Source organism: Schistocerca serialis, chromosome 3, assembly GCF_023864345.2.
Source record: "Schistocerca serialis cubense isolate TAMUIC-IGC-003099 chromosome 3, iqSchSeri2.2, whole genome shotgun sequence".
Classification (NCBI taxonomy): domain Eukaryota; kingdom Metazoa; phylum Arthropoda; class Insecta; order Orthoptera; family Acrididae; genus Schistocerca; species Schistocerca serialis.
The window spans coordinates 125,752,818-126,008,034 of NC_064640.1; the positions used below are offsets into that span (position 1 = coordinate 125,752,818).

Consider the following 255,217-nt stretch of genomic DNA (forward strand, 5'->3'; position numbering starts at 1 on the left):
GTTAGTTCCAGTTGAAAGTGCCAAAACCTTTTTCTAAATCTACAAATTATATAAATGTTGGTTTGCCTTTCTTCAAACTATCTTCTGGTATGTTGTAGTGTCAGTATTGCATTGTGTGTATTTATATTTCTCCAGGACCCACAATGATCTTCCTCCAGGTTGGCTTCTACCATTTAATCCATATGTTTACAGCCATGTCTTATTAAATTGATGGTTCGGTAATATTCACTCCTGTCAGCACCTGACTTTTTTGATTTTTGAATTAACAAATTGTTCTTGAAGTCTGAAGGCACTTCACCTGTCTCATATATCTTGCATATGAGACAGAACAATGTTTGTCATGGTTATTCTTCATATAACATTAATAATTCTGAAGTAATGTCAACAGTTCCAGGTGCCTAGTTCAGTATCGTGTTAAGATGCAATAATTCCTAATTCAGTTATATTGTCTGTAGTGGATTACTGCTACTGACAACACAGTGGTACTGTGCTTAATTTGCACTTACACAAGAGGAAATAATTGTCAACAACTGCTTACAGTGAATATAAATGTACTGTTAGTAGCCTAAACTACTAAATTATCTGGAACAAAATTATGTTAAAACATCAGGCCCACAGTGATATTTGTTGTCAATAACTCAATTGTGGCGAACATGTTCAGTTAATAAAATATATGCTGAACTATGGTAATTATGTAGTGTATTGCAGTATAGCTGTCAAAAAAATGCTGAGTAATTCGTGACCATACCTGTGCACGCACAATTGAAGAACATGAGTAATATGTGAGAATATGTATCTACACTCAGAATTGAACATGCTTTCAATAAGCACTAAATTAATGTTTATAAAACAGCTGGTCATAGTTGCTCATTCATATAGAATTATGCAAAAAAATTCTTCCTTAATCTCATCTATGTCTGTATGCTTATTTTATCTTGCTGTTATGTATGCCTTGTAGACTCATCCCAAAAGGTACTACAATAGGAGCCAACTAATTGAAAAATATAGTGAAATGCAAACCAGCTTGTAACAAGCATATTTCATAATTTTAATCCAATAAAACTCAAAACAGTAATAAATTTAACATCAAACTTATTAACATTAGAAAACATTAAATTATTAACACAATATTCAAATCAAAAGATGGAACAATATATAAAAGTATCACAAATTGGGGTATACACAATGAAATTGACAAACAGCACACAAACTGTTACAAAAACTTCATTTTCCTGACACAACACAAAAATCTACAGTAAGCTCTCATGTTACTATTCTTTAGATGCTTTTTAGGAGGGTTGCATGAATGTGGCTTCCTCAAATTGAATGTGATCCCTATGTCTCAGTTTATACTTAAAACTGCTGCCAGATATTTAAAAATAATCTAAAGAAAAGCAAAATAATTCTATAAATACCAAAAATGTGACTCATGTACATCCCAAAAATTTTCTTATCAATTGCACAGGTTTCAAGCATTGTACATGATGCATTCATAACATTATAGAACAGATTTTACATTAATATGGTAGTACCTCAGAAGGATATTATCACAGCGAGAAAATGACGTTAACAGCAAAGTTACTTTCACATTGCACATCTTAATATCATTCTACTTGATTACAAACTAGATAATTAGTTCAGGAAATGTACATTACTAGTTTTCCTAAGAGTATTTCCAGTGAATGTACAAAACAGAACATTTGTTATATTTCTGGGCAATTTTATGGAAATTAGTCTCACTCTACAGGACTTGGCTGTAGTTACATTCAAATAAATACTACTCTGCTTCTTTGGCTCATTTTTAATACATCACAGCAAATATGGCTTTTTATTTACATAATATAGTTAATACTGCTATCAATCAGCTTTACAGCTCACCTTATCGCCACTCATAAGCTTTACTTTTCAAGCACACTTAAGGAAACAACACATTTTACCACACATTCACAACTCTCACTGAACAATTTACAACTCCCACTGCACAATTTACAAAATCCTTTGCAAAGTTCATTAAGGCACTTAAAGTGTGTGTATGTGTGAAGAGGACTACTCTCTCACTTTTTGTAAAGATTAACAAAACACCTAATTTTAAAAGAACTATATGTTTAATTGATTATGTATTGCAACACTTAAGTCAGATAACTGAATCTATCCAATGACTAAATTCATCCTTGTTACACTACACAGGTCATTTATCAACATTATGGAATGTAACTAGTGTTTCAGTTGCAGATTACTTCTTTCTGAATAGTTCAGTTATCCAAGCTATTCTAAAACTGATCTAGACTGTTGATATGGCACATCTAATTTGATAACATTATAGAATTAAACCATTTTAATAAAAATATTTATCTTCAATATTTTAAAAACCACACACAGTGACAAACTAGTAACACTTGCTATACATTAGATGAAATCAAGAAAGACTGCCACCATCCACATTGCAGAGATGACATAACAATTTCAGTAGCAAAGATACTCATAATACAAGATTTCCCTAAAACTTACTAAGATTATAACAAAATCCTTGTGAAGTTCTACATAAAACTTTCCCTTGAATTATGTCTTCTCCTGAATATAATTTACTCCAGACCCTGTGAGCAGAAAACTGTTTCTAGCAATTGGACGAGAGCAGAGATCTCAGCAGTCTAGAAAAAAGGCAACAGAATTGATACAGCTCACCTTACATCAATCAGATTTGCCTGTAGCATTAATCAAGAATGTCTTCTGTGTTCACACATGATGAATCAGCATGGTTTCTAAAAATATCATTCATGTGTTGCTTAACTCAACTCATGCTGCTCATACATGATCTCTTAACGGCCACTGCTAGAGTCAACATTTGAAAAGATTTTTATTCATCTTTGGACTAATACATAATGAAGAAGGTACATTTGTATGAAACATCTTGCTGAATTTACACTTGATTAAGGATTTCCTGAAACACAGAAAATATCACCTTATCTTCGACAGGGTCATCCACGAACACAAAACTGATTTTGGATGTGACCCATAACAGTTCACGTTATTTTTTAATGACTTCATAGATAATATTAGTTGAAATGTGAGATTCATTTTTATAGAGTTTGTGATTATCTATGAGGAGACCTGCCCAGGTAGCTGTGCATCTTGAAATGCCTCTTCCAGGATGGACAGATGTGCCAGTCCCAGACTGAATATGATGAGGGTCAATGGGCTGGCCAGTCTGCATGTGCTTTTTAGACAGTTTTACATGTCCCATTAGGTGAATACCAGGCTTGTACCCAAGTACCTCAGTTATATGATTCGCAAACATTTCAAAAACTTTCACTCACTTTCACATGAATAACACTACATGAGAGTGTTGTGGTATACATATTCCATCCAGGGCAGTAAAGGGGTGGTACATAATGGGCATCCAGCCACCTCTTAAATTAACGATGCCAACCCTGGGCCAATTTGAAACAAAGGCACAAAAAAAGAAAAAGAATTGGTTATCTATAGGGAAATGTTAGACAAGAAAAACTGCACAAATACCCTATCAGCTATGGACACAAGAGTGCAGTCAGGATATGAAGTGATAGGGTGAAGGGCGGGAGGCGCAACTGATATTAATTTAATGGTGGATGGCAAAATAGTTTTGAGGTTTCAAGACAAATGATTCTGGGTACACATGCTACTAGTCAGTAGCCTTTCTTAGGATACTGAGTTGAACTGATATATCAGTGTATGATGCAGTGCAGGATGTGTGTTCAGTTTTTGAAGTACATTTTTTGTAGAGGAGAGGTGTCAGACAACTGCTGCCCCCTATCCTAGCCCTCCTTCACTGTTTGGAATTGATTACAGTTCCATACAGAAGTGGGTAACTGACTCTAAACATTGAAATGTGTTTGCTTTGTGATATATCAAACTGTACAAACTGTAGTAAACTTTGATTACATGAATTCATAAGTCACAACTGCAGTCAGTCATCACATTAAATATCTGGAATTAGCAAAGATACAGTGGTAAGTAAAAAACATGACAGGATCAGTGTAAGTGGTAGCATACTGAAGACATGCAGTTTGTTTGCAAAAGAGATTAGCTATAAAATATTTGAACAGCATATACTGAAATACTGCTCACATGTGTGGGGGCCATACCATGTTGGAACAGAGTGGGAAATAATGTACAAAGGTCAGTGTGAATCGCCAAAAACAGCCGGAGTGGCCGAGCGGTTCTAGGCACTACAGTCTGGAACCGCGCAACCACTACGGTCACAGGTTCGAATCCTGTCTCGGGCATGGATGTTTCTGATGTCCTTAGGTTAGTTAGGTTTAAGTAGTTCTAAGTTCTAGGGGACTGATGACCTCAGAAGTTAAGTCGCATAGTGCTCAGAGCCATTTGAACCATTTTAATTGTCAAAGGTACGTTGACTTGAGGAAAAAAAAGTTTATTAACATCCTGTCAAGACTGATGTTATTAGATGGAGGGAAGGAAGCTAGGTAGATTAAGATTTAACACCCTGCTCAGGAGAGCATTAGAGACAGAGTAAACAGTCAGACTGGACAAGGATACAGAAATAAATTGACCAAATACTTATCAAAAGATCATACTGGCATTTTCCTTAAGCAATGTAAAGCAACTATGGAAAAACCACAATTGGGATGGTCAAATAGGGATTTCAACACCCTCCACTTGAATATGAGTCCAGAGAATTAGCAATGTGCACATCACTTGGTGGGGTAATTAGAAATAGAATTGTCTGGATTTCTGAAAAATCTGAACTGATAGACCTCAAATGAAAATGCACAATGTCTCATGAAAATGTTGTCAGGAAACACCAAGAGCTGATTTTAGAGCAGAATCCTCCACCCAGGACATAATGTTATTACAGGGATCACGAAGAAAAACTTTTACTAATAACAGCTTGAATAGAGGCAATAAACAGTTATTGTTCCAATGTTCCATCCATTAGTGTGCATATGATACAATAAAAAGTATATTCTGCACACAGTGGTTTGCAGAGAACAGCTACTGATGTTGTTGTAAATGAATTGCATAAATAAAATGTAAGTACACATTAAGGAACTATCATCTTTGGTTTGATATATTCTTATTTTCATTGCACTTGCAATAACATGGCAAACGAAGAATGTAATGGAAAAAATGGCATTTCTTCCTAACTTCTCAACCACAACAAAAATTTGTACACATTTAGGACTTGAAGATTTGAAGATGTACATGGTAAGATGTTACAAGATCTTGATCTTATTTGACAAATACATACACAAGATCTCTCTCTCTCTCTCTCTCTCTCTCTCTCTCTCTCTCTCTCTCTCTCTCTCTCTCTCTCACACACACACACACACAGACACACACACACACACACAGACACTTAATGATTCTAAAATAATCTGAATGAGGAATTCCTCAAAATGAAAAAAAAGGAGAATGAATGATATGTTATGTAAAATACCAAAAATATTTGTAACTTAATTACGTTGATCAAGTAGAGATAACGTCTGTAAAATGTCTTTGTAGTAATTTCAGTGAGGTCTTGTGAAATAACCATCTGTTGTCTGAGTCTTCTTAATATTGAGACTTGAAGAGCTGGGAACACGTCGGTTGATACGTATGTCTCGAATGTGCTGCACAATTAAGTCAATGGCCACTGGAAGAAAGAAGGAGCAAGTCAGTACTTATGTCCAACACAAAAAAGTAAACAGTAAAGCATTCATATTATAAAGTGTAATCAGAGTACATATTGTCCATTTTAGATCACGAAGAAATTCTGTTTGTAACTTTTTGTAAACTACATATAAAATCAAAGCATAAGAAATATTTGGAATAAAAGAGTGATATGTGAATGGTGGATCTCTGTATAATTTTTTTTGTTATAATGATGATTAGTATAGGTAGACACAACAGTTTTGGAAAATAATAATATGAATCATCAAAATTCAGAGTAAGTACTTTGCCAAATTTGTCAGAATACTACTAACTGAATGTGAAATGTTGTATAAGTCTTACATGTACAGATGAAAATGATGTCCCATCTTGCAGACTGCAGCAAATAACCACAATTTCAAAACATCCCCAAGCAACGTACCAGAAAAATTTGTTCTACACTTATTGGCCTTCTTGAATACCGTATATTTCCCAGTGAAGTAATTTTGTACAGGAAATTGAAGAATGTTACATTTTATTCCTACACATTCCCATTTTATTTTCTGTTTAGCAGTACAATGAGAGAAGATGCTTTTATTATTTGTTTATGTTTTTGTCGTGTTAGCCAGTGAGCACACCTTTTAACAATACTGTTTATTGTAGTCAAAATGTGCCTAAATATTTGTATGCCTCTACCAGTTTTAAATGGAAAGTAATTTTTAATAGTCTGTGGAATGATTTTTTGCCTAAGGGTGCATCATAACACATCTACCGTCATCACACATGGGAGGCTCCTGAACAAAATGCTATGCTTCAAGACAGTAGTTTTTTTGGTTTAGAACCAAAATTCTCTCTCTCTCTCTCTCTCTCTCTCTCTCTCTCTCTCTCTCCCCTCTCTCTCCTCCTCTTTCTCTCTCTCTCAAGTGAAGTATCATATATCATTACAAGCCGGTGCTTTTTTAAAGATATGACACATTATGTGTCTCAGCTGGCTGTTTAATAAGCCCATGTCATCTTTATGATGGCTACTGGTAGATATCCCTTCTACTTAAAGACACCTGTCAGTGGCACTATGAGATAGATACACAGTCTACTTTTCAGCTCACACATACACTTTCAATTGAGAAAACTGTGAAAATACCACCCCTGAAATGTCCAGTAACAATTTATATAGTAAAAAGCCATAACCCCAGTTAATAAACTGTTGTAATCCAATGTTATGTAGCCATGTGGTAAGCAAATAATTTCCAAAATTCATATAGCTCTTTAATTTAAGTTCATACACGATATGTAAATATAGCCACTATCTGTAGAATAACTGGCTGCCTGTCTGAATAACAGAATGAAGGCCCTTCTTTGAATGACAACATTTTACCACACTAGCTCTCATTCAACAAAGTAAAACTCCCCTTAATTTCATTTCCATAATGGTACAGTTATGGCTGTGAAGCCATGTCATACATGCATAAGTACAATCCATCAGAATGACCATACTTGGGTCAATTCAAAAACTCATCTATTCACACATCACAATGTAACTGTAGAAGGTAGGCCACACTATTATACTTCATGGCAACATGTGTATCTAGTACACTAGTGGCCCAGTATACCACTAAGAATGGAATGTATTTACATTTGAAAGAGGCTCCACAGCCAAAACTGTACAGTAATGGAAACAAAATAAAGGGAAGTTTTACTTCAGCCAATAACAGCCAGAGTTATAAAACATTATCATTCAGGCAGTTTGTGATAGCTATAGATCCTATCCCATTAAACTCTCTGCCTCATCAATAAATTTATAGCATTACTATTTTTAACAACTCTCTTTTATACATCTTCTTTAACATTTTGAAGACTGGCACCTTAGAGGAATACTGCGCCAAAATGATTGGTCATTGCGCCATTATTTAAAGTTTTGCTGGCACATGTGTAATTGATACATCTTCTAGAGCTATACATACTAAAAAAAGGACCAAGCTTCAAGATTTATTTTTCATATTTTGGGTGCAGTCATTTGAACACAGCAATCTGTCCCAAACTATGCTTGGCCTCAGTCTCCAAAGTGTTAATAATCTGTTTACAGTCTCAAAACTATAGACTAATAATTTAATCCTACATAGTGAATCTTCTTCTTCGTTTTCCTTGCCTTTCTGGGGCTGGGAAGTTAATCTGGATTTGAAAATTTTAGTGGTGGAGAGTGATGGATGCCCTTCCTGTTGCCGCCCCCCCTCCCCCCCCCCCCCCCCACCCAGCACCCTGCCTCAGCAGACAGAATAATTTGTGTACCCCATCTGCATTATCCTAAGTGAAAATGTGAGAATGTTTTTAAAGTGTTCGTGAATCATGTAACTGAAGCAGAACATGAGTACCAACCCAGTATTCACGTAGTCAGATGTAGGAAATCACCTAAAAACAATACCCAGGCTGGTCGGCACACCAGCCCTCATTGGTTGGCCAGAATACCGCCCGTCATCATTAATTTGATGAACAGATTTGATATGGGGCTGGTGCGTCTCCCCAAATCTTGAAAGTGGCATCCTAATACGCACAGTTATCCAGACATGTCATTCCTATGTAATTAATATTTCATAGTATTTTCAGTGATATATTTGTTTTCCATGGTTACCCATAGAACTTTGTATGGCCAAGCCCTGACAGGAAACACAACTGATAATTCAAGCATCTGTCCATATCCCCCCAACATAAGTGACATTAAAGCAATTACTTTCTTAAGTGTGTAAAAAATAGCAGTCTGGTGTGTATACTAAAAATGTGAACTAGCTATGTACTGATTACAAATTGTTGAATAATATTCTTCATTTGTGTGACCTTATTGTCCATAGTTGCTTATAATTCCTGAGGGTATTTTCACTCCATCCATTTTCTTCTAGTTGTAACAACAGAATGAAAATACCCTCAGGAATTGTTGACTAACATGATGAGAATCACGTATAATTTAGGAAAACTGTGATATGGTGCTTAGAGAGGCCTTTACTGTCAACATAAGTTTCCTATAATCTCAACAGCTGTAAATCTATTTTTTTCCATGTGCTAATTATTCCAGTTACTTAACATAAAAAGAAATGGACACTTCACAAAAGAATATGCAGTAAACATTCCAGAATTCAAATCAAGAACAGCTGCCAACATGAGTGATTCAGAAGTATATACCCTCAGTGTAGTGAAACAACTTAAGTCACTTAACAAAACCAAGTCTTCCAATCCAGAATATGTACTGATTAGGTTCCTTCTTGAGTACGCTGATGAAACAATTCCGTTTCTAGCAATCATGTTCAACCACTTGCATGATGAAAGATTTTTATCTAAAGACCAGAAAATTGTTCAGGTCACATCAACACACAAGAAATAGAAGTAATATGCTGAATTATAGACCTGTATCACTGACATAAATTTGCAGGATTTCAAAACGTGTACTGTGTTCCATCATTATTAAATACCTCTAAGGAAATGATCTCTTCACACATAGTGCAATGAGTGCTACTGATGGGGATCTAGAGTTGATTCCATATGTCTACATTTCCAAAAGGCTTTTGGTACTGTTCCTTACATGTGGCTGCTAATCAAATTGCATGTCTTACTATCCCAGTTATGCAACTGTCTGGAAGGTCACAGTTTATAGTAATTGATGGGAGGTTATGAAGTGAGACTGTCTTGCATTCCCAAAGGAAGTGTTACAGGCCCTCTGCTGTTTCTAATCTACACTCCTGGAAATTGAAATAAGAACACCGTGAATTCATTGTCCCAGGAAGGGGAAACTTTATTGACGCATTCCTGGGGTCAGATACATCACATGATCACACTGACAGAACCACAGGCACATAGACACAGGCAACAGAGCATGCACAATGTCGGCACTAGTACAGTATATATCCAGCTTTCGCAGCAATGCAGGCTGCTATTCTCCCATGGAGACGATCGTAGAGATGCTGGATGTAGTCCTGTGGAACGGCTTGCCATGCCATTTCCACCTGGCGCCTCAGTTGGACCAGCGTTCGTGCTGGACGTGCAGACCGCGTGAGACGACGCTTCATCCAGTCCCAAACATGCTCAATGGGGGACGTAGTTGACTTACACCTTCTAGAGCACGTTGGGTGGCACGGGATACATGCGGACGTGCATTGTCCTGTTGGAACAGCAAGTTCCCTTGCCGGTCTAGGAATGGTAGAACGATGGGTTCGATGACGGTTTGGATGTACCGTGCACTATTCAGTGTCCCCTCGACGATCACCAGTGGTGTACGGCCAGTGTAGGAGATCGCTCCCCACACCATGATGCCGGGTGTTGGCCCTGTGTGCCTCGGTCGTATGCAGTCCTGATTGTGGCACTCACCTGCACGGCGCCAAACACGCATACGACCATCATTGGCACCAAGGCAGAAGCGACTCTCATCGCTGAAGACGACACGTCTCCATTCGTCCCTCCATTCACGCCTGTCGCGACACCACTGGAGGCGGGCTGCACGATGTTGGGGCGTGAGCGGAAGACAGCCTAACGGTGTGCGGGACCGTAGCCCAGCTTTATGGAGACGGTTGCGAATGGTCCTCGCCGATACCCCAGGAGCAACAGTGTCCCTAATTTGCTGGGAAGTGGCGGTGCGGTCCCCTACGGCACTGCGTAGGATCCTACGGTCTTGGCGTGCATCCGTGCGTCGCTGCGGTCCGGTCCCTGGTCGACGGGCACGTGCACCTTCCGCCGACCACTGACGACAACATCAATGTACTGTGGAGACCTCACGCCCCACGTGTTGAGCAATTCGGTGGTACGTCCACCCGGCCTCCCGCATGCCCACTATACGCCCTCGCTCAAAGTCCGTCAACTGCACATACGGTTCACGTCCACGCTGTCGCGGCATGCTACCAGTGTTAAAGACTGCGATGGAGCTCCGTATGCCACGGCAAACTGGCTGACACTGACGGCGGCGGTGCACAAATGCTGCGCAGCTAGCGCCATTCGACGGCCAACACCGTGGTTCCTGGTGTGTCCGCTGTGCCGTGCGTGTGATCATTGCTTGTACAGCCCTCTCGCAGTGTCCGGAGCAAGTATGGTGGGTCTGACACACCGGTGTCAATGTGTTCTTTTTTCCATTTCCAGGAGTGTATATATGCAAGTTAGGAGACAATCTGGGCAGCCCTATGAGACTGTTCACAGATTGTATTGTCATTTACCATCTAGTAAAGTTGTCAGACAGTCAAAACTAATTGTAAAATGATTTAGACAATATACCTGTTTGATCCAAAAAGTGTCAACTGATTTTGTGAGGCCATCCATGTGAGTACTAAAAGATATCTGTTATATTTATGCTAAATGATAAAACATACAAATCTAGTCTATCAATTCAACTAAATACCTAGGGACTATAATAAAGAACAATTTAAACTGGAACTATCACACAGAAAATGATATGGGGAAGACAAACCAAAGATTGTTTTTCACTGGCAGAACAATTAGAAGATGCAACAAATATGCTAAAGAGTCTGCTCGCACTACACTTGTCTGTCCTCTTCTGGAGTATTCCTGCATGGTATGAGATCCTTACCACACAGAACGGCTGGAGAACATTGAAAACGTCCAAGGAAGAGGAGTTTGTTTTGTATTATCTTGTAATAGGGGAGAGTGTCACTGATAGAATAGGTGAGTTGAAATGACAATCATTACAATGAAGGTGCTTTTTTGTTATAGCTATGTGTTTTCACAAAATTCTAGTTACCATCTTTCTCTGCTGAAAGTGAAAACATTTTTTCAACTCCCACCTAAACACGGAGGAATGATAAATGTAATAAATAACAGAAATCACAGCTCACAGTAAGATTTAAGTGTTCTTTTTTTCCCCCAAACTGTTCAAGAGTGCAATCTTGAAAACAGTCTGAAAGTGAATCTGAGAAACCCTCTGCCAAGCACTTATGCATGATTTGTAGAGTAGCAGTGCAGATGTAGGCCAACGGCCTTGCCGCAGTGGTAACACTGGTCCCCATCAGATCACCGAAGTTAAGCGCTGTCGGGCTGGGCTAACACTTGGATGGGTGACCATCCGGTCTGTCGAGCGCTGTTGGCAAGCAGTGTGCAATCAGCCCTTGTGAGGCAAATTGAGGAGCTACTTGATTGAGAACTAGCAGCTCCAGTCTTGTAAACTGACATACGGTCGGGAGAGTGGTTTGCTGACCACATGCCCCTCCATATGCACATACACTGACGCCTATGTAGTGTTCAAAGAAATTATCGGACATGTTTCTGAATAAAGACACTATTTGATATTTTAGATAACTGGACTGAAATGATGGATTTTGTGATAACACATGCCAAATGTTCACAAAGTAACATCAAATTTGGCCAACCAATTGGAAAGGTAGAATACATATCCTTGTATGGAATAAGATATGAACTGAGTATTAGTATGCCATATCACAATGATATGTCAATTACAGTGACTTTGTGTATACTAATTTAAAATTCAATACAACACAGTGGAAGTAGTCACGAATGTGAGAACTTGTAGTTGCCACAATATGTCACATGGCAATGCATCAAAATTCGTGGTAGCCCACTGACAGGCAAATGGGATTTTGAAAACTACACATCTGGGACAAGAATGAGTAGAGTTGCCAGTCATTCAGCTCACCTCTTAACACACAATTAACTGTCAAACAATTACACAAGGAGGAAAACAATGTGGACCAAAGTACATGTTGTACTGGGACTCAAATCTGAAACTTTGCTGTTACTAACCAAGCTACTCAGCCACGATACCCAACTCAGCCTCACTGCTTCAATTCTTCCTGTACCTGTCTCCTAATTTCTAAGCTTCATGCCTTGGCTGTGGTTAAGCCATTTTTCCATGATAATGACACAGTTAACTCATTAGTGTAGCTGAGATAAGACACGAAGCTGACACCCACCATATTAGTCAAAGCATACAGGCCTACTAGCTCTGCAATGATGAAGAGACTGAAAGAATGTACAGTGAGATAAAAGAAATTATTCAGATTGCTACCGAGCGAGGTGGCGCAGTGGTTAGACACTGGACTCGCATTCGGGAGGACGACGGTTCAATCCCGCGTCCGGCCATCCTGATTTAGGTTTTCCGTGATTTCCCTAAATCACTCCAGGTAAATGCCGGGATGGTTCCTCAGAAAGGGCACGGCCGACTTCCTTCCCCATCCTTCCCTAATCCGATGGACCGATGACCACGCTGTCTGGTCTCCTTCCCCAAAAACAACCAACAATCAGATTGCTAAAGAAGATGAAATCTTAATTGCAACTGAAATTCGGTAGTAGGGAAAGGAAGAATGGAAAATTAGTAGGAGAATGCAGACGGGGGAATAGCAATGAAAGGGAGAGCTGCTGGTAGAATTTTGCACAGAGCACAATTTAACCAACAGTTCAAGAATCTTGAAAGATAATTGTACACATGGTAGAGACCTGGAGATACCAGAAAGTTTCAGATAGATTACGTAATCATACAGTGAATGATTTGAAATCAAATTTTAAGCTACGATACATTTCAAGGAGCAGATGTGGTCTCAATTTATTGGTTGTGGACTGCAGATTAACTGAAAAAACTGAAGAAATTAAGAAGATGGGACCTCAATAAATTGAAAGAACCACTGGATGTGTTTCAAAGGAGCATTAGACAATGAATGACTGAAACAGGGGAGCAGAATACAATAGAAGACGAATGGCAGATCTGAGAGATGAAATATTAAAGGCAGCAGAGGATCAAATGGGTAAAAAGACAAGGCCCAGTAGATATCCTCTGATAATGTGAGATATAGAATTTAATTAAAGAAAAGAGGAGATATAAAAATGTAATGAGTCAAACGGGTAATGAGACTGGTATAATACACAAAATGGCAGAGCAGGTATGGGAAAGATATGTGCCATTTGTATGAAAATTAAAGAGACCTTTGGAAATATAGACAATAAACAGTGCTGACATGATGAGAATAGATGCTTTTGAAATGTGATGCTACAAAGAACACTGAATATTAGATGAATATTTGGGAATCAAACTGAGGAGTAAATGAAGTTATGGTGCAATTCAACTAATAGAAGGGACTGGGTTATAGGGCACATTCTCAGATATCAGGGAGTCTTTAATTTGGTACTGGTGGGAAGTGTGTGGCATAAAAATTGCAGAGGGAGACTGAGGCTCGACTATAACAAGCAGGTTCAAACGGATGCAGGTTCGATAGTTACGCAGAGATGAAGACTGCTTCCAAGAATACTAATTCATCTAGGCATGCATGACAGGTTCTGTGAAGTTTGGAAAGCACAGGAAAGGTACTGACAGAATTAGATTTTTGATGCCTGGATAGCTGAGTCAGTAAGAGCACTCCTCATGAAAGGCAAATTTCTGGGTCCAAATCTTGGCCTGGCAAACATTTTTAATCTGTCACAAAGTTACAAACCAGAGTACTCTTCGCTGCAGAGTGAAAGTTTCATTCTAGACCTAAGCTGTCTCCACTTGTGAGGAGATAAGCTGAAGTATATTGAGAGCATCACATTCCACCTTCCCTTTGAGGCCTCTGTGATGGAGGTCAGAACCGCGGTGCCTAGTGTTAAAATCATGCAGTTTTCTTATCGATGGCTGAGAAAAACATTTCAGACACCTGCCACTCAGAATCAACATGGAAAGGCCCCAGGAGGTGGCATATAAGGACGTCAATGAAACCACCCCGGGGGAGTTGTTTACTACACATTTCACTGTCAAGAATGGCAGTTTGCAATGTGACGAACAACAGGGCGAAGTTCTTGACAGCCTTTGACACTGCTGACACACCCTGCCCCAGACAATTCAACCTTCCTCGAAGGACATAATGGACCTGCAACCCCACTAAACATGATCATACCACTTTGGAATATAGTACAACCACAATTTTCACTCTACGTACAGGGTGAAACCGCTACAGATTTTTCAAAACCATCTGATGATATTTCAACATGACCTGAAGCAGCAAAAGGTATTTATGCTTTTGTAGTCCTCCTGTTTTGTGCTTACCTATCGTGGGATTGTGGGGGGGGGGGGCTGTGATATTGAAACATGCATGAATCAAACAGCAAAGAGTCCCTCTAAGACCCTCCACTTTGGCAACACCCTGGTGCTACATGCGCACTTTTACTGAGCACTTTAAAAATGCACCTGTACAGAGACAGCCCATGATGGATTCCTAGGCACCTGGAGAGAGGAAATCCCTTGACACCCCTTAGATTCCACTTGCCCACAAACATGTGCTACAGAAGCAGTGTACCACCACTCAGGTAAAATGTCTTGAGTGGTTTCCAGCCTGCAGGTGCCTAGGAATCTGTCACGGATTGTTTCTGTACAGGCACATTTTTCAATTGCTCACAGAGGTGTGCAGATGACACTGAGACTGTTGCTGAATTAGGGGTCTTACATGGACTCTTTGCTATTTTATTCACACATTTGTCAATGTCGCACTCCCTGATGACCATGCCACAGGAGGGCGCAAAGCAGGAGGGCGGAAAAAGCATAAACACCCTTTGCTGCTTTGGATCACATTCAGATTCTCTCAAATGGCTTTGAACAGACACTAGTGGTTCCACTCTTTATACCAGAGCAAAAATTGTGGTCACATTACACTCCAAAGGGGTGCACTTGTGTTCAATAGGGTTGCAGACCTACATTGTCCTTACAGAAGTGTTGAAATGTCCAGGAGGCATCAGCAATGTCAAAGATTGTCAAAAACCTTGTCTGTTGCTTATCACACAGTGAACTGTCATATTTGACTGCAAAACATGTGGGAATCAATGCTACAGTGGAAGGGGTAGTTTCATTGATGCCCTTTATGCCACCCCCAGAGCCCTACTTGCATCAAAAGAAGGGGTGAAATGTCATTAAGAGGGGGTCTGATGACCTCCCTTTTGTGTGACAGATCCACAGTGGTGATGGGCAAACTTGTGCTGGTATTTGGTGCCAATGTAACTTCATTATCCCACCTTACACCTCACTCGATCTTCTGAGCTGTGGCCTTTCTATCCCATGTGGCGACACCTTGCTGTTTAAAGCATCTCTGAGCCATAGTGTGTCATCACAGGGTAGCATGCTTTTGTACCATCACAGAAGACGGTTATAGGCACCTTTGGGCCAAATTTCAAACTCCTGCATTGCAGTGGGGGACAATTATGGGGTTTTTGAAAAAGTGATCCTTTAATTGTGTTACCCTGTGAAGTATGACACATGGGATAGAGTGAGAAATGTTACAAGCAAACATGTCCACAATATTCAAACCATCTTTCAACAAATGTGAAGTGTACACTATCTGATTGTCAGTAGAGAAGCAGCAACAACAGAATAGGTTGATCAGGAGAGCTCAGTGACTTCAAACATCAACTAGTCGCTGTATGTTAGTTAAGTAACAAAAACCATCATGGACATTTCACCCATTCTAAAACTGCCCAAGTTGATTGTTGATGATGTGATTGTAAAACAGAAATGCAAAGGAACAACTACAGTTAAACCAAGACCAAGCAGAACTCATGTACCGACAGATAGGGACTGTCAAGCATTGTGGAGGGTTATTGTTAAAAGTCAAATGAGTGATGCCACTGGACAGTGGAGGACTGGAAATGAGTAACTTTGAGTGATGAATTACACTATACCCTGTGGAAATTTGATGGAAGAGTTTGGGTTTGGGTTTGGTGAATTCCTGGAGAATGTTACCTTGCCATCTTGTGTAGTGGCAAAAGTGAACTATGTAGGAGGTGGTGTTACAGAATGGAGGTGTTTTTCATGGTTAGGGTGTGGTTCCCTTACTGCATTTAAGAAAATGCTACGTGCAGAAGATTATGAACACATTTTACAGCATTTTGTACTGCGTACAGTAAAGGAACATTTTATAGATGATGACAGTTATTTGTATCAACATGAAATACCAACCTGTCATACAGCAGCATCTGTGAGGAAATGGTTTGTGAACAATAACATTCGTGAAATGATCTGGCCTGCCCAGAGTCCTAACATGAACTTGATGGAATGTATTTGGGATGAGTCAGAATGTCATCTTTGCTCCAGACCCCAGCATCCAACATCACTACCTTCTATGGTTTTCACTCTTGAGTAAGAATGGGCTGTCATTCCTCCAAAGACATTCAGACACCTCAGCGAAAGAGTTCCCAGTGGAGTTCAAGCTGTCATAAAGCAAAACCATAGACACCCCATATTAATGTCCACTTATAGATGTCTGTATACTTTTGATCGGATAATGTATATCATAGGATCCTTAAAAATCACTAAGTGTAAATGCTACATTCTCACTTTCCAGACAGTTTTAAGAAAATATGTAGTAGCAGATCTCATGCTATAGCAAGTTACATGAACAGTTGCCTGAACATTTGTGGGAAAAAATAAACATTGTGGTATGAAATACCCTCAATTTTTCTAAGTGACCATGGAAGTGACCTGTTGTGTGACACAGAAACAGCTATGTACCTTCTGCTCCAAAAGATTCAGACCAGTGTACACAATTCACAGACAAATAGTTCCTTTGAGTAAATACTCCACACTGATGGAATAACTACAACACTAAATCAAAAGGACTCATTAGGGTGAGAATCGCTACATGGAATACGCCATTTTTGTATACAACCCCCACCACATCATTCAAAAAATGGTTCAAATGGCTCTAAGCACTATGGAACTTGACGTCTGAGATCATCAGTCCGCTAAACTTAGAACTACTTAAACCTAACTAACCTAAGGACATCACACACATCCATGCCCGAGGCAGGATTCGAAACTGGGGCTGTAGCAGCTGTGTGGTTCCGGACTGAAGTGCCTAGAACCGCTCAGCCACTGTGGCCTGCTCACCACATCGTACCATTAGGGATATAACCACATGAATTTATGTATTTATTGACTGATTTATTTAATTATTGGATGAATTTGCAATCTATGTCAAATTCCTCAAAAGAATGCCAAAGGACCCAGAAATAACTATAATGAATATGTGCAGCATTCAAAGCACTAGATGTAACAATTGCATCAGTGTGCTCAAGAATTAAATCAAGAGCCCATGAGATTTCTTGCTCAGTACAAGAATTGTTCTGTACATAATGAAACCACTGGGTAAGGTGTGTCATGGATGTGAGATACCAATGGGCCATACAAACTGTCCTAAGGAATTTCTCTCAGTATAGTGATGAGTGTGATTCCCAATCCCACCCTCCACCCACACGCATCCACACACACTTGCACTGTCTCTCTGCCCACAAGAGGAAATACCTACTATTAGGTGTGGCAAGATGCAGTACCCCAGGCAGTTCAGTGAACAACTACAACACCAAAAGTCTAGACCTTATCACAAAATTTGTAAACCAATCTTCATGTTATTGTCCTCATGTGAACTTCAGGCATGTGAACTCCAAATGTTACAACCAGTACTCAAAATTTTGCAAGTATGCAATAAAAAAGTGGTAGATTAACTTTTATTCATGCAAGTACATTGGCCATGTTACTGAAAATGGTGTTTGTTTAGACTCACCACATGTTTGGGATTGGCCCAGGCAGTCCTAGACTGTTAGTGCTGTCCTGGGTAATGTCTGGGGTTGCGAATATGTCTGGGGTTTGAGAATTTTACAACTGGCGAGGATTTTGCTTTATTTTAGACCTATATGTTCAATATCATGTTTTTAAACATTCTGTTAGGGCTGTGCCTCTCTCAGCCTACCTTGGAGCAATCACTGACATCAATAGCTAGGCATGGCTACCTGTTCTGTTACAACTTTTCACTTAGTCATGTCACAATACAACAGGGGCAAAGAGTTTCTGTTGTTTTTGGGTGAGAATTAACTTGTCTAAACATTTTCGATCATTTTACCTCTACTTGTTTTCTGCCCCATTATTTAGCAATGGCTAAAAGAAACTGTGTTTTTAATGTTAATGTGCAACAGGAATATAAATTTTTGAAATTGTGTACTGGCAGTGACGATGAACATGTTTATTGCACACTATGTACTGGAGAATTTTGTGTTGCACATAAAGGAAGGTTGATATTAAAGACCACATGAAAACAGGTAAACGTAGAAGTACTATTAATGCAAACATAAAAGATTTTTTTGGAATGTCAAAGATGCTGATCTGGAGTGTGTTCCTAAAGAAGCTACATTTTCATGCCACACTGTAACACACAAACTCAGTTTCAAAACATCAGACTGAAAATCTAAACAGGTTAAAAAGTTATGTGATCCAAAATGTTCATCTGATGGAAACGAAACTAAAGTAATTATTGTTTGCGTTATTTCACCATTTATATTTGATAATCTGTTGCATTCTTTGGAAAACATTAATTATGTAACAGTAAAAATGAGTAGCTCGAACAGAGGTGAAAATAATTGTTCTGGTTGTTACAAGGTATTTCAGTGTGGAGGACGGAATTCGAGTTAAACTTTTAAATTTTGTTAAAGTGTCAGGTGAAACTGGTCAAATTTCGAGTCAGTATCTTTTGCAGTGAGTGGAATATTGTTAACTTGCAGAAAAGTTGATTTTTTTTTATACTGCTTCCAGTGAAAAACACAACCTAATAAATCAAATTTAATGTTTCAATAAACTATTCAGACTTCTAAGTAATTTCAAAAATATATCCTGGATTAGACCCAAAAAAAAGGTAAGCCTAATGTTGTTGTTTAAATCAAAGTAAACTGCCAATTACCATGAAAAATTATAGAAAAATTTTTTTTAGTGGTTTGAGACTCCCAACTGAAAAGTTTAGCTGACCTTCAGTAAACATTATGGTCAATGGTTTGTATCCATTCAGTAATTTTTGAGAAGATACCAACTATGTAAACTGAAGGTGGAAGGGAGGGAAGGGGGAGGAGGGAGGGGGGAAGAAAAGAAAGGAAAGAGAAGGAAAGGAACTAATGATATCAGCTGCATCAGGATTTTATATGGACTCAGCGCCAACAAGTGAAAATGTGCGTTGGACTGGGACTCGAACCTGGATCTCCTGCTTACTAGCCAGTTGCTTTAACAACTGTACCACCTAGACACAGGGTTATTGCAAACGCATGGAATATCTCAGCATGCTCCCTGCTCGACACATATTCCCACCTAGCACTACTATCTGCAGTCCCTGGCCATGTCTTCTACGCATGCTAATTTTTAGATTCCCACCGGATTTCAAACATAAATGTGCATCAGCACAGAAGGTTGTGGATTCACTGCCCAAGAAGACAAATTGATTATATGAATTCATATAATAGGACACCAGCTGCCTCCAGAAAAAGTGCATCTGGCATATTATCAATTCTTGTTCCGATATTTCCGCTGACACCCTTACAGTCATTCTCAAGGTGAATGACTGTAAGATCGTCATCCAAAATATCAGTAAAAGAATTAATAATATGCCAGATGTATGCCTCACAGATGATGGAATATTGGATCTCCTGGGAAAACTTCAAGAAACACAACACATTGTGTATTTCAACAGTAGTATCCTTCAGCAGAAAACCAAAGTTGCACTTTTATTTCAATAAATTTTATGCCTGTCACTGGCTACTATTTCCATTTTCTAAGGAGAGGGCATTATCAGGAAAGTAGAGATGGAGAAGAGACTGCACCAATGATATTGAGCAGCACTGCATCAGGACACCAACTATGAAGAGATTGGTATGAGAAGGAAGATTAGAGCTTACAGCCCATCCAACAAATAGGTCATTACGGACTGAGCAGCAAATCAAACTAATCCAGGATGAGGTAATAAATCACTCATTCCTTTTCCAAAGAAATTGGAGAAACCATGGAAAATCTAAATCTGAAGAGTCAGACAAAGATTTGAGCTGCTGTGTCTGAACAGTTACTCTTCTATAGCAACTTTACCTGTGTAGCACACCTGTGAACTTATTTTGAAAACTTGTGGTTCCCAGCATCTTGGATATCACTAATGTCTTGGAAAATTGACTAGAATGAACTGTGCCATCTGTTATAACTCCTAACATCTAATCAGAAACTGTTTCATGTCAAAAAATTCAGAGACATATGTGAATATTAAAGATATCTAAATTATAATTTTGTAAGTAGTCTGCATTGGAGAATAAGTGTGAACTGTAACAGTTCCTAGGAACTCAAGTAGTGTTAGCGAAAGTTTGTAATTAATGTGAAACCTGCAGGAGTAGTTGTAAATTTGAACATGATGTCCAAGTTTGCACTAGTCCTCCTTGCACCTGTAGACTTACTTGAAGTTCATGTGTTCCTATAAACCTCCTCCTTCTCCTTACTCCATATATAAACCTTCATCTTCTTCACCATTCACGCCACATATCTTTTGAACAACAACTGCTCACAATGCACCCTCTATATATATACAAAGATGATGTGACTTACCAAACGAAAGTGCTGGCAGGTCGATAGACACACAAACAAACACAAACATACACACAAAATTCAAGATTTCGCAACCAACAGTTGCTTCGTCAGGAAAGAGGGAAGGAGAGGGAAAAACGAAAGGATGTGGGTTTTAAGGGAGAGGGTAAGGAGTCATTCCAATCCCGGGAGCAGAAAGACTTAACTTAGTGGGAAAAAAGGACAGGTATACACTCGCACACACACACATATCCATCCGCACATACACAGACACAAGCAGACCCTGTCTGTGTATGTGCGGATGGATATGTGTGTGTGTGCAAGTGTATACCTGTCCTTTTTTCCCGCTAAGGTAAGTCTTTCTGCTCCCGGGATTGGAATGACTCCTTACCCTCTCCCTTAAAACCCACATCCTTTCATCTTTCCCTCTCCTTCCCTCTTTCCTGACGAAGCAACCGTTGGTTGCAAAAGCTTGAATTTTGTGTGTATGTTTGTGTTTGTTTGTGTGTCTATCGACCTGCCAGCACTTTCGTTTGGTAAGTCACATCATCTTTGTTTTTAGATATATTTTTCCCATAAGGAATGTTTCCCTCTAGAACCAATGGAAACTCCAGGTAGGAATGTCAACAATGTAGGAAAAGATAGATTGCTACTTACTGTACAGATAACACACTAAGCTGCTGACAGGCACAATTAAAGGCACTTACACATAAGCTTTCAGTCACAGCCTTTGTTGAAAAAAGAGAAACACACCCCATTCCTTCACACAAGCAGGCACACCTCATGCACACATGACCACAAACTATGGCAGCTCAGGCCAGAATGCAACTATCACATGGGGTGGTAGCACCAGGCTGGAGGGGATGGGAAGTGGAAGGGGAAGGGATGGTAGTGTATGTGTGGGAGGAAGAGAGTAGTGCCATCTGGCAGAGTGTGCAGGGACTAGAATGCCAACAGGTGCAGTGTTGTGAGGTTATGGGGCAGGGAGGTGGGGAAAACAGAGTGAAAAAGGAGAGGTGTGGGGAAAGGTGGGTGGGGAAATTGGCAGAGGGTGACAAATAAAGAGTGTAGGAGATGGGAATGTGGAGGAGGTGATAATAGGACAGAGGGGGTGGAAATTGTTGGGTGAAGAGTGTGGGCACAGTATGTTACCACAGATCCATAGATCGAGGCCGGAACAATTATAGGAATAGCAAATGTGTAAGGATAACTCCCATCTGCACAGTTCAGAAAAATTGGTGGTGGAGGGCAGGATCCAGATGGCTCAGGTTGTGAAGCAGCCATGGAAATCAATGATGTTATGTTCAGCTGCATGCTGTGCCACAAGATGGTCTGCTTTGCTCTTGGCCAAAGTTTGGCAGTGGTCGTTCATCTTGATGGACAGCTGGTTGGTAGTCATACCAATAAAAAAAAACTGTGCAATGATTGAAGCAGAGCTCGTAAATGACATGGATGCTTTCACACGTGGCCCAAATGCTAATGGTGTAAGATAAACCTGTGACAGGACTGGAAGAGGAAGACCTGAATGGGTGGATTGGGCAAGTCTTGCACCTCGGTCTTCCACAGGGATATGATCATTGTGGCAATGGGCTGGGATTGGGAGTGGCATAGGGATGGATCCCCTTTCCAAAAGGATCATATTTCTGCAGAAGATCCAGGTGCAAGAATCACCCAATCCACTCACCCAGCGCTCCCTATTCTAGTCTTGTCACAGATTTATCCTACCCCATCAGGGCCCAGGCCGCCTGTGAAAGCAGCTGTGTCATTTACTAGCTCTGCTGCAATCATTGATCAGCTTTTTTATATTGGCATGACTATCAACCAGCTGTCCAACAGGATGAATGACCACTGCCAAGCTGTGACCAAGAGCAAAGTAGACCATCCTGTGGCACAACATGCAACTGTACATAACAGCCTTGATTTCAATGGTTACTTCACTAGCCGAACCATCTGGATCCTCCCCCCCACCACCAGCTTTTCTGAACTGGACAGATGGAAGTCATCCTTACAACACATTCTCTGCTCCCATAATTATCCCGGCCTCAACCTATGGTAACGCACTGTCTCCACACCCTCCACCCAACAGTTTCCACCCCCTCTGTCCTATCATTTCCTCCAAATACAGGGTTATTACAAATGATTGAAGCGATTTCACAGCTCTACAATAACTTTATTATTTGAGATATTTTCACAATGCTTTGCACACACATACAAAAACTCAAAAAGTTTTTTTAGGCATGCACAAATGTTCGATATGTGCCCCTTTAGTGATTCGGCAGACATCAAGCCAATAATCAAGTTCCTCCCACACTCGGCGCAGCATGTCCCCATCAATGAGTTCGAAAGCATCGTTGATTCGAGCTCGCAGTTCTGGCACGTTTCTTGGTAGAGGAGGTTTAAACACTGAATCTTTCACATAACCCCACAGAAAGAAATCGCATGGGGTTAAGTAGGGAGAGCGTGGAGGCCATGACATGAATTGTTGATCATGATCTCCACCACGACCGATCCATCGGTTTTCCAATCTCCTGTTTAAGAAATGCTTCTGCTTTAGCCTTTTCCATAAGATTTTCCAAACCGTCGGCTGTGGTACGTTTAACTCCCTGCTCGCTTTATTCGTCGACTTCCGCGGGCTACGCGTGAAACTTGCCCTCACGCGTGCAACCTTTTCTTCGCTCACTGCAGGCCGACCCGTTGATTTCCCCTTACAGAGGCATCCAGAAACTTTAAACTGCGCATACCATCGCCGAATGGAGTTAGTAGTTGGTGGGTCTTTGTTGAACTTCGTCCTGAAGTGTTGTTGCACTGTTATGATTGACTGATGTGAGTGCATTTCAAGCACGACATACGCTTTCTCGGCTCCTGTCGCCATTTTGTCTCACTGCGCTCTCGAGCGCTCTGGCGGCAGAAACCTGAAGTGTGGCTTCAGCCGAACAAAACTTTATGAGTTTTTCTATGTATCTGTAGTGTATCGTGACCATATGTCAATGAATGGAGCTACAGTGAATTTATGAAATCGCTTCAATCATTTGTAATAGCCCTGTACATGTCTCCTACACTCTTTGTTTGCTACCTTCTGCCAATTCACACACCCATTTTTCCCTGTACCTCTCCTTTTTTGCTCTGTCTTCCCCAACTTTCTGCCCCACAACCTCCTGATGCTGTCTAGTGCCTGCACACTCCACCAGACAGTGCTCCTCTCTTCCCCCACCCGTACACTGCTATCCCTTCCCCTTCACCTTCTCTGCCCCCTTCAGATTACTGCTACCATCCCATGTATGTGATAATTGCATTCTAGTCCATACCACTGGAGTTACCAGTAGTGTGTGCTTAAGATGTGCTTGCTTGTGTGAATGAATGGTGTATGTTTCTCTTTTTCCGATGAAGGCTATGTCTGAAGCTCATGTGCAAGTGTCTTTTAATTGTGCCTGTCTGCAACTTAGTGTGTTATCTTTATGGTAAGAAGCAATCTATCTTTTCCAACAAATAGAATCAGTTCTTCTTATGGATGATATGGTTGTTAAAATCAGTCAACCAAAATAAAATAATTATTGCCTTTTTTGGCAAATGAACATTCAGAAAAAACAGCACGTTAAGTTTTGCATATAAAAGAGTACAACACCAGTAAGAAATAAGTAATGTATGCTCAAGAATTTATAACTACAGTAGTGTCTTCAGAATTTTCATTGTATGAAGGTATTTCTGTGATGATGATACAAATGTGCATGGATAAGAGAGAAGAGCAAATGTATCAATTTGGGACAGGGAAATATGGTCTGTAAATGACTGAGTCCAAATTGAAGAAGCCAAACATCTTGAAAGATAACTTTGCCACTTGAATATTAAACCCTACACATTGCTGTTAATATGGTGCAACAAAACATAGTTACTAATATGAGAGGGCTGACAAATCATGTCTCTGTACATAATGTATGTTGTGGCCAAGAAACTCAAGCAAAAGTCCAGTAGCCCAACTGAAAAGCATTGCACCCAGTTACACCACCAGAAGACGTGGTTTTGATGTGCACATGAGCAAATGTAAGGAAGCTGACAGATCATATCAGAGGAAGTATCTACATGGGAGACATCTGACATGTTCCAAAGACTTACAGATAAGGAAGACAGGGCAAGTGGTACTACAACACAATGACCAAGGTGGACAAAGAACTGTACTAACTCCCAGTTCAGAAGAATGGTCCCTCATGTGGATGAGGACCCTTCAGTCAGTACTCAAACAGTTGCATGTGAATTGGGTACTGTGCACAACAGTAAGTCTAAAGTAGTGCAAGAACAGCAGCTACTCCTCTACCATTCACTGAAAGTGCAAGCTTGAACTTCTGATGACTGTATACCTTGAATTGTGTTGAGTTAATGAGTGCTGCATCATAGAAGAGTTTATCCTCACTTTCCATCATATATACTTTCCTCGAAGGGAGCCCATTTCACCAGAGAGAGAGTGCTTCAAAGTCGTTATAGATCATTTAGAGTTCACATCCAGTAATTGTGAACAGTGTTCCAAATAGATTTGCAGTGAACTTCTGGGTATAGTCAATGATCGGTTAACAGCCTCATATTTTCTCACTTACTTACACTGGCATGCAGTGTTTTTGAAGAGATGTATGTTTTGTATTTTTGGAAGTGATCTTCTTGCATGTTTCTGATTCCAATATGATGGAGCCCCAACTCACTTTGCATACACTGATCATGAACACAGTCCCATTTCATAGCCAGCTTCTTCTTATGATCTGATTCGACTTGACTTCTCCTCACAGGTTCATGTGAAAATTCTTGTCTAAGAAACTCTTGTTGAGGCTGAAGAGGATCACCTCACAAAAATTATTGCTATCTGGGACATTTTTTGAGCACTGGGTTGTTAAAACTGGTACAACAGAACTTTTTGCAAGAATATCATACCTGTGTAGGTGCTGGGGAACACCACTTTGAACGACTGCTGTGAATGTAGCACCTTACACACGTTGAGCACATTAATAACAGAACTTTCAACAGAATCAACTAAGTCATTTCTCAACCAGGATTCCCTACCTTAAATTGATATATTTGCTCTTCTCCAGCGTCTTGAAAGATCATATCATCACAGAAACATTCTTTATATTCACACACACACACACACACACACACACACACACACACACAGAGTAATGTACTATGGATCCTTTTTAGATACTAAGTCCCCTCACTTTTGTGAAAAACATAAACTAAGCACTAATATACTTTTAAAATTGTGTATGCTTCTGTGGCCAGAGTCAGTTGACATAATAGTCTTCTAGGTATGGTACTGCATCCTATTATAACAAACTACTACTCATGAAACCAATGTTTCAGCCATGGTTGCAGTGGACTACTTCTGGGTCAACTAGTAAATATACTTTGCTTATTTTCTTTCACTAATAATTTGCTATTAATAATTTGCTATGGAATTACAATTTCGGTAACTCTTTAAGGCAACATCACTCAAAAGTGTGCAGCAAGAATGATGTGTGATCATATACACACCTGTTTGTGGAGTTTAGTATTTAACTCCAGCATCACATTACAAATATTCTCTTCCAAGTTGATACAAGTGCCTTCCAAAGTTCAGAAAGGATAATGACATCCATAATTACAACAGTATAAGAAAAAACTGACCTTCTTTACTCTCTGTTAAGAGTGACTTTAGCTCAGAACAGGGAGAATAATGTCGCTACCAAAATCTTTGATCATGTACATAGTGACATACAGGGTGAGTCGGGAGGAAAGGTCCATGCTTTGAGGGGTGACAGTATTAATAATTCTGAACAAAAAACTTTATATGGCTATTTGCCTTATTCTGAATGGTTTCTGAGATAGAACACATTTAATATCACTTTTGTACATTTTCTCTTCAGTAACTCGAAAACCACTCCCTCCAACAATAGTGTGTTGCAGCACAAAATTAAACTATGTCAGATTTCCTACAAAAAAAGACCTTTTCATTTTTTTCTCTAGGACAAATAGATTTTGTGAAGAGAGTGGGAGAATATTCAAAATCTTGCACAACGAGCGTGCGCTGTAACTTAGGTAGATTTTGTAGGCCAATTACAGATAGACTCCCGATTTACGAGACCACAAATGTCCCAATCAAATTGTATGACTCAACTTCCTCTACAGTACTGTGTTACATTGTAAACAATGACAATGTTTGAAAATACAGAAAATAAAACAGAATGTACATTAAATGTGTTATATCTCAGAAACCATTCGGAAAAGGGCATATGCCCAACTGACATTTTTTGTTCAGATACACTAATACTATTATGCATCAAAACTTGTACCTTTCCTCCTGACTCACCCTGTATAATGCTTTTCTTGCTTGCAATTACTACTGTTCTATAGGAGAGTTTTTATTTAGAAAGTTGTAGCTTATATTACTTACTATTATTCTGTAGAACAGATTTTATTCAGAAAACAGTAGCTTATATAATGTGAAAGAGTTACTTTCTTACTTCTATTACTAAAGGATTTCTTAAAATGAAAAATGTACTCATCTACAATTGGTCAGAATACAACCACACAGAAATAGAACTGTGGATAAATAGTCTGTAAACTTACTCATACCACATAGCTGTCATAAAAATGATCCCCAGGATATCTACTTGAGTAATTTTTCAGGATATTAAATTGTGATCTTCAGACTAATTGCTTTCTGTGATACACACTCATTTATGTAAAACAGAGGTAGTGATCCATTTCTAATAGTATTAATCTTATTACAGTGTTTATCTCTGACCTTTCTTCCCAATGAATCTCTCACTCTGGAATGGTGTGTGTACTGAAATAAATGTTTGTGACAACCAAAACATGTAGTTGTAGACGCCTACTTGAACCACACTGTCTGTATTCTCAGCTGAGCTTTATTGCCTCAGGACTTGTTTTACAACAACCTATCCCTCTTAATTCCTGACTTCACATACAGTAAATAAGTCCTTGTGCCCCCAAAACAGAGAAATGGACAGAAAATTATCAGGCTATTCCCTAAGTGTTGATTTCTTCGTGGTTTCAATGTCTGTGTGTTAATACCTTTCCTTTCTGTTAGTAGCAGATAATATAGGTTTAATAGCTCCTTAGTGGATAGTGTACAGTTTCCAAAATGTACTTTCCAAAGCAAGTTTGATAAAATTCTTATTTTCTTCCCATGTGAGATAACTAATATATTTAGACATTTCCATAATTAATGCCTGCATCATGGAAGTTTTCCAGACAGGCTTAAGTATACAACAATAACTGTCAAATATTACCCAAGTCTTTTGAAAGACCTTTTGGAACAACAGGATGAAAAAAATATGAGGGAAGAGACCTAGATTTCAGAAGAAAAGTAATCATATTTCATCAGCACAATGTACTTGCTCAAAAAGATAACCTGACAGTTGGTAAAATGGAAAGATTTTAACTATGAATTGTTTGAACATACTCCTTATTCATCAGATTATGTTTTTCACTCATACACATTTCTAAAGGAATGTTGTGGGCATAAAATGGTTCAAGTCGTAGAAAGAGGTTATAGCTGCCATAAATGGGTATTTTGCAACCCTTGCAGAATCACACTTCAACAATGGAATATACTCATTGGTAAAATGATGGAATAATGTGCTGAACGAAAAGGAGACTACATTAAAAAAACAAGGGTATTTTTTATGAAGAAATAGTCTATCATGGGCAAGCCACGAAATTTTCACCATACCTTTATATTTACTCTACGTGGGAGAAATTCCCTTAGTTAATGATGCCTTAAATATTTAAGAAGTGATGGTACTTATTTGTGTGAACAGTTCCACAGAATTCCAAGGCAAATGTAATCAATCAGTGTAAGATTTTTAGGATAGCTTACAATTTGCTTATTATCAGATGAGTAACTAGACAAGACTTCCAGAAGACTAAATTTTATGCAAATTGCTGCCTTTAAAAACCATACTAATTTTTCTACTCAACTATTTTCTCGATCAAGTTTAACAATTGAGTATTGAAAATACATGGCACCTATCAATTGCCATTTATTACATTTCAGTTTTGATTATTATTGATATTATCTTGTTACGAGGCCTAGTGAAGAAAGAAATGAACAGTAAGGTTTAACAGTTCAAATTTCTAGGTGTTCAGATAGATAGTACGCTGCCGTGGAAAGCCCACGTTCAGTATCTTGTTCAAAGACTTAATACTGCCATTTTCACTATTCGAACAATATCAAAAGAGAGTGATACTTTGACACGTAAATTAGTCTACTTTGCTTATTTTCATTCACTTATGTCGTATGGTATTATGTTTTGGGGTAACTCTTCCCATTCTAGAAGGATATTTTTAGCTCAGAAATGGGCGGTTCGGGCAATAAGTGGTGTGAGTTCACGAACCTCTTGTCAATCTCTGTTCACAAGTCTGGGTATTCTGACATTGGCCTCACAATATGTTTATTCCTTATTGTCATTTCTAGTTACCAATATTATTTTATTTCCAAGAATAAGCAGCTTCCACTTGATTAACACTCGGCAGAAATCAAACCTCGATTTGGATCGGACTTCCTTAACTCTTGTGCAAAAAGGTGTGCAGTATACTGCTGCATCCATTTTCAATAAGCTGCCACTCAAATTCAAAAATCTTAGCAGTAATCCACGCGCTTTCAAATCAAAACTAAAGAGTTTCCTCATGGGTCACTCCTTCTATTCTGTTGAGGAGTTCCTTGAAAAATTAAGCCGATTCTTATTGTATTGCTGATAGCGTTTACTTAAACTTATGGACTGACTTTTTTTAAGGTTCATGAACATTTATTTTTATCTGTTATTACTTTTATGTTGTAAGTTTATGTACTGACATGTTCCATGACCTTGGAGATTTGCTCCTCAATTTGGTCCTACGGAACTTGACGTGCAAATAAATAAATTGATGGCGAGGTCACTTGAGATGCAGCACAAGTCCAGATGGGGGAAAGACATGCCCTTTCAAAGGAACCATCCTGGCATTTACTGGGGAATCACAGGAAAGTGGAATGTGGATGGCTGGATATGGCTTCGAGCTGCCATCCTCCCAAATATGAGTTCAGTATGATTTATTGACTTCTGACTTGTTTTACTACATTCCATATACATTTAACTCTTTTGTGTGAAAAATTCATTTTTGAAAACACACAGAGATCAACTTTTTTAACATATTTCAACAATTTTTATATGATTGAAGTAGAGCAGGGTCATTTCTTGTGCTTCCTCACATATACAGTTTTTCTGTATCTAATGAGGGAAACTCCCCATGATAAACCCCCCCCCTCAGATTTAATGGTATGAGGCCCCAGTGGACAGCCCATCAAAAAATGAACACAGATCAAGCATGAAAACAGGAACAAGGTGTATTGAACTGTGAAAAAAAAAGGAAAATAGAAACAGTGCAATATTGAGCAGCCCAAATCAGCAGCACCAGCATTGGCTGTTCTCTGTATTCAAATTTGTGTCTGTGTTGTGGTGTAACATCCATTTGCAACAGCGAGGTGTAGGGGCCTATAATGACAGCTGATTTTGTGCAACTGCTCTATTAGCAGTCGAAAGGAAGCTGCTTTCGAATGGAAGCTGCAAACATTTGATGACGAGATGACAAGTCAACTGAACCCTCTACCAGGAAACATGTCTGGTACATCATACATGGCATTAGTAACAGTATGTGTGTCGTATGGCACGAATCTCTTATCGACACACCTAATTTGTATGTCTGGTAGGTGAGTGAGAAATGCTTCCTCGCCCAATTTAGGTGTTCGTACGAATGTGAATGTGATCACTCCCAAGGAAATGATAAAAACATAATGGTTTGTCACATAAGCTGCAACAAATGAACGCAACAGTTTCATAATTACACAGTTTCTCTGTGCTCTGTCAAAACATATGTTTTTAATGTTTTTGAAGTTGTGTTCCAGTTTTGGAAGTTTGGAGTCTCAAATTCCTTTTTTGTAACATAGTTCACATGTGTTTATTTGTTGTTTCCATCTCTGTGAGGGGTCTTTGTGGTATCTTGCCTGCTCTCACTACTCACCACATTTACTTTGACGGTAATGTAGTCATACCACATGACTCATATACTATAACCTATGTATAGTATAACAACTGCCAAGACTACAGAAAGAGAGCAAACATTTCTATGACTAGACAAACAATTTATAATGTTGTGAAAAATAAAGAAATAAATAAAAATAAATCATACAAGGGAATTTTGAATATGGCTCACCCGACTGGCAGTCCAATAGCACCAACACTCAACCACGATGCCGCTGCTGTTCAAATTACTTCAATTTTGCACTTGTTAAGCTTGGATCATTCACCATTTTTATTTTGCTTTTTTGCACAGTTCAGTGCACCTTCTTCCTGTTTTCATGTTTGATTTGTGTGCAATTTTTGACAGGCTATCCATTGAGCCACCTTACCACTAAATCTGAGGGGGAGGGGGGGGGGGAGGGGGCTGCGCTAGGGAGTTTCCCTTGTAAGAAATCCTAATTGCACTAGTGAACAATGGTTCTTTTCTTTTACACAGTTTATTAACATCAAAAGGAATAATTAATTATCTCCTTTGTAAAGCACATGAGAAACATATATGAATGAAAACAATCCATTGCAATGAAAAGCAACTAAAAAACTGGTATAAACAAAATTACCAAAGGGCAAGTAGCACAGGACAACAATGGGCATTCCCATCTCTGCTGACAATCTGTACAATACAGTGATGATCATGAAAATAAAGGAAACATGTATGACCAAAGTCACACTTTTTTAATCCATTAACACACATCATTTGTGAGTTAAGAGTATCATTTGGCATTTAACTAATAAAAATCAATCAGCATTTAACTGGGCAGCTTATTTCATACTCGCCCAGATATATGTGACGCAAAATAGAAAATGCCTCTGGCTTTCAATGAGAGTTCATTGCTGGAGTGCAGCCAGTGTAGCTTGAATGGTTTGTGTACTGAAATCAACAAATGTTGTAACCTTTTAAAGACAACTTGAGAACAACGGCACCCATGTGATAGTTTGCAGACCTGATAGTATGAAGTATTTTTAATATTCTGGAAGTAGCCATAAGAAATTTTCGGGTCTGACTCTGTTAAAAACGTATGTAATATGTGATTAGAGAAGCAGTGCAAATCAGGCTATGTGATAAAAGTTTCAATAGAGACACCAGCTAAGCACTTAGCAATGCATGGAAGCACGCACCTGATAAAGAAAGAAGACAGAGGATTACTTCTCATAGTTTACCACCTGATATGAGTCATGTTGCTGCAAACAATGTTGGATAGAGAGCACAAACATAATCTATGGATGTATAGGGTGTCACCTCATTACGCACCATCTCTGTGATGTCATCACGATATAATCCAGCTAACCAGATGATATCCTTTGCATATAAAAGTAGGAGCCTCAACAGTTTCATGACAGTCAGAGGCCTCCAGATCCCATGACGATGATGGAGTTAGTCACTGAAAGCTCAGGACTTTATTGAAATTTCACATGGCAAGTTTACCGAGGACTTGTTATCCAAGGAGTCCATTGCAAATGACTTTGTAGCCATATAAGTTTCCTCTACATTAAAGATAAAGAGCTCAGTGTTTGGCAGCTGGAGAAGCTGCACCTGGAACATTGACAGCTGCTGAATAATCTGACTTTTCTATAATGCTGTCATGACAAGGCCATACCACAGTTTGCAGTTGTCAACCATCAATAAGAACTGCTGCATAGAACAACATTTTATGGAAGATGAGCCATGCCATCATTAAGGAGAAGATACATCAAATGAAGGAGGTGCAAAATGGCTAAGCAGGGATGGCTAGAGGACAAATGCAAGGATGTAGAGGCTTATCTCACTAGGGGTAAGATAGATACTGCCTACAGGAAAATTAAAGAGGCCTTTGGAGAAAAGAGAACTACTTGTATGAATATCACGAGCTCAGATGGAAACCCAGTTCTAAGCAAAGAAGGGAAAGCAGAAAGGTGGAAGGAGTATATAGAGCATCTATACAAGGGCGATGTACTTAAGGACAATATTATGGAAATGGAAGAGGATGTAGATGAAGATGAAATGGGAGATATGATACTGCATGAAGAATTTGACAAAGCACTCAAAGACCTGAGTTGAAAGAAGATTCTGGGAGTAGACAACATTCCATTAGAACTACTGACAGCCTTGGGATAGCCAGTCCTGACAAAACTCTACCATCTGGTGAGCAAGGTGTATGAGACAGGCAAAATACCCTCAGACTTCAAGAAGAATATAATAATTCCAATCCCAAAGAAAGCAGGTGTTGACAGATGTGAAAATTACCGAACTATCAGTTTAATAAGTCACAGCTGCAAAATACTAACATGAAATCTTTACAGAACAATGGAAAAACTGGTAGAAGCCGAATTTGGGAAAGATCAGTTTGGATTCCATAGAAATATTGGAACACGTGAGGCAATACTAACCCTATGACTTATCTTAGAAGAAAGATTAAAGAAAGGCAAACCTACATTTCTAGCATTTGTAGACTTAGAGGAAGCTTTTGACAATGTTGACTGGAATACTCTCTTTCAAATTCTGAAGGTGGCAGGGGTAAAATACAGGGAGCGAAAGACTATTTACAATTTGTACAGAAACCAGATGGCAGTTATAAGAGTCAAGGCACATCAAAGGGAAGCAGTGGTTGGGAAGGGAGTGAGACAGGGTTGTAGCCTATCCCCAATGTTATTCAATCTGTATATTGAGCAAGCAGTAAAGGAAACAAAAGAAAAATTTGGAGTAGGTATTAAAATCCATGGAGAAGAAACAAAAACTTTGAGGTTCACCGATGACATTGAAATTCTGTCAGAGACAGCAAAGGACTTGGAAGAGCAGTTGAACAGAATGGACAGTGTCTTGAAAGGAGGATATAAGATGAACATCAAACATAAGCAAAACGAGGATAATGGAGTGTAGTCAAATTAAGTCGGGTGATGATGAGGGAATTAGATTAGGAAATGAGACACTTAAGTAGTAAAGGAGTTTTGCTATTTGGGGAGCAAAATAATTGATGATGGTTGAAGTAGAGAGGATATAAAATGTAGACTGGCAATGGCAAGGAAAGCATTTCTGAAGAAGAGAAATTTGTTAACATCAAGTATATATTTAAGTGTCAGGAAGTCGTTTCTGAAAGTATTTGTATGGAGTGAAGCCATGTATGGAAGTCAAACATGGATGATAAATAGTTTGGACAAGAAGAGAATAGAAGCTTTCAAAATGTGGTGCTACAGAAGAATGCTGAAGATTAGATGGGCAGATCACATAACTAATGAGGAGGTATTGAACAGAATTGGGGAGAAGAGGAGTTTGTGGCACAACTTGGCTAGAAGAAGAGATCAGTTGGTAGGACATGTTCTGAGGCATCAAGGGACCACCAATTTAATATTGGAGGACAGCGTGAGGTTTAAAAATCATAGAGGGAGACCAACAGATGAATACACTAAGCAGATCCAGAAGGATGTAGGTTGCAGTAGGTACGGGGAGATGAAGAAGCTTGCACAGGATAGAGTAGCATGGAGAGCTGCATCAAATCAGTCTCAGGACTGAAGACCACAACAACAACAACAACAACAACACCAAATGAGGTACAAACTTGATGTCAGCGTTTGCTCCTTGTATAGTTGCCATCTATTTCTGTCAACAGTTCTTCAACCAAGGGACCATGAATGAGTAGACATGACTTTGGCTGAAATCAATGAAAATATTTGAACAAGCCAACAGCAAAAGAGTCCAATAATTTGAGCACCTTAACCATGATGAAGGAACTGCTGGGTCCAGTGGCATTCACCACACTGTAATCAATTTCTCCAACAGGAAAACTGATGAAGCCACCATCTCAGTGTTGATTAAAGACCTGAATTTTGCTCCAGCTCCACAAACACTACCAGCGGAAAAGATTTTCAGCAGGATTGAACAAGCAGTGTGGCATCTTCCTCAGGAAGCAGCAGATGATGTACGGTTTGCTACAAATGATTTTAGCAACAGCCAAGTCCCAAAGTCAAATATTAGCATGTTTTAGAGACAAGGATTGATGTTGTAGGCCAAAGGTGAAGAATTAGTTGTCTTATCAGTTGACAAGGGAAATGCCATTGTTATCCTCAGTACAACTGATTAACATAATAAAGTGTGTCTATTATTGGAGGATTTCATTCAGCGGATTCTTAAACAGGCTCCCTTGCCCACACAGAGCCAGAAGACAGGAGAGCTATTAAAGAACTCCGACAAATTTGTGAAGAATTTGAGGCCAAAAGCACCTAGGTTACCCAGGTTATATGCTCTGCCCAAGTCCACAAGGATGGTGTTGCACTCAGGACGATCATGAGCACTGTCAGCTCTTCCATATACAGGGTCGCTAAGTGTTTATCAGAATTATTGTCACCTATAGTCGGCCACTGCAGACACCAGATTAAAAATTCTAAAATGTTTGTAACCAGATGAAGACATGCCTGGGTGAAGTCATGGTTAGCCTTTACATTATCTCCTTGTTTAAAAAACTACTAGTAGAAGAAATGTTAAGACTACTGGCAGCTCATTTCCCTCCTGAAATCTTAGAATTATTTTGAAGCACCCTAGTGACCATGTATTTTTTGTATGGTGGAAATTATTACGAAGTGACTGATGCAAATGCCACAGGTTCGGCACAGTCACCGGCCACAGCAAAATTTTCCATGGAGGATTTTGAAGAACAAGCAAGCATTGAATAGTAAGCCGTCCCATCCCCCTCCCCCCCACCCCGCGTCTCCCCTTTCATCCATCCTGCTTCTTCAGATATGTCAATGATATGTTTTTAATTTGACCACATGACTAGGAAGCACTGTAGCCATTGATCTACCACATGAACAGCATGCATCCAAACATACGATTTACTGTAGAGATGGAGAAGGTCAGAAGGTTGTCTTTTTTAGATACACTCCTGGAAATGGAAAAAAGAACACATTGACACCGGTGTGTCAGACCCACCATACTTGCTCTGGACACTGCGAGAGGGCTGTACAAGCAATGATCACACGCACGGCACAGCGGACACACCAGGAACCGCGGTGTTGGCCGTCGAATGGCGCTAGCTGCGCAGCATTTGTGCACCGCCACCGTCAGTGTCAGCCAGTTTGCCGTGGCATACGGAGCTCCATCGCAGTCTTTAACACTGGTAGCATGCCGCGACAGCGTGGACGTGAACCGTATGTGCAGTTGACGGACTTTGAGCGAGGGCGTATAGTGGGCATGCGGGAGGCCGGGTGGACGTACCGCCGAATTGCTCAACACGTGGGGCATGAGGTCTCCACAGTACATCGATGTTGTCGCCAGTGGTCGGCGGAAGGTGCACGTGCCCGTCGACCTGGGACCGGACCGCAGCGACGCACGGATGCACGCCAAGACCGTAGGATCCTACGCAGTGCCGTAGGGGACCGCACCGCCACTTCCCAGCAAATTAGGGACACTGTTGCTCCTGGGGTATCGGCGAGGACCATTCGCAACCGTCTCCATGAAGCTGGGCTACGGTCCCGCACACCGTTAGGCCGTCTTCCACTCACGCCCCAACATCGTGCAGCCCGCCTCCAGTGGTGTCGCGACAGGCGTGAATGGAGGGACGAATGGAGACGTGTCGTCTTCAGCGATGAGAGTCGCTTCTGCCTTGGTGCCAATGATGGTCGTATGCGTGTTTGGCGCCGTGCAGGTGAGCGCCACAATCAGGACTGCATACGACCGAGGCACACAGGGCCAACACCCAGCATCATGGTGTGGGGAGCGATCTCCTACACTGGCCGTACACCACTGGTGATCGTCGAGGGGACACTGAATAGTGCACGGTACATCCAAACCGTCATCGAACCCATCGTTCTACCATTCCTAGACCGGCAAGGGAACTTGCTGTTCCAACAGGACAATGTACGTCCGCATGTATCCCGTGCCACCCAACGTGCTCTAGAAGGTGTAAGTCAACTACCCTGGCCAGCAAGATCTCCGGATCTGTCCCCCACTGAGCATGTTTGGGACTGGATGAAGCGTCGTCTCACGCGGTCTGCACGTCCAGCACGAACGCTGGTCCAACTGAGGCGCCAGGTGGAAATGGCATGGCAAGCCGTTCCACAGGACTACATCCAGCATCTCTACGATCGTCTCCATGGGAGAATAGCAGCCTGCATTGCTGCGAAAGGTGGATATACACTGTACTAGTGCCGACATTGTGCATGCTCTGTTGCCTGTGTCTATGTGCCTGTGGTTCTGTCAGTGTGATCATGTGAAGTATCTGACCCCAGGAATGTGTCAATAAAGTTTCCCCTTCCTGGGACAATGAATTCACGGTGTTCTTATTTCAATTCCCAGGAGTGTATGTTGGTTGAACAAAAAATAGATGGATGACTTGGCCATTCTGTATATTGGAAATGTATCCATACAGACATGTACCTCAATGGGCATATCTTTCACAATCCTGCTCAGATGAGAGAAATGCCAAGCACCTTGATACTCAGAGTCATGACTATTTTGGAAAAGAAGCACCTCAGCTCCGAGATGAATGATCTGATTACAGTTTTCAGAAGGAATAGATATTATGTCCATGATGTTAGGTCAATGCTTTCAAGAAAACCTAGATGCAATGCTATTCAACAAAGCCATGAGGGCCAAACACATAGAGTGGGTTCCATTCTGCAGAGCGACAACCAATAAGATAGGTAGAGTCCTAAGCAGGCACGGAATCAGACCAGTGTTTTGCCCACACAGGGAAATAAGGAAACGTTGCAACATGTTATAGAAGTCTCAAATGAGTGTGCCAGGGATTTATAATACCAGTATTCCTAACGATTGTGGCAGCAAGTCATGTGGGGAAAAATCAGTGGTGGCTGAGCACAACCTGTTAAGTAAACACAAGATTATGTTTGAATACACTAGAATTCTGGCCCACGCTTCAAACTATTGGGACTTGCTGATCAGAGAAGCAGTGGGCATTATGCTATGTGATAAAAACTTCAATAGATATTAGAGATACCAACTAACAAAGATAGTTATGCATGTAAGTGTGTACTTGAGAAAGAAAGGGCACAGACAGACACTTGCTATAGTTTACAACCTAATACAAGTGTTGGCACTGTAAGCATCACTGGATAGAACACACAGACATAATATATGGATGACGATGATGATGATGTTTGGTTTGTGGGGCGCTCAACTGCGTGGTTATCAGCGCCCGTACAATTATCCAATCTTTGCTCAGTCCAATTTCGCCACTTTCCTGGATGATGATGAAATGATGAGGACAACACAATCACCCAGTCATCTCGAGGCAGGTGAAAATCCCTGACCCCGCCAGGAATCGAACCCGGGACCCCGTGCTCGGGAAGCGAGAACGCTACCGCGAGACCACGAGCGGCGGACATATTAATAATATATGGACAGAGCCACCTCATTATACACCACCTCCATGATGTCATCATTACGTAATCGATCCAATCAGATGCCATCCTTTGCGTATAAAAGTAGGACCCTCGCCAGTTTAATGAGAGTCAGACTTACTCCCCATGACAATGATGATGGAGGTAGTCACTGAAAGCTCGGTAATTTATTGAAATTTGATATGGCAAGTTTAGTGAAATTTTTATTGAAGGACTGTGTCATGGAAGGTTTTGAAGTCAGTTTCCACATGACAGACACCCAAACAAGTTTGTGTAGTGAACACACAACTTGCGGCCCTTGGGTGATGGAGATTAAAGCTTCACTTTGCTCACTTTGTTTCACTCAAAGGAAAAAATAACAAGCATGCATTACATAGGGTATTTTAAAGTATCAAGTGCAACATACATCTATGTCAATCCCCTGCAGATCATGCACAGTAGAGAGCACTTTTATTGTATAATATATGAAACATTCCTCTCATTCCATTCACTGAAGGAATCTGGGAAAAATCTATTTTTATATGGCTCTATGTCAACTGTTATTAGTGTTGTCCTCTTTTCGCAGTTCCTAAGGGACCAATATGTGTTGTGTTTAAGAATACTAGCAGTTTTTTAGACTGAAAAATTGTTTCTAGAATTTAATATGCATACTTTTTGGAGATCAAAACATTTTTCTTTATGTACCTAACAGTTCAAATTTTGCAAAAATTCTGCTGCTGTATCCCACTAGCCGAACATGGATATGACAACTGACAATGTCATTTTTATATACAGTTGATATTTCCTGTTGGGGTAGTCCAGTCAGTGAAGGAAAATTAGGGAAAAAAATTCATGTAGTCACAAATTTATGTAAGTGGTGGAAAGGAGTGCCATGCACAACACACTAAAGATCCTGACTGATTGGGTGTGAGCATGGTGTTAGGGAGGCATTTGAAGGTCACTTTTTTATGTCATTCTTGAATAACTCAAAAATTATGGCTGCTAGCAAAAATCTTTACCATTATAAAATTAAACTACATTAAATTTCCTACAAAAAAGGACCTATCCATTTTTTCTCTACAGTTAATAATTTCTTCATTGCAAAGGATGAAAAAACCATAGGTAAAAATGTTTATTGTTAAATGAACTGGGTTAATAATAAATATTAAATGTGTAGCTGTAAGAGGGGATAAATCACGTTCTGGGTGTGTAACAGAGTGGAGGGGGCCACGGGAGAGAGTAGAAGCATGAGGGAAAGCAGGTCACAAAATTGTGGCTATGTACTTCCCCCTTCTTTGGTCTGCAAAGTGAAGAGTGAGCAGGTGATTCTCCAAACTTTCTACACCATTACATCACAAGAAGCAACTACATGGTGTCTGACAAAGTTATACCAACCCTTCCACAGTGCATTTTATGAATCACCGGTGACGCACTGCGCAGACATGTCCTGGAAGTGTTTATTTTCCAGAGAATGTGTTAAAATTACATGGAATACAGGTATGAGTTACTAATAATATTAACAAGCTACAGGCAAAATTGATTCATAGTCATCCTGTATGGCAGCTCTAGCATTCTTCCAGGAAGGGCATCTTCCTCCATCACAAGTGCTACTCACTTTTCAGCTTACAAACAGACTATACCCTCCCAACATTTCCTGTCCAGTTCTCTTATATGAGCAGACTAAATAAGTTTACTGAGCTAGTTCTTATATAGTGGAGTTATTTGTAGTTTAAGTGAGTACTTATTTGTAGTTGTTAAGTGAGTTGTTATGTAACACAAAAAGCTCAACAGCTGGAGCTGTCAGCCATCTACCACACGGAAGATAATACCTGAAGTGTAACATTGTGTCAATATGTATTCGACAACGTCAATTCTATTGTCTCCACTGTCAGTGAATGGAATACTTTTGGCAGCATTAGGGATATCAAATGCTTCACCCCAGGCTCAGCTCTCCCAACATCTGATGAGGCCAAGAGGCTTAAACTGGCTCCCTCTTCAACAGAAGTAGGTCACCTACGTATTATGGAACTTCAGATATTTCAACCTAATGTATTACAGCATATTACTGTTCTAGACTTGAACATGATACTTCACATCAAACTTACTCACATCTGCCTTGCCAAATATGTTGTGGATGTGTGGTAAGTGGCTCCTATCAGTGAAGGCTACTCTACAAGTCTCAACAATTCCTTAATGGAAAAGATTTATGCAGTCTACCAGTAACACTATTGGTGGTGAGAGAAGTGCAGTAACTTTTTGGTCATCCATTAATTCACCACAAAGTGCCTATAACATAGTTACATGGCTTTGCAATACACTGTGAATGATAAACAACAGAAAAGGTCACTGACAACATCACACTTACAAATTAAACACTTCTCAGCCATTGTTTATAGGAACATCTTCTTCGTAACAACTACAAATAAGCACTCCACTGTATAAGCATGAGCTCAATGAAGTTATTTTGTTTACTCAAGTATGAGAACTGGGCAGGAAATGCTGGGGAGATATAGTCTGTTTGTAAACTGAAAAGCAGTGCTCACGGTGGGGGAAGTCACCTTACCCAGAAGAACATTACAACTGCCTTACAGGATGACTAAGAATCAATTTCCCCTCTAGCAGTGTAGAACAGCGTGCCGAGATTTATGTAGATTCTGTCCATATGCATTTCTTGCATTAGTATTATTAAAAACCCATATCTGTATTCCATGTACTGTTAACACACACTGTGGAAAATAAACACACCCAGAGCATGTCTCTGTGTTGTGTTGCCAGTGATAAATAAGGGGTGCTGTGGATGGGTTGGTATAACTTTGTGAAACACCCTGTAGTTGTTTTTTGTGACATAGTGGGGGAGACAGAATGGGGACTCGCCTGCTCGCTTTTCAGTTCGCTGACCTACAAAGGAGGGAAGTGCGTGACTACAATCTGGCAACCTACTTTCCCTCATGCTTATAGCCTCAAACGCTGACTTTCTATGCTGGTCCATCCCTAGAACACAATGTATCCCTTAATAGGTTTCTATTGCACTTAGATGTGGTATACACATTTAATATTTGTCCTTAATCCATTTCACTTAACATCAATTTTATACCATTGAAACCCTATTTTTAACCATAGTAATACACAAGTAGACTTTTATGGCATGAATCACACTGTTGGATCGTTGGTGACCCATTTAAATATGAAGTAAATTAATGTATTTCAACTTTTTTTATTTTGATGTTTTTTTCATTATTTTCAATGATCTATAGAGTTATATAAACACTTTTCTCCAGCATTTATGAGCTTATACATCTGTAATCTGTTTACTGTAGTTTCTTTGTCAGAAACTGCTATAAACTCAACCCATACGTTTAAGCTCTCCTTCTCTCAAATCAAAACTAACCGAATGTATAAAAGGTACATACTTTTTAACTTCAAAAATAAACTGACACAAAATACTTTATCTATGTTCATTTAAACAATTCTGTGATAGTCGGGCTCTGTTATTTTTGCATTCACCATAGATCACTTGTCAGGGTTCTGTACACAAACTGCAAGAACAAATCACACACTTTGTTTGCCCTTTTCTGTATTTGTAAAAACATGTTGTACACCCCTTCTTACTGGCACTTGATTTCATCTGAAAAAGTAATCTGAAATTATTATTTTCATTTGAAACATTAAGCTCCTCATTTTTTGTTCCTTATTAGCAGTGTACCAAATTTTAATTCCTTGTTCTCATACTAGCTCAGTAGAAAGGGTTTCTGAACCACTTGTGGCCATTCTCTCCAAAGACAACTTTCCTAGAGACTGGTTTTTCACTTTTATAATTAAACTCTCCCTTAAACTCACCCTTGACATCATCATCCTAACCACCAACACAAGTTTCTTCAGACTCATTGAAGTCACTGTAGTTTATATTGTCCGTTTCTGTATCATCGTTCAATATTTTTAAAAATTTCTTCTGACAAAATGCCGCAGCATGAATAAGCCATTCTGATGGTTGAAAATTTTATAAAATTAATAATAAATGGTCAATAATGGAGGTTAATACCTTGATCAGTATTTTAACAACTATACATGACATTTATTTTAAAATAATGCAAGGTACTTTATGTACAATGCTGTTGCACAAACCACACCTTGGGCTCGTATGTGACCCTAACACAAAAATACAGCACAACAACACATAAAATTCACTTGACTGATGTTGGCGTCTCAATAACTACACAAACACTGAAGGTAGACTCCATGCTGACATCAAATGGTGCATTCATAGTTATGATAGTAAAATGGCCATGTTGTGTGTGTAATGATCTGCAATGCTTCCATCCCACGCAACACAGAAACTATTAGTCTTCAAGAAAAACGGAAGAGGGCCTTTTTTGCAGGAAATTTAATGTAGTTTAACTTTTACTCAAGAAAAACATAAAAACTGATCTTTAAATGCTCCCCATCCCCTCACTCACACTCAGTCAGAATTTTTAGTATGTTGTTCATGGCACTCCCTCTCACCATTGTACCAAAATTTGTGAGTGCATGAATTCCCCCCCCCCCCCCCCCCTGCAATCAACCTTTTTTTTGGTCTTTGTTGACTGGGCTACGCAACTCGATATTGGTTCTAAATACTTCAGCAACATGTTGTGAATGAATGTAGTGACTGATGACTGATATCCCCCATAGCCAAATTGCAGATTCCTCATATGCGATCATTCCACATTACATACAAAGTGTTACTCCTAAGAATCTGCATCTCATGATTTAATTCAGTTATGATTTGTTTACTGCAAACTCGAAGGCAACTACAATTTCATTTTTCCTTCTGCCCATCTGGTTATCTTAATATCTGGATGATTTTTTGTCAAGGCATAACTTGATATAACTACAGTTTTACCTGATAACATTTCCTCATTGATAATTGTTCCATATGAACATCAACAAAAGCAAAACAGGGATAATGGAATGTAGCCTAATTAAATCAGGTAATGCTGAGGGAATTATATTAGGAAATGAGACACTTAAAGTAGTAAATGAGTCTTGCTATTTGGGGAGCAAAATAATTGATGATGGTCGAAGTAGATAGGATATAAAGTATAGACTGGCAATGGCAAGGAAAGCGTTTCTGAAGAAGAGAAATTTGTTAACATCGAGTATAGATTCAAGTGTCAGGAAGTCATTTCTGAAAGTATTTTTATGTAGTGTAGCCATGTATGGAAGTGAAACAAGGACGATAAATAGTTTGGACAAGAAGAGAATAGAGGCTTTCAAAATGCGGTGCTACAGAAGAATGCTGAAGATTATATGGGTAGATCACATAACTAATGAGGAGGTATTGAACAGAAATGGGGAGAAGAGAAATTTGTGGTACAACTTGACTAGAAGAAGGGATCGGATGGTAGAACATGTTCTGAGGCATCAAGGAATCACCAATTTAGTATTGGAGGGCAGCGTGGAGGGTAAAAATTGTAGAGGGAGACCAAGAGGTGAATACACTAAGCAGATTCAGAAGGATGTAGGTTGCAGTAGGTATTGGGAGATGAAAAATCTTGCACAGGATAGAGTAGCATGTAGAGCTGCATCAAACCAGTCTCTGGACTGAAGATCACAACAACAACAATTGTACCATCTGCAAAAAGTCTGATATTTCAGCTAATATGATAGTAGGTCAGTCACATATAACACAAACAGTAGCACCTTCATCATAGTTCCCACTTAAAACCTAATATTACAACTTGGTCTACGGCTAGTTCTCCAACTAGGATAATGTGCTGTATTCTGTTTGTCAAGAAGTTCTCTAAACAATCTTAAATGTGACTCCACATTTAAAATAAACATGTTTTCTTTATCATATGTCACTGAATCAGAAGGTTCTTGGGAATCAGCACACATAAAACACAATCAGTTACACCCATTGATAGCTTTGCTCATATCATATTTGAGTTCATATCCACATGAGGGGTTGGGTTGGGTTGGTTGGGGGAGGAGACCAGACAGTCTCATCGGATTAGGGAAAGACGGGGAAGAAAGCCGGCTGTGTCATTTCAAAGGAACCATCCCAGCATTTGCCTGGAGCGATTTAGGGAAATCACGGAAAACGTAAATCAGGATGCCCGGATGCGGGATTGAACCGTTGTCCTCCCAAATGCTAGTCCAGTGTGCTAACCACTGCGCCACCTCACTCAGTATATCCACATGATTTCTGTTCTCAGAATCCATGTTGGTTGGCACAAAGGTCATCAATTTTCTACTCCATATTTAACCTAACAGGAACTCTGCCACCTGTGGAGATCTTGTACATTTTAAGTGATTTTAACAGTTGTTCAACATCATTAATATTGATATCTATATCATCAATCTTTGGAATAGCACCTCAATTGAATGCATCAGCTTTCCTTGATTTTCCTTTGTGACACAACAGAGTAGAGAAGAATTCGGAATTTTGGTTGTGTCAACAATAACTGCCTGGTTATATCTTTTTTGGGTGTTGACATGAATAACAAAGGATAAAATGTTCAAGTTTCCTGCAATAGGATTCTGCCGTAGCAATTACTTAAAAATTTGTGCATTGCCCTTTGGAAGCCAAACTTTTATTAACACTTGGCTATCTGTGCTGGTATGCACTGCTTTGCACCTACTGTAGAACAGGCATTGTTTCTGAAGACACTACCAAATATTGCTTGCATACAATAATGGATTTCTGACAACTATGACTACTCTGATTTCTACTTTGTTTTCCAGAGCTTTATCAGCTATTCACTTAACACTTTTGTGACAAACTCCAAGTGCAACTTGGGCCATGGCACTGCATTTAAATGACCACACTCAAGAGTGTTTTGGGGTGGCATTGTTCACAACCTGTGAGCCACCAATCACTGGAAAACTGGAGTGCTTTCATATGACAAGAAGGTATGAACATGTCACTACCCATGCCTTGAAAGTTGCTGCCCTCTGCTGTCAGTTTATAGTTGAATTATTTTGATAGAAGCAGAAGCAAACTTAATAGCTGCTTTGCAAATGACTGAGCCATTGTGTGCTTGCTTTACCATGATATTCTTGCATGCACTTGTTATGTTTCTATGTTTTTCATAATTCTGCCCCAAATATTGAGTAAGAAAATTTGGAAACTAGAAGAAGAATTGAATGATTTTGGATTGGAAGAAAAATGAGTGGAAACAGTCTGACAAAATTAGTGAAGGACTCTTTCAAAAAGGCACACCACGAAATTGTTCCTAGTGCAACTATCAGCCATAGGCTTGTAGGACAACACTTTCAGAAAAAATTCCTGCAACAGAGATGAAGCAGCATCCAGCATGGGTCTGAAAGATTTGCTCAGAGAAGATGAAACACTCTACTGGCACAGCAAGTAGAAAGGACACAAGCTGATATTATCCTTATTGCAACATACTTCTCTGCAAGCCAGAAACTTTCCAGCTTTTCTGTACAAAAGCAAATTTTTTGAGAGATTGCTCAAGAACTCACCTCACACAAGTTGTACTTTCTGTCACTGTAAAACTGGTAGCTTATCACAAAACTAAAATCATGATAAAAAATACACTTTGGAGCATTTTTTCTTATTTAATGTGTATTGCTCTTTAAGCTATATCAAACACTGACATGCCAGTAACATTTTAAATAATGGCATAAGTAGCTGGATTTTGGGGCCCAAAATTTTTCAAAGTGGTTGAATCTCAAAGTGCTAATTGTGATCCATAGTTTCTCTATCTGTTCTTTGCATCAATTAAATTATTCTAGATTTCATTTGAGAAATTGCCTGCTTACTTAATTTACTGAACATGTAAACTTTATGTTAATTTTTGTATGATTTCATACATTGGTGATCACTGTTACTACAATGCAACACAATCACTGATCTCAGTCTGTATGGGAACATTCCAAAGAAGTCATATGTGTTTGTTATCAACAAATGCAATATAGTTCTGTAATGGGTGAGTATCTGAATTATCTGTTTGGACAGCATCAGTTTTCCTTGATTTTCCTTTGTGACTGAACAGTTTAAAGAAGAACTGAGAATTTCAGGTGTGTCACCAATAACTAATGTAGTCACTTTTTCACATGTTGATATCAATAAAAAATGATAAATAGTTCAGTGCAATAGGCCCCTGCTATAGAAGTTACTGAAAAGTTTTCGCAATGCACTTTAAAATCATAGAAAAATGTTTTAGAGAAATTTCACATGAAGTCAGTTCTGTGATTCCACTTCCAATGTTGTAATTTTCTGTTTACAAAAATTGTACAGAGGTTAAAATCTTTCCAACTATTAGTTTATGACTTTGTAGTGTACACACTTATGAACTCGAGCTTTCATTAAAGTTTACAGTTAATTCCATAGATGAATCAGGATCATTGTTTGGAATCTGATACGTGTATTTTAGAGTCACCTGTAGCATGTTCATCCTGACTAGGCAAAGAGTTATACAATTTAAAACAGATGGCAAGTTGGGAAATCCTATTTTTTCAAGCCTACAGCCCAAGTTTATGAAATTATTATTAGGTTGTCACAGAATAGTTGAAATTTCTGTTTCAGGCCTTCCACTCGGTTCTAAATTAGAGTTCCACAGCCAATTCTTCAGACATGTTGCAGATTGTGTTCCCCATTTGTAAAAGATAATCCAAGCTGGTCATTTCAATTTTCTCTGCCAGTACCTCTGAGTCCAGACAACAGGTATCATTATACCAACGGGGACAACAAAATGCAAATGGCTACACTCTGTGTTAGTGTTTGTTCAAAAAATAGCCAAAAAGGAATGAAAATTAGGGCTTAACATGCCATTGGCATTGAGGGCATTAGAGGTGGAGTACAAGCTTGGATTGTTTTCAGAGATGGGGAAGGAGACTGGCACTGCCCTATCAAAAGAACCATTCCAGCATTTGCCTCAGCCAATTTAGGTAAATCACAGAAAACCTAAATCTGGCTGACCAGATTTAGATTTTAATAGTTGTCCTCCCAAATGCGAGTTTAGTGCTTTAACCACTGTGCCATACAAAATAACAATGTTGCCATAGAAAAAGAGGATATGACATCAAGGAATCCTCACAGAATTTAGAGCTGCCACAGCTCCAGCCCTGTTGCAAAAGTCTTAATTACTTCTGTTTTATCAGCAATGTGACACTTACCTGCATGGACAAGGGAAGAGTTTTACACAGAGGGTAAGAGGCTGGCTACAGCCTGATGCAAATTCAAGTAGATTCATACAAGACCTCAGAATCACCAGAGCAGGTTCCTTTACTACAAACTCATGCAGCAACAACCACTGATTGTAAACACAGCTTTGCACACATCAATATGTCAGTGAGACACCCACATGGTGTCCCTTGAGGGGCATGCAAGTTAAATAAATGAAGTCACTAGTGAATAACAGAGGTGGCAGTGGAAAAAGGGACTGCTATGGCATAATGACAAGACAACATGCCCTAGGCGATACAAAAAAGATGAATATGGATCAATAACAGTGAGAGGGTGAAGCCCACCACACAAAAAACAAATCAACCTAGTGGTTACACTTATGACATCAGCCAACCAAAAAACCCACAGCATTAATGATGGGCTTATGGGACAAATTCATGCAAGGTGTGCAACTGCAATTTGCTGTTGGGCACACAGATGGGGTTACCTGGTGACGAAAGAACAGCCATGCTCCCTGGATGGTGACACAGTGGAAGAGAAAATAATATGAGTAGCAGCACATGGCAGTCGATTTGCAGCAATGTGGAGGTTGACAGTGTGCATGAAGAGGAAATTTTTAAGTATGCATAACTAGACAGCATTTATTGATATGGACCATAAAGATGTTAAAGTTAGTACAATAGCCCACAATCTATCTGTTCATGGAACTACTGTATGGCATGAAAAAAATAACTTATACCTGAAATGAAAAGCATTTATTGGAGCAAAGACCTCATAGAAAAGAGAGCTTGTCATACTTAGTCATCTATCAGAAGGAATTAGTTTCAGAAATGGCAACAGATTTAAAATAATTCAGGAAAAAATATGTAGTTTTAAAATCAGTCTTTATATGAGGCAGGGAATATGTGGAAATCTGCTGAAATTATGAACAGAAATGGAAACAACATAAGTTGGAAGAGTAAAATTCACCTTGTATTACAATATGGAATTTGTACAGACAAATAACGGTGACATTAGTCAAGACGGTATGTTTGTGAGAAGAGTGGAGTGGCAGCAGAGGTGGGGGTGGGGTGAGTTAGGCTACAGTTGGGGATGTCAGATCCAGAACATAACAGAACTTAATGGGTTGACCAGTGTAAATTTCATAAATTGTTTAAGTAAGCATGTAGTAGTAACAGGAGCAGAAGTACAGATAATGAAATACTTTACAAAGGTATGCAAATCCCTTGCAATTTTTACAAGTATTTTTGCTACCCAGTTTAACACAGTATTCCTCACGGTATAGAGAGATAGAAATAACATTTGGATGCAGACTGAGTATGCTGGTAGAAGAAATTTATGGCAAGGAGGGAAAATAACAGTTTAACGTTCTGTTGACAATGAGGTAATTAGAGATGAGCAACAAGCTCAGACATGACAAAGATGGTGAAGGAAGTTATCTACATCCTCTTAAAAACAAGTCATCTCAACATTCACCACAATCAACTTATGGGAACAATAGAAAATCTAAATGGTTGGTTATTTGTACATAATACCTGCAAGTCCAATGCTCTGATCATTCATTGGGCATTGCTTTAAATTTCCAGAACAAAATCTTATTGGCTTTTAGTAAATGAAGTTTCCTTACTGTAGTTTAGTATTTATATATATATTTATTTTAAAATATATAGGATAATACTTGTAAGCTGTTAAAACACTCCACTGCCTAAAAACTTTATGTGAATCAATGTAAAAATACCTGTAAATGTTTTATATGAGTGAACAAATAAAGTCCACATGAAAGTCTTCCCACATTTAGGATGAAACTGACAAAAATACTGTGCCATCTGGGAGCTCGCAGTACTGGTACATTCTGTCACATATGTGCCGTCTGGTGACAAAATACCATGCTACAAACATAGGGGTTGTCAAATGTTCTTAGCCAGTGGACAACTTGAGCAATATTGCCAATTAAAATGCATTAGAACTCTTAGTACTAGTACAAAGGCCACTGGAAAAGGTGCTGCTCGATTGACAATATAGTTTTGTCAGTCAAAGAGGTAACCACTGTGACATCGTAATCATTTTTTGAACAAGTAAAGACATTGTGTTGTTATAAGTAGGATCCTGAAGCTAGCAGAAAAAAAAACTGTGCCCTCCTTGAAAAGTAAACTGAACAACCATACTACTCCACATCTATGAAATTGAAACTATTTTTGTTGCACTGGATAATACAGAACATGTGGTAGTGTCATTGTCTCACTGAGAACTAACACTTGCAAAGTGTATACAAATAATAGAAGTATGTGGACTGTCATTTAGTCTTGTATTTGACAATGAGTTAAGGAAGTGTTCAAATGTGCCTCAAACTTTGTACTATGGACCACACTATTTTTAAGCAATCAGATTAAAGGAAAGGGTGTTTGCAAGTGGAATTCCTCCATTGTTATGAGGAAATAAGCGAGGTGGTGCAGAAGACACTGGACTCATATTATAGGGGACGTTTGCTCAAATCCCCCCAGGTTGTTTTGGTTTAGGATTCCAGTGATTTCCATAAATCACATACAGCAAATGGCAGGATGATTCCTTTGAAAAGGAAACGACTGATTTCCTTCACCAACTCAACCTTATGCTTCATCACTAATGACCTGATTATCGATGGTACATTAAACCTTAATCTTCTCTTCTTTTTTGTTGTGAGGAGATTTAAGTAATGAAGCTAACATGGGTGAAATGTGAAAGCTGGCACTGGTCTCACAGACCGTCAGTACAGGTGAGCATTCATTAAGCTGTTAGGTGTATCCAGTCATATTCAGTAGGATGAAAATTCAAATCACCATGTGGCCATCCAGATTTACTTTTTCTGTTGTTTCCCTACATTCCTAAAGGCAAATACCAGTATGATTCCTTTGAAAAGGGCACAGCTGATTTCTTTCCCCCAATAAGAGTTTGTGCTTTGATTCTAATAGATTTGTTTTTGTGCTTTGGTTCTAAAACATTTGTTTTTGACAGGACAGCAAGCAATAATTTTCCTTCTTCCTTCAGTCAGAGATTATCATCCTGAATGAGATGAAAAAGAGACTGAAAATGCAGCTTTTTGTATTTTTAAGTTCTATGTACTTACAATTTTGGTGCTCATGTAGTTTTTTCCCTCTTAGTGTATTGTACAAGTTTTCTTTCAGGTATTTTGTGTTACTGGATGGTTCTACATTTTTTGCACATTTCATTCCATGTATCTACCTCAGCTAAACTGAATGAATGAAGTACTGCACCCTATCTGGAGTGAGATTTGGCATAAGACTCACAGCCACCCAACACGGTGTCATATGCCTTTCGTGATGTCAAACACTACCCGTAACAGACACACACTAACCTCAGCCAATATTTCATTATGCACAAGCTATCATTGACAGTAATTATTGTAGGACTCCTGTGGAGGATCACAAAAAAGAGAAATATTAAAGGAGTACCTCTCAAACTAAGTCAACCTCATTTTTTTATTATCTGTGCAGAAATTTGACCTGCAGAAGCTAATGTGGAGTGAAAAAGTGTATGCAATGGCTTACAAAGGTATGGATGTTGAGAAATTTATTACCTATCTGTCAGCAAACATTTGAGTGTATTGCGTATGTTATTAACAACAGTTAACATATACACATTCACATCTTTGTGTGTGAATATGTATGTATTACTAGCATTGTCACATGCATCTTCAGTATTGCATGTCTGACTTCTCCCTAACAACCTGGAAAAAGGGAAAGAGTCTGATGCTAATTCAGTGTACCAGACTGGATGCCCTAGCTTTACACAGGCAACAAGTTATATAAGAGCAATAGCCCCAAACTTCAGATTAATATTCAGCTGTCAACCACCACACACACACACACACACACACACACACACACACACACACACACACACACACACACACACACACACTCTCTTTAGCTGAGTACCCAGCATTATTTATTTTAAGCTTCTATTAGTCCAGCTTCTACTCTCCCCCCCCCCCTCCTCTTATACCCTCTTTCTGTCTATCTCCTCCTTCATCCCCTCTCTGTTCATCTCCTCCTCCATCCCCTCTCTGTTCATCTCCTCCACCCCACTCTCTCTGCCCATCTCCTCATCTTTCCCTTTTTCTATCCAATTCCTCCTCCCCTATTTCTTCCTCCCCCTGTCTCTGTCCATCTCCTCCGCTCCCTCCCCCCCCCCCTCTCTGACCATTTCCCCCTCCCACTGTCTGTCCATCTCCTCCCTCACCTCTTCTCTCTCCACATTACCATGCTCACCCCAAAAAGAGGTTAGTGGTTCTTACACACACAGTATTTCTTTCCAGACTGTAACTAATACGTGTACCAGATTTGATTGGAATCATTCCCGGTGTTTAGGATGAGCTTTTTCACCCATGGCTTTACCCATATACGTTCTTTTCAAATATATTTTAGACATATTTCACATGTGTTTCTACACGTATTTAAGCTGTATCTCTAGTGAACTTTGCCCTGCAGTTTCATTTTCACACAGCTCAATGTTTATGCACCATGTCTTCTTAATTATATACTGTACAATGACATAATTTTGCAGATACATCCAGTGATATACGTGGTTACTGTACATGAAACGTGGTGTGAACAGAAATACATCATGCATTATGTGGCAGCTTTTCTTACACCACAGTGTTTATGACGCATCTCCTGCACTATGTGACATACATCATCATACTTTACTCCCTCTGTAAAGTGCTGTGTATAGAATTAGTAGCAATGAAGTAATAAATTTAAACCTCTTCCATGATACAGCTGTTTTTCATGCATCTTAGTGTTTATGACATTATATCTCCTGAACTGTGTGTCATACAATGGTACAATTTTTCTGGTACATTCAGTGATATATGTGAATGCTGTCTCCAAAATGTGTCGCAGATACAGTTAGTAGTACAGAAGTAATACATTAAAACACCATGGTTCCTGCAGCAGTTTTACTATATGAAGAGCAAAAATGTAGTAAATAATAAACTTTTTTCCTTTTATGTTTTGTGGGGAGTTCAGTGGCAAGAAAAAATTCTGCAAAGGTTTGAAATTATGTGTAAAGCTTGTTGCAAGTGCTCTCATTCTCAAATACTGGATGACTAAACTATGGGTAGTCACATGTTATGGGCTACTTTACTTTTTCACCCCCCACCCCTTTAATAGGTAGCTAGTTCTTACCACCACATCAATGATTTCCACAAAGTAAGTGACATGTGTACCAAGTCTGGTTGAAACACTCTCACTCTCTCCTCCAGTTTTATAATATGCATTGATACATAAGGAAAAGGACTGATTTAAATATCTGTGAAAGATAAGATACGAAACTTAGAATTTGTATAATACGCATGTGCTCTTCATCGGTGTTGATTTCATACAAAATACTTAATGTGCTCTACTAGTAAAATTTTGAAAATTTGATGCTTTTCTCTAATACTTATTGTCCCAACTGTGCAAAAGAAACAATTCACAAGTCGGCTACAATGTTTAAGAAAAAAAGATAAAATCATAAATTCACATTTACTTTTTGCACTAAGCACACAATGTGACACTTTCTATTCTAGTGTATCAACAATGGTAGCAACAGCTTCAGTTTATTTATTTATTTATTATTTTTATTGTGGTCTTCAGTCTGAAGAATGGTTTGAAGCAGCTCTCCACACTATTCTGTCCTGTGCAAGCATCGTCACCTGTGAATAACTACTGCAAATTACATCCAATTGAACCTACTTATTGCATTCATCGCTTTGTCTCCCCCTACAATTCCCACCCCCCCCCCCCCCCCCAAACTTCCAACCAATACTAAATAGGTGATCCCTTAAATTGGTGATCCCCTGATGTCCCAGAACATGTCCTATCAACCAGTCCCTTCTTTCAGCCAAGTTATGGCACAAATTTCTTGTCACCCCAATTCTATACAGTACCTCCTCATTGGTTACATGACCTACCCACCTTATCATCAGCATTATTCTGCAACACATTTCAAAAGCTTCTATTCTGCTTTCATCTGAACTATTTATCATCAACGTTTCACTTCCATACAAGGCTAAACTACACACACACACACACACACACACACACTAAAATCCACAACCATGCCCAGAGGCCTGCACAATGCCAACCAGCCACTGTGTCATCCTCTGCCATGTGGCATCGTTCTTATGCAGTATGGTTGGGCATGAGGTCAGCACACTGCACTCCAGACCACTGCTGGCTTCCCATGCCTTGGGGACACTATTCATTCTAGTAGCTCCTCAGCTGGCACCACAATACTGAGTAGATCCTGTTCCAGTCTTCCCACCAAGAAAAAACACTGGCAGCACTGGGAATTGAACTGGGCCCACCACATTGCAGTCAGATATGTACTCAACTACTAGAGGAGAGAATCCAGGGTGGATTTATTCATCCATTATTGATGATGAAAGGAAATGTTCCATTGCACAAGGGGCAAAGAACTGTCATGGAAATAATTCATGAGTTGTCAGCATATTTTCTTTGCTGCTGTACAACACACTAAATATGGTCTTGACACTATGGTTACAACATTGATCAAAGCATTTCCTTCATTTTGTATGCAGTATTTTATGAAATCTAGGTATTATTTTTTGAATGATATGTTATCTATGTTAACATCAAGTGTGCACTTCATCACTAAGACCTTCGCCAACTTCACTCACCATTACACATATAAAACTAATGTTACAAAAAGAAGACCCAACTTTTCAGCATGCCATACCAAGCTACATCTCTTCAGTCACATGTCCCAATAGACTATCAATTCCAAGAGCATGCAACCAAATGCGTCAAATGATCATGTAACCACAAACTCCTTTCATCATCTGCATAAACTGTATTATTAAAAATATTTTAAGTGACTAGTGAAATTTATTCTCATTGGATTTCATACCTTTCATCCTTACACAGTACAAGAGTAAATATCTTCTCAAATACTTCAGCACATATAACATCCAAAGATCACCATATATACATACAGTCTGTGCACCTGTCTTGTGGCAGCCACTCATTGATTTCTAGTGTTCAGTGTGATATGGACAGTTGCCTCATGTGGTTGTAAGTCAGATCTCATCACATGGTAAGAGCAGAGATATCTGTGACCATGGCTGTGCCATTTTTTAATCCTGCCAACTGTGAGGTGTGAGATAATATTAATTTTCTGCTGGGGGAAATATTAGACCCTGTACATTCACTGCAGACTTGTTACTACTTATGGTGAAGGTGTAATAAAATCACTGTGGGTGCCATACATGCTCACAGATTCCCAAAAAACTACAAGAATGGGTATTGCATTAGTGTTCTTGGAGTGTTACGAATGGGACGCCAATGCATTCATTGACCAGATTTTTAAAGGAGACAAAACATGGGTTTCTCATACCATCCCCACAATGGAGCAACAGTTTATGGAGTGGTGTCATCCCCAGTCGCCTCAGAAGCCACCCAACACAACAATCAATAGTGATACATACTGTATTACCCTTGAAGTCTTTGCCAGACTATCCAGAATCTTCGAAGAGGCGAGCTCTAACATGGAATTGTTCTGTTGCACAACAATGCATGTCCACTTACTGCCCGACAGACACAAGCTTTGCTGCATGAGACAAAATGGTTCAAATGGCTATGAACACTATGGGACTTAACTTCTGAGGTCATCAGTCCCCTAGAACTTAGAACTACTTAAACCTAACTAACCTAAGGACATCACACACATCCATGCCCGAGGCAGGATTCGAACCTGTGACCGTAGCAGTCGCGCAATTCCAGACTGTAGCGCCTAGAACTGCTCGGCCATCCAGGCTGGCTGCACGAGACATTCCAGTGGGACATGTTTGAGCATCCTGCTTACAGTCTGGACCCTGGCACTGTCAGACTCTTTCCTGTTTCCAAAACCGAGGAAGCACCTTGTTGGTAAACACTTTGCAAATAACGAGGACTTGAATAACGCTGTCATGACCTGGTTGAATAGCCAGGTGGTCACATGGTATGGAGAGGGTATACGCAAACTGGTGCCAAGGTACGATTAGTGCATTAATGTCCAAGGTAACTATGTCGAAAAGTAGACAAAGTATGTGCCAAAATGTGTAATTCAGTTTCTGTATTACTGTGAAAGAGTATCTTGGTATGGCAAAACATTCTTTATTTTCTGGGTGGTTCTCATACCTTCAAAATGTGACAGTGTACACATGTGCTATCAGACAATTTTTTAACTGCAGTCTCACATCATTTACACAGCACTAATGTCTCTGATAATATAATGCAGGATTTCTCAGCTGTTGTTTACTTTCTTGGTGACATATGATTTTTGCGACACATGCCATGGACTAAAGCATAACTTTCTTCCTGTTTCATTTCTTACTCAGAGAGAGAACGTCAGAGGCTATGGAGAAAGATTTTTAAATGTTATGTTTTTAATTGATTTGAAATATAAATATTTTGAACACTTTACTATAGGCAAGAGCAGCTGAACTGCTTATTACCATCTCTTTTAATGTTGTCCACTTACAAACTAGAGCCCCATGAAACAGGTGATGTCATAGCACTTTTTCACACAAGAACATATCAAATCAGACACTGCCTCATCACAATTTACTTTCAATAAGGCAACAAATTCTGTGAGAAAACTGATGGCATGGTTACAGGAACCCAGTCATGATATGAATTTCTACTTGATTGTTTTTGGCTAATTAACCCTTCAGACAACTAAGCACAAAATATTTCCAGAACAAATCTTTCACTCTGTACTGGGGTATGTACTGTTTAAAAACTTAGCAGAATTACATCTAAAACAATTTGTCAGACCAACATCCTCAACTGAAACCTTGCTTTTTATGAACACAGCTTCAATTATGCCAGTATTACTATACTACTTTCCAAGCTTCACAGAAGTTTCTCCCACATACCCTGTGGGTCTAGCACTCCAGGAAGACAGGATATCGCAGAGGAATGACCTAGCCATATTTTAGGAACTGTTTCCACAATGAATCTTTCACTCTGACATGGCATGCACACTGTTCTGTTATGTTAGCCCCACAATGCATACAGAAAAACTTCTATGATGCTTCAAAGAATGGGAAAGAGATACTGGGAGAATTCAATCTGAGAGGGTAGATCACAAATTGTGCCTAGATTGCTCAATCAGGAAGAGCACTGTACACAAAAGGCAAGGTTCAACGATGGAGTTTTGCTCCAGCAGACAGTTTTAACCTGCCAGGAAGTTTAAAGATACTAGTTTTGGTTACACAGATAAAAATTTCATATAATGGCCTCGTGAACGAAATGAGTGCTCTGAATTTTCATTTAACTGTATAAATTGCTATACACAGTACAGAATACAGACTGGAAAACCAGAACAGATTCCATTTTTAGACGTATAGGTACTCCAAAACCTGATGGAGGTTTTTTTTTTTTTTTTTTTTTTGGGGGGGGGGGGGGGGGGACGACTTCACAGAAAATTACTCTCACACAGACTGACACCTCAAGAAACATCTTCTCAAACCATCCCAATCAGAAAATATGACTAACTGAGTGGTTGATCATGTATGAGCTACAGTACTTGGATGAAGTAAAGTTGCTTTCAGAACATATGACTATTCTAAAGAATAGATAAAGGAAGAACAGTAACCTCCAAAACATGGAATTACTGACAAAATAAATGAGTTACAGGAAAAGTTATCCTCCAATTCATAAAGTTTTCTATAACTATTCATGACACAACAACCTAATTTTAAAAAAAGGTGCATAAGTACTTGAATCCTCATAACTATGTGAATGCTCCACAAGTCACAGACAGAACATTTACAATTCTTCACAAATGTGGTGAGTTGTAAATCAAAACCATTGATAATAGTAACACCACAAAAAATAAAATAATGATCATAAACCAGAGGTCAACCTTCAACAAAAAACCTAATGTCAGAACCACATAATGGTGCAATATGGTGAAAACATCAACAAACTTTTAAACACTGGCTTGTGTCAACATTGCAAACTTGTGAACCAATTATCCCCTGATGTTATTAAAATTGTGTATGTGAGTTTATTGGTCAAAAAATATATTATGTCAAAAGAAATATGGGGATTATTAACAGGTAGGAAGCATGTTAAACGATTAAGAACTTCTGACAAGTAATAAATGTTGGCTAAATAAACAAAACCTCAATGAGGTAAAATGAATATGTCTGGGGTCCAGTATTGAATAAAACAATCAACTTTGGTTTCACTTGTGCTGATGTTATTTGAAAGCTTTATTGAATAATGACATCTATATTTCTAATTATTATAAATGATAATGTAATATAAAATCTTATATGGCTCCAAGGTGTCCAGGTGACACCAAATGTGTTAGAACAAATTTTTGAGGAGGACATCTTTGCTCTTTCTTAGCTCTGCCAACAAATCCAGCTCCCATGTATTCTCTGGGCACTTCATTCCTTGAGGAATGTAGTAGGCAGTGAAGTATGAAATACAATTCACTGGCACCATAAAATTGGAGCCATTGAGGTAAAGGAAGAAAAATCCTCATCCTCCAGGTTGGAGCTTCTGCAAATGTTCAATAGGCTGTGTACATTAAAATTTCCACATTCATTAGGTTTCAAGGTATCCTTGCATAGGTGGACCACAAGTTTTTAGAATTGGCCACAGAAAAAGTACAAATAACTAGATTATTGAACCCTTCAATACAGCAATAAACACGAGAACTGACAAAGAAGCAAACAGAGATTAAGAAAATGAGGGGAATAAAATGTACTAACCATGTCTGGTAAGGAAAAAACCTTGGGGCCAACAGATGTCAGTGGTTATTAGATGGGAATAAACACACACACAAAATCAAAGAACTAAGACACGTGTTGCGATTTCATTATACAAAATGCTAACAAGGCAAATTATCAACTATCATTACATTAACAAAATCCTGATTACACAATACACTGAAATGACAAAAGTCATGGAATAGTGATATGCACATATACGGATGGTGATGCAAGGTGTACAACTTTGCTTCCGCCATTTGCCGATAGGTGGCAGCAACGGTAAGTAGCGGTTGAAAGAAACAGATCGCAGACATCAGGCAGTTAGCTTGCACCTCATTCAACATAACCTCATTCAAACGTTAGTTGATTTGTGTGTGCATCATAAAGTCATTCTTGACTGAAAATGTCAGTTTCGAGCCTAATTCTTGTCATTTGTGGGAGGTGTTACTGTTTTGTTTCAATATAAAGAAAACAGCAGCTGAGTCTCACCGAATGCTCTCTAGTACATAAGGTAAGGATGCCATTGGTGAAAGAACGTGTCATGAGTGGTTTCAACACTTCAAGAACAGTGACTTTAACGTCATAGACCGGCATAGTGGTGGACGAACGAATGTTTTCGAAGATGCAGAATTGGAGACATTGCTGAGTGAAGACTCGCATCAAACTCAAGAAGAATTGGCACGATTAGTGGGAGTGATGCAGCCAGCCATTTCAAAATGTCTCAAGGCTATGGGCATGATTCAGAAAGAAGGAAATTAGGTCCCATGTGAGCTGAAACCAAGAGACATTGAACGGCGTTTGTGTGTTTGTGAACAGTTGCTTCAGAGGCAAAAACAGAAGGGATTTTTGCATCGTATTGTGACCAGTGATGAAAAATGGGTTCATTATGATAATCCTAAACACAAAAAATCATGGGGATATCCTGGTCAGGCTTCCACATAGACAGCCAAACCGAATATGCACGGCTCCAAGATCATGCTCTGCATTTGGTGGGACCAGCTCAGCGTCGTGTACTATGAGGTGTTAAAACCAAGTGAAACAATCACAGGTGCTCATTATTGAATGCAATTAATGTGTTTGAGCAGAGCATTAAAAGACAAACGGCCACAATACAGCGAGAGGCACGATAAAGTGATTTTGCAGCACAACAAAGCTCAACCCCACGTTGAAAAGTAGTCAAAACATACTTGGAAACGTTAAAATGGGAAGTCCTACCCCACCCGCCATATTCTCCAGACATTGCTCCCTCTGGCTATCACCTGTTTAGACCAATGGCACATGGCCTGGCTGACCAACACTTCCGATCTCATGAAGAAGTCACAAATTGGATCGATTCGTGGATCGCTTCAAAAGATGAACAATTTTTTTGACACGAGATTCGTACACTGCCCGAAAGATGGGAGAATGTGGCCAACGGTGCAAAATACTTTGAATGATACATGTGTAATCAATTTGTTTCATTAAACCATCAAATGTTTAGGAAGAAATGGCAGACGCAAAGTTGTACAGCTTGTACTATTGCGTACACAAGGTATAGAGGAGCAGTGCATAGGTGAAGCTGCCATTTGCACTCAAGCGATTCATGTGAAAAGGTTCCCAATGTGATTATAGTCGCACAATGGGAATTAACATACTTTGAATGTGGAATGGTGGTAGAAGCTAGATGCATGGGACATTCCATTTGGAAATCATAAGGGAATTTAATATTACAAGATTCACAGGGTCAATAGTGTAGTGAGAATACCAAATTTCTGGCATTACTTCTCACCACAGACAATGCAGTGGTCAACGGCTTGCACTTAAGAATCAACAGCAGCAGTATTTGAGTAGAATTGTCAGTGCTAACAAACAAACATTATTCCATGAAATAACATCAGAAATCAATGTGAGACATACTATGAATGTATCTATTAGGACGGTGCAGTGAAATTTGGTGTTAATGGGCTATGACTGCAGACGGCCAACGCGAGTGGCTTTGCTAACAACATAACATCGCCTGCAGAATCTCTCCTGGGCCTGTGACCATATCTATTGGACCCTAGGTGACTGGAAAACTGTGGCCTGGTTACATGAGCCCTTAATTCAGTTAGTAAGAGCTGATGGTAGCGTTTGAGTGTGACAGAGATCCTAAGAAGCCACAGACACAAGTTGCCAACAAGGCAGTGTGCAAGCTGGTGGTGGCTCCATAATGGTGTGGGCTGTGTTAACATTGAATAGACTGGCTCCTCTGGTCCAACTGAACCGATCATTGACTGGAAACAGTAATGTTCGACTACTAGGAGATCATTTGCAGCCATTCATGGACCTCATGTTTCCAAATAATGATGCAATTTATATGCAACCACAATTGGTTTGAAGAACATTCTTGACAATTCGAGCCAATGACTTGGACACCCAGATCACCTGACATGAATCCCATTGAACATTCATGGGATACAATCAAAAGGTCAGTTCATGCACAAAATCTTGCATCGGAGACACTTTTGCAATTATGGACAGCTACAGAGGTAGCATGGCTCATTATTTCTGTAAGGGACTTGTAACGACCTGTTGAGTCCATGCCACATTGAGTTGCTGCACTGCACTGGGCAGGAGGAGGTCTGACATAGTATTAAGAGGTATCACATGACTATTGTCACATCAGTGTATCTCAGTACCCAGACGTTTCAAAGACCAGCCTAAAACGATTTTAAATACAGTGATACACAGAGCTAAAACTGTTTCGGACAAGGACCACTTGGATTCTGGTAGCATGATGACTGACCATTGTTCTGATGTAGGCCATCGAATGCTATATTATTCTGATTGGAAAGGTTACAAACACCGAGAGTATTTCATACAACCTTTAATAAGCTTGTTTTTAAGATTTGTTTCACTGTATGAATTGGAAATAACAGATATGTAAACCTGTGGCACTCTGTATACTGCTTATTAACCACCATCTCCACGAAACTGCAAATGCCAGGTAACACCTTTGTATTACGACAAAGGAGAAAGGCAGAGTAAACTTAATACATGGCCATGGTAAACTCAGTCATGTTTATGCCCAAAAAGCAGGTAGTAGATGTAATAATCGTATACATTCTAGTAGTCTTACAGGTGGAGCACTGTCATATTCTACAAGTCTGTATGTGCCATTGAGTGACATGCCCATTTAGAACAAAAATGGAAACAAAATGTATAGTATATCTCACCTATGCTGCTTATGACACTTCAATGGCAAGTGGCAGTATCCATAAGACTACCTTCCCTGGCAATATCACTATAATTTTCAGCTGTGTTTATCAATTTGTTTCCTTGATAATGTTGACTTTGTTTGTATCCATTCTGACTAATTTTATTACATTTTCTGTTTCCTCAAATCTTCCAAGTATCTCTTCTCCAGTAACTACAGCACACTTTTTTAACATGACCTACGACTTTTCTAGTGTTCTAATTCCACAGGATCAAAAGCTAATGTCACAACATTTAAAGTAAGTAGCTCTCTTGTTCTAGCAATCGGCATTTTTGACTGGTGGTGTGGAGGTCCTGGGTTCAATACCCTGTGACAACCACAGATTTTGCACAGTGTAAAGGTCTGGAACGAGGTCCACTCAATCTCGTGAGGCCAAATTAAAAGCTGCTTGAACATAAAAGCAGCAAGACTAATGCATACCCCACCTAAGTAGCATCAGATTGAATGGCTTGGACAAAGCTACGTGACACACAACTTTTATTGATTAGCAGCAAAAGCATTGGCCTTTTTTTCTGGCTTTGAAGTGAGAGGCTTAACCAGATCTTACAGTTTTTGCAGTTCTACGGAACTGAGGACTAGATAGCATGGCAGCAGTTGCAAGGGAATCATTTTTTTGCAAAATGTTGCCAATGGAATAAATAGAAGGTTAGAGGAGTTTGGTTTTTCTTCTCTATATGTATTAAAAAAACTTTTCCGTCCATTTCTGTATGATATCTCGAAGTTTTGCTGTTATATAAGAGAAGTGAACATAGAATAAAACTATCACTTGCCTATATGAACCACAACGATAAAATGATTGGCATTTTTGTCAGCAGTACCTTTCACACAGTGCCTCTTAGCCAATATTTATTCACAGTGTAATGTATATGAAGCCACATTTCTTCTAAATAAACTACTGGTTGCTTTAATTCTGATGCTTTATTTCTGTGTAAAAATTAATGTAATATGCCCTTTTCACAAGTATGGCCTCTCAATCAGACATAACGACTCTTTTATAACCAAATTCCACAGCTGGAACAAGTTGTCTCATAGCTTCTTTGCTAGCCCAGAAATGCAATTCTGCGTGACAAAGGCTGTGAAGATTATGCAAACTCCTGGTACTGTTCAAAGAAAATTTTGCCTAATAATACATAAACCCATATCAGTAATGAAATATTTACTGTGTGCATTTTGTTTCTTCCAATTTGGAACAGATATCTAAATCTTGTTCTACTCAGTAAGGTGTACCTCCTTCCGTTAATTTACACATCATTGACTTATTTAACTTTCACTTGTCAACATTCACTTACACATTCCCTCGCACTTGCACATACTGATATTTTCTGTGATCACTTTTTATGCTTGCACAGCGAGCTAACGTGCACGACTTTGAATTGGAATATGCTGTATCTCGTCACAGGATTAAGTTAGTTCTCACTACAGCCAGATCTACAGTTCACTTTTGTCGAGTAATACACATGCTCAAAGTTCCTCACAAGGAAACCTCCCATCGCATCCCCCTCTGATTTAGTTATAAGTTGGCACAGTGCATAGGCCTTGAAAAACTGAACACAGTTCAATCGACAAAACAGGAAGAAGTTGTGTGGAACTTGGAAAAAAATAAGCAAAATATACAAACTGAGTAGTCCATGTGCAAGACAGGCAACATCAAGGATAGTGTGAGCTCGGGAGCGCCGTGGTCCCGTGGTTAGCACGAGCAGCTGCGGAACGAGAGGTCCTTGGTTTAAGTCTTCCCTCGAGTGAAAGGTTTATTTTCGCAAAGTTATGATCTGTCCGTTCGTTCATTGACATCTCTGTTCACTGTAATAAGTTTAGTGTCTGTGTTTTGCGACCGCACCGCAAAACCGTGCGATTAGTAGACGAAAGGACGTGCCTCTCCAATGAAACCGAAAACATTTGATCGCAAGGTCATAGGTCAACTGATTCCTCCACAGGAAAACACGTCTGTTATATTCTATACAACACTGGTGACGGCATGTGCGTCACATGACAGGAATATGTTGTCGACCCACCTAACTTGTACACTTGGCGAATGGGTAAAAAGACTCTTCTACCTTGTCCGATTTAGGTTTTCTTGTGGATATGATAATCACTCCCAAAAAAGTTAAGAAAACATAAGAGTTTGTCACATAAACTGCAACAAATGAATGCAACAGTTTCACAGTCGCACAGTTTTCCCTGTGCTCTGTGAAAACATATGTTTTGTTACGATGTTTGTTTAGGTGTAGCGTCGCCATACTACCTCACATCGGACGAACGGACAGATAATAGTTGTCTGAAAATAAAAAATTAAACTTTTCACTCGAGGGAAGACTTGAACCAAGGACCTCTCGTTCCGCAGCTGCTCACGCTAACCACGAGACCACGGCGCTCCTGGGCTCACACTATCCTTGATGTTGCCTATCTTGCACACGGACTACTCAGTTTGTATATTTTGCTTATTTTTTTCCAAGTTCCACACAACTTCTTCCTGTTTTCTCGATTGATCTGTGTTCAGTTTTTCAAGGCCTATCCACTGTGCCAACTTATAACTAAATCTGAGGGGGTGCGATGGGGAGGTTCCCTTGTCAGAATCACAGGGTATGATGCCATTATGTGCAAGTGCTGCAGCACCCTTGGTAGGTTCACAGACATTTCCTGGTCTTTTTCCCAACCACACTGTAAACCTATCCAATATTGTCTTGTAGAATCTGGAATTAAATATTAGTTATGAGAATAGGCTAGTCAATAAGAGCAAACACTTCACACTGAAAACATATGTACTGTGCACACATTAATGTAAAGTTGTAGCTGACCTGCCTTCCTCAGGTGTATTCTAAATACATTGAATTTTCCAGTAAATTCCAATATTCCATACATAAATAAGCCTCAGAACCTTCCTGAAATTGCAAATGCTTAGAGATAAATAACTGCAGGAATCAGAGCAATGACCCACACATCACAAGCCAGCAGCCAGCTGTGTCACAGTGGAAAAGGGATAATCGCAAAGGCAGTGGCCAAATCTCGACACACACAAACACGAGCACATATTTCCTTCTTCATTCTGATCGTGTGCAATGGCATAAACAAAGTCTCTCGTGAAACCACTCTGAAAAGACATTTGTTTTCTAATGTGAGATTCATTAATGATAATAAATATAAAAGTACTACAAATAAAGCTTGTAACACAATATTGGCTAGAACACTTAAGTTGGCAGTCTTCGTAAACAAGAGAACAACAAGCACAAAATCTACAACTTCTTGTGTTTCCTATGCTGTCCTGTATTTTACACTTTCCTGCAATTTACACTTTTTTTGGGTCTGTCCATTGAGAAGTGTACAAAGGGTGTTTCTACTGTATTACTCAAACAGGTGACATGAAGGCAGGAAGGACGATTACAGTTCAATGTCCTGTTGCCGAGGAGGTCATTAGAGATAGGGAAAGGATGGGGAAGAACATCGACAGTGCCGTTTCAAGGAATCATCCTGGCATTTGCCTTTAGCAATTTAAGGAAACTGGAGAAAAATCTGGATGGCTAGACACAGATTTCAACTGCCATCTTCCAGGCAGTGAGTCCAGGGTTTTATCACAGAATGGAGAGGATGAGGTCACAACAAAAAGTAGGAAACAGAAAAGTGTAACGGGCTAGACACAGGATTTGTGAGACAAGTGACCACAAAATCTATTGTGGTGACATTCACATATAAAAGATTCTTGGTGTTCTACCCTTCACAAAATCAGAATTTGATTGTAACATGCTATATTACATACATTATTGCCAGTTACTGAGGTGAACATTTGTTTCTTGTAAAACTCCTTCACAGAGCTATCACATCCTCAACTGATGGTACAAAATATTTTTTCACAATTCTGGATCAATACCCATTCTTTTCCTTCTACACCAAAAGAACTAGTACAAATCTGCACAAGTGGCAAGCCTTTTAATACATACAATTACTCTTGGGTAACTGGTGTTAGTAATGTATAATGGACACTAAGCACTTCACACGAAGACAGCAAATCAAATTTTAATAGGAACAATAGTGAACGAGACAGTTTCTTCTTTGTCTATCTGTAATATTTCTGGTTTGATGTTGGAAAGCTCTTGCATTTGCACATGCAATATAGTATGCACTTCATTATGAACTATTCACATCATCATTCAATCAAAACAAGATCGCTGAACATATAAAACACGCACCCACCACATAACTAGAATACAGTCAATTTTGTCTCAACTTATGGTGATGGAGGTTCGCCACACTATCCTTGTGTGGTACAGGTCAGTGAGTGGCATTTTATAAGTGGTTCTTCTAAATGCAAGTCCAGTATGCAACCACTCTGCAAGCACCACAATGATAAATTGAGAGAGGGAATAAAGACAGAGTATGTGTTACAAGATGTTCTCTCCCTCCCCATCTCCCAATTATCTCTCTTTTTTCAATGAATATTCTCTACAGTCCATTGTACTGGCTCTGCTTCATCCATTTTCTCTCCTCCTTCCACCTCCCACATTCTACATCATCATACATAGTAATGCTAAAGTACTGCTATTACAAACAACATTGTTAACAATAGATGATTGCATTCAATTATCATTTATCAATATTTCCATTGTTTTATCATATGAAGCTATTATAGCCATAAGCACCCACTTCAACATTTTAGTCCTCTCCAACAACTTGAATAAATTGTACCCTTAATAAAACATAACTTTCAGAGGCATGGGAGATTGTATACTTTATGACCTACCCCACCATTTAGGACCTACTATGGCTGTCACCATACAATGAAATGAAATTATAGGGCTCATACCAATTAACTAAGGAGTCTCCACATACATTTTTGCCTCCCCCCCCCCCCCCCTCAAGAAAAATCTCTCTGTTTCTCAGTCAACATTTTAAACCATTAACTCATCATACCAACAACAACCAATAAATTACTACTTTTTATTTGCTACCTGTAATATAACTATTATATAAAAAAGTTGCTGGTATTTTTGACATGCAACATTTCACACACAGTCAGATACTCAAATTATGCCTTTCATATAGAGGGCAAAAAACGCTTTCATGTGCGTAATGATCAAACACTGGAAGGAAACCACAACAAAAAAACAATACAGAAGGAATAAAAGGAATAGCAGAACGAGTACAGGAAGATGGAGAAAGACAGTTCATGGACAGAGTTTATTGAGCACATAGTCAGGGATGGCAGGAAGGAAATTAAAAATGAGATTTTGCTCTTACTTGTTTATTCAAAATACAAAGCCACATTTTAAGTACATCCAAATCAAAACTCAGTCTCACAAGTGGAATGTCAAAACCTCAATAAAAAATACTGAATACTCACAAATATTTGTTTAAGTTATGGTGACAAGAACTGCAGCTCTGATTTGTTTCTTCAGCACTGATATAACAGCTGAAGGATCCTTAAGTTTCTAAAAAATCTCTGCAGCATTCTGAGCACCATTTAAATTGTGAAAACCATGAGATACTGATGATACAGGCAGTTATTGCAGCAAAATAACTTTTATAGCTTTGTATTTTTTTCCTCCCTACACAAATACTTATAACTTAGAGAAACAGACAATGTAGCAGAATCTGTATGATTTTTTTTTCAGTAATTGCTAAGTGAATTTAGAGGTGCGCAATTTTTACTTCTTAGGACCAAATATTTTCTGTTTCTGATTTTTTCTTCTTCCCCTAGTGTCAATAACATCCAAAACACAAACTAGATAGCTTATAAACAGTTCATAATGAATCACACAAATATAGTGCACTCAATGGATTACAATTTATTTACACATGACTAATCTCCCTCTGCTACACACAAATTGCAAACCTCGTTCAGGTAGGCTTTGGAGTTTAACAGACATCTATTGTATTACTACATGTCCATACTAATGTTATTTTCAGGCACACACAATTACAAATATCATAACACGGAATGAATTGACTAATGTGCATCTGAATAATAATAAACCGTTATGACTGAAAGCAGAACAGTAAACATTAATAAACTCACAATGTAAGAAGGATTTGACGATATACAGAAGGTTTTCTTCATGTTCTTATTAGTGCTTAGCAACTGGCTCAAATTATGATATTGTTCATATTTATTAAAAGGAAGACTGTCACAAAACACTCGCAGAGTGTAAATGTTTGGCATTATCTATGTATAGATAATGGTGTCATCAATTTTAAACAACAGGTACGAATCATATAGAACATACAGATCTCAGAAAGGAAATAAATGTTACAAGTGAAAATCATTCTGATTTTCACAGAGTCATATCCAAGATGTGATTTTTCCCATCAAAGAAATCCTGCAGATAACCTCTCATATCAATACTACAGTACAATAGTGAAATTAATAAACATTTCATTTTCACACTTTTATGGAAAGAGAGGCAGTCCTTGAGAACAATATTTCCCTCCTGCACAACATAATCAGTGGATAGTTCCCAAGTGTACAGGAAGAGGACCGTTCAAAGCATTCCGTTTTACAAATGTACATATAATACACATACAGCTGACCTTCTGAAACAACTTGAAATTACCTTTTCTCCAAGATATGCTATCAAAGTAACATTTCATCAGTCACAGTAAAATACTGATACCATTTCACAGCCTTACTATTTAAAATAGTTTAGTTTACCTGATAATATTCCTGCAGCATCAAAAATTAAATTATGTACCATACTACAAGAGTAACTAAACATGAACAACAAATAAAAGTATTTTTGTGCAAGAAATACACATTAATACAAAAACTTTACTTGCTTTATGCTTCTGGAATATATACAGAATGACACAGTTCCACGACACAGTAATTAAATATGAATATTTAATTAAATAATACAAATAAGACAACAAAAAGACAAAAGTCAATAATGTGCTTCTAGTTTGTTGATGAAATACTATTCAATGATTTATTAAATAACTTTTAGTCTAAAGTAAAGCACCCAGCAGGTCTATATGAGGCAAGAAATGAATACTGAGAACCATATAGATCAAGATTCATGATCAAATCTTGTGCATCTTGTACAATTCCCTTTTTTTTCTTTTTTTTTTTCTTTTTTGCTTAGTATAGCCCAATTTTACATTCTTGCCTCACATAAGGTTAGGAATAGTGTCTGCCACACTAGACATGCATTTGTAACACTGAACAAACAGTTAAGTGACATCCTTGAAAAATAATTTATTTTGAGAACTTTTATTGACTATAATAATTTTGTGGCACAGTAAAATACCAAGTCCGTGTGGCAGAACCAAAGCATTTTTAAATATTATTGAGTGCATGGCTGGATACCATTATACATGGACACTGCCAAAGGTTCATATGTTATATGCCCTGGAATGTTCAAATCATGCAGCAAATCTACCTGCTAAGGTTTTCTGAGCTTGAGCTAGAGCTAGCCCATCTTCGGTTCACCACGCCATGTAATATATCCCAGATGTGGTGAACTATCAGGTCAATGGCAACTGTAACGCAAAAACAGCACAAGCAGCCCATTAGATCTGGGGAGCAGGGTAGCCATGCACCACAAACTGGAGATTCACAACATTAAAAGTGGCAATCATGCATCTGTAAGCTAACTGATAATATGGTGAAAAGTGTTATTTTATCTAAAATGTAACAGACAAAAGTACAAATTATATATCTGATGTACCAGTTCAGTGAAGTGTGATGCAATACATACAGCTGTGATAAAACCCACATTAACTTACAAGACAGCAAATGCAGGGAAAATATGTATTGATGGAAAAGCATTTTAGAATTTGAAAATCCCATTTTGAGTAAGTAATGTTTACAGTTATTTCCACAAGAAGTAACATCTGTGCCATAATTGATAATCTGAAGTTAGAGCGTGCACACACAGGCATTGCCAGAATTCTAACTGATCCTACATATTTCAACTGACAGAATCAAGATATGTGTGATTAACATTTTCATAACAACTTTGCCTGAAAATGTGTGCTCTGAGTTAATATTTTTCATCATAAATGCTCATCCATCATTCATGACCAACCAATATTACACATGTTGTGTACAATGTTAGCTTCCAATTATTTATCTCACCCATTTAAAAACAAAACTATCTGCAGTTTCTAAAAAGCCAAACACAAATATAGTAGTTAAATGATGTTATTTTAAAACTAAACATTTTAGTAAAATTTTTAAGTGGTCACAAATTTTAGTAGTTAGTTTTAGTGCAGGAGATATCACCACTAAACAATGATGTTTTTACCAGAGAGAAAAATTATTTCACACAGCAAGCTGCTACCTAATTACTTCTCTGGATAAGATTTGCATGAAAACCGAGAATATAGAAAACTACACAAAGTTACTGAACATACCAAAAACAGCATTCCTAGAGTCCTGCTGTTTGAAACATGTGGAACTCAAGCACTTCATTTACTGAAAAATATAATTTCTAATGCCAGTAAATGCTCTTCCTTAGTTTGAGAGCAATTCAACCAAAAACACATCATTTTCAGCTCATTATCAGATAACTTTCCACATATACTGGTCACTGGCAATGATACTATCTGTTACTGTTCAGTTTACAAGTTACAAAATAAAATTATGCATAACTTTTATGCTACTTTGTGGCAAATTCTAATGTTCATCATATCTTTTTATCAAATTGCCAGAAAAGTTTATTTCTTGCCAGTAACTTTGAGCATTAAGTTTTGTTGTAACTTAAATATTACAGAAATGAAAGTGCTACACCATTACTGGACTGAGAAATGGGTAATGTCTGAGGATGCCTAAGAACTAACATACTACTTGACAAAAGCACTGGAGCACAACTATTTTCCTACGAAAACTCAAATTACATTTGGATTACCTCAACTATGCTGAAAGTACACCCTGTTATTCCAGTGATGCCTGTATCACTTTTAAGCACTCACACCAGTGCAACATAATATATTGGTGAATAAATCCAAGTTGTACATAATTTTTAGTAATTAAAAAGACTGAACTTTTTTGTTTTATTTCCCACGAACTAACAGCCATGAAATAGTTTGCACAGTGGTCCATTAATTTCCTAAGGTTGTGCATACTGCAAAGAGTTAATGCACAAACTGCACAAGCATGCTGCATGGTGGCCATTTCACAGTATAATGCATTGTTTTTTGCACCAATTTAAAGCTAATTATCCACAACACTCAATTAAATGATTCACTTCTGTAAAGAAGACAAGAAAAAGATTCAGTTGCAGTATTGCACATAAAAGACAAAGATTAAGACATAATCAAGAGCTATAACTGTGATGTACACAAAATGGAAAATATGGAAATTGATTAAAACCTCAAAGATAAACTCATACTATTTTTACATTTTACTGCTGCACAAGAAGACCTTTGGAAGCACAGAGACAATAATATGTATATGGCATAATGCAATCAACTGTCAGCTCATTTTGATAGTAGTTATTAAGAAGAAAACATCATATTCCCTCAGTGCAAAAGAAGATTGAAAATAGTACTACTCAGTTAATCTACACAGACAGGGCATTAACTAATACAACTATCTTCCATAGGTAACTGTAATTAAAGAACTGATAAACACATTCTAGCTGGATTGGATAACACCTGGAGTAGAACGGGCTGTCACGTATCAGTAAATTACTGAACTACAAAGATTTCCCTCAAAAATGAAGAAGAAGATTGGAGTCACTTGCAAAGAAGAAAGAAGAGACACACATTGAGAAATGTGGAAGAAAAGAAAGGAGAAACAGTTGAAATAAATGTAGTCCATAGCAGCTCATGCTTTAAAGAAAAATTACTCTAGCAGGATACGTCTCTTATATTACAGCACAATCTCGAAACTGTCAATTCTTAACTATTGTCTTGCTGGTTTGTGTTACATAGATGCTCTTTCAAAAACATGTTCTGTCACAGAGAAAAATGAAGTAGTGTGGTTATTTCATAGTGCCTATATTGCTACTTTCTCCTCAGTTAGAATGCCATATGGAGACATTACAAGAAGACTAACTGAACAGTCAGAAGTCTCTTCTTGCAGTTGCCTTTGCTACCGACACACTGAACACTACATACCATAGAATACACTACTTCTACGACATTGCTACATTAAGCGATAACGATTACAGTCAATCATCATCTTCATAGTGGCTAACACAGCCACAAATCTACGAATGAATCACTACTGTAATGACTGAATTCACGACACCCAGTGATTCATGGCTGTATATGACATTTTCGTGTATTTGGAGATATGCATATGGGATCTGAAGATGGCATAAGATAAAATAACATCTTAAATTATACAGCTGTTGGTAAATTTCATTGAAGTTGACAATTACTTAACTAGCCAATGTCCCCTGTCCACAATAGACCAACAGAGAATAAATTAATGCAGTATTTTTCCACTTAGGCTGTATTTATTTAAAGTTTATCTTCATTATGCAACTAGCTTCCACTTTTTAAGTCATTATTGAGTGTTCAGCTGGCAAAAGGTGCCATATATATGAAAATTTCACCTTTTTCTAACTCAGTAATGACTTAAAAAGATAAAACTAGTTCTGGAACAAAGAAATGTAAAAAATAAATAAAGCCCAAGTAGAAAAATGCCACATTCATTTCATGTCAAAGGTCATCCAACATTTGACTATCTCTGTTGCAGATCTGCATCACATTCATGTTTTCTCTACTTTTCAACAAATGGAGACTACTTATTTGTTATCCCTATGATCAACAGCGTTGCCAAGTTATGCAGATTTAAGATTCTTAGAAATTGTGATGTCTTGAGCAATTATCTAGTGAATCACTTTTTGGGAACAGATTGAAATGGTATTTTCAGGACTACAACTGTAATACCAAAAAACACATTTTAACTTCTCAAATAAAATTCTTGTGCTGAAGACAGGGTGTATAGTGTACTGTTACAGATGGTAGGGAGGAGAGGGGAGTGGTTGTCTTCACGAACATACAAGAGAAACTGTTCTTGATTATCTACAATATGTCTATATCACATTTGTGACACCGCATCATTGTAGCCGTAACTTTCTGGTGTTCAAAAACATTTGAATTTACAGGGTTTGCTCAATATCTAAAAACATATCCCTATATAAACTGGTCTTCAGCTGTTAAGATTGAAGTCAAATATCACTGCCCATTTTAATTTTTCATTTTGTTGAACATGATAACATTATTAACGACTCTCAATCCACCGCTTATAGTGGGTGGGAAAAAAAACCACCACACACACACACCTGTCTTCAATAACGACATATATTGTGCGTATGTTCATCTCATTTACACTCAAAGATTTGTCAGCAAATTTGCTTGCAAAAACTTCTTACGATTCTCATTCTCCTCCTCTTATGGAATCTGTGGAAACAGTTATATAAAATACTAACAAAACCCAATTTGTGTCTGACAGTTCCATTCATGCCACTTGGAAAAAGCATTGACAGTTTCAGCAACTGTAGAGCAGAATGTGCCATCCCTAACGTTTACTTTTATTTTCAGCTCCACCACTCAATTGTAAATTAGCATCTTCCGCCCCACCATGTCATTCTGAAACACTTAATATCAGTTTCCCACAGAACCATTACACATTGCATTACCAATAAAAAACTATATGCCCTCAACTAGGTGGCTCAGTAGATTAAACTAATTCTAGTTACTGGAAATGAAGGGGATTAGTACATATTTTACAACGAGCAAAAACAGTAATCAGAACAACCATATTAACAATACTGAATGTAATGCAATCTGGATTAATATGCAACAAGAAAAAGTTTTGCTGACACCTATTGTCCATGTGCTATACTAAAGATACATCCAGTTTTTGGCACTATCATATGAACGTGAAACTCAGTTACGAGACTAAAGAAATTAAGAGCATACACACATTGTGGTACACCTAGAGAATTGTCAGGTAACTAACACAAAGACTGAGACTCAACCTCAATCCCAGTTAAAGGTGGCAATAACTGACCATACTTCAATTTTTTTACCTATGCCCAAAGCTTTCCTATTGTAATCAGACCTAATACTAAATATTCAATAGCTGCATTCTAGCTTACCTTTTACAGTACAGAATAATTTTCACATCACAAACTATCTCATTCTATGCACAAAAGTGTTCAATATGCCTAAAGTTCAGCATCTCATCGATGTTGCTGTCTTAGAGGATTACATTACCTATAGTTCAAATTTCCGTAAATTCATTGCTAATAAGTGTCCATACTCTATAATGCCACCTCCACCAAATTCAAAAATTTTCAGAGGACATGCATACTGCTGTCACCAGTTAGGCACAGACTTAATCTTAATGTGGGACAATATGAGCTAACTGCAGCCATCAGACATTGGCTATTCAAAAGTTGCCAGACAGAGATCACTCATCGTTTGTGCTGAGCTGGCGCCACCGTCAGTGGGGAAGGAAGCTGTGTGTTCATCGCCAGAGCCTCTCCTCTCCAGTCTGCCACTGTCACTGCCCGTACCGCAGCACTGCCTGTACTGATGCCCCTCGCTGTGTACTCTGACATCCATATGATTCCTGCCCCTCTGTCACCGGTCCTGGCCACTAGTCACCCTGGGATCCGCGGGTGGTGGGGGTGACCACATCCCAATTGCTTTCGTCCATACGCACTGGTCCTTGTGGATCACAAACTTCTTGCAACTTTGGGTGCTGACCCAAATGCTGCAATGGACAAGAAGGACGTCTGTGCAGTCACAGTAACGCAAACGGTGGCACCTGTCCTTCCCCCTACAAGTACGGAGTAGTGTAGTAACCTACTCGTTACTACACCTATCGCCTACAGCGGACCTGAATCGGGCCATTACAGCAAGTGTAGTGTGTCCCGACATTCAAATGGCACTCCCACCGATACCCGAAGTAGTCGCCAGGGGCAGCCCAGTCACCAGCCACAGTCACATGCTCCGCCACGCACGCATAGCACAACTCCATTGACACCAGACAGAGACAGCATCTTTATAAGGCCACAGACAAGCTTCCGGGCTCTCTGTTGTCAAATGTATTCATTACTTGTAACTACATGCAGTGTATTTTTGTTGTTGTCACTCTGTGACCTAATAAACCATAGCTGTTTTACAACTGTGTGTTTCTTGGTTTCCTAGTTAGAACAAGAGGAGTGGTAAAAATGAATACTTTGCCAAACGTTACACTCAACAGCAGAAGACATGAAAGAACTGTTTTCTCCCAAGAAGCAACAGTAAATAAGATACGTGAAGTAGGGGACTTTTCAAAAATAAGTTTGGCATTAGTGAAGAAATGCTTTCAACAACTAACGAACCATACTAGTGTCATACATTAATACACATATTAAAGCATGTGAATGCATTAAAAATACATAAGTTTTCATCATATAAATATATTATGACATGTAATGGAAGACATACAGCAATTATATACAACTGTCACATTTGTCTGTGAAAAAGATAGTCAAAAGGAGGAGGAAAAGATATGGCTCCAAAAGGAATTCCAGCGTCAGTATAAACAAAAACATGAAGTCAGCAAACTGTTTAAAACTCTCATCTACAGCTTGCTGACATATAGCGCCCATTGGAAATGAATTGAAGAATTCACTGCAGTTGTAACCAGTAATATTCACAATTTAATTTACTTTAGATTAAGAAAGAGAGAGTAGCAATTACCCATTTGAATTGTCTTAAAGCTAATGATACTGCTGTGCCTAAATCACACAGATTTTATGAGAGGGTAATTAACAAAGCTAAAATCAAATTCAAGAGAAAGAATCAGATTTACTAAGCAAAGTCCTAAAACACAGCTTCAAGACTCTTAAACAGTGCCTAAATGTCAGCACATACTGGCAAATCGTAAAAGCATGAAGTATTAACAAAATTATATTGAAAGAATAATTCCACACCACTGTAAATTATGCACAAACTAAACTACTTACAGTTAAAAAACAAACTTAAAGAGAAATGTGCAACAATGATTCGGCAAACGGGCAACCCATCAGTCATCATATCTGAGGGAGACTATATAGCTAATACTGCACAGTTCTTTTCTGAGAAGAGCTACATAAAACTCAAAAATGATGATTTAGGTAGAATTCAATGCTTAATAAATCTGCTTTTCTGTTAAAAGAATGCTATGACAAAAACTGTATTTAATTAATTATATTGTTATATAACAACAGAACTCAATACTGTCAAGTCTGACAATCCTATAGCACCAGTAATTAACTCTGAAAACACACCAGCATGCAAATGTTCCTCGCTACTGAATAACCCCCAGAGAAAATACATCATGTTAGAAACCATACATTCAGCTAAGAACTTGCATTAAATACATTAGCATTGTCAAATTTGTCTCCTTTGATACTGGAAATCTGCTGGAAATAATTTGATCTAAACGACTCTATAAAAACAAGTCATGGTTTAACAGTGTTACCGAATATCTAAAAACGTTCTTGATCGATTTACTTCAAATTTTTACACAGTACTCTAATAAATGTCTGAGGAACATAGGCCACATAGTTTTTTTTTAAACACACACACGCGCGCGCGTCTGCGGGTTATTCCGGAACTCGTCAACTGTGATATATCTTGTAATAGTGGGGGAGCAACACGTCTCTATTATTCCTCAATCTTTTGGCTATGAAACCCAATTTTTCAACATAATCTCCATTCAATGTGATGGCCTTTTGCCACCTCACTGAGGGGGCCCATATGCCCGCATGGTACCATGCTATTGTTTGACATCAGAGCCAACCTCCTGCTGTATCAATAACCTCCACATACTGCTCCCAATGGTGCATCTTTTATTGGTCCAAACAGATAGAAGTCTGAAGGTGAGAGATATGGGCTGTACAATGGATGATGATGAACAGTCCAATGAAGTTTTATGAGCGCCTCTCAGGTGCACAGACGTGAGGCCTTACTTGCATTGTCATGGAGGACAAGTTCATTTGCATTTCTGTGCCGACGAACAGACTGAAGCCATTTCTTCAACTTCCTGAGGGTAGTACAATACATTTCAGAGTTGGTCATTGCACCGTGAGGGAGGACATCAAACAGAATAACCCCTTCAGAGTTCCAGAAGACTGTTGTCACAACTTTACTGGTTGAGGCTCCGGCTTTGAACTTTTTCTTCGGAGGAGAGGTGGTGTAGCACCACTCCACGGATTGCCATTTTGTTTCTGATTTGAAGTGACGAACCCGTGTTCCATTGCCAGTGACAATGTTCGACAAAAAGTTGTCACGATCAGCCTCATAACACGCAAGCAACCCCACGCAGATGGTCCTTTGTTGCTCTTTGTGGTCTTCTGTTAGGTAATGAGGAACCCAGTGTGCACACCTTTGAGTACCTCAACTGCTGGATGGGTGTATCAGCACTACCAACAGATATGTCCAGCTGAGCAGAGAGGTGTTTGATCGTGATCTATTGATCACCTCAAATGAGTGTAGTAACAGCTGTGTGTGGATGGCCAGCACGCAAGAGACTGGACAAGTGTGCACGACCTCGATGTGATGGGAACAGCCGCCTCGCCTAATGACACACCTTGCTTTTGTTAACTGCCAGTGCCACGTCTCCACAGACATTCTCCAAGTGTCTACGAACATCGGCGAGGTACCGGAAGAAACTCAATGACAGCTCTCTGCTTGGAATGCACCTCTGTTACAGACACCATTCTCGAGGCTACGTACAGGAACGCCACCAACTGGAACTTCATGAAACTAAAGAGGCTGAAGAGAGAATATTACATAATGTTCCCACAACAAATTCCACATTTTTCAACCAAAATTGGCTGAGAAAAAAGAAGTGTTGCATTATTTACTGAACGCCCCTCATATTTTAAAATGTTGAGAAAGTATGTGGTTTTAATGAATTCTTCCATCTGATTCCATAAATGTTTTAAAATTTTCAGTTACACTGAACTAAAAAATTTAAGTTAAGTAGCAGATGACACTTTCTCCAGTGAATGTCATATTCAATATTTTCTTATACAGGGCCTTATTTACACATCTATCTCTCTTTAAAAAGTATTTTGCAAGTAAAAGTCAACAACAATTAAGAAAAATCTGCATTTTTTACCAAGTGGATCAGTGTGTGAATAAAGTTGGCCCAAAATTAATGTAAAAACAGCTTGCTCACAAATATAAAGTTGTAATACCTGTGTAATCCTGCAGCACATTCGAGCACTTTAAACATAGTTTTGCAGTTCTTTTTTTATAGATTAAAACTATTGTGTAACATTTCACAGTAAATTTTCCTGCCTAGAAGTGTGATATTTTATTTTTATGGATAATGATTATTATTTTGATAGGTTTCACAATGTCTTCTATTCCCGTTTCTTCTCTGCAACAATAGCTATCAATAAACTGTGTTACATAGTTCTTTCTTTTTGCTCTTTAAAATTTTCCTTTCTCTACTGCTTGTCATGCCCTATAGGGGGTGTTTCATAATTAATGGCGTAAACACATACAGTTGAAAGTACATGATACTTGAAACAAAAATTCTCAGTAAGCATAGGGTGGAAAATGCATACCGAGCTACAAGCAATTTTTCATCTTCGATACCGTGAAGCAAATCTCTTCGACTGCAAGCAAAATGTCCAGTAAACATGTGCTCTAAAATGCATACCTTAAGAGCTATGAGCACCTGTTCATCTGCAGTACTTTGGAACACTACTCTTGTAATGAAGAAGTGCTCATAACTTTTAAGGCATGCACATGTTTACTGGACATTTTTTCTTGTTTTGGTCCATATTATCACTTCCCAAAATATGGAAAGCAAAGAGCTTGCAGTAGAAGAGATTTGCTTCACAGTATCGAAGATGAAAAATTGCTTGTAGCTCTTAAGGTATGCATTTTCGACCCTATGTTTATTGAGACTTTTTTGCTTCTAGTATTGTGTACTTTTAACTGTATGTGTTTACACCATTTATTATGATACACCCTGTATACATGTCCAACCTTTCTGGTTTCATTACCTTCCTTGTCAAAAGCAGTTTATCTTTGTTTTTCCACTTGATTTTTAACTTCCTCACGTACCAGCATGTTTCTTCTCTTTTTTTATCCTTGTCTCTCTTTCATTTCCATACAATGATGCACTTCAAGCAGTTCACAAAGTTCTTCCTCAGTTCCACACCAATTTCTGGCAGCACAAAATCTTTTTTATTGAAGAAAGCTTTCTTCATGTGTGTCATATTACTCCTTGACATGATCTCTGGTCCAATTGTCAAATATGATTTTCCTATTTAAAGAGCAACTCTGTCAAATTTTGTACTGTATATTCACTGAGTTAAGCATTCAGCAATTTGATATTACATTCCTTATGCTGAATTCTGTGTTAAGCAAACAGTCCAGCCCATTTATATTTTTACACCTACATTTTTAAGCAGGACTGAATCAGCTGACACAGTAGTCAGAGAACGAGAATCATTCAGGATGCGAAGCATTCAAAAATTCATCTAGTTACCCAGATTCAGGTTCTCTGCAGTTTCCCCAAACCCTCAGGGCAGCTGCTGGTATGGTTTCTTTGAAAAATCAAAAGTGATTTCTTAATCCATTCTTAATTTGAAGTAATGCTCTGTCTTTAATGAACGAATTATCTATGAGATTCTAAGTCTTGATGTTCATTTTCTTAACAAGTTGATACAGATGATCCATGGTTCCCATTCCCATTGTATTTTTACTTCTGGTTCAATTATTTATTTCTTATGTTCCTGTTTCTTTGACAATTATGTCAAGAAGCTGAAATGATAAACTGCAGCTTTGCGTCACATTTTTTTCATGATTTATCTTGACTTTGCAGTTTCGTGAAACCACTTTGATGTGGACAAGTTCAGGTATTTGTACTGAGACAAGGATGATATCAATGATGTTTTGTTTTAGTTGTATTGGTACAAGTTGTGTCATGTCAACTTGGTCTGCATATAGTTTCGTTTATATGTATTTTTGAAATTATGTTGTTTGTGTTTCTAACAAATTTTTAACTGGAATACTTTGCAGTCACAAAAATCTTTGTTTTGAAGCATTTAACACCAACAGCACCTCATCCAAAGTTATTAAAGGTTTACAAAAAGTCTGTTCCTTGATTTTTGACAGTTATCACTTTTCACTCCCATGGACTGCTTACTGCTGCTGAAGTAACATACACAAGTTCACCTGAAGATTTTATTATTTGTTGTGGGTTACAGGTAACACTAACTTGGTTTTATTCCATTACGCTTTTTTCCATGAGGTGTCTCTTGGAGCAGTTTCCACAGTGGAATCCATGCTTAATCTTACTTGTCTCATCACAGTAGAGAAGTCTCCCTTCTTCCCCTCTTTATTTTTTCCACAACAAACCACAAACCCTGAATTCTTTTCATTTGGCATTATAAAATGTATCTTCCCATTACACCTCTCCGAAACTATGGAATACTGTACTTCTCTCTTTCTGTTCCTAGCATTACCCACAAGCTGAGTGCTGACATTTCATTATAAAAGAGAAGCTTCTTCCTTTTCCAACTCTGTAGAAATTCACAACTTTAACTTCTATAACCCATCTGCGTACTTGCTTCTACCAACTGTATGGCTACCTCACAAATCCACAAATGTTGGGGAAAAAACGGTGGAAGCAAAGTTGTACACCTTGTAGAATAATTTCTTTCTGCAACCAGTAGACAGTTGGGTTTCAGGGTCAAAAAATGTGCACAGCATTTTCACTAACCTCTTTTCATGGAAGGATAGATTCATCGCATGCACATTAGATTGAAAGGCACACAATTCATATTGCTGCAGTTATTTCTGTTTTGTACCTGTTGAAAAATCCTTCCTAATTGGTATAACTGTCCATGTTGTGCATTTCCATTTTATGCAGTTCCCGAGCAAGTCGAAAGATTGTATGGCTGCTACAGCTTGAACCACTGGTACATACTTTCAGAACTTTTGCCAAATTGATCACTATTCAAAATGTAGATGGGAAATTAGGATGATAAAACATTCAGTTGTTATCTTGCCATAATATGGAATGTGAGGAAACGCATGACCAATTTGTTGATCAAAGAGGCAAAAAATTTGAAGAGCACAGTTTCTGAGCCTCTTTGGATTATAGCACTTACAGTGAATCACACCTTTGAAACAGACTTTGCTCTCAGCTACAACCACATTTATACCTGGTATCTAAAGTTATTTCAATTTGTTACCAATATATTCAATAACAATTTTCACATTGCTGCTTCTAGTAAACATGAAACTTAACATGAGAAACTGAATGAGGCATATAAAATATAAAATATCTAGGGAACTCAGAGGTGAGAGGAAACATCCTTGAAGAACGGGGTAGGCCTATCCGATCATCAGTGAAACAGTCTTTGAATTCAGTCATGTTCAGTATTACAAAAAATACATTCATTTCTTTCAATAGAGAATCTCTAAATGAGAGCCACAATGAATGTGTTGTTAGTGGTGTCACCTTCTGTATGTTCTCTAATGCATACACTTTTGCTTTAATCACACCTTCAAGAATAAGAATTTCCATTACATAATAGATGGAAATATTTAACTACCAGTATTGGTCAAACACACTGAGGAAGTCTGAAACACTGTTGTCAGACAGAGTACAGTAATTTTACTAGATTACCACCACGATAAAACTTCCAGCCCCAGAAAACAGAACTCTGTAGACAGTGTAACAGTAGCAGCAGGTGACCACGTGACCCTCCACTGCAGACATCAATTATGGCAGTGAAATCTGCTAGTCGGTTGTATGTAATCAGTCCAGTACAATGAGTCTACAGGGAGGTGTGACAGAAGAGCAGACAGGAGCTATCGTGTTTGGAGATGACCGTGACCACACCGTCAATGATGTACCAATGCATACTGTCCAACATGTCTTACATGTAATGACGTACCTCTCAATGCCATGGAACAAGGCATAAGAACAATGATCATACAAAGATCCTAACCGAAAGGGACCAGAGATTAGTGTCACACCTTGTCGATCACAATCGACCTAACAGGAAATGCTGCTGCCAGTGAATGCAGGTCTATCTCAACCAGTTTTCAAGCAAATGCTCAAAGGAAACTGCATACAATGGACATTTGAACTTTGGACCCTCACAAAAGGCCATTTATCACAACAGCAAATAACACTGTCTTCAATGGGTTAAACAACAAAGATACTGAACAGTAGTCAACTGAAGGTGTGTAGCGTGGTGTAATGAGTCAATTTTGCCTCTTTTCAAATGATGAAAGGTGTCTGGTTGAGATTACCACGAAAATGAACTGGAAAATTATTTCAACATTCTCAGTGTCTAAGTGTTGCCCTGTCATCTACATCTACACGATGAGTTTGCTGTGATCAATCCCATCTTCTAGCTTGGCAATCATATTAACAGGGCTAGATGCTACATTCCCAGTTTGACAAATACACGGGAACCTTATCACAGCTGAACTGGCCCACTAAATCACCCGAGCACAATCCCACAGAAAGTGTCTGGGACTATATGGAACAGTGGGTGCAATGTAGCAATTGAAATCCTCACAGTTCAATAGCTCTAGATCTGATCATCAACGAGTGGTTTCAGCTGAATACTGCATATCCAAATAAACACATGGACACAGTTACTCAGTGAATTGAGGCACTTTCAGAGCTGGAGGCAGTGTTCTGGCAATATTAAAACAATGTCTCATGGGTTACCCAAATTTTCTTGTCCAGTGTGCTTGCAATAAACTCATTGAGTGTAGACTGGTGGGCTTGAACCAAAAAAGCCAAGTTTATTTAATATACCTGAAAAAATTGTTATCTGTTTTCTGGGACACAAAAAAGGACTCTTCTTACTGATTACCATTCACAAGGCAAAACTATAGCATTGTCCAAGTCTTTTGTAAAAACTGTATGAAAAAATATAAGAGCAAAGAACTGGAAAAATGCATCCCGCACAAGGAAAATGCACCTATCTAGTCTTTTGGAAACTGAAGTATTAATAGTTGGATCAGCCAACCAATAACCACATATCGAACATCAATTTCCACCTATTTTCATGCCTAAAGAATCTTGTGACTAGAAAATATTGTGTTTCCAATGAAGAGATTATAGCTGTCATAGCTGGATATTTTGCAGATCTTCCAGAAGTCACGTGACCACATTACACAAAATAAATCTTAAGAATACATCACACTTTCATCTATTCCAAACCAGGACCTCATCAGAGTTTTCTAAGATGTGATAATTTTGGTTACATATGATGCTCGTGCATCAAGTAATTAAGCAGTTGCCCAAGCTGTTTCATTATGAGAAATGGATCTCTAGGTTTGTCATAAAACTGTTATTAATTTTTGTGGTTCACTTACATATTTCTATTATAACAAAGTATAAAATTTAAGCTGTGAGAAAATATGATGAACAATATCTGAAAATTTTTGTGACACAGTTGTCTGGTGTATACCTAATAATTATTCTTCTACACCAGTCTGCTAAAACAGCACAAAAATGTTATCATTTTCACTTGGTTTGAAAGGCTGGCACCCATTCTTTCACAATTTTCAAGAAAAGAATTCACCAGCCAAATAATATTTTTACTGTGAAACCTGTATAAACTTTAAACCTGTAATCTTCTGCAGTTTCTCTCTTCAGTATTTCTTCAGGCTACATATATCTTTTTTGTGTTCCGAGCAACATAAATTCTGCCATTTTTACCAAACAAACTCAGTAAAACTTAACCTTAACAGAACTTACTCTGCTCGAAGTATGCTACAGAGCTCATTTCAGAGAATGGACAATATTTTCCTCTTGTGAGAAATTTCTCTCACTTTATTCATTCGAAAGTGGAGAATGTTCTTTGCGTTGAGCAGTTTCCCCCACCCTTTTACTCAAGCTCAGAACATTCTCAGGAGAAGTAAATTCTCTGACTTGCTTTATTCATGCGAACCTGAGAACGTTCTCTGAAATTCTGAGAATAAAATATATTCTCATTTTACTCATACGATCCATTGTTATCAAACAGTGTCACTATAGTTATGAGTCATTTATCCATTTGGCATCTGAGATTATTTACTTCGATCACCCAGTCATAGTGTTGTGATGTTTGGATAAATACGGCTAGTAGCTGTTACGGTTGTTAACTGTATCAGCCAATGGTTAGTAATCATGAGCAAATTCTGAACTTTCCTTTTCAAGAAGACTCAAACAGCATGAGATTCTGCCATTTGTGAAAGTATAATCAATTTTAAGGAATAAATCGCATAGTTTCACAAGAATATTCTTTTGGCACCACTGTTTCAGAAGAGATTCCGTCCTCAAATTCCCTTACTACAGTTACGTACTTTACATTTTTAAAAAATCCACCTAAAGACGTGTGATATTGTAATGCTGTTTTTTGAGCAGAATGTGTTAATTTCGTTGGTGAACTGTACCTATGTTAATGAGATTATCTTTTACAACAAAAGGCTCAGTGTATTTTTTAATACAATTATTGGTTCATAGCACTATGTGAACTGGAGTAAGCACATTTGGCCTTAGTTTGTTTAAAATAGTTATATATCATCTGTTGTATTGAGTTCTGCTACAATTTTCCATGGGTAGCACCTCTCCAATTCACTATCGGTAATAAATTTACCATTAATCAAGAAGCTGGTGCTTATATGACTTTCAGTGTATGTGGGGGAACATGTGTATAATATACAACTAACAAGATGTGTCTGGCTTCATTTTCAGAGCTTAGATATCTATTTTCATCTTCCTTGATGTATCATATTTCTCAGTAATTACAAACAAGTAGAAATTTTAATGATCCTGTGTGAAGTCTGGCACCGTATTTCTCCTGAATGTTCACTGTCTGACCACACAGACAACATGTCAACTGTAGATACATACCTTCACTTTAAACATTACTGTGTAATGAATAAATTCCTGCTGCTAGAATTATTTGACATTTCTAGAGTAACACTGTGACAAAACCTTGCAAAAACTGTAAATAACACATTTCTTTTCTAACTACATTTATTAAAAACTGTACTTTAGCAATTGAGAAGTGGTGACAGCTAGAAGAAACACGCACAGTCACACTTGCACACACATTATATAAACAATATATGATCAATAAAACAACTGCAATACTTCCCAAGATGAAATTTTAAAACAATTATAACAGTTATTTATTGTTTTCTCTACTTGGGTACATACCAGTAGTTACTCCTTGTTGACATTTTGCTACCCAAAGAAATTTTCTCACATAAAAGCACACACAAAAAGCAAAATTATGTAAAAATACAAATTATTGAATACTGAACATCTCATCTGAAGTGGTTTTTGTGACAGCCTGCTACTTTCTTGTTACCACCACGGTAGGAAAAAAAAAACAGCTCTGAAATGTTTTTGCACTTAAAAATATATACCCTTAAATCAAACACATACAACCTACACTATTTGATTCTTTAAGCTCAATGAAGTTTTATGTTTCAACAATTTTAACATTGGAAATGATGGAATTAGTCAGCATTTAATTTTCAGTCCAGCTTGAGAAATTTTCCTACACTTTAAAGGAACTGCCAAATGCATTCATCCCATTATTACATTAACTGATAAATTCTCTAATAATAAAGTCTTAAGAAATGCCTATTGAAACTTTAAATTATTTTTGTTGATGCTTTCAATTAATGCAGTGGCTATAGTTACTAAAATTCTGGTTCTAGCCTCCCATAACCACCGCAACTAAATGAAGCACATGAGGCAAATAGAAAAGCTATAGTCCGAGCTTTCAACCATAATGTCAACAAGATATGCATCACATAAGTCAACATATTTATAGCCAAAAAGAAACAAAAACATTGTCATAGAAAAGTCAAGATTATTAATGCTTCTTTACCTAATTAAGACATCTCTAACATACGTGTTCAGTGGTTTATTTCAAGAGATAACGAAAACATGTGATAGATTTATTTTTACAACAGCTTTAAACATACTCTGCGAAACATTGTCCATTACTTATAAAACATTTAGAAAACAGTGAGGGCACAAAAACTGTGTAAATTCAGGGATTGTGTTGTTTAATTATAGGTGGAATATATGCTAAAGATATATTTGGAATGAGCAGAGAGGAGCCAGTAGCTACCTGAAGCTTTAAGTCTGTCCACAGAGAATGGTCATGTCACTCAATTGGAAGAGCACTGCTTTTGAAAGCCAGCTGATTATGATAAAAAAAGACAAGAGAAGAGATTCTTCTCAATTTACTAATGGAACATTAAATGAATTTCCTTAATGCACTTTTCAGTTTTTATACACTTCTCAGAGGGCTACAAAATATTTAACACTTTTTTTTCTTCAAGGAAATGGCCAAAATTTCTAACCCTGATTACTTCATAAAAGAAACTAAAGAGTTGCAGAAACAAAAAGTGCTTAACAGATAGGCTGGTCCACTAATTAATTAGTAGTTGGCAAGAAAAGACAAAACCTACAGTTCTTCCCTTGGCATCAAACAATGCAAATCAAAACATTTCAATGATACAAATAGAGCATAAGAATAAGATAATAAACAAGGATCAGAACATGAACTACTAAAGTACAAGCAAAACAGCAAATTACACAGCTGTACACAAAATATAGTTCTCCATTCCAGCATACAAAATAAAGATTGATAACCATGCAAAGGGAACTAACAGTAAAGTACGCGGAGTAGTGGTAGCCACACTTCAGAAAGAAGGCACATAAAAAATTACTGACGTGACAAAATGAACTTACCGCATCATATGTCTACAATTAGTTCAAATTGTGTGCTTATTAGGAATCCAGGCATTTTGACTACGACAGTATCGGGGAAAAAAACTAATTCCACACACTTACTCAACATTTTGCTCTCAAAATACAACACAAGCAAATGCTGCTCTTAAAAGGCTGGTAGGCAATCATGTGAAGCACCTAATTCATTTTTATTTATTTATTTTATTCATGTCTGCCTGTTCTAAATGTGTGATAGAAAACAGATGAAATCAATTGGACGATATCATGGCTCCCAAATGTATTCTAACAAAACAAACATGTTTCCAAAAGAATAAAGAGCACAAAATGAAACAATTTCCTTATTTAAATAAAAAAAATTGGGAAGAATGTTGTTAAAATCTGCTATGAAAACTGAATCTGGTGGTATTTTCAAGAGATTTTTGTTGACACCATATTCAAGTTAATTAGGCAGCCTGTGAAACTTTTTAAAAGTTTGTCAGTGAAATGAAAGGGGAGTGAAATGATATAAATGATGATTAAGAGGTAAAAAGAAAAATAATAACATGGAGAAAATAAAAACAGAGTTTTAGTGGTTAAAGGTCAAATTTTGCAGTTAAAAAACTTATCACTGACCTCAAAAGTGTTGGATTGCCAGAGATTTATGTACAAATCAGAATAATTTTCTGTTTTTGAATATAATGAAATAAATCACGTTTCAGAAAAGTTTATTTCATATGAACATTTGAACCTGTTATTCTACTGTTAATACGTTTGATGGACCTGAGAGTTTGTTACAAGTGGGTTTTAGGGTTTTATAAGCACCACAGATCTATTCTACAATCTTGCAAATTGCTGTGACCTGGCTAACAACATTACAAACATTCAGATTTTGAATCCTTAGCTCAGCAAAAGGTCTGCTACAGTGGTTGTGTAAATGTTAGGCCATGTAAGAAATGCAGAAGGCAATGGTAAACAATGTTTAACATAGCTTTCTGACCATGCCAGTACTTGATTATACCCTGGAACTTTCAATATTCAATAGCTGTGTACTGTTATCATCATCTTATTGAATTAGTGTAAGTGACAAGCAGTTGATGATAATGATGTACATGGACCTAGATATCACCGTAACACCTGTAAAAAGTAGGTCCATTACTACACCGTGTCTTTCAACTTTGATGCACCAACAGTTACATAGCACACAAAATGGTTATACAGTACTTTATATGCACTTGCTTATAAAATAATGATAACATTATCTGCCACAATCTGCTGCAATTTACTTGCTGAACAACCATCCTTCCCCTTCCACAAATTACACCACTGGCCCCCCCTTCCCCAGATATACACACTCATACACAGGGAGAGAGGGAAATACTTATTAAAACTTTAATTCAACTTTCCCAGAAATCCATTATTGTTATTTTTCATGGAGGGAATTTACAACCACAGTTACACAAAGCAGTTGACAACTGTGGATACACAGCTTTAATTTGAATCTCACTGATTAGGTACGTTCTAATGTGGTCAACAACTGACCATTTAAAGGAGTCAAGCAGTCTAACTGAATTATAGACATTTTATAAAATACAAATTCTGCTACATATGTTTGAATACACATCATATAATAGTGAAAATGGTGATTACAACAACATTTATGCTGACACAAAGAAAACTGGCTGGAAAGCACATCAGTACCTCATCCTTTTTTCAAACGAAAAGATGAAGACAAGTCTTTATTTAAGACACTACAAACACACGTGCTGCTGTTGTAGCCACTAACGACCACCAAAACCATAAGTGGTATGCATGCAGAAATGGTCATGCCAATACATAACCCACTTATGATTACAAAAGCAGAAATCATTACTGTCAATGCTGGAATTTAAAGCATTAAGTGGCTACAAAAAGCAATTAAGAACAAGAAATAGCACAAATCAGCAAATCCAAAAAAGTTAACTGAAAAAGCTGCAACTAAGTGAGAAGTCGAATTCAAAACGCGATGAAAAATATAAATACTTAAAAAGACAAGTTATGCCAGAATCATATTCACAAAAACATGCATTAAGAACAAATTTAAAATATTTCTTCTAACTAGAAATGCATGCATACATCTTATAACGCACAACATGCTCTAACTGAAAAGACAGTCTAAAGTTGATGGACTCGTGTATTATTGGGAAATATGTCCTGTTAATTACAGCGAATCTGTGCACAAGAATTTTCACCACAAAGACACTGGTGAAGCCAAATTAAATCCTCATAAAAAGAATATGTTCGTGCCTGTGTTAAAAACTGAATACCACACAAATAACCAATACAGATGTTATCTTTTCAAAAAATCAAATGCTAACAATGACAAATTCTGGGAATAGACTTCAGGAAGAAATGGGTTCTATAGTTATTATAGTAGTTTCGGGAAGATACAGTACTTTCTCTGATAAAAATTAAATTCATAACCTTCACAACAATGAAAAATAAGAGGATTATTACATAATATAAGAGTATCAATATTTTCATAAATTCTTTTAATTTCTTGTGTATCCAACACAGCTTAAATACAACAACACTCAAACACATGTAACTTGTAACTTCACATTATCTTCCTTCAGGCAATCATCAAACCAATTACGTGCAGAACAGAAACTTCTGGTGATGTTATTCATCATGACAAAATGGTTGTGCAATATTAAACATGGAGTCTATGACTCACTAGTTATTTCAACAAAAAATACTAAATCAGTAACTTTCTTTACTTCAGAGGTTGTGTAACTATTACACATAAGAGAGAGAGAAAATTGCAGTACAGCTATCAACCTGGTGCTGAAGAGGAAGTCTTGCATATAAATCTCCTTCACATGCTTCACACAATTCATTACTTACTATTATACTTTCATATGATATGTACTCAAAAAATATCTGAATATGTCAAAATGAGCAACTTTCAATGCATGTTTTACAAAATTTTCTTAACTAATGAGTTTCAGCTTCCTAGAAACAATGTCCTCCAAAAGAAGTGGTAATTTTAAATGAGTACCATTATCCATTAAAAATCATAAATAGAAAAAGTATTAACTACAGTAAAACAGAAACACAGCTCACTACAATAATTTAATTCCTGCTTTGTAAAAGTAAAAATTTAATAAAATGAATTATTTTATAAAAAATTACAAAGTACTTACCAGTGTTATCAGCTCCACGGGGGATAATGACATCTGCATACTTCTTTGTCTGAAAAAAGATAAAAGTACATTCATGAGAACAATAAACATACAAGTATATTAAAGTTACCATGTGCAAGTTGAAAACAGTTGCATTATTAAGAAGTGATTATTTCAGTCTTAGAGTATATTCTGTGTTTATCATTCGAGATCAGTTAAAATGGGGTTCTAAATTGGGAATCAAATGTGGTTCTACACCTCACCTAGCAAATAGTTTTAACATGCCACCTGCCAAACCAGATGCTTAATTAGCTTAAAAAAATACTAGAAAGCAATATTTGTCAGCAACTCTCTTTCAAGTTTACAGAAAAGTAAGTCAACAAGGAGAAAACCTCCTCTTTCTGTGGTAGAAAATCTAATAATTTAACATCTGAAATGGTAATGTATATAAAGTATTTTTGTAGCACACCCACAGTAGGCAATCAGAAGAATATCTGCATGGGGCGAGGAGCAGGAAGAAGGTCCTTCCCCACACTCCCAGCTACCGATGATGCTTTACTGGTCACCCGAAAAATATTACTTTACTACTGAACTTCATTGTCAGCTCTGTACTGTTTCACTGTTCACCGGCCTGCTTTCCCATTTTCTTTAATTTTTCCATGTACTGCACTAGGGTGGAAAGTCTACTGAAACATCCATGCAGACATAGTATCCCCACCATAAGTAAGAAATGGAGGAGACAATCCTTCCACTGGCAGTGTTTTAACTTAATAAAATGAAATATGTAATGTGACAAAAAAATGCATTTCAGTAGTTTCATACATGGTACCAGTATTAGGGAACAATTTATACAGCAGCTGTTGATACCATGTACAACAAATGAAGAATTTGACCAATACTATTCCTCAAGTATCAGTTTGCTGAAATGATTCAACAATTTAATATATTTGTGTTGCTTGAATTTGATCAATTCAGTTACCATTATAGTCTGTCGGTAACGTGAAGAGTGAGCGAGTGAGTCCACACTCTGCCAACCCAGCTACGTCACAAGGCGCTTTTACAGGCTGTTTCACAGCGTAGTACCGGCCCTGCCGTGGCGCGCGCTTTGAATCTGTGGCGACGCCACATACAGATAGATAACATCTCGGCTGCGTTTATTTTTGTACAAATGCAATAAGACCATAAGGAGCACAAAAAAAAAAAAAAGATAGCTTCTTCCGAAACACAACATTATAGAGTAAATAATATTAACATAAGAACGGAAGTCAGGATTCTACTACAAACATAGAACCAAATGCCTGTTCATGTGAATGTATGTTCCTCCATTGCTATTCGTAAAACGAACCCCATATAATGTAATCAGTCTGTAGAATTTAAGGCTTGTTCTTACTTTGTTTTTCTACTAAAAGGTAGAAGTTTTCTTTGAAGGGCTGCATTGAAACTTAATAATTCTTGCAACACGAAGAGTGTTTAAAAAGTAAGCAGAAATTTATGATTTTGTGTGTTGCATTAGTCCGATTTGCACTAACTTTTTGTCACTGTCTTTGTAAACATGCCTCAAAAGTATGTGTACAATGTTATCAATATTGGGTATTCACTCTGTTGTCAGCTGTCAGAAAGGTTACATGTGTTTTGGTAGCATGAACGTTTATTTGTTTTGTATAAAAATAAATTAGAGAATCTGTATTAAATTCTGCTATAAGAATGGAATAAAGTGTATGAAATTTTTAGAAATGTTAAATATTGCTTTTGGTGAGCCTCTTATGGGTACACCAAGGGCAGACAAGTGGTATAAACATTTCAAAGCAGGCCTTTAAGGACAGTGGTTTTACAATCACGGATTGGATCAAAAATGCACAGTTAAGAGACCTACAAACTAACCCGAAGGATCAGTTCCTAAAGTGTTTCGGGAATTAGAACAAGCACTGGCATAAGTGTATATTATGTAATGCAGAATATTCTGAAGAGGATTACATTGCTGTAGATTAACAAATAAAGATCTTACCAAAAAATAAAAATTAATATGCAAACGCACTTCGTATGTCAGGCTAAATTTACACTGCCCGCGATGTGATACGATGCAAGCCGAGTGGAGCGATGAAGCACTCAAATCGCGTCACAATGGGCAGGCTTGGTTTAACAGTGGCAACAGAGCGGTGCCCGTTTAGACTGCAGGCTAGGCCGAGCGATGTGATGCGGTGCGATGCGATTACTCCGCTGTGGTCGCAACCGAGTTTGCGTTTCGCACGAGTGTTTGGAGCGATTGCTTGTTTGCGCTTGCGTCGGACGTCGAAAGACTAATTAACAATGTGAGTGAACGCCCCGTGTTGTGGGACCAGAAAAATAAATATTACCACAATAGGGATTTTGTTCGTCAAGCATGGAATGAAATAGCTGAAGATTGTGGAACAGACAGTAAGTACAAAAAAGTAAAATAAATAGCTACAAGACTCCAAGAAATAAGTAACACAAACAACTTCATTTATTTTCTAATTTTAATTGTGTATAGATACTATTACAGTATTTTGATAATGAAATGACGGTCACAGTGGTTACAGTATTTGATAATTTCGACATGAAATATATTTGCATTAATGACTGCTGACATACTTTTTGAAGGCCTCTCTGACACTCCTCGCTCTTCTTGAAGCACTACTGTTTCCTCCGTCATTTTGGAAGCATGCTGCTAAAGCACTGTGTTCTGTTATGTCCTGGTCAATAGACAATTGAAGGGAAATGTGAGGCCCATATTTATCGATTATTATATTGTACAAGACACAGATGAACTGAATAACAATGTCTGCATGTTCTACAGAAGTTTCAATTCCATTTCGGAGAAGACGCCACTTGCTGGCCATAATTCCGAAAGTGCGTTCCACCGCCGTTCTAGCCCTCGATAGCCTCCTGTTAAATAACCTCTCTTCCTCAGTCAGTGACAGTCCAGCGAAAGGGCGCATTAAGTTTTCCAGTAATGAAAAGGCTTGATCTCCAACCAACACTAATGGGGCTTTTACTGAAGTACCTGGTAGTTCTTTCGGTGGAAGCCAGTTTTCAGTTTCATTCAAAATATTATTGTACAAGTTACTTGCTCTAAATGTGCCACAATCTGATTGCTTGCCATAGCCTCCAATGTCAACTGCTATTAATCTGCAGTTAGCATCGGCTACAGCTAGTAAAGCAAGCAAAAAATATTTTTTGTAATTGTAATACATTGTCCAAGAATGAGGGGGACATTTAACCCGAACATGCTTACCATCAATGGCCCCACACAATTCGGAAAACTCCAGTTGGTATACATGTGTTTTGCAGCGGTTTGAAGCAGTGGTATTGTAGGAGAAGGTAGGTGTACAGGGCTCAGAATTTCACATATTGTGGCGCATGTTTCATGCACACATTGTGCGACTATAGTTAGACCCATCCGAAACGACTGTGACAGTGCATGGAAAGACATCCCAACCAACAAATATCTGAAAAAGAATGAAATGAGCGTAATTGAAGGATGTGTAGGATCTCCGTAGGATTTGCAGTTAATGTGCTAAGGACAAAAAATGTATTAAGTATAGAGTGTACTTAATTATTTACACATATTTTCACGTCTATATTTTCAGGCGAGGTACTGAAGTATAAATGGAAGAACCTACGTGACACTTTCCGCTCTGAAGTCAATCCAATTGGCTGTGGTACGAGCTAATGACCTTCCTGACTGACATAATGACACCACGGAAGACTAAGACTAACGTTCATCACAGTAAAAGAACAGCAGCGCAACATGACAATGCACATGACGACGTACCATTTTCACCAGCTTTTACAGAGAGAGAGAGAGAGTGTGTATCACCTGAATCACCTGATGAAACCAACCAACTGTCTGTAAGTTCAGAGGGTAGCGTTTCGATGCCTCCTCCCTCACCCATCCTACACACAAACCAAAACAAGAGATCCAAGAAATCGACAAACTCTGAGTTGCTAAATATAGAGAAGCAAAAGTTGAAGCTAATTGAGCGACAAATGTAGAAATCAGAAACGCAAGATGACAGCTATCATTTTGTAGTGAGTTTGCTGCCAGCAATGCGAAAACTATCACCAGCAGCTCAGTTGAGAGCCAGGATAAAAATTCAGCAGGTTCTTTTGGAAGAACTGGAACAATCAACCAATTCCATGGCACATTCGTTGATGTCACCCTATGCACCTGAAAATCCAGTTGAAATCTTAATTGCTGGAAATCTGCAGAATGAAATAGTCATTTCTGAAATTCAACCTGATGACATTGTTATTTCAAGCCACCAAGATTCTGAAAACTTTGATACTTAAGTGAGTGAACTGTGATGTATTTTAGTTCTCATTGTCAACTACGTCAAAATTTATTAAAAGGAAGTTTGAATCTATCACAATTTGTAAATTTTTCATAATAAAATGCTTGCTGTAAACTTAATATTGTGTACTTACCTGATGGTGATCATAACTTTCTCTTCAGGGGTAATAGCCATTCTGAAATTTGTGTTTTGCTTCTGTAATCTATTTGAAACAGACGACACTATATAATCAAATGTCTCTGTACTCACTCTGAAATAACTCCAAAATTTATCCTCATCTTTTCTCAAGTCACTGCACAAATGATGAAATTCTCCTAAAGCCCTCCTCTCCTTGTAGATTTCATGCACCCATTCACGACTGCATTGAATTCTCAGAGCACTGTTTTTTAATAAAAAAGAATTTACTGGGTTGAGGAAACATGACATCGTGCCGAGACTGCTCAATTGCTGAGCAGATCGCGCGCGCAATGTGAACGCTCCATCGCATTGCATCGCTTTGACCATTATGCGCCGCGTCGCGTCGCAGGCAGTGTGAACGTACACTCAAGCTTTTTGCTTAGAAGTCCACAATCTGTGTACATTTTTCGAAGGAAATTTCACCAGTGTTTAGAATAGCTAGTGCGCACATGTTTTGAGCAATGTGTCTTAGAATCAGGTGAATAGTGACAGAGAGAGAGAGAGAGAGAGAGAGAGAGAGAGAGAGATTTAGTGTTCCATAAGCATCAAAGGTTTTACGTGATTTTGAAACTGTCTACAACGATGGATTTCCTCCCAAAATTATTAGTTTTCCTTCATGGTGATTCCCGTAAACCATGCGGCTTATTTTTGCGTTCCTTTCTTATGCGTCCTATTGGGTAATGCTGACGTTTGCATAAATTGAAGCCCTTTGATTGGGACTGTTAATATTAGCCAAAAGTTCTTTTTGGGTCACCTCTTCAATACACGCTGTAATAATATTAGAGGCGATCGAACGCTCGTTACTCAACAAATACCTCCTCTTCTTAGTATTCTACTCATTTTCTTGCAATGCTAGACTATTATCCATCACTTCTGGTTATCGAAGTATATCAGTAAGTACACAAAGTTAACTCTGACACAGGCAACTACGATCCCACGAACTGAAACGACGTATATCACTGCACGCCGATCTACACCGCTAGACAGATAACAGGCAACAGATTTTGGGTGCCCCTGTAGTCCAGTGGCAGCGTTCTTCCGGGAAAATGCCACTTCCCCCACCAAAAGCGCTGCTCGCTCTTGAGTTTACAGACAGACTATACAATGTTGGCATAATCACATTCATGAAAATATTTTTAGAATGGAGCATACTATTCTGCTCTAGAGCACCTCACACTGTGAAAGCAACTTGATGCTGCATTCATATAACGCACTTTCATTTAAGCAGTACACATCATTGACCCTTTTTCCACTAACGCTATCTTAGAATTAAAACTACATGGAAAATGTGTTTAGAAAAGGAACAAATGCCTAATCAACAATACAGAAATGGGCTAAAAAATTAGTAACTGGCTGTAAAAGCTATGAAGATTTAACACCTGTACAAGGTTTTAAAAAATTTCAACAGCGTTGTCTAGAAAGGTACCTCTATGAAAGAACACAAGCCAAAGTATTTGAAACTGCAATACACTTGTATTACTTTGTACTGAAGACATTCTGGAAGTTAAGGAATAAAGCATGCACCTGAGTGCCATGATCTACTGCCCTTTGGTTCTTGCAAATGAAAAGAGCATGCTGGGTTTCACAAGTATACCAATTCACCTTGTTAACTGACTTTAGGCAGATTATGAAGGATGTGATATGCATTATACATGCAGAAATGAAGAGGAAGGCAGACTGAAAAGAGGTATGGCGTACTGCTGCAAGCCAAGCTTATGGTTGAAAACACACACACACACACACACACACACACACACACACACACACACACCAGGCATAAGTATCTGACTAACACGAATTAGCTGAATGGAATGCATCAAGTGTATCAATAAATGAACACAAAAATAGAATTTTTTTTTTGCTTACAGGGGAACAAAATTCTTCAAATGCAGGTTTCACGAAATTCATGTACTGATTCAACACCTGTTCCAAATCTCTTCCTCGTTCATTGATGTCTCTTGGCACTGTAAAAAAAACATGTACATAAAAGTTTTATTATGTAATAAACAGTAATGATTAATATAAGCAATAGAAAGAAAATTGGTTTCCATGCGTATCAGATAGCAATTTAATACAGTTATGTTGTAACGAACTTATCTTCACTACCAATGGCATAATTTTGTGAAATAAGCCAATCTAAAAATGAAATTATTTTATATATTGCCAGCCAGAAAAAAGCTACCTCCAGCTCTAATTTACTCCATTTCTCTCATATCTGTACAACATCATTAATGCAACACAATGGGGAGAAAAATAATTATCAGTGTTCTCTCTAAGATAATTTTTCACACACATTTTGCAGCATGGAACACTGGAAACCTATTTGCATCGACATTCACACCTTGATAACCCTTCACTCTGCAAATATTGTCATCAAAAACAGTTCAACTCTGTAGCATAAGAATACAGATGACTAGGTTGCTTGTCACAGACATCAGCCTCATTTGTTTATTTTATAGCAATTTTCCTCTCATCTTCCACAAGTTATGGGTGAATGAGACATACTGACCACCTCAGTTTGCATGTGCCTTTTTATTATTATTATTATTATTATTATTATTATTATTATTCACTTTTTCATCCCCTGGCTGGGTGACAACTGACTAACAGGTTCTTTGTGGCCCATAACTACTGCAACAATTGTTTTACTTACCTGAATGCCATTAGAGGAAAAGCGCAGGGGGAGGGGGGTGAATACACTGCACCAGTTTTGTTAAGAATAGGTGATGAAGATGCTACCTTTGTCCTGCACTAATTTAGTGACATCATATGAAAAGCAACGAATATCTGGTTTTGTAAGCTTGGAATATGGCAGCTTCCAAAAATGATTACAGCCTTTTGCTTCTGTACTGTTTCTTTTGATCTTATGTGAAGTATAATACACGGTCAACTGTCAATAGAGCATTGCCAAATCAAGAAAAGTATACACACATTCTTGAGCAAGACACATGTGACTGTGCTAAAACAGAATGCCTAAAAGTAACTGCAGAGCAGAGGAAATTTAGGAATGGAATGATGTGTGGTTTTTTTTTTTTTTTTAATTACAGTTCAAGCAAAGTCTTTCGCTTGTCTAGCTACCAAAAATAAAGTTAGTCACAGATGTCATTACTTAGAACACTATTTCCTGCCCATATGTCTCAACTGACCAACTACAGGGATGCACATGTGATGTCAGGAAGGAGCTGACAGTCTGTGCAATAAACTGCCTTGGAGGGGTACAAAAAGGAAATTCACAGGTACTGTGTGTAAATAATGTAAATACGAAATGTAAATAGGAAAATTTTATGAAACCATCAATGAAGTCGACACTCACTGAACAGTTTGACCATCCACGTCAGGAGAAAAAGTGCTGTCACTTAACAACATGATACTGAGGAAGTCAAAAAATCTGTAAGACTGTTATCTCTGAAAGGAAATGTATGCAGTGCAATATTAGAAAGTGGTACGTCACTAGGCTCACACTGATTACAACTCAGATAACAACTTTCTTCATGGCAATGGGGAGGAGATTAGTGATGTAATCTTCATCACTAACGACGTGTAGAACATATATTCAAGATACAGTGTAAGTCAGATATCAAATTTCTGAGGCATCAATTACACTCATGAGTCAAAGATAAGGCATGCACACAACGAGAAAATTAGGGTACAAGTCAATAGTGGTTTAATGAGAAAATGTTAGACAATATTCTCAAACATTAGGAAAGCTGCAAACAGTCATTACCACAGAACACACACAAGTAACAACAGAAGTAATTCAAAAATATGCAGTACTGTGCACAGGTACGTTAACAAACTGGTGGAGAACGCTACCAACATTTCTTGTAGAGAAAATTGCATTTTGTAAATACTATTTCAAATTTTAGATGTGAAATTTCTTATTCCACAGTCAATGATTCTTTCACAACATTTGTGAAATTAATACTTTTAATTATCTAAATACAATAGTAAATTAAAATTTATAATAATACAATTATTATTCAAATACTTCAATGCCAAATACTTATCACACTTAAAAGTTTACTAGTTTCCCTTTCCCACAACCCAAATTTATATATTTTAATTCAATTTGATTTCGTATACTCAGTCTGCCAAATTTTGTTAACCGTACAGCGGTATACTCGATACTTACTCACTTTAAATCAGTTGCCCTGACTTATTTGCAAATTTGCAATGTACCGAATAGTTTAATTCACACTGTCATGCTGTACTTTCATATACAATCATGTTTGCTTATCTATTGAGATAATACCATACACAAAGCGTGGCATTATGCATCAAAGTGGAAACAGAATCTGCAAAATATAATAATGAACATAAAATCCTGAAGAAGTTTAACATAATTCAAATTCTCTGATGCTTCTGTATCCTCCCATGCCAGGATATTAAGTATAATATAGTTACGATTGTTTTGGTGCACTAGATGAAAAAAAGATCTCCATTCCCATTGACTTGCTTATAATCAGGTTTTCCAAGTTCTTACTTATTTTAACATGCCAGACTGACCTATACTGTGTTCAAATTAAAGTGAGGGTTCCACTTTAATTACAATTCAAGTACATGTGAGAGTATCTATTAAAGTTATGTCCCTTTTGTTGGACTTGCACATACAAATATTTCATCACGTACAGCAATGACATTGTGAGATAGATCAGTGAGCTGGGTCTCAATAGCTCAATTGGTAAGAGTATTGTCAGCAGAAGGCAAGGGTTCAGGTTCAAGCCACAGTTCAGCACACAGTTTTAATCTTCTAGGAAGAGTCAAAACGGTGCACACGCCACTGCACAATGAAAGATTCATTCTGGAAACAATCCCCTGGTTGTGACATCCATTACTCTAGGAGTGCTTGTCTTATAAGATATGCGAGGAAACTTCTGTGGGCTTTGGAAAGTAGGACAGAGGTACAGGAAGAAGTGCAGCTCTGAGGATGGGTCCTAAATCATGTCCAGATAGCTTAGTCAATAAGGTTTTGGGTTCCAATCCAGACCTGGCACACAGTTTCAATTTGCCAAGAAGTTTCAGATGCAAATCACTTTTGACAAAATCCATACAGGTGGTCAGCCTGTTATATTTAGTTCATATACTGCATGCTGGGAACAGACAAATAATATGAACAGCCTGATACAAACACCTGACACCCAGACCTTGTGATCTGATTTATTTGCAAAGCACTGTTTTCCATTTGTACTGTAACATCTGAGCTCATTACAATGCAGAGTACATCCACTTTCATGTAAGACCTTACAGATTTCTGTTAACAGCAAACAGTCAGTTGGTGCAATTTCTATGGTAACGAGAGCTGGTATATCTAGTGTAATGACAATGTACTGAGTTCATGGGAAAATTGTGTCTGCCATACACGACAGTGGAAGAAAAATAAACTTCTGCCAACTTGAAAGAGTACAAGCAGAAAAGCACAAACAAAAATTCCTAATACAGCTCAGTTGATGAATCATAACCAATGGCAGTGATGGGAATTAAACATACAAGCTGCAAATACTGCTAGAGGAGGGTGAGGGTGTCGGCAGTCTTTTCCCGTGAGCAGTAGGTACACCCTGTACATACTGGAGGGCTGTAAGTGGTTATAGACTTCTGACATACTACAGCACACTATTTATTGCATAATTTAAGGCTGGAAGTACTACACTCATGCGGACAACTTATAATCATTTAAAGGGTACACTGATATTTCTGCCCACATCAACAATGTCTCAAAAAATGTGAACATGTTGCCCACCCTCCATCAAGGGCTCCACTATTTCTATGATGACAAACAGCTGTGTACTCACTAAGAGGCAGTAAAGATGTGTCAGATACATTAAGTAACCGCTATTGGCAACCTTATTAATGCACCAGATAAGTGCAAAGAAGTGGATCCAAATAAAACTTGGTTTAACAATTGACAAAAAACAAAGTGGTTCAAGTTGAATTTTACAAAGTTATCTACTGCAGGACGTGTTTCTACACAAAGACCACAACTGGACATGAATAATCTAGATTCTAGATTGTCTTCCCACAACTACAGAGTATGGTGGTGGTTTTATAAGGCTTTGGTCTGCCATATCATTGTTACCAGAGGAAATGCAGAAGCAACTGGTAAGATCTAATTAAAACTGTCCTCGCAATGATCGTTGGTTTGAACACCACAGTGCTTTCCTAGGCTTGGCCTGTGGCGTGCCTTTGCCTTCCTCTGGTGTTTGAGTTGACATGTGCAGCCAGACCTACAATGTAACATGGGCCCAAACTGAGCGGCAGCTGGGTAGTTTTTGAATTTACAAACAATTTCCAAAGTTGAAGAAAGAGTTAAGTGACGAAAACTATCTACAAAATGGTAAGGTGTATGAAATCATTTTAGATGGCCCCATTCACTCAATCTAGCAAACATGGGGACCTCAATGTGACAGAGTCGTCCAAATTCATAATAACTCTGCTCAAGCAGCTAAAAATGCTCTACATTAATTTGACTAACATGACAATCAACATACCTCCACTGACCTACAAACTGCACGATTTCTGTTTGTATGGGAATAACAACATAAACCTCTACCCACATCCATCTCTCAAAACAATGTATCTGCTTCTTTTTAAATAAACAGTGACAAATCTCAAGACCCACCATCTGAGATATGGACTGATATAGAAGGAGATTAAGACTTGTGAATGATAAAAACTGATCCTGCACCATAACAAATGTACCAATATCAAATGAGAAATAAGCTGCTCACCTGCAAGCTACATTTCCACTGATCAGTATCCAAGACCATACAAGACCTTTGAGATCCTATTTTGCTTTCAATTTTTTGCACCATGGTGCAGCAGGAGACAATTCTTTTTTAGAACATCCATGCTAGGAGTTTCACCATCATGGAAGATCACATTTAGCATCCTACAACTAAAGAACATGTCATAACAAATGAAATTTTGTGTTAGACTGAATCTTAAACAAAGGTTTCTCACTTTCTGTGAGCAATTTCCTTAACTGTGGGGCTATCTACACACGCCTCCAACAATACACTCCAATTTTCATGGTCACTGATGTTTCCTTCTGTTACTTTTGAACACTACATCCACATGCTCTCCCAAAACGTCTGGCTGTAGTACAGTGTTCAACCGTAACAGAAGGAAACATCAATGACAATGAAAATTTGTGTGATGCCTGGATCTGTGCTTAGATAGCAAATAGTTATGGTGACAACTCAAGAATAGCAGGAAATTTGGATTTGAGTTCCTGTCACATACAAATGTTCATTTGTCATGCATGATATTCATTACATAGCAGATGAAGCATTTCTGGAGAGTTTTCACTTTTTAAAAAAAATCATTTTACATCATTGGATTCTCACCAATTTCATTCCCATTGACACCATTTCATTCCCGTGAATCAGTTTCAATTTACTGTTAATGAAAGAGGTATACCAGTATCACAACTGAGCAAGACCTCTCCAAAACACTACAGAAAATATTTTCATGTCAAACTAAAAAATATTGTTCCAAACTGTTTTCTGGAAGCGAGTTTTCTATTCACTAGAAAATAATCAGATACTATAGGTTCAAAGTGTACAGTTTCACAGTAACTGCAATAGTGTAAAGATAATTACTGAGAAACTAGGGGCTATTTATGATAAACATAAATTCATCATTGAGCTAATTGTCAGACAAGAGAAAGCGATTAACAGTTTGTGGTCATTCAATGTAAATTCATTAAGAGATTCTGAAGAAAAAAATTAGCTGCCACTGTTATTTGACAGTGAAAATATTATGGCAACTGTGACTCCTGAAACTAGTGTACAAAAAGAAAGAGTTCTTGTTGATAACACTCCCATATACAGTGTTCAGGCTAAGAAGGAAAAAGAACAATAATGTTTACCTTGTTGTTAGTACACCATCTGACCATGACAGACAACTACTGAAAATGCAGACTGTAGCACCAGGTAACTAAGACATATCTAGGCAAAAACAGTGAATCTTATTGCTGATACCTGCATACAGTGCAGTAAAATGGCATGCGGTATATCAGGAAAGACAAGCCTATCTGAAATTAAGTGGACTCAATACATTCCATTATAATTGTGTGTCAGTTTTTGTAAGTCACTTAAAAACACACACACACAAATTACACAATAAATGAAAGGAGTGAAAAAATCATGCAAACTAAAAGGATTAAAATACATTGCAAACAGAAAAGGGGAATTTTTATCAGTGGCAGGGCAAGTTTAGAGCCTATATTACATCCTTGTTACTAGAACTGTAAATATTATGAAAAGTTATCATACATATGATGACAAAAAATAATGTGTTTAAAACAACATTAAAATCCTGTGAAGTACTGGAAAATGAGATCCAGGAAAAACATCAAACACACGAGATAAAGTGCCATTAATAGCAATTTTCTATGTGTAGGAGCATATACAAGATCAAATAGTTCGAGTGAAAAGGCAAGGAAATGTACTAAAAATGTCATTTCACAAAATTTGTAAGTAACTGAGTAACACAGGCATTCTTCAGTGAAACTAGACTTTTAACAGTTCTAAACAATAAAATGTCACATGGGACTGACGGATCTTTGAACAGTACTGTCATTGTCACTTTCCAGGCTTTTCCGACAGATCTGTCGCAAATACACTTCTCAGGTTTGCTGCCAGATCGTATTGTGTAAATTGCACAATATTTCATCAACACAACTACTCGACAGCTTCAGGTGGTGATGGTTTCTGCTGTCACTGCTGCTGAGTGCAGCAAACCCGAGAAGTGTATTTTCAATAGTCTCATAATTCATGTTCTTAGTGATACATGTGGTGAATTGCCAACACAGAATTATTGGTGACAGATTAACAAATGTACTGTTTCTTATTTAATAAAGTTACTGTTTTTCTTTTTTAAAAAATATTAAGAAAAATAAATGAGCAATATCTAAAAATTATCAATCAATTTCCTTGCAGACATATTACCCAGATTATTCAAGAAAGTGATTTATCTCAAGAGTAGAGTTACATGTAAAGAGAAACAGTCTCCTTACTATGTAACAAATTGAGTTCCAGAGGTGCAATGGATTGAAAATACCATCCGTTTATACACTTACTCACAAAATATCAAACATGAAACACCCAAATATCATCAGGTGGTATGTTCTGTGAGCTGTCCAAAGCATTTGATTGTATAGCTCATGATAATAGTCTAAAAATCTACAATTTTTATGGTCGCAATGTTTAACAGGTAATCAAGGTTAACATAAGTATATAAGAATTGGTGCTGAATAAGTTAAACAATGAACAAAGGCAAGAATATTACAGTGAATGTATACAGTCCAACGAGGTTCAACTTTTGGTCCACCCTTTATTTTTTATATACGATCTTCATGCACATAAAGTACAGGTGGTACTTGCTGAGATGCCAAGTGTTATAAGTGACTGCGTTAAGAGGCAGAAAAACCAACATTGTTGTTAAAGTGATAATGTTTTTCAAGAACTTATTAAGTTACTCGCTGCAAATTGACTCCCTCTTTTTTGTTTTGGGTGGTGTGCGGCACACCACTGTTAGTTCTGCACACCAAATAGTCTAATACCAATTATTAATATTAATATGACTAAGACTTCACATTTTTTGGTGTAAATATGGATGGAAACACTATCTGGGAGAAACAGATATTATAATTCGGTGAACGTGCAACAAACAGTACATTAACAAATTTTCATACAAGCATTACTGAAGGAAGCCAATGTACAGTACAAATAGCACAAAAGATTTAGTGCCTAAAATTCCTTGTGACAATTCAGAAACACTGTTACAGTGAATGGACAAATATATTTCATTTGAATCAAGAAAGACTGGTTTATGATGCAGCAATTCACATCAATCCACAGATGCATAACACGACTAAGTAAATGAGACACTATGATTTTCACTCTCTTTCAAAGACAAAGATATTGTGCATTAACACCCCAATGACGAAATGGTCATTAAGACAAAGTGATATAAAGAAACCGTTGAAAACAAACCAAATTCTGGATGGTCGGACTAGAACTTGTACTCTGGTCCTTTCAAATGCCGTCTAGTATTTTACCGTAAATTCACCTTGCTCGGTGAATCTACCATGAGTAAATAAAATAGGTCACAGCACAACAAATGATACATCAAAATGGATGACACATTCAGAATCATCTGAATGAACACTTAGGCACAAGTAGACACATCAACAAACAGAACTGACAAATAATAAACAATTAATACAAGTCATAAATGTGGACCAGGTATACCAGTTGACAACGTATATCTACAAAATACAGGAAATCATGGTTGTTATATCAGAAAAAATTATATGATCTACACAAACAGAGCAGAGACAGAAAACAGTTTAAATTAAGAGGAAACTTAATACTGCAGAAACTTAGAAGGGATGGATGGAGAGAAGCAATACAAAATATAATAAATTTTCCCCTAGCCTGTACAATAAATCATTTAGCACTTATGTCACCTTATTGTTTGCAACTGAAAAACTGACAGGGGAAAAGACTGTAAAAAAATACAGTGTGAGGCAAACTAAGAGAAACTAGATATAAGTGTAAGAAACAAACAGAGAATAAACAAGAAAGTAGATACAGTATTTAATATCAACTTTCCTACTTGTGTGTAGAAACTTCCTGGCAGATTAAAACTGTGTGCCGGACCGAGACTCGAACTCGGGACCTTTGCCTTTCACGGGCAAGTGATCTACCAACTGAGCTCCCCAAGTACGACTCACGACCTGTCCTCACAATTTTACTTCCACTAGTACCTCATCTCCTGCCTCGTAATCTGCCAGGAAGTTTCAAAATCAGCGCACACACTGCCTGCAGAGTGAAAATTTCATTCTGGAAACATCCCCCAGGCTGTAGCTAAGCCATGTCTCTGCAATATCCTTTCTTCCAGTAGTGCTGTGAAGTTTGGAAGATAGGAGACGAGGTACTGGCGGAAGTAAAATTGTGAGGACGGGTCGTGAGTCGTACTTGCATAGCTCAGTTGGTAGAGCACTTGCCTGCGAAAAGCAAAGGTCCCGAGTTCGAGTCTCGGCCTGGCACACAGTTTTAATCTACCAGGAAGTTTCAAAATCAGTGCACACTACGTTGCAGGATGAAAATTTCATTCATACTTGTATGTAATTTTTCAAAGACGAAGCCATATCAGAAATAAAAATTTCAGAAGAGCAAATCTCGGGACCCCACATGCATGTGCAACCACATTACATTTTAATCAGCTACTCACCTCTACGAGCCAATCTAGTGTCTGAGTCCGTGTCAACAAACAATTTCATGTGAAATAATTCTCGAATTTCAGGAAAATAAAATACAAGGATTCCTTCAAACAAAACTACATCTGCAGGATATATAGTGATGAATTTATCTTCACATCTGTAAAAAGAAAGGACAAAGGTGACAGAAACCACATAAAAAAGAAATAAAAAGTAGCAATTGATGTCAAGTTGAATGAGGAAAGGTGGGAATGAGTGGTGCTAGGACAGGACTAGAACAAATGAACTGAATCATCATTTGATTATCTACATCTCTCTAGAGTGTAGCATCTAAAGCTGTTCTGTTATTTCATTTCTGGAAAGTTTGTTTACAACTCTCTGCTTGCTTTTGCCTTTTGGAGTTTTTTTTTTTTAATTATCTTTTAAAACATAGGAACAGTACAAGTGATGCATAAACATATCCAACAATTTTATTTTTTAGGTCATGTTGACCCCTATAAACGCCAAAGACAGTTTTGTGGTAATTTGACTGCTGCCCTTCTGATTCCAGCATTATTTCCTACAGGCTTGAGAGTTTCAATCCAGGGTTTTTTTTTCATAATGGCATTGCTTTTTTTCTTCATTGTTTTTGCTATAACAACACAATTTTATTAGATTCTATCTAAGCAAATGTGTTCTGCCTCCACAAGATTCTCTCTAAGTGCACACAGTTTTGCACATTTGTCAGTTCCAAGCTGCACAGAAATGTCATAAATACACGATTTAACAATACTTTTAGAGTCTTGTCATTTCTTATGTTCCCTTATTCCCTTAGCTTATGCCCCCCCCCCTTTCACACCCTCCCTTGCCTGTGCCACCCCTCTCGCCTATACCCCAACTCGATCCTCATCTAAGACTCCTGTCACCTAAGCCCCCATCTCCCATAGCCCACCGCCCTCTCACCTAAGCCCCCCCCCCTTTTTGCCAAATCCCCCTCCTCCCTAAGCCACCCCTCGCCTAGGCCCCCCTCGCCAATGCACAACTGCCCCTCACTTACTCCCCTTAATAGCATATGATTGTATACTACGTAACTGGAATCGGAATTGTCTTTCGTGTGGGGCACAGGTGAGGGATGGGGGTATGGGTGAGGTGTGAAGGCACAGGTGATGGGGGTGTATCCACAAATTGGTTGTGGGAGCTGACAAATCACGGAAATTGGTTAGGGTAAACAGACTAGTGGGGGATGTGTCGCAGTCAAGGAAGTGCAGATTAGGAAGACATAGATAAGGGTTGTACCCGTGGGAGGGGAGCTGTGGATGTATGAAAGTGGGGGAGGGGGTGGGGGAGAAGGGAGGAAGGATGTGGTCCTAGTCATGGGAGGAGCCCCAGACAAGTGTATGGGGGCTCAGACAATGGAGGAGACTTCATTGTGGTACGGATACCCAAATGTTGTTGTAAGGGAATACCATCTAGGTTGGGGAGCCATGGACATTGTTGAAGCTCTGTATCAGGATCGTACGGGAATCCTTTTCCCTGCTGCTTGCCGTCACCTGCACTTCAGGATTAAATGAAATCAAGACGTGATTTTTCCCCCATATTGGGCCTGTACACTACTTACTTAACATAGTAATCATCGAGTATTTTTGCAAGTTTCATGTTGAATAACGCCATAGTGCTGTGCTTTTGGCTGTACTTTTCAAGCTAAGAAGTGAGGGAAACTTTATAGGCTTCATTCTGACGGACAGGCAGTAAGAAGGATAATCTGACTGATGAAAATCAGCAGAGCATAATGGCAACCTACAAAAGAAGCTCGATCACATGAAGTAAGTACAATTTTCATGCACTGAAGTAAATTAAGAGAGTTAAGATTCAATGACAAGTATGTCACATAGCAAAGACGTGCAGTGTTTTAACACGAAAAAATTTATGATAATATCTGCTGCATAATGTTGAGAGATTAAATTCTTGAAGTATCAATGCTTTTATTGATGGTTGTTGGAAACACATGTAAATATACAAAAAATATGACATAACTGAGCCAACAAAACAGATTCTCATTTCCATTTGTAGCTATGTACAATTCCTAAAGCATGCTTTTCCCATTTGTCCGCAATGTGTTTAGTGTATCCCTGCAGCAGACAAAGATTTGAAAGAAGACATGGAAAACATGGAGCATGAAAATGTAAAAGGAGTAAGATAGATGACTTGTTTAACTTCTTGATATTTTACAGCTCTTCCTATACTACAGTACACAACTTCAAATGCAAATATTAGGTACAATATACATAAAAAACGTTGTTATACATGTAACATAATAAAAATTAAATGCCAAGGAATGAATGTGCATTATAAGGAAATGTTAAAAAAAAAAATTATGAACAGTAAAGAAATTTTTGCATGTTAACTGACAATTCATGTAACAAGATTAGCTAATAGTAATTTTACTGTACATGGATGGTGTCTGTGCTTTCAGGCATGCATGTTCGAAATAACATACATCACTGATTCGATCAGCAGCTGTATGCAATATATGACGAAAGAAATATCCTACATTTAGTTGACTGGGGCACTGAACAAACACTATGGTGACAGATGAAAATTTGTGCTAGACCAGGACACTGAGCAAACCCAATGGCTACAGATAAAAATTTGTGCAGGACCGGGAGTCAAACCCAGATTTCCTGCTTTATTCGAGTGGTCGTCTTAACCGCCTTGGCTATTCGAGCACACCCAACATGCGACACTACAGAGTGGTGCCCTATCCATTAATCCACTTGCTCACAACCTAACTGTATACTCACAAGGGTTCAGATACTGTTGTGCATACAGTTCAGCAGCAAGCAAGTGGATTAATGGATAGGGGGCACTACTCTGTAGAACAGACACTGTCCATATCTATACTACTACATAAAGACAAGGCATAATTTAACGATATTACCAAAAATCTCTAAAAGTGCTCAACTGATTTCCTTCAAATTTTTACACAATACTCAAATAAATGTTTGGACAGACATAGGGTATGCGTTTTTTAATAAATTTGGTATCCCAATATACATATATATAAAATCTACACTTCTAAATGAAGACAACTCCTACTTTAATGTTGTTACCAAGACCAATTTACATCTAATTTTTACATATTATAATAAAGATTTGGTCGGACACAGCCTACAGTTTATTTATACACACAGTATATAAATATCTGTATGTTACATGAAGAGGAAACATTGTTAGTAAAAATCTCAAACAATCTTGACCAGTTTACTTCACATTTTCACACAGTACTCTAATAAACTATTGGACAAGCACAGGCTGTACATTTTAAACATATATAGATATATCTATACTAAAATATAAAGACAAGGCATTGTTTAACATTGTTACAAAAAAATGTTGAAAAGTGCCAGACTGATAACTTTAAATTTTTACATGCTACTTAACTCAATATTCAGATGAACAGAGGCTACATATTTTTCAATATATATTGTTTAACATAACATAGGAGGAGGAAAGGATGTTTGCAAAAATCTCAAAATGTTCTTTACCTATTTACTTCAAATTTTCACATGATACTCTAATAAAATTTGGACGTCCATACACTGTATCTACTAGAAAAAAAAAAAAATATATATATATATATATATATATATATATGGGGAAACATTCCACGTGGGAAAAATATTAGAATATACTGTTAACATTGTTAACATTTAAATAAATCAGACAAGAACTTTTCAAAATTTTTGGTAACACATTTTTATTCCCTATATACTAAAAAAATATGTAGCCTGTATCCGTTTGAACATTTTTGCAGTAGTGTGTAAAAATTTATAGTGAATCTGTCAAGAACATCAAGGATTTTGTTAACAACGTTTCTTGTTACATAGTATAAATATATTGATGTACCACATATATATTAAAAGATATATGGCCCATGTGCACCCGAACATTTATTAGTTTTGTGTAAAAATTTGATTTCATAATGTGAACCAGTTCTGGACCAATTCAGGATTATTGCAGATATGAAAAATATTTTACTAATCTCTTCTAAATATAAAAATACTAATTTAAACCAACCTTGAATTAGTTTTGTAGTCATATTCTGGTATTTCACACTTCTTTCCAGACAGTATATCACGCAGAGTTTGCAAGATCAAGTCATTGTCGAAAGCATCTTAAAAAAAGAAAGCACATATTAGTGCAGTAACAACAAAATGAATCAGGTTATTTCTTACAAAAAGTTCATCTTATCATAATTTGTAAATGGAAATACCTGGATGATCAAAATTGTACAAGCCCTTCTGAGCCTTTGCCTTTTCCTCTGCTGTTAAAATTCGGTAAAAGCTATCTTGGCTGATAGTGACAACCTGTCGTTGCTTCTGGTCCATATCAACCTGCCCCAACTTCTCCATGATCCTTTTACACACTGTAGACTAAAAATTTTCAAAATTGTATAGAAAACAACACAAACTAACACACAATCTTCCTCAATAATAATAATAATAATCTGACAAAAATTAAACAAAAATTATGAACTATAAAGTAAAGTCGCACTTAGCCTGATTGGAACACTACTGCATTACTAGTCATGGTCATTGTGGACATGGCATGCACTTGCCTTCTTGTGATCTTTGATCTACCTTACCCAGTCAGTTACACAGTTTAACATGCACTCTCTGAACTATGTTGCAAAAGAGCATTTTTCACAGAAACAAACATTGCTAGAGGTGGAAAAAAAGGTAAGTGTCAGATAAAAAATCCTAGAACTGACTATGGTCAAACCTCAGACATTTGGGTCCATTGCCTGGCACTTACTAATGAGCCACCAAGCTAACTATACTCAGGTATATTAGTGGCTAAAACCACAGGAAAAAAGCAACATATGAGAAGAATTAATGATACTGAGTATCTAGCTCACAATAAGAAAATATCTGCAGGTGACACAAATTGCAAATTAAATTAAATGTGCATGCAGATTTAAAGAATGGCATTAGCAGAGGCATCCTTGGCAGTATGGACATTGTTATGACAATGTGGTGACAATTTTAATACAGAGGACTGTTGAAAATAATGTGGAGGATATGTTGGGTAATTACCAGACTGGATTCTGAAGAAGATTATGAGCAAGAAAGGTGATGCTGGCACTGAGACTACTTATCGAGAAGAAAAGACAAATGAATAAGCCAACCTATTTTGCTTTTGCGGAATGGTAAATAACATTTTATAATGTTCAAGGTACTGAATAATGTGAGTTTAAAAACACAAGTTATACTCAGCTTCTACAAGAACAAATTGGTTTTGATTAGAAGTTGTCATAAAGAAGAATCAGAAAGAATTAATGTATGACACTGGTCGCTACAGACAAAGTTTGCTAAATAACAGAGAGAGATTTTATATATATATATATATATATATATATATATATATATATATACACACACACACACACACACACACACACACACACACACACACACACACACACACCCATGTCATCACAACCTGCTGCATATATGATATCGTTGATTGTCCCTGATGATTCCTTCCACTTTAATAGCTCCTTGAAAGATTGTTTCAGTGATGATATGTCATATGTCTTAAAATGCGCCCTTCAACTTTACTTCTGCTTTTTTGGATGTGCTTCCTGAGTGATCTAATCTCTCCTGAGATTAGATCACTCAGGAAGCACATCCAAAAAAGCAGAAGTAAAGTTGAAGGGCGCATTTTAAGACATATGACATATCATCACTGAAACAATCTTTCAAGGAGCTATTAAAGTGGAAGGAATCATCAGGGACAATCAACGATATCATATATGCAGCAGGTTGTGATGACATGGGGTGTGCAGATATGAAGAGTTTAGTAATCCCACTGGATGTGTAAATGGAAGACATGCACATACTGATGTGTGTAACATTTCCCATGTCCAGAGAGGACAGCAGGGGTGGGAAAGCTGATGATCCCAAGCCGGTCACATGAATATCCATAACAGGCAAATGTAAGGCTGCCCATTGGTGGACTCGCTCTCAGTTGCTGTTATCTGACTTTATACGCAAATTACAACAGGTGCTGCTGTTTACCTGGACAACTTAGACTTGTGTCAGACAGTGTGTTGGCTGATGAGCACATAGTTACCACCAACATGTATTCGTGCATAATGAATTAGCAGTGCTTGGGCTTATATTAATTTCAATCAGGAACTATTGCTAGAATTATTTATATCAAGTACAGTTGTTTTTTTGGTTTTGTGGAATAATGGACGATTTTGATCTGTTGTTATAGAAAGTTTATTTGCGAGCATTACAATATTGGCAATGAGGTGGTCCCATTTTTGATTTACCAAGTGCAACTACGGATGCAAAATTTCTTGAGCTTTCACAGCGACAGCTAAACCACTATAAAGCATTTATCAAGAACTGAATTTAATGCTGTAGTAGCAACAGGTATGGCCAGCCATCACAGTATTTCAGCCACTTGTCTCGGCTCAAGAATACTGGGAAGTATATCTAAAACGAATCACACTGTACCTTCACACAGGTGATATCAAATGTCCTGATGGTCAGCGGGCTTTTCGTTGTCTACAATCCCACAGGATTTTTCAATTGAGCCTTTCCTCAATACTGAGATATCTCTACAACATAACAATATGCTTGGAAGTTATTGACACAAGTACTCAACACCACCTCTTCAAGATGTTCCTCCATGTACTTCCATCTAGTGTATCTTCTTCTGCACGAAATCTCATTGTTATCTATACATTTTGAAGCCGGGTTCTCATCGGTAGTCATGTTCTTGCCTGAAATTCCCACCCCTGTATCAGTTTTGCTATTCTTGTTTCCTACATTCATCTTGTATGTCTTTTTTTCAATCCATCATGTCACATATTGCTTCTTACATTTCCATCATCTTTAACACTTCAGTCCCCTCTCCTACATGTTTTTGATTAGTTGTCTAGGTCTATGTCCCAAAAAGTACTATACTCTCCAATATCAACTTGAGTATGAGCTTTTTTGTTCTATTCAGCACTTTCCAGGTCCATAAGATTGAACTGAGCAACACAATGACCTTGCTTCCACTATTAATTCTTTTATTAATTTCTAAATTTGAATTTCTCCCTTTCTCTAAAATGGACACTTGGTAGCAAAAATTTTTGACCTTTTTAATTTCCCCTCCAAGTACAGTTCATCCAGATCATTAGTAAGACACTCTTTTTTTTATAACTTATCTGCAAATGACAGTTTTTATATTCCATTGCTAGCTGATTGCACACATTTGCATACTCCCCAGTTGTGTTTATGATGGCTTGGTCATCAGCAAACAGTAAATGGTGCAGTATGATCAATCTGCAATCTCTAACCCCATTTATAAGACCACTGAATAGCACTGGCATCGTGGGACAGCCATTGTTTTTTTTTTTTTTTTTTTTTTTTTCCTGTGCTAAATTTCTGTTAAAGTATATTACCAGCTTTTATCTTGTATTATTTTAATTATGGGATCCTACACATCTGCCATATGTAACGCTTTCCAAAGCAATTCCCTCAGAACGGTATCATACGCCTTTTCTAAATCTATGAAATCTAATCCATTTCTTTTTGATTTTCCTACATTTTTCCAAAACATTTCGAAATTTGAAACTAATGTCCATACACGATGTACCAGTTGTGAAACCACATTGTTCTTGTTAGATCCTAAAATTAGTTTCCATTCTGTTTGTTTATTGCTTTTCTTATGGTTCAAAAGCTGGCCTCACTGTCCAATCTATCTGCGATTCATTGTCTGACATACTCTCTTTACTATCAGACCACTTTTGCAACAAAATGCCTGTAGTAGCAAAGAGACTAGAATTTTTTCACCACCGCAAGTCAGACGCTGTAACTCATAAATCTGAGACTGCAGATTTACAGGGAATGAGTAGAAAACGTAAATTCACACTTGTATACGGTAAATCACATGGAGAAAGTTTAATACATGTCACAGTGATTCACTTACCCCAGATAAGGTTATCCCCATACTAGCACACTAGCTTAACGACATTCTAACCCTTCCCTGGCCAAGTGCAACAAATTGCACATGCTTTTGAGATACTGTAGCAATATACTGTTTTCAAGTTGCCCAGACTGTTTTTCCTCGCATTCCAGATAAGAATGTCCACATTATGAGGATGAGTTTGATAAGTGTTTACTGACAGATCACACTGCAGAAGTATGCCATAGCATGACAGGTATCAGGCATCAGTCACAGCCAACTCAAAATGAATAATATCGCAGGCACTGATCATGTACTGGCACCACATAAAAGTTTGCTACATGCAACTATGTATGACATTCCACTAACTTTTTTTTAATACTAGCATCTCCGTCTCAGTCATTAATCTGTCTATGTACTTTAGTGTGGGTGCTAACTCCCTCGTGCAGTCGAAGTTGCGAGCCACCATGAGGTGCCACTCGTAGGTCATATGCAACTGACAGTCACTTATGATCAGATGTCTCAAACATTATTTTTGGTTTGACAGATCCATCAACCAAGAACACTATTGACCTCGACACTATTCTGCCTTGGCTTTTTCATTACATCATGAAGTGCACTCCATAGGCTTGTCAGTACCATGTAAAGCCACCATTACACTTTTATGCTATTTGCACTGCTGTTTGAGTCAGGTTGGGGGAAGGTGACTGACTTTCAAGCCCACACGATCTTGAGCCAGTATCAAATTTGAGATTTTGCATAGTTTGCCTGTTTCTGTCAGCAATTAAGGATAAGGTCAAGACTGAACTACATGGATTAGAACAAGTATTGTCCCCTGTTTCCGGGGCTCCACCATTAGTGATGGTCTTCACTTGTGTGGAGGCTTTCAGAAAACTACTAATACTCAGGCAGACATTGATTCTTATCCCTTGCCTCAACCAGATGAACTTTTTTTGAAGTTTCAGAAGGAAAACTCTTTTCTAAAGTTGGTCTAGTGGATCCATATTTTCAGTTGCCTCTTGATGAAAACTTGACGAATATTTTAGGTTTGAAACACCATTTGGACTGGATTACTATAACAGGCTGCTTTTTGGTGAAGCCAGCATCCCGGCCATATTACAGAAGTTCCTTGTGTGAATTATCTTAACAAAACACTGGTTACTGGTCACATGATAGGAAACATTTGTGCAATCTACATCCAGTTTTTACGGACCTTGCACACACAGGCCTTAAGAGTAACTCTTATAAATGCACCCTCTTTCAAGCAGCAGTTACTTATTTACGCTAGATTCTAAGCAAACAGGGCCTTCAGATGACCAAAGAATATGTAGGGCCTTTTAATACTATGCCTATGGCTACACCTATAAATCACCTTCAAGTATTTCTAGGAAAAGTGAATTACTATGTGTGATTTATTCCCCAGACATTCTCCATAGCCTACTCACTAAATCATCCCTATAAAAAGGAAGTCTCTTCATTAGCCAGAAGAGTAACATTTGGCTTTTCAGAAGATAAAAACAGCCCTCTAATCAGCACACTGCTTCCTGTCTTACAGCCCCACTTGTCACTGTTTTTGGCAACAGATACGACCCTAAACAGCATTAGGGATAAGTCAGAGGATGGGATGAAGAGGCCATATTGCATTTATGTCGAAGACACATCCTCCAATTCAAGAACACTGTTCACAGATTGAAAAGGAAGTTGGGTTGGGTTGTTTTGGGGGAAGAGACCAAACAGCGAGGTCATCGGTCTCATCGGATAAGAGAAGGATGGGGAAGGAAGTCGGCCGTGCCCTTTCAAAGGAACCATCCCAGCATTTGCCTGGACCGATTTAGGGAAATCACGGAAAACCTAAATCAGGATGGCCGGACGCGGGATTGAACCGTCGTCCTCCCGAATGCGAGTCCAGTGTGCTACCACTGCGCCACCTCGCTCGGTTGAAAAGGAAGTGTTTGACAGCAGGCATAGGTTTGTAGAGATTTGTGACTCTGTAAAAAGATCTATGAACAAAGTATACAACAACTATCACAGTCATACCTCAGAAAAAGATCTAGCTGAGAACCCGAGAAAAATCTGGTCCTATGTAAAAAATCGCTAAGCAGGTCTAAGGCTACCATCCAGTCATTCATTGACCAGTCTGGTGTGCCAGTACAAGATAGCAAAAGGAAAGCCAATGTTTTAAATTTTATGTTTAACACATCATTCACTCAGGATAATCACACAAACATACTGTTGTCTGACCATAACGCAGAGCCTCATATGGACAACAGAGTATGAGGTATCTCTTGCATAGATAAACAACTGAAAGAGCTGAAAACAAATAAGTCATCAGGTCCAGACGGAATTCCAATTTGGTTTTGCAGAGAGTGCTCTACAGCATTGGCCCCTTACTTAGCTTGCATTTATCAGGAATATCTCACCCAGAGCAAAGTCCCAAGTGACTGGAAAAAGCGCAGGTGACTCCTACATATAATAAGAGTAAAAGAATAGAACTGCAAAATTACAGACCAGTATACTTAACATCAGTTTGCTACACAATTATTTAACATATTCCAAGTTCCAATATACTAAATTTTCTTGAGATCAAAAAGCTACGTTCCACGAATCAGTACAGTTCTAGAACACATCATGAATGTGAAACTCTGCTAGCCCTTTCCTCACATGATGTACTGTGAACTATGGATAAAGGGCAACAGGCAGATTACCTATTTCCAGATTTTGAAAAGCATTTGATATAGTTCCCCACTGCAACCTGTTAACAAAGGTATGAGCATATCCAGGAACCGGTTCCCAGACACTTGACTGGCTTGAAGATTTGTGAAGTAACAGAACCCAGTATGTTGTCCTTGATGACGAGTGTTCATCAGAGCCAAGGGTATCATCAGGAGTGTAGCAGCAACAATCTGTGGTTGTCTGCTGTTGATACTATGGTGTATGGTAAAGTGTCTATGTTCAGTGAGTAGGAGGATACAAGATGACCCAGACAAAATTTCTAGTTGGTGTGATGAATGGCAGTTGACACAGTCACGTTGTTTAAATATCTGGGCATGATGTTGCAAAGCGATATGAAATGGAATGAGCATCTAAGGACTGCAGTAGGGAAGGTGAATGGTTGACTTCGGTTTACTGCAAGAAATTTGGGAAAGTGTGGTTCACATGTAAAGGAGACCATATATAAAGCACTAGTGCAACCTATTTTTGACTACTGCTCAAGTGAGTGCTATGTGCACCACGTTGGATTAAAGGAAGACAATGAAGCAATTCACAGGCGGACAGCTAGATTTGTTCCCGATAGGTAAGAACAACATGCCGGTATTACGGAGATGCTTTGGGAACTCAAATGGGAATCCTTGGAGGGAAGGTGATGATCTTTACGAAGAACACTATTGAGAAAATTTAGAGAACCGACATTTGAAGCTGACTGCAGACTGATTCTACTGTTGCCAACATACATTTTACGTAAGGGCTACAAAGCTAAGATATGAGAAATTAGGATTCATACAAAGGCATATAGACAGTCATTTTCCCTTGCCCTATTTGCAAGTTGAATAGGAACAGAAATGACACATAATGGTACAGGGTATCCTTCACACTGCACCATATGGTGGCTTGCAGAGTACTTATCTAGAAGTAGATCTTAGGTGCCCATAAATTTCACTTTTTTTTGTATGGTCACAAATCTCACCTTCACCACAAACCATCCTAATGCTAAACTACCAGAGCACATGGAACTTCATCTTCATCAATGGGTCTCTCTTTTACAAACTTTTAGTACCCCAGTCACTATTGCACTTCTACTCATCATTCTAATGCAGATGCACTTTCTCACCCTCTGGCACTTTGGATCCTGAATTTTACCACGAGGAGACAGTTCGTTTTCAGTTGGACAGCCAACTTGAGCTATTGCTCAATGAGTCCTCTATAAATCCCTAGGACATTTCTACAACTTCTAGACACGATCTGCTTCTTCACAGGGTCTTACATTCAGTCTGGTCAGGTTGGACTACCAAACTCCCTGTGAAGAGCTGCTTGGCCTTCATCTTTTATCAGCAGCACAAACTTCAGGTTCAGCGAAGTGTGATACTCCATACAGAAGATAGTGAACATTACCAGGTGGTGGTGCCATCCTCCCTGCAACATCGGGTGCTCCAACTCCTGCATCAATTCCACTGGGGGATTTCCAGGGTGAAGCAACTGGCCTGCCACATCTACTAACCTTGTATGGATGATGTTGCTGCACAAGTGGTTAGACAGGGTTTGTCAGGCATATCAGTTGACACCACCCATTCATTCTCTCCATGGCCAGTGCTGACACAGCAGTGATATCTAGTTCACACTGATTTCATGGATTCTTTCATGGGGTCCATGTGGTTAACTGTCGTGGAGTTCCTCTCCCACCTCCTATATGTCATTTGCCTCCAGCAGATAACAACATCGACCATGGTGGGAGTCTGGGGCAGATCTTCGCAACTGAGGATGCATCCCACATAATGGTGACAGACAACGGTCACCAATTTATAGCAACTGATTTCGAAAGGTTTTACACCCCACATCTTGCCACATTCCCTTTTCATCCTACCTCAAATGGGCTTGATGGAAACACTGAAAGTTCACATGTCAAAAACATTAGAGTCTGTTAAAATTAGGTTAAGCACTAAACACCTTCCTATGTTCTTTCTATTCCACATTAATCAACCACTGAATCCCAGCAAAGCTCTCACGCTATCACAAGATGCACCTGGATCTCATGTGTCCACCATCGGAACATGAAGCAGACACAGCAACAGTGTTTCAAGTAGGTGTCCCAGTGGAGGCACACACGTCAGTGGAATGTGGAGTTGATCTTGGGTCCATGGCTAAACAGCAGGGGAACTAGATGGTGGTGTAGCCACCAACACCTGGGATGCTACAACGGTAGTGCAACCAACTCCGATTTTGGCACTCTAGTTAGTATCCTTCCTCATCTGGAGTACACCGTCACCACCATCACAACTACATTGTAGGTTTCATTACTCTGAGGTCAGAGTGTCATCTCTTCCCAAGAGCTGAGGGACACACCCATGAACACTGATACAGTTTAACTGATAGTTGACCACAGGACCTGCCACGTCCCACAGGATGCTCCACTCCTCGAAATCTCTGAACCTAAGCAAGACGCTCCGGATCCAATGCCACCACCATCATCACTGGCAATCTCGGAGCCCCTCAGGAGCCTTCCTTCATGATATCACCCAGCTCCTGGCTGCTTCTACCTTGTTGTCCTCCCTCACACAGTCCGAGCAAGTAGTAGCCCTAGATAATAGTTGAAGCGCAGAGAGCTATAGTAACCTCACCAAATGTGGAAATGGAATATACTCATATACTGATATGTGTCAAATTACCCACATTTGGCAAGTGCACCAGCTGTGGCAAAGTCAACAATATCACATGACAGTTACATTACCTTCTGTTGTGACAAGTATGAGGCAGCCCAGGACACTCTCGGTTGTTATTATCCAACTTATCTCTACAAGTTTACAACAACCACTGCAGCCGTTTACCTGGACCGACTTAGCCTTGTGTTGAATAGTGTATCAGCTGATGAACTGGTGGTTTCCACCACCACATGACTTTAGTGGCCTTTGCAGCATGCATAATGAAGTAGTAGTGCTTGGATTTACATCATTTTCAATCAGGAACTATTACTTACATCTATCAAGAAATATTATTGTTAGGTGTTGTTACAGTAAGTGTGGAACTGCATACTGCTGCAAACCAATCACAGGGCTGAATACAAAAGTAATAGTATGGAGAACTGTGCGCAGTTACAGGGTGTGTAATGAAGTATAGAGAATAAATATTCTCATACCAAGTGACATGTTAGCACACCAGTCCACAAAAAATGAAAGAAGTGTGTATGATAGATAATGTGATATTTAGACTCTGGCTTCCAACTTTGTAGACTGGAACCAGAATAATGCTCTGAAATCACAACATCAACAGCTTACACAAAGAACTATTTTCCAAGTGTAAAATAATCATTATTGTTCTGTACAGGGTTCAATACTGGGGCCACTAGTTCTTCTGATAATACAGTCATAAGGAGAAAAAAATTTCTTTGATGATGACTCATGCATTACCGACATCAACAGAGATGCACCAACAGAATAAATTACAAATGAAATTTCCACTACAATTCTTTATTGGTTTCCTTCAAACTGACCATCACCTAACCAGAAAAAGATCATAATAATACAGTTCCACACAGCAGAATAAATAATGTTGTCAATTTCAACATAACATTGTATAAAACCAACATGCAAAACTACCTTTCTTACACGAACTTGTGGCAAGAGTGATTACAGAAAAATGAAGAGGGACAGTTGAAAACCCTAGCACAAGTTTGCAAGTCATACACTATGTGATCAAAAGTATCCAGACACCTCCAAAAACATATGCTTTTCATATTAGGTGCAATGTGCTGCCACCTACTGCTAGGTACTCAATATCAGCGACCTCAGTAGTCATTAGACATCATGATAGAGCAGAATGGAGCACTCTGGAGAACACATGGAATTCAAACGTGGTCAGGTGATTGGGTGTCACTTGTGTCAAACGTCTGTACGCAAGATTTCCACACTCCTAAACATCCTGAGGTCCACTGTTCCCAATGTGATAGTGAACTGGAAATGTAAAGGGACACCTACAGCATAAAAGCGTACAGCCCGATCTCGTCTCTTGATTGACAGAGACCGCCGACAGTTGAAGAGAGTCATAATGTGTAATAGGCAGATATCTATCCAGACCATCACACAGGAATTCCAAACAGCATCAGGATCCACTGCAAGTACTATGACAGTTAGACGGGAGGTGAGAACACTTGGATCTCATGGTCGAGCGGCTGCTCGTAAGCCACACATCTTGCCGGTAAGTGCCAAATGACACCTCGACTGGTATAAGGAGTGTAAACATTGGACAATTGAACAGAGGAAGAGCATTGTGTGGAGTGATGAATCACGGTACACAACATGGCGATCCGATGGCAGGGTGTGGGTATGCCGAATGCTCGGTGAATGTCATCTGCCAGCGTGTGTAGCTCCAACAGTAAAATTCAGAGGCAGTGGTGTTATGGTGTGGTCGTGTTTTTCATGTAGAGGACTGGCACCCCTTGTTGTTTTGTGTGGCAGTATCACAGCACAGGCCTACACTGATGTTTTAAGCACCTTCTTCCTTCCCACTGTTGAAGAGCAATTTGGGGATGGCGATTGCATCTTTCAACATGATCGCGCACCTGTTCTTAATGCACGGCCTGTGGCGGAGTGGTTACACAACAATAACATTCCTGTAATGGACTGACCTGCACAGACTCCCGACCTGAATCCTATAGAACACCTTTGAGACGTTTTGGAACGCCAACTTCGTGCCAGGCCTCACCGACCGTCATCGATACCTCTCCTCAGTGCAGCACTCCGTGAAGAATGGACTGCCATTCCCAAAGAAACCTTCCAGCACCTGATTGAATGTATGCCTGCAAGAGTGGAAGCTGTCATCAAGGCTAAGGGTGGGCCAACACAATTTCAGCATTACTGATGGAGGGTGCAACGAACTTATCAGTCATTTTCAGCTAGGTGTATGGATACTTTTGATCACGTACTGTGTGTGACATATGGGAGCATTGTGTTTTTCAGATAATACTCTTTATATCTGTCACATTCCTCGGTGAATCAGTGGTAAAGTACCAGATTATGGATCTAAGGATTTCAAGGTCAATCTGTCACTCATCACTTCTTTCTCCTCTGACCATGTGAAAATTTCCAAGTGGTTTGGATTCCACATTAAACTAGCTAAGTAAGTCAGTTCATCGGTCCGAGGAAAGTAATAGTGTACCCCCCCCAAATTGATCATGCCTAGTAAAGCACTGCGTTGTTCAAACCAACATTTATGCTGTTGGCAGATTTACCTTTTTTGTTTGTCTTAGTTTGGAGTATCCCACTTTTATACAATCTGACCATCAAGGGACAATCAGAATGAGCCTCCAAGAGATTTATGGCGGGTCTTATGATGACCACCTAGTAGAACTAGGACGGTTGGTTACACCAAAGTATTGTAGCATGCTTCACTCCATGTCACCACACAGCCATAACAGTGACACTAACCAAGGATATCCAGAGTCATGACTGTACACCTAATCTGCTCCATACTGGATCAAAGCTACAAATCAAAGACACTGGAGATGGTCAACTGGTTATCTAACTGTGGTGCTGAAGTATGTCAGCTGGTTTATACACAGTCACATGCTGACAATTAGAGTGTTACTCAGTGTCTTCAGTTTACTTTGGAGGCAGTCAGAGATACACAGGGTGACCTACAGGAAATGGACATTTTAGACGACTCAGTACACCACTGTCAGCGGTGGAATGTAGACAGTGAATACATCACTTACTTTGGGACTGTGTCATATCAAAAGCAATGAAATAGTGAACAACAGAGCATTGTGTGTTTTCATATGATACCTTTGTCCAAAATACCAAGAAACCTATATAAGTGGGGCAGATATGACTGGGAAATCATTGTAGCAACAATATGGGCTGCAGATGAGGAAAAACACTGTCAAAGTAAGTTTGACAAGGGGCTGATTATTATGGCCGAGTGCCTGCAAATGAGCATATTTGAAATGGTGCAGCTCGTCAGCTATTCGTGTGCTAGTGTTGAGAGACTACACGGAAAGTGGTTTGTTGGTAAAATTTCTATCAAGCAACACGGCACTGGATGTCCATACCTCATCAAAAAACATGGATGTAGGTGGCTTCTCCATTATGTAAAGCAGCATAGGTGGCAATATGTGGCAGATCTGATGACAGAGTATGATACTTGTGTGGGCACAAATGCTTTGGAGAACAGCATTCAGCACACACTATTGAATATCGGGCTTCTCAGCAGGTGACCCCAACATGTTCTCTTGTTGACCAAACAACAACATCCAATCATTATCGTAGTGGATTGTGTGAACATTATAGCAAGCCACCTGCACCCATTTATGTTTGATGTCTTCCCAGACAACAATGGCATCTTCCAGTGGCATAACTGTCGATATCAAAGGCGAAAATCTTGCTATAGTGGTTTGAGAAGCACAATAATGAACTCACGATGTCTCGACTACCAAATTTGCCTGATCTGGACCCAATGTAACAAATGTGGGTCGCACCAGTTCTGTGTCCACATTATCATAGGCCTCTAATTTCTAGGAACTGTGTGACCTGGATGTAATCATTTGGTTCCCCACACCTCCAGAAACCTACCAAGGAAAAGTCAAATCAAGGTCACACACAACAGTTGCTGTAATGTATTCCAGAAGCGGACCAGCAGTAATGTTTTGGTTCATCAATGTATATGTGATGCTCTCTTGAGGAATTTTTGACTGATGGTTGGTCAGTTTATTTGGGGGATGTGACCAAACAGCAGGGTCATCGATCCCATTGGATTATGGAAGCATGAGGAAGGAAGTTGGCCATGCACTTTCTAAGAAACCATTCCAGAATTTGCCTGAAGCAATTTAGGGAAATCAAAGAAAACCTAAATCAGGTTGGCTGGACACAGGTTTGAACAGTCATCCTCCCGAATGCAAGTCCAGTGTGCCAACCACTGCCCCACCTTGCTCTGTTTTGCCTGATGAAATCCAGTATGTTACACTAGTTTGCCGATGTTCTACAGAAACTAAAATAACACTGGGTGTACCCAAAGCAAATGTAATTGGATTGCTAATGGTTTCAACATGCACAAACAATTCTCATATTGGACTAGGGTAGGAGCAAACTTTTATGACACTGCTTTAGTCTATAGGAAAAGTATAGGTGCGCTATGATTGGAGAGGGGGAAAAAAATGCAGACCAACTTCAGACAGTATTTCCTCTTGGTATATTGAAGGACAGCACAATGTCTAAGAGCATAAACTGCAACATCTTGAAGACAGAGGTTACAATCCTCACAAAACACTGTTGGGTAAACTTAGAGAACTGGTATTTATTTATCTGTCTCAAACCACATGTATACAGTTAGAGAGTTGTTTGTTAGGATGGACAAAAACCCAAAAAACACATTTTACAAAGATTATTTCAAATGACATTACAAGGTACATGGGATATAAGAAATATAAAATGAAGAACAGTTTGGTCAACACGAGCACAGTACAATACAAAAGACAACTGACACAATGCTAATAAAATAATGAAAACAATATGGAAAAATATGAGGGGGTTAACAGATATTTAAACAAAAACTGAAACTCTGATAAATTGAGAACAACCAATAAACACAAATTCTTAGCTGACAATGGATTCTAGTAAATAGCATTAACTTTTGTTGAATTTAAATAATTGTGTGGGCCACATTCAAATGTGTGCTGGCATTATGTTATTTCTATTTAACCATTCCAAATCAGCAAACAACTTTCATGATAATTATATTGCTGAACATTTAACAGCAAATGAGAGTTTCACTCTGCAGCAGAGTGTGCGCTGATATGAAACTTCCTGGCAGATTAAAACTGTGTGCCGGACCGAGACTCGAACTCGGGACCTTCGCCTTTTGCAGGCAAGTGCTCTACCAACTGAGCTACCCAAGCATGACTCACACCCCGAGAGCTTCTGTAAAGTTTGTAAGGTATGAGACGAGGTACTGTCAGAAGTAAAGCTGCGAGGACGGGGCGTGAGTCATGCTTGGGTAGCTCAGTTGGTAGAGCACTCGCCTGTGAAAGGCAAAGATCCCGAGTTCGAGTCTCAGTCCATCACACAGTTTTAATTTGCCAGGAAGTTTCATTTAACTGCAAATGATAGATTATTCTCATTATTCGTCTAAGTTACACACACATTTCTTTTTCTAATGGGAGTTGTGTTTTCAATAGACACATTCTCCTTCTTCATCACACATTTTATTACAAACACAATTTCTAAAATGTAAATGCAAGAAAGAGGAAGAATATTTAAATCTCTAACAAAGGCTTAAATGAACTTCTATTTTTTATTATTGTTCTGATTATTCTCTTTTGCTTCCTGAATGGTGTTAGGGCATGAGGAGAATTAACCCAAAAGATAACACCATCAAGATGTACACCCAGAAACTCTGAAGATTCCATACATATGAGGTTCTGATCATTACATTTAATGTTAAACAATTCCTGTAATTTCCAGCTCACTTGGATATGAATAAAATGTGGTTGCCTGCATTCAGATAGTGTGACAACTTCACTATAGACAGCATTTGCAATTTTCTGAAGGTTATTGCTGGCAACATTGTTAACCATAGCGGTCATCTGATTTTGATAGTGTTTCCAATAGACTACTAAACATTTGTTCCCATATAACATGTCCTGTCTCATCCGAAATATATGGTGCATCACTAAATAAACACATTTTTCCAGAGAAACTGAAATACGCCATTGTCAGACCCCTCCATAAGAAAGATGAGTTAGTTACTTTCATATTCCATGGATCACTTTGCACAACAGATTGTAATGATGTGAAACAAGCCATTTTAAATTCACATCACAAATTAATTTGTACATATGGTTACATCCTGGACATTCATAAGGTTTTTTCCCAGAAAGAAACTCAAGTTTCTTTTCAAATTTTAATGTGCTGCCAGACATTTTATGTCACTGGCTAAGTGATCAAAAAATTTTGTTGCAGCACTGTGCACCCCTTTTTGTGCTGAAGACAACCTTGATGTGGAATAATGAATGTCATTTTTCCTTCTGGTAACATAGTGATGTACAACATTGTTCTTTTTGAACTGTAGTGGATTATTTACAACGAACTTCACAATGCAGTAAATATACTTTAAAACAGTAGTCACAATGCCCAACTCCTTAAACAGATGCTGGCAATATCATCGTAGGTGAGCACTACATAATATTCTTACAGCACTTTTTCAGCAATGAAGACTTACTTTCATAGAGATGAGTTACACCAGAACATTACTTCATACAACATTACTGAGTGAGGACATGTTTGCAAAGTATGTCAATTTTCCACTTTGTCTCTCTTCAAGATTTGCAATGATTCTAAGTGCAAATGTGGCTAAACTAAGTTGTTTTAGGAGTTCCAAAATGTGCTTCTTCCAATTTAAATTCTCATCAACATGGACACACAAGAATTTTGAAGTTTCCACACTGTTTATAATTTCCTCGCCATGTGTTGCAGTTATCATTGGTGCCATACCCCTAGATGTGCACAGTTGAATATGTTGTGTCTTTTTAAAACTGAGGGTGAGACCATTTGCAGAAAACAAGTCAATAATACTCTTAATAACTTTGTTTATCATTTCTTCTGTGATGGGAGAGATGTCCCTAATTACTGATCTGTTTCACTGCTGAAATTTTCAAAATTTTAGACAATGTGATGTATTCTACAATAGTACCTTACCTGAATAACAATAATATCCCCTGCATATCACAGTTTGGATTTTAGAAGAGTTGTTCCAATGAGAACATCATTTACATGTTCATTCATCAAATTTTACAAGCACTAACTAATAAAATAGTGCCAGTTGGTATTTGCACTGACCTATCTAAAGCATTTGACTGTGTGAATCACAATATTCTCTGATAAATTGAATTTTTATAGGATTGACTGTATAGCCAACCAGTGGATAATGTCATATCTAACCAAAAGATTGCATGAAGCTGTACTCTGTAATTCAACATATGTAGTCCATGGACATTAGCCTGACTGGGGAGACATCATGTACGGAATCCTCCGAGGCTCAGTCTTAGGTCCACTATTGATGATCATATATGTAAATGATCTGCGTCAATGGAAGCATCCGATTTCACCCATCTGCTTTGACCAGTGACGTAATGGTGGGCGGTGTGTGTGAGACATCACTATGACATGGAGTTTTTGAGTTGGTTGTGTTGTAGATGTCGCGTTATTGTGTTGGTGTATGTGTATGTGTTGAGTGTACCATGTATTGGGTTAATTTGAGGTTTGGTTATGATAGTGCTAACATCACTTTGAGTGTACGTAGTTGGTGCAGTAATGTAGTTTGGAAGTGTTTCCAGTGAATTATTAAGTTTTTTTTGTTAGGTCTTCTTGGTTTGGTGTTTGTTGTGGAGAAAGAAGTGTAATTTTTTTGCCTTTTTTTTTTTTCTTTTAAAGTATGGGTATGACGGGGAAATTCACTAGCACATCATTGCGTGTAGAGATTGGTGAAGATATGATGCCTACTTTTAAATTATATTGCGGAATATTTTAGGTGCAACATTTGTGGCAATAATATGAGGCTTACAAGAGTTTTGGTGTCTTGGACTCAGGTTGCATGTACGTGGCAATGTCAGCGGGATAATATCTGGCGGTGGACACAGTACCTGGTTCGAGAAATCAGGGTGGCCATGAGAGAGTGTTTTTTTGCTCACTTATCATTTTTGTTATCGGTCCTCTTATCAGTTTTTGTGCGCATGAGACTTGTATAAGTGAGAGTTGAGTGTTGGATTGGTTTCCATTTTGTCGAGCAGTTTGTTCCGAGTATGTTAAGTGAAAAGGGAAGTTCGATGGGCTGGGGGTGGTTGCTGAGATTAATGAATCACAGTTTGGTAAGGGGAAGTATGGGAGGGATAGTTCTCAGGTTGGTTAGTGGGTGTAGGGTGCTGTTATTTCGGAGGTGGGTATGCTGATTGTGTTTTTAGGGGTTTGGAGGGTTGTACTAAGAAGGAATTGGTGGGTTTGATTGAGGAATGTATTGAGGAGGGTAGCTCTATAGTTTTTGATGCATTTTTTCCTGTGGGGATTTGGGGAAGAGGGGTTATGGTCATTTAGTAGTTAATCACAATATTGAGTATAAAGATTATGAAACTGAGACTTTTGCTATCAGGATAGAGGGGTTTTTGGGGGCAATTAAGGGGGGGGGGGGGGGAGTGTAATGGAAAATGTAAGCATTTATTTAAACAATCATTAAAGCCATATTTATTAATGTACAAATCTAAAATTTTGCATGTGTAAAGCAAAAGAGTTGCATTTTAATGGAAAAATACAATAAGATATGCATGATTAATATTTTGCCAGAAATCTGAATTTTTTAATTTTTTCCATTGTCTTTTTATAAAAAGCCACAACTCAAATTCTAATCATGCAATTAATCTGAAAATTTCATTGTACTGTCCTGAGAAGGTTATAAGACCACTGAACTACCGTTATTAATTTAAGGTACAAACTGTACCATTAACAGAGTTTTTAATTTTGCACATCCAAAATTAACTTTTTTCCCCACATACAATCAACTACAAATCAGAATGCAATTGCAGGATCTCATATTTTTTAGTTCCAGGGAGACAGCTACAAGCTGCGAACAGTTCCTGAAAATTTGATAGCATTAGCGAACATACTTTTTGAAAAAAGGTTTCTAATATTGTAAAACAGAGAAAATGAGGTTCAAAGATTTTCTCCTCATACTTCTACATGTAATTAGCTTATCTCAATTTTAAAATCCTCCATACTGATACGCCTCATCCCCCTAGTTTCTCTCCTCTTCGAATCTGCATGGCCTGTATTTGCAGGTAAGACTATGATCTGTAAGCTATCTTGACCCTGCTCTCGTCAATGGTGTAAAATGCTTTTGTTGTAAACAAACCAGGATCGACACGAATTCTCTTCAGCACTTCAATTCTGTCATTATTTCCGTTATTGCAACATAGAACTGCACCATAGACACCTATTTTGAGTACTTCAAGTCCACAGAATGTCCTTTTTGAGCATCTAATCCAAATTAAATTATTTTTGCATTTTGTGTCTCTTCATGAAGACACTTTCTCAATAAATTAGGTTTTGCAAGAAACCTGAACATGGGCTTAATTGCATTCATAACAGGTTCTGGTAACGAGTGTTTATGTGAATACGTCTCATTTCTGTTGTTGAACTAACACCAATCGTCTTTCAGACATAGATTGTGCATGGTGTTTAGTCAGTGGATAGATTGTGGAAAAAAATTGCCCACACAGCATGGCTCACTGCCTCTAAATTGTGTGTGCTACTCCTGATAGCTCTCCCATAAAATAACTGAAGAGAATCAATTTCTTTCTGAGTAAGCCTGCCTTTTCCTACTAGTGGTTTTCCATCCTCAAGTACTTCACCTTTCTCCTCTCTTTCAGCAAGGAATGATGCCTACCACGAAGCCACTTTTGGATGTGGCCAACACATTCCAACTTTTCTATTGTTGTATTGTACAGATTTTTATCTCTTACAGCTTTGAACGAAGAGGAGTCCCCATCACCAAGGTATGTAGTATATCTAACAGCACACTGGTCCTAAGATCTGTAGAACATCCTCACAACTGCAGCAACCTCCATGCCCCCACTTGAGCCACTATAATTTTTAGAGCATGCTACTGCATGCTTTTCTTGCCACAGTTTCTCACTGTCTCCATTGTTGAACATTTTCCTTGTTGCACACTGGTGGCAGTATTTAGACATAATTTCTACATCTAAAACTTTACCTGAGACAATACCAATAACAGATGCATCTCCATACAGAGATGTGTGACCCCTTTGCAGGTCTCATCTACAGAAACACACAGTTCAGTAGCATTTGTAAGAGATTCACTGTCATGAATATCTACCCCAGGATTATTTCTTTTTGGTTTACTTCCACCAATTCCTCCACAACTTTTTTCATAGATACTTTGACAGTATCGCATATAGCATCAGACATTTCTTCATTTATTTTTTCAAACCTTGCACAAGATGGAGGCATGTTCAGAAAACCACACAATAAATTACCTCCTTCCCTGTATGCTGATAGCTTATGTTCTTCATTTCAAGTGGCCCTTTTTTCCCCCTAAACACAGTTTTTTCCACCACCCATTATGCATTAATGTAGACTTCCATGTAAAGGTTTGCGAATTCAACCTTCCACCTACTAATGTGTGTTAGTATTGTCAAAATGTAAATAAACCACATGCAAGAAAGTTTTCAGGCAAATATCGAAATGTCAGCCAGAGATACAGATTTCATCCAAAGACATCGAAAGAAAATAGCCTTTACACTGACAAAAATTCCGTTGAAGCAAGCAGATTAGCAAATGTTGGAAAAGGTGATAGTGGCCACCAGTGCAGAGTTAATCAATTTAACAATTTAAAAACATTTCTGCAGGTGCTCTCACGATAAAATTCACACACAACATAGATTAAACCGTGTAGATCAAGAAAATAATACTTTCGAAAAATTGAATATTTTTGGACCAAAATCCATCATATCCCCCCCCCCCCCCCCCAAATCAGTTATAGGGAGGAGGAAGAGGCACTCTTCCCATCTGCAATGTCATTTAGTTGAGTATTGCTGGCAGAAGAGTGTCCTCGAAGATTATTGTATTTTTCGCATTTTTTTGAGGGCTGTGAGGAGGATGTACAGGCCGAGGGTGTGGTGAGTTAAGAGGGTTGGGTTTGTCTGGGTGTTGGGGGAGGGGGTATTGGTTATGGAGTTAATGGGGCAGTTTGTGGGAGGGGAGTGGGGGGGGGGGGGGGGGATTGTTTTGAGATTATGTTGTAGAGGACCAGTTTTTGTTGTTTTGTAAGGCATGATTGATTTTGGTTTATTTTTGTGTTTTTTGTTTGTTTCTGGTTTTTCTTTGAGGTGGGAGGGTGATGAGGGTGGTTTGGGGTTAGTTTATGGGTGGTAGTTTGTGTGTGGTTTAGAAGTTCTTTTTTGTTGTTGTTGTTGTTGTTGTTGGGGCGTGTGTGTGTGTGTGTGTGTGTGTGTGTGTGTGTGTGTGTGTGTGTGTGTGTGTGTGTGTGTGTGTGCGCGCGCGCGTGTGCGTCAGCAACCTAGATGATATTGAAGGCTGCTGGTTTCAGTAAGTAATTTTTGTTTTGGGTTTATTCTATAGTAATTGTGATGTTTTGCGCATTTGTGGTAGGTGTTTTAACTGATTTAGTGATGCCCTATGTTTGGGTTTTGGTTCTACTTTTCGTAGTTGTAAGTGTTGGATTTTTGGAATCGAGATCTGCAGTTGAGCTATATAGGTCACGGGAAATGTCCAATTCTTGTCTTTTTGTTGGTGTAGCGAAATACTGTAATTTTGTTTTTTATATATTGTTTGTTTTGGGAGCGTTCTGCGTTTTTTTAAATTGTTGTATATTTACCTCTTCCCCATCCTAATCGCACAGTTTTTGACAGTTGTCCAGTTTCATTTTATTTTTGGAGTGAGACATTACTGTGTAATTTTTATATTTTTCACATTTTTTGGTGTGTGTATGAAGTGACGTCATTGTCATCATATTGGATACGCTGAAAGTAGTGGTGTCCACCTTTTGATGATGCCATGGGTCAAAGCAGACAGGTGGAATCTGACATCTAATAAACAACAAGCAGAATTAATTGGTTAGTTGGCTGATATGAAGGAGGGGACCAAACAGTGAGTTCATCAGTCCCATCGGATTAGGGAAGGAAGTCGGCCATGCCCTTTCAAAGGGACCATCCTGGCGTTTGCCTGAAGCACTCCAGAGAAATCATGGAAAACCTAAATCAAGATTGTCAGATATGAGTTTCAACCAAATGCGAGCCCAGTGTGCCAACCACTGTGCCACCTTGCTTGGTCAGAATTAGCTCTTTTTGCATATGACAGTAGTAATGTAATCAATCCATGCACACATACAGAAACAGAAGAAATAGTAAACAATTTTCTTAAAAGTATCATTGACTGATTTTCTGCAAATGATCTCACCCTCAATTTTAAAATGGCAACATATTCACTTCTGCACAAGTAGGGATACTGCTCCAATGAGAAGTGTAACACACGAGAAAATAATAGATAGGGTGGAAACTTCCAAATTCTTATTGGATGAGAATTTGAACTGGAAAAAAAATACATCTTGGAACTCCTAAAACAAAGTAGTTCAGCCACATTGCTACTCAGAATCATTGCAAATCTTGGGAAGAGACTACTCACTAAGCTGAAATATTTCATTTTTCATTCAATAATGTCATATGCAGTTATGTTCTGGGGTAACTCATCTTTAAGAAAGACAGTCTTCATTGCTCAAAAATGTGCTGTAAGAGTAATATGTGGTGCATACCCGTGATCATTTTGAGTTGGGCATTATGACTACTGCTTCACAGTATATGTATTCACTCACAAAATTTGTTGTGAACAATCCACTGTAGTTGAAAACGAACAATGATGTACATAATTACAATACCAGAAGGAAAATTACATCCATTACTCCATGTTAACATTGTCTTTAGCACAAAAAGAGGAGCACAATGCTGCAACTAAAATTTTTGATAACTTATGCAGTGATAAAGTGTCTGACAGATGGCAAAGTAATATTTGAAAACAAACTAAAAAAAAAAAAGTTTCTCCCCGACAGCGCCTTTTATTCTGCTGAAGAATTTCTATTACTTGTCATGTGTAAAAGGTGGTGGGTAGAAATTACTAAGTCACATCTGTCAGTATTTAAATAAATTACCCATATTTAAAAATTAAGTTGCGATTTGTATGTTAAATGAGTCATTTCACTTCGTTACAATTTATCATGCAAATAATACATGGAACATGAAAATAACTAACTTTCACCACTGACAACTGCAAAATGAGTCTTGAAGTTGGTACACACTAGAAGGTCATTAATAGGGTTTACTACCATGAGCTACCCAAACACAAAGCCCTGTGAGATTCCACAGTTGACGGCTGTCCCACTTACACCTTTATTAACAGAGTCCAAGACTTGGGTGGTAAATGAGAATAAGGTCTGTTCAATTTGGCTTTTGTTCAATGAATTACTGGAGTTGAGGTGGTTACCTAGCTCGCCTTCTATGGACAATTGTTTCTAGAATTTTTTAGAAGCATGTTAAAAGGAAAATTTGACTTTACCACCCTGTTTATAAAGTGTTTTAATAACAGCATACTTCTTGTTGCAACGATTCATTAAAAATATGGCACAGTCTATCACTTATCGGGTAATAACACAATTCTGATGGATATTTCGTCAGTATCAGCGGAGATTTTATTTGTCCATTTCCTTGATTATCCTCTCTTCATTTTCAGTGACAGGAGATATTTGACTAAGGTTGGTATTTGCGAGACCCACTTTTTGGTGCCCTCCCACTGCCTCATCAACAGAGCCCCTAAATCCAATTTGGGATGCAGTTTACGGGAAATGAGTGTTGAAAATCTCTGCTACTACTTCAGATTTATTTAAAACGATCCCATTAGGTCCGACTTCACTTAAATTCTTCCTATCGCTCTTTTTATTATACCCCATATGGTCTTAATTTTATTATTGGAAGTATCAATCTCAAACTTAATAGTCATGCTCTTTGCCTTTCTCTGAAGCTTTTTAGAATGTTTCAGTATAATCTGTAGAGTGCTTTTCTCTCACATACTCAGCAGTCTCTAAATGAGGTAAACGGCTATCACTTTCCTTTCCATGGAGTTTCGATGCCTTGAGTAACCAAACATTTATTAGTGGGAGCGAAGTAGTTTATAAAAACATTTATATTTTTGGGAAAGATTTATTGAAACAAGGAAATGAAAATCCTATAAAAAAGATTCGACTTGTCTACATTTTCAAAATTGTAGACTGGACCCCAATTGATGTCCTGTAAATAATTTTGGAAACTTAAGATCTTTGTAAGTGATATCACAGAAATTGACTAACTGTTATGTAGGGAAAAACCTTTGATAAATAAATGCCCGTCATTGTCAGAAAAATCATTTAAAATCTGCTTTACGGTTATGCTGTGGCTTATGGTCTTGTCAATGAAATTAATCTCAGTGAGAGACTTGACGGTGACCTGTGTTCACTGAGTGTGCAAATCAGTCCTGTTATTTTCAGTAACAAATTTAACATTAAGCCACACAAACTAATAATAGTTCTCATTATAAGGAAAACAATTTACAAAAGACTCAAATTGTTTTAAGAAAATATTCTGTTTCCCTACAGGAATCCCACACATTGTAAGTGCTGATAACTGCAACATTTGAGTTTATTACAATCCGATAAACTGTTGCTCTATGCAGTATTACCTTGAACCTCATACTGTAATTAAAAAACAAAAATACTTATTTCCTTGAGACAAACAATTATTTGTACAAACAAATGATAGTAAACTATCGAATCAACATATCACGATATGCTGAATGGAGATCTTCCCCCAGAATCTTGTTTATGGCAATGAGTGGAAGTAATACCCCTACTGGAAGTAGAACGAGCTACCAAAAGCTCAATGCAGTTTATTCTGGAACAGAAATATGTTCAGCAATTCTTTCATTTTGATTAGTTTGTCAATGTAAAATGATGTTTTCTTAACAGAACCAAAGTTAGTTTTCAGGCATCAAGAACATGCATAAGGTGGTAGTTAAGAAGTCACCAATCCTTACCCAAACAGGTAATCAAAGTTAGCATAATCACTACAGTATATGCAGCTGTTTCCTGATTTAAGAGGAGGTATTAACATCACATCCCTATAGAAAATGGGGACTTAGCTGGTGTACTGAGATTTTGAATGAAACTTCATATAATGTGACTGACTGAAAAACTCCATTCAGTAACCTATTTTAAAGTCTGATGATTCGTCAAGATACAAAGTTAAATGCCAATGGGAAAAGATTCATTTAACAAGCAGATGTGCCTCAAGTAAAGGGGGCGAAAATATTGAAATTAACGTATGATTCTGCCCATTTCCTACAAGGATAAAATTTGTCTGTGTGTGAGAACTCAATTTCGTCATTCCACCACCACAATAACGTAGTATAAGCTTCAATAGCTCACATCAGGTATAGAACGGACATATGTTTCAGTGTATGCATCCAATGATCTCTCACACACACACACACACACACACACACACACACACACACACACACACACCATGGAATGACAAATTTCATAACAGAGCACAACTGACGGCTATCTTTCACATTATGGTGCTACAGCGATCATGAAAGCATTTCCCGTTTATATTCACTCCTATCAGCCACTGCAGAGAGTATAATACTCTAATTTCCAAAACTCGATCATTAGTTAATATCTAATGCTCTACAAATCAATTCTCTCATATGATCAATATTAAAAAATGAAATATACAACTGCTCTGAGCTCTTTCAACAAAATGTTTACAGTATAATCTCATCGACGAAAGACATTTCTCTTTTGATCACGTAACAAGTAATTTTTTTTTTCTTTTCTTTATTGATTTTCAATTCCCCCCCCCCCCCCCCCCCGAAGGGGGCGGGCTGGCAGCAGCTTACTACGCTGCTCTACAGCCTACAGACTTTTTGTTAAAAAAAGGAAGAAGAAAGAAACAAGAAAAAACAGGCGATAAAATGGTGATTTAAAGTGGAAAATGGCGTAAAAATGCGGGAAGTTAAAACAGAAAGCAAAAGGGGGACGGCAAAACAAGTAATTCAGATGGACGCATATAAAATATATGGTTTGCCCTTACACATTAATGAACGCAGACGTAGAAGTAGAACTTCCGCAAGTCGTGTAACTTTTGCTACATGTCACTCCTGAATATACATATATTTATCACAACTGATTTTGACACACACATGATATTACTCTATAATCAACAAAGAAAAATATTTGTTTGTTGATTTTGCAGTCAATCACTACATAATTTACATGGTGATGAACTGAGTCTGTGGCTACATAACGCGCTGTCAGGCTACGGTTATGTTGCTGATATCTGGGTCCATTTCCAATCTTATGCATGGATTTTGCTTTAGTTAGTTGCAGTTCTATTACACGGCAACCAAACGACCACGAGTTGCAAGCACTATTTGATATGCAGAAATCAAACGCGAAGGGGCAAATGAAAACGACCTTCCTTACCAATTCCATAGTCCATCAGCACCACTCTGCCAAAGAAATGGAATTCAGGGTGAAACTGCTACACGAGATACCGCAGACTGAGAGCGAACGTTAAAAACAATTTAAAAGCTTATATTGTTTTCTCAAATAGCACACTGTCTTCTTGTACAGTGTTCGTAATTCACTACAGCTTTGAAATACCAACCAGTACTTCATTACTGACCTAACATAATTTTAAACAATACACATAGAAAGCAAATATTCTATTTATTGATCAAAAGATTAGTGTGTCACTAGGACTCACTTTGCCGCTCGCCGTTCCCCCAGCGACCCCAATAAGGAATGGTGCCTTTCCTTCACTATTGTTAGTTCTATGATTTTCCCGTATTTCATTTCTATGTAAACACGAATTTTGTGCCATTTTGTACGAAAATAATGAACCAATTGTGCGCCGGCAAATTCGTCACTTGAATAAACAAACGCACACACACCTTATACAGTTTCAAAGTGATTGTAACAGAGTACCTCTACATCACCACTTTTGTCTAGGGACAGCAAATGTTTGTGCCGAATGCCGATCGTGTGAGCCGATCGGTTGCGCTCGGCTAGGCTCGGATTTGCAGCCCCTTGCGCTATGACAGAAAGCGAATGCTCATTGGCTCCAGCTTGCTATGTACTGGTCACGTGTTCAGGTTAGTGTGCGTTTGTTTATCTTAGTACAACTTTCATTTGGAAAATAGAAGAATATAGTTGCAATTTGAGCACTTCAACATAGGGTAGTAATAAAAGCTTATATCATCAAAATGTCCAAGATACAAGCACGATAATCAAAATGTTCGTAAAAATTAACAACACTTTCAAACTTTTTTCATTACTTTAAGAGAATGAAAATCATTTGAGAAGCTGAGGAATACAGGTTTCCCCTAAACCTGTATGACGTTACTAGATTACATTCCAAGATCATTCTTCCTGACTTGTAAGCTTGAATGTCTCACGCTTTACTATCCGCTAAAATTATGGAAAGAATGATGTTGCCACAACGTTCTTCTTCCCACATACCAAATATTAGGCTTCTCATGTGTGTACCATATACAAAATTTCATCAAAATCTAAACTGATGGAAAAAATATTTATTCACTCCTGGCCATTAAAATTGCTACACCAAGAAGAAATGCAGATGATAAACAGGTAATCATTGGACAAATATATTATACTAGAACTGACATGTGATTACATTTTCTCGCAATTTGGGTGCATAGATCCTGAGAAATCAGTACCCAGAGCAACCACCTCTGGCCGTAATAACGGCCTTGATACGCCTGGGCATTGAGTCAAACAGAGCTTGGCCGGCCGGGGTGCCGAGCGGTTCTAGGAGCTTCAGTCTGGAACCGCGCGACCGCTACGGCCGCAGGTTCGAATCCTGCCTCGGACATGGATGTGTGTGACATCCTAAGGTTAGTTCTAAGTTCTAGGGGACTGATGACCTGTACAGGTACAGCTGCCCATGCAGCTCCAACACGATACCACAGTTCATCAAGAGTAGTGACTGGCGGATCGTGACGAGCCAGTTGTTCGGACACCACTGACCAGACGTTTTCAATTGGTAAGAGATCTGGAGAATGTGCTGGCCAGGGCAGCAGTCGAACATTTTCTGTATCCAGAAAGGCCCGTACAGCACCTGCAACATGCGGTCGTGCATTATCCTGCTGAAATGTAGGGTTTCACAGGGATAGAATGAAGGGTAGAGCCATGGGTCGTAACACATCTGAAATTTAACGTCCACTGTTCAAAGTGCGTCAATGCCAACAAGAGGTGACTGAGACGTGTAAACAATGGCACCCCATACCATCACCCCGGGTGATACGCCAGTATGGCGATGACGAATACAAGCTTCCAATGTACGTTCACTGCGATGCCGCCAAACACGGATGCGACCATCATGATGCTGTAAACAGAACCTGGATTCATCCGAAAAAATGACGTTTTGCCATTCATGCACCCAGGTGCGTCGTAGAGTTCATCATCGCAGGCGCTCCTGTCTGTGATGCAGCGTCAAGGGTAAGCGCAGCCATGGCCTCCGAGCTGATAGTCCATTCTGCTGCAATCGTCGTCGAACGATTCGTGCAGATGGTTGTTGTCTTCAAAACGTCCACATCTGTTGACTTAGGGATCGAGACGTGGCTCCACGATCCGTTACAGCCATGCGGATAAGATGCCTGTCATCTCGACTGCTAGTGATACGCAGCCGTTGGGATCCAGCACGGCGTTCCGTATTTCCCTCCTGAACCCACCGACTCCATATTCTGCTAACAGTCATTGGATCTCGACCAACGGGAGCAGCAATGTCGCGATACGATAAACCGCAATCGCGATAGGCTACAATCCGACCTTTATCAAAGTCGGAAACGTGATGGCACGCATTTTTCCTCCTTTACACGAGGCATCACAACAACGTTTCACCAGGTAACGGCGGTCAACTGCTGTTTGTGTATGAGAAATCGGTTGGAAACTTTCCTCATGTCAGCACGTTGTAGGTGTCGCCACCGGCGCCAACCTTGTGCGAATGCTCTGAAAAGCTAATCATTTGCATATCACAGCATCTTCTTCCTGTCGGTTACATTTCGCGTCTGTAGCACGTCATCTTCGTGGTATAGCAGTTTTAGTAGCCAGTAGCGTACGAAGAATCTGATACAAAATCTCTCATTTGCTGTATGTGCAATTTAAATACCTCATTTCTGAGACCTTTAAAAGTTTACAAGTCATATCAAACAAACATATATTTATAACGGTACTCCACATAAAAAAATGTGCTTTGACAATTTGCTTTACTTTTTTAACTCACTGTCATTAGCAGTGACAATCTTCATTTACTTTTTATTTGTCAGGAAAACACTAATGGCAATCAGACAGCAGAGGCAGTTTTTTTCCTTTTCTAAACTCACACTGTTGCACTAAAGTAGTCTTAATGTGATAATCATGAATTCCTGCAACAGAGTGTACCTTTAACGAGAATATATATATATATATATATATATATATATATATATATATATATATATAGTCTCAGTAGTAGTGACGTAGAAAATTTTATCACACTTATAAAAAGTACAGAAACACTGGTATTGTGTAGATCTAAAATAGTCTTGTGAAGCAAACTAGCATATTAAAGATACAAAAAAAAGTGATATGTATAACGTGTGAAACAGGGCGCATGAAGTGCTGTCAGCCTCCATTTTCTAGGCTCAGAATACTCACAATTATAAATTTATAATAATTAATGTTTGTGCTCTATGTTAAAAATAATATTTCAGAATTTGCTGCTATGGAAGAAACTCATGAACACATCACCAGAGCTAAGGCTAATTTAGATATACCAAGGCACAGATCAGCAACAACTGAAAATTCTCACAAAGGAACCCACTCAAAATTTTCAACAAATTACCAATCTATGTTCAGTCTATGGGTCAATTTTTTTTTAATTAAATGGTGCAGCTGGTTATCAGATCACCCATTTTACCATATTAAAGAATTCTTTGAGATGCCTGAGGACGATATTAGCATTTAACAAATTTTCCCATAGTCTACTGTAGCATTGTATCGTGTGTTTATGTTTTGTATAATTATGTCCTGTATATTCTATCCAATTTTATTGCACAGCGTTTGTATCATACTACATCATAGGATAACTTATGGGCACTAGCTCTTATAAATCTTCCTATAGCGTATTTTTGTATTGTGGTGCTTAACATACAGGGTGTTTCAAAAATGACCGGTATATTTGAAACGGCAATAAAAACTAAACGAGCAGCGATAGAAATACACCGTTTGTTGCAATATGCTTGGGACAACAGTACATTTTCAGGCAGACAAGCTTTCGAAATTACAGTAGTTACAATTTTCAACAACAGATGGCGCTGCGGTCTGGGAAACTCTATAGTACGATGTTTTCCACATATCCACCATGCGTAGCAATAATATGGCGTAGTCTCTGAATGAAATTACCCGAAACCTTTGACAACGTGTCTGGCGGAATGGCTTCACATGCAGATGAGATGTACTGCTTCAGCTGTTCAATTGTTTCTGGATTCTGGCGGTACACCTGGTCTTTCAAGTGTCCCCACATAAAGAAGTCACAGGGGTTCATGTCTGGCGAATAGGGAGGCCAATCAACGCCGCCTCCTGTATGTTTCAGATAGCCCAAAGCAATCACACGATCATCGAAATATTCATTCAGGAAATTAAAGACGTCGGCCGTGCGATGTGGCCGGGCACCATCTTGCATAAACCACGAGGTGTTCGCAGTGTCGTCTAAGGCAGTTTGTACCGCCACAAATTCACGAAGAAAGTCCAGATAGCGTGATGCAGTAATCGTTTCGGATCTGAAAAATGGGCCAATGATTCCTTTGGAAGAAATGGCGGCCCAGACCAGTACTTTTTGAGGATGCAGGGACGATGTGACTGCAACATGGGGCTTTTCGGTTCCCCATATGCGCCAGTTCTGTTTCTTGACGAAGCCGTCCAGGTAAAAATAAGCTTCGTCAGTAAACCAAATGCTGCCCACACGCATATCGCCGTCATCAATCCTGTGCACTATATCGTTAGCGAATGTCTCTCGTGCAGCAATGGTAGCGGCGCTGGGGGGTTGCCGCATTTGAATTTTGTATGGATAGAGGTGTAAACTCTGGCACATGAGACGAGTTTTTATTGCCATTTCAAATATACCGGTCATTTCTGAAACACCCTGTATATACTATAGTAAATTGCCATTAGTTTATTTTGTTATTATATATCCCTATTTATTACTACAACCTATATTATACAACATGATGAAGCCTGTTTCATTGTAAAATGATCAATGATGAATAAAAATTCTTGACTCATATATCACAAAACCTGTCACCTGTATGTGAATGTCCAATCCAGTCCACTATATTAATAAATACTTCCCCACCTCCAGAATTGTTAAATATAATTACAATAGTCTTTGCCCTATTGGCAAATTCAATCCGCTAAAACAAATGATACATAAAATATGTAGCTACTCGTGAACTGCCGTAGTTGGATATGAACTTCTCGAGAGAAGTACATAAAGCTCTGTATTTAAAGATCAAATACAGCTCCAGGTTAATGAAGGAAACCGGTGCCAATGATGTTTGTGCAGACATCGGTGATAAACACAGGATTCAGACCAACGTATCTGCGTAGTTCTCTATGCTCACAAACTTACATAATTAGTCAGTTAAGATTATAAGAACTGGAACACTTTTCTGATGAAAAGTTACTTTTAGTTTGGGGAGAGAAACTTAACTACGTTTTCAGTTGTGGGAGCTGCATAAGCGGCTTAGGCACTTCGACGCATTGTGAAGATTGTCACATCTTACATGGGATTAAAAATTCGAGTTTTGAATTCCACGCAGAGTGAATGAAACATCTCCTTGTCCTAAAGGCGAATTTAAGCTTTCGCTATCTGCTACCAGGAATCCGCTATGACCTGTACATCCGAGTCCAGCCGAGCACAACCGATCGGCTCACCTGATCGGCCATAGAGGTGCTGTCTCTAGATACAAGTTACATCACCGCTCTACACCAATGCCATACTTCCACACAGAACTACAGCGACACATAAACATCTTTGAACTGTATTTATATCGATTCACACTTGACGGAACGGAACGTCAAAAAACTCCACAATGTATTACAAATCGCGCAATTTACATTTGATATTAATGGAACGAGGCGGGATCGAACAGCACGCCAGTGTCACAGTTTCTCGAGAAGGAAGTTTTGATGCTAGAGGGAACGGGAGGGGTGGCAGTGGCGTTGACTGCAAACATAAGTAGTTGACCTAATCGTGCTCTCTTAAGGGCTGTCCATACGCAACACTCTGCCTTCGCAAATGACTGCGCACATAACATCTGCAGAGACAGCTCGCTCGTTATGCAGATATAAGATGTCCACAAACGTGGAAGTTGCAGTGAGCAAAACTGCTCAAAACTGTGGTCACCAAAGTGATCTGCGCAGATAAACTGTAGCATATGAACAGAAGATCACTGCAAATATGGCGCACTTAACGCGTTTGAGGTGGCTGTTTCTTCAGTCTGGAGTTTCTAGTCTATGTGTGCACAGTGAATTTTAAAATGACATACGCACATCTGTTCATTACCAGCATTGAATTTATTGAAATGTAACACACGTTTTTGAAAAAAATTAAGAGCAAGGAATTCAGAGAAAGAGATAAGAAGGCGGTGATTATAATTTTTTAATAGGAAAAATACTAGTGGTTGACACTATGGCAAACAGGGAAATGATAAAAAAAATCGTTGCTGACTGTTTACCACAAAGAGCTCAGCAAAGCAACGAAATCCTAATATATTATGTGGTTCGTAACAAAAGTGATTTAGAGGTGAACTTTATTATTCATTACCACAGTACTAGAAGTAAAACATTCCAGACAGACTAAAAATCCCTGTCTAGAGTTCACAACAGACTTTCATATTCTGTCCCAACGATTTATAATAGGCTGTTTGTAGACTTCAGGCAGCGAATTTGAAATTGGGACTCCAAAACAATCTAAACTGTAGTTCATTGACCACACCTAAAATTTCTTAGGAAATACTAAGTTCCAAACTTGTATAAAAGCGTACAAACGTTATCTGTACTTTCTCACAATTGATATATTACAGAACTGAGACACATTACTTGCCTTCAAGAAATCCTCCTTCAGGACAGAGTAAAGAGCTTCCACAACTGTTGGGTATGATTTCACTCAAAGCTTGTTTCAAAACTGCATTTGAAAATTCTAGAGCCTTGTAGCTTCTTCCTGTTGCCATGAATCTTAACGTCACTGCCAGCCTCTCATGTGGAGACAGTGTTCTCTTCATACAAGTATTTTTCTATGTTATATGAGGAGTCTGAGCCTCAAAAGATAATTACATATTTCCAAATCTATCTGTTAATAATTATGCCAGCCGTCTGGTTCACCTAGCATCTCATAAAGAAAATTTATGTGAGCAAAAAGAGAAGATTAGGGTTTACCTTCCCATCGACATCAAGGTCATTAGATGCGGCGTCAATCTGGCTGTGCCCTGGAGTGATTTAGACAAATCACAGGAAACCTAAATCTGGATTGCCAGACACGAATTTGAATCGTCGCCCTTTGGAGCGTGAGACTAGTATAATAACCAGTGCGCTACCTCGCTTGGTATTTAAGGCCAATTCACACTAGCTGTCACGACACGTCACACCACGGCATTGCTACATCAAGATGTATTCACATTGTCATCATGTCAATTCGCTTAGCCCAGTACTGAATGGTGAAACGGAGGTAATGACATTCGTGGTACAAAACGTCAGAATATAGCATCGAAACTGAGGAACTAACAACGATAAATTTTCTTAATAGCCAAAGCAAACTTCATAACATATGTTCCTGATCAGTATTGTCCGCTAATGTGCTGAGAAGTGAAACAACATTTCAAAACATTGATATTTATTTTCTAGCGAAAACACATACAGTGTGTTAACTGTAAGATAGCTGACGTTCATAAGGATAAGCAGGGAGGAAAGGAAGCATGCCCAGCCACTACACAGACTAACGTGGTGTGAGGAGCCATGTGGTGGGGATTAGGCATGCCTACCCTCTTCAGTGCTCACATTACAAACTACACTTGATATTTCCGTGAGACCAGAGGTCACGCACAGAGGTAAAAATCACTGCAAATGCTGTTTTAAACGAAACCGAAATTGTCTTATGCCTTAACATTGTTAATAAAGATTCTAAACAAAGCAATTAAGTACACTTATCGCAAGGAAAGGAAACAGTTTGAAATAGATACAAAATTTATGCTGCAATAAATGGCAAGTTATTTTTTACATTTATTGAAGCTGCCACAAAACTAACAAGCGCCGACTGAACAGGCCTTGGAGGCCCAATGGTACCGCCCAGCGCTGAGCCGTCCTCAGCCCTTGGGCTTCACTGCATGCAGATATGGAGTGGCATGTGGTCAGCACACCGCTCTCCTGTCCACTGTGTTTTCGAGACGGTGCCGCTACTTCTCAATGAAGTAGCTCCTCAGTTAGCCTGGCAAGGGCTGAGTGCATCCCACTTGCGAACAGTACGGCAGAGCTGGACAGTAAGTGCTAGCCAAGCCTGACAGCGCTTAACTTCAGTGATCTGACGGGAACCGGTGTTACCACTGAGACAAGGCATCCACACTTTTTTAAAACATTTCAGATCATGTGGTCATTCACTTTCACTGTAATGATCTTATGTTTACTTGCCTAATTCTTCCTTATTTACGTCTGATGTGATGTACTAACGATAATGTCGTCGACTGTGGAGCTGTATGGTATTTGAATGTGCTTCGAAATAATACAATAACATGTGTTTCCATACAAAGAAAAACAGCAGTAATGAAAGGTACAATACGCGCAAAAAAATAGAGGGCTCTTTCAAAGCGATCCCAAACAAAATATCTAAAATGGAAACTTATCAATTCTTCCCATGCGTTTTCAGTGATTTGCCAGGATGATTCTTGGAAACTGTTTGAACAATCCAATGCTATGCATGCCTTGTCCTGTGTATGTACCAGCTCCCAAGGAAGATTTCTAGATGAAGCGAAGTTATTCTTTCTGCTGCCCTTCTGCAGCATTCAGTCACAAGCAAAATAATTTTTTCAGCGTTGTTACGTAGTACTGATTTCGTTCTAACAGTGGGCCTACCAACAGACATTGCAGGAGACTCCTGAGAAGTGCCACGTACTGTAGCACTCATTTTGATAACATATTGCACACACACACACACACACACACACACACACACACACACACACACACAAAAGCAAAGCACCCAGAACAGTGAAGTGCAAAACAACAAAGCAGACGACTCTGACTACCTCACACAGTTTGGTCAGTTACCGTACCTAATATTGGCTGTGTCTAAAAAATAAATGACTGTTGGTCGAACCCTTCTGACATCTACCGACTTCTACTGTTTATGCCGACTAAAAGTTAATACACTATGCATACAAACACATCAAACAGCATTTACCACAAATAGTGGCCATGAAAGCGAGCTTTCTGTGATTAACACAATGCATTTCAAATGGCAGCTTGCACACAAACCATCAATGGCACCACAGAACACACCAGGACATCATCATCAAAGGAAACTTAGGAAAAAGTTTTGAAGTTGACGGTCATGGACAGGCAGTGTCGTCGTCCGCTAATATTGGGCAGTTAAGCTATTCTAGAGGCACTCCTTCATGCTATCGTAGAGGACTTTGGCTTTGTGTTTTCTGAAGCTTTACTGTATTACTTGCTTAGTTTATGTGACACATTGGGAATGTAGCATAAGGGCTAGGATAACGAAGAAAAAAAGGTTTTATCTTACCTGGCAAAAGAAATAGCCTACACTGTATGGAAATCTAAAGAGATTAAACAGTTTTCATTAAACATACCGTTTCTTTTAGTGAAATTGTCAGCTCTATTGATTAAAAACACAGTTCTTTGATGTTATTCAGTAGTTAAAGAAAACAATATAGAGAGATGAAGTATTGCTTTCTTAATATTGTTTGACACATTTATCTTGATTAAATAAATGTTGGTACTATGAAATGTCTAAACAACACTTTTTGGATTCTTTCAGTTCTCAGCTTTGTCTCAGAAGACCTTTCTCAAGAACATTCGTTATGAATTTTGCTTTGGCCATTTATAAACTCTACTATCATTCCTAGTTCCTTAATTCTGATAATATACTCTGACTTTTGTATCATGGTCTGTATCTCATATAGCTTCCTTTCAGAGTATGCTGATGTAACAGCTCTATGCTTAACAATCATATACAACTGGTGGCTCAATGTGAAGTCCAAACCTAATGACTGGAAAGTTGAACATGTCACACCATTACACAACAAAAGAAACAGAAATACACTCCTGGAAATGGAAAAAAGAACACATTGACACCAGTGTGTCAGACCCACCATACTTGCTCCGGACACTGCGAGAGGGCTGTACAAGCAATGATCACACGCACGGCACAGCGGACACACCAGGAACCGCGGTGTTGGCCGTCGAATGGCGCTAGCTGCGCAGCATTTGTGCACCGCCGCCGTCAGTGTCAGCCAGTTTGCCGTGGCATACGGAGCTCCATCGCAGTCTTTAACACTGGTAGCATGCCGCGACAGTGTGGACGTGAACTGTATGTGCAGTTGACGGACTTTGAGCGAGGGCGTATAGTGGGCATGCGGGAGGCCGGGTGGACGTACCGCCGAATTGTTCAACACGTGGGGCGTGAGGTCTCCACAGTACATCGATGTTGTCGCCAGTGGTCGGCGGAAGGTGCACGTGCCCGTCGACCTGGGACCGGACTGCAGCGACGCACGGATGCACGCCAAGACCGTAGGATCCTACGCAGTGCCGTAGGGGACCGCACCGCCACTTCCCAGCAAATTAGGGACACTGTTGCTCCTGGGGTATCGGCGAGGACCATTCGCAACCGTCTCCATAAAGCTGGGCTACGGTCCCGCACACCGCTAGGCCGTCTTCCGCTCACGCCCCAACATCGTGCAGCCCGCCTCCAGTGGTGTCGCGACAGGCGTGAATGGAGGGACGAATGGAGACGTGTCGTCTTCAGCGATGAGAGTCGCTTCTGCCTTGGTGCCAATGATGGTCGTATGCGTGTTTGGCGCCGTGCAGGTGAGCGCCACAATCAGGACTGCATACGACCGAGGCACACAGGGCCAACACCCGGCATCATGGTGTGGGGAGCGATCTCCTACACTGGCCGTACACCACTGGTGATCGTCGAGGGGACACTGAATAGTGCACGGTACATCCAAACCGTCATCGAACCCATCGTTCTACCATTCCTAGACCGGCAAGGGAACTTGCTGTTCCAACAGGACAATGCACGCCCGCATGTATCCCGTGCCACCCAACGTGCTCTAGAAGGTGTAAGTCAACTACCCTGCCCAGCAAGATCTCCGGATCTGTCCCCCATTGAGCATGTTTGGGACTGGATGAAGCGTCGTCTCACGCGGTCTGCACGTCCAGCACGAACGCTGGTCCAACTGAGGCGCCAGGTGGAAATGGCATGGCAAGCCGTTCCACAGGACTACATCCAGCATCTCTACGATCGTCTCCATGGGAGAATAGCAGCCTGCATTGCTGCGAAAGGTGGATATACACTGTACTAGTGCCGACATTGTGCATGCTCTGTTGCCTGTGTGTATGTGCCTGTGGTTCTGTCAGTGTGATCATGTGATGTATCTGACCCCAGGAATGTGTCAATAAAGTTTCCCCTTCCTGGGACAATGAATTCACGGTGTTCTTATTTCAATTTCCAGGAGTGTAATTCGCTGAATTACAGATACATATCGCTGATGTTGAATTGCAGTAGGATTTTGGAATATATGCTGTGATCGAACATTATGAATTACCTAGAAGAAAAAGATCTATCGACGTATAGTCAGCACATATTCACGAAATATCGTTCTTGTGAAACAGAAGTAATGAGTGCTATCAACAAGGAATCTGGAATTGATTCCATACTTCTAGATTTTTTGACACCATTTCTCACAAGCTGCTTCTAATCAAATAGCATGCCTTTGGAGTATCGTTTCAGTTGTGCTACTGTATTCGTGATTTCCTGCCAGAAAGGTCACAGTTCGTTACAGCTCGTTCTAACTGTAAAGTCATCGAGTAAAACAGAAGTGATATCAAGTGTTCTCTAAGGTAGTGTTTCGGTCTCCCTGCTGTTCCTAACCAAATAAATTATTTAGGAGACAACCTGAGGAGCCCTCTTGGATTGTTTGCAGATGATGCCGTCATTTGGTAAACTTATCAGGAGACCAAAACCAATTGTAAAATGATTTAGACAAGATAACTGTATGGTGTGGAACAGGGCAATTGACTCTAAATAACAAAAAGCATTAGGTCCTCTGTATGAGTACTAGAACGATTTCATTCAATTTTAGTTACATGACAAATCACATAAATCTAAAGGCTGTCAATTCAGCTAAATATCTAGGGATTACAATTACGGACCATACTATTTGGAATGGTCACATCCATATAATTTGGAATGGTCATATGGAATATGTTACCGAGAAGTCGACCAAAGACTGTATTTTATTGGCAGAACAATTAGAAGATGCAACACATCTACTAAAGAGACTACTTACACTACGCTTGTCAGTTTTCATCTGCCGCTGATCTTCACAAATAGTACACAGACGTATTATGTGTAGCTCTACAACCATGGAGATAAGAATAAAGGGAGACGCCGTGACGTCACTGCTGCGAAGATATGTGAAGCTGAGGGTAGCCTTAATCCGACCAAAACATTGGTGCTCTAAGCTTGTGTGCATAGGCTTGTCGCTCGTTTTTGGAAGGATTTTGCGCTATTATGGTGACTTGTGTGGTGTTCAGGTGTACGAATCGTTTTGATTGTGACGCGAAATCGAAGGGAATAACAGTTCATGTGTAAGTTGTCTTGCTAAGTGTGATTTTACAACTTCATTGTGAAAGAACGTGTACAACATCTTTACTTGTACTATAGCGTACTTTTCTCTTTTATGATTTTGTTGTTGTTGTTGTTGTTGTTGTTGTTGTCAGTCCTGAGACTGGTTTGATGCAGCTCTCCATGTTACTCTATCCTGTGCAAGCTTCTTCATCTCCCAGTAGCTACTGCAGCCTACATCCTTCTGAATCTGCTTAGTGTATTCATCTCTTGGTCTCCCTCTACGTTTTTTACCCTCCACGCTGCCCTCCAATACTAAATTGGTGATCCCTTGATGTCTCAGAATGTGTCCTACCAAGCGATCCCTTCTTCCAGTCAAGTTGAGCCACAAATTTCTCTTCTCCCCAATTCTGTTCAATACCTCCTCATTAGTTATGTGATCTGCCCATCTAATCTTCAGCATTCTTCTGTAGCACCACATTTCAAAAGATTCTATTCTCTTCTTGTCCAAACTATTTATCGTCCATGTTTCACTTCCATACATGGCTACACTCCATACAAATACTTTCTGAAACGACTTCCTGACACTTAAATCTATACTCGATGTTAACAAATTTCTCTTCTTCAGAAACGCTTTCCTTGCCATTGCCAGTATACATTTTATATCCTCTCTACTTCGACCATCATCAATTATTTTGCTCCCCAAATAGCAAAACTCCTTTACTACTTTAAGTGTCCCATTTCCTAATCTAATTCCCTCAGCATCACCCGACTTAATTCGACTACATTCCATTATCCTCGTTTTGCTTTTGTTGATGTTCATCTTATATCCACCTTTCAAGACACTATCCATTCCGTTCAAATGTTCTTCCAAATCCTTTGCTGTCTCTGACAGAATTACAATGTCATCGGCGAACCTCAAAGTTTTTATTTCTTCTCCATCGATTTTAATACCTATTCCAAATTTTTCTTTTGTTTCCTTTGCTGCTTGCTCAATATACAGATTGAATAACATCGGGGATAGGCTACAACCCTGTCTCACTCCCTTCCCAACCACTGCTTCCGTTTTGTGTCCCTCGACTCTTATAACTGCCCTTAGGTTTCTGTACAAATTGTAAATAGCCTTTCGCTCCCTGTATTTCACCCTTGCCACCTTCAGAATTTGAAAGAGAGTATTCCAGTCAACATTGTCAAAAGCTTTCTCTAAGTCTACAAATGCTAGAAACGTAGGTTTGCCTTTCCTTAATCTTTCTTCTAAGATAAGTCGTAGGGTCAGTATTGCCTCACGTGTTCCAATATTTCTATGGAATCCAAACTGATCTTCCCTGAGGTCAGTTACTACTAGTTTCTCCATTCGTCTGTAAAGAATTCGCGTTAGTATTTTGCAGCTGTGACTTATTAAACTTATAGTTCGTTAATTTTCACATCTGTCAACACCTGCTTTCTTTGGGATTGGAATTATTATATTCTTCTTGAAGTCTGAGGGTATTTCGCCTGTCTCATATATCTTGCTCACCAGATGGTAGAGTTTTGTCAGGATTGGCTCTCCCAAGGCTGTCAGTAGTTCTAATGGAATGTTGTATACTCCCGGGGCCTTGTTTCGACTCAGGTCTTTCAGTGCTCTGTCAAACTCTTCACACAATATCATATCTCCCATTTCATCTTCATCTACATCCTCTTCCATTTCCATAATATTGTCCTCAAGAACATCGCCCTTATATAGACCCTCTATATACTCCTTCCACCTTTCTGCTTTCCCTTCTTCGCTTAGAACTGGATTTCCATCTGAGCTCTTGATATTCATACAAGTGGTTCTCTTTTCTCCAAAGGTCTCTTTAATTTTCCTGTAGACTGTATCTATCTTACCCCTTGTGAGATAAGCCTCTACATCCTTACATTTGTCCTCTAGCCATCCCTGTTTAGCCATTTTGCACTTCCTGTCGATCCCATTTTTTAGACGTTTGTATTCCTTTTTGGCTGCTTCATTTACTGCATTTTTATATTTTCTCCTTTCATCAATAAAATTCAATATTTCTTCTGTTACCCAAGGATTTCTAGTAGCCCTTGTCTTTTTCCCTACTTGATCCTCTGCTGCCTTCACTACTTCATCCCTCAAAGCTTCCCATTCTTCTTCTACTGTATTTCTTTCCCCCATTCCTGTCAATTGTTCCCTTATGCTCTCCCTGTAGCTCTGTACAATCCTTGGTTCTTTCAGTTTATCCAGGTCCCATCTCCTTAAATTCCCACCTTTTTGCACTTTCTTCAGTTTTAATCTACAGTTCATAACCAATACATCGTGATTAGAGTCCACATCTGCCCCTGGCAACGTCTTACAATTTAAAACCTCGTTCCTAAATCTCTGTCTTACCATTATATAATCTATCTGATACCTTTTAGTATCTCCAGGATTCTTCCATGAATACAGCCTTCTTTTATGATTCTTGAACCAAGTGTTAGCTATGATTAAGTTGTACTCTGTGCAAAATTCTACCAGGCGGCTTCCTCTTTCATTTCTTCCCCCCAATTCATATTGACCTACTACGTTTCCTTCTCTCCCTTTTCCCACTACTGAATTCCAGTCACCCACGACTATTAAATTTTCGTCTCCCTTCACTATCTGAATAATTTCTTTTATTTCATCATACGTTTCTTCAATTTCTTCATCATCTGCAGAGCTAGTTGGCATATAAACTTGTACTACTGTAGTATGCGTGGGCTTTGTGCCTATCTTGGCCACAATAATGCGTTCACTATGCTGTTTGTAGTAGCTTACCCGCACTCCTGTTTTTTTATTCATTATTAAACCTACTCCTGCATTACCACTATTTGATTTTGTATTTATAATCCTGTATTCGCCTGACCAAAAGTCTTGTTTCTCCTGCTACCGAACTTCACTAATTCCCACTATATCTAACTTTAACCTATCCATTTCCCTTTCTAAATTTTCTGAAATACCAGCCCAATTAAGGGATCTGACATTCCACGCTCCGATCCATAGAACGCCAGTTTTCTTTCTCATGATAACGACGTCCTATTGAGTAGTCCCCACCCGGAGATCCGAATGGGGGACTATTTTACCTCCGGAATATTTTACCCAAGAGGACGCCATCGTCATTTAACCATAAAGTAAAGCTGCATGCCCTCGGGAAAAAATATAGCTGTAGTTTCCCCTTGCTTTCAGCCGTTCATAGTACCAGCACAGCAAGGCCGTTTTGGTTAGTGTTACAAGGCCAGATCACTCAATCATCCAAACTGTTGCCCCTGCAACTACTGAAAAGGCTGCTGCCCCTCTTCAGGAACCACGTGTTTGTCTGGCCCCTCAACAGATACCCCTCCGTTGTGGTTGCACCTACGGTACAGCTATCTGTATCGCTGAGGCACGGAAGCCTCCCCACCAACGACAAGGTCCATGGTTCATGGGGGGGGGGGGGTTATGATTTTATATTTCCTAAAGATGAAAATCGGAAAGCTCTGTGGGAGAATGCCATGAGGAGGAAGAATTGGCATGCGTCTAAATAGAGCACTATATGTTCTAAGCATTTCGAGAAGAGGACATTGACCAAACTTCTCTTTCAACAGTACAGAAAATGCTGTACCATTTGTTTTTTCTACACACCCAAAACATTTGCAAAAGGTATGTTATTTCAAAGATTTAAATTCTTAGATTTCAAGTTCACGTTTCAGTATAATACGTACAGATCGCCGATAAGCGAAGTGTTGAGTAACTCACTTTCTGTCTTCATCATGTACCAAATTAAAAGCGAATATTAATTTAACTGGCGTAATGTATAGGCCTGAACAGGACACTGTGTAGATTTATCAATCAATGTATTTCCATAAATACTGGTGTCATTGAACAGTGTTTCACAGTAGTGTAACATAACTGAAATGTTACTGTACGTATCACAACCATGATGTATTTATGAGCCTTGGAGTGCAACATCTAGAAATATGGTAATTGGATCAACACAGTTCTCACATAAAGAAATACATAAGGGAACATGGAACTCACCAATGGAAAGACAGTAAACCAGATCGACCTTGTGTCATTAGATTTGAGACACAAATCGGACCTATGGGACGTGAGGAGTCTCAGAGGCCCAAACATAGTTACAGATCATTTTCTGGTATGGGCACCGGTGAGGGCAAGGATATCTAACACAGCGAAAGTAGCCCGACCCAGGGCACAGAAATATAATATAACAACTTTAGAAACAGTGGAAGTTAGAGAACAGTATCAGGAGAAGATAACTCGGATTCTGGAAAACGCTGGAGAATATAATAATATCGAAGATCAGTGGGAAGCGATAAAAAAGGCGGTGGAGACATCGGCAAGAGAGATACTTGCAATTCGGACAAGACAAGTAAGACCATCATGGTTTGATACTGAATGCGAAATAGTAACTGAAGAAAAGAGCAAAACATATAGAAGGACACTGCGATCACACTGTATGAGGAGGATAGTAGAAAAATACAAAAAAAACCGGAGGATTGAAATGAGGACTCACCAAAGAAAAAAGAGGGAATGAATGAAAGCAAGTGTCAAAGAAATGGAGCTCATGAGAAGCAAAAATGAGATAAGAAAATTCTATAGAGACGTGAATGCGGCACAGAAGCCTTTTGGTCGTAAAACAAGCTTAATAAAATGTGAGACAGGGAATATAATAAGTGAAGAGAAGGGAATATGCAAAAGATGGTGCAGGTATTTTGATAGTCTCCTCAACCCTAGGATAACTATACCACGGAATCCAACAGAAACGAATGGGGAAGAGGACCCAGACAACAACACTATTCCACCAAATACAGAAGAAGTGAAAACTGCCATGAAGAAATTGAAAAATGACAAGGCGGCAGGGACAGATGGTATTCAAGCAGAACTGTTTAAGCAAGGAGGCAGAGAGCTGGAACGAAGCCTTGTGAAAATGGTCATCAGAATACGGGAAGAGGAGAAAATGCCCCAACAATGGAAAGAGGGTATCGTATGTCCCATGTATAAGAAAGGAGATAAGATGGAGTGTGGCAATTACAGAGGGATCACACTACTTAATTTGGGATACAAAATATTCTCTAATATACTATTTGACAGAATACTCCCAATCATACAGAGGGAAATGGGGCCGTACGAATGCGGATTCCTTCCCGGGAAGTCAACTATAGATCAAATATTCACCTTAAGACAAATCCTGGAAAAAAACAAACGAATACAGGGTTGGCACGCAGCACCTCTTTATAGATTTCAAAGCAGCTTATGATTAGCATAAATAGAGAGCAGTTATATCAAGCTCTAGATGAACTGGGAATCTCGATTAAGTTGGTAAGGCTGGCGAGAATGACAATGAGCGAAACACAAGGTAGTGTAAGAATAGGAGGAATGATGTCCAATACATTGAGTATTAAAAGCGCAGTGCAGCAAGGGGATGCATTGGCATGTCTTCTCTTTAATGCCACCCTGGAGAAGGTGATGAGAAATGCAAACCTTCTGGATAGGGGAACGATCTTCTATAAATCAGTGCAGATACTGGCCAACACGGATGACGTAGATATAATAGCAAGAACCCAAAAAGCAATGGAAAAGACATTTACACCTCTCGAACAGACTAGGAAGATGGGGTTAATTGTTAATGAACAAAAAACAAAATATATGGCATATTGAGAAAATATGCCAAATGCAATAACAATGGGCAATTATACGTTTGAGAGAGTTGAACATTTCAAGTACCTGGGCTCAATAGTTATGCATCTAAGTGATACCTCCTATGAAATTAAGCAGAGATTAATACTAGCCAATAGAGCCTATTTTGCCCCAACAAAACTTCTATCCTCAAGGCTTCTGACTCATACTACTAAATTAACTATCTATAAATCACTTATATGACCAGTGCTTATATATGCCTCTGAAGCCTGGACATTGACCACTAAATATATTGAAACACTGGATGTATTTGAAAGAAAGGTGCTTAGACGAATTATCAGCCCAATCTGTGAAAGAGGAAGATGGAGGAGAAGGTACAACCATGAGTTGTATATCATATACAAAGAACAACCCATCAGAAGAATAGTGAAATCATCCATACTGAGGTGGACGGGACATGTGACTCACATGAATGATACAGAAGAACCGAAAAGAATACTACAAGGAAAGCCAGGAGGGTAGAGAGGACGTGGTCGACCAAGAGCCAGGTGGGAAGATGGAGTAATCGAAGATTTTAGGAAGATGGGATATAGAAACTGGAGAGTATTGGCAAAGGATCAAGAGAAATGGAAGGAAATTGTAGAAGAGGCCAAGGCTCACCATGAGCTGTAGAGCCAAGAAAGAAGACTACCTTCTTGTTAACATTATCCACTACCGTGGAACATTGAATATACACCAACCACTAACGCAAATTTCGATATAACACACAATTTTATATCATTAACTGTTGGACAAGTTATATTAAGAGCTTGTTTACTGAAAGTACCCATAGCGATACAATGTGATAGTTAAACAAGACACCCCAGTATAAATATTTTACATGTTCAGAGTTTACATTTTTTCATTAAGTGTGTATTAATTGTAGCTTTGCGCATGGGAGAAATCTCAAATTTTCTGCTGAATGCAACAATGGTTTTTGACAGAGTAATGAGTATTTTATGAATAAGATAAATAGATGCTGAAAAATAGAACTTATATTTCTGGAAAGGACTAAGAATAGGAGTATTTAGTGGGCTGTAGCGTGCTGTTCATGACAAAGACTGTAACACCTTCAACCATCTATTAAAAAACACAGATCTTAAAGGGACCACACTCTACCTATATAACCCATGTTAATTTAGACAAGTATTTGACCCATTTCGGAAAAAAACTATTTGATGCAGTACCTTAATATTTTTACTGTATGTTACATGATGCTAATAGAGTCAACTGTACTAAAATCTACTTTATCCATTTTATAGTTTTTAAGAAAAACTTTTTTAAATTTATTAACAAAAAATATTAAGTTTTTCTGCAGAAAATATTTTTTGTGAACTTCCTAATGGGTGAATATTAATGAATGTAGTACCAGAGGTGGCTTTTTATGTTATGCAGAGTCTCTGAAAATGTCATTTCATTTATCTATGATAGTTTCTGATATAATGGGGCATATGTACTGAAAATTTTAGTTGGCGGGAAATTGACTTTAAAGAAGAAACCTTTGAAATTTGTTATTTACAGTTAATTAAAACTGTCCTGCTGCATATGATGGCCCTTCTTTGGCCTCTAGCGGGTTTTCCAGTTTCTTTTTCACCTTCCTGGATGTTTGTCTTGCTTTCTTGGCCATATTAGATGCAGCCCAGCAATCGTATTTTCACCAGGATTAATTCCCAGCTGTTTTGGTACACAACACTTTCGAATATTACCACAACTGAATGAAATAACAGCATCATGAACTCCTAGTTTCTTTGTATGCATGCCTACAAATACAGTTTTAGGAAGGCAGTTTCGAATTATGCTGTTGAAACATTCATTTGGGTTCTGTATCTGCCCATGCATACATTTCCTTAGTTCAGTATGAGCCAAGTCAATGAAAATAGGTTTAATTGCTGTAATAACAGCAGCAGGAACAGAATACTGGTGAGAATAAGATTCTCCAGTTACCTGAGCCCTATTGTATTTGCACCACGAATTTTCTCCTGATGGACACAATCCATGACATGGCTTATCATCAGTAGAGGACTCATGGAAGAATATGTCCCAAACATCTCTCTTCATTGCCTCCAGGTTTTCTTTATTTCTCCTAATCGCCTGCCCATTGTATACCTACAAGCTTTCTATTTCGGTTTTAGTTAACCGACCCTGTCCGGTCAACAGTTTTCAATCTTCGAATTTTTTTCCTCTCGTATCAACGGTTAGTTTTCTCAGCCTTGTTCCCAAACGTAAAAACATGGCCTGCACATTCTATTTTGCTAATAATGGCATCTCCATATGGCTTAGAGTTCACCACATTGTTGTATGCCTTACTGTCACCATCACCCAAATATTTGGTGCACCGTATGCCTCTTGTTTCTACAGAGTGATGAAATATTTGTTGTACTCCATGAACTTCCATCCCACCACTTGTTCCCCTAAAATTAGCCACACAGTTGTGTTCTTTATGTTCATTGACTTTACAACATTTGCAATATTTAGGCATTATCTCCACATCTAACACTTTATCGGTGTCTACACTCCTGTCAGTCACTTCTCCATTCAGAGAAGTATGTCCTCTTTTCTGCCAACTTCCGTCAAATGCAACTGCAATATCCGAACATCCATCACTTTCTTCAACTGCTTCCCTAGCAGCCAGTTTCATGCTTTCCTCACTGACCTCACATACAGCTTTCTCTAATATTGCAGTCAGTTTTTCAAATTTATTTGATGGTTGAAGTAAGTTCATCACTGAACAAAATGTTCTCACTGCAGCCATGCCCTTGCCATTGGGTCGTAAGGCATAAACTAATCTAGTATCGATTTCATAAGGGCCACTTGAATCTAGTTTTGAAGAACTCATAAATGAAATCACAGCTGAGCATTTAGTGCAAATTAGATCCAAAGCAATTGCTAGGTCTTTTGTCCCACTGGCGCTCTCACAAATTTTCACACTCTGTGACCCACCACACTGTCTACATTGTACAAATTTGGAAATTATGTCTGATAATATTCTCAGATTTAAAATAATGTTACTGCACCCCTTGTCACTTACAGTAAATTCGTTGTAACTCTCTTGCAATGGTGAGAGCATCTTTGATGATGCACTTGGTGAAGAATTACAATTAGAAACATCGTTACCAGGCGACACAACCTCTTGTACAGAAAGCTTTCTCAACTTGTTTCCTCTAAATTGTCGTTTCTTGAAAATGCTTTTACATTTCGTCATCTTCGATAAACACAGCAAAACACACGTAAACAAGCACTGCAAACGTAATTATAACAACTACTCGCAATCACACTTGAACAAAACTAACCGCTTGTTTGAAAGCATATTGTTTACAAACTGCAGAAACAAAAGAATACCGACCGTCGCTTTCCAAGGATAGCCAACACACTCGGGAGTAAAAAAATAATCCCTAACGTGTAATGTAGGAGATATAAAGGCCTAAAATATATGCAGAAAAGTAGAAAAGTGGACATGGCACATAAACACAAGTGGTAGGAAAATGCTCTTTACACCTTTGAAAAAAGTTTTTTTCAGCAAAATCCTAATCAGAGTACTTAAATAAAACCTTAATCTATCGAAATATGATGAAAACCGAAAATCAATTTTTTTTCGACCTGAATCACGGTGTGGTCCCTTTAATGTTTCCCAGCTGTTTATTTTCTTTAGGGAGACAAGAAAAGAAAGCCACCAGTGCGGAATGAGAGCTCTTCCTTTCCATCTTCGGTTTTGGCTACCGTCAGCAGAGTGCAGGCTGAGGTAGTTCCTGCTCCTGTTCCTACGTACACAGCAGGACCACTAGAACTTAGTCAGGCATCCTCTAAAAGTGCTGAACTGAAGAAGAACTGTGAACGACTCTTAACAGTAACTGAACAGTACAAAAAACAACTAAAAATTCTTCAGCAGTCTAAGAGACGACTTAAGAATTAAGTGGCTTCTTTGAGTGCTGTCGTTAAGGTACAGAAATACAAGCATCTTGTGGATGAAAGTATACCTGGAATGCAGAGAGACTTGCTGCAGCGGAAAACTGTGAAAGCTAGTGTACAAGCTGTACCTAGGACATACAGCCCAGAACTGTGCTCCTTTGCCTTGACGCTGCATTTTTATCCCCACAGGGCATATAAATATGTTAGGCGCTGTTTTAATACATGTTTGCCACACCCCAGAACGTTATCGAAGTGGTACTAATGTGTAGGTGGAGCACCTGGATTCACATCCGAGGCGTTTAAGGTAATTAAGGCAGAAGCTTATCACCCCAAAACAAAGTTTCCGACTCTATGTAGCTTGGTAGTTGATGAAATTGGCTTCAGGCAACATGTAGAATTTGATGATACATGCTATTATGGTTATATCGACATGGGGTTATCTGTAGACACAGATAACTTGCCCATTGCCAAAGAAGCATTTGTGCTCATACTTGTGGCTATTAATGCTTCCTGGAAGCTCCCAGTTTGATATTTCTTGAATGCTGGTATAACTGGCGAGCAAAAAGCCGAGTTAGTTAGACAGTGCGTTGATCTTGCCAATTCAAGTGGTGTGAAAGTTGTTTCACTCACATGTGATGGTTCAGTTAGCAATTTGTAAATGTCTAGATATTTAGGCTCGATCTCAATTGTAAAACTTTGAGAAGTACTTTTTCAGTTGAAGGGAATGATCATGAGACGTCATTTTTCCAGGACCCTCCACATATGCTGAAACTTGTGAGCAATGCTTTAGGAGATAAAAATTTCTTTGGAATGGGCAAGGTGGTGTCATTTCTTGGTACTTTTTGGAACTATTACACAAATTGCAGGTCAAGGAAGGGCTCCACCTCGGCAACAAGATTACTGTCAGTCACCTTAATTTTTAAAAAAAATAAAATGAAGGTGAAACTGGCTACTCAGCTGCTTAGCAATTACTTGACAGATGCCATACAGTGCTGTTGTGATATGACACTCCCGGGTTTTGAACAGGCATCTACAGCAGTAAAATTTATACGCATTTTCAACTGTCTCTTTGATGTCTGCAATTCCAAAACACTTTTACAAAGTGGTTTCAAGCAGGCATTAGATACAGAAAATTTTAGTGCTATAGAGGGATTTCTCTTAAAGGCACAGAGATACATAAAGGAACTCACTGTCAGTCCAAATCGTCAAGCAATCAAAGTCGTTGACACAAATAGAAAGACAGGATTTGTTGGATTCCTGGTGTTTATATCCAGTGTTTTACACATGTATAGCAAATTAGTGGGAACACCAACTCATGCTCCTCTACAGAAGTTCCTACCTCTGTACAAATGTTATCAGAACCACTTGGAAATGTTTCTTAGTGCCATCGAAGTCGTGGTGGTTGGAATAACAACCCCACTGCTTTCCAGTTTGTTACCTCCTGACACTATAAAAACATGCTGCCAAGAGAATAACTGAAGCATTACATGAAAATAAAATCAGGACAACTTATACAAAACTGGTACTCTTTAAAGGTCAGTAACTGATATTTATACACAGAGATCGAGTGTTTGACGTATCTAGTATCAAGCAGTCATTATCTTGAGGCAAACCGAAAATGTCACCTTATTGTATTTAATAAATGATGCACATTCTTCATTTCTGTTATGTCTGTGTTTTTATAACCAGCTACAAAAGTTTGTGTTGTCTGTATCTTGAAACTAATAGTACTTGCATATTCAGTTTATGAAAATTTGTTCCCAGTGTGTGATGGAGTCAGACAATCATAATTTCATGTGTGTGTAATACCTTTCAAGTATACCTTCCACAAACAAACATTTATAAATACTTTATATGTAGAGTGTTTGCATCTGATTCATACACCACCATACCAGTATGCAATACTAGTTTTGCAATAACTTGTGATCTGTGTGCTTCCAAAATGGACACACATTTCTTTTTGAACTATTTAGTCATTGTTTGGCAGAGTATACTATAGTTTGTTCTAGCCAGCGTTGTTAATTAAGTTGCCATCGCAAGCGACAGCATATTAATGAGAAATGGAATTGTCTCATTTTTGGCACATTGAAATGCATTCCCATCATTGTGCAGTATGTTACGGTTTTTGCTTGTTGGTCATTACAAATTAAATTTTTTCGTGATCTACTCTGGCAGTAGTTTACCCTCAAAAAATCGAAGAGAGATATTAGTGTTCGCAGGTGTGCATTATCGGTTATTTTCTACTTCATTGAGCACTAAATTTGCTAGCAGTCTCTCCCCTAATCCATTGAAATGTAACCCATGTGTTGAACGGAAACTACAGCCCACAACATTTATATCTGTAGTAAGACGTATTTTGTAAAGGATTGCATATTTTCTTATGTTTGTGGACTACTTTCCTGGTTATGCAGGACCACTGTGATAAATCATATCTATGTGAAATGCTAAATAGTATTACATTTGCATGAGTCAGGAGACTGAGACATATCTTCCATTCTCAACAAGCAATAGGAGTTTCATTTTTGTAAGTGTCATTTGAGCCACCATACAACATTATACAATCCATAGGAGTTAGTTTATTGACTTGTGATAACTTTGTCAGTTCACGAACTTTGGTGAAGATCGATCAGTCTCGATGCATTAACAGTGGAGTCTTCATTTATGAGGGAATGCAGGATGCAATTGTGGCTACCTGCGAGAACTTAACTTTTTTTGTGATTCTGATATCGAAATCAAGTAGTGTTGTTTTGCAGAAGTGTTGCAACATGTCATGTTTTGTGTCTGTTTGTTAGTAGCCTAATTACCGTTCTACTATCTCTCTGAAGTTCGTTTGATTAACCTTGTTTTTGTGGCACTATACTGCTGAGCACTTCGAAGGTTTTTCAGAGGAATATCAGGTAAGCACAGTGTTATTACCAGTATCTAAATAGGGTCTTGTGTAACAGTGCTCATGCTTCTGGGTTTTTGATGCTTGGTTTCAATAATACTGTTTTCAGTTAGGTTTGGAAAACTCCTAGGTTCAAGAGAGTGTTTGCCACAAACGGTTTAGTTTCATAGTTCCATCCGTAATAGTTTCAGTTCTATTGTTTGATGAAATCTTGTTTCATAATGGACACACATTTTTTAGTACATTTAAGTCGTGATGTGTATATAATAGTATAATAATACTTTATAAATATTATAAAAATAAAATAAAATAAATATAATTTTATAAATAAAATATAAAAATGTTTTTTTTACCTAAAACTGTGTTATTTTTAAATTCCACAATCTTTTAAAAAAGACAATCAACTGAAAACAGTCACATTGTAAAATTTTTCTGTATACCAATAACAGGCAACTCGACATAAAGTGGATAACAACAGATCAAGAAAAGCTTTTTTGCTGGAATACAATTCTGAATATACACTCCTGGAAATGGAAAAAAGAACACATTGACACCGGTGTGTCAGACCCACCATACTTGCTCCGGACACTGCGAGAGGGCTGTACAAGCAATGATCACACGCACGGCACAGCGGACACACCAGGAACCGCGGTGTTGGCCGTCGAATGGCGCTAGCTGCGCAGCATTTGTGCACCGCCGCCGTCAGTGTCAGCCAGTTTGCCGTGGCATACGGAGCTCCATCGCAGTCTGTAACACTGGTAGCATGCCGCGACAGCGTGGACGTGAACCGTATGTGCAGTTGACGGACTTTGAGCGAGGGCGTATAGTGGGCATGCGGGAGGCCGGGTGGACGTACCGCCGAATTGCTCAACACGTGGGGCGTGAGGTCTCCACAGTACATCGATGTTGTCGCCAGTGGTCGGCGGAAGGTGCACGTGCCCGTCGACCTGGGACCGGACCGCAGCGACGCACGGATGCACGCCAAGACCGTAGGATCCTACGCAGTGCCGTAGGGGACCGCACCGCCACTTCCCAGCAAATTAGGGACACTGTTGCTCCTAGGGTGTCGGCGAGGACCATTCGCAACCGTCTCCATGAAGCTGGGCTACGGTCCCGCACACCGTTAGGCCGACTTCCGCTCACGCCCCAACATCGTGCAGCCCGCCTCTAGTGGTGTCGCGACAGGCGTGAATGGAGGGACGAATGGAGACGTGTCGTCTTCAGCGATGAGAGTCGCTTCTGCCTTGGTGCCATTGATGGTCGTATGCGTGTTTGGCGCCGTGCAGGTGAGCGCCACATTCAGGACTGCATACGACCGAGGCACACAGGGCCAACACCCGGCATCATGGTGTGGGGAGCGATCTCCTACACTGGCCGTACACCACTGGTGATCGTCGAGGGGACACTGAATAGTGCACGGTACATCCAAACCGTCATCGAACCCATCATTCTACCATTCCTAGACCGGTAAGGGAACTTGCTGTTCCAACAGGACAATGCACGTCCGCATGTATCCGGTGCCACCCAACGTGCTCTAGAAGGTGTACATCAACTACCCTGGCCAGCAAGATCTCCGGATCTGTCGCCCATTGAGCATGTTTGGGACTGGATGAAGCGTCGTCTCACGCGGTCTGCACGTCCAGCACGAACGCTGGTCCAACTGAGGCGCCAGGTGGAAATGGCATGGCAAGCCGTTCCACAGGACTACATCCAGCATCTCTACGATCGTCTCCATGGGAGAATAGCAGCCTGCATTGCTGCGAAAGGTGGATATACACTGTACTAGTGCCGACATTGTGCATGCTCTGTTGCCTGTGTCTATGTGCCTGTGGTTCTGTCAGTGTGATCATGTGATGTATCTGACCCCAGGAATGTGTCAATAAAGTTTCCCCTTCCTGGGACAATGAATTCACGGTGTTCTTATTTCAATTTCCAGGAGTGTAGTACCTAATGTTTATACTTTATTTCATTCCCAGTTACCACACTTTTTATGAATGAATAAGGAATATATACCCAACACTTTTATTAGGACAATGATTTCAAAAGCAAAACCTAGTTTCAATGTTAACAAAACTTTGTCAGTGGTAAGCAATGAAGCTTCTGCTTACTTATTGAGACATTCCACACTTCTCAAACTCTGATATAAGGTTTTGGTCCATGAGCTCTGTCTTAATTCCTTCATCATTTCATTTTGTACCACAATAAATACCTGCCAGCATGACAAGAAAGGACTGGATTTAAAAGACTGAAAATTATAAAATATGGAACGACGTAAATGAAGCTCAATGTAAAATGGTTTATACCTAAGTTACCTAAAAACATGGGACACTATTTCCCTATTAAGAAATTTCTGTAATACCAAAATAAGAAATTGGAACCTAAGGTAAGTAAACAATAACTCCTTACTAGTATTAAAATTACTCCCATAACAGATGGAAATTGGAACACTGCCATACAGCCTTGGCTAACAAACTTGTCAGGTAGCAAGTGCTGCTGCCGCAATTGATTTGTTAGTTAGCAAAAAAAAGTGCACTAGGCTCATACAAGAGCTGCTGCATACCACTTAAGAGAAGAAATGTGGGCATTTGTTGATGTGTACATGAATTGTATGGCAAAGAGTTTTGTTTTCGTCCTCAGGGTCAATGTTATCCAAACTGAAAGTATCTTTTTTTGTGGCTAACAAACTCCTAATTTATATTTCTTGCGATTCTCCACAGTTCTGTTCCATTAGACAACAGAATAAAGTTGTGCACAATGTGACAAGTTGTTGGCTAAACATTAACTCACACTGAGTTATTTTATCAGACTTATTTATCTGCTTCTTCATTGTTTAAATAATTAACAACAAAAACAGAGCATTTGGTTAGCTCTTTAGATATGTGTGGTGGTCAGAACAGCAACCAGACTGTTACACATTAGTAAATAGCTGCTACAATACATCATTCTGAAGTCAAACAATCGAAAAGTATTGGTTTGTATGTCAAGAAAAGAGGAAAAGACATTGTCACTTGTCGAAAATCTGCAACTGATTCGTCCAATCGGATTGTTGTATCTGACGATCGTAAGATTAACTAAAGAAAGAACACAAGTTTATGATTCACTTTTATTACTAAATTAACAAAATTGTATCGTTTACATCGAAGACTGGCATATACCAGCTATTCGTAATATTGCACTAAAAACTATTTTTAATTGGAAGAAACATGAGATTTCGCCTTTGCGAGAATTTATTTTAAACAAAAACTTTGAAACAACCAATTTGATGACGTTACATACGTATATGGTGCAATTAGCGACTGTAAATACACACAGCACTATAGCACACTGCCAATGTTTTGGTCAGAGTGTCATGGCAGCGAGCCACGCCCCTATGGCTTAAAAACGTAGTACGGCTGGGATACGTAGCGCCATCTCCCTTTATTCTTACCTCCATGTCTACAATAGTCAATAAAGATAGCCTTTTGAAGAGAGGTCGACAGTACTGTGTGGGACCAGTTTCGTACTCTACATGTAACGCTGACGCTGTTTCCTATTTTTTTCAGAATTTTGGTAATGTATGAGCTGTGTCCCCAGTTGAGAAGGTCATATGTAACATGTGATTGGAAGAGTACAGATTACAGGATGATTATAATTAAAGTTAAACTTTCAAATTGCTGTAGAAATAATACCACTGGTCAGAATGACGCTAAATTGCAACGGAATATTATCGGAGAAGGGGGAAAACGTATGGCAGAAGAAAAATAAATAGTTACAAAATGTAACAATAGATGGCACTGTAAGCATCGCAATTTAATAGTGGTCGACTACAAATAACAAATGAACCATACAACAATGGGTAAGGTGTACGTTTGACGTTAAACAAACTGTACTACTCAGTGTGCATGATGTACAGGTGTGATACTGTTAGTTACGTAAGCCCATTCACCACAGCGTGGTCATACCACATCGGATGGGAAAAATTGGTTTTTAGTTGGCCTGATGCCAAAAACCGATTAAGTACCATCAATCGCATCGGTTTTTAATTGTCCTGACGCCAAAAACCGTATAAAAAGCATCAATCAATATCTGATCGGATTATTAATTTCCGTGTGACTGGTGCAAAACATGTTCAGTATGCTGTCTATTGTTTTCTGCAACAAGTTGAAATCGAGAAGCAGCATGTTCCACAACTGATCGAACTGTTTCTGGGGCCACGTTCAGAATGTGTTGCACAATGCGTGCCTTCAGTGCAGCTAAGTTTGGAATCGGAACACTGAACACCTCTTTCAGCTAGCCCCACAGCCAGAAGTCACACTGATTACGATCAGGTGATTGGGAAGGCCAGGCTGTTGGAAAATGGCGGCTGATAATTCTAACATTTCCGAAATGGTGCTTCAGCAGCTGCTTAACTGGATTTGCAATGTGCGGAGGTGCACTATCTTGCATAAAAATGATCCCATCCACGCTGTTGGTGAGCTGGAATGACGTGGTTGCCCAAAAGACACTCATAGCGTTTACCAGTGATGGTACAGATAACAGGACCGGAAGCACCTGTCTCTACGAAAAAATATGGCCCTATGATAAATGATGCCGTAAACCCACACCACACAGTGACCTTTTCAGTATGAAGTGGTACTGGTTGATTTGCGAGTGGATTTTCCGTTGCCTATATTCGACAATTCTGTGTATTGACATACCCTGTCAGATGGAAGTGGGCTTCCATGGCCAGTTCTTGTCCACTTGCATGCTAGTAAGAAATTCTAAAGCAAGGTTCTCTCTTGCTGGTAGGTCAACAGGAAGCAACTCATGCACATGGGTAATTTTGAATGGATAGCAAAGAAGGATGTTTCATAGGATTTTACTCACCATAGTCACGGGTATGTCCAATGCTCGGGCAATTCTGCATGCACTACACGTTTGCACATCACCATTCGTCTCCTCCTCTTGCATTGCTGTGGCCACTGCTTCCACTGACATCTTTTGGAATTTCCGAATTACTTTCTCCAGACCCACGGCAGTCATTGGACTAACACTTTTTTTCAAACCATTCAATGTCCAGAACTTCTGCAGAGCGACGTGTGCATAGTCATCATTCTTGTAATACAGCTTTACAAGCAGAGCGCGATCCTGCATTGGCGAACATTGCAGACGCGAAAGGAGCAAAACCCGTATACCCAGCGTGTTTATGCCAAATTCAGTTGGTCGTGCGTATGACAGGTGTTTTCATTTACGTATTCTGACACGTACAGCTCCATCTATTGATCAATTTTCACACTATTTTTTTTCTTCTGCCATACCCCTAGCCCTGGTTCCTAAGTTCTGCCTTTCGCTATCAGAGAACTCTGCCTACATCTCATTCAAACAATACAAAATCAAATACTTTAACCTCAATTTGAGACAAGTGTGAGAAAGGACTTGTTCTTCTTTATATTCTTACAGAAAGAAAATGTTAACTATTACGCATTGCAATTTATGCAGTCAGATACTTTATTCACACAAGGTGACAAGTGCGAGACAGTGCTTGTTCCGTCCTGTATTCTCACATACAGAAACTATTAACTATTACTCGTAGCTACTAGACACAATCTCTACACTGTTTCTTCTTCTTTAACAGCCAGACAACTCAAGACAGTAACTGTTGCCAGATACATATCAGAAACTCAGTTGTCCTCCTTGTATTGTGTGCAGACTTCTTCAGTTTTATTGCAGGAACATTGAAAAGTCACCCCCCCCCATCCCCCTCACCCAAAATGATCTATGAGCACTTTATAATTTACAAATGCATCTGGTTTTAGACAATGTTTCTCATAATCTAGGTGCATGATATCTACATTTACTTTTTTTTTTACCTTCTATCTTTTACGTGCACTTAATCTTCTTCATGAGTATGTCTGTCATTAATGAGTATGTCATCTGTTCTTCTTAATCGAGTAATCTCGGTTATATTAACTACAGTACCCTCAGCAAATACTGACTGTCAACAATTTTTTATCGCCAAAAGAGTCTGTAAAAATTTATGTATGTGTCTACAACATGGGCAATGCGAGCAACAGTAAGCTATAACTATTGCTATAGTTAGGATTAAGTGTTGGACTCGTCTCTCACCATCCTTTTCCTTTTGCTGTTCATCAGTCACCTGCTCCACATCATCTTCTAGTCTTTTTCTTGCCACCCTTTGATCGCCTGTCTAGTCACTATATGTCTTAATGGTAGTTCTAATGGTACCTCTGATAAATTTACCTTTTTCCAGTTCTTTACAATACTTGATTTTCATTGCAATAGTAGGGTCAATGTCCCTCCTAGTGATATTGGTTTGTATTATTCTATTTGACTGGATGAACACCTGCAATCCATAAACTTTGCAGTTTGTATTGTAAATTAACAGTCCCACCCTTTACAAGTGAATATCCCTGGAAACATGTTCCTCACATAAAATGATCATATTTTGCTCCTTCTGGCTAATTTACAGCCATTTGTTGTCACTAAGATGTGTCTACAAACGTTTTTCTAAAGTAATTAACTTTTGAGTGCATTTACTTGACATACCCCTGCAATGCAACAATTGAACTTCACACTCATTCTGGGCGAACGTAGACAATATTACAAAGGTTTGTTTACATATCATTGTTCCCTTTGCAGTCTATTTGTAATCCAGTTGATTTGCATGTTCTGCACAGTTTTTTTCTGTTTTTCTTCAACCGAAGTCGTATGTTTTTCTGCCCATCGCTCATGTGCGAATCTACACATTACAAAAAAGTCAGTGACTCTTTCATGGTTGCTGTCATTCTTTGCGTAATTAAAGTTTTCCAACGGATTTAATTTAGTTTTATGTAGCGAGTCAACAAAAAAAAAGAAAGAGAATAATCGGATAAGGGGGTCCCTAGTTATTACCATCACTTTCCCACGTCAAATAGATATTCCTGTGTATGGAATCGGACTTAAACGTGGTATCTATTTTGTTATCAATACTGATTAATTTGTGTAGCAATTGCAACAAAATAATTTATAAACATATATGACGCATACTGAAAAAGTAATGTACACAGAGGGAAAAAAATCGCAACACCAAAAAATAATTAATGTAGAATAATGAAATTTCTTTGTCTATGTATCACATTTAACTGATCAACATTGCAAGATCACAGGTGAATGAAATTGTGAGATAAACCGTTTTAAATATGAAACGCTGGTATATTAATAACCGGTGTAACCACCAGAATGTTGAATGCAAGCATGCAAACGTGCATGCATTGCGCTGTTCAGGTGCCAGATATTAGTTTGTGGTATGGAGTTCAATGCCTGTTGCAGGGATGGCTAATGCTGGTTGTGGATGACGCTGGAGCTGTCGCCCGGTGATGTCCCATATGAGTTCGATTTAAGACAGATCAGTTGATCGAGAGGCCCAAGTCAGTATGTACAGGGTGATCAAAAAGTCAGTATAAATTTGAAAACTTAATAAACCACGGAATAATGTAGATAGAGAGGTAAAAATTGACACACATGCTTGGAATGACATGGGGTTTTATTAGAACAAAAAAAAACGAAGTTCACAAAATGTCTGACAAAATGCGCTGGACAGCAAAACTGCTACCGTGACAGGTGAGAGATACGCCGATATGTAACAGAATCGCATCATCCCTAGCCTGGCTGATAAACATATGCTGGAACGTACGATGTTTATGCAGGATGGCGCTCCACCCCATATTGCCAGACGCGCGAAAGATCTCTTGCTCGCGTCGTTTGGTGATGATCGTGTGCTCAGCCGCCACTTTCGTCATGCTTGGCCTCCCAGGTCCCCAGACCTCAGTCCGTGCGATTATTAGCTTTGGGGTTACCTGAAGTCGCAAGTGTATCGTGATCGACTGACATCTCTAGGGATGCTGAAAGACAACATCCGACGCCAATGCCTCATCATAACTCCGGACATGCTTTACAGTGCTGTTCACAACATTATTCCTCGACTACAGCTATTGTTGACGAATGATGGTGGACATATTGAGCATTTCCTGTAAAGAACATCATCTTTGCTTTGTCTTACTTCGTTATGCTAATTATTGCTATTCTGGTCAGATGAAGCGCCATCTGTCGGACATTTTTTGAGCGTTTGTATTTTCTTGGTTGTAATAAAACCCCATGTCATTCCAAGCATGTGTGTCAATTTGTACCTCTCTATCTACATTATTCCGTGATGTATTCAGTTTTCAAATTTATACTGACTTTTTGATCACCCGGTAGATACTCTGTAGAGCACGTTGTGTTACAACAGCGATATGTGGGCGAGCGTTACCCAGTTGGAAAACACCTCCTGGAGTGCTGTTCATGAATGTCAGCGCAACAGGTCGAATCAACAGATTGACGTACAGATTTGCATTCCGGGTGCTTGGGATAACCAAGAGAGTGCTCCTATTGTCATACGAAATTGTACCCCAGACCATAATTCCAGTATAGGTCCAATGCAGCCACGTCGCACACAGGTTGGTTGCAGGCCCTCAACTGGCTTCCTTCTAACCGACACATGGCCATCACTGGCACCGACACAGAAACAACTTTAATCAGAAAACACAAAAGATATTCGCCTTGCCTTCCAATGAGCTGTCGTTTGACACCACTGAAGTAGCAAATGGAGGTTGCTTGGGGTCAGTGGAATGCACACTGCAGGCTGTCAGGCTCGGAGCTGTCCTCGAAGTAGTCGATTTTTACAAGTTCGTTGTGTCACTGTGATGCCCAATACTGCTCAATTACTGCTGCAAATGCAGGGATACGCCGAACACGACGATCGTCCCTACCTGTAAAGCCACGTAGCCACCCAGAGTCCCATCTTGTTGCCACCATACATTCTCGTGACCATCGCCGCCAGTGGTTATATTCCTGAAAAGTCTTTCTGCAGTGTCGTAGAAGGAACATCCAGTTTCTCATAGGCCTATTACACGACGTAGTTCATACTCAGTGAGGTGTTGATAATGCCATCTTTGTCACCTCAAAAGCATTCTTGACTAACATCAACTCACCAAATTTAATCTCAAAGGTAACCGACGTTCACGACCGTTACAGCGCGAATTTAAAGCAAACCTTATTCGCATTCTCATAGTGGCGCAACTAGTACCTGTCTTATGTGACTGGCAAGAAATTTGAATAGACACCATCTTTCAGGTGTAGAAACAAACCTACTAACTTTCGTTTGTGTCGCACAACTCCTTCGTGTTGTTGTGATTTTCTTTCTGCAATGTATTAAAGATCTGTTTCTTTTTCTGTGCAATTCTAACAACACAGATTTGTTGTGGTGACTGTTAAAACGCTTTCTCTGATTTACTTCACAACCTGTAACACATTCTAAACTTTTCCGGCTAATTAAGGCCATAGAAGATTGTTTTTTCCGAAGGTACTTCTAACCAAGGAGCGATTCTGTTCTGGTAATGAAATACTTTCATAAAACTTTTCAGCCTCTATTTCACCCCTTAATGGGTCATATTTCCAAAAATAGTGAAACATGTATTTTTAAAATTCTAAAGAAGAAATCAAATACCAATTTTCATAGATGGAGCCTTAAAATATTTTAGTAGGTTTTCACTAACGATTTATCTTCAAAAATATATTCATTAACTATTTCGTTCCATTAGTGGTTGAATTCCCAAAACTGATGAAGCATGAATTTTTTTATCTCATACTGAGAAATCAAATACGTTTCCTTAGTTCTTCCTTCAGAATTTCCTTAATAGTGACATACTGTACAGGGTGGCAGTCAGTAAAGTAATACGTTAGGAAATTGGTTCAAAACATTTGTTTCAAAGGCCCAGTCAAATCATTATGAGTTTTCTCCCAGAGCAACTTCCGCTGTGGCTACGTGACACAAGTTGCGTGTCTTTCACAACCGAGGCAGTTCTGTCCAGCAAAAGCTGCTGACAAGAGACACCTTGAGCCCTCTGCTGAAACTGCTAGCGAATTCACGCCATCGGCTTCAGTCAATAGTGTGCATGGGATACAGGCCACGTGCGTGGACTCTGGAGGGTTCTGCAGTGCAGAACGCAGTTGCCTCTCTCTCTTGTGATCCGGACCTCGAGCAGAACAGACGTCTTTCTTGGGAGACAGAGCTTTGGCTCTGCGTTCCATGACCGGCCACCAACATCAGTTAACATGAACCGCCTCCCCTTCCGTTGCCCACTTATTTAGTTGTTCGACCTCCTAGACTGGCCTAAACCTGGCAACTTCCGACCCTAAGCGCGCCCCTTATATACCGTACATTGAAATATAGTCTCTTTATTTTTCATAATTTCCTGTTCTATCATTTAACGGCAGTCCTGGATGCCCACTTACAAGCCCCGACCGCTCGACCATTGTCGCCGCAAGCCGTTTACAACACCCTTCTTCCCCCTTCCCTGCCCATGTACAATGCTTTTAAAACACCTTTCATCACCTATTTCACCCACTTATATATAAATGAATCTACTACTATAAGTAATAAATCTCTCCTTGTAAGTTGTTTGAGATGGGCCAATCGCATTAATGGGCCAGTGCAAACATTATTTTGGGATTTTATAGAGTTAATTGACACAACAACATTTTCAACAAAAGAAGCTCTGCTAAAGAATTTCGATTCACATGATCTAAATGTAACTCCCCTTAAAGCAGATGTAGTGAGGTTTTCCTGTGATGGGGCCTCCATAATGCTTGGTAAGGAAAAAAGTGTTGCAACACAAATGAAAAAAAACTATTTCTTCGCATTGGCAATGCTCAAATCATACAATTTTGGACTTAGCTATTAATGATACGCCGAGAGTAGTGGAGGGTGTTGACAATTTTCATTTTTTTTTTTTTTTGATAAATTGTTTACTACAAGCAGCTTGCCTCCAAAAAGTCAGCTATAACTTGAAGAATGTGCAGCTGCTTTAGGACAGGCATTATCCAAGGTTGGAAATATATTCATCATAGGATGGGCAGCTTCGAGCTTAAGAAATGTCAGAGTAGTGTGAGAGAGTTACAGGCTCTTAGTAAAGCACTTTGCGCGATCTGCGGATTCTCGCAAAAGAGATGGCAAGGAAAGTAGCAAGTACAATGGTCTATGCAAAATTCTGACTAGTAATGGGTTTATTAAAAATAAAGGTCTACTGTAAGACACTCTAACAGAATTTTCCGAATTATCCTTGTGTCTACAGTAACGAGAGGTCACACTCCCAGATACAGACAGTGCAATTAGGCGCACAATACGTTTTGCAGAATCAAAGATAAATTATTCAGGTCCATATTTCAAGCAAGCTAACAGTACAGAGAAATCTCAGTAATTGAAAGACAAAACTCTACAATGTAATAGCGAAGTAAAAGAAATTCACAGTGGACAATTCTTGAGGAGCCTGGCAGAAAATCTAAAGCAGCGGTTAGTGCAAAATGTGAGCCAAGCTTCACACCTCACATCTTTAGACGTCAAATCCGATGAATAATTGGAAGCACTGTACGAAGACTTGAAAACTGTGACTGCGGCTCATTGGCCTGAAGAAACATACATTACTAAAGGTGACAGAAGGATAAGCAATCTGTATGATGCAGTTAACAGACAAGAGGAAATACATACATGGATTCGGGGAATATACAAGGTGCTCAGAAACAGTATGAAAATGTTGTAAAGGTGTTACATGTTAGGTTGAGCTGAGAAAATAATGGTTAAGAAACAAAATCGATGCCTTGCGCCGTTTCCAAGCTAATTAGGATTGAAGTTAGCCAATCAGGCCCTTACGGATGCAGAGTCAATTGGCCCGACGGTGACAGTGTTACCAAACGTGTTCTGCGTTTGGTTTCCTAAAACCGATCAAGAGAACGATAAAAAAATTGGACATAGGACGGTAGTAACGATCGAACACGAGCCACAGGCTGAGCAGTCTTGTGATCTATCATCTATCATCTATGAGAACAACTGACAATAATTGTATCTGGTGGCCGCTTTAATTTCCGTGCATGCACAACTTCAACGCATTAACTTGGAAACTTCGAAAGGTATCGATTTTTTTCTTAACAATTATTTCTCAGCATTACCTACCCTGCAACACCCTTAAAAGCTTTTTAGACTGTTTCCGACCACCCTGCATAGAGACAAATGTGATGCCCTTTGATTTGAAACTGTTAATGCAAATTATCTTGCAGTTGCAGTTTCCACCTCTGAGTGCGAAAGGCGATCAAGTGACATGGATAAAGCGTTAACAAAGAAAAAAACAGTATTCATATTCATTTAGAACGTGCAAGTAATCATGTTTTTATAAAATGAGTGGGACCACCGCTTGATTTTCTGGATTCTGCTCCATACGTCAGATCATGACTACAAGGAGGCAAGAGGACAGCAGAAGAAACGGCATACAGGAAATGTCAACCAAACAATGACGTTCAGTATGAGGCGATGTGGAAAATTTTGAAGTGCTGTGAGTACTAAAAAATATCTTCCAACTAATGCACTGCACCAAGAACGACTGGGGTGGAATTCCCACCAGTTACACTTACCAGTGTTTAATGCGCAAACCACAGTAACCACTTCGGTCTCACGATTGCGAGTTTCGGTAACGTTTTTGTGACTGATTTTTGAGAGGATAGTGAATGCATAGTGGAAGTTTTGGGACTTTGAATACTTCACGAGTCCATCATGAGATAAAAGTTTTCTGTGAGTAGGACTGTAAAGTTTGATTGGGAAGTGTGTTAATGCACATTAACAACTTGAACAATTTATCGTGTGGTGTGGGAGACACTTTAAGTCTGCTTTGTGAATTTGGCTGTCCGCTACAGTTTAATGAAATAACTAGTGACACTGGTAATGAAATATTTTAGGAAACAAACAGTTTAAGACCAAAGACATTCAATGGATCGTCTAGAATATTTATGATAGACAACTCCAGCTACATTCTACATCTACATCTACATCCACACTCCGCAAGCCACCTGACGGTGTGTGGCGGAGGGTACCTTGAGTACCTCTATCGGCTCTCCCTTCTATTGCAGTCTCGTATTGTTCGTGGAAAGAAGGATTGTCGGTATGCTTCTGTGTGGGCTCTAATCTCTCTGATTTTATCCTCATGGTCTCTTCGCGAGATATACGTAGGAGGGAGCAATATACTGCTTGACTCTTCGGTGAAGGTATGTTCTCGAAACTTTGACAAAAGCCCGTACCGAGCTACTGAGCGTCTCTCCTGCAGAGTCTTCCACTGGAGTTTATCTATCATCTCCGTAACGCTTTCGCGATTACTAAATGATCCTGTAACGGAGCGCGCTGCTCTCCGTTGGATCTTCTCTATCTCTTCTATCAACCCTTTCTGGTACGGATCCCTCACTGGTGAGCAATATTCAAGCAGTGGGCGAACAAGCGTACTGTAACCTACTTCCTTTGTTTTCGAATTGCATTTCCTTAGGATTCTTCCAATGAATCTCAGTCTGGCATCTGCTTTACCGACGATCAACTTTATATGATCATTCCATTTTAAATCACTCCTAATGCGTACTCCCAGATAATTTATGGAATTAACTGCTTCCACTTGCTGACCTGCTATTTTGTAGCTAAATGATAAGGGATCTATCTTTCTATGTATTCGCAGCACATTACACTTGTCTACATTGAGATTCAATTGCCATTCCCTGCACCATGCGTCAATTCGCTGCAGATCCTCCTGCATTTCAGTACAATTTTCCATTGTTACAAACTCTCGATACACCGCAGCATTATCTGCAAAAAGCCTCAGTGAACTCCCGATGTCATCCACAAGGTCATTTATGTATATTGTGAATAGCAACGGTCCTATGACACTCCTCTGCGGCACACCTGAAATCACTCTTACTTCGGAAGACTTCTCTCCATTGCCGGCCGCTTTGGTCGAGCGGTTCTAGGCGCTTCAGTCCGGAACCGCGCGACCGCTACGGTCGCAGGTTCGAATCCTGGCTCGGGCATGGATGTGTGTGATGTCCTTAGGTTAGTTAGGTTTAAGTAGATCTAAGTTCTAGGGGACTGATGACCTCAGATGTTAAGTCCCATAGTGCTCAGAGCCATTTGAACCATTTTTTTTTCTCTCCATTAAGAATAACACGCTGCGTTCTGTTATCTAGGAATTCTTCAATCCAATCACACAATTGGTCTGATAGTCCATATGCTCTTACTTTGTTCATTAAACGACTGTGGGGAACTGTATCGAACGCCTTGCGGAAGTCAAGAAACACGGTATCTACCTGTGAACCCGTGTCTATGGCCCTCTGAGTCTCGTGGACGAATAGCGCGAGCTGGGTTTCACACGACCGTCCTTTTCGAAACCCATGCTGATTCCTACAGAGTAGATTTCTAGTCTCCAGAAAAGTCATTATACTCGAACATAATACGTGTTCCAAAATTCTACAACTGATCGACGTTAGAGATATAGGTCTATAGTTCTGCACATCTGTTCGACGTCCCTTCTTGAAAACGGGGATGACCTGTGCCCTTTTCCAATCCTTTGGAACGCTACGCTCTTCTAGAGACCTATGGTACACCGCTGCAAGAAGGGGGGCAAATTCCTTCGCGTACTCTGTGTAAAATCGAACTGGTATCCCATCAGGTCCAGCGGCCTTTCTTCTTTTGAGCGATTTTAATTGTTTTTCTATCCCTCTGTCGTCTATTTTGATATCTACCATTTTGTCATCTGTACGACAATCTAGAAAAGGAACTACAGTGCAGTCTTCCTCTGTGAAACAGCTTTGGAAAAGACATTTAGTATTTCGGCCTTTAGTCTGTCATCCTCTGTTTCAGTACCAACTTGGTCACAGAGTGTCTGGACATTTTGTTTTGATCCACCTACCGCTTTGACATAAGACCAAAATTTCCTTGGATTTTCTGCCAAGTCAGTACACAGAACTTTACGTTCGAATTCATTGAACGCCTCTCGCATAGCCCTCCTCACATTACATTTCGCTTCGCGTAATTTTTGTTTGTCTGCAAGGCTTTGGCTATGTTTATATTTGCTGTGAAGTTCCCTTAGCTTCCGCAGCAGTTTTCTAACTCGGTTGTTGTACCACGGTGGCTCTTTTCCATCTCTTACGATCTTGCTTGGCACATACTCATCTAACGCATATTGTACGATGGTTTTGAACTTTGTCCACTGATCCTCAACACTATCTGTACTTGAGACAAAACTTTTGTGTCGAACCGTCAGGTACTCTATAATCTGCTTTTTGTCACTTTTGCTAAACAGAAAAATCTTCCTACCTTTTTTAATATTTCTATTTACGGCTGAACTCATCGATGCTGTAACCGCTTTATGATCGCTGATTCCCTGTTCTGCGTTAACTGTTTCAAATAGTTCGGGTCTGTTTGTCAACAGAAGGCCCAATATGTTATCGCCACGAGTCGGTCCTCTGTTTAGCTGCTCAAGGTAGTTTTCAGATAAAGCACTTAAAAAAATTTCACTGAATTCTTTGTCCCTGCCACCTGTTATGAACGTTTGAGTCTCCCAGTCCATATCCGGCAAATTAAAATCGCCACCCAGAGCTATAACATGGTGGGGAAATCTACTAGAAATATTTTCCAAATTATCCTTCAGGTGCTCAGCCATAACAGCTGCTGAGCCAGGGGGCCTATAGAGACATCGAATTACCATGTCTGAGCCTGCTTTAACCGTGACCTTCACCCAAATCATTTCACATTTCGGATCTCCGTCAATTTCCTTCGATACTATTGCACTTCTTATAGCTATAAACACGCCTCCCCCTTCACTGTCCGGCCTGTCTCTGCGGTATACATTCTATTATTTAAATCGCAGTTAACAAGTCCAGAAAGAAATTATAAACTTGTAACCTTTATAAATAAAAAGTGTTTTGCAGCGGTTAAAATCGGTCACTAGACTTTATATGATGAGCCAAAATCACGTAAATCCGATATAGTATTATGTTCCAATCCTGAGATACTTGCAAGAAAATAGGATAGAATAACAGCTAGTAATCTCCATCCACTACACATGCGTCACACTGAGAAACCTCACATTCCAAGGCCCAAGCAACCCATGACTGATCTCGAATGCCTGTGATCCAATATTACACAAAAAAACCTGTACATCACATCTGCATGTACACTCCACAAGCCACCTTACTGTATGTGACAGAAGGAGCATCTGTTACCACTGCCGTTTCCCTCATTCCTTGTTCCATTCGCGAGTGGCACATGGGAAGAATGATGGTAAACGTCTGTGGTAGTTCTAATTTCTTTAATTTTCTCATTGTTGTCATTTCGTGAGACTGCTACCCCTGCTGTGTTCATACATCAGGAGTCAGGATGAAAATAGCTCGCTCCAGAACTGCCAGGCTGCAGCAACTGGCCTGCCTTTTGAAGGGCAAATTTACAAGATGCAAGCAATTGACTTGATACCTTACTCCCACGGAAAGTACAGGGTGTCCCACTCGAAAGAGGCCCCACAAAAATGTATAGTAATTCGGCTGAAATTGCACCATGCAATTTGTGACGTGCACGTCCAGCACGAACGCTGGTCCAGCTGAGGTGCCAGGTGGAAATGGCATGGCAAGCCGTTCCACAGGACTACATCCAGCATCTCTACGATCGTCTCGATGGGAGAATAGCAGCCTGCATTGCTGCGAAAGGTGGATATACACTGTACTAGTGCCGACATTGTGCATGCTCTGTTGCCTGTGTCTATGTGCCTGTGGTTCTGTCAGTGTGATCATGTGATGTATCTGACCCCAGGAATGTGTCAATAAAGTTTCCCCTTCCTGGGACAATGAATTCACGGTGTTCTTATTTCAATTTCCAGGAGTGTATTTATGAAATTTCAATCACCAACTTTCTCTTCCGAATGCGAAAATATTTTGTTGACACTCACCTACGTAGGGAGAAATGATCATCATAATAAAATAGAGAATCAGAGATCGAACGGAAAGATTTAGGTATTCCTTTTTCCCACGCGCCATTCGAGAGTGGAATAGGAGAGAAGTAGTATGAAAATAGTTCAATGAACCCTCTGCCAGACACTTAAGTGTGAATTGCAGAGTAACCATGTAGATGTAGATGTAGACTTCTTCCTCTGGGGGGCCTGAAGGACAAGGTCTACAGGAACAAACCACACAACTTGGAAGATTTACGCGAGAACATTGTCCGTGAAATCCGGGTAGTGACACCAGAAGCTCTGGCAGCACCATTCGAGGACCTGCAGCGTCGTATTAAACTGCGCATGTAACTCGAGGGCAGTCAGTTCCAGCACCTTTTGTGATTCATCATTATTTCCCGATGAACAGGATATAACATGTTCATTCATTTCTGATTTTTATGCAAAGCCTTTAAGTGTAATTTAATCAAACGTTTGTTTGTGAGGCCTCTTTCGAGTGGGACACCCTGTGTTTGGGCTAGAACAAACACAATTACAACACAGTCCCGTGACGGATCATTTCACTATCCCTTATTGCACCAGTGACATTCGTTTATCTGCAAAGCTCTGCAGTCGTCCATTAGAGGCCGCTGAGTAGGCCACGCCAAACTCGACGTTTGCCTATCGCTACGTCAGTCGAGACCAGTAGAGATGCTGCAGCGTGTATTCGTAAGTGAAGTTGCGTTTTGTGAAGTTACACTATGTGATCAAAAGTATCTGAACATCCCCAAAAACATACGTTTTTCGTATTAGGTGCATTGTGCTGCCACCTACTGTCAGGTACTCCATATCAGCGACCTCAGTAGTCATAAAACATCGTGAGAGAGCAGAACTCACGGATTTCAAACGTGGCCAGGCGATGTCATACGTCTGTATGCGAGATCTCCACGCTCCTAAACATCTCTAGGTCAACTGTTTCCGATGTGATAGTGAAGTGGAAGCGTGGAGGGACACGTACAGCACAAAAGCGTACATGCCGACCTCGTCTGTTGACTGACAGAGACCGCCGACAGTTGAAGAGGGTCGTAATGTGTAATAGGCAGACATGTATCCAGACCATCACACAGGAATTCCAGACTGCATCAGGATTCACTGCAAGTACTATGACAGTTAGGCGGGAGGTGAGAACACTTGGATTTCATGGTCGAGCGGCTGCTCATAAGCCACAAATCACGCCGGTAAATGCCAAACGACGCCTCGCTTGGTGTAAGGAGCGTAAACATTGGACGATTGAACAATGGAAAAACATTGTTTGGAGTGACGAATCACGGTACACAATGTTGCGATCTGATGGCAGGGTGTGGGTATGGCGAATGTCCGGTGAACGTCATCTGCCAGCGTGTGTAGTGCCAACAGTAAAATTCGGAGGCGGTGGTGTTATGGTGTGGTCATGTTTTCATGCAGGTGGCTTGCACCCCTTGTTGTTTTGCGTGGCACTATCACAGCACGCGCCTACATTGATTTTTTAAGCACCTTCTTGCCTCCCACTATTGAAGAACAATTCGGGGATGGCAATTGCATCTTTCAACTCGATCGACCATCTGTTCACAATGCACGGCCTGTGGCGGACTGGTTACACAACAATAAATACACTGTAATGGACTGGCCTGCACAGAGTCCTGACCTGAATCCTATAGAACAACTATGGGATGCCTTGCAACGCCGACTTCGTGTCAGGCGTCACGGACCGACATCGATATCTCTCCTCAGTGCAGCACTCCGTGAAGAATGGTCCGTCATTCCCCAAGAAACCTTCCAGCACCTGATAGAACGTATGCCTGCGAGGGTGGAAGCTGTCATCAAGGCTAAGGGTGGGCCAACACCATACTGAATTCCAGCATCGCCGATGGAGGGCGCCGCGAACTTGTAAGTCATTTTCACCCAGGTGTCCGGATACTTTTGATCACATAGTGTATCTGTGTCGTGAAGCATCAGATGTGTCGGTAACTGGTAAGCAACCCTGCTAATGTAGTACGATTGGTTGAGATGATTTTATGTGAAACTCTTCTTCGTGAAGGTGGTACTTGTGTAGAAGATGAATCATTCGCATGGTTTCTGGTATCTATTATAACGCAAAAATATTATCATCGGTTAAAAACGGATACTGTAGTAACACTAATGCATAATTTCGATGCTGTAATGATGATGAGGAACACGTCACTGCAAGCGTTAGTAATATGGCAAGTTCGAGAAGAATCGATGGAAGCAGTGAAAGCGAATTCGAGCCTTTTCCTGATAAGAAGCTTAAGGTCGAAATTGTCATCAAAAATGTTCAGATCAGATGTGTGGGAATTCCTAAGGGACCAAACTGCTGAGGTCATCGGTTACTAGACTTGCGCACTACTTAATCTAACTTGAACTGACTTATGCTAAGAACAGCACACACATCCATGCCCGAGGGAGGGCTCGAACCACCCGCGGGAGGGGCCGCGCAATCCGTGACATTGCGCCACGAACCATGCGACCATTCCGCGCGGCTAAAGCGTCATCGCTATGTTTGGTGAGGACACGCTGATGATTATTATGTCAGAGGATTCAACGCATTTTACAAGCTCCTGAAAATGTACCCTAAAATGAAGGCTAAAAGCAACATTAAATGCGTACTGGACTATGTGGCAAAGAAAAAAGAAGGCGATGCTGTTTTGGTTCAAATGGTTCAAATCGCTCTGAGCACTACGTGACTTAACTTCTGAGGTCATCAGTCGCCTAGAACTTAGAACTCATTAAACCTAAGGACATCACACACACATCCATGCCCGAGGCAGGATTCGAACCTGCGACCGTAGCGGTCGCTCGGCTCCAGACTGTAGCGCCTAGAACCGCACGGCCACTCCGGCCGGCAGTTAAGTAAAACACTACCATGTTACACACTACAATTCAGAGTCCTCTAATGGCACTTCAGTGTCATCAAGCAGCTTGTAATGGCGAGGTCTGATTAGCGTGAGCTGGTCTTCCGTATATTATTGGCATTTACAACTTTGAGCCAGTGGAAGGCAACGGGAAACCACCACTGGAATCACTTCCCTAGAAGCTCATGCGGTGGACCTCTCTGACGAGGCTTCCCCCATGACACGACCTGCCGTAAGGCAGAACAAAATAAAAAAATTAAAAAAACTTTGAGCATTGGATGTAGCCAGAAATTTCAAATGTACAAACTTTATAGGGTCAGTTGGACTTATTACTAATTTGAAAAAGGATACTAGGATAACATCACGTCGTATAACTATCCTCCAAACAGGAAAAGATAAAGACGACAAAGAAGAGTTGATTCAAAAAGCTTAAACAGGTGTTGCTGAAGATGGGTTCTGTATGGAACTGTGATCAGAATCAGTTGAACTATGAGATTGCTTCCAAAAGAATGTGCTTCCAAAAGAATGCTATCTATGTGAGGGGAAAGAAACACTGTCTCAACGTTGCAATCAGTTAACAGTGCAACACACAGCTGCGCCATTGAGGTCGCGATCAATGGACGGACGACTGGGAGACAAATTCTACAGCGTAATCACAAACAGACTGAAAAGCTTGTAAGGACGTTACAGGGTAGGTTGTGCTGAGAAATAAATGTTAAGAAAAAAAATCGATACGTTACGCCGTTTCAGAGTTAATTAGCATTGAAGTTAGCCAATCAGGCTAACACAATTAGTGTCAATTGTTCTCATAGTGTAGATGATAGCGCATTAGGCTGCTCAGCCTTTGGCTCGGGTTCGACTCTTACAACCGTCCCATGACCAATTTTTGTATCGTTCTCGTGTTCAGTTTGAGGAAAACAAATGAACAACGCGTTTGCCTACACCGTCTTTGGCAGGCCGACTGGATTTCCACGTGAAAGGTCTTGACTAGCTAACTTCAGTGCTAATTAACTAGGAAACGCCGCAATGCACCGAATTGTTTTCTTAACAATTATTTCTCAGCACATCCTACCCTGCAACACGCTGACAGGCTTTTCAGGCTGTTTCTGACCATCCTGTATATATGCTTCCAAGAACCAAATAGAAAGTATGGACAACGCGTATCAAGCCAAATACTAAAATAGTCCCTCCAAATGCCTTCGTAGATATAAACGTGAGCGGGAAGATGGCGAAAGAATATCTCTAGACGTTTTTCCATAAAAAATCCTTTCTCACAGTTGTACACTCTGCTGTCTAAGAATACTGCCAATTCTGGGCAAATTAACTTATGACTATGTTTACATATCTGCAGACCATGCTCATTCAAAGATAAAAAATACCTTCAATCCTTGCTGATCAGTAAATAATCCTGTAGCTAATATATGGCAAGAAGGCCAGCCTGCTGCCACATGACAGAATATGTAAAATCTTATACATCTCCAAATTATGCTTTGATGTAGTAATGGGTATAGAAATGATAACAGTTAATTCATCTTCAGTTATTAAAGAGTGTGTTATAGTTAATGTGTAGTAAGCATATAAATTATAAGAATTACGGGGGAAATCATAGTAGATGTTGCGCCTAACTTACATTCAGTAAGTAGTAGGATCTGTAAGAACTGGTCTGGATGCAACAATACACTGCTTAAACAAGTATTCAAACTACTTTCTAGAGCTGTTATTAAATTAATAGCATCATTTCTAGCATTTGATAGATGCTCAGTAATTCATAACAATAGAGTGTTTAAATCTAAGTGAGCACTCGCAGCATTTAATCCTTCAAACAATTCACAGATGGTTGCATTCATCTCATCACGAATTGTGTTGAAAAGTGTGCTTTTCAATCTGCTCAATAAAAACTATATGGTTGGTAATGATTCTTAATACACTTACGGTATTTCATTAGAGAGGTTAATTGAATTCGTACTAGACTGTTGTTCAACAGCTCAAATTTTGTCTTTAATGTACGATAGATCTCGCCTGGATAAAGTACCAAATGTACAAAAGGCTTAAGGAACTGTTAATCTCTTGTTCATAATTAGCAGATGTGGACTCTTGCTGCATTTTGGCTATGATCCAAATGTTATACCAAGACGTTGCCGTTTCCAAAATTGTGTCATTATCGTTGACTGAACTAGTAAACCAATTTGTTTCGTAAAAGAACTGAATCGTTGTTGAATCTGACTCAGATTGTATTTAACTACAAGCTTAGCATTATTTATTGAAACTACCACGTCTGATTGTGGTTCAAACAACACACCTGTTGTCTGTAGCACTGTCACTATACCGTTTATGGTACACACTGTCACAGCAAAAATTAGAATTACAGTAAACGTGGTTCATTGGTTCTAAACGTTAAAGTGTGAACATAATGCAAATGTGTATCTTGTGTTAGCCTGTGGAATAAGATTTAGTTATGCTTGCACACTTTATGAAATAGTTGCAACATATATTTGAGCAACGCATTAACATATGCACATGGCTGAGAAATAAACACACACTTTGCCTGCACTCACACTACATATGTCTATGAAGATTGTAGGGGTCTCTGGCATTGGACTGCTCGGTGCATGGCAACGCCTCGGCCTTGATGTCTGGATTGCGATGTTGCTCTGCTCGTTTCCTGGTTTTAGGAATAGCTGGTCAGCCCCTTGCTTGCTCCTCATCTTTGTCTCACAGTGCTATGCGAACTCCATCCAGAAATAGCTTCCACTATTGACATAAGTAATCTCTGAGCTTAGAGAGAGAGGTATCATCGAATAAGTATGGTGACAGTAGTTCTAGAACTGCACAAACCAGCGAGCAAAAAATACCCTCATATGCATCTTATGACTGAAGGTTTGGATGGCTTATATGGCAGGCACAATTTGTAGATATGAGGGAATATTCACATGAGAATAATGCATTCAAACATATTTTAATGGTTATTGATACACACTCAAAATTTTTCTGGTCATTACCTCTTAAAGCAAAAATGGGGAGAAATATCGCATATGTGTTTGAGCGTTTGTTGCAGACAGGGACCCATCGATGCCCAGACAACCTCCAAACCAACCATGGTGGAGACTTTCACTATAGGTATTTCAAGACTGTGATGCAGATGCAGCGGTACAGAATACATCACTACTCAACATTCACCCACCTGAAGGCAAGTATTGTGGAACGTCTGATCAGAACAATAAAAGGTCAAATGTGGATGCGTTTTAATCTTCATGGCTCATAAAAATAGACAGATATCCTCCCAGTAATAATTTCACAATATAATCGAACCAAATATAGCACAATAAAAATGAGACCAATGGATGTTCCTGATAATGAACTCATGGATACGGTGTACTTTTTTTATTAAAATGCTGGATCCACGCAAACAGAAATTTCATGTAAGTGATTTCGTATGTACCACAAAACACAAGACTCATACTTACGAAACTGGTCAACAAGGATATTTACAGTTTCAAAGGTGCAGAGAACGAACTTTAGAACTTATATCTTGAAGGGTAGTAAAGGTGAAGAAATTGGAGGTTGTTTCTACACCAAAGAGTTGCAGAAAAGCTCTGAACTGCATGTGTTTCTTGTGAAGAGAGTCATAAGACATTGAGGAACTAGAGTGTTGGTCAAGTGGCTTGGTTTTCTTGGAGCACAAATCATTTGGATAGATTCTAAAGATCTGCTATATAATGGGGTGCGCAGTCCACAGCCACCGCAGAAGCATAACATGCATGCTAGAAAATGCACAAGAGGAGGTGGTGGTGTTCTAGACAAACTACCGGTGGAATTAAACATTCTGGGATATAACTACTGTGGACCAGGAACAAAGCTTCAAACACTAGGCACGAGGTGATAAGGGGATTAATCTGCTCAACGAAGCATGTATGAAATACAACATTGTGTACACTGCAAATAAAGATCTCCCAAGTCGTCACATTGCAGACTAGATTTCAGCTGATAAGTCTAAGGATATTGGTATAGGTCAACGCATTGAAGAATTTGCATCGATAAAACAATGAGTGGGAAAATTAAGTGGGGTTTACGATTGAAGAATTTCAAGCGAGCTATGAACGCTACACGTTTTGCGCTAAAGAACAAGAAGATGTAGAAAAAGAATGGGAAGCAAAAGTGTTTGAAGATCTGTATCCTGACAGCGATGTATACAGCTAAAAATGCTCTGAAACAGAAAGGAGCGGGAAGAAGAAGAAGAGTATCGGTTAAAGCACCTCGAGTTCCACCAATATCAAAGAGGTCAGATGGTTTTCTTTCATTCCTCAACCCAGCTGTCTCAAGCTCTCTCGGCGGTGGGGTCCCTCGCTGGTGGTGCTGCTACTATTGGTCGAACAGTCAAGAACGTTCAAAATTCCCAAGTGCAGTTAGAAGAGGCAAGTAGACATAAGCACATGATGGAAGCCGCAGACATTGAAAAAGACTGAACTTGAAACCGTACTGGAAAGAACTTGGTCTATTCACAAATGAAAAAAAAGCCCGTTAGCAGGTCTACCAGGATGTGCACTCACAAACACTTATCTACTTAAATTTGTTAAGAAAAAAATCAGCATTACAAAATTCCCTGGTGTGTTTATGCGGGATACACTGTCGAAGACTATGTGGAAAACTGATGAATGTGGTATTGTGAATTTAGATGTTGCTGGAGGTTCCCAGCGCCCACTGGGTGCCGTATGTTATAAAAAAAGCAAATACCGTCTACTATTTCGAATCATTTGGTGACCTGCAACGGGCAAAAGAATCACAACGGTGCTTCACTCGCAGAAGCCGTGTGTTCTACAATTTTCGACTCTATCAGTGCTTTTAATACACACTTATGCGGACATCTGTGCATCATGTTTCTCTTTAAGTTTACAAAGAAGAAGAATATTGAAGGAAGAGCTTTAAGCATTCTTTCATCAGTTGGGGTTCAGATGCAATGTTGTACACTTTGACTTTAAAAGAACGATCATCTCTTTTACTGCAAATTACTTCCTGCCAATGGATTTGAGCATTAATGAACGGAGTATTGCATTGATTGGACTGGAGACGTACAACAGCATCCCAAATATCACCCAGGCTAACAACGAACCACATCTAGATACTAACCGTGAAAAAGACATTGTGGAAATAGAACGTGGTGCCTATGATATCGACGCTTTAAACGAAGCTTCAAACAGTCTGGAAAATGTATTGACCTACGTGCAAACATCAGTACACTTAAATCTTAAATAAGGATTGTGAATGCAACAATTGACTTTAACCAGCAAGGTTCAATAGGGCGCCTACTGGGTTTCACAAAAGGACAGTTATTGAAGAAGAATACTAGTAAATTGTACAAATCAGATCAAGCTGTGGACATATTGCCTGTCAGTAGAATCTGTGTCGAGCGTAACATTGCAACGAACTCTTATCTCAGCGACAGGCTGATTGACACTATTTACGAATTCTTCCCCTCAGTTGCAACAGGGTATAAGATTGTTGGCACTCCTACCACTGCAGTTCGAGCAGTGAAGGCGTGCGCATCACTGGTGCTGCCCGCTACCTGAGCTTGCCCAGAAGAGGAGCTGTGAAGCTACGCTCGAACTGTGGCGTGACGCAAAGCGAATTGTCGTGCGTCGTTATTACGACACAGAAAAACCGTCGTGTTCCCACTCCACAGCATGGGCAGGAACGGCCAAAGGAAGAAGGCAGACACTGAGAAGAAGCTTTTGACGCGCCTGCCCCTGTACATCCAGCGCAGCAGAGGGTCGTGGACAGAGGTATTTGTGTTGTGGCGTAGCAAGACAGTCACGCCACGGAAGTAGCCGGAAGGCACGCGTTTACTTTCACGCAGAATAGATAGGTCTGCAACAGGATACGTAATGAATGCTATAAAGAAAAGTACGTAGCTCCTGGAATACTTAACTTTAATCCATCCTTGTGGTACATAGCTCTTGATGATACAAGTGAGACTCTTTAGATACAAGCTATGTAAGGCTAATGGCGCCTTGCTAGGTCGTAGCCATGGACTTAGCTGAAGGCTATTCTAATTATCTGCTCTGCCAATGAGCGAGGCTTCGTCAGTGTGCATCGCTAGCTACGTCGTCCGTACAACTGGGGCGAGTGCTAGTACGTCTCTCTAGACCTGCCGTGTGGTGGCGCTCGGTCTGCTATCACTGAAAGTGGCGACACGCGGGTCCGATATGTACTAATGGACCGCGGCCGATTTAAAGCTACCACCTAGCAAGTGTGGCGTCTGGCGGTGACACCACAGTTTGATTTACAGCTGACTGCTGTAGAGAGAAGTTGCCGTGGAGTCCCTTGACTCAGACGCTGTCGTTCAGCGGCAGGCAGCGAGCGTGGCCGACCTCCGCGCTTTGAATAGCGCTGTGGCCGCCCACATCGTCGATCCACCTACCGTAAAGAAGAAGACCGCGCCAAAACAGCGCGAGAAGCCGTCCAAGGCTCTGCTCAGGGGGCTGTCTTGGATCTGCGACGAGAAGACGGTCCAAATGGCTCTCAACACCATGGGACTTAACTTCTGAGGTCATCAGTCCCCTAGAACTTAGAACTGCTTAAACCTAACTAACCCAAGGAGATCACACACATCCATGCCTGAGGCAGGATTCGAACCTGCGACCGTAGCGGTCGCGCGGTCCCAGACTGTAGCGCCTAGAACCACTCGGCCACTTCAACCGGCCAAGACGGTCCAGGAGGGCCTGTTGTCCAGGAGGGGGCTGTTACGTCCCGGATTCCGGTACGCAACTGCAAAATTGCACAATCGGACGAGTAAGAAGCGAACACCACTGTTCATCGTCGACGTGCAACCTGCGACGGATGGCGGCATATTTCGGGCTGAGTGTTGTAATGGCGACCGGAACGGTCGCGGGGTTGAAGTGACGGAAACGCGGCGGGACCCGCGGAGCGGCCCGCAACAACAACACAACGGGAGAGGACGACACGACCAACGAAGAACAGAACGAACAACAACAAGTTCGAAAAAACGGACTCACAAGAAAACCTAACAACCACGTCCACTCGTACACAGAACAAGAAAGTAAATAAGCTGTCTAAGGCGTGGCGGTGTGTCCAGAGACGTACGCAAGGTTATACTGGCTGTTTTTTTTCCTTTATTGATTTTCAATTCCCCCCCGAAGGGGGCGGGCTGGCAGCAGCTTAGTACGCTGCTCTACAGTCTACAGACTTTTTTAAAAAAAACGGAAGAAGAAAAGAAACAAGAAAAACAGGCGATAAAACTGTGACTTAAAGTGTAAAATGGCGGAAAAATGCGGAAAGTTAAAACAGAAAGCAAAAGGGGTTGGCAATGTTAATAAAAGACACAGGAATCAGACAAGGAACATAGTACACACACAATTAAAAAACATGGCGACAGTCTGGTTTCTGTTCGCAAGAGATAAAAAGCAAACCCAGCGACAGGATGATGGCCGTTCGCAACACTTCCCAAAAAACACAAACCGGAACACTCACTGTAAAACACTGCACGAAAATGGCAGCACAAAGATGACACTCCCGAGCCAAAGGCAGATGGGGGGGGGGGACCTGGAGGAGGGGGAAGAACAAGGAGGGAGGAAGGAAAAAACGAAAAGGGGGGGAACCAAGGATGGAGAGGACTCATAAAGGGGGAGAGGGGCAGGGCAGACGCGAGAGGGAACGAGAAGAGGCAGAGGAGGGAAATGCAAAAGGACTCGGGGGAGAGAAGGGGGCAGAGAGAGGGGAGGTGGGGAAAAAAAGAGGAAGGAAGGGGGGAGAGGGAGCCCGGGAAAAGGACAGAGGAAAGGAGGGGGAGTGAGGATCAGAGTTGATAGGAGGGATAAATGGAGGGAGAGAGGGCTTCATCTGGGAGGGGAAGTTGATGGAAGCCAGCTTGGGAAAGGAGATGAAGGGTGTAGAGATAGAGGGTAGGGGGGACACAACAATGAAGACGTGGCAGGCGGCGGGGATGAGAGAGGAGAGGAGCAACCAGGGGGTGAGGGTGATCAAGGCGGTGGGAGGTGTAGAGGATGCGGATATGTTCGAGGAATAGGAGCAGATGGGGGAAAGGAATGAGATCATAGAGGATCAGTGTGGCGGACGGGAGGCGTATATGGAAGGCGAGGCGGAGTGCATGACGCTCAAGGATCTGGAGGGACTTATAGAATTTGGGGGGGGGGGGGGGGCAGGTATCCAGGCAGGACTGGCATAGCAGAGGATGGGACGGATTAAGGATTTGTGGGTGTGGAGGATGGTAGAGGGGTGCAACCCCCATGTCCGGCCAGAGAGAAGTTTGAGGAGTTGGAGGCGGTTGTGGGCTTTGGATTGGATGGAGCGGAGATGAGGGATCCAGGTGATGTGACGGTCAATGGTGAGGCCAAGGTAGGTGAGGGTGGGGGTGAGGCGGACAGGACGGGCGCAGACAGTAAGGAAGAAATCCAGGAGCCGGAAGGAGCGAGTGGTACGACCTACGATGATTGCCTGGGTCTGGGAAGGATTGATTTTCAGGAGCCACTGGTTACACCATGCAGCAGAAAGGTCAAGGTGATTCTGGAGAAGGCGTTGGGACCGTTGGAGGGTAGGAGCGAGGGCGAGGAATGCGGTGTCATCAGCATATTGCAAGAGGTGTACTGGAGGAGGGCGGGGGGTTGGGGCATATCTGCTGTGTACAGGAGGTAGAGGAGAGGGGAGAGGACAGAGCCCTGGGGCACACCTGCAGAGGGGTAGAAGGTGTGGGATTTGGCATTATGGATGGTAACATAGCAGGGGCGGTGGGAGAGGAAGGAGGCCATCAGACGGATGTAGTTGATAGGAAGGGCGTAGGTTTGCAGTTTAAACAGGAGACCAGGATGCCAGAAACGGTCGTAGGCCTTTTCGAGGTCGAGGGAGACAAAAATGGCGGAGCGACGGGAGTTAAGCTGGAGGGAGAGGAGATGAGTGAGGTGGAGGAGTTGGTCATCAGCAGAGAAGGAAGGTCGAAAGCCACATTGGGTACTGGCTGGCTGAGCGAGAGACAGGCGAGTAAGTACTCTATCAGGGGCGCCGCTATTGGCCGCTGGAACCACGTGTTCCACTGTGGCGCCCTCACACTAAATGCAGGCCAGGAGGCGCGCGCCGCCACAGCTTAGGCCTTGTACACATGATAGCGTTGCAACGCGCGTTATGGGCAGCGCATTACAGCGCGCGCTGTTGAGAAACAATAAACCGTTGACTGCGTACACATGCAACGCGCGCTTCGAAATGACGCCGCGTCGTAACGCGCGTCTCGAAGGTTCCTCGAGGATCGCGCGTCCGCCGCGCGCCTCGAGTTCCTAGTAGTGGGTTTGGGTGTACACATGCATTCAGTCTAGCGCGCGCTTTGGTGCTCTCATCATGGAGGAACGTACGTTTGACACTGAGATCTTCATTGAAGAAGTGAAAAGTCGTCCTGTGATATGGGAAGTGCGGACTACAAGAACAGAGTATTAAAAAGATCAGTGTGGTAGCAATTGGTTGATTTGTTTGCTGAAGAGGGTTGTTCAGAGGAACAGAAGAAAATTCTTGTTTTACCTGTATGCATACAGTAAATCGTTTGTACGTACTCTGAAACTGTTCTATCCACTGGATCACCTGTGTAGAAGGGGTAAGATAGCAGCTGATTCAACTATATTCGACAACTGCAAGTTAACCAATGCCAGAATCTACCTGAATTCAGAATTCGACCCATATGGTAGTTTACCTCTGCAACTGGATGTATGCGAGGTTCTATGCTTCCTACTATGAAAGTGCTGAAGAAGAAGGAGGAGGATGTTGGCTGTCAGGGTTTCTATGATGACGAGCATGGGCAGTTCATATTTAAAGATGTCTCATTTGTAGCATACACAGAATATGCTGGAATAATAGAGACATTTTCAGCAAACATTGCATAATTGAGGTCTTTCAAGGATGTGAAGTGTGCTGAAACACGAAAGAGTGCAAAATGTTTAACAGATTTCTACCATGGAATTCACTGGGATGATCCTTGCGTACCCTATAAAGATATGGTGACATCCCTTAGATTATTTGACCACATGGATGCCATCATCTACATGAAGAGGAAGGAGAAGATTTCATGGATGCGTCAAATCTTCAAGTTTGCTGCTATTCATGACCTTGTATTCGACAGGTGTCCAGCTCTCCATCGACTCAAGAAGAAGATGTGTGAAAATAGTGCTGCTGTGTCTGCTTATGAAAATGTAAAATTACTTTTAAGTTGGATGAGAAATAAAGAATTTTTACATCATAATATGTGTGTACTTTTTTATTGATTTCACCTTGATGCATGTAGTTCATTCCAGATACTGTGCTTGTGATTTTCCTCAAGCAGCAGCAATATAATGTTAAATATATTTGCTATATATCTTTGGATGTGGATACAGTCGTGTACTATCTGTTCCCATTCCCAAATACTGGTAGCACCATGGACAAAGTCCCATGCCACCATTTCATGTATTTTATTTTAATTCATCTTAAACATCACCTCCCTCATGCTTCTAAGGGATACCTTGTATGTGTTGCACAGCCTTTATACACTTTTGTGAGGGTGGGGATTTGTGAAATAACAGCAAAGATGTATGATAGTGAACATACGTAAACATACAAAATACTTATTTTCAGTTACTACATGTGTACTTATTTATTTTCAGGAGATTCATTCCACTTCCTCACATATCTCTTTCTGGGCCTTGTGTGTATGGTCTCTCATATTATCCTTGACTGCTGTGTGGCTCTATATGAGTGTTTGAAAAGAGAATATGTAAAGGTTAGTCTTTTTATATTTCGTAAGCTCACTCAAATAATTCACTAAAGCAGAACATTTTCAAAACTATAACCTTGTGAATGATCCACTTCGATGGGATCATAAATTACCTACTTGATCAGTGGAGTGTACATTCCAGGAATAAAATTTTTGTCTTCCTATATCCAAACATTGCAAGCATTATCCTCTGCCAAAGTTTACATAGTTGCTTCTTGGATTTTACATTTAATTTTTTTTATTTGCTGCTTGGGACAATACTCTAAGTTCTGAAGGAACATAATAACCAAACACTTGAAATTAGTCATTAGACTTCTGCATCATTTCCAGGGCATTTTTCAAAAGAGAATTAGAATCTAGGTGTGTCAGTTTCTGCCTTTTTGCAAGGCTTCTGTTTCCATACAGTTTTCCTCCAAAATAGTAGGCCTATTAGTTTCATGTACATTTTTTTTTCTATGTCTGTTGTCTATGTTAAATATCATAATGTAGTATGTTTCTTACTATTCACATGAGTAAATTTCAGATATATTATTTACTTCTATATTTGAAGGTAATTTCAGCTGAAGAAAGATGGCTACAGATTGCTAACGGTTTTGAAAACAGATGGGATTTTCCAGGCTGCAGTGGTGTTATGGATAGAAAACATGCAGTCATTTAGGCTCCTAAGAAAGAAGACAGTGTGTGCTATGTTCTGAGGGACAGATAGTATGAGCATTGAGCTGTTAACAAAGGTTGGACCTGCTATAGTGTTCTATACGTTGATGTGAGCAGTAGTGGTAGAATATCTGATGGTGAAGTTTTTATAAACTGTAAACTGTCAGGATGACAGTGTTCAAAAGCTGCAGACTGTCAGAATGCCTTGAGCATAAGACTTTGAATTTACCAGTTCTTCGAATTTTGGCAGGTAGAACTGTTCAGATTATAGATCATTGTTGCTGATCGTGCATTTGATTTAAATATATATTATGAATCCTCGCCCATTTAATAGGCCATCAAATGCAAAATCGAGTGTTTAATTAAGGGCTGTCTAGAGCAAGAAGTGTGTCTGAATACTTTTTTGGACCTATCTCCACATGCATACTAATATTAAAAACTCCACCTCTTTTGAACCCAGAAAAAAAAACAAGGAAAAATATCAGTGCAACTTGTGGTCTCCACCCTTTTTTAATGACAGAGTAGAGTAGCAATCCTTTTATATGCTACATGGTACATTTGATGTTTGAGACTCACAAACTCAATGGGAATGGCATAAAGACAGATGAGCAGTAACAAATGTACCACTGGATCTCCTAAACATATATAACCAGCCACAGTCAACCAAGAAAGTGCGAAATGAATGTACAGATTACTTTGTTTCACCAAAAGGGAAAGTAGACTGAAACTACCAACATGTTTAAAATTTCGCTGAGTTTTTGAAGTTAGTGTACATATGCATGTTTAATGGAAGTACTAAATACTATTCGTGAAATTTGTTTCACTTGCCAAATTATTCTGTTTCCTTGAGTGTGCAGGGGCGAAACATAAATGTCAGTGGATAAAAATATTGCCACTTACTTGTGTACACATCACATGTACTCTGTCCATTTTTCGTTTTCTCATTTTGTTGACTTCTTGTCTATGTTGTGTGTGCAAATTCTGATTTTTTTCTCGTATTTCGGCGTCTGTTGTACCGAAATCTGCCGCAATATTTTCGAAAGCGAACTTTTTTAAATTCTATTTTTGAAGTCTATGTGCTTTGTTTCCCCATAGTTCTGGGAAGCATTCCACTTTTTGTATTAACAACTGAGTTTTCTCGCAATTCTACACGAATTTCGTCATCAACACTGACATTTTCGTATTATGATCACAACACAAAACTTCTGCAAGCTGACGAAAACTTCCAGCAAGTAGCACTAAACTGTACGCGCTAACTTGCGGAGGCCACTTCTGCAACCTGACGAAACTTGCGGAAGGCGACTTGCTTTGCATGTTTGCATGTCAAATGACTTGTAAGCGACCTGCAGAAGTTGGCTTGCTAGTGGACACAGAACTTAAGCCAGATTCACATAGGCAATTAATGTGACGCCACAGCTTGTGGCTGTCTGTAGTGGTACCATAAGCTGCCGTTTACACAGGACGCCGCAAGTTCTACTTAGTTGCATGGCTTTCAGAATTGCAGCAACTGAAGTCATATGGACGGGTATCTACGTTATAGTGCAGGTTATGGGAGTAGAGCTGTGAAAACAGTTAAATACAAGGAAGACAAAACCTAAATGTTAGATCCGAAAATAGATTTCGCTCAAAGATAAATCAGGGGCACAGACACATTTATAAAAGGAATAATACTCGAAGACGAAAATGCTATCGGCTATGGCAAACTAACCAACGGCTAATATGTAAATATCATCTGCAGACACGCCACTCCTCAAAGATTTTAAAATCTTATTGTATTCGTTGATCTATGCATTTCAAAAATTAATTCTTAGCTGCCACATTACACTCAGGGTCTATATCCCGCGTATAATCCACAATTTACACAGTGCTTGGTTGCACAATTCACGAATTTCATAGGACTCGCTTTTTTGGTTGCATATTAAGTTTATTTATTTGTTCATCCAGAAACGGTTCAAGATTGGGGGTTATATCGTCAATGGTTTCACACACACGCATACTGCTACAGAAAATTAAACGTAGATTGTTCCTCTTGTAGTTCCAGAAGCTGCAAAAGACAGTCCGACGACCTCTGTTTTGACTTCTTTCAGTAATAAAATGAAAAAAAAAAAAACACAGTGAAATCGAATGGGGTACAGCAACTATTACTCCTCGATTAACGCTGACAGAATGATCGTATTTTGAAATAAAGCTACCAGGGAGCAATGGAGGAAGGAAAGTGGCGTAACGAAGCACAACCAAGTTGAATTTTTTGTGGCATAAAAAAGTTGCGTCTCTTAAGTAGCGCCACTGAAATCGGGGAGTTGACACATACAACTGCAGAACGCCACTAAGTGTGGCGACACTTTGTTGCGTATGTGAACCCGACTTTAACAGCAAAACTCGCAGCACCTGAAGGATAGGTCGTCCAAATTCAGTGCACAAAATGGGAACAAAAACTCAGCTGGACACCCGGAAACACAACATCAATCAATCGCGCCGAGAAAACCTGAGAGATTATATAGGCCCCTATGCATTACTTTTCCCACACGCCTGAAGACCATCTCATTTAGGACCGGTGGAAGGAGTATTAGCTTATCAATTCCTTTGTAAGTTTGAACAATGGAAAATCCAGGATGGATTGTAACAATATTATGAGAAGGAAAGTTGCTGCTCGCCATATAGCGGAGATGCTGAGTCGCAGATAGACACAACAAAAAGACTCACACAATTAAAACTTTCGGCCATTAAGGCCTTCGTCAACAATAGACACACACACACACACATATATATATATATATATATATATATATATATTATATATATACACACACTCACGGAAACGCAACTCACACACACGACTGCAGTCTCAGGCAGTGTGGTTTCAGTTACTTGAGACTGCAGTCGTGGGTGTGAGTTACGTTTACGTGAGTGTGTGTGTGTTATTGACGAAGGCCTTAATGGCCGAAGCTTTAATTGTGTGAGCATTTTTTTTGTGCCTATCTGGAACTCAGCATCTCCGCTTTTGAAATTTTGTGTTTCTGTCGTTTTCCACATACTGAATGTTCTCCTCCTTATGGATCTGACATAATCCAGACTATGCCTATAGAATTCTGGTACCAGAAATAAATGACCTATTATAGCGCTACATATTGCTGATGACATTAATTCGTCATAGGAAGAAGAATTTAATCAAGCCTACACGACACTATGTCTGTACGGTATTAAACTACTGGTAAATGCATGGACAAGAATTATCTAGCATCCATACATACTAGTACTTAGAATGAGTTCTTCGAGAAGACTTTCACTAGGAATGTAGTGGAAGTGTCATGATCATTAACGCCCATTTAACAGCGACAGCCAATCTCTTGTTCATCATGACTACATCACACATTCCTGGGGAGAAAGAGCATATTAATCCCCGTAGCATATTAATCCTCGTAGGTCCACAACACCGATATTAAATTTATGAACTTCATTCCACTGAGCCAAGCTAGAGCTACAGTTCTGGACAAAGAGAACACAGCTGAAACAAAGTAACGCAGCGGTCTTCCAGAGTTGCTCTGTCACATATGGCATATGCATAGACATACAGCAAAAGCGTGAGAGAAGTAAAAAAAAATTGTAGGAACTTCCACAAAATGCAGACAGCGAAGTACGATTACCCACAAAAATCTATGCTGTTTCTTTTGTAAACTTTTTCACTATACTTAATGTGTTATTTATTGATCCTACGGAGCATTTGATGGTGGTTAATCGTTATATTGCCGAGTATGTTTTTCGTTTGTGAGCCACTTTTGTGTCGAGATCGCATGGAACCGACAGAAACTACATTGTGGTTCCATGCGATAAATAAAGCTACTTTGTCTTTCGTATGGTTTACTTATGTTACCGACAAACTTTGACATTCCTGGGCATTGGCCTTTGTAGTTTGTACCTAGGTTCAAGTGTGTTAGAAGTACGTGTATAGTGACACGATGAACAGTGGGTGAGTGTTAAAGCTCATTTCGTGAATAAAACAAGCGATTAAGTCTATTAAATCGTTGTATTTGGTTTGCAATATTTTCATTTCAACAATAGTGTCATGATCGTTACTGGAAAGATTATTTGTATATCTTAAAAAATGTTCGATGCACAGTTCCACTATGTGGTATAAAGGGAGGCAGCATCTCGTATTTAAAATAATAAATGAAGAAATTCTTGCGTCTCTGCCGTTCATCTGTCGCTTGGTTATTTCAGTTTTACGCTGCAAAGTTAATTGTAGTCAAAGTGTATGACTATTTGTTAATGAACTCTTGAGTTTCACTCCTCCTCAGTATCATCAAATCGTGGCCAAATTTATATGATTTTATCCAATGTATGAGACCTAGAATATAACGATCAAGTCGTCAAGTTTAGTACTATTACGTCAAAATGATAGAATCCTATAATTTCGTTTTGAGTTGCATATTAGGAATATTATTACTGGGTACATTGCTCAGAACATATTATAATGATGGTATGCAATTGGAGGCTGGCGGTGGCAGTGGCGGCAGCAGTAGCAGCTGCAGAGGGATATAGAAATAGGAGAGGAGAGATGCTTGTGTAATAAATACGGAAACAAAAAGCCCTCAATGATAACATAAAGCTCGAATTCACGATAAATGCCATACAGATGCTACAAACACCCTTGTATGTTTCAGAAGCAACCCTGGCATTTGGAATATACATTTAACATGTGCTGAAATAAAATTGATAGTCAGCCTAATAATACAAACAAATCCTGTTTGTTGTGACTTGACTGGAGAAATAGTACCATGTCAGGGATGGGCTGATAATTTTATTGGTGTTTTGCCATATTTGTCGTGTATTCCAGTCCAGCCATAATTTCTAGTAAACTTTGGATAACAAAATAATTGTAATAAGTTTTTAAAGTAACTTCTATTTTCAGCATCTTTAATATCATAGTGGCTGCACATGTACAGAGATAATGTGTTAATGACAAATAATATTTTAAAGTAAATGATTACAGCCGAAGGAAAAAATCGCAGCAAAGGATCTTTCAGACTTATTTACAGGATCTTGGCTGAAGAAGACTTTGCCTCAAAACTAGAACTGTGTTGTGATTAGTCTCATTCACTTGAAAGAAAGCAGACAAGACACAAAAAGAAATTATAGACATATCAGGTTAGGGAACAAGCTGGCTTTAAAAGTGGATACAGCATAGTGGACCGCTTGTAAGCCATGAATGATAGACTGGAGCATTGAATATGAATTAGTGCTTTGCCAGGGCTTCATGGATTCTACAAAAGGGTTTGACTCAGTTTCAGCAAAATATGTACTAACACCCCAGGTAAATATTTATTCGTATTAGTATTGTGAAGTACATGTGTATCAAAGCTACTTGCATAATGCTATAGTAGTGGTAAGATAGTGGATGAGCTTTCCGGAGAACAGCAGTTTAGATCCCCTGCCAGCTAATTTCAGTTTTCCATAGTTTACCTAATTTGCTTGAGGCAAATGTCAGGATGAGTATTTTGAAGGGAAATGGCCAATTTCCTTCTTTATTCTTCCCAACCAGAACTTGTTTTGTTTCAAATGATCTTGTTGTCTGGAGGCTGTAATCTAATCTCCCTTCAAAGCTAAAGCTTGCATTGGATCTAATTATTGGATTGGGAAAATCAGAATGGAAAGAAGTCTAGCAAGGAACTGCCATATCCCCAAATCTGTAGAGGAAAATTTAAGATACCTAAGCTGAAAAAAGTATGTGTTAATAAAACATACCTGAAACTGAGTAAAATTTCAGCATGTAAGAGGGAATGTAGTGTGACACTGAAAATATGGGTTGTGCCAGAAGACATACTTGTATAGCCGATTGGTAAGATGGCGGCCTGTGAAATGCACAAAATCCAGATAGGAATCCCAACCCTTGTACAGATTTTAAACTGTCATTTCTGGAAGTTTACTGTGCAAGTTTGAAAGTGGGCCTTAGAATCAATTATAATGTAGGCCTATAATCAACACAATACAGAGGATTACCTGAAGCCTTCTATACCACTTTGCCAAATTGAAACAGAACTGTCACCTTTCAACATAACCTAACCTAGGCCTTAGTTGTGTCACCACAACTAACATTTTATGTTCGTGTTTGTTGGCTTCACCAACTCACAACTTTCAACCTTTAGGTGCCAGTTCAGTTGTAAGCTGGTGAAGCAATGTCAGACATCTCAATTAAACCTAAATGTCTTGGTTCTAACTGCGTGTGATGTTAGGGATGACAAAGTTAATGACACTCTGTTGTGTGAATGTTATAGTGACACACTGAGCAACCACTTGTAGTTTTTTTTTTTTTTTTTTTTTACACGGTTTCCCAATTTTGGAAAAATAGCTGTTGCAATAGGGAGGCAGGGTTGTAGCTTATCTACGATGATATTCATCTGTATATTGAGCAAGCAGTAAAGGAAACAAAAGAAAAAATTGGATTAGGAATTAAAGTCCAGGGAGAAGAAACAAAAACTTTGATGTTTGCCGATGATATTGTTATCCTGTCAGAGGTGGCAAAGGACTAGGAAGAGCAGTTGAACGGAATGGACAGTGTCTTAAAAGGAGGATATAAGATGAACATCAACAAAAGCAAAACAAGGACAATGGAATGTAGTCAAATTAAATCAGGTGATGCTGAGGGAATTAGATTAGTAAATGAGGCACTTAAAGTAGTAAATGAGTTTTGCTATTTGGGAAGCAATAACTGATGATGGTCAGAGTAGGGGGTACATAAAATGTAAATTGAATTGGCAAGAAAAGCATTGCTGAAGAAGAAAAATTTGTTAACATAGAGTATAGATTCAAGTTTCAGAAAGCCCTTTCTGAAAGTATTTGTATGGAGTGTAGCCACGTATGGAAGTGAAACATGGATGATAAACTGTTTAGACAGGAAGAGAAGAGGAGCTTTCGAAATGTGGTGCTACAGAGGAATGCTGAAGATTAGATGGGTAGATAATCTAACTAATGAGGTAGTACTGAATAGAATTTGGGAGAAGAAAAATTTGTGGTACAGCCTGACTAAAAGAAGGGATCAGTTGGTAGGGCACATTCTGAGGGATCAAGAGATCACCAGTTTAGTACTGGAGGGAAGTGGGGGGGGGGGGGGGGGGGATTGTAGAGGAGGACAGAGAGTTGACTACAGTAGGTAGATTCAGAGGGATGTAGGTTGCAGTAGTTACTTGGAGATGAAGAGGCTGGCACAGGATAGAGTAGCATGGAGAGCTGCACCAAACCAGTCTTCAAACTGAAGACCACAACAACAGTCTGAGTTTTTTCTGCTAATAAAGTATTATGTCTGCAGTGTTGTGTGTGTATTTTGGGATAAGTTGTATGGAAGTCCTTTTTATCCTCTTCCTCCCCCCCCCCCCCCCCCCCCTCCTCCCTCGATGTTATGTTTCTGTTATCATTTGCCATTTAGTGGCATGTCGTCATGGTAAGGAAAAACGTTGAAGTAATTGATGAATAAGGGGTGCCCACACAACCTTTTGCACACAAGTGAGGTGAATAAACTGTGTTTCTTGCTCCATCTAATGAAGTGCTGCTTCATGCAACAACTGTGAAAGGCAATAAAACACATAGTACCAGGATCATCTGTATTTTCATGTTGACTGTGAAGAGTAAATTCATTTTGTTACTTACGCCTCCTCCTCTCCCATCCTCATTTTATGTCAGTGTTCTTGCTGTTAATGTTATGAAATGTCTCAATGTAACAGCAACTGTCATTTTAAATTAAGGCATTCGAGATTTATCCCAGCATCTCGCCACGCAGATTGCCGATCAGGAATTGGTTAGCACAGGTTGAACAGCATGAGAGAAAAATGAACACTTAAGTGTCTCCGTGCGATTTCTGTTATTTTATTACAATGATGGTTTCTCCCTGTGTAGGTGGGCACAAATAATATATAATCGGATTTGGAGGAGAAATTTGGTGATTGAAATTTCATGAAAAGTTCCTGCTGCAACAAAAACACCTTTGTTTTAATGATTGTAAGCCCAGTTCGCATGTCATATCCATGGCACTGGTCCCATGACCACCTCTGGACATTTTTGATGTTCTCCATTAATCCCATCTGATGTGGATCCCACACTGCACAGCAGTATCCAGAAGAGGGCAGACAAAATGTAGTGTAATCAGTCTCTTCAGTAGACCTACTGCATTTTTAAAGTGTTCTGCCAATAAATTGCAGTCTTTGGTTTGTTTTCCCCACAATGTTATCTATGTGATTGTTCCAGTTTAAGTTATTTGTAATTGTAATCCCCAGGTATTTAGTTCAATTTACAGCCTTTATATTTGTACGATTTATTATGTTATTTAAATTTAGCAGATTGCGTTTAGTATTCTTGTGGATGACTTCACACTTTTCACTATTTAAAGTCAGTTGCCTCTTTTTGCACCATGCAGATATCTTGTCTATATTATAATAGGATTTTCTTTTGAAGTTTAAAGATTGAGCTAGGAAAAAACTACCTACATCACAAAAGAATAATGGTACAACAAATTTAAACATCTGTTAGATGTGTAGTTCTCTTTGGTTATCCCTCACTCCAAATTCCTATTTCTGGTGTTGATTCTGTGCTGGTACTAGATATATCACTTATGCACTGCTCCTGAAGAAAGGATTGCATAACTTGTTTCTTTCAAGTCCATATATTTAAATGTGGTATTCTGTCCACATTTGTAGTAATGCACAGTTTGTGTTTATAACAATAGTTGCTTTGACATTTAGCCACTGATTTTATATATAGTATTAAATACTCAGCAGTTACTGCATCATACCATTCCACAGCAAAACTCACAAAATTTTGTTATATTAGCATACAACAACAATCGCCTCTTACAGTGAATTGACTCTGATCTACTCTGCATTATGTAATGTGTTTTGGGCTTACCATTGTCATTAAAACACCTTGCTTCTGTACAACATATTGAATGAAGCTAGATTATTTTTTTAGCTTATTGTTGTTACTGTGGGTATAATTTATCAGTACAATAATATAACTACATAACTGCTCTTAAAGAAGCACTTAACTGTAGTACATTAGAGTTCATCAGTACTTACCAATTGGTGTTATTGCCTTTCACAGGCAAGTGCTCTACTGAGTTTCAAATCAGCATATACTCCGCAGTGGAGTGAAAGTTCATTCCGGAAATTTAAGATGTAGTTTGACAGCAGATGTGTCTGAACTTGACTCTTGGGATGATGTTTGATACCAAGATTTTTGTATTTTTTTAGTGGAGGCAACTGTTGCACATACTCTTACACTTAAAAGATAGTGGGAAGTGTAATTCAGCCAGTGTGTGGAAACAAGAGAAAAATCTGTTGTAAACTTGGGCAGCTGGTTCATTAGTTATGGATGCAGTGGCTTTTCACATTTCAAATGATTTTCACCTGTGTTAGGAACCAAATAAAACAAAACAAAAATTCTACTTACTTATTGGCAGCAGACTGATGCATTTGAGGAGGAGTTGGCAAGAGCATTAGGGTATCTCTCATTTGGTAAGAGAGAAAAGAATGTGAAGGAATGGGGCTGTTCAGGACTTAAGTCACAGTCCTACCCATGAATCTAGTAAGTGAAGAGAGATAGAGCTGAACAAGGGAAGAGGAAAATAAACAGTGACATTCAATTTTTGTACAGACTCTTATTTTTAAATATTATAGTGACAATATTTCTACCTGTCTGTGTTACCTTGTCTTTACTGTTTGACAGTTAGTTAATTATAAAATGTTTACTTTTCTGTATTTGCAGAAAGCTGGTTGGTCAGACTCTCTTTATAACAGGTGCCAGCAGGGGCATAGGAAAGGCAATAGCAATAAAAGCTGCCAGAGATGGTGCAAATGTTGTAATAGCTGCCAAAACTAGTGAGCCACACCCAAAGTTGCCTGGCACAATTTACAGTGCAGCTGAGGAAGGTAATTTAATTAATAATTATCATTATGCTAATTTTAGATTTCCTTGACTATTTGCAAAATTTATTTTGATTTGTTGTTGTTATCTATAGTCCATACCATTTAGTCTATTAATGATCCAGTCTGTTATATCTTTGTAGTTAACCATAAACCTCTCAAAATGAAAGGCATGTTCTACTCTGGAATTTCACTGTACACCTTATAATATTGTAGCATAACGTGTAATTTCCTGGTATTTTGTAGTACCACAACAGTTTTGTGAATGCTGTTGTATTCCATGTATTAAAAGGAGGATTATTAGATTTTATATACTGATGTTCAATTTCTTCCACAGAGAAAAAGTGACTTTCACTGTGTGTTTGTCAAGTGCGATCTTGTTGGAGAAAGTTATTCTGAGAACATACTGAAAGCAGTAAGCCTACATAGAATTTATCTAGTTGTGAAGAAGTGCACAAACATCACTGTTTTATATAAAATATACTTCCTGCATCCCTTCCCATTTGTATAGGGTTGCAATTATTGAACTATATGAAATAAAATAATCATAACGTCTGAATGGTTTGCATAAGGATGTTCAAACTGCATGGTTGGTGGTGGGGAATGATGGGAATTAGTATGCGCATGCACACGTTCTTTGTTGTTGTCGGCAGTTTGCACATGAAAATGTCATGGTACAGTGTCCCTGAGCATATAGCACTTTTGAAGGCTTACTGTGCAAGCAATAACAGCCCAACTGCAGCTCAAAAGAACTTTGCGACTAAGTTAAAGCTGAAAACAACCGGTCCAATTGTGCTAACAATCAACAATTTGATTTGCAAGTTTGAGAGAATGGGTAGTGTTTGTGATAAGTGTTGGCAATGTCGGTTGTCTAAAAAGAGTGAAAACACCTGAAAACATCAAGAAGACACGCTATGTTTCAAACCAGCCCCAGGAAATTGATCAGGTGAGCTGCACACCAGGTGGGAATCAATCACAAGACACTGCGACAAATTGTTGTTGAAGACCGGCATCTCTTCCCATACAGAATTCAAACCCATCAGCCATTAAGTCCCAGGGCCATGAAACAGTGATTGTTTTTTGCCAACACTATTGTCCACACAATTGACGAACAGGACTTTGATGTGAATGTTGTTTGGTTTAGCAACATAGCCCACTTTTATTTGGACGCGTTCGTCAGTAAGCAAAACTGGCGCATTTGTGGGACTGAGAATCTTCATTTTGTGACTGAGAAGTCTTTTCAACCTCAACTGACCGAGCGAGGTGGCGCAGTGGTTAGACAGTGGACTCGCATTCGGGAGGACGACGGTTCAATCCCACATCCGGCCAGCCTGATATAGGTTTTCCGTGATTTCCTAAAATCACTCCAGGCAAATGCCGGGATGGTTCCTTTGAAAGGGCACGGCCAACTTCCTTCCCTGTCCTTCCCTAATCCAAAAAGAGACCGATGACCTCGCTGTCTGGTCTCCTTCCCAAACAACCCTACCCTTGATGCGTGTTATCCTCAACTGGTGACTGGCGTGCAATGTCCAGTCACAAAACAATCGGTGCTGTATGCCTTGGTAGCAAGGTGAGTAAAGAACGGTACATGAATGTTTTGGAAGATTATTTCATCCCCATTATCCAAAGTGACCCTGATTTCAACAAGATGTGGTTCAAGCAAGATGGAGCAGCTTGACCCCATCTAAGCAGGAGTGTGTTTGATGTCTCAGTGGAGCACTTTGGGGGGACCACATCCTGTCTCTGGGGTACCTGGGGGCCACTGGAATGGACCTCAATTGGCCACCGTATTCTCCAGATCTGGACACATGTGCCTTTTTGTGGGGCTGTGTTAAAGACAAGGTGTAGAGCAATAACCTCAAAACCATTGCTGAGCTGAAAACAGCCATTCAGGTGGTCATCGACAGCTTCGATGTTCAGATACTTCAGCGGGTCATGCAGAATTTCGCTATTCTTCTGTGCCGCATCATCGCCAGTGATGTCGTAACCTAAGTTTGAATATGGTTGGTGATGTTTACATGTTAAGTGAAGTGTGTGCATGCTGTAGTTTGTAACTAATTTATGTTTTTTTTCCCTGTAATTCAATTGTCACCCTGTAGAACACAAGGCAGAGAGAAGATAAATATTTGGGGATTGTACTATTAACTGTTGATCACGTGAATGTAAACTGTTCAGATACTGAAAATGACATGTGGATATCTGTTAATTTTTCTGTTGTACAACTAATATTTCATTATTTTTTTAAAACAATGCCAGTTTGTACCATTGTTCTCTCTCTCTCTCTCTCTCTCTCTCTCTCTCTCTCTCTCTCTCTCTCTCTCTCTCTCTCTCTCTCTCTCCATTTCTAATCATCTTTTTTCCTTAATGAATAATATTTATTTTAGTTATGATTAAGGGGATAAGATTATAGGGCTTGGGTCAAGACATGAGAGACTGACTTCTGTGGTTCCAGAATAGAATAAAGAGTTGACAACATTGGTTGTAAGTGCTAGTCTGAGATGAAAAGGTAAGCTGCAGCTTACCAGTCACTGGTCTGATAAAGGCCCTCCTCCTGACACTCCCCTCAAGTAATATTACTTCATGATCACAAAAGATGTCTCTACATTAAGAGATAAATTATTAAATACTGTTTATTGTTATTGTTGTTGATAATAATGCAACTGTGTAAGTAATTTTCAAATGACTAATAATGAGCTGGGAATATGGAAGGTGGTGCACATAACCTTGATGCAAATTGGCCTGGTATATGCCTGGAATGATTTGGGAAATTCATGGAAATGCAAATCAGCTAACAATCATGTCACATTGGTGCAAGAACAATAAGTTCAGTAAGTTACAATAGTGTAAGTCAAGGTCAAATGGACCTTTGATATTCCTGCTGAGTTTAGAAGAACTATGCTAAAAAAAAGCTTCTAACATGATTGCCAACAACTGTTGGAGATATTTATATGCTTACATCAGAAGCTGTTGGTGAAATAGTGTCATATCAGGAGAAGAATGTACACTTGTAGAGGATTGAGAGGTGTCAACTGAAGTATCTCAAGGTTATAAGTACTTAACCACAGTTCCAGACTCTGAAGAGATTCATAAGCTTATAATGTTAAACTATCGTTGGCAATTCAGAAGTGTAAAGAAATTGATAGCATTTGAGGCGAGTTAATGTTGAATTATGAAAGAAGAGAATAAAATTAAACAATGGAAACTCCAAGTAGACATATCAACAATGTAGGGAAAAATAGATTGCTATTTACCATGCAGGTGATGCATTAAGTAGCAGACACACCATTGAGAGACTTACACATAAGCTTTTGACCACAGCTTTCGTAAAAAAAAAAAAAAAAAAAAAAAGAGAGAAATATACACCATTCATTCACACAAATAAGCACACCACACGCACACATGACCCCCAACACCAGCGGCTTGGGCCAGAATGGCAGCATGAGCTGCCAGACTTTGCAGTAGTTTGTGTGCATGTGCGCGTGTGCTTGCGCGCGTGTGATTGCTTGCTTGCTTGCTTGCTTGCTTGCGTGAATGAATGTGGGGGGTTTCTCTTTTTCTGATGAAGGATGTGTCTGAAACCTATGTTTGAGTGTCTTTTAATTGTGCCTGTCGGCAACTTAACATGTCATCTTTATGGTAAGTAGTAATATATCTTTTCCTACATTGTTGAAAAGAATAACATTGAAATTTTCAGAGGAAGTAGCCCCTGAAACAGTGTCTCTTGGGGTAAATTAGTATAAGAGGAGTGGAATATAATAAAGAACAAAATCTTAAGGCTAGAGTGGCCAATATAGAAAACAAATCAAGGTAAACTCAAAATTGCAATATATAGACACACACATAAACTGGGAAATAATATGATTATAGAATTAATTGACATTTCTCATAGGTAGCTTACAAGTAATTCTAGTAAAGAGAAAACATATAAGTCTGTGGAGTGCACTTAGGGAGCTTCTGTCAAGTGCAGAAGGAAAAATTGACAGCAAGAGTGTATTAAAAATCTCTTTGGTACAATTTGATGAATCGCTGAATGATACGAAATTTCGAGACTTACAGGTCTAGAATGACAAGGGTGGGACAGATAGCTGGCCATGGCCTTATAATAGAGACCTTCCCAGTATTTGCATAAAATAATTTAGGGAACTTAAATCAGGATGGCTGGTTGAAGACTGGAGCCTTTACCTTCCTGAATACGAGGCCACTCTGTTTAAAACAGTGGCACCCCATTAAGTTTACACCTAGTATACAATACTCTTTTACAAATAAGTTATTTAATAGTGATAAAAGGCCACACTGTTCATTTCTCACTCTCTGTCACTACACACACTATACACTGAGGTGACAAAAGTGGTGGGACACCTCCTAATATCATGGCGGGCCTCCTTTTGCCTAGCGTAGTGCAGCAACTCGATGTGGCAAGGACTCGGCAAGTCATTGGAAGTTCCCTGCAAAAATATTGAGCCATGCTGCCTGTATAGCCATTCATGATTGTGAACGTGTTGCCAGTGCAGGATATTGTGCACAAAATGACCTCTTAGATTATGTCCCATAAATGTGCAATGGGATTCATGTTGGGTGGCGAAATCATTGGCTTGAATTGATCAGAATGTTCCGTAGGCTAATCGTGAACAATTGTGGCCCCATAAAAAGTCCATCATAGTTGGGGAACATGAAGTCCATGAATTGCTGCAAATGGTCTTAATGGAACTGAACATAACCATCGCAAGTCAGTGATCCATGTAAACACAATGCAAAATCTCTTAAAGCGTGTTAAATAAAACAAATGTAATTAATATTCTACATATTTATTTCTCAACAGTCACCATAGCAACGAACACATTTCTCCCAACGAGAGACAACCTTGAATGTGCTTTTACTACTTAATCACTATCAGAGCCCTTTAAGTTTTGGAAACAGATGAAAATCTGATGGAGACATGAGAACTGTATGGAGGATGACATGACAATGTACCCAAGATGTTGGATTGCTGTAGATGTCACAGGACTCATGTGGTCTGGCATTGTCATGCTGAAGGAGGAGGTGCTCTCTGTATGGGAACTCAGTTCAGGCATGCTGTTTGTAATGCACTGACGTAGTTACGTTGCACACGGTCATGTTACATGCTACAATATCAGAACCCTCTAGTGCAGAGGGCAGCAACTGTATGGCATTAAGAATACAGATGTCAAATGTTAATAACATTTGTTTTATTTTAAAAGCTTTAAGAGTTTCAAGTGAAAAATTGAGTGGTGTTACTTTTCAGCACACCCTCATATTACTCATTACTCCATCTTAACTCTGTTCACACATTACCTTGTGGTCTATTGAGTTAGCAGCCTGTCCTTCATGAAATATTGTTAATGTGCCAGCCTTTATGAATTTTACTCTACATCCACTGCTGACAATATCTAATGAATCTAGTGGTATACACGCTAATCAGCCAGAACATGTGATCACCTACCTAATAGTCAGTTTGGCACAGATGACAGCAGCGACATGTCGTGGCATGGAAGCAATGAGGCCTTGGTAAAGTCGCTGGAGGGACTTGTACCCACGTGGGCAAACAAAAGTTGCTTAACTCTTGTAAATTCTTGGGAGGGTGCGATGAGCATCCCAAATGTGTTTGCTTGGCTCCCGATATGGTGATTCGGGTTGGGGGGTAGCACATCAATTGTAACTCACCACTGTGTTCCTGGAACCACTCCATCACACTCCTGGCCTTGGGACATTGCGCATTATCTCACTGAAAAATGCCGCTGCCGTTGGGAACACGATCATCATGAAGGGCTATATGTGGTCTGCAACCAGTGTACAATACTCCGTGGTCATTGTGGTGCCTTTTACAAGCTCCACTGGACCTATAGGTCCCACGCAAATGTTCCACAGAGCTTAATGGAGCTGATGCCAGCTCCTCGATCTCGCAGTACAGGTGTCAACGAGCTGCTCCCCTGGAAGACGACAGATTCGCGCCCTCCCTTCGGCACGGTGAAGAAGGTATCGGGATTTGTGAGACAGTGCAACGTTCTGCCACAGCACCAATGACCTGTGCCAATGGTCACATTCCCATTTCAGTTGTAGTTGCCAATGTCACGGTGTTAACATCGACACATTTATAGGTCATCAGCTGCGAAGGGTCACTATTAGGGATGCTCGGTGTGCTGTGTGTTCAGACATGCTTGTACTCTGTCCAAGCATTAAAGTCTGATGTTAGTTTTGCCACAGTTTGCCGTCTGTCGTGTTTTATCAGTCAGTCTGTCCGACATCTGTAATAAGGGGTGGCCATCCGACCCCATGACGTGTGGACGTGGTTTTACCTTTGTTGAACATCCAAGAAGTCGTGCAGTTTCCAAAATGCTCGTGGCAAGCCTCCAGGCCATCACAATCTACCCTCAGTCAAACTCAGATCATGTGCCTTCCCCATTCTACACACAGACAGCATGCTCATTGATACTGCATGCACCTTGCATGTGCCTCGCTAGCAATCATTCCTTGCCAGGTGATGCTGTTACCGCCCAGACAGGTTTATATCTATAGATTGGTGGTCATAATTTTCTGACTGAGCAGTGTATGGGCTCATATCTGTTTTGATACTTTGCAAGCATATGTATTGTTTACTAAGCAAAAATATAAAAATGTGTCCAATTTCCCTGACATTTTGTAACACGTCAACACAGTACTACCATCTGCAGTCTTCTGGATCTTTTGGATTGGTAGGATTTGCTGAGTTTTGGATGATAAAAACTTGTGGAATACATTTTGATTCCTAGGAAGAAATTTTTGTCTATGATTCTGCAACTAATTGATGGTAGATGCATTGGTCTCCATATTTTGCATCTGTGGTGCCATCTTTCTTAAAAACTGATGCACCCCAGGCCAGACATAGAACCAGTTCTTCCAGCAACATACAACTAACAGCATTAACAAGTGGAAACAGTTGCCGTGTGCAGCCAATGTAAAAGTGTACAAGAAAATGGAAAGACAAGGTTGAAATATGAACAATATTATGAAAAGGATAGGTTGCTACTTGCCATAAAGATGACACATTGAGTTCCAGACATGCACAATGAAAAGACTGTTACACACTGAGCTTTTGGCCAAAGCCCTTTTCAGAAGAAAAAGGAAAACACACACAACTGCCATTTCCAGTTACTCTGGCCGGACAGCAACTGTTGTGTTGAACAAAAGCAGCAATCTGAAGTGGGGCTGGGAAGGTAGAGGGTTAGAAGGGTATATGTGGAGGAGAGAAGAGTGCTGTCTGGTGGAGCACACAGTGACTAGAAGATGGCAGGAAGAGGTCCAGCTGCATCGTCAGGAGGCTGGGGGGGGGGGGGGGGAGGGGAGGGAGGGAAGGGGGACATGGGGATCAGAAAAGGAGAGGAGCAGAGAGGAGAAAAGACCAGTAGGTGTGTTGACAGAGAGCAGCACACAGTGAGGGGATGTGATTTGGGAGGAGGTGAGAGGACAGATGGGGCACAAACTGTTGAGTGGAGGCTGTAGGGACAGTAAGTTATCATAGGTTCAGGCCAGGATAATTTAAAGAGCAGAGAATATGTTGTAAGGACAGCTCCCATTTGGGTATTTCAGAAAACTGGTGGTGGAGGATAGGATCCAGATGGCCCAAGTTGTGAATCAGGCATTGCAGTCAAGCATGTTGTGTTCAGCTGCATGTTGTGCCAAGGGTCGTTCACTTTGCACTTGGCCACAGTTTGGTAGTGGCCATTCACCCTAGTGGACAGCTGATTGGTAGTTATAGCAATATAGAAAGTTGTGCAGTGAATATAGTAGAGCTGGTATATGACATGGCCACATTCACAGATGGCTGGGCTTCTGATGGAGTAGGATAAGACTGTGTCAGGACTGGAAGAGAAAGTGTTGGGTGGGTGGATTGGGCAAGTCAAGTACCTGGGCCTTCCACAGAGGTGTAATCCCAATGGCAAGGGGATGGGATTGGTAGTGACAGTGGGACGGACTACAGTGTTGCAGAGGTCGGTTGGGTGACAGAACATCAATTTGGGGGGGGGGGGGGTTATCTTGGGTAGGTGTCCATTTCAGGGCACGAGGATAGATAATCAAAGCCCTGATGAAGGATGTGATTCTGCTGTCATCCAGTACCACCCCAGACTGGAACAACTTAACCACATCGTTTGTCAGGGCTTTGATTATCATAATGCCCTCAAATGAAGGACATCCTACCCAAGATCCTTCCCACCTCACCTAAAGCAGTGTTCCATCACCCACCTTACTTCTGCAGTATCCTTGTCCATTCATATGCCACTCCCAGTCACAAGCCCTTACCATGATTATCATACATCTGCAGAAGAACCAGGTGCAAGACTTGTTCAATCCATCCATCCAGCACACCTATTCCAGTGCTGTCATAAACTTACCCTGCCCCATCAGAGGCCAGACCACCTGTGAAGGCAGGCATGTCATATACCACCTCTGCTGCAATCATTGCATAACTTTCTATATTGGTATGACTACCGACTATTTGTCTACTGGGGTGAATGGCCACTGATAAATTGTGGCCAAGAGCAAAGTGTACAACGTACAGCTGTACATAACACGCTTGATTTCAATGCCTGCTTCACATCCCGGGCCATCTGCTTCCTTCCCTCCACCACCAGCTTCTCTGAACTGTGCAAATGGGAGTTATCCTTAAAACACATTCTCCAATGCCAGAGTAATCCAAGCCACAACCTACAGTAACCTACTTTCCTCATATCCTCTGCCCAATGGTTTCTGCCCCCTGTTCCCTATTACCTCCTTCCAATTTACATCCTCTCACCATCATTGTGCACCGCTCTCTGCCAACACACTCACCAGTCTGTTCCTCCCTCTGCTCCTCCTCTTTTCCGCTCCCTCTTACTCTCAAAGCTTCTTGATGCTGCGCCTGGCAGCCTTGTCTTGCCACCTTCTAATCCCTGCATGCTCTGCCAGACATGGCTTTTCTCTCCCCCACCTGTCCCCTCCTATCCCTCCACCTTCCCTGCCCCACTGCAGACTGCTGCTTTTGCTCAATGCAGCAGTTGCTGTCTGGCCAAAGCAGCTGGAGATGGGAGTCATGTGTGCACGAGGGGTGTGTGTGCTTGTGTTGATGTGTGTGTTTTTTCCTTTCTTTTCTGGAAAAGGCTTTGACCAGAAGCTCAGTATGTAACAGTCATTTTGTTGTGCCTGTCTGTAACCCAACGTGTCATCTTTATGGTGAACAGCAATCTATCTTTTTCAGAATGCTGTCAGTATAAAAGTGTAATAAGTATATCATCTAGTGCAGTAGGTTTGTTATTATTGATTGGCTGTAATGGCACTTAAATTCCATAATTACTTGTCTTGTTTACTCGTATACCATAGTATATTCTTCTTTCATTTTACTTAGTCATTTCATACAGTAAGTTTTACATTGAATTTCAAATAAATTCATCATCTGTTGCCAAATGTTGTGGTTTTTATATTTGCATTTTTGTGTTCTTTGTGTCTGCACACAGGTTCATCATGCATTTAACAAAGTACTATCCTCTCATGGCATTAACCAAGTTTTATTACCGCTTTTTAACATCGCCATTTGGCCAATGTGGGATAACCTGACACAGCATGTTAAAGTATATTAGTAGCATTTCAGGTGTCATTTAGGAGGTTATTTAGTTTTCAGCTGAGCACTATTGTTGGATCTGCCATTATTATGTTAGAGAACTTTCCTAACATTATAAAATAATGAGAACAATGTGACTAGTGCTTGGCTAGCTATAGAAAGAATGCTGATATCAGTGAATCAGTGATATATTACTTTCGTTATGTTGGAGATGGTGCACAATAACATTGACTGGAGTACAGGTTTGAAGTACATCAAACCAACCTTATAGTTGATGATAAAAATTGCCTTTTTTAAAATAGAATACTGTGCCATTGTAAAATTCTTTGTTTTGAATAGTTCATCCAAACTCAATAAGGTTCTTGTGGGTATACAAATTATCAAGAACACCCTGAGGAAGCCCATTTGCAATACTGACCAAAATGTTAGAGAATTTTACACATTGACAGTTCGGTCACATACCCAGAAGAATTTTATTGTCTGTGACAACGGCTGCAGAAGCCTCTGCTTACAGTTCATCCAAAGGCTTATAATGGGTCTGTTACTTCATTTTCTACAGTAAAGAAATAGTTGGCAGTTTCCTACAGTAAAGAAATAGTTGGCAGAATTAAAATGTAGCATAGTTTTCTTGAAGATAATTCATGAGAAAGACAACGTAAATGGCAACCATGGACACAAGTATAAAAATGTGCAGTAAAGTATTGACTGATTGGGAGGTACAGTTGAGTGAAATAGCTCTATCTGCATATTATTATTATTATTATGACAAAAAGTGCTTTGACTGTGAATAAGTGAAGGGATTTAATCTGTGTCATGATGAGGAGGTAGCAAGATAGGCTCCTGTCAAATGGGCTGACATGAGGAGGTGCAAAAACTGAATGGAAAAGAGGAAAAATGCAGTTCAAGAATTAATAGGAAGAGAGATGTGAATTCTTCTACCTGTTGTGTGCCTACCTTCTGCCAACAAGAAGCTGCCAGTATATAACGATACTATTATTGTGGAACAGGCCTCAGTGCCCTTGGTTCACACAGCTGCTGCCTACACAGCCCAATCATGTTCAACAGTGGAGTTCTTGATGCTGTTCGTTATGGTATCGTAGGATCTCAGATGTCAGCGAAAGCAGGTGCTGAATCAAATTTGACCAAAGGCTTCAGATTTCTGTTGACTGACAACAGGAGCAAGATGACACAGTGGAGGAAGAAAACAGAAAAAATGGAGTAGATAAGTAACTTATTGTCCTTCCAGCCCATGGTTGTGCTGCTCCCAAGTTTTAGTTGGTATTATCTGCTGCGTAAATAGAAAACAATTCACAAGTAACTAAACTAAAATACATTGGATGCTTGTGTGCACAGTGACCATTGAATATTGAAATTTAGAGGAGGACAGCAGTCAGTTGCAACAATCCATAATTTATTGCAGATCTAGATTTAGACTATAACATAATCATCAGTGCATTATCAGATGAGTCATATAGGGACCAACATGTCGGAACATAAACTTGTGGCAAATGACACGAGCGTGACAAATTACATTAGTCATTACGTGGCAGAAACAAAACTAAGGCCATTGCAGTCGGAGATTTGTTTCTGCCATATAAAGTCTTGTCATTTATCACAAGTTTATACTGCAACATGTTGGTACCTACATGACTCTTCTGGTAATGCACCGATGACTGTTATTGTCAAAATCTAGATCTGCAATAAATTATGGAATTTTTGCAGCTGACTGCTGTCCCCCTCTAAATTTGAGAATTCAGGAATAAACCTTCTGTGGTTAATTAATAATAAAGGGTGGGCTAGAATTAAACTTTCACTACTTGAGCCAGTGGAGATAGAAAATTATTTACCATATTGATACCTAACTTTATAGAGATAATGCTCAGACTGTGCAGTACAGGGTTTGTGGTGTTATTGGTGTCACAAGACTTGCTGTTTGGCACTGGTACTGCTATGATGACATAGTGTTGAAACACAAGCAATAGTGTGCATTACAGTTGCAGACGGTCAACATGGATCTGGGCAAGGTGAGCTGGGCTTTTACTCATAAAGTTGTTTTATCAAAACAACACCAATAGTTCTGCTGCTCTTCGCAAGTATTGATGCATTAAAGGTTTACCGAGAGGACTGCTTTCAAGACTTGGGGGGTGAAGAATGATTCAGAAGTTTGAATTAATTGGTGATTTGGCCATTGCTCCTGAAAGAGGCTGATGGCCAGTTGTGCCACAAATTGTTGAAGAAGTTACTGTTACCATGGCTGAGAAAGCTGGACTCAATGTGTGATCTTAAAGTGGTGCATGAGCTATGTCATAACAGCTGAATATTCCGTGGTCCACAATTCGAAAAGTGCTGTGAACAATTTTGAAATGATGTCCGTATAATATTCCAGGCTGTCATGGATGCAGATGGTCATCACATTGAGCAACATTTGTAACCTGGTATGTACAAGGGCTATCCACAAAGTACATTACGTTTTGGAATTAAAAATAAATAAAGTATTGGAATTTTTTTTTATTATATACAGATGAAAGCCACACTTAAATACTACTTTTCTACATAGTTTCCATTTAAATTAAGGCACTTATCGTAGCACTGGACGAGCTCGGAAATTCCTTCGTTGTAAAATTCGTCCGCCTGCACCTTCAACCACGTGGTTACCTCTTCTTGAAGCTGTGCGTCGTCATCAAAATGCTGCATAGCTAACCACTTCTTCATTGCTGGGAATAAGTGGAAGTCGCTCGGTGCCAGGTCCGGACTGTACGGCGGATGAGGCAACAACTCCCACTTAAAAGATTCGAGAACTTTACGAGTGGCATTTGCCGTGTGGGCCCAGGCGTTGTTGTGAATCAGCTAGATCTTTGAGCCCAACTTTCCCCTGCGCTTGTTTTGTATTGCTCTTTTGAGGTTGTGCAGAGTTTGGCAATACCTTTGAGAGTTTATTGTAGTGCCTCTTTCCGGGAAATCCACAAAAATCACACCTTTTCTGTCCCAAAAGACAGTCATTACGTGGTTGAAGGCGCAGGCGGCCGAATTTTGTGACGAAGGAATTTCCAAGCTCGTCGATCGCTATGATAAGTGCCTTAATTTAAATGGCAACTATGTTGAAAAGTAGTATTTAAGTGTGGCTTTCATCTGTATATAATAAAAAAAAAATTCAATACTTTATTTATTTTTAATTCCAAAACGTAATGTACTTTGTGGATAGCCCTCGTAATTAACAAATGCTACCCTCTCGTGTGGAAAATAAAATTAGTTGCTTTCAGTGGTTTATTCATTATTTGTTTTCTTCATGTTGTTAAAAATGTTTCCACAAAGTTTTATTGTCCTACAATCACTGTTTTTCATGTGGGCCCTCTCAAGTAGCAAAAGTTTAATTATAACCACCCTGTATTATTTGAGTTATTGGGCATCGTGCTTATACTCTGTTGAATCTCCGTGTAAACAAACATACATATGCACTGCCATTGCACATTGGATGCGCCGCTGAAGAATAAAGTCCTAAGACAACCGCAAATAGGCATTACTTATGTATTAGGCATTTTGTTGTTGTAGCATGAATAAAACACTGACACGTACCAAAGCAATGAAAATCGTGTCTTTCTCTGTGCTGAATGATGGTAGGGATGCAGGATGACTTTGTTGTGGCTCTGGATGTGAGGTATGAATTGTTTGAACATCCATTGTACTTAAGTTTTGTACCCCTCTGACTTCCAGCTATTCCCCCATCCAAAGAAGTTTATGGTTGGGGGGAGAATGAAATCCATTGATGATGGCTAAAGTCAGCCATAGGTGGTTATAATGCAGACCATCTCATTCAGAGATGGAGCACATTTAATGAGTACTACTATACCTGTATTTAATATATGAAAAAATGAATGCTACTGTGAACAGAGTTCTGTGTAAAGAATAGAGTTCAGTATTCAGTGATGTATTCTAGCAGTATTATTAAAATAATATGACCTTTATGACAGACATTTTTTTGTCTTTTAGGTAAGTAGCAAATGTATAAATAATAAATACATAAATGTGTCATACATACTCTATTATGCAATAACGCAGTTCCTAATCCTGACTTTCTTGTGTAGCTCTAAAATACACTGAATAATGATATGTTTGCAGGGAAACACATTTCCTCTTTTCTATGCAACATTTATTCTGCCTGTTGATGTGGATAAGTGTATTGTGCACAGTGAAAAAATGTGTAGTGATGTGCCGTATTATTTTCAGTTGAGGCTGCAGGAGGGAAATGTCTGCCATGCATTGTTGATGTTCGTGATGAGAAGCAAGTAATTTCAGCTGTAGAAGCAGCTGTTAAAAAATTTGGAGGCATTGACATAGTGATAAATAATGCAAGTGCAATTTCACTTACTGGGACCCTTAATACAGAAATGAAGAGATATGACCTTATGCATCAGATAAATACCAGAGGCACATTTTTGGTGTAAGTATTTTAAGGTTGAAGTATAAAAAAATAGATCTAACATTATGCAGATGATGTAGTGAGGACCCACTACATATTGTCCCTATTAATGTTTTTGTGTGTGGTGCGCGGGGTAGGCGTTCGGTCTGAGGCACCTTCTCACAGTCCATGCGCCCCGCCCCCCCCCCCCCCCCCTCCCCCATCGGAGATTAGAGTCCTTCCTCGGGCATGGGTGTGTGTTGTCCTTAGCGTAAGTTAAAGTTAGATTAAGCAGTGTGTAAGCTTAGGGACTGATGACCTCAGCAGTTTGGTCCCATAAGATCCTACCACAAATTTTCAAAATGTTTTTGTGCAAAACTTTCATCATCGTTGAAGAGTTTCCCCAGAATATGATGCCAAAACAAATTAGTGAATGAAAATAGGAGAGGTAAGTTATCTTTTTGAATTGTCATCTTCAAAGACTGCTATTACCCGTAGGGAAAAATTTGCAGTGCTGAGACATTTAACATGATTTGCAACATTTGAATTCTAATTCAGTAAATATAAAAACCCAAGAATTTAGAATATTCTGTCTCATTTATTGATTTTGTCTCGTGCATTATTTCTAACAGTGTGGTGAGGTCTTGAGCAGTAAAAAAAATTGGCTGTGTTGTGTTTTAAGTCGGTTCAGTGACAATCCATTAGCAGATAACCATTTAATAATGATAACTACAGGCAACTGACAGCATACATATCTTGATATGATTGATATACATATCCATACATACACAGTAAATGCAAAGATTTTGCAAGTAAAGGTCTTGCACAGTTCTGAGAATTCAGTATAGAGTGAAGACCTTATATTCTGCAACATGAGTTTGTATGGGTACATAGTGCGCACCAACTACATAGTGCCAGTATTGTAACTGAGGTTACAGGCAGTGTGGAACCACTATCAGGAACATGTTCTGGAAACTGGGTTGAGATGTTGTGATACCATATGTCAATTACCACTGACACCATGTCACAGACTACACATACTTGCATTGTGTAGAACCAAAGTTAACTGGGAAATTAAATGACACACTGTGGTTTTCAGTAATGAGTCTTATCTGACGATGGCCTTGGAAGCTAAAAGCTGGTTCATAATTAACTATTAAATATTATTGTGGAACGGTAATACTGTGTATTCAAGTTATCAATCTTGTTTCTGTTTGTAGCTTTCAGTCCAGTGTCAACATATTCATAGATAATTTATGGAAAGGTTACAGGAAACAGCCAGTGATTCTTGAGACCTGTACCTCTCCAATTCCTGGAATCAAAGTGCAGTGTTAAACTTTGTTGTCAAACCCTTTATGACCATGGTACCAAATAGCATATTTTTGCAGAATAATGAAAGACCCCACATTGCAGTTCACACCATAAACACCATGAGGAATGTCTGGGATGTGATGATGGAAGATATATATACTTTCATATCTTCCTCAGCCAGCACTCTTCATGAACTGATATTTTTTTACCAAACCACAATGAATACAAGAATGTATTTGTGCCCGTGGGGGTCACACCTCGTACTGATGTAGATAATGGACACCACTTATGAATGGAATGAAAATTTAATCATTTAATACATCTTATGTGACAAACATCTCCAGTTTGTAAGCAAAGCATGTAAGCAAAATAAAGACTATAAGTAACAACTCACAGTATAGATGAGCCCTTAAGTAGCAGAAAGTCATGTAAACAATATTTGGGACTTGTAACTTGACATTTGGACAATATTAAACCAGAACTACCAGTAACTTATGAGACAAGTCATTTGTTTAGGGAATATATTTACTTCTGTTTAGTATATTCCATGAATGATCAAGGAGATGATTCAAGGAGAATAAGATATTTGGGGAATAAGAATATTTTTACTAATTTCATTGTTACACATAATGTGGTACACTGGATTCTATTATAAAACTCATTCAAAAAATATAACATGCATATGTATACATATATAGATACATATGTCACTTTTATTTCAGATCAAAAGTGTGCTTGCCATACTTGAAGAATAGCAAAAATCCTCATATAATAAATATTAGTCCACCATTGAACATGTCTCCTCATTGGTTCAAAAACCATGTTGCATATACTATGGCCAAATATGGGATGTCAATGTGTGTATTGGGGATGGCAGATGAATTTAAGGAAGATGGAATAGCGGTGAACGCACTGTGGCCAAAAACAGGTAAGGAAATGTTGTTTGTGATTTCTTATTTCTGAATTTCGAAGTGGCCAGCTGGGAAACTGAAATACGTTTCTAGAGAACATTAAGACTGACTGAAAGTTGTTCTCCCTGCAGTATTGATACTGCATAAAAAAATGAACTGAAATGTCATGTAAGTGCATAAGAATATGTAAATGTCCGTAAGAAAGCTCACGATTGGTGGTGGCCAGGAATAGATGGGCGATATGGGACAGAGTAAGAGGCTGTTGTTAGTCAGGAATTTTGGTGTATGTTGAAAGTATTATTTCCCACAATCATAGCTTGTTTGAATATGCTGAAACCTTGCTTGCAATGTGAAAAAATCACAGTATAATCTTCTGGACAGGTGTTAAAAAAGAATTTAATTGCAATCAAAATGACTGAAATTTCCTTTTATATATTACATATTTATTTATATATTATATACATTTAGAAACAGGTATATAAAAAGATGGACAAAATTTCAAAGCATTTGGTGAAGAACTTTGACATTTAAGCCTTTGAACAAACGACTGTGAGATTTTTGCTAACAACTTTTCCCCTTTATATACCGTATGGTACTCCAGCAGGAATATAAAATACAGGTATTGGAATGTAATATTGGTCAAAATTAAGTCAATTGACCGATTACTTTCAAGTTATGTGAACACAAACTATGCAGCCTGAATTTTTGTACATAAAGATTTACAATGGATAAATTATGGCTTACCTACAGTACATTGCAAGCGTTTTATAAGAAACTTTTTGGCAGATTAAAAACATGTGCTGGACTGGGACTCGGATCCAGGACCTTTACCTTTTGCAGGCAAGTGCTTTACCAACTGAGCTACCCAAGCACAACTAAGACCTGCCCTCACAACTGTCCTTTCCTAGCCTATGAAAACTTGAACTTACACTTAAAGACAGTGAATGGAAATTTGCGAGTCATTATACAGCGAATACAAATGATTAAAAATGAAGGTTGCTGTGTATTAAGTCCTTTAGTTATAGCTGTGTTGAAGCTGACACAGATTTTATTCACACCACTACATAACTTGTAAATAAAATTAAAAGGCAAAATAATATTACACTAGCCAGAGCAATTATTGTTTGTGCTTCCCAAACACTAAACAAGTTGCACTTCGTTTCTATTATGTTTCCTTATAAGTCTTTTATCCTAAGTTATTTGTGAGAAAGTGTTCATGTGTTCATTGGAAATAACAAATAGAAGATGCATAATATAGTGTCTGATTAACTCTCTGGAAATAGAGCCTAATGTAGACTAGCAACTATATCTTACTTCATAAACTTAACACTAAACATCATTTGTAAATATGAATAAACTGATACTAATACATTCAGAATTCTTAAATGACACTTTTTATCATGACAGTTTCACCCAAAAAGAAATAAATTTTTCAATGCACTGGTGGTAATCAGAGCAGGTACAGTTAACGTACAAACATACCATCATTTGACCCTGGAACAGACTCCTGTATGGACGACACAGTAATGGACATCCCTGGTGTAGAAGAACAACTGAAAGAGTTGATAACAATTAAGTCAGCAGGTGTAGATGGAATCCCAGTTCAGTTTTTCAAAGAGCACTCTACAGCATTGGCCCCATACATAGCTTGCATTTATTGTGACTCTTGCCCAGTGCAAAGTCCCAAGCGACTGGAAAAAATACAGGTGACTCCTCTATGCAAGAAAGGCAAAAGAACGGACCTAAAAATTTACAGACCAGTATCCCTAAACATTGGTTTGCTGCAGAATTCTTGAGTGCATTCAGTTCAAATATAATAAACTTTCTTGAGACAGGGAATCTTATTTCACGAATCAGCATGGTTTTAGAAAGCTTTGCTCATGCAAAACTCAGCTTGCCCTTTTCTCATGTGATAGACTGTGAAATATGGATGAGGGGCAACAGGCAGATTCCATATTTCTAGATTTCCAAAAAGTGTTTAACAATGTGCCCCATTGCAGGCTGTTAAACAAAGTACGAGTATATGGAATAGCTCCACAGGTATGCGAGTCTCTTGAAGACTTTTTAAGCAATAGGATCCAGCATGGTGTCCTTGATGGCGAGTGTTCAACAAAGACGAGGGCATCTGCATCTGCATCTACCTCTACATCTACATCTACATAGATACTCCGCAAGCCACTGTACGGTGCTTGATGGAGGGCACCCTGTACCTCAGCTGTCATTTCCTCTCTTGTTCCACTCACAAATAGAGCGAGGGAAAAGTGACTGTCTATATTCCTCCATATGAGCCCTAATTTCTCGTATCTTATCTTCATGATCCTTAAACGCAATATATGTTGGTGGAATGATTTGGCAGTCAGCTTCCAATGCCGGTTCTGTAAATTTTCTCAATAGGGTTTCTTGAGAAGAACATTGCCTCCCCTCCATGGATTCCCATTTGAGTTCCCGAAGCATCTCCGTAACACTTACATGTTGTTCGAACCTTTCGGTAACAAATTTAGCAGCATGCCTCTGAATTGCTTCAGTTTCTTCCTTTAATCCAACCTCTTACTGATCCCAAACACTCGGACAGTACTCAAGAATAGGTCACACCAGTGTCTTATATGCACTCGTCAGGAGTGCCCCAGGAAAGTGTGATAGGACTGCTATTATTCTGTATATATATAAATGATTTGGCAGAAATTTGCGGTCGTTTGCTGATGATGCTGTGGTGTATGGTAAGGTGTCGAAGTTGAGTGGCTGTAAGATGATACAAGGTGACTTAGACAAAATTTCTAGCTGGTAAAATGAATGGCAGCTAGGCCTAAATGTTGAAAAAAATTGTAAGTTAATGTGGATGAATAGGAAAAACAAACCCATAAAATTCAGATACAGCATTAGTAGTGCCCTGCTTGACACAGTCTTGTCATTTACATATTTGGGTGTACGGCTGCAAAGCAATATGAAATGGAATGAGCATTTGAGGATTGCAGTAGGGAAGGCTAATGGTTGACTTCAGTTTATTGGGAGAATTCTAGGAAAGTGTGGTTCACCTGTGCAGGAGACTGCATATAGGATGCTAGTGTGACCTATTCTTGAGTACTGCTTGAGTGTCTTGGATCTGTAACAGGTCTGATTAAAGGAAGATATTGAAGCAGTTCATGGGCAGGCTGCTAGATTTGTTACTGGTAGGTTCGAACACCACCCAAGTGTTACAGTGGTGCTTCAGGAACTCAAATGGGAATCCCTTGAAGGAAGGCAACATTCTTTTCGAGGAACACTATTGAGAAAATTCAGAGAACTGGCATTTGAAGTGGTGTGTCTAATGACCATGAAGATAAGATACGTGAAATTAGGACTCATACAGAGACTTGCACAGACTAGTTTTTCCCTCGCTTTATTTGCGAATGGAACAGAAAGAAAATGGCTAGTAGTGGTACAGGATACCCACTGCCCCACATGCTGTACAATGGATTGTGGAGTATTTATGTAGATGTAGAAGTAGAAGTAGAGTATGAAAATCTAGTGTCGTATTCTAAAGCTACATAAATACAGCCATGAACCGTCATTTAGAATATTAATTATTGTGAAATGAAGTGGATGAATTGATGGCATGGAATGAATGGATATGAAGTGTCGTGGAATGATATCGGAACAAGCCTTTCAGATGTGTTGAACTTGCAATATGTAGTGGCAATAGAAAATTTGTGCCTGACCAGTATTCAAACCCATATTTTCTGGTTGTTATGAGCAGTTAGTTGCATTAACCATTGAACTGTCTAACCATGCCTCAAAGCCTGACTCAAACTTTCATTGTCACTGACAGTACTAATTTTCTCAGTTGTCACTTGTTAATTACAGTGCAGGTTCAGCATATCTAACAATTTGCATCGATACACTTCATGTCATTCTGTCTTCATTGATTTCACTCCCATGGAACCATTCACTTCATTTCCGAACATTTAATTCAGTTCGAATTAGTGATAGGGTAGTTCACAATAAGCCACACAGTCCATTCCTCCAGTGGGATGTAGCCATGGGATAACCTGCAGTAGTAGTGGTGGTGGCGGCGGCGGCGGCGGCGGCGGCGGTATTGGGAACCATTAGTGGAACCATCAGTGGCAACAGCAGGTTGAGTCAGGCCTGGTAGTGTGGTTAGGTAGCTTAATGATTGCGACAGTTTCATGTGCAGTGCTCTCTTACCAACTGAATGCCAACATGTCAAATCTGACTCAATACCAGATATGCTGCCAGACTGCCAAGTGCTCAAATGGCATAATTGCTCACAAAAAGCAGGAAATCCACATTCGAGGTCCAATATCATAAAATTTCAATTGTCTCGGTATATTCATTAATTATTTTACTTACGGCTTAAAAACATTTGACATCTTGCCAGTGAAAGAAAAAGTTTTGGGTTAGTTTCCAGTCGAGAACACAATTTTAATTGGGTATGATGTTTCAAGATTCTAGTATCTTTACTTAATCATTTACATCAGGAAAAAATTCTGTTTTGCAGGTGTATTTCTTTGTTATCTAACATGAATCCTCATTATTGTGAAGTCCCCCCCCCCTCCTCTCCCCCCTCCTCTTCCCCCTTCTTGTACCTTCTTTTAAACTTCCACAATGGCAAGCAGAAACATATTTTTAACAGGTACCAACAATTTGCATTTCACTAACTGTGTGCCATATATTTTCCTTACCAGTAACAAATGATATTCCTTAACTGTACAAAATCTCAGTGGTTCTCTTCGTCCAGTGTTTTCTTGAAGTATTTTCATGAAATCTGTGAATTATTACATCAGTTACTCTTCACACAAAGAAGATGAAAGTGAGTAAAAAATAAAAGAACTTCGCATGTCTGTTGATATGTCCCTAGTATTGATGCGCGCCACAGAGATTTGCTGGTGGTGGCTAGGAAACAGACCGTGGTGATAACATCTATGAGTGGTGCGAGCAGTAGTTGCTTGGTGACAGGCAGTGGAAGCAGTTGCTTGTGCGACTCACAGATTTGAAATGCAACATACTGTCAATCGGGGCCTGGTGTGTGAAGTGACAGAGAGGAAGCGACAGTGGCTGTTGTAATTGAGAAGTGCAATTTAGTTAGTGTGGCAGGACCCTGGTACAACCTGCTGTGAGCTAAGAACAGCAGGGATACACTAAGTTAAGTATCCTTCACTGTCCAGTTGAAAGCCAGTGACAGGGTTCAGAGGTTTCCAATGGTTCTTCATTGGTTTGTCTCCTTGGTTTTGGTTTCGCAACTGTCATAGTGTTAAGTGTCAAAAATTTTATTCGAACAGTCGGTACAAAACTGTATTGGTTCGTGAGTAACTGCCACAGTATGTTAGCACATGTAAATATAGTTGAGCATTTTGAAGCAAGTTAAAGAATAGATGTTAAAGAGTGTTAGTGGCTGAAAATTTCATTGGAATAACCAGTATAAGGCTGTATCTGCTTTGAGAGTAACTGCCACAGTGTGTTAGTGTACCTGACTGTATTTCAACTTTTGTTGCAAGTTGAAGAATAGATGACACAGTGTGTTAATGGCAAAAAAGTTCATTGGAACAGCTAGCAGGGTGTTAGTGCCTATAAATGCATCTGAATGTGTGTGTCTAGTTAGCAAATATGTGCTACTATCTGTTAGTAGTGGTTAACTCATTTGAGAAATACTGTGTAAAACTGTTACTACTTTGGTAGTAACTGCCCCAGGCTGTAACATTTGTAAATGGAGTTGAATTTTGCTCCTTGTCATACACTGTTAATGGTCGGACAGTTTGCATGAGGTGTATATACCAGTTCGTTCTTCGAAGGCAACTGCTCTAATGAACTGCTGATTGTAAAATCATTGAAATTTCAATACATTCTTTTCAAGAAAGAGTAATTGCTGTTGTGGGCTAGTGCCTGTAAATTGCATATTGAGGAAAGTCTTAATATTTTAAAGTGTTTAATATTCAGCATATGTTGCGTAACAGAGTAATTGCTGCAGTGGGGTAGTATCCATAGTTCTTAGCTGGTGTTAAAAAAAAAATAGTTTGTTGTTAAAAAAAATAGTTTGCGGGCTAGTGCCCATAAGTTTATACATTATATGTTAATTTTAACAAAAGTAATTGCTGCAGTGGGGTAGGCCTCGTAAAGTTAACTTAGGGGAAAGTTTCTAAAGTAACTGTTGCTTAGTGACAAATTGTTTGTAACTTGGTTTGTTAATAAATTGTTCTAAATGTCCAGTGGCTTCAACGCCAGGACCTCGTGTCCTAGCTTACCAGCTCTAAGGTACTTCCATCTTTTCACCCTGTGTGCAACAGTGGAATCAGACCTAACGAATTGCATATTTAGAGAAAATATGAAATAGTTTCACTAAATTAAAATTCATTTTCAGGATTACAATCAATTCTCAGCTGTTGCAACAAATTAACCAAAAATCAAATTTCTCATCATTTTCGAAATAAAAACTGTCGAAGCTGTGGCATAACAAATGATCAACACATTCTGCTTAATCAGTGTCTTAGATGTCAAATGTTTTCAATCTGTAAATAAAATAATTAATGAACATGCTGTGACAATTGGAAATTTGTAATACCAGACCCCAAACACAGATTTCCTGCTTTTTGCGAGCAATTAAGCTATTTGAGCAACAGTCAATCTGACAGCATCTCTGGTACTGAGTCAGGATTACATATGTACTTTGATGTCCAGTTGGTAAGAATAATGTGCATGAAACTGAAGATATTGATTTGAGCACTGTTACAGCACATAGTATCAATTTGTAGGGAATTTCCATTGCTGACTACACTAACCTGAAGTCTTATTCCGAATGCTCTGTGTTTGACTCAGTCCACTAAATCTCATTTTTTTATTGTGTTGTTCGAAAATCATTCTTTATCTAAGCCATGATGACAATTGTGTGTCAGGCCTGCACAATATAGGGGTCCAGGTGTGTGTGTTGATGACTCAACATTTCTGCTACAGATTTAAGTTTCTGATTATTTTGAGAAATTTTACAAGCAAACATAAACATAAAACTGTTCATGAGTTTTAAAGTGCTTTACAAATTGCCGAATAACTTTGTTCCAGCAATTCATACTGCTGCTATTGAGATGCTAAGTGGCCCAGAATCAGGAAGCTACTCACGGAAACCAGAAATTGTTGCAGATGCTGCTTATGCAATAATGACAAAAGACCCAAAAACCTTTACAGGGAACTTTATAATTGATGAAGACATTTTAAGAGAATGTGGCATTCAAGATTTTAAACAATATGCTGTTGATCCAGGTAAGTGAAACACATCAGTTTCAACAACTTAATTTTAAAATCTTTTTAATAGGTTTAAAACATTTACAGTTTTGCTAATTTTCCTTATTAGATGTTATGGTATTTATGTGAAGGTGTGCATTTGTATGTTGCAAGCGTTGATTACATTCTTTTCAACAGAGATATTTATGTTAAATGTTGGACATCTGATACTAGAAATATAATAGAAAGGAAGTTACTACTACTGTAAAAGTGTTGCACTAATATTAGAATTGAGATTTTTCTTTGACTCCTGAGATGACAGAACATTAGAGTTTAATATTATGTTGCCAGCAAAGTCATTGGAGAAGGAACACATGTTTGGCTTAACAAGAATGGGGAAGGAAATTAGTTGTGCCTTTTCAAAGGAATCATCATGGCATTTTCCTTACACGATTTAGATATACCATATAAAACCTAGAACTGGTTAGCTGAACAGAGATTTAAATCTCACTCTTTCAGAATAAAACTCCAATGTGCAAACCAGTGCACCACTTCATTTGGTTCCTTCACTCCCCCCCAACTCTATACTGCTACAGCGAATTCTTTCCCCTTTTCTTCTACAAATGAAGCTTGTATTCTCTGAATGTGCATTTTTACTTGGGTAGCCAGTTTATGAATTGTAATGAATGGTACATCGTTATCACTTGTTAATGATATGCAGAAAGAACTATCTGTTTACTTATGTATGAGTAGAATTTCTCTGCTTTCAACATCATGGTCATGCAATTTCTATGTAGTACGTAGTGATATCTTGTTTGGCTCTTCTGAGAAGGTAACATCTGGAAATTATGAGTAGTTCCTAGCAACAGTGGTCAATGTCTTCATTTTAGCATTCCTCGCTATAGTTTGTTGAACATATCTGTGAATTCAAACTCTGACTGAACAATCCTAAATAAAAGGATCCAAACCACCACACAAGCCTTTTATGGGTGGTGGTCTTACTGACTAAGCTACCCGGGCTTAATTCACAACATGCTTTCAAAGCTCCAACTCTGTCATTGGCTGTCTCATATTTCTTAAATGTCGCAAAGGCTTTCTGGCATCCCGTACAGCACTAGCACTCCTTGAAATAAGGATACTGCAGAGAAATATCTGTTAAAGTTTCTAAACGGAGTACAGTATGTTGCTGAGTGAAAATTCATCCTAGAAGGCTATAGGATTTTCTCAACAATCTCCTTTCCTCAGTGGGTTTTAATCCAACACACTTTGTATGAGTGCTTCTGGGAATTTTGGAAAATAAGATTAATTACTGGCAGAAATGAAGCTATGAAGAATATCACAAGTCGTGCATGGGTAGCTCATTAAGAGGATTGCCTGCAAAAGTAAAGGGTCAAATTGAGTTGTGGTATGACACACAGTCTGTTAATATATCAGCGAAAGCTTGCAAAATTCAGTAGCTTTGTACACACACACACACACACACACACACTCTCTCTCTCTCTCTCTCTCTCTCTCTCTCTCTCTGTACATCACTAGTATGTACTTGTTTACTGCTATTATAGTAGTTAATATTATCATACAATGTTTCACGGGCTGTAAAACTCATTAATATATTGCGGTATAATGGGAAGGTGTGCACGAGTGGCTCCCTGCTGGTGGTGGGCGGAGAGGAAGGTGATGTAGGCAGCCAATCTGTTGGCAAAACTCCTCGTTATAATTGTACACGAATCCATAGGATTGTATCTGCAGTAGGGAGTGGTGGTGTCCCTTGGACCCGAGCAAGACGGTACGGACATGCCGGCAGCACGAGATGTGGTGATGGGGCAGTAAAAAGGCAGCCAGTAGCCAGGGCTAGGCACACATACACAGTGGGGTTAGATAGGTGATGAACACGGAACTAGAGGCAGAAGATTGGCGTTGGGTGGCAGTGGTCCCCCACAGTGCGGATCTGGCTGGAACTCACTGTGCGGCCTGAACCGTGAGGTGGCAGCAGAGAGAGTGCTCTCGCTGCCCGGCCTCAGGCCGACAGCGGGCCTTAGCTCACAGCCCAGATGAGGTGGCTGGGGCTGCATCATAATTACAGCAATGACTGCTGTGGGCTGTGTGTCATCATATGGCCCAGCTGTACCGACGATGGTGGGCTAGACCTGGACATTTGAATACAACTGCCCAGGGCCGACTCTGTGGAAGAGACTATGTCTCTGTGTCCCTTGGAAATGTGGAACAGATTCCACTGACCAGAGTCTAGCTGTTGTCGTGTGGCAGATGGTCAGTGTCGCAGACTTGGCCAATGGCTCCTGGAAATGGCTGGCACAGATATGGCTATTTCTACTGAGGTTTCAGTATAGGTAGTAGTGACCAGCTGACAGGCTGTTGCTGAGGCCTGATTATAGTTCTGCTGTTACATGCTGTTAGTTATATGCCTCTATGTTAGAATTAATATTGTAAATTACTTCACTCAATTAATGCATATGTGCCCAATTTGATGGTGCTGTCCTGTATTGCCCAACAAGTTTTGACTGTGACTCAAGTATATTGACTTGCAAAAAATAGTCTTCTTTTTAATGATGGTTCACTGCATCCTGTATGTAAAAGAGGCATGGCATATCATCAAAAAACAGCATCCATACTGTCTTGTATGGTGAACTAATGTTCAGTGATATGGTGTGCGAACTTTTATAGGCTTTGAGCCTCTTCTGACACAGGCTTAAGTGGTTACTGCATGGTACCTTCTGAGAATCAGTTCTGAAATAAATGGAGATGCAACAATTCTTGAATGCTTGAGAGCAGTATTTATGTTCAGTTTTATGTTGGAGATGTATATAAGTTTGGGAGACCCAACAGAATTAATAAAAGTAGTAAAATGTGTTCCTTTCATTTGTGTTGTTTGTAACGTGTCTTTTTTTTTCCAGCAAATAATGATAATTTAATGCCGGACTTTTTCTTGGACTACAACCCAGAAGAAGGTGGACATAAATTATCTGTTTCAACACAGAAAGGCGGCCAAATAGAAAAAATTTTTAATGCAATTCGTCACAGTATGGGGCCAGAACTAGTTTCTAAAACGAATGCAGTTTTCCAATTTGAAGTGAAAGGTAAGTTGTCTTGACCTTAGATTAAACAGTATAAAACTGACTCTTTTTTTTATGTCTCCGCACCCTCAAAGGTTGTCAGTGGTAGTCTTCTTTTCTGAGCTTTGCACTTCAAGATGGCCTTTGGAAGAATCCATCACTTCTCAAGGAACACCTCGTGACCCATTTTGCAACAGCATTAGTGTCAGCCTCCTATCCAGCCACCTTTCTCCTCCGGAAACAGAGGCTGAAGCTCCCCACTTATATTTTACCCCTTGTCAGGTGGAATCCTATATTGAACCTTTTACTGAATGGGAACTCCTTCAGGACCTCTCTTCCATTCACCATTCGGCCCATGGGCCTGATTCCATCCATAGCCAATTGCTTCAACACTTCAGTCCTCCACAATGACAATATCCCCTCCACATATTTAACCATATTTGGCTCAATGGAGAGAGAGTATTGTGGTTCCTGGTCTTAAGCCCAGCAAAGATCCGTTGTTCCTTGATAGGTACCAGCCAGTAGGTCTGACCAATGTCCCCTGCAAGTTACTTAAATAGATGATGGCTTGTTGGCTCAGTTGGGTCCTCGAATCTCCAGATTTTTTTATCTCCTTACCACTGCAGCTTCTGGGAGGTGCAGTCACCAATCAGTTATCTGTTTCGATAGGAAACCGCAATTCGGCAGACATTTTCTCAGTTTCACCATCTTGTCGCAGTTTTCTTTGATCTTAAGGCCAACGACACAGCTTGGTACCATCACATTCTACTTGCATTCCATGAGTGGGGTATTTGGGGCTCCCCCTCCTGATTTTTATTGCCAGTTTGGGTTGGAACCATTCTCAGCTCTCCAGACTCAGGAGAATGGCATTCCACAGGGCTCTGTAATAAGTTTCCTTCTTTTTCTCATCACTGTTAATTGATTTGTGGCTTCCACTAGACCATTGGTCACCCCTGCTTTGTGTGTGGATGATTTCTGTATTTTAGCTTGTTCTCACCTGGTGGTCCCTGCGGAGTGACAGCTCCGGGGTGCCATCCAGCGCACTTCCTCGAGGACATTCTCACACGGTTTTCAGTTCTCTCTCCATAAGTTGAGGGTAGCATGTTTCTGTTGTTGTACTATGGTCCATCCTGATCCAGAGCTCTACCTGATGCCCAGTACCTGACTACGGTCCCCGACTTCTGTTTCTGGGTCTTCTTTTTTGACAACAAGCTTACTTGGTTGCACATATTCGCCTTCTGAATGTTGGCTGCTTTCATAAACTCAGTGTCCTCTGCTTCCTTGCGCTCACTTCTTGGGGTGCGGATCACTTGACCCTTCTCTACCTTTATCAGGCATTAGTTCTGTCTTGTCTGGATTATGTTTGTTAAGTTTATATATCAGCTACCCCTTCCATGCTGCTCATCTTGGACGCGATTCATCATTGTGGTATCTCTCTAGTCACTGGTGCCTTTCGCACTAGCCCTGTTGATAGTCTTCTGGTTGATGCTGTGATCCCTCCCTTTCAGTTCAGTGGTCCCAACTGCTGGTTTCCTATGCCATCACTACCAGCCCTTCCCCTGCTCACCCCTCTGCTTCTCTCTGCCAGTTTCCATCTCCCCACCTTGTCTTCTTCCCTGCTTTCTTTTCTGACCACCCCTCCTTGGTTAGTTCCTCAGACCTGGATTCAGATGGATCTCTTCTGAGGTCCAAAAACCTCCCTTGCTTCAATGGTTTTCCATTGTTTGTTCCATCACTCTTATGAGAGTTTGAGGAGGCCACTGTTTTTTGTACCAATGACTCTAAATTCACCAATCACATGGGGTATACCTTCATGTCTTCCACTGGCACAAGACACCATCTCTTGCCTGTCATGTGTGGGGGTGTTTGCTGAGATTTGCAGCTTTATGCCAAATCCCTTTTTGCTCAGTTGTGCACTGACTCCTGGGGGCTACCTCCTGTCTAATAAAGTTTGTGCAATCAAGGAGACTTCCACCACTGTGGTGTTCTTCCCTCTGCCTCTCCCGGTGGGAATCTACTGTCCTTGCCATCTTTGTGTTGGTGATGCTAGGTTGATCCGGTTTTTTTTTAACTCCATGAAGAGCCTCCTCTTTGTAGTTGCAGTAGAGGACTAGGAGAAATTATTTTATACTTCTTAGTCTGGTCTAAAATTGTGCTATGTTAAAAATTCAGTTTTATTTAAATAATTAATACTGTTCTGTTAATTTCTTTTGCCGTCCAGCCAGTCATTGTCTTCAATTGCCCTAGTTTGCCATTAGTTTGTTCAGTTTTGTTTTTGGTTTGATTATTAGACATTATTTTCGTCTTGTAATTGATTTTCAGGCCTATTTTCAAACTTTATAGTCAAAGTTCAATTCTTATTGAATTTATTTGCACTAGAGCCAAACAGAAAAAGCTCATTAGCAAAACAAATGTCATTCTGGTATGTTCCAGTAAATTTTATTCCTTCCTCCTTTTCCCAGGTTATGGATCAAATGACTTTATCTAGGACTGCTGAAAATAGTTCTGGTGCTATGGAAACTTGCCTGACTGATATTTCAATTGTGAATGTTCCACTATCCTTTTAAATTGTAGTGCAAGATGTAACATTGTCATAAACATTCTTTACAATATTAAAATATTTATAGAAAAGCATTTTTTCCATCAACTGTATATATTTAAATTTATTCCTGACTGATTTTGGTTATTTCAACCATCATCCACTGGAAGAAAAACTGCCCTGAGGTGACAAAAGTACTGGGAACTCCTAATATCCTGTCAGACCTCCTTTTGCCCATTGTAGTCAAGCAGCTTGATGTGACATGGATGTCCCCTGCAGAAATATTGAGCCCTGCTGCCTCTCTAGCCAACCGTAATTGTGAAAGTGTTGCCAGTGCAGGATGTTGTGCACAAACTGATCTCATGATTATGTCCCATAATTGTTTGATGGGATTCATGTTGGGCGATCTGGGTGGTCAGATCATTCACTTGAATTGTCCAGAATGTTCTCCAAACCAATCATGAAGAGTTGTGGCCCACTGACATGACATCGTTGTTTGGAAACATGAAGTCCACGAATGGCTGCAAATGGTCTCCAAGTAGCCGAACATAACCATTTCTAGTCAATCATCAGTTCAGTTGGAACAGAGTACCCAGTCCTTTCCATGTAAACACAGCCCACACCATAACGAGCCACCATCAGCTTACGCAGTGCCTTGTTGATAATTTGGGTCCATGGCTTTGTGGGGTCTGCACCACACTTGAACCGTAGCATCAGCTCTTACCAACTGAAATGGGGACTCAACTGACCAGACCACAGTTTTCCAGTCATCTAGGCTCCAGCAGATATGGTTATGAGCCCAGGAGAGGCACTGCAGATTGTGTCGTGCTGTTAGCAAAGGCACTTGCATTAGTCATCTGCTGCCATAGCCCATAAACACCAAATTTTGCCACACTGTCCTAATGGATGTGTTAGTCATATGTCCCACATTGATTTCTGTCATTATTTTGTGCAGTCTTGCTTGTTTGTTAGCACTGACAGCTCTATGTAAATGCCGCTGCTCTTGGTCATTAGAAGGCATAGGGCACTGTGTTATCTGTGGTGATAGGTAATGGCTGAAATTTGGTATTCTCGGCACACCCTTTACACTGTTGATGCTGGAATATTGAACTCCCAAACAATTTCCGAAATGGGATGCCCCTTGCATCTAGCTCCAACTACCATTCCACATTCAGAACCTGTTAATTCTCAACATGCAGCCATGATCACATTGGAAACCTTTTTACATGGATCACCTGATACAAATGACAGCTCTGCCAATGCACTGCCCTTTTTATACCAAGTGTATGTGATACTATCACCATCTGTATATGTGCATATTGCTATCCCCATGAATTTTGTCACCTCAGTGTATAATACAATTGGTATATTAATGTATCTCTATGAGCAATATGCATTTTTGATCCAACAGATGTCATAATTTTTCTTTCAATTGGTTGTGGTTGAAATAACCGAAACCAGTCAAGAATAAATTTACATGTATACAGCTACAGCTAGTTACCTACACAAATCTTTGAATGCCACAGTATGTTAAAGCAAGGCATAGTTTCTAAAGGCCAGTTAGTATGGATTTTGATGAAATGGCTTTCTTTAAACTTTACATTAAGGCAAATTGGTAATTAAAACTCATTACTCCATTTTATAACCTTCTGAAGTCAACCTGTTTCTATGTTTGAAATCCAGTTTTTTCTATAGTCGTGGTAATGTCTTTACTGAATGTTTTGTACATTACTGAGAGGTGGATAGATCCATAGTTCTTTTATGTCATGTCTGTCTCCTTTATTGTGAAGCAAATAATTTACAGCATTGCTCAGTTTTTTGAAATTGTCATCTTTTTCAAATGTTCTGTGGATAATTTTGCAAGTTTCTTTTGTAATAATTTCCATCCAGCTTTATTAATTTCAATTGAACCATCATCTCTCAGCAGCATATTGCTTTATATGCCTCGTCTGGCATTATTTCCAGAATGCCATTATTTTAATCATTTACCAAGTACATTCTTATTCATCTCTTGAGCTGTACAAACATTTCAAAACTCTCACTTTATCTTTAATAGCATTTCCACCTCCAAAATGTAAACAAGGGAACTGACTTATAGTGCTTTTCCCATTTTGTACTGTTAATACAGCTTGATTTGAACTCTTCGTGCATTTCTCCCCAAACACATTAGAGACTCCCACATTACCACTGAACAGAATATTGCAAGGCCAGTTTGTTGTTGATTTGTGCTACAGAGATCAGATCATATAATCCCTTCCCATATTACAAGGAAGAAAAGGTGAGGTTTGCGCGGAGAGATCAAAAGTAACTGCACACCCGTATGTAACACATACTGTGGAATTGATCACTAGATGCCACAAGAGGCAGACCCGCCAGTATAAAAGGAGGCAGGAAGTATTATGTTGTCAGTAGATCTGTAGAGAAGCAGTAACAGCAGAATGGTTCGGTCAGGAGAGATTAGTGACTTTGAATGTGGACTAATTGTTGAATGTCACTTGAGTAACAAATCCATCAGTGACATTTCAACCCTTTTAATGCTGCCCAAATCAACTGTCAATGTGATTGTGAAGTGGAAATGCAAAGGAACCACCACAGGTAAACTGAAACTAGGCGAACCTCGTGTACTGGTGGACAGGGACCATCGAGCATTGTGGAAGTTGGTTGTAAAAAAAAAAAAAGTATGGGTTTCTGTGGTCAAAAAGCTCCTCATAAGCCAAGAAATTCTGTAGTCAATGTTTAAGTGATGCTGGAGGCAGGTGTAAAGAGTGATGCCTATGGGCAGTGGATAACTGGAAATGCATTATTTGCAGTGATGAATCGTGCTATACCCTGTGTGGCAATCTGATGGAAGGATCTGGGTGTGGCTGAATGTCGGAGAATGTCACCTGTCATAATGTGTAGTGCCAGCTGTGAAGTACAGAGGTGATGGTGTTAGTGTGGGGGTGTCTTTTGTGGTTAGGATGAGATCCCCTTATTGCATTTAAGAAAATACTAGATGCAGAAAGATATGAATACATTTTGCAGTGTTGTCTGCTGCATACATCAGAAGAACAGTTTAGAGACAATGAGTGAGTAAATCAGCAAGACAATGCCACCCTGTCATAAAGCACAATTTGTGAGGCAGTGGTTTGTGGACAATGACATTCCTGAAATGGGCTGGCCTCCCAGAGTCCTGACCTGAACCTTTGAGATGAGTTAGAACATAGATTTCACTACAAATCCAAGTGTCTAACATCACCACCTTATCTGGTTTCGGCTTTAGAGTAAGAATGGGCAGCCATTCCTCCACAGACTTAGACACATCATTCAAAGTGTCCCCAGCAGAGTTCAAGCCATCATAAAGGCGAAGGGTGGACACATCCCATGTTAATGCCCACCAATAGGTGTCCAGATTCTTTTGGCCAGATAGTGTGTGATAGCAACGTCAAGTTTTCTTGACTACACATGTTTCTACACACACACACACACACACACACACACACAAATGGGATTGCCCATCAATTACAGACCAGGCAACAGTAGTAACAGATGCACACTCGTAGTGTGTTGAAGAATATGAGTGAACAATGACAAAACTCTGAAGAGCTTGCAGAAAGTAAATGTACAGCTGCATTGTGTTATGCTGCTGCAAGTAAACATGTTATAGTCATACCTAGGGAGACAGTTGCGTTGTAATTCAATTTGTACCCTTTAAAGCAAATCATGTATTTGAGATACATTTGTCAAATACCAAGGTGAGACTATTTGTAGAAATGCATGATGGACTGTCCATGTATATCTGAGGATGAGAAAAGGTAGTGGTCACATAGTGGAAGAATGTTGGGGAAACAGTTTTCTCACCAAAAGACCTATCACAAAGATCTTTGCCATGTACTTTTAGGGGATATTTTGTATGCAGTACCTGTCAGGCACTTGGGCACATATGACACATGGTAGCTATGTATAGTCAGCATATATTTCACATATAGATTTCATAAACTTAAATGTGAGCCTTTTTATAGTACAGCAGTCAGGGACCATGGTGTGTTTGCTCACTACATTTGTGTGGTGTTTGAAAAAGTCACCATGAAGCCACCAAAAAGCTGCTGTATGTATTATACAATTTATAGACACTTAGTTTGGATCAAGCTATCAGATTCTGACTGACATAAATCATTGGTACAGGAATTACTGATACATGAAATCCACGGGCATTAAGTATAGCGACTCTGCTGTCAATACGATACCACAAAAAATTTTATATGATTCATCAATGTTTGCTGATGCCAGTCACATATTATATTCAGGAAATGTGCGCACACACACACACACACACACACACACACACACACACACACACTGAATTCTGTACTTATAATTATTCTGTCAGATGATGTCGGAGAGATCAAAACTAGTTGTCAATGAAGGATATTATCCTTACTGCACCTGTGTGGTGGTTTCATAATGCAATTTGCAAATTCTTGTGAGATGGTACAACATTGGATTTTATAGCTGAGATTAATATTTTCATAGTAGTATCATTGTCCTTATCATCATCATTATTTCAGATTTTAGTTTTTGGTTAAAGGCACTTCCCTTCACTACTACAAGTATTTCATGATGTCAACACCAACAAGAAAGTGCTAATCTTCTCCATATGTCAGTGATAATCAAACTGGTACTATGTGCCCTTGATGTTGAGTTTTATCTCATTTGACTGACACTTCCTGTTTTGGGAATCTTGTGCAGTGTGTGTGAGATTCCATCAGAGACAATATTATAAAAATTTCTTGACCTCACTGTTATCAAGCAAGGTGGCACAGTGATAAGGCACAGGACTTGTATTCAGGAGGACATTGGTTCAAATTCCCGTACAGCCATAAAGATATAGATTTCCTCTATTTCCCGTAAGTCACTTAATGCACCTTCCTCTGAGAGAACACAGGCAGTTTCCTTTCCTTTCCTTTCCTTTCCTTTCCTTCCCTTCCCTTCCCTTCCCTTTCCTGATCCAAGCTCGTGGTCTCTCTCTCTTAACCTCATTGTTGACAAAATATGAAATCCTAATCTTGCTTGTTCCTGTACCTCATTGTCATTATCGAACAGTATAAGTAGAACGTGAGGGGGGGGGGGGGGGGGGGGAGCATGTGCATGAGCAAGAGCAATTGACGTAGAGATAAGTAATTAGTTAATGTGGTGGATTCCACAAAAAATTGAAAGCATTGGGAAAGAATTGTGATCAATGATCACTTTGCTGCTGCCCTCAACTCACAGATAGTTCATACATCTTGCTCAGTGGCATCTCAGATTTACTCAATAGGATTGAGGATAGCTATCATCTGCATTGTTTTTCTCAAACCATTATGACACAGATCAGAAGCAATAGAAGGGTTCTTTGCCTTGCTGAAGGTGCACATCATATGATCAATCAGTAGTCCGTTCCTATATCATTCACCAGTCAGTCATCTACATGTATTCTCAACAAGTCACTGTACTGTGCACAGCAGAGGTTATGTCATACCGATATTAATTTTTTGTCTTGTTGGATTTATGTCGTTAGAGAGGGAAAAATGTCTGTGTGTATTTACTGTGTATGTGCTCTAATCTCTCTTGATCCTCACATGAAATACATGATGGTGATAGCATAACTGTTGTTTAATCTTTCTCAAATAATTTACTACCCAACAGCTTTTTGCATGAACTAATTCACCTGTCTTCCAAAGATTTCCATTTGTTTGCCCCTAACGTTTAATTTTCATATGGGCTAGTCAGACTTTCTACAGTTATTAGCAGTGTGTATCTGAATTTAGGCAATGTTTGATATCATGTCTACTTGATAAGGAATCTAAATGCTAGAAAAATAATATAAAATTGGACACACTTAGTGTTTTGTGTCTGATTTCCATTACAGATGCACTACATTTACCTTCAACCCAACAAATCTAAGACATCCATTCACTTTCTCTGATACTGATTTTATATGTTAATCCCATTTTATGTCACTTGTCTGTATTACCACTAAATATGTGAGAGATTATGTATGTTTACTCCCATGTAAACATGCTCCCACGTAAGAATACCTCCATCACTTGCTTAACAGTGCCCTATTGGGAAGCAGGATAAGGTGCCTCGTGTGGTTTTTAACATGCCTGTGCCCTACCAGCAACATTTACCAGTGTCTACTTACACATGTCAGCCAAATAAGCTAGCTCAGTGTATGTACTCTGCTACCTGAAACTACTTCAGCTGTGACTTGTATAAAATATGTTGTTCAAAATTATATTTCCTAATCATGGGAATGATCAGCTTCAGCAGCTCTTACACTGCTTGCACTCTGTTACATACTCAAAACCCATACTATTAGAAAGAGATTCTGAATGTTACTCATGAAAGAGTTGCCATTTGAAAAAAGTAATTCATTTAACATGTACTATAAAATGTCACGCTGAATAGGAAATTTTGGGACTACTTGCCACAGTAGAACATCCTGTCTTTGCTGTGTCACTAGTGACTTTTAGAATGTACAATTTTCTTTATCATGTCCCAAAACAACATAGACGGTCATTTTGTAGACTGTCCATCCTGATTTATTTCTTTTCTACATGCACGCATTTACTGATCATATCTGCATCAATGATTAACCTCAAATTCATCATATTCTGAATTGTCTGTGAACTGTATACATTATTTTTTGTCCCTGCATGATTTAAAATTTAATTGAAAAAGATCTTTTGTGATTATTGATTTTAGGTCCATTGAGTCTAAATTACATATCGAGACTTTTCTACTCAGCATTATACAAAGTTAAAATTTGGTAATCTACACTCATATCAGCCTTTAGCTCATTAGCACAGTATGTCTTATGGCACTGTAAAGCTACAGCCGTATTCCTCTCTGTAACTTTTGATTGACATTTTATGTATAAAAAAAAGGTAACTTCTGCAGTTTCTGTCTATTTTTTTAAATATATATAGGTGCTGAGGAAGGTGTTTGGCATATAGACTTGAAGAATGGAAATGGGGCGGCAGGAAAAGGCAAGCCAGCTTCAAATCCTGATGCGATTTTATCAATGGATGCAGCTGATTTTTACAATATGTTTTCAGGTCAGTTACATACATATTTTAAAATAATTTATTTGTCAATTCTTGCTGAAGATATCTTAATTTGTATCAGAGGGCTACCAAAACTAACTTAAATTTCACAAATAGAAAGTTAAAGAATTTCACATTAAAGGAACAGTTTAAGGAAAAACATTCAACTGTTAAAGGTCTTCATTCTTCTCTTGTGTGATCTTTGCCAATTACATTGACATCTACATCATTTCTCAAAGGGTGACAAATCTTTGTTAATGTTACATTCATTTGTTGTCATTTTGGATATATTTGTTGGATGTCAGTGCAAATGTGTGACCAAAAAAGTAGTGTCTGAAAGCTAAGCATTAATCTGGAAGAAACTGAAATGAAAAGAAAAAAGTGTGCAACAATTGTAAATCACAGATTACACCTGAAACTGGGCTTGTGAGGTCTGCATAAGGAGTCTGCAAGACAGTTGTCTTCAGGAAATGCAGTTATCTCAGGAGGTAAAGTTTCTTCATAAGTTTCTGCACTATGTTTTCCATGCCCAGCATTTCACAGAGGAAGCTGTTCGTCATGGAGTCAGCGACACTGAGACTGGACAGTGAACAAGAGGAGGAATGTGCCCTTCACAGATCAGTCCCACTTCTATTTGTGGAATGATTTCATTACATATTCATGTGGAGAGAAAGTAGTTTTTGGTACATACAGAATCATTGTGGAGAGAGGCTGGTTTGGTGATGGCAGTGATAGTGAGAAAGCATAGTGCTGGATTTGTGTACTTCACTACCCAGGACCAGACAGATGGGACCTCCACTCAACGTATTTCCATGAATTAGTCTGCACACACAATTCTTGAAGCTCATCATAATGCCAAGAATCTGGCAGCTAGGACCTGGCCAACTCCACACTCTTGTGAAGCGGTCGGGTCGTGACATGCCATGGAGCCGAGGGCAAACACTGTAAACGGTTTCATACATGGCATAGTGAGGTAGGCATGCCTCTCCTCGTTGACTCTGGTTGGGGCTGATGAGTGGGCAGGGGCTGGTGCCTTACACTGCTGACGCCAGCAGCCTCTGTAGGCCATGGCCATTGATGTCAACAGCACTCTGTGTTGTGCTGCAATTGTGTCCCACTCGGGAGACGGCCCCTCAGCACACAAGTCATGTTGGAAGCTTGGGAGAGTCATATCTGACACCGATATGAGTGAGTGGATGGTATGAGGGTGTTGTCAGCTATGTGTTATTGATCAAGTTGTGTGTGTGTGTGGAGTGTCTTTTTTGCTTTGACTTCATGTAGTATAACACAACACTTTTCTAACAATGTGATTCCAGTGTATGAAGTGTGCTATTCACTTCCATAACCCTAGTGTGGTGACACCCCACCTCTTGCTACAAGATTATGGCTGCATGGCACCGCTTGCCGCTGAGCTCAGCTGTAACCTCTGCGCAATCCCCTGGCATGTTCAATATTGTGATCTACATGTCACTATAATGGCAGCTACCTACTCATGGCTGTTAATTCAATGCTCCATGGTAGCTTCTTTGCTGCTTCTCATTACTTTTGTTAAATATTTAAAATTTTTTGTCTAACGACTGGGTAGCGGCCCCACACTTAAAGGACAGTCGCACGTCAAACAAATCCTGCCCTTTTTGGTGAAGAGAATGTGATGACATTGATCCAGGTTCCATTCCAGGTATTCCCTTGTGCACCTTCTGTGCAACTCTGCACCAGGTGGAGCTGTTTCAATGTTTTTCAAGTAATTTTCATCCATGATTGCAAAATGAAACAGGGGGAGTTTAAGTTCCTGTGTATCATCTGTCTTAGATCAGTGAAGAGCAGTGAACACAAGAAAGCATTTTAACTTATTTTTCACACTATCATTGGTTTTAAATTGTTTGAAATTAATTAGTGTTAGAAAAAGAATGAGTGAAAGTTTTTTCAACTGTCGATGATCATATTTCTTGGAATATGTTTCTCATCTTTGTGTAATTGCACTGTTTTCGATGTGGAGATAAAAAAAAAGGTCATGTCATGGTATTCCAGAAAGAGTTTAACATGAATAAAATGTTGTTTCAGGGAAATTAAAGCCAGCAGCTGCATTCATGTCTGGGAAATTGAAGATCACAGGAAACATGCAGAAAGCTCTTAAATTGGAAAAATTAATGGGGCAGCTAAAATCAAAGCTGTAATGCTCATTTCAGAATTGCACACAGAAACCATGACGTTGATGGCTATGTGAAAATATTTTCTACTTTTTTATGCTCATCTGTAAAGTGAATATATTTTTTATAAGATGTTTACTGCAAAATGTTTTGTGCTTCTCATTGTGTGACCATTGCATTTTATTTTTATAAAAGTAGATACTTCTGCCAGTTTAATGGAATGGATCCAGCATTTTCTGGTGAGGACGGCCTGCGTGTTGAAGTGTGTTTGCTGTTAATTTCTGTAAAACAAACAGTGGTTTAAGTAAAATTTTCCATTATTGGGATTGCTAGGAGTCATATAAGAAGTGTGCAGCAGTTGTTGATGAGAGAAAATGGCGTTATAAATAATTTCAGAGTTGCTGGTAGATTAAGAGAATACTGGATTTGAAACATGCAGCGAGAGTATTTAAATGAAAATTTGAGTCAACACAACCGTGCCGTAGCACTCATACTAACTTGAAGTAAAATTCAATACTTCATGTATTTGCCACTGAAAGTGGACTGACACCACATGACAGAAAAATAAGTGATATTTGTCTAGGTTTCATGCCAGTTTCATTAAAATTGGAAGGTTAGAAGCTGATTGTCATTGCCACATTTATTTGTGTACATGGTTACGCAATTTGTTGGATTCTTGCCAGAGTGGATGTTTTAAAGTTTATGATTTACACATCATGCAAATCATAAGTTCAGTATCGGTTCAGTATTTTTCTGGTGTAACTGATAATATTTGTACATGTTGCAGTATTGTATTATATAATATATTTTTACAGCTTTGTCTCTTTCATTTTACAGTAAAACCATCCCCCCAAATCATATGCAGAACAATGATCATAGTATTTATAATAACTGTTTACAACTCAAGACACTTAAGTTCATTACATGTTAATACAGAAAGTTTCCAGTTAACACTTTTAAAATATAAAGTTAAGAACAGTTGGGCAACTTTAACTCCGATCTTTATTCATCTGTGAGGATACACACAGTGCAGTTTCATGCCTCAACTAGAAGTCAAGTCAATACCATTTTTTAACAATTTTTGAAACCCCAAAAATAAATAAAATCTCAGATCACTACAGGTATCAGACTTGCTTCAGAACAAAAAAGGCAAATCTAGAAAATATTCGGAACAGGTGAAAATTCTCATGTGTTTTATTATTATTATAAACAGTATTATAACATTTCAGGAAAAGTTGTGAAAAAAATCATGTTTATACATCATCAGAAACTGACAAAGTAGATAAGAAGATCAAATGAATGTTGACTGTTGCTGAGAGAGAGGGAATGAAAGAAGCTACTTTTTCTGATAAAAGAGAACGGGGACAACACAAAAGACAGTTCATATGTATCATATATTTGTAATTGCTATTGTTTTAACATATTATTAGAAAATTGATTCAAGAAATTTGGAAGAAAATGCAAAAAATTACACCACAAGCAGTTTTGCGACTAGGGTCAGCACAGCTGTTCAAAGTGTCGTCATCATCAGCAAGATGATGCATTATCTGAAGGTGTCCTACTACTAGAGGCATATTTTTAATAAATTGTTCTTTACTAATTTTACATTTTAAATACCAAGGAGTTTTATTAAACAAAATTTCTCATACACAGCCATCTGAAAAATGGAAAATCATGATGACCTTCAAAATTATAAGTTCTTATTGTCATGTAAAATCAGATCCAAATCCAAAGGCGGCATTGTCAGTGAAGTTCATCAGTTACTACTGAAAGCACATTTATCACCAACACCAATGTACAGCAAGAATAGAACTTACCTCCTGAACAGTGTGTGCAGCCATTTGTACAAACATAGAATCTTCTAGACTATGCAAATATTACAAATATAAGATATTTCAAGAACCTTCAACAAATGATAAATTCTAAATAACGAATAATTGCTGGTGGTTAGGTTTGAATTGGCAACCTGCCACACACCAGCCAGTGACGCTAACCTCTATGCCACACTGCATGCACACAGTTGTGGCATTCCTCCCTCTCCTGGAGAAATAGCGATCCACCATTTGAAGTTATCATTGGAGTTGACTAAAACACCGTGCATCTAGATGCTGTCAACGGTACTCTGTATGGCAGTGCTGGTGGATCATCACATTGTGGTAGTGCTGTTACATTCTCTTCATTGCGATGAGCGTCAAAGGTAGCCCTTCCTGTCAAGTGCTTCTTCAGTTTCCTTGAATATGTGACATCTGACAAGCAATGAAGGATAAGATGTGGCCCAAAGTAACTCTTTAGCAACGTTTCTGATAGTCCCACTTTCTGCACAGGCATAAAAATGCACACCAAGTATCCCAGGCTGTATCTCATTGACCTGTACTTGGTGCTATAGTGCTCTCAGCCCTGCTCCTGGGCACCTTGCCTTGCATCAATCAGTCAACCTGTGCATCGTCTAGTTAAAATGGAAACAGTGTATCCATTGTTGATTTGGTCTTGCAATTGTGGAACAGAAAAAAACATTGTGAAGCCTGTAGTGTCTTGCTTTGCTGTATTACATGTGAATGTCACAATGTGTAATATTGTATCCCAATCTGCCAAAGTCTTAGTAAAGTGTTCTGTGAAGCCATTTGTCTGTGGATGGTAGGCAGTTGTCACCCTGTGAGTGATGTTGCAGTGTGAAATTACCTTTTATACTAGCTTCAAATGGGAAACTTTTCCATAATTGGAGATTGTCACATGGGGTACTCCATGCTTCATAATGATATCTTATACAAGGAACTATGCAATTCCCAGAACTTTGACATTCAGCATAATGTCAGTGCAGACTGTTATCCATAGATTCCCATTTGTCAACTTTGGGAATCTTCACAAGAGGTCAGTTCCAGTATGGTGGAATGGTGCTGCTTCTGCCTGGATTAGTACTGGATTCCCCAGAAGTAAATGCAGCACATGCTTCCAGCATTGGCATTTCATACTTTTTGTTCTGTACCAGGTGTGACAACACCACAAGCCATCACTGTTGTAACAAATGTAAACTATATGAGCTGATGGTGGTTCCACAACAAAACCAGGAGCTCAACTCTGGAAGAGAGAACAAAACTCTATGTGCGAGTCTGTTGATGGGGGGAGCAAAGAGACTGAATACTGTCTGCATAGAGACAAGATGGAGATAAATATGAATGTGACCAATGTGAATGACTGCCATTAGCATGCATAAACAGCACGGTACAAGGTGAGGGACTGGTCCTGAGGTAGTTGAAACTAGAACAACTGCTGGGCCAGGTGTATCATCACCAACAGGTAAACACTTCAGTCAGTGGCTCTGCTGATGTCATGTTTCGTGTGCCGACTACATGACAGCATTCTGAACTATTCTACTGCGATATCCATGCCAGCTCATCTGTATCCGTCTTGATGTCTGCTAGCGGGGATGCCAAACGTACTGTGGCTCATGTAGTGTTTAACGGATCGATAGAGACCTGTTCAGTGATACCTGTGTCTGATTCTGCCCAAGACTCTTCAACGATCCCAGGTGACCAGATGTTGGAGTGTTGTGGAAAACTTCAGCATTGCTGGCTACAGATGAGCTGGGATCACCAGCAACGATTTTAGCCACATCAGATCATAGTTCGTCATATATAATATTCCATATATTAATTGGATTCCTCCTTTGGTCGGTTCCTCCTTCCTCAAGACTTATGTTTTCAGCTGGATCTTCCCTCTGTGCAGCAATGACTGAGATTTCATTCACACTGATGTGTACCTCAAAAGGATTCCTTGAACGACAGTTGGCATCCTTGTGTTTGCATCTCCGTTTGTCTGCTACTGTGATGACGTACTCCTGAAGCCTTGGTGACTATCTCGCCAATCAACCCAATGGATCCTGCAGGCTAGTCAGCCAGCAGAGAGAATGGTGGTTCATCACAACAGTGAATGGTTTGCTAAATATTGCCAAAACTTGTTGATGACCCAAACAACTGCAAGGCAGTTTTTATTGGTTGTTGAATAGTTCATCTCTGACTTGGAGAGTACGTTGGAAGCACAAGCTATCACCTTTTCAGCACCTTGTTGAACTTGCACTAGAACTGCACCTACCCCATAATGGCTAGCATTAGTGGTAAGTTCTGTCTTGGCATTCTCATCATGAAATGCAAGAACTGAACATGATTTTAGTACCTCCTTAAGGACAAGGAAAGATCTTTCTTGCATCTTGTTCCACACAAATTTGGTATCTCCCTGTGGTAGCTCATACAAGGGATGTGCTTTGGTACAGAAGTCTTTTATAAATCACATTACACAGTCCAAACGGCATAACTGTAAACTTACAGAAGCCATTAGGAGTAATAAATTCATTCTTTTCCAGGTCGGCCTAGATTTTCCAGTTGCCTGCTGCATGTCCATACCTATGAAATACTATGCTTCTTTCAAGCAGTCTAGGGTATCGGGTTGTCAAGGTTTTTTGCTCAAAAGTCAATACTGACTGTGGGGTGGCACTTTGGACTGTGTATGTTCCGATTTATTATTAATTGGTAACCTACATGAATTAGTATGTGTTACACTAGCTATAGTAAGGGTGTGATACATTGGCTGCTGGATCCTATGACTCTGATCTTTGAAAGTTGACACCATTTGGAACACTTTGTGTCAACTGTTTTCTGCTTCAGATTGCGGCATCATCAGTGACCTCAAGTTGTGACTCTGCAATTTCCTGTAATTGTTGTGCTGTCTGTGTGAACAGATGATTAATGACAGTAATTATTCTGGAATATGAGACCAATCACAAATGTCTACTAAATGATTTGAATGCGTGTGGCAGCCAGAAATGTCGGACCAAGTACACAGGATTATAGCAGCCTTGAATCTCCACCCAATAAATCAGGAGGTACAGCATTAATCCGGTTATAAGAAGAGGTTTCCTCCCAAATTTGTCATTAAAAAATGTACAGGGTCGTCTTATATTCACAGATTAAACTATTGCTGCTGCAGAGTTCAACATTTTTATATTGTTCAGTAGAAGTAGTCGCACATTTAGAGATGAAGCTTCAGCTGTTGAAGTCACGTGCAGATATATTTTGAAGAATTTGGAAGGCCAGAGCTTGGCAAATGATACATCCCAAACAGGTTCAAGATCTCCTGATACGCTGAAGCACTTGGTAGTGTCGATGTTGCTAAAAAAATCACTTGATACTGACACGTGCTGCCCTAGTGCAAGAGATATGCGACAAACTATGAACTCGCCACTACAACAGTATATTGCTCTAATTAAAATTTGACAATTTTATGAAACACAGGAGGAAATAACATTAAATTCTATGGTCTTACAAATTTCTATTGTATTTCAACAGATTTGCAGTGAACCTTCTCATGCATGTATCAGGGTGTATTACATGGACAAGGAAAAAAAAATCTCGGATGTTTCCTGGATTTCCTGGTTAAAAATACACTTTCTCCCGGGTGAAAACACACTTTTTCCGTGTTAAGTGACAGTATATTTTCCTTCGGAACTGCAAAACTTATGAATCCTTTGAATGGTTATGGTTTTATACACGGGCGTAGAATTTCCCGACACTTTAGAAAACGAAACTTAGGGAAAAAGACATGTTTTGAAATATCTATGATGTGCAGCAACATGTACGCTGCATATTTTCGTATTACGAAAGTGTACATTGGAATTCCACCAAACACCGTATGTTACTTTCTGAATCATTGAAACCTAGATTGCGATGTGCTTTTGTAAGCCAGCCATAGCTCATGTCACGTGATCTCGCCAGCCGATGACAGCGGATATTCAGAGCATAGGACACGTGATGTAGTCAGCTAACAGCAACATCACTGTTAAGTAACACGAACAGGGAAAGTTAATAGTTTAAATTAATATACATAGTGTTGATACATGAAAAGCAAAGCTTTCACATATAAAATTGGTCTCTAAGGTTAACAAGCTGCAAGAGAAGCTAAGCTGTCGCATATAATGTTGATCTTTTTTGCGCATGTTACACCTTAAGATATATCACACAAATGTGCCAGTAAAATTTTTAATAATGACATAAATGTCTGTTCAAATTTTTCTGACCTTTGTTTTTTTGAGTTTCAAGGGTTTGAAAATAAAAAAACTGTTTTTGATCAATCGATGATTGTTTAAAAATGCTGTAGCTCAAAAACTACACAACCCAGAGAGCTCAAACTTGCACCATTGTTTTCCTCTAAAAAATTCCCTTCAATTTGATATGTAACATGACTATGCTACCTAAATCTGAAAATTTTAAACCATTTCAAAAAAAAAAATATTTTTTGAAATTTCCAAAATATGTACCCTCCTTCCTTGTTATAACAAACATTCTTGTCATCAAGAATTCTGTAGCTATTCCTGGCGTTGTCAAATTTGTTCGCCGATTAACTTCACAAATTAGTTATCCTGTGATTATTCTCCGGTTAGGCGTTGTTACATATCCGTACAACACGTTTTCCGCGTTACTTCCAGAATAGAACTTAAGCGGCTGCTAGCCGGGAACTGTACAACTGGTCCTTACTAGTGTAGCGATCTGGCCAAAAATTTTGTCAAAATTTCGGGTCTAGTGCAGCAGGGGATACAACCCGTCGGCTTTGGACAAGGACGTCACAAGCCGCCAGAGAGCAGTTTACCATTTTCGCTTTTGCTGTTATGTTTCAGTTTAGTTTTTTTACTGATTGCTTAATAAAGTGGATCTGTTTATTCATCTCGTGAGATTTTTTTTTTTTAAAGTCAAAAAACACTTATCAGCCACTGAAGGGAGCTACAACACTAAGAAGAATCGCTTCTCGATTGGCCACTTGTGACGTCATTGTCCAAAGCCGACGGGTTGTATCCCCTGCTGCACTAGTCCCAAAATTTCATTATGTCTGACCCTCAGGGCTCGAAATTCTCCTAAATGCCTCGTCATCAAAGAGTTGATTTTTAAAACGAGAGTCAAACGCTCTTTGATTTAAGAAATTCATGGTACATTCTCGCACATAGTTCAACTTACGTAAAAGGATATTTACTTTGAAAGTAACGCTTTTCAAACCACCATTCGCAATATTTTCCCACCATTCGCAATATTTTCCCGCGACCTGTTGGAAACTGGTTCCTTTCAGCAGATGCCAGAGAGCGCCAGATAACAGGCGACACAACGCATGCGTAGCTACCATGACGTAGGAAGCCTGTATGTACGTACGTGTAAAACATTAAAATATCATACATTATCATAAAAGAAACGACATCAGAGGATACTGCAAGAGCAACGGAATTTCGTGAACCATACTAAAATGTGCACATTTAAAGTATTTTTTAAAAAAATCGAAATGTCACTATCTAATACTGTAAAAGCTGTTAATACAAATAATACCCAAGACTGGCGTGGTTTCTCGATCTGATTACGTGTATTTTGTCACTGTCTGCTATATAAAATTAAATAAGCTGCCTAATATTGCAGCAGTTGTAACACGCACCTAATAAACAAGACTGTTTTGGCGCAAATGGTAACTTTTATAAAACGACAGAATATAATCCACGAAGTACCAATATCATATGCCTATTAGGCCTACAACAAGCAAAAAGCTTTGTTAGGAAATAGTTTCACATTTAATTCATACGCACCAGTTTCTCAAGCACGAGATCGAAAGGTAGTATTACGAAATTTTTATATAAATTTGGAATCGTCTTATTCTTCCATAATTTGTGTGTTGTCCCCGTTTCTTCTCCTTCCTCGTTCTAACAATCAATCTTGTCATCAAGAATTCTATAGCTATTCCTACCATTGTCAGAATTTGTTCGCCGATTAACTTCACAAACTAGTTATCCCGCGATTATTCTCCGGTTAGGCGTTGTTACATATTCGTACAAGACGTTTTCCGCATTACTTCCAGAATAGAACTTAAGCGGCTGCTAGCCGGGCACTGTACAACTGATCTTACCAGTGTAGCGATCTGCCCAAAAATTATGTCAAAATGTAATTTTCTTGAATACACCTAGAAGATAATACGTAATCTTTCTCGCCTGTTATTCCTGTCAGTCGTTTATTTCCACTCTGGTAGTCTGAATCTACGGATTTCGCTAGTAATTATAACAACGCTGAACATTTGCAAACCCAATCAACCACATAATCAGACAGCGATTGGCGTTCATCCGTTCGGCTTTACTCCGCTCAGCTCTTATAGACGCAAGTTTATTTCTAGATGCGATGAGGATTCTCCTGACAGACACATCACATACACTATGCACGCATTCAAAAATCAACGTATGATTCATTCAGAAATAAACAAAAATTTTCAAAAACCTACAGGGATGCGTTTCAAAATCATATGAATAATCGATAGACCAAAGTGCACTGGATGCTAGGCGCTCTGTGAAAAAAGATCTTTCCCCACAAGAATATGAATATGGCGCCCTCTTTTCCCGGTAGTTTCTAGCTGCTTGATGCTACTGCTTGCACAGCCAACAGCCACATTCCTGTAGCCAGAAGCGGGAGAATCTACTACTCAAACGCTATTCAACTGTGAATGGGCATGAGCCCGCACGTAACTGCTAAAACGAATCTAATGTAAACAGTTGTGACTTCACGCAAATCGGAGGCAATTTGTTGTTATAAAACATTGCATAGTCTTCCTAAAACCTTTGACACATTTTGCTGTTGGTAGTGCTTGACGCTACTGCTTGCACAGCCAACAGTCACATTCCTGTAGCCAGAAGCGGGAGAATCTACTACTCAAACGCTATTCAACTGTGAATGGGCATGAGCCCGCACGTAACTGCTAAAACGAATCTAATGTAAACAGTTGTGACTTCACGCAAATCGGAGGCAATTTGTTGTTATAAAGCATTGCATAGTCTTCCTAAAACCTTTGACACATTTTGCTGTTGGTAGACGCTTGCATGAGCACTGTCTGTCGTATATGGCGCATTTCCTTTGCGATTTAAGTTATTTTCGTTTGTTTCTTCTCGTTTATGTTTTATTGTTGAAGTATTATTCTGCAGTACTGGGATACAGTAATATACTTTGGTAGAGTATCGGTTCTTACCAGTCAAAATTATAAAAATTTAACTGAATACTAAAACAATGAAAAATTCCTGTAATTCTAAAAAATTCCGTGTTTTTCCTGGTTTTCTCCCGTATGAAAAAATTCCCGGATCTCTCGGTTGTCCTGGGTCGTATACACCCTGATCTATGGATACCAATAAAACATTAATGCCACATAACGGTAAAATTCAAAATTAGAAATGTTGTCCTTCAACAAACATTAGCTGATTAAGAACCCAGACCAATATTTTTTTTATTGAGAGACTGTAATGATTTATTAACTGGATTTCAAATGAGAAACTGGGTCACTGTTCACGTATTACAATACCGGGTAAAAAGTTAACAACTTTTAATGAGCATTAGCACATGATGGTGGCATTGAGTTGGAACAAGAAGGGAAATTAAAAATCGATAGTTGACACATCCAACATTATCAATAGTATTTTTTAAAACTATCGATGTATCGATTAACTGTAGATTGTTTTTGGCAGGTGTTTCAAATGTAAAATAGCTTTCTAAGAATTTCTATTGCTTAAAATACAACAATACAAAATATGCAAATTTTGTTTTATAAAATGTAAGGTATTTAAATTCTTGTCCTTTAGTCGGTTGTTTAAAATACAACAGTGAAACATATGCGTAAGGCTTTTAAATTCTTCTCCTTCAGTCTGTTGCATTTTTAAGTCATTGTTTATCATGCCTTGGAGAAAACCCTTTCTGCATGAACTGAACTCGCTGGAGACCACAAAAATTTAATGGTCATTACACACAACATACTATTAGATTTTGCACAATATTCTAATACACAAACGTGCTTGTCTGCTACAGGTTTTTCAAAATACTGATATGTCAATCATGGAATTACTGACTGGTGTAACGACATCGATGTTATGCTGTTGTTAATTTGGCAAAAAAGAAGCAGATCATCAAATTCCAAACTGTTAGATGTATCAGTAGACGTATAAGCTCTGCTCATTAATGCTTCTGTTTCAGGTATAGCTCTTGTAGTTGATGCGATGATAGCAGCATACTCTTTCTGAAGTACTTGTGCAGCATTCTCCACCTCTTGAAATGCCCTAAAACCTAGGATCTAATAATGTAACAAACATACAAACAGTCAATGTGTTAAATGGTTTAACTCTTTCACTGACTGCTTTAATTAAGGAATCCAGAACACTTTGTCCTTCATTGGTTGTTAAGGTGCTTTACAAGTCTGAAAACTTTGCAGCAATACCTCGTAAAGAGGTATAATTAAGGAAGTAGTGATGTATGACTCCCCTGAGAGTGTTGTTGTTGCTACTTCAAAAGGTTCAAGATGATCTATTATCTCTTGTATAGCTGAGTAAGTTTCTGCTGTGAGGGCAGGCAGTGCTTTTGAACTGCCATTGATCGCAATCTCAAGCTCATTTCGTCCTTCCAAAATTCTTTTGAGCATGTGGCATGAACTGTTCCATGGAGTCGGCACCTCTTAGTTCTTTTTTGTTTGCTGTTTTTTGAACATCGTGCAGTTTGTCTACAGCTAGTGCAGGGTTATGAAAGAAAGGCATAATAGCCTTTGTTTTCAATAAAATTTTGGAAAATGTTTCTTCTTTGAAACAATCTTGTACTTTGGAGTTGATGCAGTGAGCAAAACAGGGTGATCCTTAAGATTTAGGCAGGTTTTTGTAACTGCAGCATTATCTGTAACCACTGTTACTGTCTTGTCACGGATATTGTATTCTAGTAAGATATGATTGATGACCTAAAAAAAATGTAATGTTAAAGTAACCTGCCAGTATGTCAAAATTTTTCATAATATTATCAAAAAATTTCTTTTTTCAATGTCTCGCTATCTGAAAAATTACTTTCATATATAAAAGAATAATTCTCATAAAAATTGGGTCAATATATTACTTGCCGATGTTATGTTGAGCTTCAGCGTCTTAGAAGCACGGGGAATACAGGGAGAGGGAGAGTGAGGCGAGAGGGGGAAGTGTTTACTGGTCTGCCATGCAATGCTGCTACCTTAGGTGTGCATGCTGCTAATGAACTGCAGCAGATATGGTATAAACTGCACATGTGAATAACAAAGACTGAAACTGCATTGAAGAGATCAAGAGTGGCTTCTTCACTCATTAAGTTTCTTCACAGTTGGGTTGACACTCAGTACAAAACAAGAGGGCCATCTCACTACTGCACTGCTACATCGCTGAGATCGGCAGCACTTGTGATCTTAGCGCAGTTGACACAAAGTGTGCAGCTTGTAGAAGTTTTGTTGGGTGTTTCGCCTTTCGTCAGGGAAGCCCATAGAGCTGTACAAAGAGCACTATACGGTATTATGGAAGGGTAAGGAAAGATGTGGCGAGAGACAGCAGTGCTGGCACCTTTACCCACCTTACTAATGTATTCCTATAATACCCAGTTATTCAATGATTTGTTCCAATTGGCAGTGTCCATAAACAGAACACAAGTGACATGACGGCTTAAGATTTCTATTGACAAGAGGGGTCATGGGGAGGGCTAAAACTGCCAAGAAATATCTTACAAGTTACCCCAACTTGACTTACACTGACATGTACTGATCACAAGAATGAAACAAAACTCAGCATGGCATTGACAAGTTAAAGAAAGGAACATTTTTTTAAATGTTAGTTACATGTACATAGATTCTGCACTATGGTGACCTCTAGTTTTTGTCACATTTAATATGGGTGAAACTAATTTTTTGTCTATAATAAAGTGGTAAGTCAATGGTTCAAATGGCTCGGAGCACTATGGGACTTAACATCTGATGTCATCAGTCCCGTAGAACTTAGAACTAAGGACATCACACACATCAATGCCCGAGGCAGGATTCGTACCTGCAGTTGCGCGGTTCCGGACTGAAGCGCCTAGAACCGCTCAGCCACAACGGCCGGCCAAGTCAATGGCAGTATGCCTTCATTTGTGTTGCTTTTCCGTGAGTCCGTTGTAACACTAAAAAATTACATTTTGGAAGGGCTTTCTCTAAATAATTTTTTTACCTCTTCCTATAGTTTTGAGATCAATAAACATTGAAATGTGGTTTTATCCGGCAACTCATATCTGCTGTCTAAGGCATAAACTTTTTTTTTTCCCCAAAACTTGTTGGAAGTTCTGTACGTCAGCATATCAATAGCTATCATTTAAGCATAAAGAGAACCAAGTTTTTTTAACTGGCATTGTAAACTGACTTGTGTTAAAATAATTTTTTGTAGAGCTTCTCAATTCTTTGGTTGCAATTTTTGCACTTGATCTAGCTCACAAGTTGATCCCTCACCCTTCAATTCTATTAATAATTCGTGATTCCTAGTTTTTCACCATGATTGTTTTTTAGTGGTCTGTTAAATTTAGTCCTACTCCTTGATCATGTTTATAATCTTTAATGTAGATGGTACATTTTACAAGCTGACTATCCCTCACTTTATTGAAAAAATTCCACACAGATGATTGATTTTTATGGTTCATTTTCAAAACAATAACAAAAAACTCTATTTACGCACCTCTTACATAAACAAAATAATATTGGAGGTGCAGAATTTCCTCAGCCAACAGAGACTATTGGTGGTGTGCGAAAAGTACTGATTGTTTAATGTCGGCACCATTCGGAACACTTCTTCGCTGCTGTGCTCTTTGTCTCACTCCAGCCAATGACAGTGATTATACAGTTATGGCATTATAGTTGTGTTATGAAGGATAATCCTGTTGTTGTGTGGCATTTAAATAACGAAATGAGGGATGAATAAGTGATTGTTGGCACACTGAGGTCACCTCTTAAAATACCCCGCAGAGCTAGAAGCTTTAGAGGCAGAATTCTTCCTCGTGACACTCAAAAAATTATTAATAAGGTTGCAGAATGATGTAAACTTGAAAAAATGAAAAAAAATAAATAAAAATAATGGCGAGCTTCAGAAATATCTACAGGATTTGGAGTTCTGCAAAAACATTCCTGAACATTCACAGTCAACTCTTGGCAAGAAGGGATTAGTTGTCTCACATCCACTGAAACGTTCACATTTCGCCCGAATTACTTATGAAAATCTACTGCAATGCTTTGAAAGCAGATAGCATGTAGATACAGCTGTATATTTTAATGATTATGTCTAGCCACCATACAAATAAAAAAGCTTGACACACTATGGGTTGTGCTTTTACTGTATTCAGTTTTGAGGGAGTTGGAGTGTCCTCGAAGAAACAAGCTCCGCTAATCAACCACATGGGCAGCCAATATATGAATGATGTTTGTGCTTCTGAAAAAGCAGAAGTGATGCAGGGGCATTAGGATTGGGTCAGTGTTTTGTGTTTTTGAATCACTGTAGACATTAACACGTACAACTGAAAACACTTGTAAGTACAATGAGGACTCAGAAACAGAAGAGGACTGTAGCAGGTGTGTTTAATTACTAATAACAATAATTGTATTTATTTTAAAATACATTATACAATACAATCAGAAACACTTAACAAATCTTTAAAATGTCAATTTTTTCTCTACTAGCTGTGTTGTATTACAACAGCCTTATTTACATTTGTATTCCTTGCTACAAGTAAGCAAGCTCACTACTTTGAAGATGAAAGTCAGTATAATGCATCAGTATGAGATGAGCACAACCGTCAGTTGTCATCATTGAAAGACAAACAAGAAAACTCCCTCTTTCACAACCCCTCCCCAACAGCGACCAATCTATTAACAACATAGTTTATAAACAACTTAGACTGGCGAAGGTGCCACCATATTGGTTGTTGATTAAATACCTCCATGCAATCTACTTTCCATCTGCACTCCAAATGCCATGGAGGTAATATGAACTGACAATTTGTCAGGCGCCAATTCAAAAAAAATTACATTATAAATGATAGGACTATCGATAGTGCAGACACTATCGATTAATTAATAGTTTTTTGATGTTTTAAGTAACACTAATCCAGAATGAAATGTCTAACAAAGCAAACAAATCATATTAAAATGACTTTAATTGTTATTGTGGGAATAAATTAAAGCAACAAGACCTGTCATGGAGATAGTAGTACCAACAGATGTCACTAGATTGCAGGGAGAGCAGAAGTTTGAGAATGGAACTTAATTGTAGTTGCGATCTTTTATTTGTGTATTGGTTGGTGGTGTCAAATATGACCTGCATACTACAAGATATTGCAGTCTGTTTTTCGCAGTTGCTCAGGTTCAGCATTACTGAAAGTTTGGAAAGGGAACAGTGACACCAGCTTGGCTGGGAGCTAGGATGATTGTGGGGAGGGGAGTGGCAAGTGAGTAGCTAAGTTCATTGTGTTGCTGGCCATAGGATCTATATCATGTACTGTAGCTTTTTGTGAACACTTACTGCATTTAAACTGCAATTTGCCTGAGTCCATTTGCAGTTGGAATCAAACTGTCTTTAGAAATGGACAAATACTCAAGAATAGTATTCATTTCTACAGGAAATGGTAAAAGTCTAGACAGGGGCCAGTGGCATACTTACGTGTTTCTTACTGCAATGGTGTCAACACATGCCGTGACGTATAACTGTTATGAAAGGTGGTGTGTCAGTTGGTTCTACACAACCAACAGAGAGCACCATAACAATTACCTGAGAAATAGCAACATATCTGGAACAAACAGCAAAATATTTGTGACAATGAAGATATAAATTAACAGCTGTGCTATTAGGGTGGTGGTGGTGGTGGTTATTACAAATAGTGATGCCACAGAGTACAGCACTAGTAGAAAAGAAAATGGTCTGAAGATTTTCTTTTTGAAACTTCCTGGCAGATTAAAACTGTGTGCCGGACCGAGACTCAAACTCGGGACTTTTGCCTTTCGCAGGCAACTGCTCTACCAACTGAGCTACCCAAGCACGACTCACGCCCCATCCTCACAGCTTTACTTCTGCCAGTACCTCATCTCCTACCTTCCAAACTTTACAGAAGCTCTCAGTTGGTAGAGCACTTGCCCGTGAAAGGCAAAGGTCCCAAGTTCGAGTCTCGGTCCGGCACACAGTTTTAATCTGCCAGGAAGTTTCATATCAGTGCACACACACTCTGCTGTAGAGTGAAAATTTCATTCTAGAAACATCCCCCAGGCTATGGCTAAGCCATGTCTCTGCAATATCCTTTCTTTCAGGAGTGCTAGTTCTGTAAGGTTCGCAGGAGAGCTTCTGTAAAGTTTGGAAGGTAGGAGACGAGGCACTGGCAGAAGTAAAGCTGTGAGTCGTGCTTAGGTAGCTCAGTTGGTAGAGCAGTTGCCCACGAAAGGCAAAGGTCCCGAGTTCGAGTTTCGGTCTGGCACACAGTTTTAATCTGCCAGGAAGTTTCATATCAGTGCACACTCCGCTGTAGAGTGAAAATTTCATTCTAGAAACATTTCTTTTTGTTTATTTTATTCCTCCTGGTATAATCATTAAATGGCACAAGTTTAGAATAGGTATAATGTTAACTTTTTAGCACATACTTTGTCAATAAAACAGTTTGTAATTTTGATTAGTCAGAATATGTGAAAAATAAATTTTTCTCAAGGAGCCTCTTTTTTTTAAAAAGAAAAAAAAGGTGTGGGGTCATCTTACATTCATGGTTGTCTTATACTTGGCTAAGTACAGTAATATAGAATGTTGAAGGAATAGATGTTCTAGTCTTTAGCACCAGTCTCCATCACCAGTGAAACACACCAGGAAAAATGTACTTTACAAACTCGAACTTATGCCGTAGTCATCAAACAACTATCCAGAATCCACCCAGTGCAGGTACAACTAACTCCTATACCAAGTACAATGCCTTGCTCAGAAACAGACATTTGGTGTTTCCACTGTGGACACCCTGGACATGTTGTACAGTACTTCAGACAAAGAAGGTGAGTTTTCGACAACTAGTACACTGCCACATGCCAAACATCAGAACAGTTCTATAAATGCCAGTCAGCTGCAGACAATTAGAGTCGACCTGTGGGATGGAATTCATCGCCATACCCTAGATGAGGTCACTCCCCAAAATGCCATAGCTATTCCCCATGATCCTACAAAGGTACCAACCACTCACCTAGTGGCCAAATTCAGGAAACCTATGGGAGGCAACCACCCATGGAGGTGAGGCTACTCCATATGAAAATCCACCACGGGTGAAAGTCATGTGGCTGTCATGAGGGAACCTCACTGACATCATCAACGGCTACCCTGTCTCGAGACTAGTTATCTCTGGGCTTTCTTTTCCAGTTTCGGATACTTATCATCACCAAGTAAAGGAGACTACTTTACATGATAATAATTCTGTTT

The 255,217-nt window shown here is 39.3% G+C and overlaps 2 protein-coding genes and 1 pseudogene across 4 annotated transcripts; 2 read left to right on the forward strand and 1 right to left on the reverse strand.

Moving 5' to 3' along the window:
- Positions 1 to 1,099: 1,099 nt before the first annotated feature.
- Positions 1,100 to 135,258, reverse strand: LOC126469816 (uridine-cytidine kinase). Of its 2 annotated transcripts, none has more exons than XM_050097095.1 (7): positions 135,062 to 135,258; positions 109,286 to 109,445; positions 109,090 to 109,186; positions 105,048 to 105,193; positions 95,676 to 95,773; positions 89,341 to 89,389; positions 1,100 to 5,632 (listed from the first exon to the last, which is right to left on the reverse strand). In XM_050097095.1, the coding sequence occupies exons 1-7, from the start codon at positions 135,176 to 135,178 to the stop codon at positions 5,508 to 5,510; spliced, it is 792 nt and encodes a 263-aa protein (XP_049953052.1). In that variant the 5' UTR covers positions 135,179 to 135,258; the 3' UTR covers positions 1,100 to 5,507. The 2 variants fall into 2 exon arrangements, with proteins under 2 accessions (XP_049953052.1, XP_049953053.1); XM_050097096.1 differs by lacking the exon at positions 1,100 to 5,632 and adding an exon at positions 66,731 to 68,970.
- Positions 11,584 to 11,701, forward strand: LOC126472172 (5S ribosomal RNA; annotated as a pseudogene).
- Positions 135,259 to 194,272: 59,014 nt separating the features above from the next.
- LOC126469817 (hydroxysteroid dehydrogenase-like protein 2) lies at positions 194,273 to 239,748 on the forward strand. 2 transcript variants are annotated; one of them, XM_050097097.1, is made up of 8 exons: positions 194,273 to 194,421; positions 200,538 to 200,701; positions 214,509 to 214,722; positions 216,714 to 216,919; positions 223,950 to 224,147; positions 227,021 to 227,203; positions 236,669 to 236,797; positions 238,847 to 239,748. In XM_050097097.1, the coding sequence occupies exons 1-8, from the start codon at positions 194,408 to 194,410 to the stop codon at positions 238,957 to 238,959; spliced, it is 1,221 nt and encodes a 406-aa protein (XP_049953054.1). In that variant the 5' UTR covers positions 194,273 to 194,407; the 3' UTR covers positions 238,960 to 239,748. The 2 variants fall into 2 exon arrangements, with proteins under 2 accessions (XP_049953054.1, XP_049953055.1); XM_050097098.1 differs by lacking the exon at positions 194,273 to 194,421 and adding an exon at positions 194,542 to 194,754.
- The last annotated feature ends 15,469 nt before the right edge of the window (positions 239,749 to 255,217 follow it).

Bases quoted from the DNA above. Each gene is read 5' to 3' on its own strand.
- LOC126469816 (XM_050097095.1), bottom strand. From the start codon at position 135,178: ATGGCACAAAATTCGTGTTTACATAGAAATGAAATACGGGAAAATCAT. The intron at 109,446-135,061 runs GTGAGTCCTAGT...GAAAATTTTTAG, and splicing joins GGGGAACGGCGAGCGGCAAA to TCTACAGTGTGTAAAAGGAT. The intron at 109,187-109,285 runs GTATTTCCATTT...TCTTTTTTTAAG, and splicing joins GTACAATTTTGATCATCCAG to ATGCTTTCGACAATGACTTG.
- LOC126469817 (XM_050097097.1), top strand. The intron at 200,702-214,508 runs GTAATTTAATTA...TATTATTTTCAG, and splicing joins TTACAGTGCAGCTGAGGAAG to TTGAGGCTGCAGGAGGGAAA. The intron at 227,204-236,668 runs GTAAGTTGTCTT...AAATATATATAG, and splicing joins TTTCCAATTTGAAGTGAAAG to GTGCTGAGGAAGGTGTTTGG.